The 280,818-nt window shown below is 39.4% G+C and overlaps 18 protein-coding genes across 32 annotated transcripts; 9 read left to right on the top strand and 9 right to left on the bottom strand.

The window, feature by feature from the left end:
- Positions 1–10,614: 10,614 nt before the first annotated feature.
- Positions 10,615–21,705, top strand: si:dkey-262k9.2 (uncharacterized). 3 transcript variants are annotated; one of them, XM_055163637.1, is made up of 8 exons: positions 10,615–10,755; positions 16,515–16,569; positions 17,124–17,174; positions 17,673–17,699; positions 18,356–18,421; positions 18,509–18,577; positions 18,673–18,715; positions 20,124–21,705. In XM_055163637.1, the coding sequence occupies exons 2-8, from the start codon at positions 16,524–16,526 to the stop codon at positions 20,167–20,169; spliced, it is 348 nt and encodes a 115-aa protein (XP_055019612.1). In that variant the 5' UTR covers positions 10,615–10,755; positions 16,515–16,523; the 3' UTR covers positions 20,170–21,705. The 3 variants fall into 3 exon arrangements, with proteins under 3 accessions (XP_055019612.1, XP_055019611.1, XP_055019613.1); XM_055163636.1 differs by lacking the exon at positions 10,615–10,755 and adding an exon at positions 11,681–11,817; XM_055163638.1 differs by lacking the exon at positions 10,615–10,755 and adding an exon at positions 12,356–12,509.
- Positions 21,706–21,804: 99 nt separating this feature from the next.
- Positions 21,805–27,955, bottom strand: fxyd5 (FXYD domain containing ion transport regulator 5). Of its 4 annotated transcripts, none has more exons than XM_055163633.1 (10): positions 27,804–27,942; positions 26,568–26,613; positions 25,101–25,199; positions 23,975–24,127; positions 23,846–23,887; positions 23,387–23,437; positions 23,039–23,068; positions 22,733–22,807; positions 22,600–22,645; positions 21,805–22,265 (listed from the first exon to the last, which is right to left on the bottom strand). In XM_055163633.1, exons 1-10 carry the CDS (start codon positions 27,813–27,815, stop codon positions 22,241–22,243), a joined length of 579 nt encoding a protein of 192 aa, XP_055019608.1. In that variant the 5' UTR covers positions 27,816–27,942; the 3' UTR covers positions 21,805–22,240. The 4 variants fall into 4 exon arrangements, with proteins under 4 accessions (XP_055019608.1, XP_055019606.1, XP_055019607.1 ...); XM_055163631.1 differs by lacking the exon at positions 27,804–27,942 and adding an exon at positions 27,653–27,745; XM_055163632.1 differs by lacking the exon at positions 27,804–27,942 and adding an exon at positions 27,653–27,730 and having other exon boundaries at positions 23,996–24,127.
- A 3,500-nt stretch (positions 27,956–31,455) lies between these two features.
- On the bottom strand, positions 31,456–60,160 carry nphs1 (NPHS1 adhesion molecule, nephrin). The gene is given in 30 exon segments (XM_055164084.1): positions 31,456–31,778; positions 31,915–32,057; positions 32,133–32,211; positions 33,312–33,438; positions 33,726–33,774; positions 35,058–35,180; positions 35,464–35,502; positions 35,610–35,791; positions 35,917–36,028; positions 37,732–37,780; positions 37,782–37,884; positions 38,278–38,434; positions 38,505–38,667; positions 39,267–39,388; positions 40,476–40,616; positions 41,136–41,273; positions 41,963–42,135; positions 42,272–42,401; positions 42,808–42,976; positions 43,066–43,190; positions 43,300–43,441; positions 44,214–44,371; positions 46,550–46,721; positions 46,841–46,962; positions 49,083–49,186; positions 50,141–50,222; positions 50,768–50,890; positions 56,100–56,222; positions 58,821–59,015; positions 60,136–60,160. Coding segments are annotated over 30 exon segments (3,639 nt in total). The 5' UTR covers positions 60,143–60,160; the 3' UTR covers positions 31,456–31,691.
- Positions 60,161–122,056: 61,896 nt separating this feature from the next.
- kirrel3l (kirre like nephrin family adhesion molecule 3, like) lies at positions 122,057–155,324 on the top strand. 2 transcript variants are annotated; one of them, XM_020937377.2, is made up of 15 exons: positions 122,057–122,484; positions 142,732–142,887; positions 143,362–143,511; positions 145,583–145,740; positions 147,258–147,408; positions 148,222–148,327; positions 148,578–148,726; positions 148,819–148,946; positions 150,480–150,606; positions 150,713–150,813; positions 151,771–151,969; positions 152,675–152,782; positions 152,893–153,002; positions 153,139–153,228; positions 153,340–155,324. In XM_020937377.2, exons 1-15 carry the CDS (start codon positions 122,346–122,348, stop codon positions 153,832–153,834), a joined length of 2,367 nt encoding a protein of 788 aa, XP_020793036.1. In that variant the 5' UTR covers positions 122,057–122,345; the 3' UTR covers positions 153,835–155,324. The 2 variants fall into 2 exon arrangements, with proteins under 2 accessions (XP_020793036.1, XP_055020305.1); XM_055164330.1 differs by having other exon boundaries at positions 152,675–152,794.
- A 368-nt stretch (positions 155,325–155,692) lies between these two features.
- st14 (ST14 transmembrane serine protease matriptase) lies at positions 155,693–173,924 on the bottom strand. The gene is given in 17 exon segments (XM_055163878.1): positions 155,693–156,965; positions 157,713–157,849; positions 158,761–159,029; positions 160,100–160,280; positions 160,728–160,847; positions 161,565–161,678; positions 161,957–162,047; positions 162,509–162,577; positions 162,579–162,640; positions 163,395–163,551; positions 165,587–165,801; positions 166,409–166,444; positions 167,846–168,015; positions 168,517–168,587; positions 170,154–170,311; positions 170,717–170,864; positions 173,680–173,924. Coding segments are annotated over 17 exon segments (2,181 nt in total). The 5' UTR covers positions 173,701–173,924; the 3' UTR covers positions 155,693–156,803.
- A 369-nt stretch (positions 173,925–174,293) lies between these two features.
- aplp1 (amyloid beta (A4) precursor-like protein 1) lies at positions 174,294–206,359 on the top strand. Of its 2 annotated transcripts, none has more exons than XM_020937592.2 (17): positions 174,294–174,548; positions 193,028–193,207; positions 194,599–194,728; positions 195,977–196,089; positions 196,425–196,615; positions 196,927–197,147; positions 198,054–198,181; positions 198,467–198,541; positions 198,833–198,991; positions 199,493–199,621; positions 200,101–200,200; positions 200,709–200,876; positions 200,962–200,982; positions 201,544–201,599; positions 201,671–201,736; positions 202,107–202,250; positions 203,287–206,359. In XM_020937592.2, the coding sequence occupies exons 1-17, from the start codon at positions 174,483–174,485 to the stop codon at positions 203,383–203,385; spliced, it is 2,046 nt and encodes a 681-aa protein (XP_020793251.1). In that variant the 5' UTR covers positions 174,294–174,482; the 3' UTR covers positions 203,386–206,359. The 2 variants fall into 2 exon arrangements, with proteins under 2 accessions (XP_020793251.1, XP_020793250.1); XM_020937591.2 differs by having other exon boundaries at positions 201,541–201,599.
- A 2,971-nt stretch (positions 206,360–209,330) lies between these two features.
- Positions 209,331–215,270, top strand: zbtb32 (zinc finger and BTB domain containing 32). Its single transcript, XM_020937599.2, has 5 exons — positions 209,331–209,442; positions 210,455–211,375; positions 211,821–211,894; positions 212,985–213,134; positions 214,392–215,270. The coding sequence occupies exons 2-5, from the start codon at positions 210,471–210,473 to the stop codon at positions 214,619–214,621; spliced, it is 1,359 nt and encodes a 452-aa protein (XP_020793258.1). The 5' UTR covers positions 209,331–209,442; positions 210,455–210,470; the 3' UTR covers positions 214,622–215,270.
- A 595-nt stretch (positions 215,271–215,865) lies between these two features.
- igflr1 (IGF-like family receptor 1) lies at positions 215,866–219,051 on the top strand. Its single transcript, XM_055163527.1, has 7 exons — positions 215,866–216,078; positions 216,218–216,431; positions 216,513–216,546; positions 217,061–217,106; positions 217,174–217,248; positions 217,337–217,411; positions 218,001–219,051. The coding sequence occupies exons 1-7, from the start codon at positions 216,003–216,005 to the stop codon at positions 218,333–218,335; spliced, it is 855 nt and encodes a 284-aa protein (XP_055019502.1). The 5' UTR covers positions 215,866–216,002; the 3' UTR covers positions 218,336–219,051.
- A 388-nt stretch (positions 219,052–219,439) lies between these two features.
- On the bottom strand, positions 219,440–236,269 carry kmt2bb (lysine (K)-specific methyltransferase 2Bb). Of its 3 annotated transcripts, none has more exons than XM_055163491.1 (36): positions 235,902–236,269; positions 234,836–234,905; positions 231,295–234,747; positions 231,037–231,209; positions 230,830–230,949; positions 230,564–230,750; positions 230,259–230,490; positions 230,108–230,175; positions 229,782–230,036; positions 229,563–229,669; positions 229,339–229,449; positions 229,095–229,208; positions 228,866–229,012; positions 228,691–228,783; positions 228,496–228,613; positions 228,306–228,419; positions 228,023–228,207; positions 227,839–227,940; positions 227,610–227,720; positions 227,446–227,522; positions 227,108–227,319; positions 226,927–227,030; positions 226,704–226,841; positions 226,446–226,604; positions 226,247–226,364; positions 226,090–226,168; positions 225,675–225,835; positions 225,445–225,597; positions 222,453–225,357; positions 222,276–222,376; positions 222,036–222,173; positions 221,694–221,946; positions 221,508–221,615; positions 221,343–221,426; positions 221,014–221,143; positions 219,440–220,935 (listed from the first exon to the last, which is right to left on the bottom strand). In XM_055163491.1, exons 1-36 carry the CDS (start codon positions 236,229–236,231, stop codon positions 220,660–220,662), a joined length of 11,286 nt encoding a protein of 3,761 aa, XP_055019466.1. In that variant the 5' UTR covers positions 236,232–236,269; the 3' UTR covers positions 219,440–220,659. The 3 variants fall into 3 exon arrangements, with proteins under 3 accessions (XP_055019466.1, XP_055019469.1, XP_055019468.1); XM_055163494.1 differs by having other exon boundaries at positions 230,591–230,750; XM_055163493.1 differs by having other exon boundaries at positions 235,926–236,269.
- Positions 236,270–236,595: 326 nt separating this feature from the next.
- psenen (presenilin enhancer, gamma-secretase subunit) lies at positions 236,596–238,221 on the top strand. The gene is made up of 4 exons (XM_020937619.2): positions 236,596–236,744; positions 236,938–237,009; positions 237,490–237,594; positions 237,961–238,221. The coding sequence occupies exons 2-4, from the start codon at positions 236,949–236,951 to the stop codon at positions 238,098–238,100; spliced, it is 306 nt and encodes a 101-aa protein (XP_020793278.1). The 5' UTR covers positions 236,596–236,744; positions 236,938–236,948; the 3' UTR covers positions 238,101–238,221.
- A 419-nt stretch (positions 238,222–238,640) lies between these two features.
- Positions 238,641–240,211, top strand: hspb6 (heat shock protein, alpha-crystallin-related, b6). Its single transcript, XM_020937618.2, has 3 exons — positions 238,641–239,217; positions 239,354–239,476; positions 239,556–240,211. The coding sequence occupies exons 1-3, from the start codon at positions 239,062–239,064 to the stop codon at positions 239,709–239,711; spliced, it is 435 nt and encodes a 144-aa protein (XP_020793277.1). The 5' UTR covers positions 238,641–239,061; the 3' UTR covers positions 239,712–240,211.
- Positions 240,151–244,507, bottom strand: proser3 (proline and serine rich 3). The gene is given in 15 exon segments (XM_055163531.1): positions 240,151–240,257; positions 240,341–240,422; positions 240,509–240,656; positions 240,783–240,915; positions 241,001–241,458; positions 241,546–241,712; positions 241,781–241,897; positions 241,900–241,943; positions 242,022–242,107; positions 242,212–242,267; positions 242,363–242,496; positions 242,581–242,762; positions 243,472–243,565; positions 243,636–243,651; positions 244,378–244,507. Coding segments are annotated over 14 exon segments (1,743 nt in total). The 5' UTR covers positions 243,647–243,651; positions 244,378–244,507; the 3' UTR covers positions 240,151–240,226.
- On the top strand, positions 244,010–247,172 carry lin37 (lin-37 DREAM MuvB core complex component). Its single transcript, XM_055163530.1, has 10 exons — positions 244,010–244,196; positions 244,303–244,412; positions 244,479–244,554; positions 245,771–245,818; positions 245,889–245,915; positions 245,996–246,081; positions 246,209–246,372; positions 246,448–246,579; positions 246,657–246,730; positions 246,847–247,172. Exons 2-10 carry the CDS (start codon positions 244,379–244,381, stop codon positions 246,932–246,934), a joined length of 729 nt encoding a protein of 242 aa, XP_055019505.1. The 5' UTR covers positions 244,010–244,196; positions 244,303–244,378; the 3' UTR covers positions 246,935–247,172.
- A 535-nt stretch (positions 247,173–247,707) lies between these two features.
- On the bottom strand, positions 247,708–249,828 carry LOC110171816 (chymotrypsin-like protease CTRL-1). The gene is made up of 7 exons (XM_020937607.2): positions 249,761–249,828; positions 249,161–249,264; positions 248,994–249,073; positions 248,836–248,917; positions 248,506–248,686; positions 248,068–248,198; positions 247,708–247,878 (listed from the first exon to the last, which is right to left on the bottom strand). The coding sequence occupies exons 1-7, from the start codon at positions 249,804–249,806 to the stop codon at positions 247,717–247,719; spliced, it is 786 nt and encodes a 261-aa protein (XP_020793266.1). The 5' UTR covers positions 249,807–249,828; the 3' UTR covers positions 247,708–247,716.
- Positions 249,829–250,173: 345 nt separating this feature from the next.
- hsc70 (heat shock cognate 70) lies at positions 250,174–254,304 on the bottom strand. The gene is made up of 9 exons (XM_020937593.2): positions 254,160–254,304; positions 252,982–253,186; positions 252,707–252,912; positions 252,475–252,627; positions 251,848–252,403; positions 251,562–251,764; positions 251,293–251,491; positions 250,974–251,206; positions 250,174–250,499 (listed from the first exon to the last, which is right to left on the bottom strand). Exons 2-9 carry the CDS (start codon positions 253,184–253,186, stop codon positions 250,287–250,289), a joined length of 1,968 nt encoding a protein of 655 aa, XP_020793252.1. The 5' UTR covers positions 254,160–254,304; the 3' UTR covers positions 250,174–250,286.
- A 186-nt stretch (positions 254,305–254,490) lies between these two features.
- On the bottom strand, positions 254,491–259,112 carry si:dkey-238d18.4 (TBC1 domain family member 15). Its single transcript, XM_055163521.1, has 10 exons — positions 258,640–259,112; positions 257,826–258,011; positions 257,632–257,750; positions 257,141–257,244; positions 256,613–256,680; positions 256,392–256,538; positions 256,121–256,211; positions 255,891–256,039; positions 255,054–255,195; positions 254,491–254,880 (listed from the first exon to the last, which is right to left on the bottom strand). Exons 1-10 carry the CDS (start codon positions 258,695–258,697, stop codon positions 254,715–254,717), a joined length of 1,230 nt encoding a protein of 409 aa, XP_055019496.1. The 5' UTR covers positions 258,698–259,112; the 3' UTR covers positions 254,491–254,714.
- A 449-nt stretch (positions 259,113–259,561) lies between these two features.
- Positions 259,562–262,685, top strand: LOC129411759 (uncharacterized). Of its 4 annotated transcripts, none has more exons than XM_055163524.1 (8): positions 259,562–259,907; positions 259,982–260,341; positions 260,413–260,448; positions 260,606–260,692; positions 260,771–260,897; positions 261,186–261,260; positions 261,366–261,450; positions 261,880–262,685. In XM_055163524.1, the coding sequence occupies exons 1-8, from the start codon at positions 259,850–259,852 to the stop codon at positions 261,940–261,942; spliced, it is 891 nt and encodes a 296-aa protein (XP_055019499.1). In that variant the 5' UTR covers positions 259,562–259,849; the 3' UTR covers positions 261,943–262,685. The 4 variants fall into 4 exon arrangements, with proteins under 4 accessions (XP_055019499.1, XP_055019501.1, XP_055019500.1 ...); XM_055163523.1 differs by having other exon boundaries at positions 259,568–259,907; positions 260,603–260,692; XM_055163526.1 differs by lacking the exon at positions 260,413–260,448 and having other exon boundaries at positions 259,565–259,907; positions 259,982–260,209.
- Positions 262,686–263,354: 669 nt separating this feature from the next.
- LOC110171811 (myelin-associated glycoprotein-like) lies at positions 263,355–265,921 on the bottom strand. Of its 3 annotated transcripts, XM_020937602.2 has the most exons (8): positions 265,797–265,921; positions 265,355–265,717; positions 264,821–265,111; positions 264,087–264,341; positions 263,936–264,020; positions 263,712–263,801; positions 263,567–263,633; positions 263,355–263,491 (listed from the first exon to the last, which is right to left on the bottom strand). In XM_020937602.2, the coding sequence occupies exons 1-8, from the start codon at positions 265,861–265,863 to the stop codon at positions 263,450–263,452; spliced, it is 1,260 nt and encodes a 419-aa protein (XP_020793261.1). In that variant the 5' UTR covers positions 265,864–265,921; the 3' UTR covers positions 263,355–263,449. The 3 variants fall into 3 exon arrangements, with proteins under 3 accessions (XP_020793261.1, XP_020793259.1, XP_020793260.1); XM_020937600.2 differs by having other exon boundaries at positions 263,936–264,341; XM_020937601.2 differs by having other exon boundaries at positions 263,578–263,633; positions 263,936–264,341.
- Between the last annotated feature and the right edge of the window lie 14,897 nt (positions 265,922–280,818).

Raw genomic sequence — 280,818 nt, 5'->3', positions numbered from 1 at the left:
CATGGAGACAAGTAAGTGGCACACCCTCTACCAGAAAAGTTACACAGCGTACCTTTAACATTATTACAGCAATCATCAAATCAAGTTAGTGTGGAAAAACGAATAGGCAAGGGATTGTTTAAAAGTCAAAATGAATGACTCACCAGTGTCAGTGCATACTTTAGCAGAGGCTAGCCCTGATAAGAAGTTATTTGGGTTTCCACAGCTCAGAGGGACCCTGAATTAGACAATGGACTCCTTTAGCATTTTATGTCAGGACCACAACCACCTCTGAGCTCATTAACCTATTGAGAAAAAAAAGATTATGGATTTCTGTATGTACCAGTGGTTGCTGAATTGTTTTTTTTTCCTGTGAATTTTGTATGAAAGCACAATCATCACCTTAAGCCTAGATTGGGACCAACCTTTGTGCAGTTGGCATTTCACAGTTCACAGACCTTGGGCAGAAAACATTCAGTTCAGTTTGTTTAAGCATATGTATTTAGGCATTAATATTGTCATCCCGTCAACCACTTGAACTCCATGATTTATAAAAAAAAAAAGAGCACACCCACATCGACTGTTGGCTGTTCATGCTATTCACTTTTCCTGATTGTCATTAGAACAGACTGCAGTAAAGTGAAGTGTTTACTGTTCAATTTTAACAACTTAAAACTTGTTTTCAGATCATTTAGTTTAGATTAAGAAAGTAAGAAACTGAAACTTAAATCCTAAAATGATAAACTATTTTTTAAAAAGTATTTTCCATTTTTGGATAATGGTCCTCACTGCTACTGTCCCAAAGCCAAATTACTTTGTTTTGAGAAACTAAACTTCTAATTGTCCCACATTTGCAAGCACTGACAATGTTGAGTGAATGTGAGTGTGGTAAAATGTATCCTTCCTCCAAGACCTATCTGTGATTCCTGAGTTACAATTTGCAGCTAATGTCTCTGTACTGTCAGACATATTGCTGACATTAGCTCTGGCCCAGAACTAATTGAATTAGTACAGTCACTGCAGTCCAGATATGAAGCTACAGTTTTGTTTGAGCAATGGGTAAATTTTGCACACTTGCTTTACAGGTTGTCACACGTATTCAGCGCCTGTAGGGATGGGAAATGCCAATCTCATCCAACAAGTCTTATTGCAGTGGTATCCAGGGGCGACCCAGCTGTCCAGGAATGAGGCAGTGTTATTAGCAAGATGACCATCTCGTAGTCCCATGTCATCAGATTTCTCACCATTCAAGTTTCTGCAGAGGCCTGAGGTTGTTGCACATTGCCAAGACACAGTTAACCTGAGGTACTGCGTGAAGGACAGCTCAATTTTCACTCCTGATGCTGTGCTAACTGTCAGGCTGATGCCGCTCTGAACACTTCAAATGTGCTGTCAGCAAAGGGCACTTCAGTGCAATGCTAGTAATGTGAAAAAAACATGTATTTGGGAGAATGATTTACTTGAAGCTTCTGTAATTTATTCAGGGACATTTTAAAAGTGATGTCTTTATGAGGCTTTAACATTTATAGTCTATATGTACAATAATGTGTAGCTTTTAATGAATTAGCAGTTTCAACATTTTCCATAAAATAAATCAATAACATTTTCAAAAGATTTCAGTATGTACACGTGTGTTCTTGTTCAGACTGCTTGTAAATACAAAAGTGTTTCCTAGCTCTCCTACAGAAATTTCTGAACGATCAAATTGTTACATGAAAGATACAATTCAAAAGTCATTCAAACCAAAAATGTAAACCTTCAACAGAACAGGAAGCCACTTTGGGTTAAAGAGGGGATATTATGCAAAACTGACTTTTTGGAGCTTTCTGCCACTATTCAGAAGACTCGGCCCACAAGCCCGCATAACACATGCTCCTGCACATTTTCTTCAGTTATACATTATGCTTTACAACTTCACAAACCTGTTGAGATGTGCAGCAGTTTCATTAGTGGATTATCCCATTCATCTAGATTGTTGATGGGACTCCCAGACTACTCTCACTCCGGACTCTGAATATCAGTAACAAAACTGAAATGTATTAATCATTTTAAATGTAATTTTTCAGTAGATATTGCATTTACAACCCCCCAAAAAAGGTAATCTGGTGTGACAAACTGGGCCTTTGTCCCATTTTAAACTCTCATTAATTTGTCTCATTTTACACATTATGTTCTTCTCAATATCCTACCAATACAGTCGCAATCATTCTTAGTTTTGTTTAATTATAACATAACACATTGTTCATTTAAATATGCTATATTTGTTAATTCATTTCAGTTGCATCATTCACTATACTTACCTGCAGCTCCACATGATTCAGACAGAGGAGGGGGTATGCCTCATGTCGGCCATTTTTAAAGCCTCGAGAGAAGGTCGTGGGCTGGACCATGTGGAGGAGAGAACTGGTTTAACTTCTGTTTCATTTTTTTGTGTATTTGTTTTTTATAGTTTATTTTACACAGTTTAGTTTATGTTAAACACTTTGATTTTAAAAGGGACATGTAAACAAAAATCCTTGCTTTGGACTTTGGAAAGTTACCTGTAAAGGAACTGATCCTTACCTGGGGGAGGTACTTCCTGCTGGGGGTATAAAGCAAGCACGTGTTGTCAATTAGCGAGAGACTTCGGTGCAGATGGATGTATGGTGTTGTTGCGTTGATTTAAGTTGAGTTAGTTATTTTCTGTTTATTTGTTTGAACAGTTTATTTGCACCTCATATTATGCTACACGCAAGCCTGTTTTAAATAATTTTTTTTTTTTTTTTTTTTGTTCAAAGACACTTTTTTGTTGAAGTCTGCCTCCTAGCTGACCACATTGGCCAGCTTCCCCACAAATGGTGGTCTAAATATGCCATGTGGTATCAAATAATAAGTCACAGAAGTGTAATTGCTCCTTGTAAGGACAGTCCCCTCAACACCACATAAGATTTGATTCCCAGATCTTTGCACAGGATTGACTGTGCAGGACTGTCCAGCAGGACAGTGCAGTTCACATACAGACTCTTGATGTTCAGTCTGAGGCACTCACTTTGGTGAAACAGCCACAGTTTTTGGACTGGTGCAGCTGCTGCTGTGAATCACCCTGGCCTCACAGAGGCAGTGCTGCCTCAAACCTTGAGGAATCTCAATGGTGCCATTATCCACGTTGAGGCAGAGGTGAACTGGGGCTGAACTTAGAATATAAGCCATGGTTGAAGGACAGGGCTGGTCTGTGGAGATACAAATATATCTGTCAGTCAAGGCACAGGGCATTTAAGCGGGGCATAAGTTAAGCTTGACCAGTGATGCATTAGTACCATCTAGTGGCCCACATCTAGTGATAGTAAAGTCACCTCCCACTGAATACAATCCCCTCCTACTGTACAGTTTAAACAGAAAAGATTAAGTAGAGCTATGAAAATAACAATATGTATTACATTAGTATTGTTAAATAAAGTCAGGATAAATAAAGAATGTTTTTTGTCATTTTGAAATCGTGGCAGTTGTAATCCCAAAAATCTTTCAACTCAGTATGTTGTTATTCTGAAGAATTGAAAAACAGTGTGCATATGTCACTCATAGCAGGCTCCAGGCTCTCTCGGGCTTGACCTGTGGCTGTGAGCACGGTACACTGGTGCATTCTGGGAGTGGCACAGACTGAAGACCTCCATGAAAACACAGGTCAGTGATGCAGCGCTGGTAAAAGCGGGACGTCTTTTTCGCCATGACAATGTCTGAACGCTCCATTAACTTCCTCTCACAGACCTCTGGGTGAGAGCATCCACACGAATCCCCAGTAAAACATCTCAGACAACTTTGTCCAAGACAGCCCTCCACACATGGATGCCTTTGTCCACGAGTCCAAATCTCTCCCAAATCTCCAGAAAGCTCTGCAGAATGGACTGATATCCCCTGTGCCCCAAGAGAAATTATCAGAATCACTGGTGAGAATAGTGTGTAAGTAGTGCTAAGTATTGCTATAGCATTAAATTCAACTCTATTATCTGTGTAAATGTAACTATCTGATCCCAGGGCTACAGAGCTAAGCTACAGCTGAAGGGTAAGACAAAAGTCCCATTCACATCATTGACCCAACAACAAAGCATGTTATATTTTATGTACCACAAAAAAACAAAAGGCCCTCTGTTTGATTCAGAACCATATCAAGAGATCATAATGTTTTAAAACAAGAAATCAACAGCACTTTTTGTATTTTGGTGCACTTTTTTCTTTGGAGATGTTCCAACAACCATTATTTATTCAACGGTGAGGACATGTAGCTTGTACCTTGTAACTTAATGGATATACTGTGGAAAACTGGAGACAAAGCAATGCTATCCCCTTACCTTTTATGTGTTAAATACATAAACCCTTACCATGGTTTGTGTAATCTACATAAGTGTTTTGTGCTATAATAAGAATAGGTAATTGTTCAGTGGAAAAAAAACAACACCAACCGTTGTTATGAATCAGTCTACAAGTCTGCGTGTGTTATGATGTAATGCCATGAGTTGCAGTCGCCCATAATTCCAATTAATCTTGAAGGCAAGCTTGGTCTAAACTCTACAAAAACTATTACCCAACCAACAAATATCATCAGGTATGGCACAATGAAAGCAAAGCATGTGACGCCCAGTGAACATGTATGCAGGCTCCATCTGTGACAAAAAAACCTCTGTCTTCATCTTGAATCTCACAGAATACCTGTCCAGTTCCCTTGTAGCAGATTGCCACTGTACTTTTTGTGTACGGGGGTCACAAAAACAGCTTTCGGTGCATCTTTCATCGCCCTGAAAGGTCTGGTTGCTGTGGTAACCATGGCCTTTGTAGGGGCAGCCACACTGGGAGAGGAGTGCACAGATGTCAGTGTCCAGGACAAACCCTGCATCACAGTGACAGCGCTCCACACGGGAAGGGCACAGGGGTGTGAGCTGAACAGGCGCACGCGAGGTGGGGCTGGGTGCACCACAGAGCTCATAATGGCTATTCAGGGGGCAGGGCAGAGCTAAAAAGAGAAACAAAGCAGAGTCATTAATATGCATGGAAACAGATCAAAAAGGGTCAGGATAAAAGTACATGTTCGTTGTTCCAGTTGTTTGTAATACTTGTATTCAAATGTATTTAAGCCAATAATTGCCCTGATGGTCATATAATATCTAAATGACAATTGAACCTATACTTAAATGTACTGTACATGCTGGTAATAGGCTGAGGCATACAAAAATGAGGCTAACGGCATTTAATATTTTCCAGACAGGCAAATGGACTAATATAACAACAGGTACAGGCAATGTTTCCAAAAGTGCATGGTCTTACAGGCTTTTGGTTTGTTTGGACAAAGTAAAAGTACTGGAACTCACTTTTCTCCATCAAATATGTAAAAATATGTAATACTGTCAATGTTTTATAAATATGCTAAATTTGAATTAAGTATAAAATTAATTAATAATAAAAATGCTACAAAAGAGCTGATTCAGTGATGACTCAAGGAAGAGCAGCTGTGCTTCCACAGCTAATGGAGGGCAAATAAATATGAAATACAAAATATGAAATTCAAAACAGAAATGGAATAATAACATCAGTTGTAATTTTCAAATTTTCCAAAGGGTACAGTGATATATCTGTTGCACTGCTGACCAAACTAAACAATCTGTATAAAAAACATAGAGATATTCTGGATTTGCCAGACAAATATATCTGCACTTTGTGGTTCATTTCAAATTGCTTTCATGGTTGTGTTGTACACAACTACAAACTACAACTAATACATTTAAAGATGCATAATAAATATTAGATTATTGACATAATCCAAAAATACACTGAGACATACATTTTTGTCAGTATTGCCCAGATGCCCACCTCTACTACAGAGCTGGGACAGAGAGTCACTATTACATACATAGTGTTATAAGAACTGCAACCACAATATCCAGTAAACTGTGTTATCAAAATCAGTATCAGACTGTTAGCAATCAGATTCAAAGTGACAATCTGGTGGTGCACATTGCTACTGTTACAGGTTATAATTTCAGATGAAATACAAAAATACTAATAATAGTACTTTAGTGAAAGAAAACACTTTTAGTTGTGTCCAGATCAATACGAAAGCACTCAGATGAAATCATATGACGAAAGCACAGTAGAAATAAACAACTAGTGAGTAAGCGTCCCAACCCAGCCGAACCAGCTCTCCTTAGGGTGCAGCGCTCGCCCTCTGGGCATGGGACAGGCTCTCACAACACAACTGTGGTGGTGGCAGTTACACAGCTCAGTGCATCCCTGATCCCATGACTTCTCACCAATATGCACACAATAGTGAATCATAATAGTCAGGAATTAGCTGAATGCTCCCTAAAACAAGTCAACAATAAATCGGTGAGCCTACGATTACTCATGCCACCTGCACCGTTGAGACCGCTACAAGTTCGGCCAAGTCATTAATGACTCATTATTGGAGGTGGAATAAATAAGGCATGCTCTATTAGGTTTTACTTGGCTTCGTCTCCAAAACATAATGGTGTACATGCATATTTTTCAAGATCTGGTTTACGTAAGTCCAAAAGCTGCAGTATTAATGATTATGATATTATCAAAACAGCCAGACTGGACTTAAAAACAATGTGGGATCACCTTTCAGTAGCTGTGAAAAGTCATTTATAATTTTGATACACTGATGAAGCAGGAATCTGGACAAGTAGTAACCAGCCGCACATGTGGTAATGATATTTTTAGAAAATTACAGTACAAAAAAAAAGAAAAGATAAAAATTTGTCGAGGGGAAAAAAAGTTTAAATTAAAGTTTTCAGTTATGTTTACTACTAAGTTACAATTTGCAACACAGAAACATAACCAAGATATAACAAAAAAAGTAACACAATACTGTATTCTCTCAATTTTGTTTTAAGTCATTTAAGAGTTGCAAAACTCCACACCTGCTCATCAGACATGCACAAGGCATTTAACCAACTTTAAAATGGCTTTGAGTTCACAGACAGCCACGAAAGGCCCTGCAGGTTCAAGCAGCAAACCACAAAAATCTCCAAATGTTGTGAGTTGTTACATGATGTTCATGTGCTCTTTGCTGGTTGGCGCTGGTATTGCAGACAGTGTAAAAATGAGGTACTGATGGTAAAATAACTAAAATGACTTAGAATAGAAATTGTGAACAGAATTACCAGGACAGATTTGAACAGAGAAGGATTAATGCCAGAAACATGTAAAGGCAATATGAAATATAGATTTATTCTTTGGAAAATACCCTTTTCCCTCAAATGATCTTCCACAATAATGATTTCTGTGACAGCCAGTGGAGTGTTGGGTATATTCATTGTTGGCTGGGTAAGGAAGACAGGACAAAAACTTCAATACCTACAGTAGTATTTATGTTTCTCTTTTTAAGTACTTTCTAGTTGGACAAAATGGTTTATGATTAGTTTACATTGTTGAATTGGTCGCTCCCAGTGACCACAGGTGGATCTACAGTGCTGGCAGCTCAAGAATGCTCCATCTTTATCATGTATCAGCTCTAAAATTTTTCCCTTGCAAAGTTATCTTGGAGACTATATCCTCAGATGTTCGTTTGCACATTAACATGCTCTGGGCTGATCAGCAGTGTCTCTGCCTGAGGGACATCTGATTCAAACTGCACTGTGAGGCCATCAGGATTAGATCTCACATTCCCACACACTCACAGGTCTATGCTACATGACTATATGTCACCTTGTACCCAAAGAAAGTATGTCTCAGTCTCACTTAGACATTCTACTCATGTACAGAGAAGAGGCAGCAGGAGACCATTTACCTAAAGCAATCACAGTCATATTGACATTATAAATTGGTTTGAATATTTACGTACTGAGTTTTAGAACTGGAGTTTAAAAAGCACCATAACTCTGTTAGTTCAATTATAGAACAATAGGTCCACACACCATTATCACATATTGAAAGGAACTTGAGCTGGTTCGTTTATTTTTTTTTATTTTTGCACTTCAGCACTGAACCTATCAAGGCCACCTCAAGGGGCCAATGCAAAGCATATATGTGCCCAATGTAGTTTCCACATTTTACCAGTGGACTATTTATTTATTTATTTTTTTTAGAAAATAAGGATTTATACCACAGCAGAAAAGAGGAGACATGATGTGATTCTGTGAGTTGTTCTGGTTTTTTCATTAGCTACTTCTACACAACTTCTCAATATTTTTCTGCATGTATACTTGCATACTTATGCATACTTGTGCATACTTGTGCATACTTACGTATATTTGCTGCTGTGTGAAGACCCATGAGCCATGTAGTCTAGTCTGGTCAGTGGTCAGATCATAGAGCAGTTAGTGGTTTTGAACTTTTGCCATCAGCACACATCAACTATTTATTGGCACTGCACAGGGCGTGTTTATAGTTAACTAATTATTTATTTTGTTTACTACTCCAGCCCTATTTCTCTAGCAAATCTTCTCCCACATGTCTTACAGCTGAGCTCTGCTTTCACTCTGTCCAGACAACATAAAAAATTGCATCATTATAGCACCAGCGCTGTTACAACTAAAATGATATGCATAGCAGTTTGATTGATGTGTGTATATTGTTTCTCAAAGTAGCTAAGTTAAGACACTGTCACAAATTGCGTGCTTCAGTGAGTCAAACTGCACAGAGAAAATGGAGAAGTGTGTCACAGACTTAAGCTAAGTCCATGTTGCTATTGCCCTTTGATATCTCTGGCATCAAACATAAACATTGTTTATCAGATATCATCTAAAGCAGCAGTGTCAAAATGGCTGTGCACTGTCACGTCAAAAGGAAACAAGCTGAAAAAGGAGTAATGCTGGCTGTTTGGTATTATAGTCACAAATGGTAAAAACTTCTATGACACCTCCAGCTATTGTACAATTTCAGTAATAATATAAGACTCGTCACCATTGCCAGTAAAACATATACAGTGAATTATAGAGCTGTTACCAAAACATAAAATGAATATTTGATAATAGAAAATATTTTTGTTACAAATTTGCTGAACTGAGAAATTCCAAATAACTTCACATGACTTAAGTCAGATCTTACTTTTATTCATGCACAATGGAAATTATTTCATATTATTATTATTATTATTATTATTATTATTATTATTATTATATAATTCATATAATTATACATAAAAATAAATACAAGTACCAGTGTTACAAATACAATAGCTCTGGCTTAGGATCCACAAACCCCAGTTAAAGGTCATGTATTGTGCAAAATTCACTCTTGTGAGTTTTAAGCCATGCTAGAATGTTGTAAACCTCATCAGAAACAGACCTGGAGTTGTGTTTTGTTTCATTCACACATTTGAGTACCATTTATTATAAGTCCATCTACGTCTCCAAAGCTCAAAATTCCCTGTTCCACCTTGTGATGCCATGAAGATGTAGTTTTCAAGTTAATAGTTAAATTTGTAAAGTAGAAATGGGCCCTTCCAGAGCTGAAATTATCTAAATGATTCTAGTGAATGTGCATTTAACAATGGAACACTGCCTGTATTATGATCAGAAAGTGGAACCAAGTGGTTTCTGCTTGAGAGATTAACTCAGCCTAAATATGATGGATTTGTGTATTAAACATGTGTGCATGAAGCAAACTCTAGGTATGTTTGTAATAAGGAAACATTATAACACAGATCAAAATATAGCATAATATATGCCCATTAATAAAACAACAACATAATTTAACAAATAAAAATATGATAAAGAAGGAAAGATGGGAAAATGTCCATTGATCTGTTGTACGATTCTCCTTTCCTTATGCTTTCTACTCACAGTGGTTTCAGTGGAAGCATGGTCAGACTTGAATGGGCAGTATCATAATGTGCTGAGTGCCTCTGGGTCTCATACTGATGGTAAGAAAACTTTTCCTACATTAGACATCCAGAGTCTGCTGCCTTTCATTACTACTCTTGTGCTATTTGATTTATTTCTACATCACTGGGTACTCCTTTATTACAACAACCTCACCTGCCCTCTCAGATTTCTTCAAATACATAATGACAAAAGGCATCCATACTTAGTGGTTCCCCATGTGAAGAACTAATGTTTTGGTCACCACCTGTCCCTGTACAAACTGAAGCAATAAATATAACACATCCTGAAGCTGGGCGGATCGAGATGAGTGTGCTGTCTCCACTGACAAGCTAGGGGAGATACAAGTGTTTTTGACTGATTGGAGGAGAGAAAGGCGGAGTTTAAAACTTCTACTCTGACAGATGCCCAAACAGCAGCAGAAAGGATTGCCATTCACAGAGATGCCCCCTTATGTGCACAGAAAGCTCAAGGCTGAGATGTAAAAGTACTCACCAATATGATTGATTACTTGAGAGAAAGTTTTTTAAAGTATAAAGTTCACTTGTGCTCACCATCCATAGTTTAGCACTTCTAAAGAGGATTAAAGCCTATGCATTAGTTCAGGTACTTTCCAGCTCTGTCAAAGGTAAAAGTAGGTCAACAAATGATACACAAATGCAGATGAGGCTGCTTAGTTTACTCTATTACAAATGCTTAGTAGCCAATTTTCCTGTCTATTATGAGCACGTATAAGGTTTCTAGTGCGCGCTGTATGCACGCTTGTAAAAGCCAGATAAGGCGGTGTCTGGTACAAACAGCAGCCAATGAGCAGCCACTACGAGTGCAGTTCCTGGTTCTTCCTGAGTACACCTGTGTTAACCTGCACACACACACTGACATATTCATGTCAACAAGGATCTGGCGTGGAGCGACATACCAGCACTGACAGCGACTCCAAACCACTCTACGTAGATTTAAAGTAAGTTTCATTATATTACCTTTATTATTCTGCACACTGCATTCTTCTTTGTAGGTCTATGGATCAAGACACTTAATGCAATGAAAACTGTAGACCTAGAAAGTAGTAAAAGACAAAATATTGTTCCATGTATTGCATAAATATAATTGGCTATGTTAAAGACTAATGTTAAAGACTGTAAAAAGACCGTAAATTTCTCAATAGAGCAATTATTAACCGCAATCATCTACAACCCTGTACGGATTAGTATCTTTTGTCTAACTAAAGCGTTATAGCCCCTCCCTGACTATTACTCAAAACTAGACAAACACAAGTTCTAAAAGTGCGTAGTGTTGAGACTTGAGAGGGCCATGCAAAGCGGGATAATAAATGTGCTGCCAGCCAGAGCAAATAAAGCCCTGAGTCTGAATGGACAACAGTTGGACTAATGCACTGCATACTCAAACCTCTTGCCAGTGACCTATCTGTGCCCCCATTGCGTTTTAATGCATAGTAAATAACCTGCTTATAAATCATGACACTCTCCAAATCCGAGGAGGCACACCTGGGGCGCGGGAACAAGTGCATTGTTACTGCAGCAAAAGCTCGCACACTTTTGTCTTAAGTGGGGGAACTGCACACGCTTCTCTTCTGTACTTCTGTACTTTGGCGCACCTGCTATAGGGTCTCATGGGTCATGGTGTCATCGCCTGTCTAGCTATTAGCGCGCAGGGGGAGACTCTAAAGCTTTCATGGGTGCTACAGACATTTCATTACGCGCTATGATTGAAAAGCAGCGCATGTAATTTGTCACCGTTTACATGAAAGAGGCACTGAACTTATGACGTGCTGTAACATAGACTATTAGTAGGCTATAGCCCTACCATTACCTGCGCTCTTTTCTAGGCTACAGTGAGCGGAAACTCCAGCAACAGCGCAATAAAGTCATGCGTTTTCCGGTGAAGAGAAGTAACTATAACGCAGAATGAGTTGGTCGTGAATCCCCGTGAGATGCGGACAGTCCCACACAGACACTGATGTGGTTTCATTTGTAGACGCGGGTTTGAGAGACAGTGAGCCTTGGTGAGTTTCTCTTCCAACTGTCAGCGACCTTTTAGTCATCAGTATGCATTTAGGCTATTAGGGGAAGTTTTATTTTTTACATCAGCTTGAACAAGAGCTACAAAACCTATTTATTTGCAATTAGACCTAGTATCAAAATTGTTCAATTGGCTGCAAAGGAAACATTATGTAGCCACACTGGTCATTAAGAAAATTACAGTAGTTTATAATGTAATTAAATTTACCTCGTAATATTAGGCTAAATCTTACCAAGGGCATGACTTTTAACCTAATATGTTTTGAAGATAAACCAAAACTGTAATATGAGCTGATTAAAGGGGCATATCTTGTGAATATTTAAACCTCTTAGCCTCAGTCTGCATCGGACAAAGTTGTGAAGGTGGGATGTGTCAGCCCCCTTCCTGTCCTGCCTGGTATTTCTTTTGTTGGGATATGTACTTTTTTTTTTTTTTTTTTTAATAGATGGGGGCTGCTCATTTTGTATGATTTATAATTTGGGGGGAGGGGGCTGTCATATAAAAGTAGTCTGTGAGGACCTATTGCTATTGTCAGGCACTCTCATATCCTTTTAGTTGTTTTGCTGCTTGGCCTCGGGCTCGCCTGGTCTCACACACATAACTTTTTGTGTTGCGAGAAGCTGCTTCATTGTTTATCAGCTGCAGATTGCATTGTTATGCTCCCTGACAACTGAGGTACCGTGTTTTCATTATCTTTATATTGTCATTAATGTGGTCTACTGCCAAAGAAAAGTATGTTATTGGAGATATGAGTGTTAGGTAAGAAAGAGAAACAGAATGAGTTACTTGGATAAACAACTCTGTGGACATGGCAAAACTGACTTCACATCTCAGTGGGATTTCCTTCTCTTTGCTGAACCTAAGTAAAGTGCTGCTTTTATAAAATGGATTTGCAATGAATAGCAAATGACCTATGAATATTTTTCTTTAAATCTTATTTTTTTCTTTACCTCTATGTTAGCTTTGAGTCACTTTCAAATTACTTTTTTATCACTTGTGTTAGTGTAGTGCTCAGTGGCGGCTTTATGTACGGTCAGAATGCAAACAGGACAAGGTAAAATTGTCACTGTCTTTCTTTGTCAGCTGCTTGTCCAGAGCTAATATAGTGCAGTAGTGCAGTGCACAACTCCTAAGGAAGTCTGAAAATAAATGTGGTGTATTTATTGGTGTCTTTGTTATACAGTGCTGTATGAGCACTGCAAAGTAGGGCTGTGCAGTTAATGGTATTATAAATTAATCAATCCAGTCATTTCAGATCATCAATGGTCAGCTTGGTGACTTTTCATTGACATATCTACAGCCAATACTCTGTCAGTAAAAGCATGTTGTTTGGAGCAGAGTTCAGACATTGGAGAAAGATATTGGCAATATCATTTGGGTTCAGTAACACTGGTTAAAGTCTGTTTTATTATTGAAAGATTATTAATTTGTTTAAAAAAATTTAATTAGGGAAAAAGTATTGATCTATATGTATATCTTTTTTGCCATGGTGCACAGCGCTAATGCAAAGGCATGTTTCTTTCATGCAAAATATAGTGCCCAGACCTGAAATTACCAAGTAACTATAGTAATATTTTCTAGAATATGCAAAAATGTGTGTATACCCCAAAGCTCCTTTATTCTTCTTTACTCACATTTTTTGCATGTAGGATTATAGTTTGGGACAGGTCGACTCTGTTGAAAGACCTCTCCTCACCCTGACAGGTGAGAGGTTTAGAGAAATGTAATCTGGAGAATGAAACAGCCCTGCAGCGCCACTTCTTTGTCAAACTGCTTTGTTGAAGAATTGCTCTCAAGTTTTTCGATGACTTCCTTTTTTATCCCTTATTATACCATTTACCTCCAACCTCTCGCCTGGGGACAGCAGCTGGCACCTCTACATCATAAACGTGCAAGAACCAATTATTATACATTGCAAATAGAGTCTGGTATTAAAGAACAAATTCAATCGGCATTCAAATGTACAAGAATATATTAGCCAATTTGAAAAATAATACTGGCGTCAGGAGGCGTTTTGATACAGGCGCAGTGGACTGGGTTGATAAATATTTCTCAAATTGGATCAGCTTATTATTTCACCCAAAGCGAGTCTGAAAAGCAAATTGGATACAGAAGGGGATTTTTATTTGCGATGTCTTAGGCTGTTTGCAGCGGGAGATTTACTGCAGCTATTCTAAAGGCCCGAACAGTCGCAGTTGCATTCGCTGCTTCCAATCAGCTTCGGTTTTATGATTAACATCTCTCTCCAATATCGTCAGCTAAAACAGTTTTTATTCTGTTATTCTAGTTTAGCACCAAGATAATCCTGTTTCTACTTCACGCTACAGGGTCAGCATTTGTCTCGAAATTGAGAAACTGAAGTAGGAAAATTAGGATTATGCAGTGCTGTGCTTTAACGATTGGAAACAAGGAAAGGTGTTTCAGTAGAAAGCAATCATAACTTATATATCACTCTCAAAGCTCCGTACTAATTTGCAATGGTAAATTAATAGTATCCAAACCATTTTCTTTCCATTAACTAAAACACTAAACTGTTCCCATAGCCACAAACCTTATTGGCCAAGATGGAAATAAGGGTGAAAGGATGAAGAGTGAGGAGAGACATTCAGCAGGAAAAGAAGTTACTGAAATAATTACAATTTGATAATTGCTTGAGGAAAAAAATCACTTGTTTTGTCACAATACCATATGTATCAATTCATAAGCGCTGCCATACATTTAAAATATCTCACAACATGGAGGTATGTGATCAATAAACCAGTATTAGCAGACTTAAGAACTTGCTTTAAAAAATTGCAGTCCCACAGGAGGGAAGAATGTCTGAGAATGCCTGACCAGCTTTAAAAACAGTCAAGTGAAGCATGATTACAATATTGTGTTACAATTTTGCAACCATTCAAATATTGATTTCAACTTGCCTGTGATAAATCTTGCAGTTGTTTTGAAATTTCACTCCACAATGTAAATGTGGTCTTAACACTTCCGATAAAGATCAAGACAATTCTACACTACAACTATTCAGGAAAGCTGAATCGTATTTATAACATTTTGCTCATATTGATACTTGTTCGAATGAGTTTCTAGTTTCAACACTTTAACGCTAATCTCAGAAAATTATAGAAAATTTCACAAAAATATGTAAATCAGGTGCTTTCACGATTCGGCCTATTGCATATACTTTTATATGCTCGTGTCTGCTCAGTGTGTGGGCATGTGTCACTTCCATAACAGTATAATGACGAGTGATGTTAGGAGTAGGAAATGGTACACTGGTAACTTGTGCGTAGGAGTTTAGAGGAGCATGGCCCCGTTCTTCCTTAGTCCGTTTGACACCGCGTACCTTAACAATGCACGTCACCTCCTTCTTCCATTATCTCATCAACAGTATCTTATAGGAAACCAGAATACAATAGACATAGCCAAGAGACAAAGCATTTGGCTCAAATCTCATAGTACAGTACTTTTCATCTTGGGGGGTGAGTATCGCTACTTGATAGTGTGCCAGAGTTGCTAAATCTGTTAAATCCTGAGCAAGGGTCGTTCCCATGTACTGTGCTTTAAAAATATCACAGTAGCATTGTGTTGGCTACAGCTGGGGCTTTGTTTAACAGCCTGGAAAAACATCTGTGATTCACATTTTTGCAGTGTGGTGACGCTGAAGATTGGAGCCTGGTGCCTTAAGGAAATTAGAGGATTTCACCATAGCAAGAAGAACAATAACAAGAAATACACTGGCGAGAGAAAAAAGGATGCTGTATTTTTTTTTTTTTACCATAATAGCTTTGCATTTAGGATTTGCTTGTAATCCTCTGGTAGAAAATTATGCAAAGATAATGGAAAAAAGTGGACTAATTTGCTGACAGAACAAGTATCCATTTTTTGCTGAGCACTGTGGGAAATAAGATGTCTATTCACTGACCCCTCTGTCACCAGCTACCTCAGATTACAATCTACATTTGCATTTTTGCCTTTTGAAACTGGCTGAAACTGTTGACTTGTATTTTTCCACTCAGAGCTCCAATTGGAGATGCAATAAATGCTACAATTAATTGGTAAATGCCTTATAGTATGTTGTTGTACTGTGTGAAATGGAGGTAAAGAGTGGGAAGAGACATTCATTGAGACCTGGCTTGCATCCTGCCTATTGTGTTGGACAACATTTCCACAGTGGTGTAAGTTTTCTAGTGGAGGGTTTGCCACCTGCTTGTCTCCATGGAAATGTTATTGCTTTGCCTGGAAAGTTCCACAGTGCAGAATTTAACTCATCTGTCTTCATTTGATTGCCAATGTTTTTATTGGTTAGAAATACCTTAAAACATGGGTTGTGGGAGGACACAACCCATTAAAAACAAAAAACGTAAATCCTGTACCCCTATCTATCCCTGGAGGTAGAACATAACAACTACAACTACTACAATGACAAGTACTATAACCTATTAGTCAGAAAATAAACACAAATCAAACATGCAATAATCAGAAAAAACTCCCTTAAACACTTAAATTGGCATTGTGACATTACTGTTGACTTGTGTTTTTTGACTCCAAACTCCAATAATAGACACCAACCGTTTCTACTTTTTTCCGTCACATTCCCTAAACCAAAACACCAAGATTTCACACACATCAATGACTGAATATTAAAACCAGATATTTTTAACACGGTGTCTTTTCTCCCCGCAGCATTTGAAGATGATGCGATTGCTGCTCCTGTGTCTGCTGCTGCCAACTGCTACCGGTATGTTCTCATCTCGCTGTGACGCTTTCAGCTGATAAACATCTAATCACACCCTCAGCATCCTTTCGCTGGCATGTTTTCCTCACCTCACAACACCAGTGCTATCGGTACACACAGTGTCCTCTGTACAGCACCATTTATATATGCAGCTCCAAATCACACTTTCAATAACATGAATTAAATTAAGCAAATTAGATTAAGTATATATTTTGAAAATGCGCTGGAGTTCAATCCAGAAAATGTTTTGCATACAATATTAACAACAATGAATTGGCTTTATATAGTGCCTTTCAAGACACCTAAAGCACTTTACATTGTATCAGTCATTCATTCACAGTCAGACGAGGAGAGGTGGGGGAAGTGTCTTGCCGAAGGATACAATGGCAGTAACTATCGCGTATTGTTTACTTGATTCATTTATAAATTTTTCCATATATTATTATTACACAAAGGTTACATTTCTCTGTTTTTTGGGGGGCAGACCTGATTTTTAGTTTGAATGTCATTGAGTTAAAACTGTTGACTGCATGTACTGCTGTTTGCTTTCTCTACAGCTCATTCGAATAGGGATACGGATGAGAACGGATCTGGCGATGGAACGAATCGTGAGTATAAAATAATTATTTTTTTTTAGAAGAATCTAGAGCAGCTGATGGCCAATACGCCCTGCCAATGTTTTGTTTGTTTGTTTGTTTTTTTAATTTTCGTGTTTTATAAATATCAAAATATCAAAAAGTTAGTAAACACCAGACCAGCGTATACAGCCATCAGTGTTTGAATTCTGCTTCATACTGGTTTATTTTCAGAGCTCTTATGATGATTCATTTGATTCAGTCAATAAGACACTAACAATTTAATTTATTATGGCATTTATAGAAGAAGAAGAGCTTTTGTAATGTTTAAATTTAGAGTCTTTGGTTTGGTTGTACATGTGTGTACATGGTTCAGTTCAAGAGAATATAAGATATCTTTGGATGACATAAAATGAATCAATTGTCAATATTCAAATGTAATTGAACAATGCGACAATATTATCTCACTGATATTTTTACTGATGATGACTGTCACCTAGTGTTAACTTGATTTCTCTTTTTCTTTTACAGTATTTGACGATGAAGATGAAGACTTATGTAAGTTTATTATTACCTTGACACCCCACAGTCCACTGTGAGGTGCACAGGGCACAAGGAACTCTCCCATTATCACCCAAAAGGACACACTCTTGAAGAAAGAGCAGAGGGGTTATGGCCTGAGCAGTTATTGTGTGTAGATTAGCGGTGTATAGCGCTTGTAGTCCGAGCAGATTTGTGGCCAGTATAGCCTCTGTTGCCTTGCCCTCCTCTTAACCATTACAGTCTGAATGGAATCAATTAGCTCCCTGGAGAGGCCCGTGTCTTCTGCTGAAAGCCCAATGAACATGTTGACATCTCAGCCATCCCGCTGGTCAGCTAATCGACATTGGCATTTTCATTCTCTGCCCACACCTCTGTCTGTCACTCCTCATCACGGTGCTGATGGACATCTGAGAGAATTACAGAGCTGTTTACTGCAGGCCTGTGGTCAGATGCCTCCCATGTCTCTTCTGCCGGACCAACCACAATTCATTAAGCCTTAGTTTTAATTACTTGTTTTAAATGAGCTCTATATATGTTTGCAGTCCTTTCATTTGATTAATAACCCTAAATATTGATCATGGGTACCCAAACATTTTCCTCATATACAACCTAGATAAACAATTAGCCTGATGGATTATAGTACTTTAAAGTAATGTAAGTTTGTTGTTTAGTGCTTCAAGGCACAAGAAGTGATCTATCTGGCAGCCATGGAATAACAGGCGACGAAAGTGAATCAGGTAAAGTCCTTACAAACAAAGTAAAATAAACAAGATGACATTCCTCATTCAAATGCTTTAATATTTCTTTTCTATTCCTCATTCTAGACCAGATAACAATGATTATCATCATTGTTGCGGTGGTAGCTGTGGCTCTTTCAGTTGCAGCTGTAATTGGTAAGTATTGGAAAAATTTTAAAATTAAGTTTTTTTCTTTTTTCTTTTTTTCTTTTTTTTTTAATAAATAAAAAAAAAAATCTTTCTTTTTTCAGCCATTTTCTTAGTGAGAAGACACAGGAACAAACAACAGCAAGGGTGAGGACATTTTTTGCATAATTTTTTTCTTTTCATTATTTAGTCAGTTTATACAAGACACAAAACCCCCAAACAAAATGAGTAGAAAAGGTATGCATGGCGCACGTTGTACTTGTGCTAAGTCAGTCAGCCTGCAGGTAACAGAACCAGTCTGGTGGGTAACAGCTTTTAAGCTGCCTTGCCAATTTGCCCTACTTCACTTGTCAGCAAGAAAAGTACAGAAAAAACAGTCAGGTGATAAAAAGCATGCAACCAGCATCCACCCATCTGGGCCCGTCTGGACATGATCAGCAATTAGTATCTAAGCTTGAGGTCCACCACACAATCTGTAAATACTCAACACAACTACTAACCCCTTTTCAATCTTAGACATCTAACAATAGCCTCCAGACATTGCCTTTGGGTTTACAGACCCAGTGGGACAGGACCTAACCTGTTCTAAGTATTTGCCTCCTGAACTGTGTTCTGAAATGACAGAAAAGACAGAAAACTCCTACACACAACTGAAGGGACAGTGAATGCATCATCTTGGCGTCATGTCAACATGCTGTCAACAGTAATCAGATAGTGGAACAGCCTAAACCAGTTATAAACAACCACTTTCTGTATGCTCTTTATGCACTTGTTTTTTTAAATAGCGTCTAGCGTGGACAAGGCTTTTTGCAGAGTAATCAGTTTCTTTTCTTTACTTGCAAATAAACTCTCAAAGGCCATTTTATTAAGTACTGTCACAGTGAAGTAAGTGACAAGAAAGGCAGGGCAAATCTGTGCACCACAATAGTAATGGAAGTCCATATAAACTGTTTACAAACTGCGTTATTGGCATTTAAAGGGGAAATGTCTCATGGTCTTCATGTTAAAATGTCTTTCCTTAGTAGATTCAAATCAACATAGTAAAGTTAAAGTAACATTAATGACCATTCATTACAACTGCAGAAGGTCCCCTGCTGCATTTGACAACCTGTAATCCACAATAATAAAATGGCCAATGACTTTATATTGGCCCTGTCAAAGAGTTCAAATTATTCTTTGCAGATTGACAAATGGCATAAGCATTGTAAGTGCAAAGTAAGTCAATAAGCAAGGGTTAAATTCTTGTGCAGGCGGATTACCAGGTGCCTCGCGGGGCTGCAGTCAGCTCTGAGTGTGCTGGTGCTGACTGATCGCTCCACTGAAAAGAGGCTTAATCACACAGCAACCCTTGGCTTGTTAGATCAACAGAGTAGTGCCAGTTTATAAGTCCCACCTGGGGTTGAGGTGTGCTCTGCAGTCACGGTGCACCTGTCACAGCCTCAAAGTCCCAGAACCCCCTCTGTGCTTCTGCTTTGTACATGTCCCAAATGGAAAGAAAAACATTCCAAAGTTATCTTTAATGATATACTATACTCACTACTTACTTTCGTTTTAGGATTTACTCTGTTCCCATCGACCAGGACAAGAAAGAGGCAGTTTAGCTCCTGGATGAGAGAGCACACATTTGGAATAAGGAGCAACATGCTTTGTCATCACCTATTTTTGACTCAGGATGGACTTTTTTTGCACACAAACCTGCTGCTCCCTGCTCAATTCTCTGTCTCAAACAAATGCTATTATTGTTTCATCTTTGCTGATGTCATTTGATGTACGTGTTATCTTGCCTGGGACTTTTGGAACATGTTGAAACCCTTTAATTGGTTTCCATTTGAGGAATCCAAATCAAAGCTGGTGAATATGGCTTAGAGCTTATTTTGTCAAAAGGGATAATTTGGCACAGCCAGAGCCCCCTTTACACTACCTGAACAATGTATTACTTATTGCTGTAAAACCATATTTGCTGTCTGTGGAGCTGGCCTGTTTATAGTGAGACAGACCAGGCTGATCCATGCTAAACCAGACCAGCTCTCTGCTCCATTTCCCATTTACTTGTCTGACATCATCTGTGCCCTACTCATTAACACTGACTGACTGCTGCAGCGACACACAGGCAAAACCTGCTCCCACATCAAGAACACAGACGTGAATAGAGTGTGAACCTTGCAAAGCATAAAATTATGTCTTTTCATTTGAATGGCTTTCACTTTAACATTCTGTTTCACAGATTGTAAATACCTCTTTCAATTCTGGAGACATTAAAAGGATTGAATGGCATTCTTGGGCAAATATCAGTCACACTTGTATAGAGCACGATGGCATATATTTTCTGTTTTTATTATTTAAATGGAAATTAACCATGCCCTTTAATCAATGGCTTTCATTTCAAGGCACTGGTTGCCTTTCTCTCTTTCGTTTGTACATAAGGAAAATGCCTTAAGGGTAATGTAGCTGTCTCCTGTGCAGAGGTAGGCCAAATGTAGATTTTTATTCACAGTAAAGTTACAAATGAAGTCAAACACTGATAATGACAGTGTTTGGATCTGTCTAATCATCTCCCCGTGCTTTTCCCACTTGCTCTCTGCTGGGGGCGGCTGTGTCCTGGCCAAACCACACCTCCTGAAGCTGCAATCATGTTTGGATCAGGATGTGCAGTGCCTTAAATACACTTAAATGCTATGTACCACACACTCTTAATCACCCACTCCTGTATCTTTCATTCCTCTTATGATATGTTTTTGTGTTGTTTTGTACTTGTAGCATTGCCCAATAAGTCATCAAGAAATGTAAGGCAAATTGGTCAAATGTTAAATGAAACATTTCAATATTTTTATATCCACATAATCACATTCAGTCTTAACATGTTACCACTTATACAGTAGCTTTATTCATCAGTTTACCACAATATCACAATAAATGTATTCCTACATGTGGATAGTTTAAATGCATGATTACTTTTATGTTTCTAATCTTAATGTATATACTATAACTCCAATTGCTCTGTGGGGAGAAGTGGTTTCTGCTCTATCAAAAATCTTATTTATAACCTGTGTAAAAAACAAAACAAATGGGGGTTGGATTTTGTAACATTTGTTTATAGATTCTAACATGCATTATTAAAATAATAATTTGGTTTGATACTTTTGTGCCAGTTTGTATATTTGTGACTATAAGTGAAATACTAATTCCAAGCTAGACATTAACATTAAATTAATATAACACAGTAATTGTACAAAACATGTGTTAAAATAATTATTTAATATTTACCCAAAATGCAACAAGTAGAGGATGACACATTGAGTTTAATTCTCCCAAGTGTGAACTTATGCACTATGTAACTTTTCTGGTGGGACAGTTTGTCACCTGCCATGAAAATATGTTGCTTTACATAGAATGTTCCAAGGTATGGCATCTGACAAATATTTTATGCATTTTTGAACTGCATGTATTTTTACTGCTCAAAAATACCTTGAAAAACTTGCATTCCTACTGAAACCTGCTTGTTTACGTGGGGGTTAATAACCTACTGTGGAACATTCTAGGCAAGAAATACCTCATTCATGAAGACAAGCACATGGCGAACCTTCCAGAAAAGTTACTTATTGTGCCTTTAAATATTCAGAGCACATTGTAGTCTATCCTCCTAAAATATTGTAGTAATTCTCTACTTCCTTCTCATGCTTGGGCCACTTGGTACGACCTAAAGAGTAAACACAAAACAGAAAGTATCCACATTAAAGCAATCCATCATATTTATCAGACACAGATACTGGACTACAGATTGGTTTTCAGTTTGCCTGTCATGGTTTGCCCAACAAATAGCTTTATCATAATCATTGTGATCTATTAATCATCACAAATTCCCAGTCAGCACAGAGTTGAGTTATTACACAGCCAAAATAATTGTTGGTCATATATCATCCTCCATCCAACTGCACTGTTGTACAGACTGAAGCTAAAACAATGGACTTTGAATTGGACAAAGTGTGTTGCAGTCAAACATTTCTCATAATCAACATTGTCAATAAACTTACTTTGATGCCCTTTTATGACACTTAGGCATTTTACAAACTTTTCCACCTATAATCCAAAAATAGGTAAATGTTAGACATGGCTGACAGCTTTGTTTTAAGGTGAATTCAAAGTAACTTCAAATGTGACACTTACAGCCAATGACCATTATACCCACAATGAAAAGCACTGCTGCTATGGACAGGCCAGCATGACGCAGAGTGGTGTAATCTGCAATGGAAAGTCTATTAGGAAACATACACTCAATACAGCATATAAGCAATTTACTTTATTTAATTTATTGGTTTCAGGGTGATGACAAATTAGCACCATTGCCATGGCAATTAACAATTCAAAACAAATAATTCTATCTTTTGAATAAACAGAAAGCTGCAGCACATAAACATATATATTTTTTTAATTTTATATTGTGAAAGATTATTGATGTGATTTGCATCTTACCATAGGTGAAATCTTTGTCCCACATTGGATCTGAAAGAAAAAATAAGAAAACATTAACTGTAAACATTCTGAATTAAGTTTGTCAAAAAATGAGTACTACAGTATCAAAGTCACATCAAAACTCCATCTATGTTGAGACACACAGCTGGGTGGCATACATATCAATGCCCTGTTGCATAAGGTACAATGGGGTGTCACAGACAGACGAGAATCTTGTTTTATCTTTATGCCTGGGTTTTGTTTGTAGGACAGGGAACACTGATACCGTCAGTCTGCCACCAGATAACAATAACCCGCTATGCCTGTGGCATTTAAGGAAACTATGGAAAACACAGATATTCAAGTTACCAGAGGCAACAGCAGCGGAGGGTTTCACTGGGACTGGTGGGGTACGTATGGCTGAGAGAAGAAGAGAGGGAGGGAAAGGCAGAGATAGGGTGGGAGGCAAGAGAAGACAGGAAGAGACAGAAGAGGGAGATCCATTATATTTCATAATTTTAGTGAAAATACCTCAACTTTAGACATTTAGCTGTATATGCATTGTTGTGCACATTTGAATCATATGAATTAGTTACAACATATTAAGCAATTATGTTTTTATTCAATCAGAAAAAGTATTTTAGTTTTACCTTTATCTGGCAGAAATATGTACTTTTACTACACACAAGAATTTGAAAATCTGAATCCAACATTCACTAAAGATGCTTTACAAATATTGGGGTCAAAGCTACAAGTGAAAGAGCCAAACACAGTGGCTCCATCCACTGGCAGTTTTTGATAAAGAAATGTTAGGACTTAAAATAGCACCTGTAGTTGTTGATGGCCTTGCTGTGGACTTGCTCGGAACAACTGTATGAAGACAAAAGGTCATATGAGGTGACTACAGACATAATGGATAGATAAGAAAGACGGTATATACACTATGAATTGGTTTACATTGGGCCCTTGCTGGTTTACCTGTTGGTGTCTTATTTCCTGCTGTGGTTGTGTACTTTGTGCTGTTCTTGTTTAAACCTGTGGTTTTTGCACCAGGGGAAGTGACATGGGAGGAGTCAGATGCTCTGGTGACTCTCGTTTCCATTTTTCTTTCTGTTACAAAAACACATGCAAATAAGTGTCAAGGGAGTCCTCCCAATAGAGTCAACCCAAAAGTACTGGGATTAGTCAAAATGTATTATACATTCTGCATTTACATTACTATACAAAAAGGTTAGGTGAGAAGTGTTGTTATAGACTTATAGACAAATGCTGCAAATCAGTTAGGGTTTGAACTGGTCACAATTACAATAGTTGTAAAGGTCTGATAACAATTTGTAAAACACACACTTCTGACTTTAAAGGTAACTTTTCTAGTGGAGGCTATGCTACCTGCTTCTCTTCATAGGGATGTTATTTCTTGGCTCACAATATTTCAGTGTGGCATTAAATTTGACTATTTTATGGAGACACCACCGGGTCAAGTTACAAGCCAGATCTGTGTGGAGGCAATCCCGCTCACAATAGAAAAGGTATTTTTGAGCAATAAAAACACGTGTAATTAAATAAATTCTAAATATATACTTTAATGGCATTGTGTTAAACTTTACAAGCAAAGCAATAACATCCATGAAGAAAATGACATAGTACACAGTGCACCTTTCAAAAATTAATAAAACATTTTTTGAAATAGATTCTGGACAAGAACAAATGTGACTAAAATACGGCTTACATTTTAGTAATTATGCAGAATAAGTAAGCAATGGTTAGAATGACTATGTATGAAATTGAGCTGATCAAAGTAGGACTTAATGTGTAGTAGTCAAATTAATATCTTCAAGCTTTTGGTTTGTGTTTCTATCAAGCCCTATTTATAAGACATGGGTGCCCTGATGTAGACTTGTTTTAGACCTGTTCTAGTTCTGGTTTAGTCTTGTTCTACATTTAGTTCCAGGATTAGTCTCTGTTCAGTGCCACTTTTGATGCAGTGTTTGTGTAAGTGTGAATGCACCCGCAGTCAGAGATATATTCCAGAGAGTCAGCTAATAAGTGGCATCTCAACAATGACAAGTCACAAGTGGCATACCAGCGGAAACAGAGGACTCTGTGGTCGGCTCACTCATGTGGCTGGTCCCATGCTGTTCATAATGTGAAGTTGTAGGAGCCTGAGTCTGAGCGTTTGGCACTGCAGAGAAAAAGACGTTTAATCATAAAAAAATAAGTTCAAGAAAGTCTCACACTGCGTTCTTCATACAGAACAGACTTTACAGACAAAACAAAGCACAATGTTGTTAAGCTTTTACTCAGACAAAAAGAGTGGCGTGTGTGTGTGTCCATGCAGGGGAGTCACAGAGACATCTTATGAGTGACAGGCTGGGCCAATAACAGAGGCGGGAGTGTGGTGGAAAACTGCACGACAAAAAGACTGTTTGTTTTACCCTCTCAGCACCTTCCAATTAGAGCAGCCACGCCACAAAACCACCACTTTCTGAGTTAATACTGGAATTCCAAGCAGTTTATAAACGAACTATCAGATGACTGAAAGTGGAGGAGGAGAGATAAGTATTCAAGTGGAATACTGATGTACTTGTAAAAGCAGTAGGTAGAGGAGTTGCTGCTAGACATTAGTTTTATAATTACTATTGCAACAGTGTATTAAAACTGTTATTATTCATTCTTTTATTATTGCCACTATTGTTGCTACCAGTGCTGGAATCCAAATAGGCCTACAAGAGTAAAAATATACAGACAATATTAAAGTAAGCATTAAGCATCCATTGCTTATTGTTACAAAAAATGATATCTCTGCTATTGTTAAAAAATGTATTTGAGAGGCAAGAGATTAAAAGATGTGGTACCACTTAATGACTACCCCTTATGTAGCCTTACTAAAGCATGAACAAAGACTTAATACCTAATGAACAAATAGTTCATTAAGCATGATTTAGGCTTAGTAACTACTGAATTAAGGAGTTAGGTTTAGGACTTAGGGTTAGGGTATTAATTAAGTAGTTATTGAGCATTCTTAATTAAATGAGTTCCAAATTATGTAATTAAGTGTTTGTTTATTCTTTATTAAGATGAATTAATTTGAGTTATTATTATTAATTGCAGTTATTATTAAGTGTTTCCTTTAATTCTCCCCTAATTCTACCCCTTTTCCATTACAATTACTACCAGCACTCACTATGCCAAAGTATGTTTTTATTTTGAGACAAAATAAAACAACAATAATAATACCCAACAATAACTGCAATAATTGTACCCAGAGTAAACAGTATAGAGCTACCTACAGTACCTCATTACAATTTAAATCATTTCAAAGATGTCAGATAATTTGAGGACAAAACGGATTGTCGTCTGCATTGTCACCCTCATAAATATTTAAACGCTCTCCCTTCCATATTTATCACACACCTTTATGCAAATAGAAGTTTACTGGCTCTCAAGCTGCTCCCTATTCGCAAGCCACACTTTAGACTGCATTCAACTTGTGTTTTCTCTGACTGGTAATTAAATATTTATCTCTGTGAAAATCCTTCTTTGCACTCACCTACAGAGGCGATGAGCAAGAAAAAAGTCAAAGAGGCCAAATAAATCTGAAAACATAAAAAAAACAGGGAGAAAGGAAATGCAGTCATGCAGACAGAAATAGCAGACTCTGTGGTATTTACAGGTGCACACTGTAACTTTTTTGGTGCAGGACACCTGCTTGTCTCCAGGAAGAGACAATATAATGTTAAATGGCTATTGCTTTGTCAGGAATGTTCCACAGTATGGAATTAAACTATTCCATTTTGTGTAAACTACCACTGACAGTACTGCTCAAAAATAATTTGAAAAACATGCATTACTGTGAAGTGAGTCTCCTCTCCTCAGATCTGGCCTGTAATTTAACCTAACTGTGTCACTTGCTTGTCTCCATGGAAATATAATGCCATTCTCAGAAACAATCTAGGAAAAAAAAAAACATTTCCATGGAGACAAGCAGATGTAAACAGTTGGTAATGGAGTAGATAATACTAACTGGAAAATAAAGTGGTGCAAAATTATAATATATAATTTCCCAATTTAGACCGATTTCAGTTACCGGTACATTTTGTACAGCATTAATCCAACCGTCAGGAAGCTGTGAGTCATGAGGGTTACCAAACATGCTACTGCTTCCTTTGAATGAAATGCGGAACCACATGTCAATCATATCTTCTTTGCAAAAACAAAAAATACTGAAAAGTGTTTAAAATCCACCTACGCTCACTGTACTTGCTGCCACTATTGACATTATTATTTACACTTTATTTTTAATTACAGATGACATTGAAGGATGTGTCAGAATGACTCCAAGCATTCAGCATTCCTCCTCCTCATAACAAATACCTCTAAAAGCAAATAGATTTATGTTAAACAGACATTTACAGATATTTTGGTTTGATACAAAATGGATATGCATCTTCTGACCTATACCAATGACACTGGACCCAGCGCTGTGACAGGTGAACGTTTAACCACATGATAAGCACTGACAGGTAACATTAGCAGGTCTTGCCAATTCCCATTACACTCCAGAGCATATGTCAAGACCAGGCTAGTTCCCTCTGGGCGGTATAGGTGTCTCTGTCTCCATCCCCCAAGCCTGACCTGCTGCCTCTGTGTCACATCCTCTCCGCTCCCTGTCTGTCCTCTCATCCATCTGCGTGTCATCCCACATCAGTATCCACAGCTCTTGTAAACAACCTTTTAGCCCTCTGGTATTTAGTCATCTATCCAGCCCGGCAATGAGTGGGATTACCTTGGGATCCATGTTTGGGGGTCGTCTGAGGAACACCAGGATGTTGGCTCATGGGTGCATGCTGTGACTGAATGTCTGGTCCAACCCATGTGCTTCAGCAGTGCTACTTCCTCATCCACAATTGCTATGCGTGAGTCTCACCCACTCGACCTCATGACAGGATTCTGGTGGTGGGCGCCCTTTGTGCTTCCATGGTGCAGGGTGCATCTTCTATATTCTGAAATAAAGACAAATGTTTTTGAATAACATAAACAATGTGAATTCTTAGGATATGATAATTACAATTACTTCAACTCTGAGAAAGTGATTCAAGCTAAATTTTGCATAAACAAAGTTAATCCCCAGCCATTTTCCTATAGTTCTCGTGGCACATTGATTAATTATTATGCACTGCATCATATGTAGTTCTATTAAAATGACCTGATGAGCAACAATCCAATTCAGTATTATAGCATACCTCAAAATAAATAATAATACACTATGTATAGGCCTACTGAATTACGTTTATATTTATAATTCCATGTAATTAGATAATTACATAATGGTCTTATTAGCCACTATTTAAAGGTACACTATGTAACTTTTCTAGTGGGGGGTCCACCACCTGTGTCTATGGAGACATTGCGTTGCCTGTAATATTGCACAGTAAGGCATTAAACTTATCCATTGTGCATTTATTCCCTAACAGGTGTCAGGGAGATTGACAAATTTAACGCCATGCTGTGGAATATTGATGGAAAAACACCTCCACCAGAGGTTACATACCTTTAATTACCTTTAATGTTTAATTCACATAAGCCTTCAGTTTTACATTTTAGCAGATTAATAGTGAAACTGATGAAAACTGCAGCAAAATTACTTGCAATATTGCTCTATGAATGTCACCTTTATAAATGTAAATGCAAATGTAGTTCTCTTAAGCGTTTATGATTGGTTGGAAGTGCACATGTGACCCAGCAGCATTACAAAATATTGAATCATAAACACAGATTGTTGTGACAGACAAAGCCTGCATTTGTACCCAGAGCAGTAGAGCAGTCTATTGTCCATTCTGAGGGAATTCTTTTAGTTCAGCCTGTCCTCACATTCTGTCACATTATTTCATTTTAACACAATTTGAACACTATGTACAGCCTGTATTCTCCAGTATTGTAAAATATTCAGTGATTTAAAAATGTTTTTTAGTTTATTAAAAATTGGACTTACTACAGTATTTCCTCTTCTCTGACAGCCTCTCCTTCTTTTCACGCATCTTTGCCCAAGTGAAACTTTCAATCTCAGACCTAATGAGTCAGATACAAAAAGACATCATGAAATATTCTCCTTTGTGAATGCCACACAGAATATTTTAATCAAATTCAACAGTTTTGTGAATCTTACCTTGGAAATATTCCTCAGATCAGATTCTGAGCATAGGTCTGTTGTTTTCATTTTTTAAACTGACTGCACTTAATGAATTTAAACAGATTTTGATCACTGAACACCTTGACCACTGATTACTGTACATAGGTCACTAAGCTTAAAATGCATTTACCCATTACAACAAGATAACAGGCTCTTTAATTTTATTACCCGGCCATATCCATCCTGATTAACTTTAACCAGTATTATTTCATGCTACTATTATTTTTGTTATGGTACTTGCTGATCCAAAGTAGAGGGCAAATTAGCTTCTCATTACTGACAACAGGACAGCAGTGCCCCACGGTGACTGCCAATATAATCATCTATAAAACCAGGGGTTGTTTTCAATTTCTTTTATTTAGTATATCCACAAAATGCCAAGCAAAATTATGCAGAAGTGTTAGAAAACTAAGCCGCCCTTCTATACCAGTGTTTTATTACGCTGCACACAGAAACGTGAAAAATCTTAAGGCTAGTATGGAAAATACTTTTAACCATATAAAGTAAAATCATACTTTTTAATTTTTATAATGTTTTTAGGGAGGAATAAGTCACTGTGAATAACTATTTGAAATAGGAACAAAGGTGGAAAGTTTGTGATTTTTAGCTCACTAACAATCTTTATTGTGAGATACAACTGGAGTAGCCTTCAAAGTTAAAGCTAGGTCTTGGCACCATATTTTTTTTTACTGCAAAGAGGTGAAAACAATACCTTAGCAGAGGTCTTTACTCACAAAAGAACTGTTTGTACCTTTTGTAAAGATCTACTGTTGGAAAAAAAAAAAAAATTTTTTCTTATAATAGAATGAAACAATTACCTGCTGTATATGAGTTCTATTTAAATCATTACAGGTGATGATAATTACATTTCTCATTTGTCTTTTGACAGCATTCAAATTAGTACATGCATTTAAAATCATCTTTCAAATATTTGAAGTACAAGAAGAGTGAGGAAGAGTGGGAGTGAGGAAAAACTGCTGCTAATGTATGGCATTGAGCTGTCAAAGCTTGAGTTTAGCAGATTAGGGCTGCTGCCGCCTGCACTGGAGCGATGCATCAAGAACAGACATTTGCTATGAACACAGCAGTCAGCCTGACAGGACTTAAACAATCGTTCAGTAATGAGACAAACACACCTTGACAGCCTGTGATGGAGAATAGCAGGCCTAATTGAGGAAACACTGCTCAGTGAAACATAGAAATTTATCTGTGAGCGAACGAAGGAGGAAGAGGAATTTAGAGAATTATAACCATGTAGAATTTTATCATTATTGCTGGCCTTGACAAAGAATTTCACAGCAATCAAACAGCATGGCATTGTTGAAAGAGGGCTAAAAGCATCATAAAACATGGTACATACAATAAAGGCCTTACTAAGAAGATTGCCGGCATGTTACAGTGTCCACCAGCATCAAAAAGGTGTTCATGGGTTGATACTTAGAAAAGGAAATGACAGAACAACAGCGCTGAAATCCATCACACTGGATATTATTAGAACATCGTCACTTTGTGTTTATCACAGAGCAACAGGAACCTGAAAGAGGAAGTTTGTGATTTGTCTTAGCAGTTATAGCGGCGCTCAAAACAAACAAAAACAAAAAGTTCTGCCATGTCAAAGTTATTTTTAATGTGACTTGTTTTGACATGGCAACACATGAGCAGCCTCAAGCCACAATCTGCCTGATCAATAAGCCATAGAAATTATGTGAAATACAGAAAATTAAATAGTTTTCTGTAGCACAGCAATAATTAAATGTGTGGAGACATTTGGTGGATTTGTTATCCAGGTACTCTTTTACATCTATCTGTTAGTTCTTCAAAACTAATTATGTTTATTTGGGTGACAACAAATGAACTCAAGTATTCATTCAAAGCTATTTAAATACTGAGAGTCATACTTATCATAAATGTTGACAGAACTCGACTGAAATTTAAGCAATTTGTGAGCATGATTTTGTATTGTGTGTCTAGATACAAATATTTGATACCCTATCACTAAATCTAAGTCTAAATCATAACTATTTTGAGTATACATGTTAAAACCTAAAATAAAGCATGTTTAGGCTTTAGTGCTCAAACACAACAAATAATCAAATAGCGAAATTTACTTAAGTCTGCCACAAGGCCATACAATAAGACACAACTGCACTAAAACAAATAGAGAAGAAGGCTCGTAATGGAAAGGGCTACTGATGTCATCAGTAAAAATAGATAACACATAATTTTAGCAAATATTTTGTTTGTCATTAAATAGGATGTCTTTGACTATGGGAGTATTTACCTGGTTGACCTTATTCAATTTTTGTTCAACTTTCAAAGTCAAAACAACTCAAATATCAAAACACTTAAAGGCACTGCAAATACAATATACATTCAAGGTACACTGCTCATCAGATGGAAGATTAATTAAGTGCACTTGAGTAATAGCCTCTGTTCAATGTTGTCATCAATGTTAAGTTTGAAGAGTGATGCACCATCCTCGTACTACACCAGCTCTCCTCGGAGTTCAAAAGGAAGTTCCGAATATTTTGGTGCCTGCTGGACACTGACAGGCTTTTGCTCTTGAACAAGCTAAAACACAGATTAAGAGCATGTTACACTGCTGATGAAAGTCTACAGTGAGTAAGCTGTTCATATTATAAGAAAATTCACAGCATTAACTGGTTCAAATTATGCCTCAAATCACATGTAAGTGGTTTTTACACACCGGAGGGAAGACAGGCAGTTTCCATTCATTTCTTTGATGAGGCAATCTCTGGTCAAGAGATGGTGGAAGGGGAGGGAGAGGAGAAGTAGGTACATCCTGGTACAGAGCCAAGTCCTTTACCTCTTCATATAAATGAGTGTGGTCTACAGAATATGCATACACTTAACACAATGGAGTAAAATTGCTTGTATATGACAGACTGGTGCGTGCGTCCTTACCCGGCCTGTGGATTTCCTCCGGGTGTGGGGTGACAGGAGGTCTGTAGTCTACATTGGGGTAGTAATAATGAGGACCTTCCTGAATGAGCAAAACACACAAGAATGCAGCACTTTAGTTTGAACACAAAGGCAACAGATATAAATAGTAACACTAACTCAGTATGTTAGTGGACATGTGTAATTATTTAAAGTATTTAAGCAGAATTTATGTTTAAGAGCTCCAACAGTGCAGAATGACTTATCTTGATGATTAACTACTTCTTGTACTGGCCACACCATCTTGTCAATGGCCAATTTAATCTGCTCATGGAAGGTCTGGTCTGTACTTTAATAGGAGACCGCTAGGAATATCAGGTGCCACAGTGGAGTGACAGTGGCTCTAATGCATATTATCACTGTGTCCTTAAGTAAGACCCTCCTTGTATGAATTTGATGTGTGCATGAGGGTTCGTGGTAGTCGGAGGAGTTGATGACGTAGATTGGCAGCCTCGATTGTGTCACAGGGCAGCTGAGGCTGTAATAGTAACTTGCCACCTCATAGTATGAAATAAATGAATAATGCATGGAAATGTAAAGTGACTCTGGGCACCTGGAAAAGTACTATATAAGCACTATACTGTACATAGTATTTTAAAAAATGTAAATTTTAACTGTTAATTGTACTGAAATAACAAAAATATGCCAAGTAGTTTCTATACCAATGTGTGTGCAAAAAGGAAAAGGTAGCGAAAGAGAATCAGAAATTTGACCTTCTTGTGGGTTCTGCTTGATATGTATAGCTTTATATCAGGCACAATAAATCCCATCTCAGAGGAGATTTAAGATTTCATTATCCATTGCATCCCATGTGCCTCTATTTGCCCCACTCAACAGTTTTCTTCAAGGTTCAAATCCTTGTTGGCCTTTTTAAAGTACAAAATGATAATTTCTTCCAGATCAATGTATATTTTGAATGCTAATTGTGTAATATTGATCCATTTTCCATCGCCATGAACAGCTAGGGCTTTCATTAGATTATCTATCCATTTAGCTTGATGTGGCAGAGTTCTCCTATCCCTTTATGCCAGATCTCTTTAACCCATCCATAACCTCTTTCTTCTTTTTATCTCTTTTCTCTCCCTGCATATTTTCTCTGTTCTCTACCCCTCCTCTCCTGCTCTCTCCCTCGCTTTCTCTCACCGTGGCGTAGGATTCATACAGGTTGCTGTCTGTCTCGGATCCGGAGTCGATGATTAGAGTGCGCTGGGCAGCCTTGTTGATCTTCTCTCTGCTTTCATACTTATTGCTTACAGTTGACTGAATAGACCTGAGGGGGGAAATCAGTCTGTCATTCGCTCTTATGTTTTGATAACAATCATAATGCAATAATTCTTCACCTCCCCTATCACATCATCTAGTATATTTGTTTATTGCTGCATTGTGGTGCAAGTTTAATGGCACTAATATAAATTGATATTGACAGAAGCTTGTTGTTTTGCCTGCTTGGCTCTTTTAGCAGCCAGGGAACAGCCAATGGATCATGTCTCGGGCTTCTCAGAGTGGATTGGATGTATGTCTCTTTATTACTTTTACTACCGCAGTGCCTTAACTTACCCCTCCTCTTCTTTCTTTGCTCCATTGGGCACGGTGCCTTCCACACCCCCTGCAGAGTGAGCAGAAACACAGGGAAGCTGGCTCAGACTTAGGAAATTAGTGCCAGAAAGAGGCTCCATCTGAAGAACACTGCAAATGATCAGTGTAATGAAAAGGCGAGGGAGTGGCAGCCAGGCCAGATAGAGTTGAATACAGCACTGTGAAGATTTATAGCCACAGATGAAAACTGCAACAAACTTGTAACATTTATCTAAATTTGTACTTATTTTTTATATATACTCACTAACTTGAAAGGTGTTTTTGATTGTCATGTTTTTTTCTTTTTACATTTATATAATTTTATTATGAAAATGATACACATTTCACAAATTGCTGTTGTTGAACTCCATTTTAATTCCTTTGAGTGGGTGCTCTACTAATAAATGTGAACTTTACTTTTACTGTTATGAATGTTTGTAGTAATAATTATAGGCCAAGGAGAATAAAATTTTTGTTTATCCAGATGAAAAATTCAGGGTTTTAAAGAATTAGAAAAAATAAGTAGTAGTAGAAATGTTACACTTGCATGATGAATGTAATAGTTTTGAGTGAATGCAAAGTGCTCAAAAAGAAGTATATTGTACATTTAATTGTTGTGAGTCTTTTAACTCTGGACTAAGAGTCTGCAATAAAATTTGGATGATGATGATGACTGAGCCCCTGCTCCTTATTACTTACTTAGCTTTCAGATTTGTTCTGCTATTCTATTTGTCTCTTTGTTATCAAGAATTGTTTTTATATTGTATTCTTTGAGTTCCAGTGTTGAAGTATATTCCCTTGTGGATCAATAACATTTGTCTTTGTCTGTAAGTAGTTTCAAATTTGTCCCGCTCTCAGCTATAGAAATTTACCATCGCAAGATCCTGTTTTTGGACTTTTGAACCTAGCAGTACGTAAAAAATCAAAAGGCAGAAAAAGATGATAAAAACAGACCCTAGATAAAAGGAAAGTGGCAGTTAGAGTGAAGCGCAAATGAATAGCGACAAAGGCAAAGATGGAGGAAGGACGTGAGCCTGGCAAATGAGATAAAAGATATGTATAAAACAGTGAAGTGACAGTTGTGAGGGATGAATGTGGCAGGAGGGAGGGAGTTCAGGGAGTAAGACGAAAAAGAGGAGACAGGGCAGACGGATGGAGCCACGCGGCCAGATTGGGAGAAAGTGAGAGACAATTGCATCATGGTTGGCTGGTAATCTCTTTAGAGTTTTGTTGAAGAATCAGGACATTATTGGAGTGGGCATTGATGGAGGGAACACTTACACTGCACATAGATTAAAAGCTCATTATCCTTACCTGTGTGACCTTGCTTCTTTCTCCACTTTAGTCCAAAAAAGCAACCCAGCGAATTGACTACCAGCAAAACTCCGAAAACCACTGTGAAAACCACTGTCAGGTATGTTGGCACTGCACCTGAAACTCCCCCCACAAAAAGCAATTGCATGTTAGATTAATGTATAACAGGAAGGTAAAGTAATATTGAAATTAGAGATAGAAGACCCAAGCACTCTCTCTATTGTCTTTATTGATTAAGAACAAGGGATGAGGTAAGCGTGGGCACCATGACAACCACTGCCTTCAATAAGTAAACATTTTGAAAAGTGATGCATATATTAACATGGATGTGCCAAACCAAGCTATAATGCAAACAGTAATTTCCCCTTAAGAGCTTTTTTTTGGCAAAGTGTAATAGGATTCTTACTGTGCGCTTCTTCTGTAGGAGCAACCATTTCTGGCCAATCTAAAGAGAGACAAAAATGAGAACAAATGGGAATGAAGCCATGTTTTGCATTATAAGATTATGCTAAGTACAGTATGGGTAAGGATCTAATGTTACACCAAGCTGACCCATGGTGGTGATGGTCAGTACTGCATTATTGTCTGCATAGCCACTCTCTCCAATGGCGTTGATGGCATTAACAGAGAAGTTGTAGGTGGTATTTGGCAGTAGACCAGTCACAGTAAAAGTAGCCTCTCCGGGAGGAAACACATCCATGTACAGGAAACTGGCTGATTTGTCCCAGTGGTATCTGACAATGGCCGATTAACACAATCAGTGTTAATGCATTACACTTTCTACATTCAATCTTTTTTATTCCAAATCCTAAAACACACATATCATTACAAAGAAAAATACTTTGCCATATACAGTTACCTCACACGAAACCTTTGAGTCAATCCACCATCAAACCCAGGAATCCATTCCAGAGTGACTGAGTCGTAGGAGACACTGACGAGGCGAAAAGATGAAGGAGGGTCTGGGTGATCTAAGAGCACAAAATACACAGAGTAGAAAGAGTAAAGGTACTTGTGTGTGTGTTTTTTTTTAATACAGATGGAGAGCAGAAAGCCATGACTTGATAAGTGCTTATTTGAAAAGCCTTCAGGTGCTCCAAGGTTAAGATATGTGCTGTGAGATAATGGAGCGGTTATTTGAACAGTCTGTGAAATAACACTGGGCCCTCTGGCCTGTGATTCCTTGTGAGCGCTTTGCTGTAGAGCTCACAAGGAATCATAATGCAAAGATTAAAGTGCAGCTTTCTAGTTTCAAAACCAAGAATGTCAACAGGATGTCAAAACATGCTACAAAATTGTACTTGGTTCCTCTAATTTATTCTTATGTGAAAATATTCAGCTGGTTTGTTTAGGCTTCTAAAACTGTGCTTTGTTGTTGAATGACTAAAGGAGCATGTACCTCTACAACACTGTCGTGCCTAATTATCTGACCAACATCCGACAGTAGCTAATGAAGCCTCTCCATAACAGGAATATTTTGAACTAAGATCAAAACAATTTATGCAGGTAGTGCCTGTCTGATTAAGAGGATTATTGTGAATTTGGAAAGTAACATAATATGTTTAGGGTGGAGAGAAAACAGACACATAGCAACTAAGGAGAAGGATGCTGCATTGGTGTTTAGCTCCGGGCGGCTGCGCTGTTTACACAGTAAATAACCCTCTATCAGCTCCACTCATAAGATTTCAGGGCAAAAAGGGTCAGTCTTATTTGGATTGAGTTTCCTTCAAATAAAAAAAAAATCCTCTTGGCACTTCAATGATAAGGGAGCATACATAATTTAATAACTCTGTGTCAGATTAATTATGGATATTCACAGTGTTAAAATGAAAAAAAAAAAACAGGCAGAATACAGGATTGTATTTTATGGTTTTCATAGCAAACACTTTACGTGTCCAAAGAAAGCCAGGGGCCTTTAGTGAGACGGACTGAGCTGATAATAGTGGAGCAAGGATGCAGTGGTCGCTTGAAGGCACAAAATTTGGAGCACACTGGAGAGCTGAGCATATCACTGCAGCATTATCTGTGAGAGAAGTGCTACAGGCTCCGTGATAAGGTGCAGATACAGCACAGGAAGAAGTTCCTTAAAGGGCTGACACTCAGGAGCAGCAGCTCCACTCACTTTACTGAATGTTCCATGTTCAATGGGCCTCCCACACTATTGTGATGCTGCTGGAAAAGGCTGATAAAGCTTGGACAAGACAGCACCAACACAATTATTCTGAGATGCTGCCAAATTAGAACCAAAGGAAATGTACTCCTCTGCCAAGTACGTGATATGAATAAGTCTTACATTAGCGACAGAACTCTCTCTCTCATCATTTGGCTGCTGCTTTAAGTAGCTGTGTGGGTTTGTTCCCCACTAGGTGGCAAATAGTTCTACAAAAGATCCTCTGAATATTTTGGCCAATTATTGGGTTAATTGCCTTGCCAAAATCTCACAATAAATCTGGCACTCATGAGCTAGTATATTTTAGGTCTTTGTTCATATTACTGCTTACTTACAACTTTTGTTAGAGTTAAAAGCATACAATTACAATGCCCCAAAACAAATTAATCATGACTGCGTGCCATAGAAGGTAAGCAAGTATCTGACATACATTAGCCTATGAGCAGTTGGGGTCATTTAGTAATCTACAATTCAAACAGACTAAAAATGAAAAGATATATATACTTGTGCTGAGGAGTTGTATGTCAAGCGCGTCATCTCCGAGGGAGTTGCGTGGCAGTGCACCTGAAGACGGCATAGTCCAGCAGCGCGCTCACATTCACCACTTGAATGGTGCTGGTGTGGAAGGAGCCCTCCCTCACTGTCCTCTCCTCATACCTGCAGCAGCCATAGACATACATGCACACACACGTGTGCGCACACACACACACCCATGCACACAGAACACAGCACCAGACACAAAGAAAGAGTCAGAGATAAAGCCAGCACGGCAGACAGCAGGGATTGTGATGTCCTGCAGATTGCACTAAATCACCCAATTTCACACATCAAAGAAGCATTAAACAGGTATTTGCATAGTGAAAAGCAAAGAATTAAATACCTATGAATATCGGAAAAAAATGTTAGAAGTACATCAAGATATTATACCCAGTTTCCTATTATTCAGTCAGTTCATTTATTACCAAATGCAATATATGGTTATTCTAATGAAATCTACAAATGCCAAAGAAATAAAATAAATAAAGCTATTGAGATCATGTGGTCTCTAACCTGGGGTTTTCAAAGTCCATGAGCATATGGTTTTTCTCCCAGATGAAATCGACATTTGGGATACCCTCAGCCCGGCACGCCAGCTCAGCAGTGGTAGTACCATCTCCTCTACTGGCCACTTTCCTCCACTGAGGCCCCTTTTGAATGATCGGTTTAACTATATAGAACAAAAAGAACCAGTGGTTATTGTTTTGGCAATTACAATCTAAGTTCACAAGCCAGCTCACATTGCACTACCAGCTGCACATCTGTACTGCCAGGGGGCGCAATTCCATTATTGGCAATGCACTGGTAAAAGCCAGCATGTGCTCGAGTCACGCCATGAATGGTCAGCAGGCTTGATTCATCTTCCTGAGTTTCCTCTCCCATCTCCTCCACCTCCTCTTCTCCCTGTGGAAGACAAAGCGACTGGGAATGAGCCTGGGACAGCAGCTATCCCTCACTGCCTTTGCACCTTTTCCTGAAGTCAAGGGGCACACCAGAAGCAAGACAAGCGCACATCAGGGCCAGAAGTGAGCGGCCAAACCGTCATGGCTAAAGGCGGCAATGAAAAGGGCAGGAAAGAACTAGGTTTGAGGACGGAGAATGATAATGCCATAGGTCCACAGGGAGAATTGCAGACAAAGAAGAAAGAGGGGGGTTTGCAGGTTAAAAGCAAGACACACAATACTGCCAGAGGCTGGGTAAGACCAAAGAAGGCATCAGTAGATACAGGGACCAGAGCGCATTGACGAATGTGCCCTTTAGTCACGCAGCAGTAATGAAAGCTATTTTTCTGGATTTGGTCTGAGCGCTGAGCAGGAAGAGGTGGGGTGGAGGGATAGTTAGGGCTGGTGAAATATGGAGCACCTATGCATTTAGAGAGGCCAGTGATAAACGGTGTGAATGGCTAAAATAATAGAAAAGAAGCCAGGTAGCAGAAAGATAATTCAGCAGAAGGATGCTTCATTCTGCTTGTGTGTACGTGTGCGGGTATATTTAGCCCTCACCAGCCATTTCCAGGAGAACATGTCAGATATAATGGGGTTAGCATCTGCCACACAAATCAGATCTGCAGTGTCCCCGAGGTTCACATATACAGGGTCTCTCTCTGCTTTAACGCTGGGAGCATCTGAGTGTAAGAAAAGAGGACAAGACTTAGGAACAAGCAAAGGTTAACATGCCAACGTGAGCCAAATCATTTGCCGAGCCATTAAACAGACACGTTGCATCGAAATAATTACTCTTACACTCGTTTACCTTTGAACTGCTTCATAACGGTGCTCTAATTGGCCTCAGCATTTCAGAAACATTAACCCCCATGTATAATGGAAGACTGCATTGTAAGAATAGTCATGGCCCTCAAATGAAAGTGTAATGTGCATCTAAATATACTGAACTGGCAGATTCACTCTGTATCTTTATCGTGGCATTTCCACTTGACAATGTTCTAACTGCACAGCTCCTCTGCTTTTCCGGCCTTTTCTAGTCTTCATCCTTAGTCACCTCTACAAACTTTTAATACATCCCCAGAGAACCATCTCCTTGGAACAATAAGGCCATTAGTGCCCACTTGTCTAAACCTATGTTCGCACTAGAAAAACAGCAGTGGAAAGCACAAGAGGGACATATCTCAGGGTTGGTGGGTTCCAACTATATTGGCCTCTTAACCAAGACCGACATTGTTAAGTGGGCTACGCTGCCACCCATAAAAGCTACTACAATTCTCCATACATAATAAATATCTACAACTGTCAGAGTCAGTCAGATCAGGACAGTGGAATCCATTAGGCATGTACCATGGGCTTTAGTAAAACAGACAGACCTACATTTTCAACACTTCCATTATTAAATCATCAGTAAAGGAGTAGTGGACCAGGTGCTCCAGGCTGGGCCTCGGGCAGCTATGGGGGTCTATGGCCTTGCATGGAGGCCTAATGAATGAACCATGTGGGCTGGATCGGCTCAAAGTCAGTCCTGCTGTGGAGCTGTGTACAGATGTGTACAGATTCTCTCTAGCTGGAATAGAGAGAGAGAGAGCAACTTGCCCCATATTTAATAATATATTTATGATCACAGGCTAAAAACTCTAGGGAAAAACAATTCAATGATATTAGGTCAATTTAAAATTTAAGTTATTTAATGAAAAAATATAACTACATTTTCTGCTGGAGCAAGGAAGTTTTATTATGTGTGGTGATGGACCTGTAAAATCTTACATAGCACGTCCAGCAGAACCGTGGTGTGGCTCACACCTTCCTGATTTGTACATTCAATTTTATAAGATCCGGCTTCTCTCCTCGTCACATTTTCGATCTCCAGGGTGAACTCATTTGGCCAGTGGAAGCGCACATCCCTTCCTGTGTAAAAACATTACACACACACAGACCAATGGTAAATTAAGCATTCATTACACGCTCATCAACTGCATGTCCTCTGGCCACTGGTCTCTAAGTGACATCTAATCCTGCATTATTGATTGGCCTGGCTGGATTCCCACATCAAGGCAACAATAGGCTGAGTGAGAGACACCCTCTGTGCAACAGTGCTTCAACTTTTAATACATTCAGGATATAGAACATTTAGACAAATTTATGTATGATGAGAGCAAACATATTTAAAAAAGCAGCTTGGGCTGCAGTGACGCCGGCCTGGAGGAGAAGCCAGCTTTCGAATGGCTGCGTTGTATTCAGAGAGACAGCAATCCTCATTTAGACTGCATACATTAGAGCCATAATGAGAATCACATTTGGCAGGGTCCCATGCTGGCTAACCTGCCATGTTTTATTCAGACCCTGAATGGCAGAGCTGAGTGCTTACTTGCTGGCTCAGCTCAACTAGGAGCTGGTTTATAGAGCCATCACACAGCCCTAGATCACCTTTGACCAGCTCCCTGCGGTGCTGCCAAACGCAGGAGACCTCCTCTGGGTTCGCTGAGACCAGCAGTGGGATGGTTGCCATGTAGTCCTCCACCACCTGCACCTGCGTTGGCTGGTCCGAGCTAAACTCAGGAGGGTCTGACAGAGAGAAAACACATAGAAATGGTTCAGTTGGAGTTGATTCAGAAATGCATGAGACAGTCACAAACTTATGCCCACAGTAACACAGCAAGTGAGCAGCACAAAGGAAGGAACACATAACATGTTAGGCACAAAAGCAAAGGGAGACAATAATGAGACTCAACACAATAGAAAGTTGACATTCACCAATGATTTCAGATGTAACCAACTTTAGACTGGTGGATGATGGGGTGTGTGTGGCCGCCCGGATGGCACAGGGACATGCATTAAAACGATAAGTGACAGTAGTGTTGTCCAACGTCAGCTCGGCACAAACACACACTGACATTCCTTCATGCTCACACACAGTCACAGGCTTTGAAGCAGTGGCTGGCTGCTGCCTGTGAAATGGCATCAAAGACAAACATGGCCAAGCAGCAAAGCAAATGCACAATTAGGACACACTGCCGCAGAGCTCCACGGACTCACAAATCACAACAAAGGTTCCCAGTAAACAAAAAAACATACACACACACATAATACAATACAGTGACGTGAGCACAGGATAAAACCAACAAAGCAGCAAACATCTGCACCATTATAGATCATCATTATGCATCGTTCATCTCTTGGCCTTTTGCCAGAAAAAAGAGAGATTAAAAACAAGGAAATGAAAAAAAGATAACCCATAATTCAAATCTACTTACAAAGCACATTGAGCTTCAAGAAGGTTTTGGCTCCCTCAGGTAGTTCAGCACTGTGAGACTGGCAAATTACCCTCTGATTGTGAAGTTGTGAACTCACATTCAGTGACAGCAAACTGCTCACTGAAAAGCCACCATACTCTGCCTTCCTATGAGGCTGATCCACCCCTTGGAACCTAGGACACAAACACCATCCAGCAGCAATCTCATTAAGAGGCAAGGTAGGGTTCAATAAGCAATCTTGCACATTTGCATATTTAGCAGGATAACTATCAGACAGTTCCAATAAAGGATCACTGTGATTAGCCAAACCTTTGTGTGCCCAGGCTCCAGGAGATATTGGATTTGGGATTGCTGCTTCCAGAATTGCACTCTAAAGTTACAGTCTGGCCCTGATAAAAGTGGTCGGCGTTAGCAGTGATTTTCATTGATATAGCTGGAACTGAAGAAACAAACAAACAAAAAACAAAACAAAAAAGCAAAAAATTGTTTAATGTTTAATTTATTTTTGATTAAGAGTACACCACCTACTTTTCTCCATAAAAATGTTATTTCTTTGGCTGGAATGTATGGCTTTAACTCATATTTTGCATTTATTAAGTGAAAGGTGTTTTAATTGCTTGAAAAACACGCCTTTACATTGAACAGGGTTTTCTTCCGCACAGATCTGACCTGTAACTTGTCACCTGCTTTTCTTCATGGAGATCATTTTAATGTGGAACAATCCAGGCAAAGCAGCAACATATCAATGGAGATGGAGGTGACGGACCCTCCACAAGAAAAGTGACAAAGTGGACCTTTAATCCATCTGTCAACTGTCATGATATAGTATGTGTATGGCAACTCACAAAGAACCTGAAGCCTGATTTTGGCAGAAATGGTCTTCTTTGCTTCATTTGTAGCATCACAATGATAGAATGCCATGTTATCACTCGCAGACAAGACAAGAGGGAGCTCTCGAGTCACACCTTTATCAAATGAAGTCGATCTAAATGCATTTTGTACAGGCTTTCCATTCTGTTATAAGAAAGAGTGCTGTTAGCAATGAGCACCAACACAATATACAATACACCAAGGCAAGCCCATATACTGCGTAATAGTCTAACCTTGTACCAGTGCAGGTTGCCAGGTGGATTTCCTCCTGTTGAGAAACAAACTAGTCGCACTTTGGTTCCAGCAAAGAGAGGGATGTCTTGAGAAGGGCCATCAATCCACACTTTTTGAGGGGGGTCTGTTTCGAACAACAATTTTTCTGTATTTTTATTTAAGTGTTAGGGGTGATGTGAAGCAATGGCAACCTGAATACTGACTTTTACTCATACAGTTTTACTACTACTCACAGTAGACAGTAATTTCAACATTTTCAATTTTGGAGACCTTTGTAGCCCTGTTAAAAGCTTCACAAGAGAGTTTCATGCCATTGTCTTGCTTGGAGACCTGATAGGTCAAATTAGACAGGGTTGTCATCCCACCATTTTCTCCCTAAAAAGACACAAAAGCAACTATTACAAATTGGTTGGTGGCATTTATAATCTAGGAAGAGGAAAAAACACAGAGAAGAAAAACAAGCCATGCTGAAGGGCCTTTGAAAATACAGATGGCAAATTAGCTGCTGTAATAACCAATCCTGCAAAAGGCCTATAATAAATAAACATATTCATCTGACTCCAGTCGTTTTGCACCTGCCTGGCTGTGGCCATGCCTGTGCAGCACATCTTCTTATTAAAACTATTATTGTGGTGATTACTGTAAAAGCCCCAGTCTGAAAGACTAACAAAGACGCTGGACAGGAGCGTCAGTCTTCATTAACCTCACACTGTTTCAGATGCATTAAAGCTCACATACACACAGTGAGTGCCTCGTGTAAGATCAAATGGAAATGCTGCTGCCAGATGAATAAAGAGCTTGTTTAATAAAGCTCATCTTCTGTGTCAGCTTTTATTCACTTTGATCATATTAGTACACACAAAAGAGGAGAAGAGCAGCAGAACGGTCTTTGTGTTATCATTGCCCAGTCACTGTAGAGATGCAGTCACCCTATTCAGACTTTCATGGTCAGCCATTTCACCTCATCAACAGATGTGGACATGAGGTCAAATTTCACACTGTTTTTATACTTGACTTCACTAGAAGGCCTTTTAATGATTGCCAGACTCTGGCAGACTCAGTTTGAAAAGTCTGACATGATCACTATTTGAAGCTCAAAATAAGCCTGGTGTTAATTTAATGTTAATTTTAAGAGAAGTGGACGTACCTCTTCCATTATGACAGCTGTTGAGTTGAGCTCTTTGTTGCCCAGCCACCAGCGGATTTGGACCGGGGGATTACTTGATGCAGCAAAACAGTTCAGATTCAACTCCTCACCCTCAGTGGCCACAAAAGAGCCCAGCAGTTTTACCTCCGCAGGGTCATCTGTTAGACAAGAAAGAACCAACAAACAAAAACAGCATCACTGGCAGCATCATCCCACGATCATATTCAGCAACTAAATACTGTGTTCAGTGAAGGTGCTTCTATTCTTGTATGTGAAATTTATCAAGAAAATAAGTTTGATGTAGAAAATCACTTTGAGTGGCAACATGTTTTCTCATGAGATTTTAAGTATGGTTCTAATGACAGGAGAAGACAGAGTACAAAACTACGGGCACACAGATGCACGAACCCTTCAGGGAACAAAGAAGAGGAACTGAGCTGGCAGACATGGTGAGAAAGAGGGCATCATATATGTAAATATTTTGTATGTAGCGCTCTGGATAATTATGTGGAAAAAAAGTTTATATACTCGGATACAATACAGCAGGTATACAAGTGGTTTACTTTTATTGTACACCAGTGACACTAATATTGTGCCCTGAAGCTTCTTACAATGCCTAAAGCACAGTGAGGCAGGAGCAGTTCTTTCTCAGCATCTCTGCAGGGCACTGGGGCCTTTGGGAGGTTGGCATCCTGACAAAATACACTGTACTGGAGAGACTTCACTCACCGTTTTTTTTAATAACAAAAACATATATTTATTAAGAGAGTTATTCAGTTCAAAGCAATAATTTGCATACACCACTAGCATTAATCAGCATTTAGCAAACTCATATTTTCAGCTGCCTGGCTCTGTAGTGGAAATTAGGTTATAATTAGAGACTATTCTATTTGTTGCTGCTGAGAGAAATATTTTATACTTACTTAAAAAAAAAAAAAAAAAAAAAAAACAATCAGCATTACTATTGTATGTGTAGGCTGCATAGCCAGAGGAGAGCGCTGGAGCAAAATTGGCAAGTTTCTGTGAAAAAGCACACGATGATATTAATCTGCAACAGACTCCTCCACCATAATAACCATTAGTTTTCATTAATGATATTAGCATTAGAATTTATGCTGAACGGCAAAAGAATTAGTTTTGGAGGTAAGTCTCTTATTATACTCCTCTCCCTCATGCCCATATGCTTAATAATCCATCGCTTCGAGCCCTGGCAAGGATTTATGCAAGTAGAGCCTCCACAGCTGGTAGCAGAGAAACTGTGTGGAAGTAGGTTAGGCTACTAGATCTGGGTCCATTTGACGTATGCATATCTGTTTTTAATAATACAATTTGATAATTGTAATTTAATGCGTATAAGAATATGCATGTACAGTCTCAGGCCTTTATGCTTCTGTCGCTGCTCTGCATGAAGTTGCTTTTTGCCTCGATGTAACAATTTGTTAGTTATAACAAATACAAAAACAAAAAACATACTCCTAACGCTAAGATTTACCTATAAAGTTATTTCAGGATCGATGACACTGACGTCTACTCTTGCTAAGCCAAGACGTGCGAAAACATTTCCTAACGCACCGCCATACTGAAGCCAAGTTGGTAAAGTACAAATGACAACTTTAAAGGAAAATGTATCCTTAGCTTAAAAATTATCGTCTTTTTTTCTATATTTACAGTAATATTACTCATCTTTGGAAAATACAGAGAACTCTTTATGCCTGAAATAGTTTGATTGTAGTGAATTAGACAACATATTTTTATGCTAATGATAAATAAGTAGCAGTCTCAGTCATAGCATAAAAAGCTCACCTGAGAACCAAGATGTTGACTTTAGTAGTAGTAGTGAGTTCTAGTAAGCTAACTAACTTACCTGTGACCGTCAATGTTGCTGTCACTGATGTCCATGAAAATTGGGTAAACTAGCAACAAACTGTACTAAATTCAGAGAAAATTTACTTAAAACAATATTTCTCAAGTCTAAGTCCAAAGTAGAAGTCCAAAAAACTACTCCTAAAGTAACTTAAGTTAAAAGTAACTGGACGAAACATCTGATTTGTCATTTAAAGTTAATGCATTTGCGAGGATGAAACATGAAATAGTACTCATGTCTGGTATTTTCACAGTGGGAAGAAAGTACAATATCTGTAAATAAGCATGAATGAATTGGCATTGACAGCAATGAACCATGGATAGACTCTACCTACCTTACTCAGTGCTGTAGATGCTAATTATGAAGAGCCTTTGAATATCATCATGGTGCATAATTGTGTTAGTAACAGTCACTAGTGTGCAGTGTGAAAGTACTAGTGTTGACAGTTGTTTTTATCAACTTTTTCACTCACAGATCACAGTGAGGGTGCGGCTGGTGGACAAAGGGGATGCGGAGACAAGATTGGCACTCTCACAGCCCAGTACCGCTTGGTTGTCTGCTGGACGAATTTTCAGATACAGAACACTTTTGGATGTATGAGCCATGGCATCTTCCTCCCAAGTCTTCAGCACAACCTCCCCATCCTGTCAAGTAAGATAAATAAAAAAGTATCCTCTATAATTGTTAATAACCTACTTTGTAAAGTATAGCTTGCTTTCATAACCAAAAATGTGACACTGATATATGCCACTATGCAGTTTACCTTAGTCCACTGCAGATTCGCTAGGGGGTTTCCAGACTGACACACACACTCCAACACCAGTGTTGTCCCAGCTCTGACTTCCTGTCTCTCCAAGCCCAAAATAACTGGAGGCTGAGGTGGAACTGTCAAGAACCATAGTAAAAACGAACTTGACAAAGGAGAATTGCACATAGGGGTGTCGGAAACAAAAAAATAATAACAACACAGGCAGGAGAAAGAAGGTGTAATCTTATTGGTGGATTCACCCCTAGTGTGACATTGAAAGACTCAATTAACAGGTATAGAAATTTTATTTCAAATTTCACAACCATGACCTATAAATATAGTTCTAACAGACAATCATTGTAATTGTTGATTTATGCTTGATTACAAAAACATTTGACATAATAGCCATTGTTGTTTACATTTGATGTTGGTTAGTTTGGTTTTCAACATGAGTACACAATTAGAAAGTCTCAAATGAGTCTCTCATTTAGGTTTAAACGCCAATATTCAGTGGTTTAAACCTAAAGGAATTTCTAATCTGAATTCTCAGTACCAAACCCCTGCACCTGCAGCCAATTATTAATTGCTGCTAGTGCAGCCTCTGCAGCTCAATGACTGAATTCTTGAGGGTTTGAGCCTTAACATAGAGACATGCCCTGTATTAGCTATATTGAGCAAAACTTAAGCCGGTTAAAGCACTGGCAACCCAGGTTCAGTTGTGATTGTAGTTCCCTTTTTAAACCAACAGGAACGCGCAAACTACCCTTCTTTAAGGTGAAAGCTCCAAATTTGTTAATATAAAAGTAGTAAATTGGATACAGTGTAGAGGACTGTATTGGGTGCAAGCATTAGGCATTAAGGAAGCAGTGAGCTGTATCCAGTCCATAAAGCAAAATAACAGATGTTCAAACAGTAATAAGGCAACGTGAAATATGAATAGATTACAGCCTCCTAGAATAAAATATATGCAGTAAAATAAATTAGGGGAGGACGGGTCTTTGTTATTGCTGCAATTCGTTTTGGAGAGCAGGCTTGCAGACCCCAGACCAGTGTGACAAATTGCTACCTTGCTAACAATCTGGCTGGCTGAAAATGGCCACAGAGCTGGGTTTGATGTGCTGGCATGCTGAGTAAGACTGCAGCGGTGGTCCCAAGTTCTGCAACATTAGCACTTAGTACACAGCCCTCCTTAATACAGAGGGGGGAGAATGGCAGTGTGCACTTATTGGCAATTGTTAAATGTGTAATGTGGAGGAGTATAGAGACAACATTGTGGTGTCTAGTCAGCCTGTAGATAATATCCCAGTGAGCAGAGGAGGAACAGTTTTTGCCCAAGGTGCCAAGCGTCCTGCTTGACTTTAATCAACAACATGATTTAGACTTGGGCAGGAGCAGGTGGGTAGACTCTCAAGCCTTAGCAATCAATTATTTTAACTGAACAGCACAGAAGCAGAAAAATGTAAAATCTGTAAACACAGCTTTGTGTGTGTACAACAATATCCTCTATTGTTTGCTTCACAACAAGAGAAATGAAAAATACAAATTGAATGTGGTTATAACTCTTATCAACTCTATCTTATTGTGCTGCTGCACGATTTTTAATATCAACTTACTGTGCTTGTGATAATAACAAGAAAGTCTTTTTTATGCAGAGTTTTAATTTTGAACTAATCAATATGTTTCTTGTATCACATTTTAGTCTGCTTCTACAAAATAATTTACTTAATAATATGTTTTATCAACAGTAGGTAATACTGTGACAACTATGCCTGTAGACAGACTTAAAGGGAACTTGTGTTTTGCTAAATTTTACTTGTAGGAGCTTTGAATAATGTTGTAATGGTTTTCCCTCATCATTAGCTTTCTCAAAGTTGTATATTCATTGATTCATGCATGTTTGAGTAATCTTGTGATGTCCTGCATTTTAGGCATCACTTAACTTCTTCATTCTTCTCTGCCCTAAATGATTCACTTTGAACAGTTATTGTACCCTTTTGCTGTTCTTGTCCTTTGGAGCCCAAACCACTAGAGACACCCTGGAGAACCAGAGGCAGTCACACTGATGCTTTGCCCTAAGTAGTGAAGTGCGACTTTGCCTTCAGGTCGAATATTTCTCTTTGGACCACTAACGCAGACTGAGTGCACAAGTCTAGGTACCCTTGGGGCTCCCTCTGGGTCCTGCATAGTGTTTCACATTATTGTGTACTTGAAATAGGCTGGTTGTTGGTTGCACTGAAAGAGACAGGTTGACACTCACAGTACACATTCATAGTCATTGTAGCTTGCACGGCACTGGAGTGGGCAGAGTTTTTGGCATGACATGACAGCTGGCGTCCGTTGTCAGAAATTAAAGCTGTGATCCTGGAATGAGAAGGTTAAAGTTAGGGCAGTGCAATTAATCAAATTTTAATCAAGTATTAGTCATTGCTAATCGTCAGTGAAATGTTTGGGTCTTTGGTCCACAGCCAATCCTCTGTTAGTAGAAGCTTGTGGTTTGGAGCTGAGTTCAGACTATGGAGTGAGAATTTTGAGAATTGTTTGTGTTAAAAGGCAATGATTAAAAGTTTGTATTATTTTTTATATTCACGTGAATAATGTTGAAACCCAGTGAAAAAAGGTATACTTAGATTATAGTCCTCCCATTGGAACATTTGTGCATTTAACTCATCCTTCAAGGAGCACCTGGCTGGAGGATTAGTCCATTGCGCATGTTTTAAGTTAGTTGAGGGGTGTGACAGTGCTAAAAGCATGAGTGAATTGCTCCAGTAAGTCTCTTTATAGTCACAGGCATTGCAGTGCATCTATAGCCTGCCTGGTTTATTTTCCGCATATATCTTCTACATCAAATTATAGTGCAATGTCAGCTGTACCAATCACACATGGCCCACTGCTGCGTGCGCTCAGTGTGAACAGAGGAGTGAGCATCAATATTACTTAAGACCTCGGCCTTTCTATAATACGGCTTGAACAATGTTGCAGCTCCTCGCAAACCAATGTTATCTCAAAATATGACAAGAGGTTATTATTTCTGACGCTGAGGAGACGGCTAGGATAATAAGAAATCTATGGCCTTGGTTAATGTATAGCCACCTGGCGAAGCTGCAAGGATCAGATGTATCTTGCTCACCAACATTGTAATTTTGTGCATTTGACAAAAGTTAATTCAGTTGCGTGCTGCCAAGTAACAGTTTGCTGGGTACAGAAATCCATTGTACTGACTAAGACAAGAAAGCAGGGGGAAAACAAAGGCAGGGTTTGGATGAGATTGAGCGGGTCGGTGAGGAGAATGAGTCTGGCAGGCGGACGAGCACATACGTTACTTGGGCACGCGTGTTCAGGAGCTTATCCTTTGAGCCAGACATGGTGAAAGACTCTGCACCTGTCAGCTCCACTCCATCTGCAAGACACAATGAGCAATGGGCCCATAAGAAGCAGCACAGGACGGCTGGTAAATGCGCTAGCGTGAACAGAAAACACCATTGTTATTCTATGCTAAATACAAGGAAATTACAAACGCGGCAATGTGGAAAGCTGGTTTAGCAGACATCCGTACGCTAGTGACAATGTAATGCTGAGAATCTACGTTTGCATTTGCAAAAATCATATAAAGCTGGATTTTTTTCTGCTTGCAGATTTTGCATAGAAAGTTTGGAAAAAAATGTAGAGATTTCAGAAGGTTGTCATCTTACATGAATAGATGTTTTAAATTCAGATGACCCTGGCTTTATCCTCCCACTCTGCCCCAAACAACTCTGTTTTTCCAAGAATGTATTTATTTATTTTGAGATGAACTTGCTTGGTTGTTTCCTCTGTTTTTTGTTAGAGAAATCAGGCTGTGACCTATAGAGAATTTGAATGTATAATACAATAGAGCCCTCTCTGTCTCAGAAGTGTCCGGCTGGATGTCTCTCTCACATTACCAGAGGTGAAACTCGGACTCACCTTTGTAAAGTGTGATTTCAGCCTCCGGCTTTGCATCAGGGACAACACAGATGACAGAGTACTTCTTGCCCGCCACCCAGTACTGTAGCATGTCCATCTCAAAGTACGGCTCGGAGGGAGGAACTGCATCAGAAGGACAGAAGCTCATGTTTTATATTCGTCACGGCAACTAACATATTATTCATCACATTAAATTTGGGTTCAAATATGCAGCTGCTATCACAGACGACGAGGTGTCACGCTGTCAGTTTTTGAGTGATTTACTACAGTTAGCTTTGCTGTTGTGTCAAGTTAGAATACAAATTGTGGACATGAAGAGCATACAGTGTTGAAATAGTGGTGAAGCTGAACCAATGCTAATCTATCATAACAAACAACAAGCTCTGCTCTCCTCAGATCAGCCCCAAGCTAAATATCTGCTTTCTCTGCTGATCAAAGCACTCTTTGCTTCTCCACTGTTCTTCTCCACTATCCTTTTATCTGACCATAAATAGGAATTCCAGCAAGAGGAAAAAGCTTTTAGCACAAGGGACTAAAAAGTATTTGGCAGAAAATTAGAAAATCTGTCAATGGTTAGTCATCAAAGAGCTGTCTTTGGATGTGAAAGCCTCTCTTTATCAAGATGAGAAGGTCAATACAGTGTGTAGCACAAAAAAATGGATTGTTTGTTATGTGCCAGCTTTTAGCAAATGGGGAGATCAGAAAGTATGCTCACTGTTCAGGTTTGTTTGCTTTTATCAGAATTCAAGTGCGAAAGCTGTAGAAACGTGTGAGTCTGGCTGTGCAGGAGAGAGAGAGAGTGAATGTTGGACAGGTTAGACGGAGAGCAGCAGCTACAGTTTCTACTGAATTCTGTGACAATTTCCCTTCAAACCCCTGAGTCTAATCTGCTGGACCATGTGGATTCAACTCTGCCAGGAAACCTACTTCTGTCACATATATTTCCCCCCTCACCACTAGGAGGAGCTGTTGCTGTGCGCAGTGTCGCTTCCTGGCTCTAGTCTACTATTGAGACAGATGAGATGTGGCTGCAGCTTCAAACTGATTTAAAAGAAGCAATTGAATCTGTGTGGACTGTGATGGCTTACCCAGAGCACTGCAGAAGCGCACGCTGCAATAATGAGATGCATTTGTTTGTTTTCCCCCCTCTTCCCTGGGAAGATGACTGGGCCATGCATCTATTGACAGCCCCTGCACTCTCAATCTACTCTGCCATATACGCTGCACACAAGCACATCACTTGTTGTGCAGGAAGAGTGTGTAGGAGCCAACAAATGCTAAAATAAGAATAATGATATGTTTCTAAATGAGACAGGCAGGTATCTCATTTTTTTTCTTACATTAGTTATGCGGGGCTATTTCTCTAATCTCTTGCTCACTCAATCATTGCTCAGTGAAGACAGTGCACACCCCTCTCCCACCCATCCCTCTTGACCACTGCGGTTAAACTGCAGAAGTGCGGGGGTAGGACTGGAGCAGCAGCCCCACATCCATCACATCCACTCAGCTAAAGCACGTGACCCAATCAGCCCAAGCAGAGGAGCACACTAATGCGACAGGTACAGTAGCTCGTGGGAAGTAACAAATTGTATTCTCTCTTCAGCTGATCTGTGAGGAGCAGAGAACAGGCAGCAGATCCACACTGTTCTGATAATTAACTCTTTCTCTCCCGGCCATGTCTACTGCCTGTCACACCTGTTTTTTACTGCCTTTGATTCAAACTCAGTCTTTTTTTGCTTTTGAGCAGCTAAGATTAAAATGCATCTATATAACCCCAAAATAGACAAGCACACTCCTAGAGTTCAGAGGAGAAACTGTGAGCTCCAGTATTCTATTCAAGTGAAATATTGCAGACATACACCACCAGAATCTGTGGTTTTCATTGTTAAATTTGAGATTTAATTAAATCCTTGTCTTATGTTATAGTATCATTTATATATATATATATATATATATATATATATATATATATATATATATATATATATATATATATATATATATATATATATATTATATATATATATATATATATATATATATTTTTTTTTTTTTTATTATTATATAGTTTAGTCTAAACAGTAGACCAAACTGTGTAGTATTTTAAAATTAGTCTTTCCTAATATTTTTGGTAATTGCTTTGCTTTTATTGCATATTACTTGAGCCCTTTGAGTGTTAGAAATTGTTCTATATAAACACATGAGTAGTGCCATACCCCTGATCTCCATGGTGTGGTGATGTACCCTTCATTGGGAACCACTGTTTTATGCCAAGAAACTAATTATTCCTGGCTGGAAAATGTCTTACTTTATCTTACTGCAAATTATGCTTTACAATATATACTTATGTTTTTGAATCTTATCAGAAAGTCACAGTAAGGCAAATAATTTACATAATTGCATGCCATAACTTTGTAAGCACAAACACTGGTGCAGAAGAGTGACTCATTTGTTTAATATTCAGACCCAAAACAGACACTGGTGTGTGCAAAGACAAAAAAAGTCATACCAAGCTGATTTTGTAGAAAAGAATTAAACCCACAGGGTATGAGAGTCTGTGAGAAAGTTGTTATGCTAAATTAAGAATATAATGGAAGCAAAAAAATATTAGACCTCATGAGTGCTAATACTCCAAAGCCATTGATTTTCCATGTGGCACAAAAGTGCACATAGAATTCTGTACATATGCATTCATCGCCTCCGTGTAGGTCTCAGGTGTGTGATCTCTGGCGATGAAAGCTCCTCCGTCTGGGTTAGAAGTGGAGCAGGTGTCGAGGACAGAAATGAGAACCGCCCATTCCCGCCCCCTCTCTCTCTCTCTGCCTCTCATACCTTTTGTTTTTGTGTCCATTAAATTACAGTTAGGCTCCCATTTGACAGAAGCCCTCTCCAAATGGCAATTACAGTCTCACAAAAGATGTCACAAGCAAAATGAAGCTACTAAATTTAGCTTAATAAGATTTAAGATTATGCAGAGTTCAAATTTGGAACAAGGAGGAGTCCTAATAGTTTCGCTTTTGCAGATTTTTGCCTTGAACCTTTCACCATTAATCTGTAATGTGACTGGTGCTCACAATTTTTTAACACACCCTCTCCTGATTTTTGACTCATCTCTGTGCAATTGTGAAATTTCATCCAATAACACAGAAAGAAAAAAGTCACCATGTTCTATGTCGCCTATGTGCCCCCCATTTATAAGTTTCTCCATTATTCATAACAGGGAATTGCAAAAAGGGAGGCTCATTATATACTCTTCAAGTGCTAAACTCATTAGCTACTGCAAAAAAAAATCACACCAGTAGCTCCCTGGTTCCTTAAAATGTCCTTTAACCTCCAACCAACAGGACTGATAATAAGCTTACTTCTTTTAAGCAAAAGGGTGACTAACAGCAGCTAAAACCAGAACACATCAAATGAAGGTTTTTCTGAATATTTGCGGAAGGCATGTGTGCGAGTTGTTCATTAATAGGATTAAATACTAAGGCTAATGGTATGAAGCTCAACTGAATGTGGCAGGTATGCGACAGTGTGGGGTAAGTTTCACTAGAGGGGTGGTGGGGGGAGAGGTTGTTGTTGTCATGGATTACTCACTGCCACTTGATCTGCCTATTGCGGTAATCCCCTATCTAAGCTCTGCAGGAAGGCAAAAACACACAGGAGTTATGTTGCACCAATGAAAATGTCTTGGAAAAACATCTTTGTGCAGCCATAGATGAGGCTTATTGACAGTTTTGCCTCCATCCCTGCTATTTACTGCCCGTGGTGATCCATCTCAAATTAGCCAGTCATGATACCACTCCCTCTGACCCAAGAATCCAATTATAACAAGCAGCGATCTCTGTTTTGTTTTCACTAGCCTCCCCCTCCCTCCCCACTGTCTCCCTCCACTGTATCTCATCATAAAGAGTTTATAGTGTTTTGATTTGATGCAGGGCTTGATGGGATACGGCCATGCTTGACTGGCGAGGGGTGTGGGGGCCTCGGGAGCTGTAGATCGGTGATGGAGGAGTCCGCGGGGAACTCATCAGAGACCGCGCGCTTCAAAAAAGATGCACAGTTTTTCCAGTCCCAGTTCAGCACTAACAGGAGATTGAATTCATCAGCTCATTATCAAGCCCAGGATTAGTCACGTATTTTGAATCAGTTGAGCTGGTGGTGTGGAACAAATGACCCTTCAGAAGTCAAGCTTGCGGCATTTCTTCTCAGTCAATCCATAAACTCTTGTGATCCCTTTGTAAGGAAGGAACACAGCTGCAACTGTCCATCTTGTGGAGTAAACAGCTGGAGAGTGTTCCCAGTTTGCCCAGACAAAAACACCAGCTGAGGATGGACACATGGCTTCTGATGTGGCCATTATCTGAAAAACCAAGCACTTGCTGTCTTAACAAATACAACTACAAGCAATCCCTGACGCAACATGAAGACAATTCCCACACATTTTGACCTTTCCAACAATGCAGACAGCAGCAGTGTTGTTTACGTCATTGTGGGTAAAAGCCAGACTACAAGGTAAGTAATGTGGGAATTAGCCCTGCTGTGGTTGCAGGTGTACCCCACGGCATGCTACAGGAAGTCCAACGCAACCTCAAAAGGACCCTATCCCGCAACAGCCGCCAAGCCTCCCACGGCCCCCTCCTCTCCTCTCATGTCAGGAAAAGCTGCTCTCTTCCCAACAGGAGAATACTAGGGTGGCTAGAATCACCACAGCAACCCTCCCACCCCTCCCTCCACCGCTCATTCTTCACAAAACCCCTCTCCACGCTTGCCATAGTGCAAGGCTGAAAAGGAGAAATGGTGCGATGGAGAGAATGAAGCGAGAGGGGTGTACGTAAATGAAGTGTTGGTCTGTCGAAGAAAAGGTATCAGGTTCCTTCCCCTCCACATATGGACTCACTCCCACAAGCCGGCGAATAGGCAGCCTGAGAGAGAGACAGCGGTTGTTATAAAATGACAACAGGTGGTCCAGTGTAGTCGCACAATTACCTCCTTTCCAGCTTGTGTGTGCGACGAAGAACTTTTCAATCACTGCTGTTATAATTTCTTCTTGTGCAAGGTTGAGACATGCTAGAAGGCCCAAGGCTGACTGAATTCGACTGATTCTTTTTGTATTGTACAGCTGGTTAAAGCTTTGGGTGTTGTCGAAAGAGTGAGGATGAAAATGTAAATGTTTGAATAGTTACCCGGCTACTTTCTCCTTGACATATTTGAATTTGATTATAAAGATGTTAAGAGATTATTACATGGCATTTTAAATACAATTTTCCTTAGTACTTGTAAATAAGGTAAGGTTAGATACAGTCTTGTATGCAAAAAGAAAATGACATTTTCTTACTTAACACATTGATCCAGGCCAGGTTGGATATGATCGGTTCACTTTTTTCAGAGCGACCTGCTTGACAGTTGAAGGCAGCATCATCATCTAGTTGAACATTTTCAATTTGTAGATTATACTGTCCTGCAAAGACAAAAAAATAATGGTATAAGTTCATATAAAATATTTGCGAGCTATATTTTGTCAACTCTGTGCTGATTTTTACTTACTGTTTTAACTTCATTATCAGTCCTGACAATAAAGTCAATTAGTATTACATTTAATATCAGAACTATTAATTTGAATTCTGACAATGAACTATTTATATTTTGAGTCACATAAATCATTTCCCGTCCCATTCTTGCAGCTTTTTCATTTTATAGTATGTGGTTGTCTGAACTCATATCAGTGACATTTGTATCAGAGTAAATTTCCCGTATGACTAATAACATTTCATCTAATTTCCAATGATGACTGAATAAACTATCTGTTAAGTGATGCCAGACAGAGTTGTCCCCTATATTTCTACATTTGCATGCCAGCAGGCTCTCATTTATTTGATGCCTTGCCATAACCTGTTAGGATTAGTCTCTGTTCGGTGTTTGGTGTTGTTGGATTTCCTGGCTCGCAGATGATCATGTAAAAAATAGTTTCTCAGTTTGACAAGCATGCTGGTTTAAATTGCACGTGTCAAAATAAACTGGCAAGATCGTTAGCACCAACCACAGTTTTCACACAAGCGAAAGTTTTCATTCTGCACCCAAAGACTTAATAATCATATTCCTTTTTCTTTTCCATAAATAGTCCATAATTGAAATTGCATTGTCAGTGTCTTAGATACATTTTGTTTATTTCAGATGTAAAATTTTAGTTTGTGACTCAAAGGATTACCTACTATTTTCCTGTAGCTGAGCTTGTTCCCTGCCAACTTAGTATGGTTAGCTTAAAAGCTGAAGACATATTCTCTAACTAGTAAAGGTCAGGCTAGCTGAATGCAACATGTAAAATGAAGTGGTATTGTAGATGCTGTTCTTGATGATCTGGTAACACCCTATGGATGTGAAAGGTTATGTGTGAAATTTCTTACAAAATTTGTCTAATTTTAACTCTAATGGTATGTTCAGTGATGTGGAGCTGCTAAAGATGTGTTATGGGTTGTGTATGGGAGCCGGTCACTGAGTTAACACTAACAAGTCTAAGCTTCACAGCATCATCCTTGGGAATCTTTCATTTCAAATGTTAATTGAAGAAGACATTAGACCTCATGTAGCTACAGTTATACCTACAGCAGAAACATATCACATCTCCATGTCTTTAGGGAACTGTCACTTGACTTTAAAGTGAGATGCAAAACAACATTTAAGATTCATTCAGAATCATCTCACCAGTGTAATTGCTGCTCCCTTGAGCTCTGACCATGAGCAGGAAGCTTTTAATGTTTCGTCTGAGTCAGATTCATCAGAAAGAATTACTTTTTATATTCAACATAAAATGAGCTTCTGGTAAAGTTTATATATTTTCTATCAGAAAGTCAGGCACAATTGATAGCAAAGTATCTGGAGCTACTGTAAGTATATGTTGAAATCAACCCTGGTCTCTTGTGTGTGTAAAAACAGCATTTCATGCTTTTTTAAGCATCCGTAAACATCAGTGAGTGATGCAGACAATCAGTGGGAGCTGGTTCAGTATCAAGTGCAGTCAAGTGTCATGTTGAATGATGTTGCTTTTCCAGTGCTCTGTGGAGTGATTGCTTCCACCATTGTACACTTGGATTTTCTCTAGATGTTAGTGGCTATATTTATTTCTGATTGCATGTATACTAAGATTGCCCTTTTAGAGTTTATGCTTATTATTTGGATGCCCATTAGCACAGTCAAGATTGTTCATATTCATAAACATGTTACAGTTGATATAAAGTCAAAGTGTGTAAAGTAACAGTGCATTCACAGAGTGTGTTGTAGGTCTGTAGACATTACAGGTTCGGTGTGCTGTAGACTGCTCTTGATTGTTGGTGTACTGTGATAGTGATGCTGAGGTATGAGTTGATCGTGAACAGATGCTCTTTGTCTACTCTGTCTTAGCTTCTAATTGGCCATTACTTTTTATACTGAAGGCATTCTGTGACACACATTATAAGTGGCTACATTTCACTGATTAGTTGACACTTGCCTGCTTTAATTTCTTCTCTTACCAGTGAATGACACTGAAGGGACATGTGAGAGGCAGTTGACAATCAATGCCTTGGCCCAGATGCTCTTTTCTATTGCTTTGAGTCACCTGATTTACTTAATGTTATATTTTTTACATTAGTATAAAGTTATTTTATCTGAATACATATAACTTTCAGCATTAGATATATTTCATGGAACATGTAGGCCAATTTTAGTATTGGCCACTGTTTAATTTGTTTTGATCATGTAGTTGTCATGTAGTTAACTGGGAATTGACTGTGCCACAGTGATACTGTATATTTTTCTAACCACTACTAGCATCTCTTCTTAAGCCCTGTTCCCATTACACTGTAAAACACACTGATGTTCACCACGCCCCCAATTTATTCACCGTCTTTCCTTCTGGCCAAATAATATCCTGGTTTCCTCAACTTAATCCACAAAATGTCAGCTGTATAGTTTTGGTTATTTGTGTGCTATTTGTTCTTTTCACATAGTGATAATTTTAACTCCACTGGGTCTGCTGTAGCCCAATTTGGTGTAGTCTTTATCCCCCGAGAAAGGCTTTTACCTCTCCTGAGGTTTCCGATCATGGAGTAGCGTGGAAAGCCAGGCAGGCTCCTCTCAGGTCCCAGGAGGAGGCCGTCCTTCACCCACTGCACAGTCCCTGAGGCCCGCAGCACCTCACACCTGAGCACAGCTGTGGCCCCCATCCGCACCGTCAGGTTCTTGGGCTCTGACCGGAACACCTGCTGAGCCCCAGTGCCTGGACATGTTTAAAGATGACAGCACTGAATGAAGGTGGGATTAGAGCGAAGAGGGTGAAGACATGTGAAGTGTATGTGCACTATTATGAGCGATGCCTGTTGTGTTTGACCGCATTATTCATGCTGCGATATGTTTTATTGATGGCAAACTGCCATGATATGGCACTGAAAATGAGTCAATAAAGTAATTACTGCAAATTATATCAGCCCTCAGCCGTGCGGATCCTTTTGGGTGAGAAGGAAGCAGCGGCTATCAGAGACCTTATTCACCAAAATTTTTTTTCTTTGCTGTTGATGTCCCACTGGCTAATTCCTCCTGGGAAAGCTAATGATTATCACGTTTATCCCTCTTGTTTGTCATACAAAAGGCTGGCATCCTTCAGGCAGTCTCTGAGGTGATATTCGGTGGTGCAGAAAGGTAACCTTAAACCAGACCACCTACTGCATCTCCCTCTAACACCAGAGCTGGTGAAATGATTATTATACATAAGGTTTTCTGAATAAATTCATCTTGGAGAGACAAATGCAAGTGCGCAGGCCAATTAGTTGTTAATATCTGAATACTTTTTTTGTTCAAACAATGCCCCACAGAGGAGGCGCCTGTTTGATTCTTGACCTTCATTGAAGCAATGACCAAGTTGTTTGTGAAGTGCATGCTCTGTTGCGTCTGACAACATGAATGAGAGGCAGAGCTCCCGGATCAAGGCTGAACCGGTCACCTCACGTCAAATATGAAGGGCAAGATTGGCCATTACTGAGAATGCATACAAACAACCAAACAGTGATGCATTTGCATACATTTTACATACATGAATACTCAACTCCCACTGTGACTGCTGCAATACTAATAATAAACGTAAAATCTTTTTGTTCTTCAACAAAGATTAACTGATTCGCACTCAGATTTGTACTTTTTTACATCTCATTGACAATCACGGCTTTGTACATCCTAGTAGTGACAGAAGAATGTAATAGTTATTAGTGTAGCCATTGCTTGTGATGTCAAATATATTTTGAAAAAATGTATGCATTTTATCATTGTATCAATTCATAAAGTTGCACACTTTAAGACTAATAACTAATAACTAAATGACTAATTTAAGATAAATGTACTCTTACCACACATCAAGAGAAACAGCTGTCCAATTAGAGACACAACCTGGAGTGATGACATGTCCATTTTCACACAGACACTGTCCCTGAACATACTAAACATACAATGAACGTTAAGGGTTAGAAAATTGTAAAAACATGACTTTATAGAGACAGGAAGAACAGGAACTGAAGAGCCAGTCTAGAAGAACTCCAGAAATGCAGACCCTTACCAAGGCACAATGTTAAGCCCAAATTATGGTTGTGTGTCAATTTGTCTGCATCTCAATGCAGAGAGTCTGTGTCACCGTGGACCCCGTCCTTAGAGTGTCTGCGTCGACTGACGTGCACCTCCAAAATTTTCGAATTACCCGTCGAAATGACACAGACAGCGGTGCTATGATTGGTCCTCTCTAAATCTGCTCTACATACATTTCCGGTACTCTGCTTTCCCATTTCATTTTGTATACACGAATGCCATTTTTAAAACCCAGCCTCCTAGCGCTGTGGCGGTGAATTACTTCACGGTGCATAGACTTTGATGCAGATCCATAAATCAAAAATGACGGTGACAAGGCGATGGCAGCAGTGTGCGCTGAGTCGACGCAGAACTATAATTCGGCCTTTAGTCTTCCCCCACTTGCCTACTGACCCTTAGTGACAGGAGGTAGGTTTATTTTCTGCTCACTATAGACAAAAGTACAGGCAAAAGTACCATATAGGGTTCAGAATGCCATCTAAATAAAAAAAAAAATCATTCATCAGTCATCATCATGATGACATTTCATAGGAGTATACTCTATGCGATTTATTCTGTTTGATGATGGTAATTTAAGTTTTATTCCTTCATTGAGAGCAGGGCACTGTAGAACATAATCAGTGTAACTGTTCAGTTTGCATTAATAATGTATCTAGGCCTGTTTAATAGAGATTTTAATTTCTTAGTTAGATCTGCAGTGCTTTTGCAACAGTTTTACTTTTAAGTTAAATTAAGCTTCAGTGTATTAAATTTTGCAATTACTATTATATGAAGAATGTAGCTGCTGAAATGATTACTTATTTTTAATGCAGTAATAATTAAGAACAATCACTGGGAATGGCAACTCTGCATGTGAGATATACCATTAGTAACTGGCTTTTGACATTCCCCATATTTAATGTTCAGTCATAACATATCACAACATATAGAATATAAATAGAGCTTTTCAGCAGGAATAGGATGGGCATTTGGCTCAAACTTATTCTTAGATTAAATTAGGGTAAAAATGAAAACATTGGCCAAAACATGGTAGTATAAACCTTCTGACTGGAATTCTCCTAATGAATTATTTTCATAACCTTCTTACTATATAGATAGACACTATTTTTCTTCTGCGTAAGCGATCAAGGGTGAAGTTGAAAGTGTACAAGGGCATGCGGTGCCCGTGCATGGCTATATCAACCTGAAGGGCCCACTGTGGTTTATAATCACTTCAAATGATCTGTAACTGGAGTGAAACAAATAATAGTGATTCAGTTAATTGAAAACTAAATATTTTCTCATCTGAACAGACAAAATGAATTGGAGGGAGCAGCTCTTTGACGCATCTCCCCTCAGTCGATTAGTTGCACTTCAACAGGCTTTGATAAGAATTAGCCTGCACTCAATTATTTTCTCTCGCTCCCAAAACATTTGTTTCAGAGCCACATAAGCTTACTCTTTGAGTGTATGAGGACAATTATTTCCCTCTTCAGTCAATGGAAAATCCTTCTTTGCTGAGGTTAAAATGCCCATCATTATTTGTCTTTGAATGCACATAGATATACAAACAGTGGGTATTGTTGTTTTCCATATATTGTGCTTTTCCTTTTTAGTTTAATTCTGTTTCACTTTGGTGCTGGATATACAATACGTAGACCATAAAGCTGTAGCAAGTAGTAATATTTTTATGTTATTTTTGTGTGGAATATATAATAAAAATACTGCAAAAGAATCAATACATTCTCTTTTACTCATTAGTTTTTGGTAAAATAACTCATCAACCTGTAATTTCATTTTTATTTGAGGAGAAAATTATCATAACAACATGGCTCATTGCCAGACATTTTTTTAACCTTGTCCTCACAAATGCAAATGGGAAAACTTTTAACGAGATTTGATTTGCTCCTATACACAAGGCCTCCTGCTTTCACAGCAAGGACATCACCCATCCTCTGACCAATTCAGTGCTACTCTGCTTTGTAATCTTTTCTTTTAGCATCATCCAGCAACTCAGTTTGTTCAGTGCCAAGTCCCATGCCATTGGTTAACATGCTTGCTGGAAATAAAATGTTCCTTTACCCTTTATTCTGGCCTCACAATTCAACACATAACCTTCTTTTTTGCACTAAACTCAATTACTGTCTATTGTGTAAAGCATTGTGTGTATTTTTGTGTTCTATTGTTAACTATAACAGTCATGACTTGAAAGAATCACTTGAAAGCACATAAATTTGAACTGATTTTGTATTTCCAGTGTTTTGACTTGTGACTCATCTGTCTCCAAAGAGTCCCAAGTTAATTTAACCTATAGTTTACCAGCAGTGCCCTTTGTGATGCAACTCTCTACATTGTCCATTAATAATGTTTTACACTCTATGGCTAGATTATATTGTGCATATAGCAAGTATATGACCCAAAGAAACTATGATTTGCCTTTGGCTTGCTCAACTTCTTCTCAAAAAAGTTAACCTTCTTTTACCATCCACACTTGCCTGCCAGGGTGCACTGAAGAAATTATGTGAGGGCGTACCACTACCTCATTCTTGAAAAAAGCTTAAGAATCTTTGAATAGGTGTGTGCATTTGCATGAGAGAGGCTTACCTGTTGCGCAGAAAGCTTGGGAGCGTCTTTTTTAGTCTGGCTGATCTACAGATGACTCTCTGAACAGGAGTGAGCTACGAGGATGTTAAAGAATGCCAATGGGACTCCCCCTTACACTTTGCAATCATTACACAGGCAAAATCCACAAAGAATCTGTGGGAGACAACCAAGGAAGTGTGGTGTGCTTAAGAAGAGTTACAACAGGGTCACCACCAGCAGCCAAACACTAGCTCTGATCATCGCACCAAAATGTGTACAGGATGCATTTATAGTATACAAGAGGTTACTATCTGTAATGAAACTTCCTTTTGTCATATCTCTGATTATTTAGCATTTTGTTGTGCTGAACTGGAAAGTCAAAATATATATAGACAACATGGATGTCTTCACAGCTATGAATTTGTAGCATTTATACTCATCCATAGTGAATGAAGTGGAGAGTATCCACATAACAGCATTTCCTTAACAGACTACTCTGGGTCGATTGCTCTACTGCTGAGATGGAGACAGATGACAAAATTTGGTGAAACAAAATCAAACTTTTCTTTTTTGCTCAGGATTCCTGCTTTTGTCAATTATATACTACAAACTAAATAGTGGTTGTAGGAATTTTCTCAGTGGAGCATACTGAATGCTTCTTAGGGCAGCTTAAAGGTCATGTGTTGTTGGCTTTCTTTGATTCTTGTGTTGTCTGTTTGATCCTCTGTGTTCAGACACTTGTTCTTTTCTCTTTCGATCCCCTATGCAAAGCCTTTATGGTGGTGGAGAGTGTATTCTGTTGGTAGTGATCTGGATTGTGTCCTCTGGTGCTATGAGCTGACTGCCCTGTAATGATGGACCAACCTCTGTCACAAAGGACTGAAAAGTAACTCCTACATTATACTGTTGCAGATGAAAGGGTAAATAAAAGCACCTGTCTATAAAGAAAAAAAAAACATATATTTATATAGCAACCAGAAGTAAATCTCAAAGATATTGCATTCATTCTCCTAGCCTTTGCAGATGTTAAACTCATTAATATCAGTTGAATACAAAGACACTGTCTAGACAAGGCAACTACAGTGTGAATAAGAAGCTTTGTAATATCTTGAATGGTGTAATGCTCTGCATTGGTTGGTTGGTTTGTTTGATGGATGGATTTTGTAACTTTTCTGAATGGTTATGACGTTAATCATTTCTCTGTGGAAACCAACAGGAGGCACCAGCAGGCCAAGTTACATGTCATATCTGTGCAGAGACAAACCAGCTTACATTAGGAACACATGTTTTCCAAGGTGTAAAAAAAAGAAGACATTTTACAGTGTACTGTACTGTTTACCCACTGTTGTGCCAGTTGATGCTTTCCAATCCAATAAGTGCCTAGTGTTTGCTTTCTTTCTTCCACAGACAAACCCAACTCTCGTAACCCAAGTAAGCATAAACTCAAAGTCAGAATGCATTCATTAAAAGCTGAAGACCTAATTCTTTCCTGGTTATTTGATATTCAAACAAGCTCAAACTGCCTGCTTCTCTGACCCACTGTAGATTTTCAGTTAGCTGAGAAACTCAATGAATCCATTATTTGTGGTGATTGGGCTGACAGTACACGTGGGTGTGTGTGGCCCAGGTGTTAGCAGCTGGCTCGCCCCACAGACAGTCATTAAGCTTCGAGCTGGAAGGTTAATTCCCCAGCCTGGAGGGGAATGGAGGTGGGAGGCAGAAGGAAAGAGGGGAGGAGGTAGAGAGGTAGAGAGAGGAGGAAGAGGCCGCGGGGGGAGCAATGGGAGCCTCGGCACTCAGTTCACACAAACAGCACTGTCAGCAAGAGTGCAGGCTGGCAGACGGAGCAAGAGGAGCGCTAGTGCCGCGGCCTGACAGCGCGAGGGAGGAGGGAAGATGGACGGAGGAGCCCGAGATGAATGGCGTTAGGGAGAAGGCGGCGAGGAGCAGGGAAATACAGTAAGAGGGTAAAGAGAATTCATGTCAGGTGGTTGGACAGGCAAAAAGGGTGAGATGAAGGGGACTCGAACAAGCAAGGTAATGGAGCGCACAAAACGGATGGAGGAAGGAGACGGAGAGATACTGTAAAATGGGCTGGGGGAGTGATGAATAGAAGGCGAGGGAGGATCGGTGAAGCGGCAGTGGGATGGCGGAGGAGAGGGGGGAGTCCAGGAGGTAGGGAGGAGGGAAGGATGACATGAAGAGTTGTTTTGAAAACCTACAGGAAGTCTACTGACAGTCCAGTGCAGCAGGAGCAGGGGAGGAAGAAGAGATTAATCAAAGAAAGCAATAAGCACACCACTGGAACGCTAAATCCTATGAGGAGAGGGTGAGATAGGGTTATATAGTAAGGATCGATTTTAAAAAAAGTAGACCTCAAGTGGAAGTTTGTTTAATATTGCACTTTTCTCTTGCATTGTCACTTTAAGCAGTTGTACAGGTCTGCGTGGGCATTTAAGATACAGTGCACATAAAGTGTTGAGGCCTGGACTAAGAAACAAGAAATCTTCAAGTCTAGACTCAAATCTAATCAGTCCCACACTATTTAAGAATCACATTACTGCATCACAGGGTACTAAATTTTTAAAAAATCTGATGTTCCATCTCTCTAGAGCTGCACAGTAACTAGCTTTTCCAAATAAAAGACATTTTGATAAATCTATACAAAATATAATCCTCTTAATCTCATTTTGATTTATTAATGGTGCTGTCTTTGTGATTAGGTATTCCTGGCCAATACTATGTATTAGTCTGTTTTTGGCCCAGATAATGATGAATGATTGTCAAAATTATTATTTGTTGTGACTTGTGATTATTTTGCCAGTATTAAATGACAAGATTTTCAACATCTACAAAAACATTACAATTTTATTTTTTAACTTGTAAGAATTCAATAAAATAAGATCAACCTATTTTGTATGATCACTTTTTGGTATACAAAGTATCATAGATTTTTTTAATAGATTATCTAACTAGATAAGAGCAGTATACCATGGGAACATTTTAAAGAAGACCTATTGTGCATGTGTCTGGTATAGAGTGATAATCTATAACACCCATGAATCATCATGTTATAATCTTTTAGATCACAATATTAATTTAAAACAACTTAACAAAAGAAAAAAGCTCTCTGACTTCCGCTTTAAAACTGCGCTTCTGCTTTAGAACTAGAAACTGCGGTGCGCAGCGGGAGCTGACGTTCCCGTAAACGTCATCGCAAAAGAGACACAAAGTTATCTGCCGTGGATTAAAAAAAATATATACTAAAATGACTACGCAATGCTGCCAATTCCTACGTGTATCACCGATTAAGAAAATAAAATTGGAGAACGAAATAATTACAGAGGAGTGGGTGTATACCGGTGGTGGTGAAAACATGAGTTGATTGGCAAAACTGCAATTAAAAATGGTTCAAACATGCATGAATCACTCCAAACAACTATAACATGATTAAAGGCTCTGGAAAGTCACATTTGCATAATAGGTCTGCTTTAAATACAAAAACATATTTGGGGTAATCCTTGGGTACTCCCTCCTATAAAAAGGCTTATATTTTAGCTCACTCCTCTCGGACCAAACCTAATGGTCTGACTGGAGCTTCTGTTGCCTGCCTCAGTATCGTTGCCATATCAGTGATGCCTCTGTGTTCTAAATCTGAAGACAAGGTCAACATGTTTTTTATCCTCCCCCAGGCCAATCTGGCATCCAGTTGACCAGGGAGTAGATTTAACAGGCAGTGAAAGCATGTAATGCCACTATTTCACATGAAAACTGACCTGATATGAGGACAGGAACTACTTCTAGAATGTGGTATTCATTAACCATTTAAGGATTTCAAGTAGTAGTATTATTTATCGCAATAAAAAGGGTTGAAAATATTCATACAATTTGTATAATCATAATACCATTACCACCAGAATGTGCAGAAAAAAGCTATGGTGTTATTTTCTAAATCAGTGTTGTTTTCACTTATAACAAATTACAATTCTATAATAGTTGTTTTATATGGGACTTATTTGTAATATAAAAAAAATGTATTATATTTATTGTAATCATTTGTCACAAAATGTCTATATCGTCCCATGCCTAATTTCAAGAGGGCGTCCTACTTTAACCATGTTAAACTCAAAACAGTATTATGTATTTGAATGTGCTCTTTGCTGGTCCTTTTGAAATCCCAGTCCCCTGTGTCCCAAAGCAGGAGCAGACAGAGTTCAATGCCTTGTGTGTATGCAAACGTGCAGATGGATGATGTAGTGAGAGTCAAACAGCTGTGAGGTCCAGATTGGGCAGGATTATTTCCAAAATCTCCCTCATTTAACTCAGCTGCCTAACAAGAGCCTAGACACATTGATACTGAGGCAGCCTTTGTGTAGTTATAAACCAATAATAAAAGCTGGTTGTGATGTTTGCTATCCTTGTGCCATTCCCAAACGTAGCTAAATGAAAAGGTTGTATCAAGAAGCTAAGCAATTGGGGTAGATCATTTTAAATTGTGATTTTGGCAAGTATGGACATCACACCTTCCCCCTTACGTGACAGTGATAGTGGCTCAGGTTGGCAGTGCAATTCCACCTCTAGCAAGTGCGTACTTTACTTTGGCAAGATACTGCACCCACATTACTTATACTGAAAGTGGTGGTTGACGGTATTGGTACAGATTTGTAGCCGTGTCTCTGTCAGTAAGCCTCAAGGTAGCTGTAACTATTGACTATTGACTATTGTTTGCCATCACCATGTGAATGAATAATGCAATAAAAGACGTTTTTGAGTATCCTAGATGCAATTCAGTTTTATTTTTTATTTGGATCCCAGTGAATGCCAGGTATGGAAAGAGAAAACTGGTTGCTTAGCACCCAGTTGTTACCTGATAAACCAGTAACCTTTATTACATGACTTCATTTCTTTATATATTATGAAGATATTAGGGCATGATAATGAATGATGATGACAGTGACTTTTACTTGGACATTAAAAAGGCTGACATTATCAAATAGAGTCCAGGAAAGCAGCAGAAGTCTTAACAGGTCCAACCTTTTGTGAGAAGTTCAACTCTTCATCTAACAAATTCCTGTGAGGAGTGGGGAGGTCAGAGGCTGGACAGGATCGCTGAAACAATATTATCAGGTCAGCGAGACAGAGGAGCAGGGTCACCTAATAAGACTCCATCTGAGGAGGTGTAATGCAGGGGAGGGGAAAGTGCTGACGGCCCTCCTCTCTGCCACACGCATCCAATTCCCCGCGCCTCCACCGTGCACGGCTGATATTCATGCCGAGCTGCCCCAACACGGCCCACAAACTTTAACGTCTGTTTCACCGCCCCATCTATCACTGCTCTGTGGTGATAGAGGAGCGTCAGGCAGGGCGTGTGAGGGGGAGGGGGCAACATGCAAAGCCCATATTGAAATTTAAGGTCAGAAAAGACAATTGTTGTGGCTAGTGTTGTGTGTCCCATTCACATATTCATAGCTGCACATGCAACCATATGTGCTAGGGGAAGCCACACACACATTGCAGAGCATCCTGACACAAGCAATTCAATATAAAGATACACAGGGCTTGAGCAATAACCTGATCCTGCGGAGAGATGTTATGGGCTTTGACAGGCAGGGCTGAGCCACAGAGCACAGACACTTCTCCCTGTGTCACTAACAAAACAGAGGGATTACAGGATGAAACCAAGCTAAATCTGGACCGGCTCAAAATGGGGGTGAAAAACAAGGTTCACATTGAAACAATATTGGACGAATCTGTGGCAAAAAACAAAAGTGGTCATGCGTTAAGGCCAAGGACACTTTAAAGAATTCATTTTGTTTCTTGAAAACAATATATAGAAATCCATATGTGTTCTGCATATTAGGACTTTAGAACAAATGTGTTACTTCTTTTTTTTTCTGACATGTATTGCAGTCAACTGGATAAATATTTAGTTTGATCTAAATCAAGATTTAGTTCACAGGGCACATTTTAAACACGCCCAGGAGCAACACTGAAATAAAAACCACTACACTAATACAAGGCTCTCATGCATTTCAGAACATGTTTGCAGAGCTTTAAACCACAAGGTTAGGACCCGGGAAGAGATAATTAGTTGGTTTCAAGGGAAATTATAAAAACTACAGTATTGCGACCATTCAAATTGCAGTTCTGTTTAAATTGTGATTAATCTTACAGTCCCATTACTTATGATTGCAAATTTTGACTGGAAAATATTTTATGCTCAAGTCAGTCTTCTTGTCATTGTTGTCATTAGTCTTCCATGTAGAGATCGTCCTCAGTGCACCACTTAACTTCACATAATGTTGCCAGGAAATAACTTCCACTATTTATATTAAAAAAGTGTAAATCACTTAAATGTAGTTTTCAGTGTTACATATAATGAGTGATATTTAAAGCTTGTATAATTAAACTTGTCATCCTTGGTATTTTCCTGCAGACTCGGACTATATGCGTTTTAAATGTCAAATATGAGCTTTGTGTTGAGTTGAGAGCCACAACATAGCACTGCAGGCTATAGTTGGCCTGGTATTTTCTAGAAAATGTGACTCTTTGTGTGATGATGGAGCGATCAAATGATTCTTTGGTTAATTATGTTTTGTTTGAAAGGATGTTTTGCTCTGGTTTAGTGGAATGTGCATCAAAGCTCAAACATTAAGGTCATTTGCTTACAGATTGTATCCCTCTTTTCAAACATGAACTGCTCTTTTTTCTTAGATTCAAGATTAATTTGAATTAATAGTAACACAGTAACATATTTCACAAACAGCCAAAGCATTTAGTACAAGTACATGCAAAGATTTATTAGAAAAATAGCTTGTACTCTTCTTCTGAACTTTGCCATCACACATATCTGTCAATTACATTCCCTTTAGTTGGTCTAGTTCATTTTTAACGCTAACAACCAAAAAGCACAATGTCAGCTTTGTAGGGAATAATTAATATGTCGTACCAAAACCAGTCAAACAAAACCACGATGTGCCAATGTTCCCTTTAATTAACGTCAAACACCGCAAAGTAATTATCACATGCTAAAATGACCCCACATCTTATCTTGATGAGACATGTAGTACTCATTTTGAACCAGACTGAAAAGCAGCCTTACCGAACACACAACAAAACGACTCAAACGCACTATAGCTCTGCCAAGAGATGGGTTTAAGGCTTTGTCAAGGTGGAGTTTACATCCTGCCGTTCCATTTTCTGAAAATCCTCTTTAATTAACATATCAGAGCTGCAAACGAGGCTAAAGCTCTTCTCTGCTAACTGTAATCTGCCCAGTTTGAAATGACCGACCATAGCGCTGGAGATAAGGCCTGCCAACAGAAACACTGGGATAATCCAGTTATACCTGGTTCTGCAGCACACAGCTAAAGGCACTCAAATAGCAAACTCATTCTCAAGTGCTGTGGCTTACATTTTCATTTGACTTAAAGGGACTCTACCTGATTTTTACTATCCTAAAAATATGAAAACAGAAACTAGCTCATTTTAAATTGTTTGCAGTGGTCCAAACTTATTTCTTCGATTTCCTAATGCTTTTCTAGCATCCTTATTATTCAAAGCAATAAGTTCATTAATGCTTTTTAAAACTTTCAGACACCAAAGTTTTGTCATCACTATAATGCTAACAACAACACAACAACAGCACACTAGTCTTGGTGAAATGCTAATTAGAAGAAGAGATTCTTTTACAAAATATCTGCACTAGGGTAAGACAAATTTTACTTTATTGCATTTACTGTGCCCCTTTAATGGTGTGCCATGTAACTACTTGTCTCCAGGAGCTGTTATTGCTTTGCCGGGAATGTTCCACAGTATGGCATTAAGGTTACTAATCTCCATAGAGCCACAAGTTACAGATCTAAAGAGAGTCAAACTTGCTCATATCAAGAATGCAAGTTTTTCAGGGATTTTTTAATGCTGTAATTACACCTGTAACTAAATAGATGTAAGACAGATTACTTTAATGCCATACAATATACAATATACAATAACATCTACTTAGAAAAGGCCTGGTGCCCCTCCACCAGAAAAGTTCAAGGTTAGCATGGTATAAGGATATATGCAGAATTACTTCAAATATGAATCACATTGGTTTTGGATCAACATTTTAAGATAACATGTTAGTGTCCTGATGTATTCACAGTAAACTAAGATGACTAAAATCTTAAAATATAGATTGCTTATTAAAAACAAAAGCTCTGAAAAGTTCTTACTGGCTTTGAGGTGGTGTGTGTTCACCTGCTCTCACCAGCACATCCTAGACCTGCTGTGCAGTGGGCCATGCACCGGAGCTGTGTCTGGCTGTACTGCTGGCCCCTAGACACCACCACTCTTCTTCTGTGACATTTTCAGACGCATCACTAAAGCAAGTGAGCAGGTAGAGAGAAGCCCCCGGGTCGATGTTACCTACCTGGGGTGTAGAGAGTGCATCTGCGGGAGACATAAGGCACAGCTTTCCTTGTTGTATAAGTTCACATAAATATTATATGACAGCATAATATGCTTCATCTTGTTGAATAGGCTACATGATGTATAATTAGTTTTGGTGTTTGGGTTAACAAAGAGTGGTCCTAATTATGCATGGATCTCTTCTACAAATAATCTATGTGTTTGCTATTTCACTCTGAAAATGCATCAGGATGCTAACCACCATGGCTAACTGTTAGCTTACAGGCCCTGTATTACGCAAAATTGACTCTTGTTAGCTTTAAGACATGTTAGAATGTTATTCTCTTCATAAAACATACAGAGGTGTTTTTGCCTTTTATCTTTCACACATTTGAGTAATCCTTTATTAATCTGTCAAAACTCAAAATGTTCTGTTCCACCATGTGATGTCACATAGTAGTAGTTTTCAACAGCTGAGCTACCTTTTACCTTTTGTTCAGTAGATACAGATACTGGCAATTCCAGAGCTGAAAATATCCAAATGGTTCTAGTAAAAGTGTATGTAGTTTAAAAATACAGTGAAGAATGTCCTATTTTACTACATGACATCACAAGGTGGAACAGAGTGTTTTGTGTTTGAGGGAAACACACAGCCTAAATATGCAGGGTTAGTGTGTTAAACATGTGTGAATGAAACAAAACACAACTCTAGGTTAATGAAGAAACAATTATATTATAACATAGATCAGGAATTTGTGTGGGTCCTTTAAAATGCAGATCCAGGATTATGCTTTGTTTTGCTAAATGTTTATGATATACTTTAATAATTATCACTATAAATAAATAATATCAACTGTAAATTTTCTACAAAATGCTTATTATACTTATAAGTACTTTTAAAATAATCTATGTCTGTCGAACACATACGCAGTTGAGATTTTGCCACAAACTGTGCTTCCACCGCAGGGTGTGAAGTAGGTCCTCTTGTTCTTGATCTAATCCTAAAATTTATTTTAAACTATCTGCAGCACTTCATCCCATATTGTATACTTTTATTTCTTTGCCCGTATCCCTTTAAAAGTTCCCTCTCACCTCATCCCTCCCCTGGCCTGCTTAAGGTATCTTTGTGATGTGGTGTCACAGAGCAAGGCATGGCGACGCTGGTTCTCCCCAAAGCCGCAGAGGAGCCCCAGGGAAAGTTGAGCGCTCCAACAGATGGAGCCTATTGTGTGAGTCCGAGTGTTTGTGCGTGTGTGTTTAAGCCTGTGCCTGGATTGTACTGCCGCCCTCTGGGAGGGGGAGGGGGGTGATGGCGGTTTAACACAAGATGTTTGAAAGCTGTTGAGCTGACAGTGTGTCACTGCACTGCCTGGTTAATAGAGTCTCCAGGAATGTCCTCTCCTGCAGTTTTAATGAACCCTGAGCCAAAAGGCCTAATGAAGCATGCTCTGTTTGCCCAAACAGTCCCTGAGCCTGACCTGTCCGACCCACACCACTCCCACGCCACTTCAGGATGTCTCCATGGTGACGCTCTATAGAGTTCACTGGGCTCAAAAGGAGCTGGACTATAGTGAAAAGTGCGCAGTTAGGACAAAGCATGTTAGCACATGTGCTGCATATGTTTAAATGCGGAGGTATTTTCACCTTTTTTGAAGGGTTTTATTCTTCTCTCTTGCCTGTCTTGTTATTCTGACAAGAAAGGCCATTTAGCAAAGCACTGCTAGCTCACAGCCAAGTAGACTTTTTTTTTTAACAAGCACCTTCTACTTGTCAGTATACCCAAAAGGATCCACACACCAAGTTCTCACCCAGAACACAAGCTTGTGCTCATTGCAGTTTAACAATCCTTTGTTCAAGCCAAGTCAGAGCCTCATTATTCAATAAATAAAAACCATAGCCCAAGCTGTGCATGAGAGAGGCTGTTTGTCCTGGTGTGTGCATGAATAAGTATGCGCGTGTGTTAAGTATGAGTTAAGGACTAATAAAGTGCAAGGCACCTAATTAAATAGTCTTTGTTTATGTTCTATAGCAGTGGTATAAACTCAGCAGGAACAATATGGGCTATGCACCAGGTCACAGTGCTCTCATTTGAGTAACTACAGACAAAAGCTATGAGAGGGAAGGGGGCAATCAACATGAAAAGAAATTCTGCTTAATTGCACAAGTGTGAGAAAGCCAAGACAAAGGAGAGGAATCTGCTTACCCTGGGCACAGTTGCGCCTCTCCTTAATGTTTAAGTAAATAACGTTTCCTTTGGGAAGACAAGAGATGACATAACAATATGAAATTATTTCCTCATTACATCTTGACAGTCAGACTTGACAAAACAATTCTGGAACAGTAGACTATTATACTTCCTGATGCCTTACTTTGCTGTGTTATACTCTAAAAACAACCACAGAAATGGAACAGTTCCTTTACTGAGGGAGACTCTTAGCACCTCAGTGCACACAGGGACAACTGGACTTTTTTAATTATAAGTGAATCACCCCTCCACTACTCCCTGACATCCTCCTTGAAGAAAACAGCCTGGGAAACCTGAATGGGCAATCAGTGCTGTTCCGCCTTTGCATTCCTGAATCCTGCGCTCTAATGGTGCCATTCATTATAAGCCTTATTAAAATAAACACAGACTTTATGATATAATAACAAATAAGGCAGGCTGCATATACTGTGGTAATGGGCAGAAATTAAAAGTGCCAAAGAACACTACATTACCTCTGTAACCTGGCTCTCCCACACACATGCACACACTCCCACCCTGCACACTGATGGAGTAATCAAGGTTATTTAAATGAGTGTGCAGGCTGCATAAACAGTGGAAATGGTAAAGAACATGGCTGAGCGTGTCTATGCATCCCTAAACTGAAGGTGGTGAGAGAGGCTGGCCTGGTGGGTGGTGCAGGCCCATGTACATAGCTGTAAGCAAATTTTCACAATATATGAATGTTGAAGGTCTACAAGGTTGGAAAAAATATGCAGATAGTCTCTAAAGACATACTCAGATACTCACATGAATTGATGTTTTACACAAATACATTCCTTTCTTTCTAGGCAATATCTAAACAGATTCCTTTAAAAACCTCTATAATTCTAAAGTGTGAATTCAGTTAAACATACTATATGTTTAAATAATGGAATAATTTAAAATGGTAATCAAAAAAAGCTTATTCACTGTGCCGTCAATATAAGAAAATAAATTCTGACTTATATTTATCAAGTGATTATATGAGAGAACAAAATAAACTGCTAATTGTTGAATGCAAGATGTAGTTTTGTGGTGACCCAGAATGGAAACAGAGAAGGAAAATGTATTCATCATACCCCCATTGTTCTCAGCCATACAGTGCCCAGTTGGTTGCCTTGACAGTAAACAAGTCACCTATCAAATTCAAGTAAGCACTGAGAGTAACATGACGCTCTGAAGATAGAAAAGTTATATTGATTTTGGACTTTATTGCCGGCCTGGTTATGTGGAACAAACTGGCATAGGCTGCAATTTGATCCTGAGCTGTTCTTTAAGTTGTATTGCCAGGCAGGTGTGGTGCTGCATAAAAAGCTCATTAAAAATGAAATACTGTGTTGTGTATGTAGCCGTATAGACTGTAGTTTTTGGTGTCAGGTTTTGCCATGTTGCAAATGCCCATGTACTTTAGACCTTTAATAATAAAACTTTCCTGGAGTCAAGTAGCAATAGGGACTGTCTATTGTGTCCAAGTAACACTGTATGCGAGCTGAACTCCCAAAGAGATTCTGTTGATGTGGTGAACACTGTGGACCTGAATTCAAATATTTGACTGGAAATGAACTCAGGAGTGAACATGAGGTCATATCTGCAGCTGAGGAGTTTTTACCCTTCAGATCAAAGTGTTATGAAAAAGATTCAAGCAGAGCAGCACCACTGGAATAGGTGTGAGGACCTCAAACATATCCACAGTAAAAAGTAGCTCCTACACTCTTATATAAGGTTATATACCAACTTAAAGGTGCGCTAAGAACTTTTCTAATTCCTGGCAAGGCCTTGTCTCCATGGAGTTGTTAGTGTTTTGCTGAGAATGTTTCACAGTATATCCACTGGAGATGGCCAATTTACAGGTCAGATGTTTGAAGAGGTGATAGTTTACAATAAGAATCCATGTTTTCCATTGTATTTTTTTTTTAGCTGAGGAACACCTGCAACTGAAAATATGCAAGATAGATTTATGCAATAGTTTGGAATTCCAGACAAAAGCAACAACATTTCCACGAGACAAGCAAGCTCTCCACCAGAAAAGTTACATAATGCATCTTTAATCCATAACCATCATTGGTGATTAGTTACTGCTTACTATTAATATGTTTTAGTTTTGCTGTATTTCTTTCTTTTATTCCTGCTCTGACTTGTGTTTTGATATATAGATCGAAAAGAGTGTCAGGGGATTTGACAAGTCGGATCTGAGATTTAGTGTGATCTGCCTACATGAACGTAAGAGGCCCCTCAGTGCTGCCAGCTGACATTCTCATGCAATCCGTCGGATAATTGATTAAAGGTTATGGGAGTGTGGAGATGCGTGGTGAATGTGTGCCGTATGGGCCCAAGACTGTACCCTGTTCAGTGTCAGTGGACTTAGAGGCTCAAGCACTGGTCTGTTGGGTTTGGATACATCTGGCCTGTTTATCCTGATACAAAGTTGTTGTTTTTTTACATGCAGCAATAAAAAAAGTTTGAATTTTAAAACTTTGGCAGCATCATACCTTTAATAGTCAAGTAGTTTCACTTTTAAGTCAAGTCAGTAATTTGGCTCTTGACTAATCTTACTCAACCATGTATTTACGCCTATATTTTAACTTTCAAATGTGTCTCTTTTTCTTTTCTTCTTTAGGTTTTTTGGTCTATTGACTGAACAGGACCGGTTTAAGCATAAAAACTATATGTATTTGAACAAGTTAAAATTGCATACATAGGAGTTGCAAAAGGGAAATGCATCAGAACTAGTAAAAGGGCTGCAGTAATATTTAAGAAACTACTATTATGCTTTTTTTGTTACATTCTATTGTCTAAGAAGTGTTTTTCCATTATTGTTGTGTTACCAAAATTGGTATCAACAAAGTTTTTGGAAACCCATCCACAAGTATTCTGAGGGTCAGCACAATTCACAACTGAGATTACAATTCACAATTGAGATTTCTCTGTATCTTTTTACTGTTATGCGTCAAAGAAAGCTGTCTGTAATTGTAGTACAGTTTTAAAACCAATCTCGACTGCATCATTACATTGCTCTTTAGTTGACACTGCGGATCCATTCTGTACTGTATGGAGAACTACGGGGCTATTTCAGTGTGCTGTGTTTTATTGTAGTGTGAAAGTGCATTGGGGACAGCTATTGGATGAATCAACGCTACCAAATTGAACTAATTGCACTGTTGCCTGCCCAGTGGACCCAGACGAGGACTCCGGAGAGCAGAGAGAGGGAGTGCAGAGTACATTACTGAATGAGAGTAATTGCTAGCACCTGTGCCTGGGCGGTTGACTCTACAGGGAATTTAAGTCAGACACTAAAGAGCAAAGGCTGTGAACATATGGGTGTGGCAACAGGAGTTTACCGTTTCCTCTCATTCTATTTCACATCCAGAGAAATGGAGGGTGACTGCATAGTTTTGGTTTCATGCAGACAGACCACGTGGATTTTGGGTTGAAACGTTGCAAAAAAGCTGTTTCCACTTACTACTTCATTCACATTTACTCACCTGAAACACAATATTACAGAGAGGCAGCAGTTCATGAATAGTTTTAATGTGCTTTAGCTTGCCCTGTCACATTTGGTAGATATCATTTAAGAAACTTCTTCCAGACCCATAAGTAGTTGCATGTGAGCATTCTCCTTTGCACTTTTAGACACGCAGGTAGAGTTTCATTTGTTCTGATTTCCTTCTTGGATCATAATGGTTAAGTATTCTTTCAAGATAAAATGGATGCAGAGACACATTAAAAAGAAATGCTCCTTACAGACCTTTCCTGAAATATTAGCATGGCATGGGATACCTTTACATTTATTTTAACTACATCAAGGCATAAGTTTTTCAATGTGTAATTGTTTAATGTATACTTAATGGGGCTAAATGAGGTTTTATTTAGGATTACTTTGGATCGCCAGTGTATATTTTAGTTTTTGCATTTTCTTTCATTTAGTAGTTTTTTCTTGCTTTTCTTGCATTTTGTAGTTTTTTGGTTTGGGCAAATATTAACTGCTACTGAAGACAATTGACAGACATTTTTGAAGCTTTAAAGAAGTGGATTATTTAGTAGTACGGACATTTGTCAACAGGATAAATGTAAGCTCAAAGTATTGAGTGTCAAAGATAAGAACTAGAATGTTGCTGCAAAAACAAGTGATATTCATATAATACGTTTAAATAAAAACCTACAGTAAACACAATAAAGAGGAGGTTTGGCTAAAGCACATAATAAATCAAGTGTCTATAATGAAAAGAGAGAGAGCGTGGGTGTGAGCGGGGTGTTCAGGCCAGAGCCATGATCTCTGTCTCTCAGTGTGGACTCTGCACAAGCAGCGGGACGCCTCTGCCCTGCATCTGTGCTCCCTGTGGTTCCCACAAGCCAACATGGCTTACACCAAAAACAAGGCAGAAAAACAAGATTTAAACTCTGACTAATACTGTACTGACTCTGTTCTCATTAAAAAATCCACAGAATGTATCTCTGTCCACAGGCAACTCTAAGAGAACAAAGTTTATTCTTAGAAGTTGTAGTCAAATTGTTATTGTTATTAAGGTGTAATTGTGTATACTTGTGTAGCTTTATTGTGACGGAGGATGCTTATTGCACTTGACTACAGTCTGTACACCCATTATCTAACAATGTTTAATATATTATTTGCATAGTCTCCATACACTTTTTCACCCTAGCCATCTGTTCTACTGTTCTATGACATCTACCTGTGTCCTCAGCTCAGCACTGCATCTGCTGTGCAGGGTGGTTTAGTTTGTACTTTTCCTTTGTTTTCTTTCACAGTTTTTTTTTTCTCTTCCTTGCGATCTCACCTTCATTGATGTTACATCTTCTGCTTGAACCTTTGTTAAGGTTAACACATCTCTCCGGGGCTAAGATGTTTTGCATCTTATGTGCAAGACACAAAGAACGCACCATCTGTAGAGTTTGTATGTTTGTGCACATATATCAGAGGCCATGCAGCCTTCCCTGATGGCCTATTGTTTTGAAAGAGGATAACTCTCCTTCCCTGGATACTGGGGAATAGTGCACAGTCTGGCTAATATTTAACTAATGACTCTGCCTTCCCAACTGGAGCGCCCTCCTCTAACCAACTGCCAGACCTGAGCCATCTCTGCACTGACGCCACTCAAGTGTGGCTGCAGTGTGAAATAGAATTTGGAGGGATGGGGCCGTGCACAGTGTCTGGGGAAAGGGCTATGGGAGAAAATAACTGTTGGAGAGCCCATAAAGGAGTTGTGAGTGAGGGAGAGATGGATGCACTGTGTTGTGTGGGAGGCCAATGAGTCCGGCAGTCTGCGAGAATGCCATATGCTACCTTGAGGCAGAAAGAATCTGAAAAAGAGGAAAGAGAATTAGACAAGAGTGGCTGGTTTCCATCAGCACTGATTATTATTATATGTGCCGACCTTCACATTTCTTTTGTAGAAGAACATTTCTGCATGCTTTAGAGGCTCTCCCCAAGAGAAGGGGCTGAGAAAGCCAATGGAAGGGAACCAAATATGAGTGTAAGGCATAATTAGATAATGAGGGCTGTGTTTGTCAAGAGCTGCGTACAAAGGGAAACTGGACAGGCTTAATAAAAAAGTGTGTGAAATAAAGGGTGTGTTGGGAAAGTGTTGGGGGCACATAGAAATGAGAAACCCAGGCTCTGATTACTGCTCTGGTGCCACCAATGCGGCTCCAGCCCTGTTGCTGCCAGCCAAATGTAGTATTAGTCACCTCAATAATTAATCACCCTGGGAGCATGTCGTTGCAGCCATGCACTGACCCATTTCTATAGCACTTTTTCCTACAGTAACATACCCACAGAGCCCCTGGTGCACTGTGCCTTCATTTAGTGAGACGGGGGCGCAGACCCAAATCCTCTGGGTCAAGCCTGGTCATTTATTAGCCACGTTTCTCAGGAGAAATAAAAGTAATCTTGCTGCTCTTCTCAAAGCCAGAAACCATGCAGTGAGGTAGCGTAACAGTGTCGGCTGTGACCCAATAGGCTTCTTGACTGTCTGTCTTGGTGAAATATGAAGTCCATATGTAGGACGGCCATCTGAAAGCAGGACCCAACAGGGCTCCTTCAGGCTTTGATGCTCATCACCACAAAAGCAGATGGCTGTGTCCTGCTCTTTTAAAGTTTTTTGCAACAACCCCCCTTTTTCTTTTATCCATCGCTATACGGCCTATTAGCCCCCTGCCTGTCATGGTCTAGCAGCCCTTGCTTTGCCCCCAGGGGGGCTTCAAGACCGATGGAATGAAGTCAAGCTTCCCCATTGACACAGGTCTTACTGGATAGCTTTGAATAGAAGTCAACCGAATGAAAAGGCATGTTTTGGAGGACAAAATGGAATAAGGTGTGGGCTGGATCAATATTGCTGGGTTGTTTGGACTTGAAATGCTGAGCTCTCTGTGTGCTCAGACAAAGCTGTGCTGACTGCAGGTGGCCAAGAATTTTTCCGGACATTGGGTAAAAAGTAACAAAGTGTATTTAATGGAAGAGAAACCTGCATGCATCCATCTGAACGATTGTGATCAGAGTGGAGCGATAACCTGCTGTGCGTGCTCTATATCTGAGCTTCTCCTCTTCACAGAAAGAGCCGGCATTCATCACCAACACCATCCCCGCGCATGTGGAGGCTCGCACCCAGGCAATTTCGCCAACAGAAAGGCAATCAGGGCATTAAGTCACACACAATGCAAATAAGTCTGTGAGCCCATCTGTAGCAATCCAAGAGTCTCTCCTGCACCAGTGTGCTCTTCAGCCTCTCCATTGGCACAAACCAATTAAGTGTAAGATTGAGGGATGAACGCCTTAATTGATTACATTGCAATTGTTAGTTCAATTATCAATTTAGACACAGAAAAAGATGAACAGAGTGAAAGCCTGAAAGTTTGATGAATGACTTCTCCTGTTGGATGGAAGCAAGGTTGCTTGTGTTTGTTTAAGCGCACAAATAAAAGCTAAAGTAGGAAGGCAGGGGAAGAGCAGGAGGAAGACTGACACTTAACTGTAGCTACTGCAAGCTTGTTTACTGGCACTCTCCTCACAGCTCCGTCTACACAGCTCAAAATCTTCACTGCCTCCTTGCACCAGGAGAGAGTCGCACACCCAGTCTCAGACATTTGCATGAATACAATCACCACATACACGTACATTATATGGAATGTGCCAATATGGACGTATTCTACAGGTGCACTGAATACAGACTGTCACATTTGCATATAAAGTATGCCCATGAGCATATTCTGTTGTAGGGCTGGTATATGCACACACAATTAACAATGAATAACACAATAAGAGCATGTAGCAATTCCCAAAGCAACGGAGCCAACAGTACATTCAAAACTTTCTTGTACACAAATATAGAATACTGGAGAGGTAGAGTATGTTGCAGCATGAAGCAGTCTATAATGAATAGTCCATAATTTAGCTGTTTGATGACAGCATTAGTGTTAAGTCATTAAGCACTGTTCTCTAAATCTGTTCTAGGGATGTCACAATATCAAACCTTAGTGTTAAAATGATTGTGAGAAGAAATATTTTACAATTATTAACACCATGATCAAACTGTTGCCAACTTCATGAAATCAAACTTTCTGACTGCAAAAAGAGCTCTTTACATTTAGGATTCATTTTGCAGTATACATTTCATTGAAACTTAAAATACTTCTTTAATGTTCACAATTGTATCTTTTTCCTTACCTCAATATTCTGTAGTCATTCACAAAACCACCACATAACCACAACTTGTAGAACTTTTTCTGTTTCTGTTACTCCAGAAAGTTGGTTGGCATCCCTGTGATTTTGTTTACTTGTGTAATGCAGAGTTGCCTTCTTCGATCAAGCTGGAGAGCCACTAGGTTTGCTGGTTGAGCTAACGAAGTCTCAATGTGCCGTCTGTCGACAAGGTAATTTCCCACGATGCCTTTGTGTCTAATGCTTTCACTTCTCATGGCTACTTCTGGAAACGAGAGGAAGAACAGCATCTGAATTCACACACAAACGTCCTGGGCCAATACTGTACAAGTACAGTACTGTTTTCACTAGTTTATTAATCCTTTAAATCCATTTGTTCTTGTATAGTGACACAACTTCACATTGTCTAATAAATGACCAGCTTTAAGAAATTATATTTTCTGTAAGACTAAACTAGATGACCAGATAAACAAACATTTACATTTAGGGTGAAAATTCTCAAGTTATTACTGGCGTCTTACTTATTGTGACCTGAATAATCTCAATTATTGATTAGCTGATCAATCTTTCCATCCCTATTCAAGCATCATTTTGTATTATATCACAACATATGCATGGCAAGTAATATTTGTTTTGAGTAGCTTGTTGCTATTCTTCAGACAAATAAGAGAAAATGTACGTATTTGTTAGCAAGTGAGCAGAAAGTTCTTGAAAGAAGACATAAAGAAATTGAAAGAGCAAAATGTCTCTTTCACAGCTTTTGAAGGTAATAAGTGCCAAATGAATGTCTCATGTGGGAGGCAGTGCTTCACAATGTATCAGTGTTGTCCTACAGTAAGCGAGAATTCGGATTGTTCTTGTTGACATTAATACTGGCTCACACAATGACACATATGCTACCTCTTCAGTTTAACTCAATGTAGTTAAACAACAATGGGCTGTGAGGGGAGAAGATGGACACAAGGCTCAGAAGTCAATTGAGAATTTGGGGAAGGGAATACATCAATGCAGACAAAAGTGTGCCATGGCGCATTCTCAATCACCCTGACATGTGCCTCACTGGCCCAGCATGGAGTTCTGAGCATATTGTGGATGTCGATGAGCGTTTTCATAGGCTGATAGAAGGCCCTGTGAGTGGTCCTTTCTGACAGTGGGAGGAGGTCTGCAGCCTTTATCTGGGTCTGGCTGCAGCTCTTTCATGCACACTGCCCACTCCCAGTCATTGACTCCCAGAGCAGATTCCAGTGGGGCCACAGTGTCCCAGCACTAGAACTATTCATGGCTTTAGAAAGGACCTCCTAAGAGCAAATGAAAAGATGCTCAGTTTGACTTTTACCAAAAATGCCACAAGCACACGATCAAGCATAACATAATGACTCATAGAAAGGTGTGATAATAAACAACATAAGGAACAGTGTCAGCTCATTTAACTCACCAAGTCAATGTGTGTATTTGACTGGTGGTGGACGGAGAGGCTGTAGGTGCATTTTGAGAGCTAGGCCATAGGTTTATAAGCACCAATAATAGCTTGTACTTTTAATCTTATGCCTGGTCAATGTACACATCCAAGCATAATATTTCTTGAAGCTTAGGAAGTTAAGTCTGGTTCAGGGCCTGTTTCAGTTGTTGCGAATGCTTACTCAAGGAGACAAAATTGAGAGACAGACTCCTAGATACCAGGAGACATAGAGCCACAATGCATTTCTAATCAACTCGCTTGCCGACTTGCAAATTCTCATCTGGTGTGCGCAAGGTCAACCGTGAGATGTACAAAACAAAGCGGCAGAGACAGAGGCAGACAAAGACACGAGACGAGACATGACTTCTGGATGTTATTGTGAATACGTACTGTTGTTAAGGCAGACAGGGATGGCAAGGTCTACATTTAGGACATTGTGTCTGATGCAACATAAGGTGAATTTTTAAAAGTTGTCTGCCACTGTGTCCTCTATACAATGGCACCTTTTTACAACTGCTCACATCTCCAGCTAGTCATTTTTCAGTGCGCGTTTTATGTTGTCACTGTGTGTTGGTGTGTGGTTATGCCAGAGCAGATAGGGGTTATTCTCTTATCCTTTGACCCAGATTTGAGAGAGAACGATGCAGGGGACATGAAAGACACAGCCCTCCCAGCGGAGCCAGGGTCATGTGCCACCTGAACACAGGCGTGCACCAGTACAGTAAGCTGAGCAGAAAACACCATTATGCAGGCACACGGACACACTTGGATGACTTCAAAAATATATAAATGCATGTACATACTAACTCGCCATCGTCATAAACACATGGAAATCCTGTGACACAACTATAGCCTTTGGGAATTATACACTAAGAATACTGTAAACGTCTTCAGTCTGTTATAACTCAAACAAACAGTATGTGTGCAGCCATGTGAGCTCTGTATCCATTTAAAGATTTATATAAACTAACTGTGACAGAGTGTGGGCGTAGAGCTGTGAGCATGGCAAAGGTGAAGGTCCACAACTGCAATCTATGGTGGCTAGAGTGACTTGAATGAGAGAAATAAAGTGACATGCCTCAATGAGCAGTAGTAACTAACAGTAAAAAAAAAATCTTTTACTTTAAAAAGGATAAAAAGTCCTTTACAAAAGTGGCATGGTAAACTCATGGGTCAGGCTGCAGCACCAGAGGCACAGGCTGGACTTAAGCCAGTGTTAAATTTGGAGCCTTACTTCACCAGATGGTTTCTTAGTCCAAAGCAGCAGCAGCACACTCGTGTCCGTCCGCCTCTCTGCATGTGCTGTCGACTCCAGCCTGTCCCCTTGGGCAGGTAATAGTTAAATGCTGTCATTTCTGAGCCTCGACTTAGCACCACAGCCAATAGTTCTGTCACAAAGTAGTCGTTACTGTGTGTTTGAATGACAGTCTTTGGCCAGGGCTCTTCACAAGCTCTCGTCATGACTGCTGAAAAAAGTACATTTCTTGTTAGAGCTGACAAGTTAGCTGAGGGAAGAAAGCCATTACTAAAGAAGAAAGGTATCAGGCAGCCTCCTGCTGGTATAAATTGAAACCAAATATAATGGCTCCAAGCCATTCTGCGAAATCTAATAGTGCCATTTTCCTCCCTTGCTTGTAATTCAGCTCTTAAAACTCACCTGCTCTCTTTAGCGTTGTGATTAATATGTCGACTTATTGTACGGTGTGTCTTTATGTGTTGAGTGTATTTTTGCTATCTGCATCTGTTTTATTTATTCATCATTGCTGTTATGCATGCACTCTGGCCAGCTGTGTTGTTTTTAAAATGCAGTAGAAATTAAGGATTTAGTTGGAATTTTTCTTTATCTCTACTGAGAAATGGGTTTACCATTGTTATTTTTTCTTTTTCCTATTCAAGATTTGTATCAAGAATTGATCAAATATGTTGTCCTATTGACCTCAAGGAAACTTGGCCTAGTTCTTCCTCTGAGTCTGTTTAAACTGCCTCTTCATCTTTGGGTCATTTCAGAGCTTTGGTGTGAGTGAGGCAGGGAGCCGGGACACATGGTTCAGGCCTGGCCTATAATACACAAGGACCTCAGGGATGAGGAAGCTAGTGGGGGGTTCTGAGGCATAAAAGTTCCTTTCTTCTGTGTCCGATCCCTTTTCTTTGAGCTGGAAGGAGGGTTGCCACGGCGATGAGGTTGGTCTGTCTCCCATGGCGTGGTCTGGGAAGCACAGCAGCTTGCTCTGACATTTACTCAGGCAGAAGAAACAGAGACGAGAGAGATGTTGCGCACATAGATCTCGAATGACGTGTTGCTTCCTTGCTCTTCTACAATATAGTAACTGTCAGTGTATGTGTGGAAAGTTACATGTTCTATCATGACTTTGTGTCTGAAATCATGTAGAACTGGTTGTTTGTCATTTATCTGAAACCACCACAATTGGTCCTTGTTTCCATTCATCTTCATTTCATCTTCACATCCTGTGAGTAGATCCTGCCAACAATCACAAAAGAGGCTTTAACCACCAAATGTGACAACTACAAAGTGCCATTTAAACAAAACACAATGGCCAAAGCACGTTCGCCACATAGTGTTCATTGATTTTAAGCCAAAAGGACAAATGTGGTTAAGATTATCCATTGTTTGTAGAAACGCACACTGCCTATTTCAGCACACATGACCAGTAGACATTCAAAACTAGCTTTGTTTTATTAGTCACTTTGTCTTTCTTCAAAATCTATTTAATAGATTGCAATTTTATAAAAACAAAGCAACAACACTATTTGTTAAATCTGAGTAATATATGTCAGGTTTTAGTGTAAACTAGAATGCTTGGTGACAGTTTTATTTAATAAACATTACACACCAAATATCAGCTACGGGTACATTATAAATTGACACATGGGGGCTGGGTTTCCATGCTTTTTGGCGATATTACATTGGTACATTGGTTGGGATCAGTGTCACGTAAATTATAGTTACTAGTTGCTTGATCTTAAGCTAAACTCAAACTTAACCAATATTAACCCATAAGGGAACTTTATATGATTTTAAGCCACAGTAATGGATTCAAGTCATGGGGACCTGGTTTTTGTGCCCATATGAGAGGCAAGTCCCCATAAATTGAGTGTGTACAGATTTAAGTCCCAACAATGTGATAAATATCTGCTCACATCAACTGTTCCAAATCTATTTGTTTTGTCTGTTTTAAGACCACATTGTTTGCCAAGATGGGTGTTTTCAATGTTTTGAATGCTGCTAATACAACCAAACAGATATTGATCCTGTATCATTGTGAAACTGTTGCATCACATCCCCACATATATAAGCCTTATTAACTTTGCATGTCTTCAGTATCTTCTGTAGCAGACTGTAGCCATCTTGTGTGGTTCGGAAATGCAGTACATGTTAGCTTTGGATTAAACCTCTCCCAGACAGTCAAACACGGACGGTCCCAAACGCTGAGATGTCTGTGATGCCTGAAAAGCCACAGCAAGTCGAAATCACTTTCCTCTTTTATCCAAAGCTGTTCAAACAGTTTGTGATTAAAGGAGACAACAGGCAGCCGTATCAGCAAATACAATACTGGTAAGAAGGAAATGGCAGTTGTGATGTGGGTTTAGAAGATAAGCCGTGCAACATACCGCCACATTTTACAGCGAGCCTTTTTTCAGACGGCCTTGTTAGCATATGGCCCACGAGACGAGCCAGATAAAGACGGAATCCATCACAATTCAAGTCGTTTGCATGTAACATACAACTAAAAGGAGTGACAGCATTTTATGAGATACATTCATGTGTGCCACTTAGGGAGCCTCAGCCAGACTTCTCTGACAGGGGAACACAAGCGCCTCTGTCAGCCCTGAATGAGCTTTATATTCACCAAGTCTGCCGTTCTGAAGGAAAAACCTCCTGTTTTAGCCTTTTCTTCTTTCAATGCCGTATACAAGTGACCTCGATGGGAATACTCTTTGTTGCTGTTTTTCATGTTAGCTCAGAGAGAGAAAAAAACACAATCTCTCCTCTGTCCAGCTAGTGATTTCCCTGTATATCATACAATTCCTTCATACAGTCCACTGGGGACATTGAAATGCAGCATCAGGAAGCAACGAATAAAGCCACATTGATAACACAAGGGCAGTGTTTACTGAGTGATACACTATTTGAATCTATTCTTAAATGGACTTTGCAAAGTCAAATAGAAATCAAAGCATCAATAGTCATTTTCCATGTTTACAGGCTAAAAAGGAAACAAAAGGTCACTTTTTAAACATGCATTAGAATCAATAATCATTTACATTTTGTTGTTAGTCAGTGGTTTGGGAAATTGTGTGCCATAAATTACTGGAGTACTATAACTCTAATGTAATGCTTAAATTGTGCCTCTGTCTTATCCATCTGAGACTGCATAATATCCAGATCAGGGTCTCTCCTGCAGCCTCTCCATAGTCCAGACTCCATTCTGACATGGTCGCTGGCTTCATTTGTTAACTCCTCATCTTTTCAGAATGTGTGCTTCTGCCTCAGTGAGACACCAGATAAAGACAGGCTGCCCCATGCTTGCTGACAGTTTGTTCATTTGTGCATATGATGGTATCATTGCCAGAGGCTCTTAGCTCTAAAACGGTGGGGGTCTTGGAGATGCGTATCACGTGTCTCGGCTGCTGTCCGTCTCTGGGGTCAGTACATGTGCCCAGATGAACCTAGAGGGGATCTCCTCACTCACAGTGATTACTTTGCTGGGACTAAGTTATGCTAATGCATTCATCTCCAAAAGCTCCCTGATTATTTAGAGTTCCTCACCAACTGTTTTAGATTTTGCTCGCTTGCTATTTTATGCAAATATGCTTTTTTTTTTTCCCCCATCGCTTGGTTGGCACAGCACTCGCCGAGCACAGGGAGATAAGAGGAGGAAATTCTGACGATTGTTGAATTCTGTGCCCTTATTTTAATATGCCCTTGATATGTGAATGAATGAATGGAAATCAAAATATTTCAGGCTTTTCTCTCAAAGTACTGCATGTTACTATTTTGGAAAATGACAGTGCAGCAGAATGGGGTGAATGTATTGCAGATGCTATATCATTGTGTTATTTCTCTGTCCTGCTAAATTGCTCAATGTTTTATTTAAAGTGTAGCCCTAATCCAAAACAACTTCCAACTGTCTCTGATCTGAACCTGGCGTTTTCCCATTTGGCCTTGGTTTGAAGTCCGACTGCACCTGCTGCTCTCACCGTTTGCATTAGAAAGGGGGTGTGCTCTTCGTGTAGCTGTGTTAAGGGGATATCAGCATAATACCAGCCTGAATATGTTGGAGCATATTCCTCTAATCCTGAGTACACTGTAATCAGAGCAGACTGGGCTCACTTCACTTCCACTGCTCAAATACAGGCCCTCTGTTATATAGGTAGGCTGAACTATACTGCACAAGATGGAAATCAGGAGGAAATGAAGAACCAAGGAGAAGAATGAATTTCAATGAGAAATGTATAAGGTGGACCTGATTCAAGAGAGTAGATTGATATATATAAACCTGTAGACCTTGTAGTACAATATAAAAGCACATTTTCTATTATTCCAATACAGGCTTTTCATTTCGAGCTAGATTTAGTCATTAAATGTAGAGATTTATTTCATTCATTGCTTTTGGAATACATATTCTGTGAGTGTTAGATTAATTTGTAGTTTTAGCTAAATTATTGATTAACCCCTTGTTTGATGCCTAGTTGTTTTATATAATTTGTGTTTGTTCATGGATCATTCTGAACTATAATTAGATCTATAAATACTTGTTTACAGTGTAGGTTTGTGACACAGTGCATAGCTTATTCCTGATGCAATACATTCATGTGTTTTTGTATGACACTGTCTTGTAATTGCAAATTCAACATATAGTCATAGCGTTAATTATTGACAATATTAAGTTGTAAAGCAATAAGTTGATATATACCAGAGTGTTGTGAACAGCACCGCAGGGATTTACAGTGAATTTGAGGAGATTTCTGAAAACGAGAGCAGTGGCCAGATGCGCTAGGGAAAGCAGCATCTGCAGCATTAATTACAATGGCCCCCTCCCCTCTACACCGCCACCTGTTTTATTTCAATAGCCTCCACTTTAGATGTGCAAGTGAAATCCTGGAATCCACTTTCAACATCCCAGCTGATGCAATCACATACAACCTGCCCAGTCCCCACCCATCACCTCCGCAAACTACACACACACAACCAATTCCCCTGTGGCTATCTCGATGTCTTATCTATTAGGAGGGAAAGTGAGAAAGTGAGCAAATAAAAGCTTGCTGTCATCCAAGATGTCTGGTTCATGCACACCGATTCTTCTTCTACAGAACTGATTTGGGGAGTCAAGCGTTCATCTGATGGGGAGAGTGCTGGCCCCTGGGAGAGGACAGGACCACGTTATGTTTGTGCTGTGAATCATATGTTGCGGTGTCACGCCTTTGTTTACGTTGTTGGCGATGATCACAATCCCGAGGTAACATCTGCTCAGCGGGAAGTGGCTCATCATAGCTTAGACCATGTTATGGATCAAGTGTTCTATTGGCGTGATGTATCAAGTATACATTAGCAGCCTTCGAATCAATAATCTGGTCAAGTTGAAATGCATATAAATACATAAATAGTAAAAGTAAAGACTGCAAAGGCTATGCCAAGGATACCAGGAGTTTCCTACCTGTAACTCATAGTTGCTCTGATATGCACCAGCCACCTATTACTGAAAATGAGCTAAGCCTCCCTGTCATTACCGGATTGTAATAATTAATGTAGTCTATGATTTTATTTAATTTTAATATACCTGTGTTATTGTGTTGACTACTAGAATTTATTTAACAAATTCACTATTTTGCCATATTTACTATTGTCCCACATCTGTGGCAAGTCGGGATATGGTCAAGAGAGGTCATGGTGTCCACAGGGTGACATAAATTATAATACAGTATGTCAAATGTCTCAGCAAAGAGGATTTGTGGCAATAAAACACACAAGATAACGCACATCAATCTTCCCATCTCTTTATAGGCCTAAGTGCTAACGGCCTAAGCTTATCTGAATGGAGTTGAAGGATTGATGGGGGAGGTGCAAGCGCAGTACAAGCCTCTTATAATTGAAGATCTCTACCAAAGGGTGTATATTTATGCACTGGCCACGCCCCTTATTTCAGCAATATAAGATTAGCCTCTCACACAAAAACTGCAGTGCTTTCCCAAATTACCAATTAAAATTTAAATATTCATAAAGTCAGTGAACTTGCAGTTTTAGCTGTATTTTCAAAGAGCAAGAAAAACAATGCATCTGCACACAGTGTGTAAATATAGACATAGGCTTTTAGTGTAATAATACTCTATCAGACTAATGAACAGCAGCACAAGGCAGACTCCAGATACAGAAACTGCATTTGCCTTTTTCCGCTTGACCTCCCACAGAGATGCCAAGACTTTAATTCTCCTGTTGATGTTAGGTTCCAAACAGCTACAGTGAATAAACAAGATTACCCGTTTGGACATGCCAGTAAATCTTATCATATTGGAGCAGGGAGAGGGGCAGAGGCAATAAGAAGCATGCACGCAGCCATGGTGTCTGCACTCTACACTTCTGAAAATTTGAGTTTTGTGGTTGTTTCTAATTTGGGCTTCTTAAAGGACCTCAGTGTTTTACAGTAGTGAAATGGCAAATAAAATGTTAATTTTATTAATTATAGTGTAGACAAGATTGACACTTGCATTACTATTTTCTTATGTATTTATGTTTTCTGTAGCTTCATAGTGTATGAAATAGACAGCAGGGATTGAATTTGCTGAATAAGTCTTGCTTGTTGAAGTCTAATCGCAAACACTTCACTGAGTCAACAGGATGAAAGATGTTGAGAATGAGGAGCAGTGAAATGATCAAGGCTGTGTTGACAAAAGCAGAAGGTACGACAGGTTTGTCAGACACCCAGTCCTCTTTCTGTTTCATTTTATTATCAACGTCACGCCTCATCATGATGAGATCTTGTAACTGAGCTCATCAGGCTCTTTTACGAGACCATAACCTTTAAGTAAGATGATTACAACAGCAAACAAAGTGTAGGCTGGGTGTTGTGGGGCGAGAAACATCTCTGCTCTAAGTGCACATGACACTGATACTGGATCTGGGGCTTATGAGTGCAAAAGATGGAGCACTTGTTATGACAATATGTTTTAAATGAGTATGACTGCAAAGGGATTAGGACAAAAAGTGTCCCATCCTTTACAAAGTGATGACAAAAATGGCGAGAAGCAGATTCTGTTTTTAAACGCTGATCTTCCTAAATCCCCATGTATCTGTTAAATCCTTGTAATGTGGATTAAGACCTGTTGAAACATATAGGCATACACATTAAAGGAACAGATTGTACCAGACAAATCCTTAATGTTTGCCCTAGAAATACACTGATTTACTGATATGACCAAAACAGTAGTAAGTAAGCTTAAGTGTAAATTCTCCCATAAAAACCCTGATCTTCTACACTGCTGTCTATAATAGTGTGATGTGTTTTTCTGCTCGGTCTGCTATTTTCAAATTCAACCACAGATGCCCTATCACCACTGCAGGAACAGTCCAATATCTGTACATGCATACATGTACAGTTATTATCACAACTTATTATCCTAGCTCATCGTCACCACAGCATCAGCAGAACATCTCTCTTGATCAACACAGCACCTCCTCTCTGTCACCACATCAGCAGCACACTTTCGTTTGAATTAACACAAATATAATGTAGTCTATAGAAGTCAACATTTTGATCAGACTCAGCCAGTGATGGAAAGAGTGAACATAGTGAAAATGTATACTTATTTTTTAAATTACAGTTACGTGATTGCCATCAATTACAGGTAGATTATTATACATAAACTAAAATTATACATACAAAGTTTGCATGTTACTAGTTACTTTTGAAGCTGGGATAAGTTGTTTTAAACTGCAATCTACATATTCTCTGGGCTCTGGACAATCAGTAGGTGATGCAGTGTTGTCATGCATATTTGTAGGTGTAGAGGAGCAGAGACAGCAGTAAAACAGATGATTGAGACTTGTACTGTACTCCTATGAAATCTAACTATCTACAGTTACATTGCTGGAATGAACTCAATGAAAAGTACAAGTACAGGTTTAAAATCTACTCATAAAACTACAGTTACTTCAAAAATGTTCTCAATTACAGTAGACATTTGTAATTAGTTACTTTCCATCCCAAGGTGCGGCATGCTCTGTTTTAGCCATGATACGGAATAACCATTGCTCTTGAGCTCCTCTCTGTGTGGCTTGTGTCACTCACTGCCCATTAAGACCACCAAATTCTTTACTTTTTCTTGGATAAATGATTCCCTGCCAACTGCCTCTGTCATGTAACCATTCATTAAATTGCTCACTCATTTCAGACACACATTTTATCTCTTCCTTAATAAGCTGTCTGTATTTCTTTTAGAATCCCTACTTTCGTGTCTTTTACCATGGCGTAACTGGCATTCACATTATGACTTCCTGCTGTGAGAAAAAAAGCAATGACAGAAAAAGAAAAACAACAGTCTCTCAGTAAATATCACCAGCATGATATGCGATGTCAATAAAGAAATTATAAAGTAATCAGGAATGTTTGTTTGTGCATGACTGTGGATACTGTGGACCTACCTGTGAAGATCTGATCAAATAGAAAGTAGGCAGGTGAAAATTGTACGTTCCCGTGCTTGCATCAGGAGACTGAGCCTGAAAGAGCAGACATCTTTGAGCTGTGAGTCAGCAGAAGGCTCAATATGTGCTGAAGAAATGAATATATGAGATTGAAGTGACTTAGGCTTTCAAAGAGCAGCCCTGCTATTTGTACTGATATCACTATTTTGCTGCTGATTCTGTCAAATCCCTCACACCTCACTCTTGTCTGAAACCTTTGATCCCAGTTGAGCTAGACACAGGAATTCTGTATAAAAAAGCACTCACACAGACAGACAAGACAGGAAGACATTTAGCATCCATCTGAAATATGTCAATGTGACAAAGACTGCTTTTGTGCTGTTTATCTCCTCATTGTCCATTCCCTCTCATTACATCACGGCGTGCAGTGGAGAACTGGTTATAGTGAATACAGTTTTCTTCCTGATAATGTTGGTGCCAGGGGCTGAATGAACACAGTGGTTTTGACACAGGCACAGATTCAGTTTTGGCAGAAAGAATGACTCTGTTTACTGAATGGCTGCTTGAGTACTCTAATGAGGTGATATTACTACACCAAATGATGAAAAATTCATGTTACAAGTCGGAGTTGGTGCAGACAGCTCTCAGGAATTTCATTTGCTGTTTGATATTCTTAGTTGCCTGCTCAGCAGGCACTATTGTATGATTGGAAGAGAAAAAAACACACTTAGAGCTGAAAGCCCAAGCTATTATTGTGAATAGCCTGTAGACACAGCCACATGAGTGGGAAAATGTGCTGTGTGCATGTCCACTGTGTGTGAGAGCAGGAGGACGGCTCAGGTGAGAGCATGCACTTTGAATACTAAGTCATCACCCGCCCATCTCATCCACATTATGGGCTCTGATAAGTGCATTTACGGAAGAGTCTGCTTGGCTTCACAATGCAGATAATTGGAGAGGACAAAGTAAATAAAATAAACCATCTTCTAAAAGGATACTAGCTAACTGTAGACTATTGCCTCCTGAACTCTGACTGCTGATCAGAAGCAAAGAGTATCCCTGACTCAGGGCACCACAGGGGTCCTCCATGGGCCCGAACATGAACATGTAGATTACGTTCTCCTGTAGAGACCAGTGATTGTGCCGCTAATACTGGGATTGGGCTGATTTGTGAAGCCTCATGTACAAGTGTTTAGGCCTGGGGCAGAGCCCTCATTATTCTCTGTGTATTCAGATGTTCTTCCACTGGCTTTATTTTCCCTCTTTCTTTACACAGGTGCTTCTATTTCCTTTTGGTAGCCGTGCCTGCAGTTTCCTGTGATATGTTTGTGCTCCTATGTGTCATCCACCTTGACACATTTCTCTGCAAACCTTTTAGCTGCTCTATTCCCTGTTCTCATGTAAGCCCTGCTCCTCTGTGCCCCTCTCTCCCCATATGTCTAAATGAGGCTCAGGCTGTGGACCCTCGGGGTGGTAGTGATAGAATGCATTTGGGGGGCCAACAGCTCCCTCACCAAAGCGCATGCAAAATGATCCCAATGGAGAATGACTGGCTGCCGTTTACTTCGGTGAGAGGGGTGACATGGTAACACCACTGCTCTCACTAAAACCCTTGGCAAAAAGAGGCTGTGCAATCACTCCCTATTAAAATGTTTGGATAAAGCATGTCGCTAAGGAAAAGGAATTGGCTGAAAGTATGCTGGCACACATCCAACCTCAGCGGAAGGAAGTTTGTTTTTTAATTTTTGTTTCATGTTCCTTGACTAGAAATTAAAATTATGAGCATGGCAGAATAGAGGGTGCCTTTATAGTTTCAGAAACACATAGCAAACAACTAAATCCAACTGGAACCACCTCCAAAAGTCAACAATGCAAAAAGCACAAGACTGAATTTGAAAAAGGCAACATATTAAACCGTCTCTCTGGGGACTCACAGGCAGATTACGCTCAGGGTAATTTATAGTGAGACTAAATGCTTTACCCAGGTTCCCATTTAAAAACACAATTTATTAATTTCCTTTTTCTCATTTTTTCTATTTTCCGGAGTGACCCTGCCTGTTAAATATTCATGAGCCATTCAGAATGAAAGATGCACATTTTATACATTTGACCTGCAGCCCCATACAGTTGGCTTTATAATCTCCTCAATCCTGTGTACTGTCCCACTTTGAGGTGAAGCGGGCACCATTTTGCAAACAGAAAAACACCATTAGTTTCCCACATGTTCACTGTTGATTAGAACTGGATGAAGAGACTGCAATCTCCTCATTTGGCACATCGAGAGGCACATAAATATCTTCATAACATTCTGCTGTTGTTCCAAAAAAGCACCATGCACATATTCTCTCTCTCTCTCCCCAGATTTAGAAAATTGCTTTCCATTACAGGATTTAGATAAGATACCAAAAGAGGAATACAAAATGAAACTCACTGAGGCCTTAAAAACTATAATTATCATGTAACTTTAAGTCAAAGGATCACTGTCTTTTTACTTGTCCTTTTTCAACCCCAATAAGGATGCACTCTAAAAAACACAGGATGACAAAGTTTAAACATTTGCAATTCCAGTAAAATCCTATATTAAAATATAGCAACCTGATGGATATTGTTTTTTGTTTTGTTTTTGAGATTATAGAATGTGAAGATGTAAGATGTCATATTTTCAAATGGGGGCCAGTTTATAGTGATTACACTGTATTTTCATAACAAATATCCAAAAGGTAAACTCACGCCTGAATCTATCCATTTCTATCACTAGACTATGACAAGACCCTAAAACGTGTTATATTTAAACAAAATCCTCATTTTATTTCATCATTGAATACCAGCAATTAAGCATCATTTTAGTTTGAATCCCAGCAATTGATTACAAAAGATGATTAATTCATAAAATAATTTTGAATGCAGTTATTCCATTTGTCATAAATAACTTGAGATGTTATGATTACTCAGAACATCTCAGGTTATGGGTCATGAGACCCAAATAAAACATGTATTTAAAAGGGATTAAATGGGAAAAAACAAAAGGAAAATGAAGCTTGTGAAGTTTGTTTTGATGCCACAATGAGCACTACTAACTTAACTAACTCAAAGGCGGTGTATAGAAAGTGCACTCTTCGTGTCCTTATTTTCACAGTGGCGTCTTATTGAGCTGTTCAATAAGCCTCTCACATGTCTCTGGATTGGGACTCATGACTCAGTGTGCGTCCCTCCCATCTTGAGAAATTATGCATTGGCTGTGATGCTCCCCGCTGAATCCCTGCTGGGCTCTAGCACTGTTCTGGGATGCAGCCCAAGTCTAATCATCCGATACAAGTTTGAAAGACCAAAAGATTTTTTTTTTCTTGTGAAAGGGGGAGGAAAGAGGCATCACATGAAACTGCTCTGGTCCAAATACCCTGTGTGTGGAGTGGGCCAGGTAATGAGGGATCTGCTTGCAGGGCTCTCCATGGTGAGGGCTTCCCTGCAGAATTGGTGGTTAGTTTATTAATTTACAAAGCAAGTACAAATTATACACAAAATATACAAAAACACAATATGGTCACAGTTTCATGCAGAGTCACTTTGCAAAAGTGAATGCAACCATTTTCTCCTGTATTGCAGTGGCATGGCCCTAGTCCAGTTGGGGCTCACCCAGGAACTCAAAGGTGATATTTGATGATGATTTGTGCTTCTGGCTTGTGAATATGTGAGTAGATAAAATGTCTTCTGATGTAAAAGCTTGTTCATAGAGCATACTGTATACAATTTTACTATTCACCATATAACATACAGGCAAGTAACAAAAGTAGTTGTTTTTATTCACAGCCGATTCACAATTTTAATGTATTTTTAGAAATGTATTGTTATCAGTATGTATTAGTAGATGAGAGAATAAGGGAGGTAATTTGCACTTGACTGAAATAATACCGTATATATGTATTCAGATATATATACAGTGATTGTTTTACTGCACATGATGAAACCACAGTTCAAATGAATACAGGGGAATAGCACTTGACAAATATAACTATTTCCATTTTATCTTTAATATGGAAAAACCTACAAAAGAGTACACATATAATCTGGATATGTGCTTCTTTTGGTGGGTCAGTATGAAAATTTGTTTGTGTAGTGGACCAAGATGATTTTTTTCTCACCTATTTTCCATTTTTGGTTGTATTCCACATCCTGCTCCACTGCAAACAACATAAATAATAATGTAAGTGACAGGAGAAGTAGGCTTCATTTATTCCCCCCCTCCAGGCATGCTACTCATGCTTATTATGACTGCACCTCTGCCTTGAGCACCACAGCACAGTACATACACAGGCGAGATGTTGTGAATGCTTTGTTGTTGTTGTCTTCCTAATTCCTCCTTGACACCAGATTAGTGACCTTGATAATGTCTTGTAAACATGGATTGACAAAAGGTCAGATGTCAACTCTGGAGTGACATTGCTCACTGTCGTCCAAACATCATTTCATGTTTTCATGTTTTTTTTAGATACACTATTAAACCAATTTATTCCTTTAACCTTAGACTTTGACAAACTATATTGATCCACACAAATATAACTGAGCACTACATTACAAAATATCTAGAGCTATATCATGCAAAATTGTCTTTTATATTGTACATTGTATTTTTATTGATTCATGCATGTTAGAGTTTTTTTTTTATTAGTTTTTTTTTATAACTGCATGATAGATGCCATTGTTCTGAAAATGTATGTGTTTACCCACCTCCCGATATGCTTAATTGTTCTTGAATTGTTTTTTTTTTTCATAGTGCTCTGTAGCTGTTATGGCACAATTTTTGGAAAAAAAAAGTGCAGCTGTCCATAAATGTAGATGTCAACTTGGTCCGACCGTGGTGCTTGATGATGACCAGGCATGAAACAGCTCCACAGTTTTGAACAGGAAGTCAAGATGCTTTAAAAAAGTTTTTAAAAGTGCTTTAAAATGAAAAAAAAAAAAAAAAGTCATGTAATCATGCCAAAAGTAGATAAAATAGGAAAGAAATATGTGTAAAAACTGATAATTGTGCAAAATACAATACCAAAAAAGCCTCATGCATTCCCAATCTATTATCAATATCTAGCCCAAGGACACTTCCCAAGGGCTTATCCCTTCATCATTTCCTTAACGTCTTGTGGTCCCCCCTTTTCCAGATCTCTTTGTAAGTCGACTTCACTTGGATAACCCGCTTAATTAGAAGCATTGGAGCAGATAATAGGTCATGTTTATCAGCCATGTTTATCATAAAACACTACACAAACAGCTGATATGGAGCACAACAGATTTGTTAGGCTTTGTCTGCATATGCCACATCTGATCTGATCCAAGCAACAACTATTTATAAAGCGTACACTTGAGATCCATTCAACGTAATGGACCATGAGGCTTTTGGTCTATAGTAAAATAATAATGTCTGCTGTTTACTGCAGTGGACTCCAGCTGAAAAAAGGCTGAATTATGTTGTTTATACAACTTCAGCCTGCTGCAGTGTGCACCTTTTGTATGGTGTAATTACAAAAGTCGTCAACAGCATAAAGGAATGAAGTAATTGCGTCTGACCTCTTAAGCTACTATGTGTTTGTGGCCAATTTTCAGTTAATTTTTCGAATTGACTGCTATACCAGGAATGAAAGCTGATACTCCGAGAAGATGCACTGTATAGGCGTGGAGTGCATTCATGGTCAAGGTATGTTTTTCCCCAAGAAACATTTTTATTAAGCTGCAGATTGTCCATGTCTCACACAAGCCTACACATTCATAACGTGAAATAAAAAATAACCAACAAATAAACTTAACTAATAATATTAACTACTTGCAGAACCAATATAGCTACAGCAAATTACATTTTATAGATTTTGTTGGAGAAATAATAGTGATCCTGTATTTTTAATAAGCAGATATTTAGGCCAAGAATGATGTACTAGGACTTTTTTGTATATTGCAATTCTTGTTGCTGAATAATATTTATACAATTTGTCATAGAAGTGAGACATAAATAATTTCAACCTTAAATAATCCAAACTAAATGCTGTAAAATACCCCCTTTCACTAACAATAAAATATGTGGGAAAAGAACAATAAATGACAAAAAAAGAAACATTTATTGTGAATTTGGATCATCCGTTGCTCGTCCTTAAGCGGTGTGAAGGGGTGGAACTGAGGCCAAGAACACCATTGTGATCAGGAGAGACAATAACAGGCAAAAAGAGCTTCTATACCAAAACCACCACGAGTCAACCCACTGACATCCACGTGTGCTAATCCACTATACTCGTAAGCTGCAGGATGTAATTGAAACAGTGCTGACAGCGGCGTTAAAGATAAAGCACAGGCTCCAGTGAAGGCGGAGAAAAATGGCAGCAGATGGTCCTTCTCTTATGGCTTCTGATGCACGGAGAAGCATTTTACCTTACTTTGTCTCTTTACAGCGGAGTATGCATTTTGCTTAGAAATGACCAATGTTTCTGTCCAATTTACTTATTTTTTTCTTTCTGATAGGCCAATAACAAAAACTATTAAAAGAAATATTTTTGCTGGCTGAATATAACCAGCCATCATTGCTTCATATATTTTTGTGTTACATGCATTGGAACTGGCTTTGCAGTTGCAGTTCTAGTAATAGCTTTATATTAAACCTTTGTGACATGCCCCCCTAAATCCTTCACATTCTCCACAGTTATGGTTGCATGGTCCAGACTGATAACACAATATGAAGTTAGACATAAAACTTTGTGACTGGCTGTACCTCTTCTTCCTCACTTCTAGGCTCTATCCTTTTGGGTCTCTCCTGCACTTTGTCGCGGCAGGCCTGCGGGCAGACTGTCTCTCCTCCTGAGCTCAAAGACGCTGCCGCACCTTGGATGGGCCCTCGTGGGGAAGCACACGCAAAAGGAGAGCCCAAGAGCAAGAGACTGGCAGTGGTGGCGACGAAGTGAGAGATTGGGTAGATGAGGAAGAAATGAGTTTTCATGTTCGCTGCCTGTCCTTTTGAAGCACACACCAAAACAACCTGAGGCCCGCAGCAGCCATCCCAGTGGCGGACATGACAGTCATTTTGGCAGGCGCCAGTGTTCACCAGGGACACAACGTCGCCCATGTTCCCACCCTGTCTTCCCCATCGCCACGGCAACTCATGCTTCCCGTTATCCATCGCTCCTCCCAGCTCTCACACGCCAAGGCACATTTGGCACCCCAGGACCAAAGCCTTCCATTCCAGCCAGCCTCCCTGTGATGCCAATGGTTTTGGAAACGGTAACGCAAATCTGGCACAACACATGCAACACAAAACACTGCCCACTCAAACTGAACTTTCTAAATAAAAACGATAGGCGGGGAGAATCCTCTTTGTGGAGATATCTCCCTTGGGCCGGTCCAGAAATCAGAGCAGCACTGAACATATAAAAACCAGGTTAGCCAAATTTATATTCCACAACAACAACAATGCCGGTGCCAAGTAAAAAAATAATTACAACAAAAGGAAAGAATACTAATTAGGAAGTGGGTAATCATTCAAGCCATACATGGCCAGAGTGTTGTGATCATCACTGTTATTGTTTTTTTATTGTCTTTCATCTCTGTTAAGAGGCGATGAAAATCAATGGCAAGCTTTCCCTGCGGCTTGGCACTCACTGCACCCAAGTGAAATGGATGAAGACGGCTCTGGGTTATACCTCCTTTAGCACACTGTGTCGCTCATGCACACGCCACTGTACGCACACAAACCACCAGCAGCTACTGCTGCTGCTGAGGAAGATCACTATCTGCGTTTTAATTGATCTTGGTCACAGTTTAATGTGAGGCAGGATTAGCTGTTATCGGAGGAAGGAAAGAGGGCACGAGGAGGGTTTGAGGAGATATCACAGTCCCTGACGCTAAAACCCGACGCCCTTCATGACAGGAATTCTCTGATCTGACCCACAAAGATGTGAGAGTGCCGCCGAGGCTGCTGGGAAAGTGGAAAGCTGGGCAGCAGTGATGGGCCACATCAAGTTGAACTTAATCCCAATTTCTCTGTGACGTTTTGGGCCAAATCTTTGGCTATTTCTAGCCTTATGGAAAGAGTAATGCAGCTGTAGCCACAAGTTTGTGCTATTTATGTAGTTGCGATAAACCAGTTGTTTAAAGTGAGCTTTGTTTAGTTGTTAGGAGGTCAGTTATATACAAGGACACATGAGTGTGTCTTTACATATATTAATATGACTCAAGTACAGCTCATACTTAGTGCAGTTCAACAGACCTATAGCCAACAAACAGAAACTAAATAAGTGGGTGTGTTTTTAGTTTCAGAGTAGTTGCAGTATAGCTAGCTCCTCTCTCAGGGCAAATCTAAAAGCACTGTCCATCAGCAATCTGACCACAACTGAAGAAGCAGCATGGATGAGCTGCAAAATGTCTTTGATCAAAAACTTTTGTGCAGTTCACAGAATATAATTTTTCTTTTATTGTGTCTTAATTATATTTTGTAGTCCTTCAGCCTCATCCTCTGCATTCTCCAAACATTCAAAGAATCAAGTATCATGTGAGCGATTGTGAATCACATTTACAGTACATCTATCTGGATTTGGGATCAACTCGATTTTGCAGTTGACATCTTGAAGGATTGTGTTTATATTATACAGTGCACAGTCTGCTCTTTCTCATGTATGGGCAGTATGTGTCATTCCTTGTGCCTCGATCAAAGAACACAATAGTAAAGGTATGTAAAACAGGGTCAACATTATTCATGAAATGACACACATTCAAAACATAGACCTGTGTTCTGTGTCCATGTGTTTGCATGAATGGATACAATTTCTTCTTCTTCATTTTTTTATTTATTTTTTTACTTTTTTTCTGAGCCACTCACTTCAAAAAATGTGAATTGGCTGCAGCATAAATGCCAGTCCAACATGAAAAAACAAACAAAAAAAAACAAAAAACAACTAGCATATGCCAGCTGGTCAAGCTTCAAACTGGATAGGGGAGAAAAACATCATAGCTGAATAACTACAACCGGTAGAGTTTTTGCACCAAATACAACATTATGAAATCAGACCAAAACAAACTGACAGTGAAGACAAGACCCTACGATGCTAAATCTGCTTTAACTTAACCCATCCAATGACTTTGCTCATGGTACAGGGCTTTGATGTGATTTACTGTAGGGAGCTGCTCTGGGAAGGCAGGCTGGCAGCTTCAAAAGGTGTAGACCAGAAAAACAAATCATCCCAGCCATGAATCTGTTGCTTCTCTCGCCGCTCTTTTCTCCACTTGGACAGTTTTCTCATTCAGCACTCTCCACTGACAGTAGACTATAGTTCAAGAGGCTCTTAACAGTCTGCCTCACCCCGATCCACCCCCAGCCAACTGCTTTTCTCTGGGTTCCCAAGACAACACTTAACCCAAAGGATGGATGAAAAATCGGAGGCAGCAGAATGTTCAATTTCCCCACCGAGAATGCACTAAATGAGACGGGATTTGATTTGAGAGTGTTGTGTTGCCTTAGATGCATTTGTAACTTTGTTGTGCAAATGGTCAATATAGTATATCGTAATGACATCCGTTGCAAGGCAGTCAGACAAACAACACAGCGTCAGCAATCAACTTCTTTTCCTGCTCTGATTCATGGCGGGGTGACAATTGAGACAGTATTGATTCTCATAGTGTATAAGCTAATTAAATTAGGAGTGTTTTATGATCTCCAGATCGGAGCATTATACAGTAGAGGAACACATCCACCTTTATGAGCAGCAAACACCTCTGTGCCCCAACTCATTCAGGGCCATAAAAACATATTTATGAGAGCATCAGGCCATTGAGCCACAGCAATGTTTGCCATTTTCTCTGCGCTCTGTGATTCCATCCAAGCATCAAGATTGATTTGGGGAGCTCCTACTGTGTCACCCTCCATAAGGAATATGTATAATTCATCACCCTGCTTCTCCCTTTTATAAACATATACTCAGACTATTACCAGCCTTTAAAGATAAAGTATAAAGCAGGAGGAAACTTAAAGGGGCACTATGTAACTTGTGGTTGGAGTGTTTGCCACCCGCATTTTTCATTGTTCTATTTAGATTTTATTGTTTTGACTGAAATGTTCCACAGTGTGGAATTAATCATACATGTATCTCCATGGAAACAAGCAAGTGACACCAGGCAAAGGTGCAGGTCAGTTTCAGTATTATACCTGTGGTAATGTAGATAAGAATTAAGACTGCAAGGGCAGAGCTGGACATGTGGGGATAGCACAGCACAGAAGTGCAAAGAAGTGCAAATAAAGATTGTATGACGAGACCATTAGATTTTCTTTTACTGTTAGCATTTATTAAGAAAGACTGATTGTAGCCCTTTATTTGACAGGGCAGTAAGGAGAGGGGTGAAAGAGCGGGGAGAGACATTCTGCAAATTGTCACAATGTTGTAGCTGGCACAGAGCCTAGCATGTGTTCAATTTGACAAAATTTCTTGGCCTCAGTGCAGGATTTTTTGTTATTTTATAACTGCATCATTGTTTTTTTAAGTATTGCCAGTGCTTGTTTCTTTTAAGCCATGTTTGCTATAATGTTATAAATAGGTTAATAAACTCTAAGAAGCAATTGTGAATTATTTATACATATAGTGGTTTCCCCCTTTGGCACAATATATGTCTAGCTGTAATTTCTACAAATGTCACAGAGGTGTGTAGACAAGGCTGTGGAAAAGCTCTGGCCTGTCTATAGTTACGGCTGATGGAGGGGAAGTTGGATTATTTTCTGTGATGATTTCCCACAATGCCTAGAGCAGAGTGCACACAAGTCCCATGTTGTTCTCCTCAAGCAGAGACAGTAACAGACTGTCACATGGTCGGACTCTGCCAGCTGTACAATCACCAACACCAATCCTGCCTGGCAATTGTCAGCCTGTCATTCCTAATGGTCACATCGGGCCAGGCACCCACTCAACAGCTCCTCTGTACCTGAGCCTAGGGACTACACCATGCTCTGCTCCTCTGAGGGGTGAAATTGTCTCCATACGTTATGAGTTTGTGCTTATGCGGCAAATGCTTGAGTAAACCTGTGTTTTTGTTTGACTTTGCCAGAGAGCCAGGAAATGTATAATTCTGTCAAGCACCTATCCAGAAAGGGAGGCTCGCTGGGCCAGGCAGGACTACAGTCATTACATCCACGCTCGCGCACAAGCAGATGGCAAAACAGATGATCCTCGCTCATCTCACTTATGACCATCCATATTTATTTCATGGTTGCTGGCCCACAGACTCCCCATGCCCATCACTTCTCCATGAGCGCCTTGGCAGGGAGCACACTGCCGACGCACACAAGTGTTTGGAAAACAAAACAGGCATGAAAAAGGAAGCATGTGAGAGCAAAAACAAGCAAAAATGAGCATGAAGCAAAGCTGTGAAACCCAAAAAGCAAAACAATGCTTCTTTCCGATGCTCGACCATCAAAACTGTTAAATAACTTCTCATTGATCAAAGACAGCAGCAAATCCATGTGTTGTTGTGGGCTGCTGTTCATGACTAAGGCCGTGGTCGATGCTGGTTGACGTGATTTATATGGCTTCATGGAGTGCCAATAAATGAAAGGTCTGATTGGCCCAGTGTAGATCTTCACTCACTGCCTTTGATCTGTGCTACTTACTGTGGAAATGAGCAGCCCGGCTAAGACAAGTCAGAGAAAGCCCATACATTATTGCCCTATCCCCTGGAGCCAGGCCAGGGCTAAAAAGCCCCAAATTGGTCCACACCAATGCAGTTTAATGGAACCTGTATGACTAAAGGCCAATTTTAAATCCACTTGACCAGCTCAATACCAACTGTGCAACGTCAATACCGTACATTTTTGCTGAGACAGGGAATCGGCCTGTTTTACCTGGATTTTTTAATGATCTTTATCCTCACTTGTGTGCCAGAAATATGTGCATTAGTGACTGGATTCATTCTGCCATCATCATCATATCTTACCTTGGCCTTGTGCTCACCCACACTGCTCGTTCTTATTATCGTTGTCTCAACACATATGTCTTGGCCTTGCCAGATCTGGCAGCGTCCTGGACGAAGGCTGATATTTAGGTTAATCATAGGAAGTGACACAGAGGTGTCCCCCAGGGCTAGCAGCTGAGCAACTCAATTAAAAACAAACAGCATAGAGGAGCATGCATCCATGTGGTCTCAGGGAGAGGGAGGTCGCACTGACCACTCTGTACCTCCTCCAGCAGCCCATTCACCACAGCTCTGGCACTGCCATGGGGAGGAGTGAGCGTGCTCCACTTACTGCAGTGATTCACCAGAACCAAGGGCCGTCTGCAGGACATGTGACACATACAGATGAGTGGAGGGCAGCTCTGTTCCATTATCACTCAGCCATGGGACTCAGGAGCAGGAGGTGGGCACAGGAGCGGGAATCATAAACATCATCCAAACCACAATTTCCCTCCCTACTTTCCCTTGAGCCAGGCTCAAAGAGAGGGCATGGTGGGGTCAGTGATAAGGGCAGATTAGGTCTATCTTATTAGCAGGGGTACAGAAAAAGCCAAAAGGCTCAGAATAGACAGCTAGCTCTATCAAGGCTAAGGAAGGGCCCTTGAGTCTAAGTGCCATCATTTCCAATAGCAACAAGCAGATAAAAACAGCTGGTGCCCATGGCAAAACTCCTGTGCTGATTTATTTAACCCAAGGACACAAGATGGGTTAACACAAGATCACTGTTTTTACAAGGTGAACTTAAGCCAACTATTAATAAATAGCAAAAATATGTTCCTATTACATGAAAAACTATTCAGATATTTTCTAATGATTGTTAATTCAACAAAGTGAAACAGCTTAATTCCAAGTAGATAGTGCGTAATAGTGTGTAACTGAAGCATATACAGTTTTCTATGAGGACTAATCTAATGTCAGTTTTGTCATAAAGCAGACAACCCCACAAAGGCCATAACACTGAAAAAGACCAATGCTTTGCTTAAATGTTAATGCTTAAATGCACTTATCAACTCTTATCTTGTGTTGCAGCAAAATAATAATTGTGTATTCTTTGGGACATCCATTTGTGACTGTCAGAATTAGATAACGTGATGAAGGTGAAAGCTGTTTAAAATGTGTCCTCTGATGCGTTTGTATCTGGACTGCATCATGGATCTGCTTGGGCACCAGACAGTGGTGATGCAGATGTTCATCAATCACTGTTCTCTGACTGACAGTTGTTGAGCCTTCACCAGTGGCAGACTGTTAAGTACCATCCAAACAGAGGAGCGCACTGCGCAGAAGAGTGCATTGTGCAGCCTCGCGTCACTCTGGAGTTTTGTGGCTCTTGTTGCTGTGGCGATTGCCAAGGGCAGGTTATGGTGCCCTGACCCGTAGTCCCTCCAAAAGGATAATGAGCGTCGCAGCTCCCCAAATGAATGGCGTGGGCAGCCAAGGTTCAGCCTGTTTCCTCATAATGAGCTTCTAACCCTTCAACAACAAGCCACAGGCTTTTTAACTGTAAAATGTTTTTACTTCCATGATTCTTGAGGAACACATGGACAAAGCAAGCTGTATGTGTCATAAGAATGCACATCAAACCATGAAATGGGGTTATTAAACAGAACCCAACACCAGCTGACATTTTGAGGTCAGCTCCTCTTCACTCTTCAGTCAGACTATTCAGCATTCCTGATTAGTTGCAGTGGCTCTGAGGGGCACAGTGTAACTGTTGGTCCAAGGAGCTAATTAAGAATGACACACAAAGTAACAAACAAAGCAACATATCAGCTCTATGAAATGCCCTGTGAAGGCAGGCAGCAGTACAAACATGCCATCCACTCAGATCCCTGAAGCCCTAGGCCAGAGTCAGGAGACAGGCAGCAGACAGGGCCGTGATTTTGGCCATCAAACTCATGTCATCTTCCCTGAGTGGGCAGGGAACAGGTGGCCGAGGGAGACAGTTGTAGCTGCAGTGTTGTGTGATGGTAAGATGTCCGGATACTGTGCATGTGTGAGATGGGGCTGAGGGGAGCAGATAAGAGAGAGGACACTAGCTCACAGCACAGGGACTTTTCAAGTGTAAGCCTGTCAGGCACATAGCCCTGTGACAGCCAAACTCAACTCCTGGTGAGGCACAGTTTCCTCCACCACAGCTGCAGATTACAGTGATCGTCCTCCTGCATGGACCACACAGAGCCAACATGCACTCCACTCACTGCCATATGTGGGCAGTGACTGAATGAAATAATGGTTTGAATCCATGTGACAGCTGACTCTAGGTATTAAATAATATCATATTCTGGTATTTACTGATAAACTTTAGGCTTTAGGCTATATACGTTGCTAGTTTTCTACTTTGTTCATCTTGATAATACTCTGGCACAATACAAGCCTTGAACTGGCATGTGTTAAAACTATAATTAAGACTAAGATGGACTGCTCTGCTGCGATGGTTAGGAGTCAATAGACTTTTTACAACACTCCACTAGCACTTCCTTCTTTCCCTCTGCCACTGAAGTCCTGGGGATGGGAGCAGAAGAAATGCTTATTACAAAAAGAGAATGAAAAATGACGTAAAGCCTCCTCCTTTCACCTCAGTAATTAGAGGCTGAACAGGTGTGAACGTGGCCCAGTGGAAGGGGTGGCAGTTGGTGTGGAGAAGCGATTGGTCCCCATTGAGCACTGGGGTATTGACGTGGATCTAAACCTTGGCCCCGCACTCGCTCACACTGCTCCATAATGATAGCTCTCAGCAAGACTGTGATTTCATTGAGACTTTGATGTGAGCGTTAATGGCCGCTGACAGATGAGATGGCACCAGCTCCTCTCATTGTGCTCCCCAGCCTCGCCAGCGCAGGGCTTTACCAAGAATTGATTTAATCTGACCTTTAGTCGTCTTGCGTTAAATCCATATTAACCCGCGTAGGATTAATGAAAGAGAAGGACCTATTTGTCATGGTGATCCAACAAAGATGGTTTAAGTGGTTTTACTTGTACTAAAATGTTGAGCATCGGAATCTTCACGTTTGTATGAGACAGATTTTCTTATTTTTTTGTTTACTCTGTCTGTACCTTGCCTTTCAATAGCCACTAATCCAATGCATCTATTTGCTTTTTTCTCCCCCTCTGAAAATAGAAGAAAACTATGTGATACGGTTCAGTGTGCCCATAGAGAAATGTATCCTCTGCATTAGGTCATCCTTCAGTGCTGCTCGGTGGGCACCTAGATGACTTGGTTTGTTCAGGACTACCCAGTCCTAGCTGGAGGAATATTGTGCATGTTTGGTCTTGGTTTGTTGATTTCATTTTCCAAACAAAATAATGCATAAACATTTACAAAAGGTCACATTAGCATTATTCTAAAACCATAAACTGGATAAAGCAGAAACGCACACACATATTTCTATTTCTTTAACTTATTTAAAGCCCCACTGTGTAACTTTTAACCAAACCATAGATAGGAGCATGTTTTTTGTCTGTTTTTTGTTTTTGTTTTTTATGTTTTTATTGCACTGGAAAACAAAGAAAAGCATGCAGTGACATGCCACGTCCAAGAAGTTACACACTCATGCTGCAATTGCCCTCCGCCAGTGCTAACATTCTTCAAGATTTAAATTTGAATATATTTGTAGCCTTTAAAAAATGAATGAATACTGGAGTACAGCCAGTGTGAAACAGCATGTTCCTGTGTGCTATGCCTCTCCCTCAGTGGGCCTGCTTTGGGAGGTAAGAGTTAGTGTCCCTGGTCAGATTTGCACAATGCCATGTTTGTTTAAAACGTGCAAACAGATGTTGAGGAACACTCCGCCTCTGTCATGTTGTATTATGTTCTGTGTCAGCCGCAGAAGGAAATACAGCTCATCTCTTTGGCTTGTGCGTTTCAATGAACACAAACGCGCACACACACATACCCCAACATGGGCATGCAGTGTCACACCACGCACAATCAATCACCACCACTGTTTGTTTATATGTACCCAGCCACACTTGAGCTCCGGTGCGGGCCAGCCAACTCTAATATTTACCATGTGGCGGTCACTACAGGTTGGACTGTGTTTAGCCCTCCCTTCCCCTCCTCCCCCTCCTCTCCTCACATCGCTCGAACAGGTCTCAGCTGCAGTGAAAGCATGTCAAGCCAACACTGCACTAATCAGTCATATTTCACTTAAAGCACGCCTGGACCAAACCACCAAGAAACCTCGACTCTCCTTCCTCTTCTCTTTACTTTGCCTGTCTCCAGAGCGCACAGTGCAGGCAAACGCTTAATGAATCAGACAAGCTGTTCACATGGGCAATAATGAGCTAGTTTTGGTGGAGGGGAACCACAATTTCTTCTTTTCCACAAAGGTACTTGAGCTAGTGTTACAACAATAATGAATGGGACCACAGGGAAGTGTGTTGAATATACTGTTATTAAAAGAGCACTGTGGAAACGCATGTAACATAAAACATACTAAAAATGGTACAGCCAGACCTCACTTTCAGAATTATTTGACTAAAGCAAGATTAGATTATACCATGTAAACACAGGAGTCACAAAGGAGGACTTTAGGCACTTTGATGCATGTAAATCACCATATCCCCCACCCTTTTTAAGTGCACCCCCAGGACAACATTTTAGATAGAATCTGCTTTTTCTGCAACTCAAAATACCCCAGCTTTCAAGTGATCGTCTATCTGCAAAGCTAATCTGTTCTTCTCTCAAAAGGGACTTGTTTTAATTCAATTCAATCATTTGAGAATTTGAATACAACACGTCTTATGTGGAACAGTTGTACCTCTGGGCAATACTCTCCATCGGCGTCTCAGCTTGGCAAATTTAATCCAGGTGTGAGTCACTTGGGAGGAAAGTCTATCCAAGCCATGAAATATTAACACTAATATTTGTGTAAGGGTGAAAATCCCCCGTTTTTTCAAATTTCCATAATGGATTAGGAAGTGGCTATGAAAACAATGTGTGCTTGCTACGTCTGACAGACTCCAGGACTACTGTGGCGTACATCCTCTGTGGAAATGATTAAATTACTGGTAAGGTAGTTAAGGAGCATGGAGACAGGTTTCGGACAGTAGTGTGTGGTGATGACCGGACATCCTTGCATCCTTTTTTCTTATTCTTCTAACGATGCAGCGGATGTGGCATTAGAAAAAGGGACTGCCAGAGAAAGTACACAGGACGCTCAGAAGTTGGTTTGAGGCACGGATGAAAAATGTAATCAGGAAATCCTGGAAGGAAGGCGGCTGCAGGGAGCGAGTGGCCAGCTAATAATAGTGCTGATAAGAGAGCGGTGTAACCCAAACAATACCGACTAACTGCTTTAAAGCTGGTCTCACAGGAAACCGGCCTCACAATTTGCATTTGACTCCAGTAGCCCCAGAGCAGTATGCCAAAACCCCACAGAAATATTATAAGCATTATCACATTTGCAAGATTCTTTAACTAACATTTAATCCGCTTAGCTAGCATTTTAAAGTGATCATGATGTTATATTCTTTAGGCAATGCATTAACACCCAAAATGATTCTTCTGGACAATTTGTTCTTGTGATTTTTTAATGCGTCTGTTCTCCGTGGAAGCTAGACTGTAAAACATTGTGCTGAAGCCTATTATTCAAAAATAACACATGTCCATGATTACAGTATATTTGATCATTTCTGGCAGTTTTTTTCCTTCTCATTCCCTTAGAGACACTGCTCTCTGTCAAAGATCTCCTGGTTTGTAATGTTCAAAGACTTCCTTTACTCTTATTTCTTAGTTCTTTCCACAAATTGACAATGAGGGAAATTGGAATGGACTTTGGTAACTCATTTCAAGATGTTGATCTCATTCCTTTGACTGAGTGATTGACAGGATGTATGAAATCTCAAATGATTGTTATGATACTAAAATTTGAATTCTCAACTCAATAAAATTTTGATAGTAGGAGAAGTCTCGATATGCAATAACATTTTTGATACCAAAATGTAAATTATTTAAATAAGAAGGGGCTGTAAATAAGAAGGGGCTGGTTTTGTCCTGCTTATGTGATTTGTCAGTATCGATCCAGGTGAAAATGTGCCTACTTTAATCATTAGTATTAGTAATTATTTGTATGTTTTTAGTGATATAACTGGACTTAAAGCCTTCAGCATAATCTACTAAAACTAAAAGACAGTAAACAGCACCGTAGTCTTTTGAATCATAACAACCTTTTCCTCATTCTCAAACACAGTCTGCCAGGCCGCCCGTCACTCCTCCCAAGATGTTCCCATGTAACAGATGCTTATCCTGTGCCACTATCCAAAAGGATTGAACCTGAAGCAATGGAGCAGAAGGAAGCCCATTTCCAGATGTGTGCCAGCAAAACAAGGCTAATGTTCTTATCGGTTGAGTTGGTGCAAACACTCTTAACTTGTTTTTGTGTAACTGGTACCTATATAGAGACTTGGAGACAAAAGTAACACTGTTAGTGGTAATTTCTGAATATAAAATTTATATTGTTAAGATTTTTGTTGTATTATAGCAAGTTGTAGCATGTAGTCACTAATACAAATGATCAGATTCAACATTGGTGCATTTCCCTTTGAGATATCTAAGTTTATGACAACATCACAGTCTAGAATTTGAAAACCACCATGTTATTGTGTATGTTGTTGATAAATCATTTGCCTGCTGTTCTCTTTTTTTCTAACCATTCATCGGTTGCAGTTGCAAAAGCCATGTTGGTTATTCATAAATAACTATATTTAATGGCTAAATTATGGTATTCTTTCACGATAATGTACTGTGCTGCTTTGTTCCAGGCACATTCTTTATTTTATGATTAGATATTTTGTCATCTTAAATATTTTGAATGATTTTAATTTATAATTTCAGGCAGGCATATAGGCTGAACTAGCAACATTCACTAGTTGCTGAAAATCATTAGATTTATATTGGACAAATGGAATCCAATGTTTGAAGTCATCCAGCACATTGATGTGCCTGTGTCTATGCGTGGTGAAAGTGGAGGCTGAGGAACTCATTTAGAGCAGAGGAGGTGTATTGACCCTGCAGCAGACGTACACGAGCAGATCTTTAGCTCCCTTCCTTAGCTGCTCTTTAGCACCAAACACAAGGGAGCCTTGTGTGGCTGTCTCTCCATTGGCTGGCAGCTGTGGGCTGAGCCAGCGCTTACCCACACATCCACATCCAGTTCTGATTTTCCTTTTCCTTTGTAATCTTTTAAAATGGAGCAGGAAGACGTCAGCATCTAACCTGCATTTGCCTGGTGTCCATAATAGTTCATAAGCTTTACTTGTACTTAGAGAAATAACCATATATTTTAGTAAGTATAAGTATTTTTTTGGAGTTGCACTTTTTGTTACCTCTGTACTTTAGAAATAAATAGTGTTTACCAAATAAATCACATGAGTTTATGAGCCATTAGCAATGTAAATGTTAAGATTGACATATACTACTATACTACTTCAATACAACATTTGTCTTTGCAACCCAATATCTCTCTTGTAGAACTTTAGAATATTTACAGTATTTAAATACTGTGCATGCTTTGTTTAAACATTACTTTTAAACAGTTAACGTGAGTATGACAAGTTCTGACGATTCTCTAAATTGTTCCTAATTTGGTGGGATAGTACGTGCTGTACATATAAATTGTAGCATTATAAAAATCAAGCAGCAATTTGTGAAGAAAAGTTGTAAAACCTGTTGAAAATGATATAAGTAGAGAGTTCTATTTTAGAGAATTCTGTGTTTATGACAACACATTAGGGAGAATTGTGTCCAAATGTTAGGCACAACTTACACACCTGAAACACATTTTTTCCTATACTAACATTACTTCAACAAATGAAAGGTGTTTATATTTTTATTTGTCAAGTAATAATTTCAGTGTACATTACTGGATTTTTACCATAATGGACCATTTTGGAGTGTAATTTATACACGGTTAGAAAAGAGAATAAGAAGCAAAAACACAGATGCTTAAGTTAGTCCAATAATCTTTAGGAGTCTGATGGATTCATTTTGCATTAAGGCATGTCAAAAATACCCTGCCTACAGAACGTCTGGAGATGGTTTGGGCAAATATGAGTAGTTATGATAATCGTAGGAAACATAAGACGCATATTTATGTGCCCAGCAAAGGGAATGTGCCATTGATTTAAAGCAGGGGTATTAACTTACAGGCTTTTTTGGCTTAAGTAGAGGATATAAGTGCACTGCGGTATATTTTGTTTGTATCAGGACCCTGTTCAGTGCGGCCCGTGAAGGTATGTCAAATAAGTGTGCCAAAGCCATTCCAGATGTTCCATTTTAAATCATGTCATCTCTGCTTAGAGTGACTGTCTGTGAAGTGCATTTAGAGTAAATGCCCCTTAAACAAGGTAGTTTTACAGCGCATTTGGAAGGATCAGCACTCCGCTTGATCCACTCCCATCTCGCCTCACTGTCGACTCTCACTGACCTCGCACAAACTCAACGTGACATGCTCTCTTTAAGCTTTAAGACAATTTGACAAATAAGTGATGACCGCTCACATTTTTAATTTAGAGCATGATGAAAAATTAAACAACACAAGACCTTGATTTTTAAACAAGCCTCCTGCTCGTCGCCCTTTCCTTTTTATTCCATCCTCTGCTTAGCTCTCCCATTTTCCCATTACCAATCCTTATTTTATGCCTGCCTTGTATAAAGTGTGTCACTGGCACTGAGCTGCCCATGCAGAAACAATGAGAAAAACAACAAGATATTATTAGGCTGAGTTCCAAAAGACGCTCCACTGACGCTGTTCCCTTTTTCTCTCATTTGGGACTTCTTCAATTATACTTCTCTGTCATCCCCCACTCAGCATAATGACTCCTGAAAGGTAGATAACTATTAATAGAGTTGGCACAGTGCTGGAGTGCTATGGATTGGCCTGCAGTGCTGTGACTAAGTACAAGTGATGTCTCCGGTGACAAGCGCCCGTGTCTCTGTCATGGACGCACAGACTTTCTGCATACATTAGCCAGGCCTGGATCCTCTGTCTGCACTCTTTGGGACAGCACTACAGCTGCCCCAAAGTGAATCTCCAATGAGGAGAGGTGTCAGCGTTGTTTGGTGTGGGCTGATTGGATACTATTATTCTGTGGAAGGAGAAATAGGCTGAATGCTACTTGTGGACAGCAGTTGCCTCAGGACTGGCCTTTGTAAAGACTTTTGAACTAACAGAGAGCTCAAACTGTTTTCACTCTCTCAGTGTCTCCTCTAAAACAACATCCCGCTCAGATTCCTCCAAACAGCCCTGCACTGGAGTTACAAGGGCCAAATGACTAAGTCTTTCTTAGAGAGAGCTCTTTTCCCTCCAGCCAGATGTTCCTCATTCATTTTTCCCAGATGCAGCTGTATATGTAAATAACCAATGGCTTCTGCAGTCGGATGGGTGCATCATGGGATATTGTCTTGGCTTTGTGCTCCATGGGGCAAACCTGTTTCCACAATAATTGTTTCATTTCAATGTGAACTACTGGGGCCATAGAGAAAACCAAACCCTCAAGCTTCAGTTAGTTTACTAGTAGTGGTAGAAAACCAGAAAACCAAATTACTTAATTAAAGAACTGGAAATAAACCAGTGGCACAGATTTGGTATTTTTGGTATTTCTTTCTTTGAAGTGTGTGTACTGCAGTGTGTACATGTGGGTGTACTTGGATTTTTAGACAAAACTATGGATCCTATTTTTGCTAAAGAACTTGAACGCTCCATGTTCCAAGTGGAGGTGCATTTTGAACTGTTTCTTGTGTGTCAGTAGGTTTGCATGTCTATCACCCATCTCCTCTCAGTTCCCCCACAGCACCCCTTTATACTCTGTTGCAACCATCAGGCGCTTGAAGCAAGAAGAAGACTGACAGGCAACCCGCTGAAGAGGTGTGCAGACAAGTTGAGCAGAACAACAACAAAAGTGAAGTCAGAGGCAGAAGAGGGGAAGAGGACAGACCCTAATAATGGCCGGGCCTTAACTTGACATGCTATGAAAAGTGACAGTGGACGAGTCATCCATTATTTATAGCTGAACGGAGCAGAGTTATTTATTTTCTCAAGCAGCATGAGCAGCAAGGGATCATGGCACAAAACAAGCAGTCAGTCGCGGCCTATTCGCGTGATTGTCAGCATACAGCCAAGAGGGCCCAGAGCAGAGGGACACCACTGTTCCTCTGTTAGGGACAGTGGGACAGTATTTACAGGAACCTGGTTTCGATCAAAGGGTAAAAGCTCTTTACTTCCCAGGTTTAGTCTTTCTTTTTTAAGGATGATTGATGTGCAAATAATGTTTTCAGTGTAATCTGTAGGTACTGAAACACTTTTTAAGTTGTAAGTGCAATTGGAAGAACAGGCCAGAACACTCAGATATCAAGAGAGAGGGAAGTGCGTTCTCCCAAAATGATGGCCTGAAAAAGGGCAAAACAATGATACATCTTGATCTTTTCCATTTATGAAAACTACATCTGATTGTTATTATTGTCTGCTTACTGCTGTTAGTGAAAATAGCTGTTCTGAAAATGTCATTAGGTTTACAGATCACATTTGTAGTGGTACAGTGTATGTGTTAAAAACGTGATGATGATTCTGTCACCTCTGCATTAACACAAGTTCAGCAAAGCATTTTTAATTGTAGCTGTGACATTTGTGTAGCACCTGAAGCTAATGTGTTAGCTGTGCTTTGTGTGGGAAGTCACCGATTATTGTAAAATATTTAACTGCAAGAAAATGTGATAATACATAAAATGTGATCAAACTATCAGGAAACGCATGCACCCATCACTGTGTGAGACAGTTACGCAAGTCCACTGTAAGGGCTCAAAATCTGTTCCCTATGAGGTACTTCAGTATACCCAACATGGTTTATAGTTAAAGAAAAAAAAATAGTTTTTTTCTGGTATTTAGTAGTATATGTAGGTCCTCATTTTACATTTTGTTCATTGTAAAATACAACATTGATCTACAACCGTCTAGTAAAAGACCAGGTCCACTGACTTCCAGTTCAAAACTACAGAACTGAGATGCCCTGCCTCTTCATAATGATATTTTGCTGCCATTGTATGGTTTGAGGCTCAGTTGATATCACTTGATATGTTTTTATACATTGCTTATTGTTCATAGTACATTCCTAATTTCATCACTTCAATAGTAGGCCTAATTATGTTTGCATACACCCTCTCAGGTCATGCTCAGGCGTTCTACAATAAAAACGTTTCCAAAGCTTATAGTGTGGGACTGATTGTGCTTTTTATGCTGTATGACATGGGTCTGACTTGGAAGCTTTGGTCTGCTATCTAAAATGAAAACCCTGATGTGGACAAGTTGCATGAAAAGCCATCTGTATGCTATATGTCTGTAAATACTGTATAGGTATGGTATTTTGTTGATAACCATGTCGGACAGCAGTGCCTCCGCTATGAGAAAGCATCATAAGAATTCTTTGCTCCTATCACAGTTGTTTGGTATCTTTAAACATTGTGAGTGCAGGGCTGTTTGTCTGGATGTGGCTTAGTGTAAATATGCCCGGGACGCCATCAGGGCATTTCTGGCTCGCAGTGATACGCATGACATCAGGAACAGATGTTGCACATGGCAAGCCCCATCGAGGGACAACCGCCTCACATCAGTGCATGAATATTTCACACAGTTTACCGCTGTTTTTACCATTGAAGAGTCAGCCAGGCTCACCACATTGCACTCAAACCAAAATGACCAAAATGTGGAGATGCAATGACTTTATTACAGAAGAAAATGTGAAGAGGTCAGATGAGATGATGACTTGCAAAAATAAACAGCAAAACATATTTGTGAACATAAAGTGATATTTATGTTCTATATGTTTATATTATTTATTATTTTCTTTATATACTGAATATGTAAAAAGGGTAAAGAACCAGATTAATATTACTCAAAATTTACTCTTGTGGGCTTGAAGCTAAGTTATAATGCTGTTACCTCATCACAAACAAACCTGGAGTTGTGTTTTGTTTCATTCACACATGACTGAGTAACCCTTTATTATTAGGCTGTCTGTGTCTTCAAAGCTCAAAATACTCTGTTCCACCTTGTGATGTCATGAAGCAGTAATTTTCAAATTAACAGCTACATTTTACCTTTTGTTCAGTAGAGATTGGCAGTTTGTTCTGAAATTATCCAAATGATTCTAATTAAGGCGTGTGGAGTTTAAAAACACAGTGGAGCACTTCCTGCATTACCACATGACATTACAAGGTGTAATGAGTGTTTTCTGTTTGAGAGATGAACAGCCTAGCCTAAATATGCAGGGTTTGTGTGTTAAAGATGTGTACATGAAACATAACAAAACTTCAGGTATGTCTGTGATCAGGAAACAACATTATAACATAGATCAGAAGATAGTGTAATTGGCCCTTTAAATAATACAGACAACTGTTTATTTCAATTCAGTTTATTTTTGTGCAGCCCAAAAACACAACAGGTGTCGCCTTACAGGGCTTCGCAAAATTGTTAATTTAACCAACAGAAAGTTAGCAAATCAAATAACTAAATTCATTGGCCACTAAAAGACAAGCATATTAACCAATACAATGTATGTCCCCTTTTTAAATCCGGGGTCATGGACAAAGATGTTTTGAAAAGAGTTGTGGAGAAGTGTATCCCTAAACTAATATTTTTTGCTTCAAATCAGGAGACTATGGCATGGGATTGTTATGCAGTGCTTAGGCAGACATCTATACTGTCTGTATAGACGTCTGATTTTTATTCAACACTGATATAGTATACTTTTCTTTCTCTTACAACCACGGGCACATTATAATTTAAACATTAATAAGGTAAAGTAGAACTTAAGACATACTTTCCAACCTCCACTACAGTTAAGTAAAAGGCAGACTGTCTATGTATACTTTATAGCTCAAAGCATTAGAGGTAGACTGCAGCCTTCCTGTCCTTTCCTGTACTGCCAGGGCTATCATATTGTCAGTCTATAGCTCAGAGCCCCTACAGTAATGACCACAGTAATGTCACACTGTAGATCTTTTCTATATATTTGTGCAGTTCAACAGGCACATTCCTGTAATCCACACCCTTTTCCAAGCGCAGCGTGAACCAGCAGCCTAGACCTCTCCTTGACCCCAGAGGAAAAGAATCCTTGCAGTCTATCCCCAGAGAGACTTTCATTACAGACCAAAAACACAGCCATGGGTGGCCAGAGTCGTATTCTGATATTAGGGCAGAGGACATGGATTTGATCCCAGCCTGGGAATAGTGCGCTGGACTACTGCAGTGAGGAAGAGAGAGAGAGTGAGAGGGAGAGAGGGGTCGGCTGCTCCACCACTCTCCGCTTGGCTGTAATGGCCCCCCTTCTGCTCGTCAATCACACGTACAGAAAAATGCTTAATTGCAAAAATTTCCAAGCAGCGCAGTGGCCTGACGTCATATTATTGGAACGAGAAAGAGGAGACAGGTTTGAATGGTCTGTGAAAGGAGTAGATGGATATACCAGCAAACACACATGTCCTTATGAATGATGTTAAGTGTTATGGGTGACACACATGGGCTAGCATTCAATATGACGATTACAGTAAAAGCAAGTGTAATGTTACCACTATGGTTACCAGACTGCAAACCCCTGGGTGAACCTAAATGCCGGCACTTGGACATAAATGGAATTTAAAATTAAATTCAGGTGTACTAGATGGATGGAAAGTAAATATTTCATGTTATACTCAAAAAACACAATATAGCCACTCTTTAAAGAGGGGGTATAACAGTAATATGTGCAGTAGTTTCAAAATATGTTATGTGTTGGCCATTAATACCCGATAGAAGTCTATTTAAGGCTCAGAAAATGTTACAGATTACTCCATACAAAGTAGTTTTGTTAATTATGATAGAAATTTAATCAGTATGAAAATACGCTTCCATCTGTTTTTACCCCACTCTTGTTTTTCAGTAATACCATTTCACAAGTCACTATGAAATACTTTACATTCAATCCACACTGTGTATTTTCGTGAACCTTTTGCAAAACATGACATAGTTTTGAATCAAAACAACACATTCCTCTTCTTCCATCTCATGTTTTCTCAACACAACCTTGGACTGAGTGTATCTTCTTGAGAAAATGAGCCCGTATTATATTTTGTTTAAAAATCCTTGGGCTTAACCACATGTTTCCCATCAGTATCAATACGTTTTCTTTCACTCCTGTTTGATGAGTTTAGAGTAGACAGGCGGCAGACGGAGCAGTTGTCAGCCTTCCTCTGTACCGTGACAGACACCTCCGGTTTAATTGACCCGGGGTCAAACAGGGACTGGGACAATATTTTGGTTAATTATTCTTATTTAACCGCGAATCATATTTCCATACATTGAGGTTCCATGCTTTATTTATGACCTCTGTACAATTACCATGCACACAGCATCTTAAGTGTCACCCCTTTCTCCCTCTGAACAGTTTAGTAAATATCAAACCATATTTATTATTAATAAGGCCGGCACAGCTGAAAACTCCCCTTTTATGTATAAATTATTCACAGGCTCAAAAGCTCAGGGAGCATAGCGCCCTCCATTCGACACCACAGAGACTGGCATAATTAATTCTATTGGAGGAAACCTATGCAAAGTTAGCATGTTTGTGTGCCCCTCTCTCTCCATCTGGGTGAGCCATAGGAGATCATGCATTTCAATCGGAGCCTCATGCCTGGTGACAGACTTAGCACAAAGCTTGTTGATTTTATTATCACAACACAACTGTCGGTGGCTCCCCCGCTGTTTTACTGCTCACCCAGCTCCTGCCTTTAGTCACCCCATTGATGCCTTCACACAATCTGGGACACAAATGCATGCACTGTGCCTTCTTCTACTGCTGTCTATCGCTCACAAGCCAGTCCAAATTGTGACATACAAATAATATCTTTGATGTCTCACGCACACACAGACAGTTTACCAATGTGCTCGCTCACACTAACCGAGCCTATGCTCCCCAGCTGCGCAAGCTGTTTCTCCCATCAACATGTGTTTACTAGCAGGGGACCCTTATGTTTCCATTACAGGGAGGCAATAAACAGGAAGACCGTCCCCCCAGTGTTTAAGAACTACTGTTTAGGGGGAGGCTCATGTGAGGAGTGGGTTCTAATCACACAGTAACCTTTAATTAAATGTGGAAAAATATCACTGTTTTTGTGTGGAATCCAAACAAGCTCCTCTGCAACCGCCTCCATACACTTTGATGAATTTTTCACCGTCCGATGCGGCACTTACCACCTGGCTTACTTTTAACATGTGGTGTGTGTTTTTGTGTTTGTGAAGAGTAGTGGGGGGTGGGAGAGGGAGGGTGGCTGTGTTAGGATTAGATTAAGCTGTGTCTCACCACAATATACAAATGAAAGACTGATTAACCAGATGATGGCCTATTATTTTAGTTAATCAATAGACCCTTGAATAACTAATGAAGAACATCAAAGCGAGAGCATGTAAACAGCCAGGGGCCAGCGGTAGATTGCACTGTTCTCACCTCTTCAAAAAAAAAGCTTTTGTTGGAACATGGTAATGATTTTTCCTCCTGGCTTTATTGTACTATATACTGTATAATAATAATAGGTTTTCTCATATTCAGCTACACTGGCATATATATTTGGAGAAGCTTATTAAAAGCACAGTAGATACAGTACTCTAAAAAAGGATGTTTCAGTGTAAAAAATACACACATTTACAAACAAAACAAAGAGCTCTTCCCAAGCAAAGGTCAAATCTTGTTTTTCTAAAGACATCACATCTTACATATAAGACCTGTAAGTAGCCTTTTTAAATAAGGCACATTCACAACTGAACTTAAGTTACCACTGCCTTAACCACATACAAGTTTTACTCATCAGTTTTATTCATTCAAGTTTTATACTCTCTTAATGATGAAGGTGCAAGTTTAGGTAATGTGGATTCAGGTTTTAACCAAATGGATTTAGCTCATGTGAGGCACATTCTGCTTTCTGATTGGATAATAAAAAACATAAACAACTAGATCATCATGTGCAATGTTTATGTAATTAACAATTTTAATGTTTAGATATCTTCTCTAAAAATATTTGATTTGAATACATTTACCTCATATCTGGGGACACAGATATGTCACATTTGTGGAATTTAAAATCAAAATCTTGCATACAGTTCTTTTAAACCTTCATTTTCCACAGGGGCAGCTTTTTTCTAGTTTAAGACTACATTGTGAGACTCTTCAGTTAAAATAAACACAAAAATATATAATATAGTACCTGAAAAGTAGACTTTGGAAAAGAAACATGTGTGGGTTTCAATATTTGTAGTTCAAGAATGAATATTCTTTTCTTTTGAGGCTTAAGAGCATTACAATAATTTTGTGTGTACATCAATGTTATCACAAAATGATAGAACTGATAAACCTATGTCTTCAACAACCCTTGACTCTCCTTGATCATTTCTGTGATTTGAATTACAAAGTCTACATTCATGAAACACATTTTCTGCCTTGTGTATTTACATCTTACAAAAGAGGCAGGCCAATAAATGTGTCTGTAAATAATGACAGTGTTACTATTTGATCCATGATGTTTTCTGTTACAAGTGTTGGGATAGAGAGAGTACAGTGATAATTACACCATTTGGCAAAACATCTGCAGCTAATCCACGCTCTAGGCAACTGCTTACACATAAATCACCTTAATTAATTCCCCCAAATCTGGAAACTAATTGAACAGGATACTCATTTTCAATAGTCATCATTCAGAGAAGAGCTCTATTGTCTGATAGAGGGATGTTTTTTTACTCAGAGAAATAAACTGTTTTCAGGTAAATTATGCAAAAGAAAGTCTGTAAGTCAAAGAGTGGCACTTATCTCCTCACAAAAGGTCTGTTAATTAAATTGGGTATTGTAAGTGTATTGCAACCCCAATTGGATTATGCATGAATAAGTGGTTGTGTATTGAAGGCAGATTCACTTAGTGGTCTTTTGAGGTATTACATCTGAGTATGTGTGGAACAGTCACTTGATAAGTTGGTTTCAATGTTTTGCATGTACACAAATTACAATAAATACTCTGTTTGACTATGGAAAACATATTCTAATTACACGTTTTAAATATATTGTTTGAAAAATACATTAACATTTCTGTCGTGTTTTTCTTGGCATTCTCATTTTTGCCTCATACATTTTTTATTATTTACATTTTGAATTGGCATAGGTTGTATGTCCTTCCTGACGCAATCATCTAGACTGGCACAACAAGTTGGTTTTCTTGTACATCTAATGTTTTGGACTTCTGTTGCGCAGAGAAACAAGAAATCCTCCACAGTTTCACAGTTTGAAAACAGGTTGTAGGTCTAATAAGTAAATTAAAACTTGAAAAACTGTGAGCCCAGAACGTAGCCAGGATCACCATCCGCGCGCCCCACACCCACACCCAAAAAAAGACTTTTCCTCCAGATTGCCGCAGTGTGGTAACAGTATGGTGACAATCCACAACAAAGCCCTGACCGCTCGTGTCCATCATCACATCACACTTTGTTGATGGGTGCCTTGTGTATTTGCGCTGTGAAAACCCCCATCTTCGGCGAGTTCCATTAAAGTCTGTAAAAAGTGTTTTTAAATGCCCTCCCCATGGCACTCTCTCAGCCAATGGTGGGTCCCCAATGGTGGAGGAAGGGGGGTCGCTGTGCACCCCCCGGCACGCATCAGAGACAGAGGGGCTTCACCGACTCAGTCTATGCCAGATTTCAGTGCACCCCGCTCTTTAGCAGATGACAGTCAGCGCGCATTTCCCATTGGCAAGAGGAGAGCGAAAAGAGGGGAGCGGAGTGAGAGAGGAACTTCACTGCGCACTGTGGATAGAGGATAGACCGCTGTACTGAGCTCACAGTATGCGCACGCAGGTTCGAGAGTGGACCGTAGCGATTTAACAGGCGGAGAAGAAGCGGACGTGGGGGAAAGTTACCACTAAAGTATGGAGATGTATCAATAACACTGTTTACCAAGTGCCCGGAGACATTTTTTCTTTACACTGGATTGTACTATAGACTGCATCTTTTGAGCGTCCAGCGAATGAGAGCCAGTGGTGCCGTGGTGGACTCTAGCACAGTCGCATTGGAGCGGAGAGTGAAGCCATCCACAAGTCAGCGAGTGGTCGCAGCATCACGCAACATGTTCACGCTGTACCTTATCTTCTGCCTTATGGCCACAGGTACGTCTTTTGTTGCGTTTTTCCACGTGGATGTTTACATAGATGCACTACTGTCCACTCTAGCGCGCTGCGTCAAGTAATGTTGGGAGGTAGAGGAGTAGCGTGTATGGTGCAGTGCCACGGAGCTGCTGGAATCTACGGGTGATATAGTGTGTTATCACTTTGAAATGGTCTTTAAAGTGGAGTTTTGACTGAGGCGTTACGCTGCGGAGCTACATGAAATAGTAGGGTCACTTGGGCATCTTGAAAGCTTACTGTTGTACCAGAGCGCACATGCAGTTTAAGTTGGGTTTTAAATCAGCGGGCAGTTTTAATTACTTTATTGAGTAGACTAATTGTGATTGACTGTGGACTCAAGGCACACCCAAATATGCTTTTAACACAATTAAACTGTTGAGCATCCGCGCAGGTTGAAAAGGATTTCAGATCTGCTTCTTACGAGCTGAGTGTAACGCACAACTATAGCGCGTTCATCACTAAGACAAATTGATGTAAATGCCATAAGTGTTGTTCGTTGTGGAAAATATTGTGCCGTGATGCCTGGTTCAGTGTTGCCTTGAGGAGTAGAGTCTGTGCGTAACGTGGAGTTCATACTGTGCCTCGTTGGAGCCGCGGCGAGTTCTGCCTCGCGGGCATGTGGCTGAGTGAGAGAGAAAGAGAGGGGGACTTTTCTATTGTTTGTGTCCTGGACTTAGGCGCACCTGTCTCTCCTCTCAGCCAATGGAAAGACAGACTGCATTTAAACTATCAAATTCGCATTCTTTCTGTCATTACCTTTACATTGGGTACTAAAGCGCCAAAGTTGCCAACCAAAAGTACAGAGTGGGAAATCTAGTGTGTTGTTTGTGTTTTTTATGGCTGCTATATGTCTTCCGTGGCCACTAAATCAAAAAGAGAAAGTTAGATAGATTTCACGAGCAGAACATCCATATTTCTAGACTAAATAAGCCCATTATAAAGCGGCAAGCTTCTGAGCAGCTGCTTTAATCAAGCTGAATAATTTAGAGCTGCAAATGCTCTGTTACAAAAATAAAAAGCATGGTGCAATTAATACTGAGTCTGCTAAGTGATCAGAAACAGAAATAAACCAGAGCTGAACAGAAATGATTCACTTTGAATGCAGCATGGCAGAGAGTGGGCACAGTTTGAGATCTACTGGGAGGGAGACAAAAGAGGGAATAATATAGTCTGTGATTGTTTTAGACTGCCTGTAGCTTTTGCTTTTTATCATATGCACTTTCTCAGACACAAAAACAGACTCACAAATGGCACTGTGAACTCAACCATTTGCTGTTGTGCGCACAGCTTTACCTTTTTAGTCGCGCTTACACATGGTTTTGTGGTTATTGAGAGCCGCAGGGGGTGGGATCTGACACCAGTGGACCTCTGCTCCCTGGTGCACTAACAACAGCTGGATAAGAGGGGTCTGTCTCAGGGCACCCTATACTAACACACCCTCTCTCTTACACACACACACATAATGGGAACGTAACAGCTGCCCTAATTAGAACCTAAGAGACCTTAGGCCTCATTTATTGTGGCACAGGCACACACTGAGTCACTGATGCTCTAAATTGGCTGCATTCACAAACACATCTGCAGTTCAGAATGTCTTCTTTTAAACTTAGTGTTAGGCTCAAAGTTCACCCACAAGTAGGCCTGTGTGGTGCCATACTACATAGATAATTTACTCTCTCATAGTCCCCTGGGCTCCCGGAGGAATTGGATTCCACAGTGCATCAGTATTCTGAGTAATCTTCAGTGAGCTTCTCTTTGGAAACCTTTTGCTTTGGGTCGCTTGCCTCTCATCGGGCCAAGTTCAAAGGCTGCGAGCGGAGATTACAAGTTTCTCTGCCTTTCCTCTTAAGTCGTGTCGCCTCTCGTGTCTCGCTGTATAGTGCAACGCCACAGAAATGTTCCACCTTGCTGCTTCTCACAAGTCTTTTTGCCCTGTTGTGCAGCTACAGGAGAGGGAGAGTATCTGTTTAAGAGGCCACAGGCGTTTGGCAGATCTTATGTTTACTCACACATAAATAAACATGTACACAACATCACAAGTGACTCCAGCCTCGTCATCTCTCACATTACAGCACATTTGCATCTCCTTAGTCCAGCGCTGATATGTTTTTGGACACAGGGGCACCATCACCCCAGAGGTTTGTTTTGGGCAGCTGTGCATATTTCATGAACCACTGTTCTTTGAGTCATGCCCATGAGTTACGCCAAGCAGAAAAAAACTGTATTCAGTGAAGTGAAGGGGGCTCAGATGTGGCACAAATGTTTCCATAATTAAACCGAAAAACACAAAATTTCAATCCAACAGTGCTAGGCTGTAGATGTGGCATGCTGTTTTTCAATAAACACAAATATTATGTAGTATTTTAATTACTTCACTACAGTAAGAAAGGTCAGTAATGGGCCAAGGACAAAGTGATGAATTATGCTGCAGAGCCATTAGAAGTGTTAAGGGATTCTGAGACTAAATATATAGCAAAGAACACACAATCCCCAATTCATTATGAGCTTTTAACTTGAGCATTAGTCCATTCTGGTCATTTTATGCCGTATCATATATATATCCTCATCTGCATGATTGTAAGATAGGACCAGTGTCTTGGCAGAGGTTTTGATGTAATTTTGTGTCTTGTAGTTGCAGTACATTGATGCATAATCCTTTATTCGGTGCATTCTTAAAAGTGTTTGCACAGCCCCGCATACTCTCTATCTCACAAACAAACATCACTTTTTCTGGCTGTTCCTCTCTAATATTAAGCCTTGAGCAATAAGTGGGTAGGAGACATAAAGTTGTGAGGCAGGAACCCCAGCCAAGCGGCAAGATACGATGTGCACAAAAGTTGCAGACACAGCAGAAAGTGAACAGAGCCGAGTCCCGAACAGAAGTGGCTTGCATTATTTAGGAGACACAGTCATGGCAAAGATATAGATGAATTTTGGCCTACTTTGATTTCCTGTCTATGTGGGAGCCAAGTAATAGTTCAGCTGCTTGAGGGTTTTATTGAACATTGTAGCAGAATTTTTAAGATTCACTCTCTGCATGGCGGCAGCTAATGGTATGATTTATATTGTAGCAACGATCTACTTAAATACGCTAAAGACAGGGTTTGTGCTGAGAGTAGACTCCATTAATATACTTCTTGCGTTTATCCTTGTTTAAAGTATTGGCGGTGAATCCTCTCAAAGCTTCCTTAACTTCTGCCAGTCATGTTTATGTCACTTGGCAGCCTCACTATTTATCATTTCAACATGAGCAACCCTAAGCAATAAAGTTTTATTTATTTATTTAGAGAAAGTCAGAATTCATACACATGTTTCTCCAGTATTACAAGGTTAGTTAGTTTCAAATGATGTGACTCAAAATGCATTCTACACTATTAACGCTATTAAATTAGGGATGTTGAGATTATTTAGGTCAGTGTTATCAGAGCTAAAAATGTACTCCAAAACAACAGCTTCTTATGCCACTTTTACTTTATAAGTCAGTAAGTTTGATTTCATAAAGCTGGTTAAATAATAACAGTGATCAGACAATGTGAATTAAACATGTCACAGTTGTTTGGTCATGGTGTCAATAATTGTGAAAAATTGTATTGTTTCTTCTCACATTATTGGTAACACATCACTTAATACATCTTATTTTATGGATGTCAGTTTAATAAAAAGAAGTACAGAACACCAAAAGGCTACTAAAATATGTGCACTACTAACACCAAAGTAGCAAGTGTTTGTCTATTCATACACACTTGCTCTAAAAGTAGACTGAAAACAATAGTGTTTCATATTATTGCCTTCTCCTAATCAGCTTTGCCATGTGGGTAAACAAAGATAAAGAACTTGGCACTGTATCCTGAAGGCTCGTTATCAGCTCCCACTTATTTAACTGGATGTCTTCTGAGGTTTGGCTCCAGAAGGGAAGTAGCCGTAGTGCAACCAAGGATGCTACTTTAACCTATTTTTCTTTACCTAAGTCTGTCTGTCATTTCCTCTTTTTGTCTCCTGCTTTCTCCTCGCTGCCTGTCTAGCACGCGCACATTGTCACCTTGTCTTCCTCTGAGGGCACTCGGAGGATCCGGTTGGAGGAAATGACAAAGAATGGGACAATACGGGGCTGTGTCAGCTTCCTGCCACTGCCTGGAGTCTTCTTCTGCCTGTTCTTTCCCCCTAGTTTAAGCACCTAAGGCAGTATCATCTACATACAAACTGGTGGGGGACCCAATATACAACTTGTTTATTCTTTTCTGCAAGCAAGCAGCTGTAAAAAATAGCAAAGAGGAAGGATTAATTTGGTGCATGTCGTTAAAACAGCACCCCGAGGTAAACAGTCATTTTCATATAAGCTATTTAGGAAATCCTTGGATTGCATTTATTGTCCCTTGATACACAAGTCACCTAGAAACACAAAGCATTTCTGAAATCAACAGAGTAGAAAAATTGCAAATATATATATTTTTATTTTCCAATCCATTGCCACCACGCAAGACACAAATTTTATATCTCTTGCCAAGACACTGAAAGCAACTGCAAATTGAAATTTTTAGTGTTGCAGAAATATCTGTTCCTGTGTTATCTCCTGCAGCCATGTTCCTTAACATTGCTTTTAGGGGTTTTAATTTTGTCTGAAAGGGAGTATTTGAAACAGTGCACTGGTAGTGATGTAATTTTAAACAGCACTCATGAGTAATAAGCAGAAGGGAGCAAAAACTGTAATTAAGTGAAATACTGTATAATTGCACAATTACATTTTATCAATTTATTATAAATTATAAAATAAATTTAACATAAAAAGCAAATAAATGTACTTGTATTTTCTATGACTAACACTAATATTTCTATTAGCCTACCTACAGTGACCAGGCTACTCATAACTGAAACATGCCGTCCACGATTAAACACTTCAATATACACAAAGAAATTGCAATAATAAAATGTTATCCTAAATGTAAGAAATTGTGTTTAGTTGGCGTATATAATTTCCATTCACTACTGTTAATAAGCATGTTTTAATTTCTTGTGACATTCCCACATCAACCAGAAGTAAGTGACTCAGAGCAGGAGGTCAAGGGCACAGATTGGAGTGCGGTGTGCAGATGACTCTGGTATCTCTGGGCCTGTTTGCCCTTTCTGTACAGATTAGTCAAAGTCCAACTGTCTAATTAATAAAGCTCAATCTCCCACAATATGTCATCCCTTTAACCAGTAGGATCTACAGTACACATTATGTCATGCTCTCCCCCTATAGTACTTAAACTATAAGGGTTATTTGCATTACTCAGACACTAACTAATAAATGATAATAAGGGACAGTAAATGTGTATTGCAAAGTCTTATATTTATAGGTCTATGCGAGTAGGAGGCATCTAATTTGCAATCAACTGATGGGTGCCAGTCAAAGTGAATTGATCTCACTGTTAACTGCTGCTTCCCCAATACAAAACATGTTAATAGTATTGATCTGCGATAGAGATGATTAGAAAGGTGTGTGGGCTTGTGGTAGGTGTGTGGTTGAATAGACAGAACAGGAAGCAAAGGTGTGGTTCAGCTTTGGTTAGCGGAGATGCCATTGGGCTTGGTGTGAGAACAGAGGAAAGAAAGTAAAGCTAGGCGGAGAGGTCAAAGGGATTTAGCGCCGGGAGCCGTGTGTTTTCGGGTAATGGATATGCTTGTGTTGGTGAGAGGCATATCTGCTCCTCTTTCTCTTCAGCGAGGGAAAGGTGAAGAAACAACAAAGGTGTAACAGCGGCAAGTCCGAGGGGGATTAATGGTAACGTGATCTCTCAACACCTCCGGCTAAACGTGAGGTCTGCGGTGTGCACTTGGACATGTGGGCACATACTTTTGTTAGTTGCATTATAAGAATAACAAAAGGGCTCTGAGTTGCAAAGATAATCTAATCCCCCTATCTAAGACAGATCCAGGAAAAGTTTGGATAGGGTGCTCCATGTCCTCTCAAACATAGAAAGACGGGGCTGAGGTGAACCTAACACCTCTGTTGGAGAAAGCGGACGGTCCATTGTTCCAGCACAGTGCACCCGTCTCAGCAAGGCGTCCCACCTCCCAGGGGGGCAGAACGGGAATGCACAGAGGAGAAGAGGGACCGATTGTTCCCTCCTCAGACTATCCACAGATGGGGCTGCGGCACACAGGATGCTGCCTGTTTGCTTTGGAAAGTCCCAGGCGTTTGCTTTGCAGTAGAGAAGACTCTGGGGGATAGGGAGAAGAGAGAGCCAGTGGAGACAGCGAGAGTGGAAAGAGATAGTGGGGTGCGGATGGAAAGAAAGAAAGAATGAATGAAAGAAGAAAAGAAAGGACCTTGCCTAATATGATGTAAGTGAATATAGTGAGGGAAGACAGATGATGCAGCGAGGGTAGTTGGGTGTGGAAGTGCTCAAGTTATTCCCAGTTTCAAAACAGACATAGCCAGAGGTAATAGAGGAGAGAGGGAGCGTAAAGAGCTGTGGAAAGCTAAAAGCGAAGGATGAGAAAGCAGGGCTGCATCCGTCATGTGGTTTGGTGCAGAAGCCATTTGTACCTATTGTTCTCCATAATTTGTTTTCTTCAAGCCTGCAAACAGGAGGGGTAGAGGGGAGATGCACCGTTAGAGCAGCCATTTATTTTTGCACTAATTACATAAGTGAGACAGCATAATTAGATGTATAGCTAAATAGACAAAAGCATGAGGGAGAGATGCTCGTTTGGAAACAAAAAGTAGAGATAAGTCTCTAAAAAGCGTTCTCTATTTCACATCGGAGAGTACGTTAAAAGTAGAATAAAGGCGGAGGTGGGAAGGGTGATCGCAGGGATAAAAGATGAGAGAGGTGTGCAGGAAAGCCCTCTTCAGAGTGCACTTTGAGGTGTGGCCAAAGAGTGGCTTCATTTAATACACCTGCTCAGTGGGAGAAGACGGACTCATACGGGGAAGGCGAGGAGGAGGCAGATCTCATCTCTGATTGGTTACATCAAAGGCAACCAGTGGATTCTCAGAACTGTTTGTTGTGGTTTGTTTGGGAGGGGCGCCCGAGAGAGGATGTTTTCGCAGGGTCAAGGGTCACGTGACAGGCTTTTCGCTCTGGTTCAATTTACGCCACAGCACCACCACAGGCCACAACCTTAAAGGAGTCATTTTCTGCAGGTGTTTGATGATGTTCAGAGGTACATGATGTCAAGGAAAGAAAGTCTAATTGCAGGCTACATCAGACCCATGCCATCCAGAGTCCAATTTTACCCAAGGGACAACAAAGTCAAAAACCAAAGCAAGTCAGCTAATTATATATATTTTTTAAGTCTTTTTGCTAACTACTCAAAACGATATTACTTGAAGAAATGTATATAGTTGCGTTGTCACCTTTTTGTACTGTGAGTTCTCATACAGTCCAGAATCAAAGCCATGATTTGGAATGAGGCACCCGCTTTGAAGTACTCCCCTGTCTTCTGAATGTGTGTGGTTGGGTCATTGATTGATTTGGCATGTTTTCTCTAGTCTGGATCACACTTTGAACACAGTGCATAGCAGACTGTTGAAAGCTGACTATCTGTGTGTCTGATGGACCAACATAGAGCGAATGAGAATCTATCAGTAGTGTTTGTGCTTTGTGAAAAACATTTTAATCGTGTTGTATTGGTGCCACTTAATGTTCCCGTGTGTGCATCTGCCTAGGTTGACTCGTGGGCGTTGTGTGGGTGTGTTAAACATGTCAGCACTCTTTCAGGGACCTGTGATTGTGGAAAAAGATAAATAGCTCTTAATGAATCCACTCAATCACCATCATGTTAAAGCACTGACCAGAGAGTGAGCGCTGGACAGGCCTGATTGGAAGAAGAACCCATTGAAGTTAGGTTTTTTTTTGTGTGCCAAGCTCTTGAGCCGTCACGCTTCAAGATTAACCATTCACAGCGGCTCTAACTGGCCCGTCTCCCTCTAAACAACCCCCTGACACACCAGTCTATACTTTGTTATTGTGAAAGGGAGTTCTTTAAAAGCCAATTTAAACCCAATCCCTTTGTTTAACCCCCCAGGAATTCAAACTGGCTCCATATTGTGTCAGCTAAAGGGGGTGTGCGTGCCTTTTATGCCACTTTGGTTTCGTGTGCGTCATCTTTGAGCATGTGATAAAAGAACAGGCCTGTATCAGAAGTAGTGGAGGATTTTCGTGTATAGTGAGAATCAATGGTCCAATTCAAAAACCTCTTATAGCCATGACTATTGCTGTAGTGCTGTGGAAACGGACAGTCGTCATGTGGATCCCTATAATATAGCTCGAGGCTTGGATCACAGCTAAAGTTCGGATTGAGAAAAGCAAAGTCTTCTGAGGATTTCAAAGAGGCTCACATGATGGGCGAAAGGAGATTCAGTGCTTCCATTCGATTTTGCAAAACCACTATTCTGCCAAAGGACAAACATAACAGTGGGCCTCAATTTGCCTTGACAAATAAGAGAGTACTCTGTGAGCTTTGCCTGCTTTGATCCCAGGTAATGTGCTAACAGGCAGCTGGCTTGTGCGTTACCCATAGCATTACTGTGTGTCTACTCCAGCTGAGGTGCGAGTGTGCGTGTTTGGTCAGTTGCGGCTCCTGCATGTGTGCACTTTCACACCAATTAATGAATTGCTTTATGTGACCGCTGAGGTGGCGATGGCCTGTCTCTAGTGGAGCCTAGCTGTTTTTTTTTTCCTATTCTCTCCATTCCATGTCAGGCTATGATGTCCAGGCACCTCTCTCTTCGCACTAACACATTAATGAGATCGCTCTAATTAGTGCCTCCATACAGGAGTCTAAACCAGGAGGGCGCAGTGGCCATTGTGTGTTGTTCTAATCAGGGGAGTACTCCCAGACAGAGGGGGACCAGTGGCACTATAGTGGGAAAGTTCACACATACAGAAAAGGCTTGCTTAAATTAGCCACTGCTTAATTGGGAAGAAAAGATTTGTGACCAGTTTTAGGTTTGGCGCTTCACTCAGGTGCTGCTGTGTTCTGTCTCTCCTCGGGGACACTTGGAAAAAAATAATTTCCCTGTTATTCTCATAATGCAATCTGTTCAATATCAAATAATCTTGCCCAATTTTTCATCTAGTTTTTTTCACCTTATTGCTGAAACAGTCTCCTCCAGGGACGAGGCACTTGTTAAAGGAAAACGCTCCTCTGAGGATCATGGGGAACAGTGGCCACACAGATAGAGGAGATAATAATAGAGGCAGATAGGTAAGAAATAGGCCATTGTGGAGGAGTAAGCAGTGATGTGAGTTGTGCTGCTCTAACGTGTGTCGCACAGCACTTAACATGCCCCAAGTCGGCTCCTCTGGCACTTAATTACAATCCAATAAGGTGCTGCCTGTTGGTCATTGTTCCTGCAGTGTGTTTACCCTCTTCCAGAGCTCCATTCGCTGCTTAATCTGCCGAGAAGCTGAATGTCAATAGGTCAGGTCAGACTCCAGGCCGTGGTACAGCACAGGATCAGCAGGATGAAGGAAGGGGGTCATCTCTCGCTCCTCTCAATATTTTCTGTGTGTTGTTGTTCTTCCCCCCTCCTCTCCTGCTTCTCCTCTTTTCTTCTCACTTCTAATCCGTCCTCTTGATTGTTCTAAGCTGCTTTCAGCCAGCCGCTGGGAGGGTGGGGGGCTCTGGGAGTCTGTTTTAATTAAGATTTAAAAGACGACTCCCTCAAGAAGGGAGATTTAAGCGCAGGACAAGCTGAGCAGAGTAAATGAGAGAAGGTACGACAGATTGTTGAGAGAGAGCTCAACAAATATCAGAAATCACTCCGAGAATAAGTAAGAAGCTATTATTTAATGCACACAAAGTGAGCTGAGCAGACACCTACACATTCACACTTTGGCAGTCATACTCGGAGGTATTTGAGAGGCTAAGCCAAATGGGATTTTTTTCATTTGTAATCAAGCAGTACAATCTATACAGATTGATCTCAACTTCCTGTGATTCATAGCGTATCCTGTGAGGGTGATATGGGATCAGCAGTAGCCAGCAGGCAGCCAGAGGGACTTATCTCCACGCTGCGTCTAATGATCGATCATCGCACCAGATCAGCTTAAGAGGCTGCAGCGCGCTGTTTATCGCAGCCCAACCCACAGCCCTGTGACCTGCACACACTTAGTTTTCATACTTCACTGTATTTGGATTTTTTTCATAAAGTTTGTTCTTACTGTTTCTGTATAAGATTAGACATTTGTGCATTTAATTTACTGTTTTATCACACCAGGGCACAACTCTCCTTAAAATACCAGCTCAGTATCTGAACATCAGGAATTTGCTGTAGCTGTATGCCTGGCCACTGAAACTGTGCTCTGAGAGAACACACTGGAGAAGGTACTTTGTGCCAAGTATCCAGTCTCTTATCAAAAAGTCATTATTTTATTGTTCAAATTCTGGCCTTGTGCACTCTTATACAGACACCAACTTTTACTTTTCTGAAGGTCAACAGTTGTGCTCCGGTACAGACTTTGTTTACATACTTCAAAATAAATGGACACTTTGCACTGTGACTTTGACTGGACTTTTTCTTTTACCTTCACTTTTAAATTACTATTTTCAATCCTCTTCTATAGCTTCTATAACCCACCCAAAACCCACGGCCCCTGTGCTCATATTCTATGTCCGCAAGCATCAGACAGAATCCATCAGACGCGTGCTGTCCAATTGCTAAAGCCGCCACATTGCTTCCATCTGTTCTTATTGGCCGTGTTACATTCTTTAACACCCACAGACCTGGTACACAATGAGGTGTTTAAGTTCATCGCGCTGTAAATGCTTAAGTGCTAAAGGTCGCAGGGTCATTAGCCCAACCCAGGCGCTTTCTCTGCTATGATCCATTTCAGCACACCAGGCACCATATGTCCAAGTTTTCACAGTCAATGAGCCAACTTAGCCTCCAGCACAAAGGGGAATCTGCATTGCTACGGTCGCTTATAGGACAGAATGCACCACTAGTCAAGCCTCTGGCCGTTGGAGGGGAACTATTGTGTGGTAGGTGTGGTATTGGAGACAAAAAAAAAGTTTGAAAACGCGTGATCTTGCCCTTAGCTCTTTTTTTTTTTTTTTTGCACTGCCTCTTTGAAAACCCTTTGAGACTCTTCCTGCCAGTCACACACTTGTTAATAAGGCCAGGAAAAGATATGAAAGATCTGTCTCTCATGTCTACCACTTTGAGGTTGTTCTTCCGGGTGTCAAGGGGAAAACGCATCTTTATGAAGTAATGCCGCATTTTAATAGAAACAATAAACCTGGCTGCTTATAAAGTCATATTTCACATCCCATATCCTGCTGTTGTTGGTGCTTCAGGGATTTTGGCATGGAAAAGAAAAGCCCCTCTGCCCATTATTCGACTTGTAAAAGGGTTTAAAGGGAAAGTGGTGTGTGCGGAGATCCTGAGGGAGGGATGCATCACACGTATATTCTTTCACTGCAGCGATTAATATCTGATGAAAAAAAAGGTCAGACTTGAGTCGAATAGGTCCAGTATATCACAGTTACAGTGGTAGCATTTCGTTTCATACATCAGTCGTGGCTGTGATGTCTCGTCAGGCTGGTCGCACAGGAGAGGCCCACACGGCACATTATCAAAGATTGATGGGGCGTCCTACTTAAAGACAGGGAGGAGACACACGCAGGGTGCTAAGTGTTACCCTCAGCACTTTTGGGAGACTTTTTTGTAGGATACGGACATTCTTCAAACATCGGTGTGACCAAATAAAACTATGCAGAGTTAGGACACACATTAAGGCCATCTGCTGTATAATGTGGGTTGTAATGATATGCAGTCTCATGCAACAAACTGTAATGCACACCACACAGCCACCCTGCTCTCCCTCTCCATGCTTTATGTCATCGTGTCATCACACCCGTTTACTATGCCCCCCACCATGGACCAATACAGGAACACCACACCGGAGCTGCATTTGGAAATGCTCCAACCCACAAATCCAGCCTCAAACTTATTAAAATCCATACACTCCACAACTTTTAACTTATGAACTATAAAGAAGTCAAAATGTTGGTTATTCTTTCCACCAGAAAAAGAGCTAGAAGAAAAAGAAAATCTGTGTTTTTCATTATGCCGTTTACTAGTTTTGCACAGCTTGTGTAAAGAGTTGTTTGGAGGTGAAGTTGCTGATTGGCTTAAGAATTTCATAACAAGAAATCTTCCTCCTCCACCCCCATCCTTTCCCTGTAACAGAAGACAAAACAAACCGACAGAACAAACAAAGCATATTTTTCCAAATCCTTTCTTTTCAAAACACAATTCTAAACCATCTCTTATACCCACTGTTGGGCTTCATCTTTCTCGTTTCTTGTTCAGAGTGCTTGTTTAATAATTAATTGATTAATTAGCGTGCTCATTAATCATTGATTCGTTAATCATGGCCTGATTTTTCTTGAGGAAGCAGCGCAATCTGAAAAAAGCCTGACTTCACATTTCACTCTAATTATGCTGCTTTACTAATCAACGCTTAAGAAATGGAGTTTCAGGAAATGAGTTTTCTCGTTTTCCCTCTGTTTCTCAAAGCAGTTTGTAGTGTATTGGGGTTGGCAGGTAACGCTTTTGTTCCTTTTCAATGTGAGAGAGGCTTGCAGTTATCATTTTAGAAGCGATGAAAAGGTAAAATTGATGTGGGATTTAAAGTTTGTGTGCAGAGCTGTGGAAGTTGGTGGCAGACATTGATGAATCCATGTCCAGTGTTTAGTGTTTGTGCTCTGTCTGAGGTGGCACTATAGTGAATCACAGTCTTATTGTTTGTTGTAGATTCGCGGCTCTCCTGGGACTACAGGTAATTTGTTTAATCGCTGTGAGTTATGTTCTCGGGACAGAGCGATTGCAGCACACCCAGCAGCTCAGATATATCTTGTGCAAACTGGCTTGTGAAGAAAAAGGCAGGATTTAATTAAAAGTGTTTTTGTGTTGGATGCGGACTTCAGAACAGTGGCTTGATCGGCTGGCTGCTCCATAGAATCTCTCCTCGGTCGTTGACAAAGAAGAATTATGCATCAAATTAGTGGCAGCTCTAGTGAGTGCGATGGAGGTAAGGCGGGCATTAACCTCTGAGCCTTAAAAAGCACATATTAACAACACTAATGAGACTCCCATAGAGCATACTGTGTTTTATAGGAACACACAAAAGCGCAGCAGTGACTTCAGTGTATCATCAATGCTACTCCACAAGACTCTCCATCACCCAGCAGCAGCAGCACTGAACAATAGACATAGCCCTTTACAGCTAATGAGATGCATACATTTACCGCATTATACTCTAATTAAATATAATAATATAAAGAAGGGAAAATATTAATTATAAAACATGGTACTTCCTATTGTGAAAGCCAAGGGGGTCTCCACTGGGCTCAATTAGCAAGTGTAGGCCTGAAATCCCCAGACTAGATTAATTGACACCCCAGGGCTTTGAGTCCCAGCACCAAATCTATGCAGAGGAACCCTTTGTTTTCATACGCTCTTAGAAAAAGCAAGCGATCGCAATTTTACATTAGCTCTTCACTCTTGTGTCTTGGACTTTTCATCAATTATTTATCCTATGTTTATTTGTTTTGTTTACTTGTCATGTCTGCAGCCCGGGACTCAAATGATCTACTTTTTTATATTCATGTCTCATCTTTTCAAGCTGCCATTCACTTACATGTTATAATATTTCTTTCCACACGCAAACAAACTGAAGCCAGGCATTCAGAAAACACAAGCGTACAAGTTAATGATTTAAAAGCATAGTAAATTACGCTGAAAGCCCTTCTGTCCAAATAGTGGTGAAAACAAGGCAGGGGATGGGAGAGAGACAGTGGGGAGGGAAGAAGTGACAGAGAGAAAAAGGAGAGGGGAAGAGAGATAGAAAGAGAGGCTTGGACAGAAAAGGGTTGGAGCCATGACACAGATCCAGCTAGCATCTGTCTGGCAGTTAAAACACCGGGGGGTAAGTGGGAGCGAAATGACAACACGAGCTCAATCAACATCTTGTCAACACGCCGTCCTGATGTGTACAGACAATTTCATACTGCCACCTCCTCGTGATCCACCCCTTGGATTTTTTTTTCTTTCTTACATATATGCGTTTTTATTTCCTGTCTTCCTGCCAGCCAGCCTAGTCACTTGCTATCTGTCTGCGCGCAGAGTCAGCTTGCAGCCCTTTGCCTCCTGGCCTTGGAATGGGGGGAGGGAGGGGGGGGTTTGTGGTGGAATTACATCTCGCATAGACCCCCTCCAGATATGGGACTGTGCGGAGCAGCGTATGTATTGCAGATGACTGGTTGAAGCGTACACATGGATATTCGCTGTGTCAAATAGGCTGTCGCACTTTCTCCCTTTCACTTGGCTTGTATGCATACCGCTCTATTACCCCATCCAGCGCATCCGTGATAGCAGCTACCCGGAGAGAAGATGTGCCACTGCTCAACCATGCGATCCTGCCCGCATGTGCACTAGGGTAAAAAACCTTGTGGTGACAGGGTAGCAGACAGACTGATTACACCATTCCATCAATCCTCTGTAAGGCCCTTTGCAATTGGACGCTGACAGGAACCCACTTTTTCCATTTTTACCATACTTCACTTTTCCGGTCGTTCGAACATGTAGTGGCTTCTTTCTTACTATTTTTTTCTTCTTTCTCCTCTGTGCCGTGCTTTCCTGAGTGTTGTGTTGACAAGCTGACACAAACCCCTGTGATTTTCACACCGGGGGTTGCAGAGAAGGAGAGAACAAGGAAGAGAGGGGGGGGGGAAACGAGGACAGTGGATAGTGAAGTGCAAAGAGGAGAGGCTGGCATGAGATGACAGCTGAAACCAAGTCTGAGAAAAGCGGGCGGCAAGAGAAAGCAAATCAACAATTAGTAACAGGGAGGGCTTGTGGTGGCCTGTGTGTGCTTGATTTGAGGGATCATGGTGAACGGATGGAGAAGGATTGACTGGAATAGGCCCGGGTGGGGTGTTGGAGGAGAGGGAGGAGAGAGGAAGAGAGAGGAGGGTGGGGGCGAGGATGAGCGGGTCCAGTTTGTAAAAAGGGTCGCAGTCTGAGCCAAGATTTTCACAATGGAATAAAGGCTGAGAGGGGAGGCTTGGAGGATTATACCACGGCAAACAGCTCTTTAAAAGCTGTTAGACTCCAATTTGGGCACAAAAACCCAGAATGGAGAGAAGGATAGTGAACGTGGGTGGCTGGCTGGAGCGTGAGATGATTGTCGTGAAGGTATAGAGTTGAATAATCACACATATGTTGGATGTACTACAGATAAGTTAGAGAGGGGGTCTTTTGATAGAAAGCTCCCGACACTAAAGTATGTAGAAGTTCACCGGGGGTCACGCTAATGAGCCTAGTCGACGGCTCAAACGGGAAGATGGGCGCAAAGTTTCTCCCATGGGACCCTAGTTCAACTACCTCAGCAATACTTTATCTGTTTGTATAAATGCACGCGCAGAGGAAAGACAAAAGAGGCCGGCTCAAAACAAAGGGATAATAATTCCATACAGAGAGAAAGGGTGCACGCATTTTCCAGCCCGATTTAGAAGCCTTATCGAGACAAGGCACAATGGATGGCATTTGGGGAAAGGGGTTGTTTATTCCAAGCTTGACACTTTTTGCCAATTGTTTTGTGTTGTTGTTTTTGCCTCTCTCTTTCTCCAGCTCATTTTCTCCCCTCTCATTGTGGAGGAGTCTTAGCAGCTGGGCACCCGATTCCCCTCTCCAATAGCAGATACCAACCACTAGCGTTTTTTCCGAACAGTTCTGAATTATTCCTGCGTGAAGCAAATTGTCCAGTCGAGTTGAGAGCACTTATATTATAGACTCTACAAGATTGGATGAAGATGAGGGCGGAAACAGTATCTTTTATGTATAGCGTTAAGTGCTATTGTAAAAACATGCTAAAATGGACATCGAGTACATAAAAACTAATACAGAGCATCGCCCATCCTCTCCAAACCATATCACAAGTAGTTTCGAGTGAGTTTTAAGCCTATTTTAGTCTGTCCCATTATAACGACTACGACTTGATAATGAGTAGCGCGCATGTTAAATCCACATTTTCATCTAAAGGTCATTTGTAGTAGCACTAGCTTTCTCTGGGTTTAGCCCCGTTACACACATACGGAGTGACTGTTTCAATTTAATTCACTGGAGGCAGATGTGCAGATGTGGATGGATCATTGCTGACATCTGTCCGTCTCTGCCTGATCCGTGCCCATGCCTCTGTATCAGTCGGGATGGAAGGAGAGAGCATGGGTTTAGTGCGGTTGTAAAAGCTCTTTAATAGGTTATGTCCAAGTCCCGGTTTGCACTTAGCCCTACCCATGTGACTGACTGGCTGAAGTTAGTATGTCAATAATAACTCAATTGTCAAGTATGCTTTTCCAGCTCTTATGTTTTATCTTCATTGGTAGAGTAATGGAAACTGTAGCACGATGGTCAAGGGTTGTTTTGGGAACTTTTGCTATAGGCCCTGATCATTTCTTGAAAGTTTCTCCCCTCTTTTTGCCCCATTTCATGCTGCTTACTTCCCTGCCTAATAAGGATTACCAAAAATGTATAAACTATTCAAATCAGCTTGTATAAATCATTAAAATACAAGGCCGTGTGAGTAATTTTATGAGCAAAAACTAAGGGCAATATGTCTAATGAACATAACACATTAAATTCCACAAACAAGTAGCGAAATTAATACCTTCATGTAGTTAGATACAAATTAAAAATCAAAGAAACAACTGTAGCTATGATTTGTTGCTTCTGTGTCTGCTCAGTGACACATGCAAATGCCTCACACTTGGATGTGCTAAACCAAGACGACATGCAGAGTCAGCTCTCACTATAAAGCATAAACGCATACACATTTAGGCAAACTTAGCCCTGTGTGCACCGTCGGCGTGAAACGATATTCCACTTTGAGAAATCCGGATTAAAATGTATCCGGCCGAATGTTTTGACCTTGTTACTGAGGGATAGAAATGCATATACCCGCTCTGAGGAAGGTAAGAATTTTTGTAATGAGAAAATACAATCCCCGTAGGGAGCTGGTAGAATCTTCACTTCACTATAATGCAACTATAATTCATCTTGATCACCTGAAGTCTTTGTGCTAGCTCCATGTCTCTATAAATTGAGATTTTTTTCCAGAATATTTGACGCCAACCACTGCCCAATGCTAGGAATTAGATACACAAGTCGAAAGCTCTTGTTTCATGTTTAAACCATTTATTTCTGATTACAGCTGACTATAAGCCCTATCCCCTTGCCTATATGCTAATTTTACCTTAAAGGTGCACTGTGTAACTTTTCTGGTGGAGTTATAAGCTTCACCCCATGAAGAGTTAAGTTAGTGCGTTTGCTTGCAAGTGTTTCCGAGTATGGCATTACACATATTTATCAGCAAGTGATGCCACAAGGCCAAGGTACAGGATCAGATCTGTGGAGAGGCAAGCCCACTCATAGTAAGAATGTTTTGTTTTTGTTTTTTTAAGTCAATAAAAACACATTGAGTCAAGGCAGTACTGTGGAACATTCAAGACAAAGCAATAACATCTCCATGAAGACAACCACATAGGACCCTCCACCATTAAAGTTACCCTGTGCACGTTTAAGTATTTTAGTAAGTTCCTGCGATATATTAAATACAGCCACATTGCAGTGTTGTGGTAAACAAAGTCAAAGAGGGAAAAATATGTGAATTTCACAGAGACTGTAGCCCTTTTTTGATTCATTTCTAGCCAACAGGAGCAGCTCATACCAAGACTGTGGTGGATCCAGGGCCATGTTTGTGTATGTTTCTGCAGCACAGCATGTCCTTTCACACCCACATTTCCCCATTTATTCTGCACTTTTTCTTTGCCTACTTTCTGTTCCATTCCTCCCTCGCTCTCTCTCTCCATCAGAAATGTATTCATGTAATTAAGCTGCTAATACACCGTCAAAGAATTGTCTAATTCAGCAAGGAGGAATTAAGGAATCTGGCATGAGTCATTAGCCAGTGGAGATGTTCTGTAGAGCATTTTCAATAAGAGCGCCAATGGATGTACGCGGCGAACTGGGTACTTTATATTTGTAACATGACGTATGCATGAGACTGTGAGCGATGATAATTGCCATATGTGAGCATGCAAAATTGCACGTGGGTGAAGCAAAGACAACAATTCTGAGCATGTAATCCATCAAAACAATCAGGCTACACAGCGGAGTTATTATTATCATTGTAAACATTTAGTTACTCCAGGCGAGATGCTTAATTGCAATTGATGTTTTGCACTATTGTGGGTAAAAAGTGTATAAATTCCCAAAAGATTAACTGTGACTGGAGCAACGACACTTCTCTGGCTGTGAGGAGGAAATGCCAGCCTCCGCTAAACATGTAATAGCCTGCTTCATTTCTCATTTCAAGTTTTTAAATTGGTCCCTTTTGATCCATCTAGCAGGGTGCGTATACAGTATAGAGTGAACTTTGCAATCTTTGCGAAGACTACATAAGAAGTGTATTGGAAAGCTATAAAATTGTTGTGTGTTGAAAAGTACTATTTAATGTTTACACATCTCTACTAGGGTCTTCGGTTAGAGAAAGTTTAAATAAACATCCAGAGATCTTTGAGTTCACTTAGCTGTATTGCTTTTTGCAGAGGGAGTATAGGGTGCAGGGGCTAGGGGATACAGGGCAGGGTTAAGTTCACTGTGTGCCCCAAGATGAAGTGGATAATTGAGTCGGGAATAAACTCCACCAACAACCTTTCAAAGACCCCCCCCCATACGTGCACTTTTGTAAACCAAAGAAAACTGGAGAGAATGGAGTAAGAAAGAGAGGGGGTAGAGCTGGGAACGAGAACAGGGGTGAGAGAAGTGCGAGAGAAAATCCCAGCTACCCTCTGGGGGGAAAAGCTCCTATTGAAAAGCTATTAAACTTGCATTTAGCAGGATTGATTAGAAATGAAGAGGCCTATTAAAAGAGTGGGACAAGGGGACAATAGCGCGTCTCTGGCTGCCGTATGTTGCCCTCCTTTTCAGCAGCTTTCTTTTGCTTGGATCTGGACAGGGAGGGGTGAGGGGTGTCCAAGCCTGTCTGTTTAAGCGCTCCCACCAAGAGAAGCCAAGGAGGGAGGGGGCTTAACACCGCCTGAATAGAACGCTCTTTATCTTTCTCTGTCCCGCTTCCCCACAATTCTCCACTATGCAACAAAGAAGTAAAAAAAAGAAGAGTTTAAGTCCCCCCCAAGTGACTCACACAGGCTCCCCACTTCGATAACCAACCATGCACTCCTTCTACCTTCCTCGTGTGGATTAGTTACCTCTGGAGCGCTGCCATCTTTCTCCTGCCAGTAGGGTTTGTAATGCTCAATCTTTAGCATATAGAGGCACAAACTGTTGAGGCGCCGGATCCGTATTCATGCTGCGTTCCTTGTTCCTGTGTGTGAAGCCAGACCAACCAATCCGGCGAGACTCCTCAGTAAGCTAAGCGCACTTAAACACAGAGCCCAAGCAGCAGCAGGTGTGTCTCGGTTGAATTTTCCTAGCAGCCTCAAAAGGATGGATCCCGGGGGAACTTTAATGGAGTTTTGATTGTTTAACATCCATTTTTACTAAAAAGCACCCGCACAAGCACGACAGGCAGATTTTCCTCCCGAGATGGCGCTTTGCTTCATGCCAACACGCAGATAACCATATGGTGTTGGAAAAGAGTTAAATAACTTATGAGGCGCTGCTGACTCAAGAAGCCACAGTTTTCACATGTTCGCTACATCCATCCCGTCGGAGCGTGTTAGAATCCACAATGACGTGTTATTTTATGCATTTCAGGTTGTGTTAACATCAGTTTGTACTTAATATACAGGGAACTTTGCAGCCCACTTTGCTATAAAGTTATGTCTAAAAGAAGGTCCAGTTGTTTCCACGATGGTTCTATTCAAAAATTCATAACTACATTCAATAAACTCACCAAGCATCTCAAAATCAATATGACTTATTTTACAGATTGGAGTTAGTTTATTGAATTTTTTTGTCCTATATCTCGAAGGTACACAATGTAAGTTTGGCATAACACCTGTCCCTGTGAAGACGAGCAGAACAACATTACCATGCTACCTACTTTTTATCAATAAATCCAGTACAGACAAGTGTGAGACAATACCACGGAACATTCCTGGCAAAGCAATAATTTCTACGAGACAAGCAGGTTGCTCTTTCATGACGCTTCTTTTGATTCATACTTACTAAATACTATATTCACATTGCTTTTTCGCTCTTTCTTCCAGGGGCCTCCAAAGCAGCCTACTTCTCCCAGCAGCCCCAGGACCAAGTGGTGGTTGCGGGCCAGTCAGTGACGCTGCCCTGTGTCATTGTGGGCTACAGAGGGATGGTGCAATGGACCAAAGATGGCTTGGCATTAGGAGGAGAACGAGATTTACCAGGTACTACACTATCCGTTTGTCTTCACTACACCGGCGTTATTGCTTCCCCCATCTCGCTCTGTCTTGTTGCGATCAATGCCACATCTCATTAGAAACACTGCCTCCTCTGTCAACTGTTAAGGTTTTACACAAATGAATGGAGAGAGCAATGTACTGCATGAAGGCAGACCACAGCTGCGCAGACCAAACTTTAATTTATTCTTTAGCATTTTAAGAGTCTTGTAAGAAGGTAGATAATCAATTGTTTCTTGTCACATCTTGGCATTTAAATGTGCTTAGAAGTGGAGAGAAAGCAGTGAGGGTTCCTCTTGACCTTAACATCCCAGCTTTATTTTGTATTCCACCTCATAATGCCGCCATAATGAGCTTTCTGTCTATTTTTCCTCTCTTGTTGTAGGCACACGTCAGTTCCTTATATGTTTATTATGGTTTGTTTGCCTCTCTAATGTCTTTCGCCTTGTTGGCTTCATGCAGGATGGACACGCTACTCCTTAATGGGCGACCCACTATCAGGCGAGCACAGCTTGCTGATCGATTCGGCTGAGTTGGCGGATGACGCGGTGTATGAGTGTCAGGCTACACAGGCAGGACTGCGCTCCCACCGTGCCAAACTCACTGTACTAGGTAAGAAACATGATCTACACAGCACGCCTTTGTGGAGGACAGGCAGCCAATCAAGGCAGTGTCTTCATTACAGCTCACAAGGGTATTGACTATACCTACAGCACTGTGCAGTAGTGAGGTGTGGAACCAATGCTTTAGTAAATACAGATTTTTTATGTGTTTATATGGTTATATAACAGACATAGATTTAATAAAGCATTCATATATAAAATTATATTTAACATGGTTTAGGTTAATATAAAGAGTTTTTTTTATTTATTTTGAGGCTCAGACTTTGCTGATTACAAGGACTAATTGTTTGGTTGTTTTGGTTTGTGTAGTAAAAGCTTTTTCCCTGAACTAAAATGTATGTGATTGTGAGCCTAGGTCTCTTGTCATTAAATATATAATACTGTTAAGTGAGACAAGTCTTGGCAGACGTTTTCAGAGTCATTTTGATTTTATTTCAAACTTAAGTTGTGACAGTTAATTCCCTTTCCTACAGTACGCTTTTACACAGTGCAACAACAACTAGATTTCTCAATTAACAACAAACTATTTACCATTGACTCACCAGAGGAACATGACAAATATCTCTTCCAAGTTCACGCCCCTAATGTCTCATATTAATGCTTAGCCAAGAGATTCTGGAAAAATATGGCCTGTCCCTGTGCCTCAGAAGTGATAATCACGGCGGTGTGGACGTCCGGGGTAATGTGATTGCTGTAGTCACAAATGACTCTCCGCGTCACTTGAAAGTCAGGGTTTGCACTGTTAGCACATTTTACAATGAGCCACAACATTTGTCAGCTGCACTGCGCTTTTTACATTAACATGATGTGAGTGATCTACTTCTTCATGTGGGACTTCCAACGAAGGAGAGAGAGAGAGAGATAGTGAGTGAGGGGTGAGGGGAGGAAGGTCCTCTGGGAGATGGATGTGGCATAGCACTGCTGGCATCTGCTGGCATGTAAAGGAACATCAGTCTATTAATTAAACCTGTCAATTGTGTTTATATTTGCTTACGAGCTTGAAGAGGGGTAGACTCGGACGAATTACAAGGCTCTTATAGCAGAGTGTGTTGTCCTTGAGTCAAGCTGTTGGCATTAAGGTGCCAGTTCATGTAGTCAGAGATGAGTGCCACAGATGGGGTTGCCATGGAAAGGCAAGCCGTTTGTGATTATGCTTTGTGGGATCATCTGAGGCTGCCCACCTTTCAAAAGTTTAGTGTCACTGCAAAAAAGCAAAGGTCCTCAGGCAGACTGGTCATCCACTGCCCACACAATGAGTCAAAGATGCCCACGTGGAGGCTGGAACAAAAGTTGATAATGCCACTTAAAATCCCATTTAAAGCTCTATAAAAGCCTGGCTCGCAAATGTTACATCTACATAAAATGAATCAGATGCATTGCTTTAGACCCCATGATTGTGTGTGGACACAGGGGTTGAAAAGGGCTGTTTAGTGTGTGTGCGAATCAATGTGGCCAGACGACACCAAAGCAATCCGGCACAGTCAAAGGAGTCAACGCAGGAGTGCAGTCAGGGGAATCGGCATGGAAATTAAAATCACCTAGCGCTCGGATTCCATTAGTGTCCGTAGCGCGGCAGCGGAAGGACCTCTGACAATTCAGATACACACAGTGAAATTGGTTCGGTGGAAAGAGCGAGAAAGGGCAGCACAAACTCCATGTTTACGCCTTCTCTTATTGGCCGGGGAGATAGGCGCCTTCATCAGGGCTGGCATGCTTGGCTTGCCAATGGTGCGTGCGAAACCATGCAAATAAATGAACAAATAAGCAATTCACTTGAAACATCACTCTGCAACAGTAAGAGCAAATAGAGCAATACTTCTTGTCCCAAGAAAGAAAATAAGGTTTATATTTATTTGTTTATGTTTTCTGATAAATGACAATTGTTTGTTAATCCACAACCTGTTAAGATGAAAAACCTAGGATATGTAGTTGGTGTTGCTGTAGCAATTTATTGTTGCTGAGCTAAGAGCAACTCCAGTCCAATATCAGTGAGAGCGTACAGGAGTCTGGAGCTGGAATGAGTTTTTGTTCTAAGTATTTATTTGTTTTGTTCTGTGCAGTTCCTCCATCAGACCCGGTGGTGGAGGGCGGTCCAGTGGTGCGTCTCAAAGCCCACACACCACACAACCTCACCTGCAAAGCCTCAGGAGCCAAACCAGCAGCCGAAATCACCTGGTACAGAGACGGAGAAGTCATGGAGACAGCCATTTACTCCAAGGTACACAAAAAAGCAGCATTCAATCGTTGATGTTTAAGGGTTGCAGAATGATGAAAGAGTTACAGTTACCATAGCAATTAACAATTTTAAGTAAAATATGATATATTTTGAATAGAAAAAAGACACTTGAGAATCTACTGGGAATGAGCAACATTAAATTTTTCTATTGACTAAATAATTGATGCACTACTGCAGCTTTGATGCACTGGAAACATATTAAGCAAATGTTGGATTTAAAAACCTACATCTTGAGCAATTTCCAAAGCCACGTAAGTTAAGAATATGAGTAAAATAGACAAAATATGTTCTATAAAAATATATTACATAAAAATAATAAATGTGTCAATCAGTCTAGAGCATAATGTCCTGTTTAAAATGACCTTTTTTCCATCTACCTTTAATGGTCTTTGATATTGCTCTGATATTTTGCCACCTTTGGATTTTGCCTGCCCATTCAGCCCCCCTCCTGTATGCTTTCACCCCCCCCACCCCACATGCACACACACTCCTCCACCCCCCCATCCCCTCCCCCGTCTATCCCCCTGCTCACTAATGCAGCCACACTAGAGCACAACTGGAGCATGCCAAAGCTCAGACAGGCATGAGTGTTTCATACAGTAGAGTTTTCTGTGGAGGAGAAATCAGCCACAACAATGCAGAAATACAATGGGAATGCGCCGGAGCGTAAGGCTTGCCACGGCTGGGAAAAAGTGTCACATTTTTCATGCTCCCTGACCACGCTAAACGACGCTAAACGGTACATTTAGGAAGCCTGCACTGAGAAGAAGCAGAAGAAGAAGTGATAGGAGGAGGCTGGGGCTGAGGAGGAAGAATGGAAGAAAAATAGTGATGCGTGATGGCAACATTCAAAACAGTCAGGAGTAGCGGACATGGAAAGCACTCTACACACGAGGTGGTGACAGGAAGCGATGTGATTTAATCTAGCATAAAAACACTTTCTGCGTCCAGCTGTGGTCGGGAAAGGGTCCATTGACGTGACCAGGGAGAAGGCTCAGCTTGCCCTTGCTTTTCCCAAACATGTGCATCCAGTAAACAAAAGTCTTTGGCCAGAGTGGCATTCACGCTTTTACATGCGAGACGTTGATATGTGTTTCAGTCAGAAAGCAGTAAGCCACATCTTGGGAATCTACACCTTTCCTCACTTAGGTGTATTGATTTCTGGGAGCAGTAAATAGATTTAAAAGATGATGACAAACAAGGAGCGCTGACGGGGAACACTTTCAGAAATGTGAGACCAGCACAATATTCCCAGCTGCGTCGTAAAATATATGATTTAACAGCCACGTCAAAGAAGGAGATGGCAATTTTAATACATTGCACTTAAAAAATAGAACTCATTGTGTCACTGGGGGCTTTGTAAATGCATTCTCAAACAGCATCTTACTACGTTGTATCATAAACGTTCTTAACATTACTTGATATTAGTAATGTATTTAACTGTAAAACTACACGGACGACATGCTGGTATAAAGTGCATTTTTATTGTTTTATTGTAGACGCCAATGGAGGACGGGAAGAGGGAGTCAGCTGTCAGTATGCTTCCCATTGTTCCGGAGGACAGTGATTCCGGACGCACCTACACCTGCCGTGTGCTCAACCCAGCAGCCCCCGCGGGACGCCAAACATCCATCACCATCAATGTCCAGCGTGAGTACACTACTGGGATTATAGAAGGCTTTGATATTAGCCAATTAGCATTAGCCAGTTATCAAAATGCTAATGAATTTTTACTTTGGCTTAACTCTTTAAAATATAATATAAAAACATAGTGGTAGTGCCATATTGGTGGATTTTTAGGCCTGTATAGAAATTTACCAATAAACATGCATTAAAGGTTGTCTCCTCCCCAAAATCATGCCCGGAGTTTTGTTTTGTTTCATTCACACGTTTGAGTAATCTGCATTATTAGGCTAAAAGCTCAAAATGCTCTGCTCCACCTTGTGATGCCATCAAGTGGTACATCATTAAGTTAACAGCTCCTTTTACCTTTTGTTCAGTAGAGATTGGCAATTCCAGGTCTGAAATAATGCAAATGATTCTAGTGAAATTGTATGGAGTTTAAAACACAGTGTAGGACTTCTTGTATTACCACATGACATCACAAGGCGGAACAAGATGGAGTGTTTTCAGTTTGCGAGAAGAACTCGCAACTAAATATGCAGGGATTGTGTGTTAAAAATGTGTGAATGAAACAAAACACAACTTCAGGTATGTTTTGATGAGGAAACAACCTTTTAACATAGATAAGAAAATTGCTTAATATGGGCCCCTTAAAATAGCTACGAACTATTCGACTAAATTCTGTTTGTGACGAGTGACATTTTAAAAGAACTAATCATATTAGTCAACAACCAAAAAAGATTAACATTATACCTACTTACAGATTGTTGTAAAAATATTATTCATATCTATATTTCTTCCTTTTGCCCTAATACTAAGTGATTTTCTTTTTTACTTTAGACCCTCCTGCAGTGACATTATCAGTCCAGCCACAGACAGTGACGGAGGGAGCCAAGGTCCTCTTTATCTGCTCTGCCTCGGCCAACCCAGAGATCACTGGATACAGGTAAACACGGGGATATGCCCTAGCCAGCAGATGTGTCCATACTGTTAAGCCTGTGCTAGATAAGCCACATTTGAACTGTGGTCGAGTATGTGCTTGTTGTGGAGCAGAGGATAAATAGCCTGCTTGATTGGCAGAGTTTGATTGAGATTGACATGAGCCATGAATCAGCTAATAGCCACTTTGTCACGCCTGGCTAAGTGCCTTCCCCGAACTAATGCAAGTGTATAATGTGATTATTGGTGTGTCCCAGGTGGTCTAAAGGAGGAGTCCCCATTAAGGAGGCAAACGGGGACAGCCTGGAGGTGACAGTTGACTATTCCTTCTTCACGGACCCTGTCTCCTGTGAGGTGTCCAACTCCGTCGGCAGCACCAATGTTAGCACTCTGGTGGATGTCCAGTGTAAGCTACGTTTTTCATGATTTTCTGTTTATGCTATTTTTCAAAGCCAAGCATGTATTGATTAGTTGCTGCTCTATGTTGCTTCACCCCAGTCGGCCCCAGACTTCTCTCGGAGCCCAAGCCAATGACAGTGGATATGGGGATGGACGCTGCCTTCACTTGTGCCTGGACCGGGAACCCTCCTCTGACCCTGGCCTGGACAAAGCAAGGCTCCAATGTGGTAAGGAAGTGTGCATTAGTCGCCACCTTATTTTGGTAGCAAAGCCCCTTCAACACCAGGCTTCAACACTGTTTCCCCCAGAGAGTCCTGGGCCTACAGGCATGAATCCCTCACACATCCCCTTCACACTCGCATGTTGCTCAGGCTTCAACACCTCTTCTCTCATGCTCCCTCTGGGATCAAGGCCTCTGGCAGAAAACTGTCCTGTGACATATTCATGCAGCATTGCCATATATTCATCAATCATTCATTTGTGTTCAGTTGGATAGTAACAGAAAACACAGAGATTTTGGGGTAGTCTTTATTTTGTTAATTTGCAAGGAAAGATCAGTTCATACAGTGTTGAGGAACAGTTGCCTTTGCTTCAGTTTCTGGGTTTTTTGATGATATACAGATTGGGAGAAGGTCAAATTAATACTGTTAAATGGTTGATTTTTGTTATAATATAGCAAATTCAAGAGTCTAGTGACTAATTTAAGTGACTGGGACTGTGTGTATTTACCTTTAAGATATTTATTATGAGAATACCAAGTAATCAATAGGACAATCAGGCTCTTGCCCCTATCTGGGAGTATGGCATAATTAATTTCTAGAGTCTGAAAACCACCATCACATTTACAGTAGTATGTGGTTACATATTGTCAAGGTTTACTGGTGTAATATAATTTTGCAGTACTGGTATTCACTATATTCTTTCCACCTCTATAAACCTCAGCATTAGTTATTTTGCTCCAGATTTTCTTTCTATGTAGGCTTCCAGCACATTAGACACTTGAGCATTAATTTGCTCTAAATCAATTTGGTAGAAAAACCAAATTGGACGTTTCCATCGCAGCTCTACATCATCCGATAAAAGTCTCTTAGCTTGTCCCATCACTGGTAACATCAGAGGGGCTTCTAATATAATTTCTTAGGTGGTGCTGGAGTAAACACCCCAGTAAAAAAAGATGGCGTAAGCGATGCTGTCAGCCCTTAAGAGTGAAAGCTTTTAGCCTTTCTGAGCAAATCACGCCAGGAGTTTTTTTCTAATCCGCCTACTGCCACTGTCCCTCACATCGCTACAAGTAATGGATTAATTGGGTTACTCCATAAGTGTGCTGAAATAAAAAATTGAAGAGTGGGAGTGATGTGGGCAGCAGTGGCAGGAGAGAGAGTGTGTGTGTGTGGGTGTGGGTATGTGGGTTGGGTGGGTTGGGGGGGTAAAAGGATTAATCACAGCATGATGGAATGACAGGATCAATGAGCTAAGGAGCACTGAGTGAGCGAGGCTACTCCAAAGGCTAGGGCCCACTCACACCACGCTATGCGACCATCCGTCCCCACTGTTTAATTACAACAATCTTCCCAGCAGCACGATCGCTCTGAGTGCTTAATGCTCTGATTAAGGCTCTTCACAATGAAATTAAACTCAAAAACACTAGCATTAGTTACAGCGGCCAGCCCACCTTACTGCAGCCGACGCAGAGGTCCTCGCGTGTCGAATTAGCTTTGCTCATGCACCTTTTTCACTTCTCACTTGTCTTGTCTCGCCAGGTGCTCAGTAACAGTAACACCTTGCAGTTGAAGGCTGTGACCCAGGAGGATGCGGGGGTCTACACGTGCAAGGCCATTGTACCACGGATTGGAGTGGCAGAAAGAGACGTTACTCTAACTGTAAACGGTTAGTGGCGTTTATTTAAACCTATACAGTAGAATTAACATGTGATGGCTGTGTAATATTAATAGGGTTTTCATTGTTCTGCTATTCGCTTTGTTCTTCGCACCAGGCCCACCTATCATCACAGCAGATGCCACACAGCACGCCATCAAGCACTCCAAGGGCAAGCTGGAGTGCAGAGTGGGAAGCAGCCCCCCACCTGATAAGATTGTAAGTGCCGCGTCTTCTTTTTTCAAGTCATTTTCTATATGAAGGGAACCTTACACATACGCCATCACAGCTATACAGTGGCTAATCAATGTGGTTTTACCCCTGACCTTACCTTCACATCTCACCCACTAACAAACAGACACTTATTCACAACTGTAATTGCGCTAACTTTCACTGAAAAGACACTAGTGCCAAGAAGAGCTGCAGGAGACAGGTTTCCAGCAGGTTTTAGCCAAAGTGCATTCAATTAGCGGCCCAGGAGGCATCACTCAGTTGACCCCACTGAACCGCAGAGCATACACTGGGCTGAGAGGGGATAATTAGGGTGTGAGGAGGAGTGAGAGACAGGTGCCCTACTGGCCCTGAGCTGGAGACAGCACACAGCAGCCTTATTTCATACTGCAGTGAGCAAACCCTCCTTAGGCCTCACCCACAGGGCACACGTGGGAGGCAGCTTAAACATGAGCCCGTGAGCTATGTCAGTGGTAGAGCCGCTCAGAGGTCAGCAGAGGGAGGGCGGAGAGAGTAGCGTATAGTGAGGATGTAAAGATAAACAGCTACCTGTGCTAGAACTCATGACAGCTGTTGTTGGGGCGCATTATGTAAAATCTACTTGAACCATGTTATAATAATTATGCAAGTTTGAATAATCCTGTATTGTCCGAGGGACGAGTGCTCAGAAAAAGTTTGGTTTTCACTTACTTTCTATTTCCACCCACTACTTACTTTTTACTTACTACTTACTATTTCTACCCACTATTTACTTTCAGATTCAGACTCAGGGTCATACAAGTTAAGTTGAGGCCTTTCAGTCTATGACCCTGTCTCTACTCCTAAGATGTTTTAGATCAAAATGTTATTTAAAAATGAACAAAATGTAAAATAATTACCTATTTGAAAAAAAAGCATGTGTCTTCTTTAAAGATGTGACTAACTCCCTGTTGCTCCCCTCATTAGGTGTGGACTTTTGGAGACATGACTCTGTCCTCGGGCTCTTCTGGTCGTTATTCGGTGCACACAGTCACCAGCAGTGTCGGGGTGGTGTCGACACTTGTGCTGTCCGAGACTTTGGCGCAGGATTTCCAGATGCGCTACAACTGCACCGCCTGGAACCGATTTGGCACCGGCACAGCTCTAGTTACACTAAAGGAGCAAGGTACATCACCCTATCTGTTTTACTAATACTCAGAGTGGCGAAGAGGCCAGATTAAGTGGAAGCACCAGGCTCGTCCTGTGCTTATCTTAATTATACTCCTCTAATCGATTTGATTTAATCAGCAGATGGCTCCTTTAATGAATATGTTTGCCCCATAACATAGATATTGATTAGGGGCAAAAGTCAATTAAAGGAAACCACATGTGTTTGTGGTGACGCTCATATTATGTATCACTGTAACTGAGCCCAGCCCAGCATCCCTGCCCCATTAGGTCATGTGAGAATTAGCCACTGCTACTACACACTGTTGTATTATGAGCCTTTGTTGCGGCAGACACCAAAAAAGGTCTTCAGCAGTAATTTACATCAAGGCTGTGGAGTGGGGTCTCCGGAGAAATGGCTAGTGGTATCTCCTGGAATCTCTAATTAGATTACTGTCTATTGCTTCATTGCATGTCAGGCCTTATTACCCTCCTCTCACAGAGATTACAGACAATGGCCAGGCAGTGTGAAGTCGGAGTGGCAGCAATAGCATAATAACATACGCTAGCTGTGAGAAGGACAGAGCTCATGACATATGAATTTACATAGCCAATGACGGGTGTGGGGTTAGCAAGACAAATTCATCGATCTATTCCTCTTTGTATAGTCATTTGGATGCAGGCTTGTAATTTACCATATATTCTTATACTATTCTTGTTACAGAAGCCTTGCCTATGCTGATCATCGTTGGAGGAGCGGTTGGGGGAGGCTGTGTGCTCCTCATATGTGTCATTACTTTGGTGTCTTTGTGCTGCAGACACACAGGCAAAGGTGAGCTCAACGGTTAGTATGAACTACCAATTCTAATTAATAATATAAACATTTAATATTTATAGTAGTCACTTGAATATTCAAAAAAAAATTGTGATTTTTGTCAATAGGTAAAAGATGCACCCGTCTCTCCAAGAGTGATATCCGAGTTCAGATAGTTCACAGTGATCACAATGCAACCCGAGGCAATGACGATGAGGAGGATGTCAAAGAGCCCATGGTAAAACTTTTTTATACTTACTGATGACTTTAATAATGGCTTAAGATATCTGACATCAACCCTAATAGTTTTGTTTTGCGCTTATTCAAATGAGATTCATCTTAGTAATGTTTTCACATGCTTGGTCTTCCCTCAGGCTCCAAACAGCAGCGAGTCTCCCGGGACATCCCGCACAGAACACAGCGATCTACTGGAGGAGGAGGAGGATGAACGATCAGACATTAAGGTGCGAAGTGCATACTTTGTATGATTAGAAAATGCCAAGTTTAATGTACACAGCGATGATAGCCTCTTCCACATTTGACTGAAGTATACTTACTGAATGTTTTTCTATTAGGATCCAACCAATGGATATTATAATGTGCGTGGACATGATGACCGGCACATTCGAGGCTCTGGATTCGGATCGGAGTTTGCCCCAAACTCTCGTCCAGTCTACACCCCCTCCCAGCTGCCTTCGCCGAGCCCAGTGTACGGCCAGCACGGCACCCAACCTCGGATCTATGAGTTCGCCCACAGATATGCCACCAACACTGTGAGCCGCTCCTCCTATGAGCAGCAGCCCACGCAGCAGCAGCAACCGGCACAGCAGGGAAACATGTACCCCACAGACCCTGTGTACAGCGGCTCTGCCTACCTGCCCGCGCCCTATGGCCGCGCCTTCACCAGCTATGTCAAACCTGCCTCCTATGAGAAGGTGGATGCTTATGACCAATCGGACCAGGCTAGCAAAGTGTCTAGTTCATCTCGTTTCTCTTACGCGTCTTCACAGGTGTCATCCCAGCAGTCTGACTATGGGCGGCCCTCACAGCGAATGCAGACTCATGTCTGATGGACTAAACAAAAAGACAGTTAGTGGATAACTGCTGTGTGGACTAACATACTCAGTGACTTTCTCTACTTGGATGGTCCTTAATGGAATTTTGAACAGTATTTGGATGAAGTCATTTTGGTTATGAAATAACCAAGCCCATTCTAGAGGGAACAACAATGAAGCTGGAGCAATCAAAAGACAGTGATGTTCGAGCTTCTAAATAAGTGTGATACCTCATCAGGTTATCTCCATGTGTTCAATCAGACTATGGAGGTATTCTGCCAGTGAAGGGCCAACTTTGTACTCTCATCAATATGAATGGCCAATCGACTGGGGGAGCTGTTTACCTGCATTCCAGAGTTTACTAAACATCAGCTATGGCCTCTTATTTCTTGAATGAAGAAACTACAAGCTACAAGATATTCAAGGAAATACACATTTACTGTTGTCTGCCATTTGGTGTTTTGTTGGCATGCAAAAGGAATTCTAAGCACATTAGTGTCTATCATCAACAAAGGAGTGAGTTAACCACAGAAACTGTCTATTATGATTCTGCACAACAGGCTAGCTCTACTGACCACCAGTGCTGCAGACACTGAACTTTGGTACATCCAGTCAGAGGTGGAGCCTGAGGGTCAGTGCTGGTCATTGGATAACACCTGTGGTGGAGTAATGAGGAGAATGTGTAATTTACCAGACAAAGGTTTGATGTATGTATTGTACCAAGAGGGACACAGGAGGGGTTAAGGAACCCAAAGATGGGGCTGACTGTATAGAGGTGGTTTTGTAAGGTTAAGTTAATGGAGAAACAAAGAAATTGCTTTTATGGAACAATCAAAAAACGAGTTTAGATTCGAACGATGTATTGGCAATCTTGAATAGAAATAAACTTGAAAGCAGCATCGTCTGGCTCATGGGTAGAGTATGGCAGTCCAAAGGTGTACCACACACTCCAGATTCTGACATGTTTACAAAAACAGTACTACCCTGAATATCATGTGTACAAATGATTGAGCCCATACTTTTTCTCTGTTGCATGCAAACGATGTGTCTAGTGAAACTCTTGAGCGTTTATCTTCATGAACATTTCATGTTTGAGCCGTAGCTTTGTGCACACGGCCCGTTCCACTTTCTGAACATTTCTGTATGAATGCCTGTACTGCCATTTGTCTGAGGCTGAGGCAGCCAACAAGAGAACAATGACACTTAAAGTGAGAGAGCAAAGATCATCGCTTGTCTTTATTTTTATATTTTTAATGAGCCTTAATGTACAGCGTGCAAGCTGCTAAACTGTAAATTTGATCTTTATATACATTTATCTGTTGATTTATTTTGGTTCATAAGAGTTTGTTGTCCATCTATCATTCAACGCAATTAATGCTTTTTGGGTCACAACTAATTGCCATCCATTTTTATTGTTTTAATAATGTATTGAGAAGTTTATTTGCTATAATAAGCTATTGTTGCTTGTACCTTTGTACACATATTTATATTTAAATAAAATCATTTCCGATAACAACTGTCTGGTGTGAATCCTGGGGAAAGAGGCATGGTGAGTGCGGAAGCCTAGCTGGGTTTAGGGCACAGCAACAAACAAAGCCTCCCATGTCGCAGCAATGATGAATACATAAATTAGCAGCACTGTCTATGTTGATTTTCCTATTCCCCCAGTGGAGCCGCATTTTTAATGAAGACAGATGAGCTGGAGGAACCCCCACTGTAACGTGCCCGTCTTGTCGGGTAATAGGAGAGAGCGGTGACAAAGACAGGTATTATCGTGCAGTCAGAGCCTGCCGCGTCACCTCTGTGCAGTAGGTATGCGCTGTGGGGAGGAGAGTACATGCTCATTACAATGATTTTGTGAGAAGCGACAAGGTCTCATAACACACACATTTATTATGCACAACAAGATGCAAAATGACACCCAGACAAATAACACAGATAATGCAATTAGACTGTTGGGAATCAAATAAAGGATATTTATTATTCCTGCTATGGCACATTATATAAAACATTCTGCATTGTGACACATTAAAAAAGCCCATGAAACCAAATCACTCTCTCAACATACATCAACATTTCTTAGTAAAATAATTTTGCATATACACATTTACATGTCCTCTGTGTAGTAAAATGTGAGACTTTCTTTGCACATCAATAAATAATGTTAAGAAAAATCATTGGTATTTGCTTTAAAGGGGTAAAAACTTGTTGTAAGAAAGAAACTTGTGACCAAGAACCATGATCAAACTTTAACCAATCACCTGCAAACTGAACTAATCCTCTTTGAACTCTCTGCTCCCAATTTCTATTTAAATGTTGTTATATCCTCCAAAAACTAAGCAAGGCTGCAGCGAATGTGTAAAATACATTAAGAGTGCTGTCCAAAGTACACACTTCCAACATCAGCACTTTTGAGAGACCACAGAGTCTTAAATACTGGCAACCTTCCAAATATATCCATTGCCTTTTGAGTGGATTAATTCTCATTTGAAGTAGTTAATTAATTCAATTAAAATTTACGACTGTTTTTTGCTAGTAAAAAGAAAAATTGTCCTGACATTTAACAAAATAAAAAAGCTTTAATTAGTATAAAAACCAAGATTCTGGCTCATGTTGTAGCCAGCAGTATTGATGTTTTAAAAGGGGAATAAAATTAGGTTCACTGTTAAAAAATAGACTCTAGATTCAAGGTAAAACTGGCAATGTGCAACATTTATACTGGCTATTCAGAGAAGGTAATTTGTTTACAGTAAAGGTTTACAATAATGACAGAACGCCAAAAGCAAGATGGATTTACAAAACAAAATGTAGTGATCACGTGGGTCAGAGGGCTGAAAAAAACGTCCATTCAACAAAGCCCTGAGTGCAAGTCTGCTACTAAAGAAATAGATCTTGGAGAGACTTCAACCAAATGTTCATCTCCATATCTATGTTTTGGCACTATGATGCTGCTCCAAACCCCGCTTTCAACCAATACGTCCACTTCAGATACCGGTCTCTTTCTTGATCCAGCCCCGGAGCTTGGTAACGCGCGAGTAGACACCTGGTTTATTGCGTCGTGCACAGCCTTCACCCCAACTCACAATCCCAGCCTGGAACCACTTCCCACTTTCCTCGAAACAGGCTAGGGGTCCACCAGAGTCTCCCTGCCCAACACAAAGCACACCACAATGTTCATTAGACACAACAAACAGATGATGTAATAATATCAGAGGGAGGGCAGGTGCCAGTTTTTTTTTTCATATGAATATGCCCAGTAATTGGAGATATTAACAATAAACAAGAACAGAAATTTATAATATACGTCTGTAATCCCTCAAACATCCAGGTACGATCCATGGCATATGAAAATATGAATATTAAATTCTTTCAAACAAAAATGTTGGACAAAAGTAATGACGTTTCACTGCTCATTCAAGAGGCTTATTCAGTTCTGGTCAAACTGCTGGTGTAGCTTAAGTGCTGTGGTATAATTTTAGTTAGCTCCCCCCTTCAGGCAGTTTTAAGAAAATGTCCCACCTGCAATCTGACAAGAAGCTGCTTGGAAGAGCAGCGAAATGCCTTCTTCTCTTCATTCTCTTCCTTCTTCACCTTTTTCTTTTGCTATAATAGCCTATACACACACCATACTACACAATTTAGTGCATTATTGATTCACTCCATTGTATTGAAAATTTCAACTGCATAACTGTAGCCACAACTGCTTTGGTGTACACTGATGGAAGATGCAACATTGGTCCCTTCGACAGCGACTACCATCAATAACTCACTCACTTACTGACTCAAACATCACATTCCTACATGGGCAGGATATATCTCCATCTCAGTTTCAAAATCTGAGTAGTTGATCAGAATGATCATGTCACATGAACACAAGCTATTACGGTACTCACCTGACATGCATCAACTCCTCCAGACAAGAAGCCGCTGCACAGCATTCTGGATGTGACTTGTCCCTCTGTCACTGTGTTACAAACACTGTCATTGATGATTTTCACCAAGGCTTTTTGAAGCAACTGTGCTGCCTGACCTGTGTGGACGACCATACAAAAGGGTCAGGACTCATGCCATGTTACTCCTCTGTTCATCACCAACATCAGAGGTGTTAATGGTCTGGATTAGTGTTGGCTAATGAAGGTTTAAGGGGACTCCCGAGAGAGCCCATGTCTGTCTTGATATATGGTTATGGGAAGGGCTTAATGGAATAGAGAAGATTAGAAAAAGATGAGAGGAAACAGGAGGGAGGGCTGAGCGGGAGAAGAAGTGTGTCATGATGGGAAAGAAGCAGGAGGAATCAGTGGGACATTAAAAACAAGAAAAAATGCTGAAATGAAGAGGAGCGGAGGTGAAAACAGCAAAACACTGTAAGAAAAAACAAACAAACATGTATATATGTCTGTCTGTGAAATTGTTAAACATTTGAACTAACAATGTGTATGTGGTCAAACTACCCCTTTAAATGTAACACAAGCCATTTTCACACACCAGCACCGGACAAGGTGCAGAGAATCCTAGCAGGGTCGTGTCCCAACCATTTCATTCACATATCTTCTCAGTGGTGCACGTGTGGCACTGTCTGTGTGAAAATGGCTATTAATGACAATTTCTCTTGTTGTTTCATGTGGACTCAAGGGAAAAAAATGGGCATCAAAAATAAAGAATAAAGAATAAAAAACAAAACTATGACAGCTGCCTGTCTAACAAGATGAATGGTTAAGAACTGCTGGTTACCAAACACTAGTAGTGTTACATGTTTTACATTGATAATTGCTAGGCCAAAGGGGTTTCATCATTACGAAACCCATGAATCATTTTTAGATATTGCTTTTTGTTTGTTTGTTTGTTTGTTTTTGACAACCCCACTGACAACACATGACTACAAATATCATAAACAATGAAATAAGAGTAAACGAAGAAATAACATGATTCCTATTGTGCTACCTCCTTCTCGCATGGCGCCCCAGCCTGTGATCCAGCAGGACATGCCTGCAGGGAAGTGGTGGGAGGACGAGGGTAAGCAGATGGGCTGGATGCTGTTGCCGAACACCAGCGGCTCATTCAGCTCCAGCAGGGCGATGTCATAGTCAAAGGTCATCTGGTTGTAATCCGGGTGTGTGATGATCCGGCGAATGGTGCGGCGCTGTACGTCGTCGTGCTTGTACTGGTCCTGCATGCCACTGTAGCTTTGCCAGTTTGAGGGAATGCGGTTTCTGCCATAGAAATACACACATGGTGAGAACAGAGACAGACACATGAACACATCTGTACATACATCCAGGACACCACATCTGTTCATGACGTTAAAATGTTATCCTCCAGGCCAAATTGTATCCATTTGTAAACAGCCCATTGTGAATGATTTGAGCTATGACTCTCATACTGTGGGCCACTGTGAATAACCACTCAATCTCATCAAATCTTGGAAGCTAAGTGGGGCTGGACTTGGTTAGTGCTCGGATGGGAGACAGCTGGGACTAACAGGTGCCACAGTGGCTTTGGCTAGAGTGCATAGTATCACTGTGTCTTCAGGCAAAACAGCCACCTTGCCTTGTATGAATGTGGTGTGTGAATGATATGTGATGACCGGAGATGCAGGAGGTGCAGATTGGCAGGCTTGCTTCTGCCAGTCTGCCCCAGGACAGATGTTACTGCTACTATATCAGCTTACTACCCCCATGTATAGAATGAATGAACAGTGCATTAAATCACATGGCACTATATAGGACTATATATAAACCAAACTGAAATTAGGGACAGGAGCTGAACTCTGACACACTCTCTATCACATCAGCTGTTTAACTTATTACCAGGCCCTATTTCATTGTCACTGCCAAATAAATAACTGATACTAGCAGATAGGTGATGAAGGTGATGATGCTGATGCTAATTACATGTTGCATCCATATGTAAATGAATGTAAAAGTGCTCTAGCGGCCAAACCCAATTTTTTATTATTATTATTATTTTTCTTCTTTTTGCTATTTTTAGCTATTTGTAGTGCAGTTTTCAATTTTGAAAAAAACAGGAGCTGAGGTTCAGGGCAGGTGTAGACTTGGCTGAGACAATAACAGCAGCTGACGTTCAATCAACATGGCCAGTGTGCCACCTAGAGGGCAACAGAGAACCTACACTCAAAAAAAATAAATAAATAAAATAAAATGCAATCACTCTACAATAAAACCCCAGTTATTTTTATTGTTGTAAAAAATATTTATTTTAAATACTGTTATGAAAAAACAAATCTCTGCTAATGGAAAAGATTCAACTGCATAATACTTACTCTTGGCTGTTGGTGATGAAGCAGTGTGAGGCTGAAAGGAGCCATTTAGGGGACAGGATGGAAGCTCCACAGGAGTGTCCGTTGGTCATGAAGTGAAGGCTGACCTGCCACGGCCACTCACCCAGCTCTGCGTTCTGCCCTCCAACGATGCGGTTCAGCTTATATGGCCTGGTCCCGCAGTCTGGCATTATTCACACAGGAAATGAGAGCAGAGCATGTCAAAGGCGGGCATGACTGATCACACACGAATCAAGAGTGGAGAAAGTAGGTTGAGTAGAAGTCATTATGACACAGTATGTAAAAAATAGAACTCTTGAACACTAATATGGAGTGCTGGCATATTGGCTGATCACAATGAAAGCGAACAGAGAGAGCAGCCTGGGGGTTCAATGAGGGGAAAAAACAAAAACATCAGAGATGACAAGAAATGCTTTCAAAGAAGAAATAAATAAATTAAACAGTCAAGGCTTGGGGCTCTTTCTAACAGACAGTCCAACATGCTTCTCAACACAGACATTTCATAATAAGGTTTGAAATACCACAGAAGAGACTGGATTCACTTTTATCTGTAGCAGAAATTAGCACGAATTTGAATAGATTCTTTAAAAAAATAGTAATAGTTTCGTACCACAATGAGCCTCGTCCGATTTATCAGTGCAGTCGTCTATGCGGTCGCACTCAGCGTTGACCTTGTTGACACATTGCCCATTGTCACACTTGAAGCTGAATTCAGAGCACATACCAGGAACTGTGTCAAAGAAACAGGAGAAAATAAAAATCATTACCTATTCCAATCATGGCATTTGCTAAGTTTAACCAGTAAAACAGCACATAATCAGCAGTGCTTCAAAGTAAGGCTTGAATGCACAAAGCATAGTGATTGAAGAGCAGATTGCATTGATTGGAGCATATTGATTGAGGTTGAGGTCTAATATCCCTCTTTACTCACAGAAGTGAAAATCAAACGGAAATGCAAGTGAGCGTTGAGAGAGAGGAAATAGATAAAGACTGAGACAGAAGTGAGGAAAATAGAGCAAAAAATATACATGATAATTAACTAGGCAGTGAATTGCATATAATAAAATGAATTTCTTTCTTTATTTTCATTTTGGTCAACATTCTAAGTAATTGCTCCCACATAGGTGTTGCCCTACACACTGGAGTAACTAAACCTAGTACCTACATATTATTATGAATTATTACTTTTATGGTATAATAATAATAATAATAATAATAATAGACACAGCACAATATTGGGTCTACTACAAAAAGTTTTTGACATTATTTACATTAAATAAATTGTGCAGTTTAGTTTGGCACCTCTTTTTCATATTTTGTCGTCATTTAGCACTACTTTTTTTTTTTTTACACTTTATCTCACGAGATCTTGTGGCCTGAGTCCCAGCCTTGATTGTACATATTTGTAAATGCATAAACTTAGATAAAACTAACTTGTTTCACTTACAGGTTTTGCAGGAGGCCTCATCACTTCCATCCTCACAGTCTTGTTTACCGTTACAGGCGACGTCCTGAGGCAGACACACCCCATTCCCACAACGCCACTCATTGTCCTCACAGTCTGAGAGCAATCACAAAACTGAGTAAGAGCTTTCAATGAGGCATTAACCACTTTGATAACATGTCCAATGAGATTAGCAGCTATATTTGTATATCTATATATATAACTGAAAGTACAACTAAGAGTCAAGTACCACTATTGCTAAGTTTCAAATCAACATCAAAGCATTCTACAGAGCAATATAATTTAATGCAGATGGATGGCAACCAATACTACCAACTGTATTGTTATGGTTGTTACTGTTAACTATATACTACTAACTAAAACCAAATACTTACTGCAGGCCTTCTCATCACTGCCATCTCCACAATCGTTGACTCGATCACAAATCCACAGTTTTGGTTTGCATAAGCCATTGGCACAAGAAAACTAAAGACATGGTCATTGCACAAACCAATGTAAACTGAACAGCATTTTACATGCCAAATTATCTTAAAGAAAAAGGGAACTAAAATGTAATGTATGTGTAAAACTGTGAAAAAAGGTCCAAAGAATCCTTATTACAATAATTTGTTACAGGTCTCCAAACATTTTACAGAAAACAGAACAAAATTTTTTTCTTAACACCCAATGTTAAAAACATCCACAAGTAGCGTTACCACTTAGCACAGTCAACATGCACTCATTATAATAATTAATAATTTAATTATTAATATAAATTAATAAATTATGGATTGTAGTGGCTAAGGTCTGATTTATATATTAAATGCTGCTTTTGCAATATTATCAGTAAGGGTAAACAAAAATGTAAATCTTTGAAGGAAAAAAATCATTACCTATCAATCTCATATACAGTTAAAAAAAAGACCACAATGAGAAAAAGAAATCACTTCAAAAGTCAACAAAAGAGACTTACTGCATTTGACCTCGTCGCTCATATCACCACAGTCGTTCCAGCCCATCGCACTTCAGGTCATTGGAAATGCACAGACCAGAGAGGCAGGCAAACTGATTGGGACAAGCTAAAAGGAAAAGATTAAAGGAGAATCACTTTGAATTTAGTTGTAATTCGAGTTTCTTTAACATCCACACTGCTGTTCATTGTTAATACAGGAGCTGTACCCTGACTGACCAATCTATTAAATAGGTTCATTTAGGGTACACAGTGTAACTTATCTAGTTGTACTTTTTGCTTGTATCCATGGAGATGATGATGCTTTGCCTGGAATGTTCCACAGTATTTTATCAATAAAAACACCTGTAATCAAATAAATGTAAGTTAAATAACTTTAGTTATATGCTGTGGAAGATTCCAGAGAAAGCAACAACTCCAATGACAAGCAGGTGGTATAACCAGAAAAATTATATAGTGCACCTTTAAGATGTGTCTAGACTAGTTTGATTATTTTTCTACTTTACTAATAGTGTGATTGTAAAATTAGAAATAAAATCTGTTCTAATATAAACTGGCAGTATGACATGTTAAAAAGTGATATTAACAAAGCTTTTCAGAATGAAGTCTAGCTGTCAGACAGTGAATGACCCAAGTAGTGAGTGAACCCAATAAACACAATTTGAGCTGATTCATGAAGCACTTAGTTGTCAATCCTGCAATTTCCAAACTAAACCACTATATTTTACTGTCAGTCACAAACTCCCTGTGACACTCTCTTTATTGGAATGATTGTTCTGCAGCAAGTGCACTCTGTTCAAATTTAACGTTGGACATCTTCTCAAAAAATTGTATAAACAAGTCCAGACAGCATTAGAACTCACGGTTTTGGGGATCATAGGCGCTGTACTCGGCACTAAAGCCTTTGTCAGTGAATGACTCATCGGAATGAAACGCAACTACGAGCTCATTGGTGGTGCTGGTGAGCGACAGAGAAGACACCTCGCTACAATACCTGAAAAAGTGCATAAATGTGAATACCTGCTGTTAAATATGCCAATATTCAACACAGAAAAAGACTTTAATGCATAGTACACATAAATCCTTGTACATTGTTCTGAGTGATGAGATGATAAAACAGAAAGTACTTAACCTGTCTAAATTGAATTCGTATTTTTCAGTTGTTGTTGTTGTTATTCTTCTTCTTCAGTTATAAGATGGGTAATATTAATACACTTTTCATCAGACATGGCTAAAGCAAAAGCTGCAGTAGAAACTGATCTTTTAGTAATGTCCCTTTTTTCTTTATAAATCCAATATATTATGTTTAATGCAGTAACAAAGCACCCAAGATGAGCCGTTACAGCAGAGTCTCTTTATCACTGTGTGTCAATCTCGAATACTATGAAATTATATAGAAATACACAGAGCATGTTTACATAAATTCACCTTGCCAGAAAAATGTTGGACTTCTCCTACAGGTTTTGGGCACATACTCCAGAATTTGTTTGCGCAGTGGTTTCCTCATGCCAAATTACAGGGAGTTAGAAGCTATAAAATACACTAAAAAAAATACCACACTTGAGTCATAGACAAAACTATACAAGTTTGAAATTTTAAGTTATATGTGAATTTAAACCACACTGTAATGAGCGGGGCTAACTAGAAAAGGAGCGACTATGTGTAGAATGTAAACAGCTTATTTTTTCCCCAGCACTTCCATGCGTTAATTGCAAAAAATTTTGCAATGTGAAACAGTGGAATGAAAAACCAGCCTCATCAGAGGAGATCGTGCACGGAAGGTCTCACTCGATCAGTGTCCCAAACTGCGTAGCCAGGACAACATAGCCAGTACCAAATCACTTGGTAACTTGGATATTATCACATATGTTAGAGAATTGTTGTAATCTACTGTTACCAGTCGCCTTGAGGCTTTATAACAATAAATGGTCGTGGACCACTCAAATAACTAAACAAATGTCCCCGATGGCACTCCAGGAAGTAGGGTAGCACTCATAAGGAAAAAAAAGACTTTCCAGAAAATAGGCATGCCAGAAAAGTACAGAAAAGGTAAAAAAACTGAAGTATTTTAATGAATATAACTTGAAATATACGCATATAAGTTCCTCCCAGAAGCCTGTGCTCTGCCAAAGTCACGGCTTATTAGTAAAATTAAAGCCGTGACGATTGCGGGGTGTGAATGACCGGACCTTTATCCAGTGTAGATAATGTCTCCGTAATTTAGCAAAACCCAGTTTGGAAGTTGATCACAATAGCAATATAAAGTATGCACAGAACTCCTCCCAGTGGCTTCAAAAGGTCAATGATGTTGTGAGGGGTTACAAAGCCGGCATCTCGCAGACACAGTTTTCACAAGTGGTTCAGTGACCTAGCCGGAGTGACACGTTTAAAGTCTTCTGAGCCAACTCAATCTCACAGAGGTCAATGTAACATAAAAACCTCCTAAAAGCTAGGAGAAGCAGAAAAGAAATCAAGAACGTGTGGAGCGGCTGGGATTCAAACACACTGGATCCACAGTGAACAATTCAGAAAGTTCTAAGCCGGAAGTAATACTATGACAGAAACAGGAAAGGTGGATTTAACCCTGTCAACAAAGACCTTAGAATGTTTGGGGCAAAACTAGAATTTCTGTCAACATTTTAATTTTTATTTGGCAAGCAAAAGGGTAGTGTGAGTACCTCTTGGGTAATCTAACCATTCAGCTTTAATGCTCTGTAATTATTAAAGATGGATTAATCAACTTTTTTTCTTGTGAAATAGTAAAATCTGTTTTGGCACAAAAAGATCAGACAGTCGTTTGAAGTCTACATATAATTGTAAGACATGGAATCAATTGATATTACCAGAGAGACTTTGATATATCACTATGTTATGTTTAAGGATAAGATCGGGTTGGTCTGAAAAAGTTGTGCTTATGAACACAATGACTTGTGAGAGTTAAGAGCAAGTTAAAAGTCACAGCTTAAATAACCTTTTACAGTTTGAACATCTGGAGGTACTCCAACTTTAATTCCAAATACTTACTCTGTGATCTGGGTCATCTGATAAGCTTTACCATATAAAACAGCGGTGGAGTACGTAAACGACACAAAAATCGTTCCGTACAGTCATCTTCAATGTTGAAAAAGGGAAAATCGACAGAGATGACGTTCTCCTCAGAGGCTCGGATCTGCCACTGACACCTGGACCTGGCAGGATAAGCATTGGGAAAACCAGGAGAGGTGAATGAGTCTTCATTTTCGGTGGCCTCCAACGTATAGAAACACTCTCCTGAAACAAAACAATCAGATACAAATAAATTAAATAAAGCTTAAAATATTAATTTAAGGTGAAACATGACAGAAAAAAACACTGTTTAGACAAAACAAACTTGAATAAAAGTAATCCCTAAATAAAAAATGAGAAAAGAAAAGAAAAAATACTTTTTGCTGCTATGTATGTATTTATTTTGTCTTAATGACACAACCATAAAAAGCTATGTTTTGGTTTTATGACTTACTTTTCATCTAGCAAAAAATAGTGATTTGAACAGGAATTAGCTTTTGTACTATAGGTGCTCAAGCTTACTGTCTCATTACGCTGTCGCCATTTGCTGATTGATTCATTGTGGGTTTAACAAATACTTTACATGTATACTGACAAAATTAATAACATCTCTTTTCAATAATTTATGATATGTGCATAATAAGAGATCAGATAAGAGAAGACTACACATGACCGTGAATACATTTTACAGCGAGTGAACACACTGCTGGTCAGATGAGTGGCATTGCGTGTACAGTGCAGTCTGGAGCAGTCATCTGTTAAAGCTGACTGTGAGGTGGCCAGCTGGAAAATGACCACTGTGTGAGATTGAGGTGGGACATGGTGTACTCACTGGCACTGGGGGTCCTGGCCATCCGTGAATCTGTAACTGGACACACATAAAAGGGAGAGAAAAATGAGAAAGGTAAGGAAAGGTCACTAAACTTGAAAGGTTGAATGAACTTGATGCATGAGGCTGAAATATCTGGGTTGTACTTTTTTGCGGTTAAAAGAACAGCTATAATGGTGGTGTGTGGTGCTTATGAGCAGGGGATATGGCAGAAATATTAAGATCAGGACTGTCTTTGTCCCTAGATCACAATTTCAATTCATGCACTCTTTACATATGGGTCTAAGAGGTAATTTAAGCCACCCGCTGATTCTGAAGACCATTAGAGCTTCAATAAACTATTTGAATCAAAATATAAAGATTTCACCAAATAACAGACTACCACATTATCACATCTCATGTTTATTGCCATATAACCCAACCCTTCTTATTAGTTTGCACCTTAATAATACATCTCTATTTAACCATCTGGGACATCAAATCCCAAACAGAAATTTGAAGAGAAGTAAAATCCCTGAGTCATGGGGATGGCATTTCGGCGCATGGCCAGGAAATAGACAAATGCCACGAGAATGCTGAGTGGACAGAAGAAGAGAAAGTGCTGTCTCGAGCCAGGTTAAGGCTGAGCTAATATCATTAGAGGATTCAAGCTGCATAAAATGTGCACTTTCAAATGCAGCAGGAGCACAGGGGCCTGGCCCATCTGCCATCATCTTATCACCACAGTCCTATACTAGAAATAGTGTGCTGATAGTATCTTTAACAGTGATACAAGGGGACAATGACCTTTTGCAGCTCCATATTCATATGACTGTCTATCTTTTGTCAAATGCCAAACATCTATATGCATTGTAAATGGTCACCAGAGTTTCAAACAGGGGTTTCTCTATAACTTCACTGACGACTCGAGCAAGAAGTGAAATGTGCCATGTGTTGTACCAAAGAATACCAACATGTACTCACTAACAGTAACAGTAAAATAATATGACTAAGCTTAGTTCTATAAATTATAACTAAGAAAACAGCAATTACTCTGCTACTATAATAATTATTACTATAGAATTAATAGTTACTCCAGGGTTTTTGGCGTATTTAAAAGAGCACTGTATAACTTCTCTTTTGGTTGGAAATATTATTGCTATGCCTGGAATGCTTCACAAAATCGCAAAAAAACTCCATGAACAAAAGCAGGGATTCCTTTAGGCTAAGTTACAGGTCTGATATGTGGACAGGCAAGCAATAAGGTAAGCGACAAAAACATATTTAATTGAATAAGTGTGAGATAGATTTGTTTACTATTATAAAGTAGAACCTCCCAGGAAAAGCAATATTATATTATATTGTTATTAATGAAAAGTTACACAATGCACCTTTAACAAATGCTGCATCAATACTGTTGCAAGTAGAAATTATATTGCTTTTAGAATATCCGGTACATACGTGATGCAGTGATTTCACGTATTTTGATAGCCGATGGTGGTACAGTGCGAGTCTCCTTAATTCCAGCCTCTAGCGTCTCCAGGACACGCTCCTCTGAGAACTCTGGGACCACCTCCAGGTCTTCGGGCGGGATGTCAAACTGAGACCAGTAGTAGGCAATCACACCCTCACTGAGAACAAGAGAGGAGATAATAATAGGAAGGATATTGTTAAATGCTCAAGTTTACATATGACAAGTACAAAACAGGTGCCAATCTTTGTACAATTACCTACCACCATCAATGGGTTAATGCAACAATCTCCCATTTTCCCTTACCTATGTGCTTTTTCCATCATAGTCTATTTAACTTCTGTAGTCATAGTTATGTTGTATTTTACGTAAGGCTTGGAAATATGACATAAACAAGACTGTTAAATCAGTGCCCATTAATATTAAAAAATAACCCATTTATTCATCTGAAGTTTGAATTCTGGTCTAAACTGTATGTTTTACTGACAGAGAATTGGCTGTAGACTCCAGACTCAAGCTGATCATCATCTATCTGAAACATTCTTGATTCTATAAATACTCACATGGGATGTTCTCATTTGCATACTTAATTTTGCAAGTGGGCTACAGTGACTAATTTACTTTGCGGATTAACATTATAAAAATTAAATCTAATCCTTACCTGAAAGCTGTAACCACTGACTTGGTGTAATATTGCTGTAGGAGTTCATCTTTCTGGTAATGACTCTTTAGCTGTTTAAAAGCATACATAGACATATTGTTAGACAGATACATTTCCAACAACCATATACAGGCTAATGTAGGTTATTATCTTAAAGGGTCTATACTAAGGTCAATACTAAGCAAAATAATATTCTTATGTTTTATGTGGCGGTCAGGGACAGTACCCTTGGACTGGCAAACCGGGGTGGTGGTCCCTCTGTATAAGAAGGGGGACCGGAGGGTGTGTTCCAACTATAGGGGGATCACACTCCTCAGCCTTCCCGGTAAGGTCTATGCCAGGGTACTGGAGAGGAGAATCCGGCCGATAGTCGAACCTCAGATCCAGGAAGAGCAGTGTGGTTTTCGTCCTGGCCGTGGAACACTGGACCAGCTCTATACTCTCCATCGGGTGCTCGAGGGTTCATGGGAGTTTGCCCAACCGGTCCACATGTGCTTTGTGGATCTGGCGAAGGCATTCGATCGTGTCCCTCGTGGTGCCCTGTGGGCGGTGCTCTGGGAGTATGGAGTCCGGGGCCCTTTGCTAAGGGCTGTCCGGTCCCTGTATGACCGAAGCAGGAGCTGTGTTCGCATTGCCAGCAGTGAGTCAGACCTGTTCCCGGTGCATGATGGACTCCGCCAGGGCTGCCCTTTGTCACCGGTTCTGTTCATTGTATTTATGGACAGAATTTCTAGGCGCAGTCAGGGGCCTGAGGGGGTCCGGTTTGGGGACCACAGGATTTCATCTCTGCTGTTTGCAGACGATGTTGTCCTGTTGGCTTCATCAGGCCAGGACCTGCAATGTGCACTGGGGCGGTTTGCAGCCGAGTGTAAAGTGGCTGGGATGAAGATCAGCTCTTCTAAGTCCGAGGCCATGGTTCTCGACCGGAAAAAGGTGGCTAGCCCTTTCCGGGTGGGTGGAGAGTCCCTGCCTCAAATGGAGGAGTTCAAGTATCTCGGGGTCTTGTTCACGAGTGAGGGGAGGACGGAACGGGAGATTGACAGGTGGATCGGTGCAGCTTCGGCAGTGATGCGGTCGCTGTATCGGACCGTTGTGGTGAAGAGGGAGCTGAGGCGAAAGGCGAAGCTCTCGATTTACCGGTCAGTTTTCGTTCCTACTCTCACCTATGGTCATGAGCTCTGGGTAGTGACCGAAAGGACAAGATCGCGGATACAAGCGCTCGAAATGAGTTTCCTCCGCAGGGTGGCTAGGGCGCTCCCTTAGAGATAGGGTGAGGAGCTCAGTCACACAGGAGGAGCTCGGAGTAGAGCCGCTGCTCCTCCACGTCGAGAGGAGCCAGTTGAGGTGGCTCGGGCATCTGTTCTGGATGCCTCCTGGGCGCCTCCCTCGGGAGGTGTTCCGGGCATGTCCCACCGGGAGGAGGCCCCGGGGAAGACCCAGGACACGCTGGAGGGACTATGTCTCTCAGCTGGCCTGGGAACGCCTCGGGATTCCCCCGGAGGAGCTGGAGGACGTGTCTGGGGTGAGGGAAGTCTGGGAGACCCTGCTTAGGCTGCTGCCCCCACGACCCGGCCCCGGATAAGTGGACAAAAATGGATGGATGGATGTTTTATGTTACATAAATTATATAAACTCACTTGAGCCTCCAGCTGACGAGCCAGATCACTGAACTCTTGGCTGGAAGTGTCTTCCAACTTCTGATCATAAGTATAGTCGGTTAGCTTCATGTGACCACTGAACACTTGAGATGATGCTTGGCGCTGAGAGCTTAGTGTCGGATCTGTGTCATCTTTAACTGTAAAATATAACATAAATAAAATAAGAACAGTTTGGCTTTTAATGAACAGAGAGAGAAAGTTCTGGTTGAGCACAGGCAGTTTATAGACATGTTTGTTTAATGATCAGAATAAGACCAAGTACAGTTTCTTTCTTCTTGGCAACTCAAAGCTTTCAAAACGTCTAATACTAATGGGAAATACTGGTGTCCAAACACATTTAGTGAGTGTGATTTCAAAGGACAGCAGCTTCAAACATTTCTAAATGAGCCACTTTATCTACAACTTGACACAGAAATGCAACCACTTATGTCAAGAAACTTAGAATGTTGCCATATTAAATGTCCAAACATTATTCTAGTTTTGATCAGTTCTTGTTAAAAAGCACCCTGTTAAATAAGTTTGGTGACAGGGCTCATACTTACAGACAAAAAGCCAAATAAGAATTGCTGCTACTGCTGCCACAACAAGAACAGCTACGAGGATGCCGACGGCGATGGCTGTCTTATTCCTTGATCGAACCTTTTGTTTATTGGTTAGGAAGCCAGTCCCCTCACGCTGGCCATTCGGCTCCTAGAAACAAAAGAAGTACAAAGTTAATAATGTGAAAATTTTTGAAGTGAGCCAACTATATTTTTTATATAGGGACAGGCAATACTGTATTTATTTTTTTGTTTTTTTGCATACAAATATTTATATTACCTACTAAGTAACTGAACTGTAAATTTAGCCACAAAAGGGCAGCAATAAAAGGTAACATGTATGAAAGATTTAATTTTTCATCAGCTCTTTTTACAGCTTTTGTAATAAAAATTATGGATGAGATACCCTGAGTTAGAATTTATATTAATCTCGTGGAAATCATGATCTAATAATGTGTGTTTCGTAAATATGAATGAGTGTGTCATTGAATTTGGGCTGCTGCCATTTGGCCAGGACACTCTTAAAAAAAGAGTTTAGTCATCTCAATGAGGTTTCATAAGGTTTCATAGGTTATATAAAGACTTAACAAATTAATAATAATAAACATTACATTTTAAAATATACATAAGAAATCAGATCCTGTGTTTGGATTTACATTTCTCAAAAAGCATTATGCAGGAATATATGCAAAATTCATCAGTATGACTAAGATAAGGAAAACTAATGCTATTCACTAGAGAGAACAAATTGTCCTTTTGGGCACAATGAAGATTACAAAAACAAAATGTGAATTAATAGCTCTGACTCTACCTTACTGAAGAGTGTTTTTATCACAAAACCCTGACTAACCTAGTTCACTCTGCTGACTCACTGAAATGAAGTAAGGCGGTCGAGCAGGTTACAAAGACTAAATGAATGAGCGACCTCCACAAACATTAAAACGTGATATAACGTCTCAAAAGGCATCGTGGGAGTTTGTAGTATTTTTCAACAGTGACAGGTCCTAACATGCGGATTCACCTCATGTCAGCTGAACTGGTGGAACCTGTTTGCGTCAAAGCTCCTGCACTCACAACTGCATAACCCACATATACACAACAACCATTAGGACTGAGAGAATTATTCCAGCAATTATAAGCATGCAAAGTCTGTCAATAATGTATGTGTGCCCAGCTTTCACAAGTGGGTGGATAGAAGGAAAAGGTTTCAGGCCAGTTAGTAATCAACACACAATGAATTCAGCGGCTGCAGCCTGTGAGTGAAGAACCCCAAGAGCCATTAGGGATGGAAAATCACTTTGGTATTAAATCAATTTGTCAGATATGCTGCCCCTTAAGATGGAGGCTCAATTACATGAGTCCAGATGATAACTCATGGCAATTAAGGTCTATTCTTATCCAGCCCGGGCCTCCACACATGTTTTCTAATTGGAATCTTTAACAGCAATCATAGACCAGAATGGAGAGAATCATTAGAGATGGGGTCAGCAAGTGCTTCTGGGTCTGTCTCTATCAGTCACCGTGATCACAGCCTAATAAAGCCATTATACGCTCTTCAGCAGAGGCTATTGCCACGCCTTTTCCTAGAGTGCACTGGCAAACTTTTCCATTTCTGATACCTTTTAAGAACAATAAAACATTATGAAATTTAGAGTGTTTCATTTTAACACCAAAAATATAAATATTATAATAACCTGAGCATAGACAAGTGATAATTAAGCTGCAGATATTTGGCTGTGAGTGATAGTGAGTAGCTGAACCAGTCTTACAGGAGGGGAAGTTGGCTGTTACTGAGGTGGAGTTTGAAGGAAGTTTGGTTTTCATTAAAACTTACACAATACTATATAAGCACATGAGCAACAGACTATGTAAAAAAAAAAAAAGCTAAATATTTGTGTCAAGTTATATCACATCAAATATGCAAACATTTCAAATTATTGCACAAGTCTGTTCTCTCTTTAAATGAGATAAAATAAATATACTTAACTAGCCTATTAAAAACTTTTTTTCTTTTATAAATGTTGCAGAAGTAGGTGTCCATTGCGCAATACAATAACAGCCTTGTTTGAAGGAGGACTAGGTTATGGGTCAACTTTTAAGTTTAATGATAAGTGATGTCAACAGTTACATTACAATAGCTCAATCCACACCTCTTATAAGTGCATATTAGAAAAATCCATTTCCTCTTATAAGGCCGTTTTAGTTAAAATACTTGGGGCAGTAAACATTCCTTTAACTAGAAAGTTAATACAGTTAAAGATTAAACTTTGTCAAGATTTCAACTGTATGCAAAACAGCACATATCACAGCAACACACGAGACTTATAAAAAAGGTCTAAAGCAAATATGTTTGCTGCTCATAAAGTAGACTACATACACACTTCACATTACATCACAAGTTTCATACATTAAAAATATGACCAAACAAACGTGTGATTCACCACTTCTAACATGACCTACACGTTTGCACAATCAGCTAGCTTTTAACTCAAGTTTCCCATGAAAATGAGAACCAGCTATTGTTATCCACCCCTTCTCAGTGTCATATGGGGATTGTGGGATTGTGGGGATAGGCAAATGGTGCCAGATGATTTCGAAGAATCACAGGGAGGGGCTCTTAAAAAAAACCGCTCATGTTGTTTCCCCACCTGCTTTTGAAGAATCGAAGTAATTTACTCACACATTGAGCACTAATCCCCAGTAAAATATACCTATGAGCTGACAACAGAGTCAATAAGACGCCATAATAGCATAAAGCAGTTATAAAATCAGATTAAGTGAGAAATATTTTGTGACACCAACCATTCATAGTTGGCATTTATGGTTAGTGAGTGATGGGCCTATATAACCAAGGCCCATAATTTTGTAATTGACAAGTCTAGAATGTAGACCTCAGTTTCCTGTCCAGATTTTAGGGAAATAATGCAATCAATCAAATCAAAACTGTGCAAAATTAAGAAACATACGTTGTATCTGGCGGAATGCATCTTGTGGCTGTTCCCGGGGAAGTTCCACCGAGACTGGGCGATATCTTCCTGTTTCACCCCCGGTACAACTTTCCCCTCGAGGTTCTCCGGTGTCCGTCCTCAAAATGAACTCCAAAGATCCTCTGCTGTAGACAAATTAATCAATTGTTTTCAAGCAGTTTGATCGACATTTGGTAACACCGCAAACACTTGAAATGTTGGTTTTCCTCACACACCTAAACCACGCCCAGATACCTGCGTGAAGTGAGTGCGCGCGTCACCTGTCAAACTAAATATAGGCTAAACGATTGTTATTACTTTTCTTAGGGAACATAGATAGACAGGTGTGATCACAAATAATATTCCTGGGATAGCTTCAAGCAACATATAACCTACATTTAAAATAGAATTATTCATTTCATTTCACAGTCAGAGTTCAAATAAAAAAGTAATTTCCCATAATCCATAAAATTGGGATCGGCTTGAGGATTTCTGTAATACACAACTCTCACCACCAGATGTCTCTCTTCACCAAGCCAAAACAAAGCAGGAGAGGCGCGTGTGAGTAAAATCGCCGCAGAAACAGGGCTTGGTTCAGACTACATCCACTTGCACATAATAGCGGGGGTGCCATTGGAGAGAGGGAGAGCGCGCACTGTGATCAGACACACAGGAAGGATACCTCATAAGGAAGCCGTCCATCACAGCAACTGATGTAACCAAACGACGTATACTCGAGTCGTTTATTTGAGAATTGTTACTCCCAGGGACGAAAATACGAGTGACACCAACGAAAGAGAAAAATGGGACATACTGCGGTACCTATATTGATGGCTGTATTGTTCTTCGCGTGGGGAGACAACGTCGAGGTAAGAAATTAAAAACTACAACGTTGCGCGTAATAATTTCGACAAATGGCGACGTGACTAGTGTGATTAAAAGCATTTATGAACATCTTGTATCGCAAATTGTCCAGTGGTCCAGAATGCATCTCCCTATCGTTGTCAGACACTGATCTATGTATCTGGGACACCATTTAATTTGTAAATGTATCATCTAAACGCGACGACGCACGTATTTAAATCTGAACAGGCGTAACAGTGGGGTCCTGTGCATTTTTAAAGTCTGCTTCTGGTGTGTGTGATTTTTGTACGCTGCGTCAAGCCCGGGCCTGTGTCTTGTCAGAAGAAATGTTATAGGCCTTGGGTCTGTAGAAAGATGGAGATCAAATGGAGTTTCATTGCATCCATTTTTGAGTATTCTCTCCGTTTATAGAAGGGCGCATTCATTCTCAAAGTGTGCCAACAATGCAAGACTTTAGACAATAGACAGTGAAAATCATAGAAACATTTGGTGTGGGTGTGTAGTTTTGTTACATGCTATTACTCTGTTGTGACTTTGACATATCATTGTGCATTGACAAGTTCAATAAGGAGAATCTTGATAACTTATTATCTTGCCATCTGTCAATAGCCAAAGAGCAAGTACAGTAGAAAGCCCCCATACACAGAAAGAAAGATCAATGTGGCACCAGCTGCTCCTGTCTCTGCCCCTTGTCTCTCCATGACCTTACAGTCTGTGATGGGCTAGAGCTCCATTTCACTGTTACAAGCAAGGACGTATTTCAAACATACTGCAATTTTAAGGGGGGACAAAGAAGCATGTGACGCAAATGTGATTTCCTATTCCACCTTAAAATATGTTTGGAGTACCCCCCTTAAGAGGATTTGTAGATGTTTATATATTAGTGATCTTGTGTAAGTCGTGGCAGTCCTAACCCACTCTCCCTTTTTCATAGTGAAATCCATCTCCTCCATAAGAGCCTTAGTGGGATTACTGCGATGCACTAGCAATGGGCTTTAGCTTCATACAAGGAAACCTGCTCGTGAAGGTTTACATTGAAGATTACAGCAGAAGAAGGGAGGCTCTGCTGGATTAGGCTGTCGCATTAGGCCTAATAAAACTGTCAGACTCCTCTAATAAATCACATCCTTGAAATGAGTTAATTTGATGATCCCATTTTCAGAATTCACTGTGTTTTTACTGTGTGCAAATACTATGAAATATGCAATTATGTCTGATATGCTCTTGTAGCTTGATCGACAGACTATTATCACAAGTTTATGAATGTGCGACTTCACCCTGAAAGTATGAAGCAAGTTACAATGTTTGTCGCAAAGTCTCTTATCAAGGTCTGGGCTTTTGTCCAGAGGCTCTTGTGTGGGAAATACTGCAGTTATGCTATAGATCCACTTACACACATATAGTTAAACAATCTAAAAAATATAGTCAAGATCAATTGCATTATATGGTATAAACACTGGAGTGTGCTTTTTGACATAACCACTTACATTGGCTTTTGTACAAAATATACAATGGCCTTTCTGGCTAATGCATAATTATTTATTAAAAAACATGAGTTTTATTGTTGTGTATCATTCTAATCAAAGTTATTCAGAGTGCACATGAATATATAATCTCACTATATTTAAGAGAGTACAACTCTGAATTGTGTATCTATTTGGAGAGAGAGTACCAAAGAATGATTTTAGGAAAAAAAAATAAAAAAAAAAATGAAAAAGTGAGTCATGAAATTGCTTGCAGCTCACGACTACCTGCAGTGCTGTGATAGCTGTAGGCCTGTTCCCAATCCACACCACCATCTGCCTCTCAGAGCGGGACAAGAGGATTTTGGTTTAAAAAAAAGAAAAAAAGGGAAATAGATCAGGACAGCTAGACCTCTGTATACACACACTCACTGCTTTGGACTCACTTAATTAATTTTAGAGCCAGGAGATAATCATGTTGGACTAATGGATTCCTGTGTGCTCGCTTTGCTCTGTACCAGAGGCCATGAGCCAGTGGACATGAATGTTATCATTTTATTGTGTCACTTATTTTTCCCTTTTTGCTAGCATACTTCCACTCACAATTCTATAGTGCACTTTCAAATTGATGTGAATTATTCATGAACATTCATTTTAGAATAGGCACAGTAGGGTATTAGAGAAATGTGTTTTTCAGATAGGTTTAGAACTGAGTGACGGGAGATCAAGGCTAAGGAATGCATGAATCCCCAAAAGAAAATGTTTTATTTCTGAGGAATTATTTATTATTATTTATATTTAATTTCGTAAGTAAGATACCATTTGCTTAAAGTTTCAATAAAAATATTAAGCCATTAATATTCAAGTCCTTTCAACTTAAGTATCACTGATATTATCATTAACAGTCATTTGCAGCCAAATATTTTTTTGTAAATTACTGTTACAGATCTCAGATGGGAAATGAAGAAGAATAGCTTTTGTTCATTCTTTCATCTTATTGTGCTGTGCAGGTAGTTTGCACATATCCCTGAGTCTGTGTTTTCCAATGAAAAAGACTACGTGGTCCCCCAAATAGTCTATAATTTTCTCCCTTATAATATTATAAATTTGTGATCGATGAGACAGTTTATTCCCTCATTCGTCCAGGATTGGTTCAGAGTAGAGATGACCCATAATTATGTTAGCTAGTAAACAAGAGCAGGGCACTTTCACTCTAAATCTCCTCTTTTTGGGGTTGGGCTTTTCTAACTAAGTCCCCAAGCCCCAATTGAAAATTGTTTCTGGATGGGAGCCAAAACATCTTGATCAGAAATACCTTGTCCAGATGACCAACATAGAAGCTGTCTCTACTTTGGAAATAATCTTTTGCTTGTACAATTCTCTTCAAAATGTACACTTTAGACATGTAACATTTGAGAGAAGACTTTAAAAAATGCTAAAACTGCTAAACTAATTAAAAAATGCTGCCAAATACAAAAACAATCACTGAATGAAACAATTATTTACAAATCTTACTCATCAAAGTGAACATTCTGAACATTTGTAACAGCATTTGTATGATAAGGCTTTCAAATATTAGAGAAAGGTTAAGTTGGTCATTTCTACACTGATTTTTATTTAAAGCATTGCCCAAGTGTACAGATTAGAAAACGATCTTGAAACTAAATACTCGTTTGAAGTATCAGTCGGAAAATTAGACCTCTCCTGAATTGTTTTAGATCATTGTCAATGTCATAATCATTGTCAGATGGAAAGTATTAATGGGCCTATATCACGCAAAAGACTCTTGTGAGCTTTTAGCCATGTTAGAATGTTGTTACCTCTTCAGAAACATACCTGGAGTTTTGTTTTGTTTCATTCACACATGCTTAACCTTTATTATTATTACATCTACATCTGAAAATCTCAAAATGCACTGTTCCACTTTATGATGTCACAAAGTGGTAGTTTTCACATTAACAGCTCCTTTTACCTTTAGCTCAATAGAGATTGGAATTTCCAGGAAAGCAATTATCTAAAATGATTCTAGTGAAGATGTGTAAAGTTTAAAAACACAGTGAAGCACTTCCTATATTACCTCATGACATCACAGGCTGGAACAGAAATCAGCCTAAATATGGCAGGTTTGTGTGTTAAACAGGTGTGAATGAAACCAAACACAATTCCAGTATGTTTGGTATGTTTGTGATGAGGAAACAACATAAAAGAAATTAGAAATAGAGTAATATGGGAGCTTTAAAGTATTTTCCTATTTATGAAAATCAAGGTTTAAATTTGAATATTTGTGACTACACTACACTAGTATGGCTGCAATTAGCTGTGTCACCTGGAGCGTACTCAAAACTTACATCTTCTCAAATCGTGAGCAGCAGATATATGACTGTACTGCAGCCCAAGGTCTTCTCTACTGCAGAAGTGCCAGGCTAAGCATAATGGTTTCTGTATAAGGTTTAACGCCACAGAAGTGCACCCTGTTTAGTGCTGCTGGCTGTGGGAGTCTCTGGTCCCCTCCCAAACATCTGCAGTGTGCGATAACACTAGTCCCGCATGTTTAAGGAAGAGAGAGAGAGGAAAGAGGGGAAGTCCTGGCATCACCAATGATTTGAAAAATGGAGATTGTAACTGAGGGAGAGCAACAGGCTGCAGGTGATGGACAGTGTGTAGAATTTGATGTGGGCTGAGCGCTGAAGTGCATGCAAATAGAGAGAGGCTATACTTTAGTGCTGTGCTCTAATGCAGCAGTGAAGTCAGGGAGTGAGGTACTTATGGACTTGGCATATTTTAATGTCTGTTCTATAAGGACTCGTAGGATGAATAATGGAATTCTGTTCCAGTGACAAATGGGTGCAACTTTACAGAGTCTCCTTGAGAGCTGCACAATTAATCACGTAGCACTTAAGTATTGTGTAGCATAAATTTGGGGACGGCAGTGATTCACTTGTTAGAGCCCTTGTGCACCAAACGGTTAGGGGTTTGATTTGCACTCAGACCTGATTCTATTGTTATGTCCTTAGGCGTGACAATTCACCCACCTTGCCTAATTTGCCCAGTATGATTGTAGTCTGTAAGTGAGTGGATGGTTGTTGGAGGGACCTTTTGTTTGTCCATGGGCAAGATATCTCTTTCACCTTTTTCTTTTTTCCTTGTAAGCCCCATTTTGTTTTGATACCATGCCTGTCCCTGATTGGCTAGGCCACCTGTCAGTCACTCTAATGTAAACACACTTACACTTCTTTTTAAAGTATTGGAAAGATATGTTTTCTTTCTTGGCAGTTGCAGTGCTGATCTTTTTTGACACTGTTTGCTAGTGTGTGGTGATTCATCAGTTTTATTCAGCATAGGTTTTACACCAGATGCCCTTCCCGAGCTGCTCGCTCCAATAATCCATGTTTGGATCTGGCATAAACGGTATTGCAAATATAAAGTCTAGCACTGAGTTTTAATCACTGGTGTTCCTCCTCAGACAGCTCTGTCAAACATCTCTCCCACTTTTTTCCTTTCTTTTTTCTTTGTAAGCATCCATGTTGCTTTGATACCATGCCTGTCCCTGACTGGCTAGGCCACCTGTCAATCATGGTAATCTAAACTGACTTACACTTCTTTGTAAAGTACTGGAAAGACATGTTTTCTTGATTGACAATTGCAGTGTTCATCTTTTTTGACACTGTTTGCTAGTGTGTGTTGATTTATCAGTTTTATTCAGCATAGGTTTCACACCAGATGCCCTTCCTGAGCTGCTCTCTCCAATAATCCATGTTTGGGTCTGGCATAAATGGTATTGCAAATATAAAGTCTAGACCTGAGTTTTAATCACTGGTGTTCCTCCTCAGACAGCTCTGTCAAACATCCGCCACTTGCAGCGTTGTAAAGATGGCACTGTGAAGGAGAAGGAGCATTAATTATTGAAGGACATAGAAAGGTCTGGCTCAGGCTCGTCAGCTGCATTTTGGTGCTTGTCACGCACTTTTCATACACAGCTCAAACTGCAGTGCTCACCTCACTCACAAACTGACGCCTCTGTAGTACGTAGAGCAGCACTAACAATATGTCACTTTAACAACCACTCTCCACCCAGAGTGACCCCTGCCTCATTATTTCATGAATCTCTCCACAATAATTGTCTGTTTTTCAATAGCTTAGTTTTCTCTGTATGTTTCTGTAAGCAGATAGAGACAGACAGTTAATATAATAAATCCAGTTGTATCCAATGCGTCAAAGGCAAAGCCAAAATCTAATTCATAATTCATTGCTGTAAAGTGGTGTAGATCGATCAATACTTGCTTGATAGTAATTTCATGATGACAAATTTAGGTGTTGTTAGGAAAAGTAATACAATAAATATATTGAATCTGTTGTCTGATATGAAGTTGTAATAGCAATAATTCTGCAATGTAAAGTGCATGCTTAAATAGGCTACTGCTGTGGATACTAAATAGAGGTGGTTTATGTAATCATCGCTAATATTGTAGATGTTGTTTCTAAAATATGCAAAGTTTCAGTACTGGGTATATAGTTTATAGTAAAAAAAGAATGCTGCAAAAATAAAAATGGAACAAATGCATGATGTAATCTTTTAGACATAGTTATTAAGAGATACTTGCACTTTTTAGAGCAATTTTACTTTTGTCTCACGTTTGATATATCTCAACTAATGAATTTAAAGATAGATTTTAGTACATATCTGTTGGATTTCCAAAATGTCTTATTATTATCATTACTAGAACAAATATTAAGATGATCACTTTTGTTTATATTGCCCAGCCCTAATGTTGAATGAAGACTCCACCTCCCTCCAGAGCACACAAAAGCTGCCTGTCTCTTACCTCTCTCATCCATCTCTACCCCCACATGCCCCCCTCCCTCCCCACACCCTTTTCTGTTGTGTCTGCTGTCTGTAGCTGCCACATCCAAGGACCACTCCCACCCCAAACCCTCCATTCTCCAGCCCCCTCCCCATTCTGCTCAAGCAGCTCTAACCAGGCCCAGTCAGTCACATCTTGGCTGAACGATTTGAGAAAAATATGTGTATGTGATTTTTTGATGAGCAGTGTGATTAGAAATGTGATTTGTGCTTTAATAATAGGATTCTGTTCAATGTTCACCTTTTAAAATGCATTCAGAAGAATTGACAAAAAGACTGAAATATGAACTGACAACAGAACATGTTTGTACAGATTGAAACTACACGGTTAAGGTTTTTAAGCAGAATAAGAACAGATATCGGGTTTTTTGTGGAGGAAATCATGGTATTTGATATGTGATCTTCAAATTGCGTCCATTCAAATAAATTGTGATTAATCTTGCATCCCTAATTCTACATGTGCTTTCATTATTTATCCTTCTTCATCTCTTTTTGACATTGGGTTTTAATTGAAGACAGGCCACATGTACGTTGACTCTTCATCTCTAAATAGCTGGCATAGTCTAGCAGTAACAAGAACTGAACATCATTTGAATTTTGTTGAATATTTGATATCTTTTCTATATATAGAGAAGTTCGCTGAGGTTACTTTGCAGTAGTCACGTGGGATTGAAAGAAGAACATCTCTGATCTTGTCCATTCTTCCCTTGAGGCCTAATTGGTGCTTCTCAGACACATTTTGCTGCTTATTTTTGCCTTTTGTGGTGGAGATAATGAATGAGAGTCTCAGGTGCTGCTGTCAAGGCCATCTGGAAACTGAAGAGTTGAATCAATGTCTATTGTCTATTCTCTGTTCAGTAATTGTAATTATTCAGGTCAGAATATAATCGAAAAGAAATGGAATGATTTTGACCATTTAAGAAGAAAAAAATGTGTCTTTTCAATTCAGTCTAGATTTAAAAAAGTATGTCAAGTGTTTTTTTATCTGACTGTTTATGTCACGCAAATTTTGTCATTCATAAAGTAGAGGATTTATAGAGGATTGGTGATCTGTTAGACAATTTGAATGAAAGTGAATTCAGTGTTGTTTCATCATGGTGTCAATAATTAGATTTTTTTATATCATGATTTGTGTCATCTGTTCAAGATCAAAAAGTGGTCTACAATCAACATTTTTTTGAACACCAAAAGAATGACTGTTTTGTCTGTTTAGATCAGGCAGTTCGTATTGATTTTAAGACTAGTGGAAATCAGATAAGACTATTATTTAATCCACTGGGCAATTCTGCAGCACAAATCAGTAGACTACACAGACTGCTTTATGTTGTTGCTGGAGAGGCCTGGTATAAAATTACACTTAGATGTCTAAAGCCGGTCATGACATGTCAGTCTGACACCAAAACTCAGCTCTTTCAAACTTTGAATTTATGGGTATCACTCATTTTTTACATATTTTTTTCACATTCCTTTTTATTGCCACATTAAAATATAATAAAAACATGAAACTGATATGTATAGAAGCAGTCTGTCTTATATACAAATTAGAGTTGTTACAAAAATGACTCCATTGTCTTAAATAGAGGGTGTTTAATTAATTATCATTGCAGAATCAAAAGTGGTATCAAGTTTTCAGAATTTTGGTATTGTGACAATGCTATAATCTAAAAAATTGCTTTTTTATTTATTTATTACTTTATTTGTTTAACTAGATATGTCTGCGTGAATGTATTTTTGTTATGTTATGCTTGATAGTTTTAATGGTTACTTACAATATTTTTCATCTGCACTACTTTGAATTGTTTTTGAGTCTTATACATTACATACGAATACATAATACATGCATAGGAAAAATTTGTTTGTTGCTTCTTGGTCTGGATCATGTAATGAACAACAAATCTTTGACTCACGCTCTCACTCACACAATATTATGTTGTTAGGCAGCAGGGAAACACAGATCAAAAACAAGTACAAAACATATTGACTGTGAGGCACAAAGGTACAGACATGTATTCATATGACTTTCAATAGCTCAGTGGCTTGGGAGTCATGGTTGAATTCTTTCTTTTCTTGCCTGTTTTTAAAATGGCATATATACAAGGCTAGTGGCTCAGTCCTTATGTCTGCCTTCTTATACGGCTTTTGTGTTGTGTCCTTGGGCAAGACAGTTCACCTCAGTTAAGTGGTGGATGAATGTGGCTGCTCTGTGAACCCAAAATCATGAAAATAATTTAATTTAGGTGGGTTGTGGTGTTTTTTGGCTAAAGAACAAGTATTTGATTTAGTGTTTTTGCCTTTAAAAGTACACCATGTACACCTTTTCAAGTGGAGTGGTCCGCTATCTGACTTGCATACTGTATACAGCATATATATCTAGCATTATTTTCAGGTGTTTTTATTGTTAATCCATTCTGAGTGTGAGTGGGGTCACCTCCAGTGATCTGACCTTTAGTTTAATGCCACTGTGTAACACGCACCAAAGCAATAACATCTCTATGTAGACAGGCAGGTGGCAGACTCCCAAAACAGTGCCCCTTTAAACTATATATTTGGATTTCGAGATGTCAACTGTTTGTCCCCTAAATCACCTCAGTGTTTAGTGAAGCCTGACTCAAACCCAAAGCCAGTGCTAATCAGCTGTTCACAGGGCGGGCGAGCAAGGTGTGCTGATAATGAGTGGCGCTGGGAGAGAGAGGGGCCATGAGTGACACGTGGTAAATTCTGTAGGGAACCGGTTGCTACAGTAACTGGCTCCTGTGGGCGGTGTATCCACGGCAACCACCCTCTGTGTCCAAGGGATGCTGAGATAGAGAAAATGCAGAGTTAAAGGGCCTAAAACTGTGTATGTTGTTTATGAGCATGTGAGAAACAAGTTAGAATTGACAAGAAATACAGGATGTACAGAAATAGTGTATAATATTTATTGTTTGCTTATCTAGTTATTTTTTAAAGAGGCCATTAAGAGACAAAACATGTAAATTTAAGTTATACATTTCTTCTGTGTCCCTCTCCTTTTAAGATAATATATAACTGATATTCTGTATTCAATTACATCTACCATGAATTAGATACACACTTTCAAAACAATTATTATAAAAATGTATTATCCACACCACATTTATATGGAGTCTTAGACTCATAGGTCATAGTCATAAGTCAAAATGAAATGTTAACTTTTAGGTTTACATTAAATGATTTAGAATCACAGATTTTGCATGAAATTAAATACTACCTGGTTACTACCTGTAACTAGGTTACATTGTTACATCTTATTCACCTACCTTACCTAAAACACTTACCAAAAAATGTATTCAACAAATGTGGTGTATGTCAAAACATAATCTTGTTTACAATATGTTTTCTTTGTGTGGCGCATGCTTCAGACATCCTGTCTCTGTATGTATATATGTATATATAACCCCAAAGCCTCATTTCCATAGGGCTCATCTGTTAGACAGCTCCCATGGGAGTTGGCACGATGTGATCAAATTTATTTATGTGCATAAATAAGAGACAGGCAAAGAGATAGATGAATGTTTTAACCTGGCTTTCTGTCATCTCTGAGCCCCAGCTCGGTCTTCCCCATCCCTCTTCATGGAAACACTCAAATGGGATTATTTATTGCCTGTTGCCATGAATAAATCCAGGTCATCCTCATTGATAGAATATTCTAAACTACTAGTTAAAGGTGCACTATGTAATTTTTCTGGTGGAGGGTCAGCCACCTGTTTGTCTTTATGGAGATGTTAGTGCTTTCCCTGGAACGTTTCACAGTATGGCATAGTTTTAAACTTAACTATCTCTGTGAAAACAAGCAGGAGATGCTACTTGGATGTCATTATAGATCAGTTCTGTGAGAGAGGAGGGCAATAAGAATAAGACTGCATATTTGTTTAAATCAGTCAATATCAATAAATATGCACATGTTTTTAATAGAAGGTATGTGTTCAATACCATATTATGGAGCATGATACACCTTTAATTATGCTGATGTAAATTAAATAATAAACTGTGTAGAAATGTAGAAAAATATCATGATGCAATGCACATTGATAAGGTTTCAGTTAAAATCTACTTGGAGTTCCTAATTGATCAGACAGACATGACTTGTATTGACATGCCTGTGGAGCTCTGGGGTCAGTGGACTCCAGAAAATCTCTAAAGAGGGAACATCTAATTAATAATATAATGAAACCTAAATAGAACAAGATACTTTTGTTGCTTCTGCCGCTGTCAAACTCCCCCAAAATCCTCTTGAAGCTTTGAACGTAAGTGGTATGTCATGTGATGTGAAATGTCAGCCTTAATGAGAACAGTGCCTGCTACATTCACAGTGCAGGACACTGAACATACATTTCTAAACATGTAATTATGCGCAATCATTTGAAAAATATTCTGCAGCAGAAAAAGTTATCTTGTATTAATTTGAATGTGCAGTCCTTTACAGATTGCAAAAATAAAAGTTTTGTATTAAAAAAATATATATTATTGAACAAAAGTTGTATTATAATTTTGTAAAATTATATTTATATCAAATATTTTGAACACATGCTTATATATCATGTGTTCTTTGTGAACATTTATTAATATAACCCTTTCTTAAAATTGCATGACAAATCATCAATAATTTATTCAGTTTAACGTTAAATACATAAATCACTTTCCTTTCTGTTGTTCCTATTGCAGAGGTACAGCAGAAAATCCCAGTGGCAATTGTGTTTGTATTTGAATGCTTCAGATGGACCTGCTCAAATCTCCACTAAGCCTCTGATTCCTCCAATCCGAAGGTATCTGTGTGCAGATCAAATCTCATCACAGTCTCAGACTGCTGAGAATTAACAGGCTGCATCCCCATGTGTGCAACTGTGAAGGAGGTTTAGCCATGTTACATAACAGCAAATATCTATTGACAATGACCCATGAAATAAACCATTGGAACTTTGCTATGTTTCCAGCTTTATATTTAGGCAAACATTATGACCACTGTCAGTGAATTACATAGAACATCTCTCCATCCTAGCACTTCAGAGAGTGAGGGTTGTGCAGCAATATCTCAGTGGTAACGGTAAAGGCAGCATGGTGATTGGCTGAGTGGGTTGATTACACCCAGGCAGCGTGGGAACTTTCTGTGTGGAGTTTGCATGTTTTTCTTTGTCTTTGAATGGATTTCCAGGCTCCCCTGTTTCACTGATTAGCCTTAAAACGTGCACAATCAACAAAATCCCCCAGCTAAGGTAGTTATAGCAGTGCTGATGGTTGCTCCATTGGCACTGGCAGATGGGTCAAATCCAGGATATACTTTATTTTATCTTACCTTAAAATGTTCATCTACTAATCCAAAGGTTGTCAGTTTAGATGCTATGCATACTTAAGTAACAGACTTCATGAATCATGTGTTTGTTAAAGTCTAGCATTTTGTCTGTAATGTTTATGTGAGATAGAGCATCTCTTAAAAGTCTGCTCTTATTGGAAGTTCTCATTCTATAATTGTCAGTTTTCAAGAAATGAACGCTGTTAAATAGTGGCAGCTGCCGCATATGTCATGTCCACCAGTAAGATTCAGTTACTCATAATGTTATGTTATGGTGTATGTAACTATAATTACATTTCTTATACAATCTGTTAACTCACAGAAAGAACATGAACTGCAAATTGACCAATGCTCCTTTGTCTTGTTACCATTTGAGGACAGAACGCTCAGTGCCATGCATCATGATGACTCAAAATTAGCATTGGCTTAGCAGTGGGTGTGATGGAGGCAGACGTGCGTGGACTTGCTCATCACAACTATCACAATTATGACAAACACATTTCCAAAACGCCTTGCCTAGTACTTCAATGTTCATGTGACAGATGATGCCAGGAAGTTATATAGTTGGGAAAGAGAAATGACGTCCTATATTCACAAGCGGAAGTAAAACTAACAACGTTCTGTTGAAAGTCTGTTGCCTTTATTCAGTTATTTATATCAGTAATGATAATAAATATATTACTGTGACTTCTGTTGAATTCAGACTTCAGAACTTCAGAATATTTGACCAACTACCACTGAACTGAACTGAACAACTACTACTGTTTCCTTTGATCGCAAGTTTTGATCTCTGGTGTATCTTGGGAGAGCACTATAGAAAGTTGAGATTGTCAACATAAATGAATGATGAAAACTAAGATTTTCCTCTAAGAAATTATGTTCAGTTGAATTTCTGAGCATTAACATTCTGGATTATGATAAATACATGAAAAGGTACATTCAGCATTGGCACCTGGGAAAAAAATGGTAGGTACCCAGCCCCATAATGACCACTATTCAGATGCCACATATTGTGATTCCTTCTTGAATCTAAATGAAATTCCATTTTGGGGGCTGGTATTGTCTGCAGTTTGAGAATTAGATAGAGCCTGGTGATTATATGGCCAGCTGCCCACAGAGCACTGCTGTAATCTGACTGATGAGGCAGAGTTAGAGATGACAGCATGTTCCAACATCTCTCCAAACAGCAGCCTCCACTGTAATGGTTGCTAATTAAATATTAAAACCAGATATTCTGCTTAGTACATTGGTTTACAACTCTGCATGGCGCTGTAGGCTAATAGGCTGCTAAAACCCAATGAAGTCATTTCCACTTTGTGCATCAGTTTCCTATGAATCGAAAATGAATGTCTTCAATTAGCCATTAGCGGGGGATATACAATAATGAGTGTGGATGTGCGGCGCTAACCTGCTCTATCCTGCTCTGTCCCCTCTGCACCGGGATCCTGCCGACAGACTAATGCTGTCTCTCGCTAATAAAGACATGCCACACCAGGAAGAGGCTTGATGGAACCTATGAATAATTAACTAATATGATTACAATGATGAATGCACCCCAATCTATCTGGCCATTTAGCACTGGCTGGAGGAGGGAGAGTTCAGCTGCAAAGTGTCAGGTATTTTGTGTGAGTTTTGTTTGGGAGCAAAACAACAAGTATTTGATACATAAATGATGATGGATTACTAGTGCATTATGTAAGTTTTCTGGTAGAGGGTCTGTCACCAAATGTTACAGCTTTGCCTGGAATGTCCCACAGTATGGTATGAACGTGTCTATCTTTCATGTATTTAATTGCAGGCATTTTTTAAACATCGATTACAGCTTCCATTTTGAGGACTTTTTCCCATTCAAAAGATGTAATAGTCAAAATTCATTCTAAAACCTATGGATGGAGTCACCTGCTTGTTATGGATACTGCTAAGTTTTATGCCATTCTGTGGAACATTTCAGGCAGAAATATAACATTGCCATGGAGAATAGAAGATTTCAGACCCTCCATCTAAAAACTTACATATTACACCTTTAAATGTAGCTTTGAATAAGGGCTGAGGAGAGAAGATAGTGCCCTCAGGAACACTCTCGCTACTCCACCATCTGTGCCGCAGTGAAGCAGGAGATACAGTATCAGAAGAGCACAGTTTAGCTGTGGGCTCTGTTTTGTAATTTCGCTGCTGTGGCGCTGGCAATGGGCCATTTAAATCAGGTTTACACAAGAGTAGTTCACAGTGCATTGGTACGTATACAACCGATTTAGATTTTTGTATCATCTTTATTTATCTCATTATTCAATCATAACAGCTCACAATGAGTTATACTGTTTCTGGTAAACAAATAAAACAATAAATGGTTTTGGTTACCCCATAAAAGCAAATTCATCTTGAATGATGACGAGGCAGTTGTGTTGTCATAAAATTTCAATCTTGGTTTTGATACTAGAAAAAAGGGTTGAGGCTCAGTATTGATTTTGATACCATACTGATAAAAACACATGCCATTTTTAACACAGCATCCTAGCAGGTTTTTTAATGTTACCATGTGATCTTGTATTAGTTCTGATGTAGATCAAAATTACATTTTTGTCCTACTTTCTCTAAGTTTTTTTTTTTTTTTTTCTTCAGTATTGCTAATTTATTTTGCCAATCTTACATCACAGGTTGTCAATATGACCTCATTCTGTTCAAACCAACGAAGAACTTCTCGTACCTTCAATAATCACTTTATCCTGAACAAACAGAACTATATGGGAAACAAGAGGGATGTTGAATGGGGACTTCGTGTTGGTCCTGTATCTTTTTGTAGTCTGTTTGTAGTGTATATATCCTGCTCACATACTTTGGCCCTACTGCGACTTCACGAGTGTGAACACTAAACAAATTACTGTAACAAATGCAGGATAAAACAGAATTAAAGATCAATGCGGTGTTTTATGTGTTATCAAAGCCCATGTACCATGTGATGCTCGCCTGGCTTTGAAGTACTCTGTGCGTTTGTGGAATTGCGCCGTAGTGTGCACTCTGCCAGCCACTTGTCGTTTGACAAATGATTGGTGGACTCCTCCCCTTTCTGCCTTATACTTGCCTGACAGGGCCAAGAGATTGCATCATTATGGGATGAAGTCATGCTGCAACATAAGGGTGGAACAGGTGCTGAAAATTTAATTAGGCCAGGGAGGATGGAGTTGTTGGGACATGTAAAACCACTATCCAAGCCAAAATCAAATTGGGTGAAAACTCTATTTACAGAGAAATTAAATCTATGCCACAACATCATGTCAGAATCGTTATGGTGCTTCATAACTGCATAACTTACATATTATTACACTGTTGGGGTTTAGGAGTCCTATTGCACTGTAACTGTCCAGTATTCAGAATTGTTTTGTTGAATATGTCTATCTGTGTATCCATGGAAGTACAGCATAAATATTTGACCAACTAGTACTGAAAAAATATTTTTCCATTGATAGCAAGTTTTGATCTCTGGTGGGTTCCAGGAGAGCACTAAAGAAAATAGACTATGTCACCACAAATGAATCATGAAAACTAAAAATTTTCCTCTAAGAAATTATGTTAAATTGAATTTATGAACATTATCATTATCATGTCAATTTGTGTATACACCAAAGTACAGCCTAAATTGAAAACCTTGCAATCTAAAAGATAATACATCACAAAGGCCAAGAGGAAAAGCAGGCGTTGAAAGAACCAAAAAGCCAATCAATGTCTGCAGCTTTATATCACCAGTTTGTTATTAATGGGGCAGTTTTCTGCAGTGGGCAGCTGCCAGGACCTGAGCACTCTGCCTCCTCAGCACTGGGACATGATATGTGGCTCCACTGCATTTAGGCCTCTAGTTACCACATAATACTGAACCAGGCCGACCACACTGTGCTGTAGGTTTATGGTCAGGTTTAGTTATGATTTTGATCTCTTCTAAAATCCAGCCCTATTATGAATATGCACAACTATTTTAAAACAGTATGTGTCTACAGAAAATCCTAAACAGAAGGAGATTACAGTCTGATGTCAGTGCACTCAAAAACACATATTTGTCAATATACATTTGTCAACAGTGTTATTAACCCAAATATGCATTTAGCTGGCATATTCTCATTTGTTCTATGTGTACACATACAGTATTGATACTAAAGTACAAAACCTATTTATATCTGCAGAAAAAAAGCTTTGCTTATTTTTCTTTGTGCATCTCAGGGACTCCCTGTGTATGGATAATGGACCGACCAAACACAGCTGTCAGGAGGTTTCAATCTATAACAGTTTGTAGAACTACACCGCCAGAGCTCCAAATGTGATTAGGAACTACAAGCAAAGACAAGTCACGTTCTCAGACAGTGCCTGGATCAGGCATGCACAAAAGGGTTTTTGTCCAATTATGTTTCTGCTATTTTCAGACTAATTAATTAACATTATATATATATATATATATATATATATATATATATATATATATATATATATACATACATACATACTCACTGTGTCATACTCACTGTGTGGGCGGAGAAGTCGTGGTCTTAAACAATGTTTCTTATTGGTGTTATCATAGGAGGGACATGTAATCTCGTCCCATCACACTGTAGATGGGCGTGCAGCCTTAGAGAGCTGGAGGTCAGAGCCTCAGGCTCCTGATGGACTACTATTGATTTAGCAGAACGTGGCGATACAGTTGCAGTCGCTCACCATTGATTTTCTGCAAATGCAGTAGTGAAGAGCAGCAGAATGAGCGCCGGGCCAGAGGGATCTGCAGGTTTTCTGCTCAAATATCCGGAAGTTTGTTTATTCTTTGTGCTACTGACCTTCTCCGAGTCAAACAGAGAGCGCTTAGATGTTTGCTGAACTTCTGAAGTGGCTGATGGGGCAGTTCAAGCAGCGCTTACAGCTACTAATTATTTCTCCTTAATGAATAGAAATGTATAAAATGAATTTGAATTGTTCCAATCTGTGTAGTACGGATTTGGATAAATGAATCTTTGCCATTTTTTTTGTTATTTTAAATCTTCTTTTTAATTAATTTGTGTGATGACATCTGTACACCAACAGTGCACAGTATTTGAGTAAATGTTAATTAAAGTTCAAACATGTTTCGTAGTAGTTGGTGAGAGTGTCTTTGATGGCCTCCAATATTTTCTCTCCACACTTGTTCCTCAGGCTTAGTCACTGTAGTAATTGGCTCTGCAGCGCCAGGCGTCTTGTGTGTCGTCAGTGGCTCTATCTCTGTCAGAGCACATGAAAGGATGCAGCTACAGTACACCATGGCTCCAGGCTTCATCATTAAGAGGTTTTCAGGGTTAAAAAGTTCAGATTACATGTACTTTCTACCCCCAAATGTACCTGTCAAAAAGGGAGATTCTTTTTCTCATTTTTGGAGGAAACTAGAGAAGATTTGCTCACCAGTTGGAACATGACCTGTCTGTGCATCTTGATATCTTTTAGCTTGTAACTAGGGCTGAAAGGTTTGTGGGAGGAAAAAATCTAGTCTGTTTTTTTTTCCTAAAAAATTATATATATATATATATATATATATATATATATATATATATATATATATATATATATATATATATATATATATATATATATATATATATATATATAATAGATTCAGTTCACAGTGTGCTGAAGAATTAACTTTTGAGAGATGAATGTTTTGGATGAGTGTCTTGGTTTGGTCCTGGTTGGTCCTGGCTTGGAGAACCCTTTTTGCTGCTGGTTTAGTTCTGGTTTAATCCTGGCTCCAAAAAATAGAAAAAGAACTAAACAAACAAACAAAAACTAATTAAAGATTTGCATGCATTTCAATGTAGGTCTTTACAACACTGTTAGCAATTCCCCATGGAGACACTGGACAGTAGTAGTAGTAGTAGTAAATAGTTCCAACCTTAGTATTTTGCTAATTACAGTTCTTCCAACTGTGATTTTGATTTGATTATTCTTGCAACTCTATTGAAAACCTTTGCACATTAGTCTATTTCCCATCTTTTCCTGTGCACTGTTAATGTAGTGAAGTGGCTCACCGGTCAATGCGGCTGTATTAACACCTGACTCCAGTCCTCTCTGCTGTTTGTTCCTCTGTGTGGGGTCCCATGGGTGCCTCCTGAGCAGGGCAACATATCCTGTGATCAATAACAACATCCTAGAAGGCCAGAGGAGGCAGAGCAGGAGGAGCTGTCATTTACATACCTTCTTTTCATGGACCATCCTGGATTCCTCTGTGATCTAAACCAGCGAGCAGTGCTTTATAACTCTGAGCATTTTCAGCATTAACTATGTGTGGACCCCAGGAAGAATAGCCATTGTCAGTGTAATGCCTAAAGGGGATCGTAATAAACAAACTAATTCATAGGCTGTGGCTTGGAAGAGTTGGAGCTTTTTAAGTATATTAGTAGTAAAATTACTATTATATGCAGTATGTTTTTACAAACTTAACAGAATACTTCTGTTATTTTAATTTGGACTAACCTGGACTCTGAAATCTTAAGATGAAAAAAGTTTTTAAAAATTGCAAACTTTTAACTAAAACATACATATTTGTGTGTATATAGTATGTTTTGTATACAACATGTAATTTTTGTATGTAAGTTATTTTGTTCATATTTATTTTTCAAAACTGATTGATGATACTGACAGCAATTAAACCATTTTGAAAAATATGCCTGCACTGTCCAGAGAATCAAGCTTAAGTCCTACATATCCTTATTTGGCAATTACCCTTAATTTATTAAAACTTCTCAAACAGCATTTCTTTAACAATAATTCTCATTTTAATGTTTGTATTATATACTAAGGGACATCCTCTGATATGAACTTGTCCTCTCTATATCTGTTTTTTTCCAGGCTCTAGCGATGAATGAGGTGAATGGGCCGGGCCTGTCTGAGCCTCAGCCGCAGATTGCCATGTACTGTGGCCGTGTGCTCCTCTACATGAACACTCAGACGGGACAGTGGGAGCCTGACCCCCAGGGGCGCCAGGGCTGCTTCACTGAGCACAGCCAGGTCCTGTCCTACTGCCAAGAGGTGAGCATAGACCATAGAAGAAACTATCACTACACTATCACTGATTAATGGGAAAACAAAACCAAAAGACACATTTTTTGTAGTCTGTATTGCCCAAATTAGTCTACTGAAATTGTCTGGAAGCCTTTGTGGTAATGCTGACCTCACATTGAACAATCTTGATTTTTTAAATCACACTTATTCAGTGTCTAAATTAAAATGGCTTTCAATACTGGTTTCCTGAACATGAACAATTATTTTGATTTAAAACGTATTAGTCAAATTTCTTTTTCCAAAGCCTGAACTTTCAAGTTTGCACATGCTTTTACTGACAGAAAGATGGCTGTGATTGTCTCAATTAGAATTGACTAAGAGTATGTTTTTTTTTGTTATTTCCCCTATTTGTCTCAGAACATGTTACAGACTCCTACTTTACTGTGAAGTGTTGTTTAATTTGATTAATTTCCCTTGATTTAAAATTCATCTGGATTTTTTAAACACATGTAGTTGAGATTAGTATTCATGCCGCTCCAATTTTGCAAATATTGTATTGTCTATTTAGAAATATACTAGTATATTTACCATCAATGCCGCCATCTTTCTGTGTACTATATGTTCCTGTGAAAATGAGTGCATGAATAATACAGTTATGATAAAAGGATTCTTGCTCCCTCTGCTGGCCAAACTGTGCATAACAGCCAGCAGTGACATTGATAACCTCAATAGACTGTAATAGGATTAACTGCTGCATTATGGTCTGCAAAGGCTTTCAGACAAAATCCTTCAATTTTGCTCGACTTTTGTGAAACCATCTTTAGACTCAGGGTCAGTTTTCTTTCTCTGTGTTTAAACCTCATTATTATGGGTTTGTGCTTCCGTCTTTGACCTGGATTTGAAATGAAAGCAGCTAAACATGAAGCTAACATGTAGTCTTAGCTTCATTAATGCTTTATATAGTGGAAGAGAAAATGTTGCATGACTTTTTCCCCTGTTTGCTGAATATACAGTATGTCCCTGTGTTCACTGCTAAAAGCAATATCTGCATAAATTAAAGTTACTTAATTTCAGTTGTTTTTTATTTGTTTGTTTGTTTGTTTTAATTGATTTTTGCTTGTTTTGAAGTATTAAAATTATTTTAAACATTTCCATTTTTGGACTATCAGTCATAGAACTTCAAGTTTTTGTCTTATTAAATACAATTTATATTAAATTAACTTAATATATTCAATTAAATTAACTTAATATGCTCAAAACAAGATTTATACTGGATTTAAGTCATTTTACCGAATGCTGATATAATTTTTGCAGTATGCTACCTCTGAGTGTCTCTAAAACCCTCTGTTGGACCCTTGCCCTCTGACCTTTTGTTCTGTCCCTGTTACTATTTCTCCATTCTCTGCATGGACCTCCAGATGTACCCCAATCTTCAAATTTCCCATGCTGAAGAGGCAAACAAACCCGTCACCATCCCGCAGTGGTGTAAGAAAGGCTGGGGTCACTGTCCAAACCGTGCCCCCATAGTGGTGCCTTACCTCTGCATGGGTAAGACAACACACGACACTGTTCACAATGAAATGTCTTCAGAGACAATTCAGATGCCTACAATTAAGTCCAAATGTGGTATATGTGTGTTATTTATTTCAGGTTGATGGTTGTATATTATAAAAAGGCTAGGTTTATTATTATTTATAATAAATATATTGACAAAATACCATAAAATACTGTTGTCTGGTGAGTGTTCTAACTCCTGCTTTGGTTTGCCACAGTATTAAATGTATTTTTATCAGGTGTTATTATCAGTAGATTTTATTACTCAAAAAATACCTTGAAAAACATCCATACTGTGAGAGGGGTCGCCTCTCCACAAATCTGATCTGTAACTTGGCACAGTGGTGTCACCTTCTTGTGTCCATGGAAGTTCTGTGTGATTCTAAGCAAAGCAATAATTTACAATTTAATGTAACGTTTACATTTGATACATGTTTTCTAATTGAGATTGGACTTCTTACAGTTTACAGTTTTTTTGTGTTTGACCAAGTCAAACCATTGACATGTTTGCATATGTTACTGTTTTAGTCATTTTATTCTTTACCTCTACCATCTTTGTTAAAACCCAGCATCAATCCCAAGAACAAAACACTACTTATTTTATTTAATAGTGCCATTATTTCTCTACCCCTTTATTTTACATGGCTGCTCATCCACTACATGTCCTAGTTTGAATTGCAAAAGAGCATTGGTGTCTCCCCCAGATAGTTCAGCAGTGACAGACTGACAGACATCAAACATCACAGTGAATCAGTATAAAACATGGCAGAGTGCTTCAGTGGGATCACAGCTAACCTCATTCCTTTACATAACCTATTACATAAAGCATTGTCTGTGTCTGATATTTCTTTTCAGGGTCTACAGCTCAACTACATTTGTTAATAATATACAATACATTAATATATTATGCATTATTCATGCATTTGTCTCTGAATTTAACTACATATTTTTGCAGTTTCTAGTGGTTATGTCTACATGTAGCCACTAGAGGGACAAATTGGCCATAGTTCCAGCCTTGCCACATGTTTTTCTTTCTGTATGACTTTTTATTTGTGGTCGTCTATAGCCGCTTGACTCTTACTCTTACTCATAAATAGGCAATAATATAACACAATATGCTAAAAATAATATTAAATTACTGATCAATGATCCATACAGTTTTTCAATTTTTCCAAAACAAATGCTCTTTGATATATTTGTAAGACTAAAGCTTTCTTACCCTCCCTGTGTGTTTGACTGCAGAGGGGGAGTACGTGAGTGAGGCCCTGCTGGTTCCTGACCGCTGCCGCTTCCTGCACAAAGAGCAGATGGACATTTGTGAGAGCTATGTCTACTGGCACAACATCGCCAAAGAGGTGAGCGATCAGTAAGCCACAGTAAAGTCATTCTACAGGATCTGTGTGTCAGCAGCTAAATTGCTTTTGTACATTTTGTAGTTTTTTGTTTTGTTTTGTTTTCTGTCTCTGTGCAGTACTTTGGAAACTGTTTGGTTTATAAAGTTTGCTATATGAATAAAGTGGATTTGTATTTGAATGTTTATATGTAGTGTAAATATCCAGATCACATTACTCTGATATTAATGTGCGCTTCTACGTGTGGCCCAAAATATTCCTTAAATGCACCTTCTCTATCATAACAAAACCCTTCTGTGGATTAAAAATGATTTAATATGTTTGGTTGTCTATGCTAGGCCTGCACAGCGGACAATCTGGAGCTCCACAGCTATGGCATGTTGCTCCCATGTGGCGACCATTTCAAAGGAGTGGAGTACGTGTGCTGCCCGGGCCGAAGCACCTCCAACAAACTGGAACTGGAGACCGGAGAAAGCCACGCTCTGCCCGAAATCATCACGTCACAGAGCGGAGGGAGAGTCAACCCTGGGTAACTACAGCTTTATTTCTAGACATGAGGAATGAGTCAATATAGTAAACAAAATATGACACAATACAGCCCTATCAGTTTTGACAATAATACAATAGCCTTTTTCAAGTGTTTCTTTCAGACTGGGAACAGGACCTGGTATGACTAAAAGAAAATACCCAATTCTGTTTCCATTTATATTATAAAAATTAGCACTCTTGTCAGAGCAATTAACAATTCAAAATGTAATATTCTATCATTTGAATGGTGAAATGTGCTTAAAATGGTGCCATTGGAAACATGAAAATAAAATTAAACATTGTCTTCATTAGCATTAAAGTGCCCACTCCAAGTCCCTCCCCCGACCCTGACCTGGAGGAAGATGAGGATGAAGTAGTGGAGGAGGAAGAGGAGGAGGAAGAAGAGGAGGTGGAGGATGACGAAGATGTGGACGACAATGAAGAGGAAGAGGAGGAGGTGGAAGAGGAGGAAGAGGAGGAAGAGGAGGGAGCAGTGAAAGACCCAGAGGAATACGAATATTCCATAGACTCAGGTCTGTACCAGACCTCTGACAATCTGGACTTTATCTACAGTAAAAAAAACAAAAAACACTCCCTCAGCGCCTAGTTTAACACAGTTATACACCAAGTACAGTTTAGGGTACAAGCAAGAATAATTTAAATAATTTAGCATGTTTATATTAACACAAGAAGCAAAAAGCCTATCTCAGTTTACTGTTCAGCTTGTCTATAGACTATAGGAAGAAAATTGGACCATTGGCGGCCACCAGTGTCTCCTCGGTTAATGGAAAAACACTCGACAGTATGGTCAAATGTAATTATAGCAAAATTATGAACATCCTCTCCTATCTCAAAGTGCAAGTTCGACAAAAAATACAATCTATTCACCCAATTCTGGATAAAAGATTTAAAACTTAATTTTTAAGCTTCATATTTACACAAGAATTGACAATTTGCCTCTTAGTATTTTGGCCATCTTCCCTGGTTTGCTTTGACATTGAAAAGGTACGACCGTTTCCTTGTCTCCCATACCAAATGATAGGTATTTACCCCATTCCACCTCTAAGTCAAGATAAGAATTATCTAAAGTTTAATCTGAGACACGCTGTCACATACACCATATCTGTAGAAAAGCTTTGCCCACCACATCTGATGAAGATAAACAACTTGCATACAAACTCACAAAGTGGCACATCAGTGGGCAGAAAGTTTGTTACTTTATTGGTTAAACTTAGGCTAGTAGGGGTGGGTGATGTGGGGTTTAAGTAGCCAAGTGTGAATAGACCATAAAATTCCCCACAAAAGTGCAGAAATGTCACTTTACACACATGTTTGAAGATCTATGACTTGTTTGTTTCATTATTAAGTGTATTGTTTTGCGGGTGCTTTTAACATCCTTCTACATGCATTAAAGTAAGGCGGTCTTATTTTGTGTCCAGTGACCACGCCAAGGCCCACAGACGGAGTTGATGTGTACTTTGAGAAGCCTGTGGATGAGACGGAGCATGCTAATTTTCTGCGCGCTAAAACCGACTTGGAGGAGAGAAGAATGAAGCGCATCAACGAGGTGGGCTCACAGCAGTAACAGTTCAGTGGTCTCAGATTTGACAGTCCATCCATTCAACTGCCACAAGAGCTACACTTTCACTCTCCTCAAATCTAATTTTCTGAATGACATTGCCACTGGCTTGTACATGGTGCAGTCAGAGAAACAGATAAAAAGGTTCACATATCTCCATAAGTGTCTCACGAGGGCTGCGAGGCATGGCTTAAAGTTCACTGTTGTTCAGAAGATAATATTTGAAGAATTACTGGGATAGAATTATCTAATAAATCGTAACTGTGTTTTTAGATTATGAAAGAATGGGCCGAGGCAGACAACCAGTCAAAGAACCTCCCAAAGTCAGAGAGACAGGCCTTGAATGAGGTAAGATTACATTACATCATTTAATTTATGCAACAGGGCAACCTTCAAAACTAAAATGTAATTGGCTCTGAAATAAGAATGTGCATGTTTGGGGCAAAAATGGGACATGCAAACTAAAAGGTGTACATTTTATTTCAGGTAAATAAAATCATGTATTTTTATACTATGCTACATAGCCTGCACAAATTTAGATGCATTTTATTGTATTTTCTAACACTAGCGTATATGTGATCATTAACAGTATCTGAAAAATTTAATGAATTTGCTTATTGACTTTTGTTTTCCCCTCAGCACTTCCAGTCAGTGTTGCAGACGCTGGAGGAGCAGGTTGCCGGAGAGAGGCAGAGACTTGTAGAAACACATCTTGCTCGAGTTGAAGCCATTTTAAACAACAACCGCCGTTTAGCCCTGGAGAACTACCTAACAGCAGTGCAGTCCGATCCTCCCCAGGTACAAGAACATTACGATGTATTCAGCCTTGCTTCTTTGTGTAATTTAAAGGTGCTTCATTGAAATGTTATCCATGGGACCATCAGGTGTCTGTTATAGGTGACGTTTGGAATTTAAAATATAAAAAAAATTATGAAAAATTGCTACTCGCTATGGCAACAGTCAAACTCATATATTGTACTGCTCTGAGTGTTATATAGTATGATATTAAAATGATCAATCTGGTATTTTTTCTATTACTGGTATTTTTTATTAAGAAATACCTTGAAGAGCATTCATACTGTGGACAGGGTCACCTCTCCACAGATCTTAATGAGTAATATAGTAATGTCATCTGGCCTGGTGTCATCTGGTCTCCATGGTGGTAGATAAGTTTAATGCCGTACTGTGGAACATTCCAGACAAAGCAATAACATCTCCACTGACACAAGCAGATGGCCAGAAAAGTTGCTTATAATGTACAGTTTCTAAATATTCTCAATGTTTATTTTTGTCTCACAGCCAGACCGGGTGCTGCAGGCTCTTAAGCGCTACATCGCGGCAGAGCAGAAGGACCGCAGACACACTCTCAGGCACTACCGCCATATTGTGGCTGTGGACCCTCAGAAGGCAGAACAGATGAAGTTTCAGGTTAGCTATAAAGTCTGATAACTGCATTTAATTGTAATTGTAAGATAATTGGTCTTTATTCATTTTACATTGTAAAATATTCAAATATTTCTTAAAATATTAAAGTGCAGATAGCAAGTATCATAAGCACGTACATTTTAAATAGGCACTTAAAGTTTAGGTTATTAACAAGGTTATTAGGTTATTAACATTGGTGTAAGAGGTAACTAAATTTGGCACAGAACAATTTAGTATTAATGTATACAAGTCAGTCTTAAAGCATTTCAAACATAGCATTAATTTTAGTCTGTGCCAAAATATAGGTTATACACATTAAATGCAATGTAATGCTGCATTGTCCTACGCCTATTGTTAAAGGTCAAAAAATGCACTGATAAACAAGTATATAGTTTCTGTGGACATTATATTTTTCTTGTAAATGTAATCTGTCTTGACTCATAATTTCCCATTTTGTTTTACGTGGTCAAACTTCTGTGCAGGTCTACACTCATCTTCATGTGCTTGAAGAGAGGATGAATCAGAGCCTTGCACTGCTGTACAAAGACCCCACACTGGCCAAAGAGCTACATAGTGACATCCGTAAGCACCATTACTCACTCTGGGTTTTATAAGACATGATTCATATTTGGGTCAGTCTATTTACGGGAAATATTTAAGCACAAATTTCTCATTTCTCTCAAGACTGTATTCAGTGTCTTGCTTTCACAAACCCTTTGGCATGTGACTAGTATGTGCATGCATTATTTTTTGTGGCCAGTTTTACAGTTGATAAAATGTTTTGTAATTGGGTTAATCAACATTTAGCCTTCTGATTTCTGTCAAAAAGTTGTGCTTTTGCAATACATCATTTACTAATTTATTAGAAAATGTTTGCTTATAAGGTTATAATGTACATTAATCTTTGATGAAGGACATTTTCAAACTAGTGCCATTGGAGCAACTTGAAACTATAACACTCGAGGACCCATTTCCAGATCTTACACTAGGCTTGATCAAGACTACATTAGCTGGAGGAGCAGCTGCTTTAATCTTTCATCCCTTATTCAAATACGATATTAAACACATTTTTGCCTCCCTGACTGTTCAGAGGAGCTGGTGAAGGCAGAGTTAGGGGACATCAGCGAGCTCATGACCACTTCATTCTCTGAGACCCGCACCACTGAAGAACTGCTCCCCGCAGAGAGTGAAGAAGTGAAGGATGACGAAGCAGAGGAGGAGGCCGCCTTCCAAAACAGGCCCTACCCTCCACGCATAGGTACACACACTTAAACTAGTACCATTTAAGATATGGAGAATATGTGATGAATAAATAGTATAACAGTTTTTCTTTCTATTTACAGATCTGCAGTCCAATAAGAAAGGTAAACTGCTACTAGTGCCATTGCTTTATAGTTTTATTATGCAGTGGGTATAGTGGCCAAACTATTTACCCCAGTTGGGAGTGCATTAGTTAAAAATAATATTTCTCAAGTAGAATGACAAAGTAGTGATCAAAGATTTACAAGAAGAATAACTCAAGTTAAAAAAAGAAACTGAGGGAAACTACTTAACAACAAAAGTAACTGTCTGGATGTAGTATCTGGTTTAAAATGTGAAGTTAGTGTAATTAGAAAGACATTAAACATGAACTACAAACTTTCTCACAGTGGGAATAGTAACTAAATCTTTACTTAAGTAAGAGTTCTGTTATAATACTAAAATGTATTACTCAGGCTCTTGTAAAAGTATGGTTTCTGAAAACTACAATTACAGTTATAACAAATAAAGGTATTTGAGTATTTCCCACCTCGTCACATTTTACCAACATTTGACTGAAGTAGTTGAAGTAAATAAATAAAAGTTAAAATTAAACACATTTAAATTAAGAAAACGACGTGATATTTCCCTAACCATGAGTATATTTTGTCATTTGTGTGCAGTAGATGAATATGATGACAGCACATCTGAGAGAGGCACTAACTATGAATATGAAGAAAAGGTAGGGGATTTTGGGCTGCTAACTTGAGTGTAGTATGATGTCTGAAGTCTAAAGTCTTGGTTTTGTTGTAGAGTAACACATCTGCTGAACTCAAGCTCCTAGATTCCAAACCTCCAGAGATAGAGAGAGATGAGCTGGTAAGACCTGAATCACGTGAAGTCATAATATTTGTCACATTAATTCAGGGAGGTAGTCCACCGCCAATGACCTTATCTATCTTATGTTCAGATCAGGTGTTGTAATTGCTTAAAAAATTTTAAAACATTTATCATGTTTGCCTGTTGGGGGCACCTGAACATTACAGGCAAAGCATTAACCATGGAGTCAAGCAGGTGGCGGACCCCCTCACCTGAAATGTTACATAGTCCACTTTATGTAGTGTAATGTATCCTAACGTATCAGACATGTCCACACTCTCTCCCTGGTATGAGATGCCATTGTTTAGGTTAATATTTTTCTGTCAAAAAAATAATGTGTGCCTAATATATTTCTGTTCCCACCTCACAGCAGCCCGATGCCCTGGAGACATTTAACCGTGGGGCGATGGTGGGGCTGTTGGTTGTGGCAGTAGCTATCGCCATGGTGATGGTGATCAGTTTGCTACTGGTGCGCAGGAAGCCATATGGTACCATCAGTCACGGCATCGTTGAGGTGCGACTTTCACATGGTTAAGTTGTGTGTAGTGTTTTAGAAAGTGCTTTACACATAAAGAAGAACACTGAAATATCAATGCAAACTACAAAAAACATAAATAATAGTCATAAAATTAACATTAAAACAGAAGAATGCAGAATTCAGTCATAGTTTCACATCTTCAGAAAGACTGTTCCAGATTTTTAACTGCATAGAACTGAAACACTGACTCCCCATATTTAGTCCTTACTCTGGGCATCAGCAGGAGACTGGTCTCCCTGAGGTCCTTAGAGTGGTACAAACGTAAGAGAACGTTTACCAGGCCCTTCTTCAGACAGTCTGTTATGTTCGAAGAAGGACTTTTGACCCCAAAAAGTCACATTTTGGTGCCATTAAAATAAAAAAGGGAGTTTCAAAGAAATGCTGTACAGCTCTGCTTTTTCTTTTTTACAATTAAATTTAACTTTTTTTCTGATACATTTGTGTCTGTCTACTTATCATTTACCATGAATACATTAATAGCTGTATTTACATGTAGTGGCCTTGTAGCTTAAATAGTTGGTCCACTGTTGTTTTCTTTATTATATCATTTAGGCCACCTGTTTGACAGAAACATGGTAGATTTGTCACACAATGCTGATCTATAGACTCCAAAGAATAGGATGTATGCAAAAAAATAAATAAATCAATCAATTAAGTATTATTTTATCAGTCAATTCTCTATACTTAATTAATCAAACAATCACATCACATCAATCAAATCACACACATTCAAATAATATTTAAAATATGAATTATAAATTATAATATAATATATTTTTGTATTGAATCTACTAATTTTGAATTACAAACATACTTTGACATTTGCATATAAATCAAATCTAATTAGATTTAAATGTTCAAATATAGGTTAGGGGTATATATAGTATAATATTAAATGTAAATGTTGGCTTGGTTATTAGTCATGGAAGGCCCCTCATAATAGCTTAATGTGCTTTCAAAATGTGTGTGCAACCTTTAGCCTTTGATACTATGAAATGATTTCCTGCCGCAGGTCGACCCCATGCTCACACCAGAGGAGAGGCAGCTCAACAAAATGCAGAACCATGGCTACGAAAACCCCACCTACAAATTCTTCGAGCAGATGAACTGAAGAGATATTAATGACTGATGACGAGACATGCCCAAAACCCTCCCTGCGGACAGGTGGTGTTTGGACCACTCTCTGTGATTGACAACAACTTAAAGTAACTGCTTAAAGTCTGGTCTGCGACTCAAACCCATTGTAAATGACCAACAAACTCATCAATGTCAGAATGTGAATATTACAAACCCTCATCATCTATTGTCATGATAAAGTCCATTCTCCTTTCCATAGCGTGCCACTTCATTTCATATACCCCTAAAACTAGGGATGGGCGATATATTGGTTCCAATATTGTTATCTGCGATATTGGAGGGTTTTCCCAGATATCATATCGGTCCGATATTGAAATTTTAGCCGATATTTGGCACCAATATTTTTCTAAGCCGCTCCAGTCTGTGTGTGCTATGTGTTATTCTCAGTTCATCCTCAGTGCAACAGATTTGTCTTTTTGAACAGATTACTCAGTAAAAATAGAAACAGAAGAGCACTTAGGCTAATAAAAAAGGCATAATTTACACAAACATGCTACAAATAATTTTATATGCTAGATCATTTTTGTCATTATTTAAAAGTTATTATTATTTTTTGATATTTTTTGTGAATTTTACTATTGGCAAACATTGGTTATTGGCCACAGCAGCAAGACAAATATTGGATATCCGTATCGGCTCAAAAAAAAAAAAAAAAAAAAAAACATATCGGACCATCCCTACCCAAAACATCTTTCAAAACCAAATTACTCCGGTGGCATGACTTGATCAATTGTTCACTACAATCTGAAGTTGAGTGCTGCATAATGCTTTATAGTATTTATTTTTAGTAGTAATATCTTTGTTAAATTGTACCACAGCTAGATATAGACCTATTTATCAGTGTAGATGAGTGCAAGTTCGATCCTGCTGTCAAAGTCACTCAGTGGAGGTCATGTATATGTTTTAACTATAATTTCCCTCCATTGGAAAATACTGTAAAATTGGGACACTGAGAATGGAGATAATTACTCTGAATGTGTGAGGAGTTTATGGTCACTGGCTTTATTGATTACACTGTAGTCTAACTATGTGTCAGCAGTGCGAAAAGCCCTCATAAAAAACACTACTTCTGCGTTGGTGAAGTTTTGATTGCTACCTAGAGACCTGTATACAAGCTGACGTCTGTTTTAACTTAACAGAAGCATGACAAATCGGTGTATGATGCTGCCGTATTTATTTGTGTTGTTCCTATCCTAGCTTTTAACAAGTTGGGGAAAATTGTCACGGTTTTCAAATGGACACTGTAAATACCGTAAGATACTACTAATAGTTGTAGACATTTCTGTTCTTAATTTGCAGTGGTGTGACAAGACATAAAAAATAGTGCATTGTGCTGTTATGAAGAGGAGAAACATTTTCCTAACATGGCTGATTGAAAACGGACTGTTGTAAAAACCAGCACAAGACAACGACACAGTACTTCTTTCTGAATGTATTTAAGGTTTAGAGACTCCATCTTCTTTTCAGTGATCTATCGTAGTTACTATCCAAACCTCCTCCCCAGTAGCAGCCTCCTCATTCTTTATTACTTTGGTGCAAATAGGAGCAGTGGCTTGTGGGTAATCGGCAGAGATGTGGTGGCGGTGTTATGACAACACTCGAGCAGGACAAAGTCATATGCACACAACTCTACTTTGAATGTTAGCACTGTAAAACAAATTTGACTCTTTGAAGTTTGCCACAATCTTGTCTAATAGCTAAGAGGGATTGCCCCTTTCTTTGGGTGATCTTTCAGATTTTGTGTAGTAGGACTTGCTTAATGACATTTGGACTTTGTCTCTAGTCTCTTTACTTTGTTCAGGGCATAATATTGTAACCTTCTCACAGACAAAGTGATTGAGACAGATAACATCAGTGAGATGTATTAGATAACAAATGAAATGTAGTCCTTCGATGTGTTTTAGCAGGAAATATGAAGGGGACTGGGGTTTTTCTGATCTGCAGCTGTGATGAGAGGTGAAAAAGCAACAAATGATGCATAAGAAAAGTGTAGTTCAAAACAGATGCACTATTGTCAACTTGCAGACCAAGTCCATGTATTGAGTGCATTGAAGTTGTTTGGAGTCTGGATAGGGTTACACCTGAGCTATAATCACACATTCAAAGGATGATTGTACCATGTCCTTTTGCATTTTCTCTCCTTTTCTCATCGTCATCCATTTTGTGTTTCTCTCGTAAAGGCAGGTAGAAGGTGCATTACAACACTCAAAGAAATAGTCCTCATTCGGTGTATAAATTGTACAGCTAGTGAATGAAAACCTGTATCTCCACAGTTTACGTCCATGATCTTGTAATGATAATACTGAAATCATAGATGAGAATAAGCTTGCCTGTGTTTCCCTAAAAACACTAAAAAGTTTCTTACCAGCATTTAACAGACATAAGAGGAGTGTGCTGTAGTTACCAGACCACATTTGTATGTCTCTTGTGTTAATCTTGGCCTTCCCTTTTAAATCCCCAATAAACTAAAATCAAATATTAACCAGGATTTTAATTGCTGCATTAATGCCTTTTTCAATGCTGTGTTTTAGATGTAATTTTCTGTATTTTTTATTTGTATGTAATAATCAGTTTGGGTCATATTTTTGATCACATGTAATGCAATTTTAGAAACTTGCGTAATTGACATGTTTGATAATGTAAAATTGTGTGGTATATATGGCCTAATTGACAAGATATGGCACTAAGCACAACCAAATTTGTCCATTTGTGTTCATGTGGTTCACTTTTAACAACACTGTCTGATTTCTAATGTAAACAGCTTTAGATGTAGAGGCATCAGTGGCATCATGAAAAGAACTGATTTAGTTTTTATTAAGATTAAAAAAGGGACAGACAGATATTCTAATTTGGTAAAATGTTCTCTGTTGTGTACCTGTATTTGCAAGCAATCGGAAGTATAATACTGGTCAAGCTAATTAATAGTAATAAAAATAGATGACCCATTAGATACTGTGTGTGTAGTTATTTAACACCTTGTACTTGTTGTATGTGATTTTCTTGTTTTTATAATATTTGGTTTTGTGGTATATTACTTTATCATAGTTTTAATCATCAAGGGGCTGTTTATTTTATTTTGTTTTCTGTAAATGCACCAGATTTAGCTACAAGGCAAATTTTCATCTGTAGTATTTGGACAGATTTTACTGTCACCCTAGAAAAGTTAAAACACTGTAAGTAAAAAACTATTTACAACTATTTACATACACAGCCATTAAAACACATGCAATAGACTGAACTGGAGACAAGACATCACAAAACAATGACCAAGTATCAGTGTGAGGAGTGCTAGTTTTCAATGAGCCATTTCTTTAAGGGTTTTAAACTTTATGTAGGTTGTGAAGCAAAATCTGAGAAAAAAAATTTTAATTATAGGATTTAGTGCTAATTCTAAAAAGGAATATGTCTCTTCTTGTCATCAGTACAAAAAAATATAACAAATTATGCACAAGGAACAGCTTTTTCTGTCAATTTTATTTCATTAAAGTCTTTTACCCAACTACTCAATAATATAAACGTCATTGAAATTGTAAAACTAGAGCCAACTAGGCAAGATGCTTTAGCAAAACCTAATATGATTATATTAACTATGTTTTATGAAATGCATAGTGGAATTGCCATAGGCACTTAAAGAACACTTTCTAATTGTTTTGAACTTGTTTGGATCAGGTGGTACCCAAAGATACGTACATTTTCCTCAGTGGTACCGGGCAAAAAATTTTCAAGAATTAGTGATCTATAGGACACCATGAAACCTTGACAGTTTTACATGGGGGAGACATGGGGAAACTCTTTGGCTTACTCATAGTGGAAAGTCAACTTTTTTTTCCAAGATTTCCCCACAAGAATACTTTGGAAATAGAAACTTATGTTTTTGAGTTTAAAATAGAGATGTGTTGGTTCTGCACAGATACAAATATTGTCTTAATGATACCTTCATGATCAGTGAAGGATTTGTGCAACCATGCTAATGTTTTGAGTGATACGAACATAGTAATGACCTGGACTCACTCTGGCTGAATATCTGTTTGCTTTTGACGTGGTCTTGACACAGTTCTCAGCAGAAATCAGTCAAAGGTTTTGTGTAGGCTCCTCCTTACCACAAATTACTGAGAAGCTCTGGGCCAAACTCAGGTTCACTTGTTCCAGACCACAAGGGTGACGGGTAGTCCTCTTTACCCCTTTACTGTGAAGTGGCTGTACAGTGAAGCCTACAGAGCACATAGTCATTCTGATAGTGGTTCCTCTTAAGTCTGTTGCTCACTCACCACTGTGGTATGATCACAGTATCACCTTGCACCCTGCACAGTGTAGATCAGTAGCACTTTGATTCATTCAACAAAACAACAATATGAAACCTCTTGTTTGCAAAGATTAAAGTCAGTCTTCTGTATGAAAGACGTCACTGCTTGAGATGAGCCCATTTAAATGAGAGTTAGGCCTACTTAGTATTGTGTGTGGGTGCTTGAGCACATTAATTTGCAGTATATTTATCATCACTGAAGTCTATCTCAACTGTGACAGTGACTAAGCTCAGTTCAGGGGGGTCCGCTGTCTGCAGGGGCAGGTGCAGCAGAGGGGGGGGAGGGAGTAGACACTACACATATTACTGGTAGGTGCTATAGTCTCCTTCCATTTAAGAGTGCATGACATTTAAAAGCTGCTGTCATGGTGATAGTTTGGATAGAAACCTATGAGCTCAGTCCATATGGTGTGAATACTATCCTCAATGCACCCACAGTGATGCACAATGAAAAGAGTGTTGCACCTTTGCATCAAGTGTGATAACAAAGTTATTAAGAAACATCTGTGGTTAACACTACTTGTACGTTACAGTCCAAGTGAAAAGTACTCTGCCCACAATAAATGTCCATCTTCAAATAGTCTACTTCAAGTGAACATAATACACCATACTGATTCTGATGTTCATTAACACAGGGTAGAAAAAAAGTTTTAAATTAGAATACATTTTACTTCTTATCCAAGAGACTTCTTCAAGTATGGCAGAGATTTTCAATTTTATTCTGAAGCTTAAAAAAATTGAAATTTTTGCTTCAGCTCTGTATAATGAATTTATTTATTTCTTAGACAAAATAGGAAAGATTTCTATTTACCAAAATGCTAACAGTTGCGCATATTAAAAAGTAAACATACAAATGCATGTTCAATAGGTGCTCCAGATCAATACTGTTCTTCAGCTGGAGTTGGAACCAAAATATGCAAATGTATCATTTACTCCATTCTCAGTCAGATGTGCAGGATTAGATGTGTTGTCAGATAGTCATTGGCATCATGAGTAGTTTGTCTGAGTATTGTGGTGGCATAGGTTATATGTTGCTAAAAAAAAAAAATGTTACATTTAAATATCTCAACTAAAATTCATTTCATGAATGTAGGCGCTGACTGCGCACTTATAGAAACTGGTATTGTTGTAAAAACAATACTGTTATTAGTTCGACACACCACAATACATTTGTTCACAATAGTCTCCATGTTTTTCTGTTATTCTCAGAGATTTACACAAACCACAAGTTTTGTTGGTGACATTTCACAATAAAGAGTAGAGATACTAAAGTGACCTATTTTTCAAACATTTTGACACCTAGTTTTGGTGATACATATATTTGAGCCTGAAGCGTAGTTTCAGTGCAGCCTAACTTGAGCTGCCGGTACCAGCAGCCTCTTGTGTATGCTTCCTGTCTTTGAAGTGGTTTGTGTCTCTGAACTGAACGGTCTATTAATGTATTGACCAGCAACAGACCATACAGCATACAACACCACTGGAAGTCAAAGCTCCAAAACCACTGCCCCATTTCTATCACTCACTCTCATATATATTCATCTATATTCATCTAACAAGGCTTAAAAATGAATTATTTTGAAAGTGAAAAAAATGTGCCTTTGGTGGTGTAATCAGTGAACCAATGAGATAAGGTGAAGAGGAGGGACTAGAGGAGAGAGAAGTCAGTCTTCTCCATCAGAGTCATCACAGGCCTGACACGAGAGCAGAGGACTCAGCTCCAGTGAGAAGGTAAGACACACCTTCATTCCATCAATCTCATTGATTCACTATAGACCACCTTCACAAAATTTTAGGCTGGGGGCCCCAAAATAACCATGTGAACAACTGTGAAAATGTAAACAAAATACATTTATTAATAAGTACATTAATTTGAGTAGTTTATCTGTGTTGACTTGACTTAATTACGACTTAATTACGTAATTTCACAAAAATATACAATTTCCAATTAAAATATAGATTATATACATTGCCAATATTATGAAATAATATTTTGAAATCCTTGGCCCATGACCCTCCAGAGGCACTGGAAATGTCTTATCATCCTTGCATGAGATCCGCTAGCGATAGGTTTAGAATGGTCCAAATAAAACATGATATTTAATAATAATAAATATAAATAATAGTATGTTACAAAAAGAATTGCACTGTTAGATGCAGTGCCAATATTGTTCAGTCAGTGTGCATGAAAAGCTGCGAGTCCACAAGCGCCGCTTTGATCTAATTTCTCAAGACAAGATCTTATTTTTAATTTACAATTTATTTTAGTTATAGTTGTATATTTTTAGTATTAGTGTCAATAAATACTGTTGAATATTGCTCTTATGCTGTCATTAAGTACTGCTGAAGATTCTTTACATAAAAATGAATTCAACTGTAATAGTATCCGAGATCACAGTTGCAGTTCTTACGTAAATGTATATTAAGGTGTCCCAAGTCTGTTTCACGCCGACACAGGACAGTGCAATGCTCACTGTTTTCTTGATGTTGTTGACATTAGATTTTTACTCCAGTTTACTCGTGTGTACAGTCATTTCTCATAGTTTCATAAACTTTTCAGGTTTGTGGCTTTTGAGTCTGCATGAAAGCATGAAATCTCAAATGCATGTTATACTTTATTTCAACACAATATACTTCTCAGTTCAGGAAGTCTTTTGAATGTAGATAAAACCACCTCATATTCATTTATATCTATAATTGAACTTGTATGATTTTACATAGACATTTATAAATCATGTTTCAGGTGTGTGATAGAGAAGATGATCCAGCTCAACAACCCCCAGTACTTCCACTTCCTACAGACTGCCGACGCGCTGAGACAATCGCACTCTTTCTGCGACGCTGTCATTTCTGTGGACGGCCACACATTCCACGCTCACCGTGTGGTTCTGGCCTGTGCCAGCAGAACTTTGGCCCGCCTCATGTCCCAGGACCAGGACAGTCTTGTACAGCGCACACTGGAGCATCTCTCCTCGCGCACATTCAGACAGCTGCTGGACTTCATCTACTCTGAGACATTGGAGGTGACGGAGGAGGACCTGAGGCTGCTGCTCCCAGCTGCACAGATACTCCAGATGGAGGGGCTGGAGGAGCAGTGCAGGAGCTTGCTCAAAAGACTCCAAAAAGAAGACAAAAACAAGAGCACAGAGCTCAATAAACCAGAAACAGAGGGTGGCATAAAGGTTAAAGAGGAACACTCAAACCCTCCACCTAAGCAGACAGATGGCTGCACAACGGACGAAAAGAGAGCAGATGAGTCCTTTTCGTCTGATCAGAAGCTGAGTCTGTCTGCTGCTGTAACGCAGTGTCAGAGGGACAGTGTCATCACCTCCAGCTATAGCCCATTCTCTCCCTGGACATTCCCAGCACACATGTGGAGCTCAGTGAGCACTTTAAGACAAATCGCTCATAACTACTCTCTGATGTCTGCTCACTCAGTGCCAAACAGCTTCACCTGTCCCCTGTCTATGCCCTCTCATCGTGTCCTGCTCTCATCGGCCTATCAGAGTCCAGCCCAGACGTCTGTGCTAAGCTACTCGCAGTTACATTCACATTACTCCACAAACGCTGGGCCTCTTAGGGTGGGAGGGCTCCTTAGACAGGGGCTGCTCAAGAGGAGAAAGCACAGGACCCTCTCTCAGGACACTCGGAGCTGCAGGACAAGGTCAGTAGAACAGCTTTTGTTGATCATTTTGAATTCATCATGTTCCACTCAATCATCACATCCCCTCTGCTCAGTTGTTCCCTGGAGGCAGCGACAGGCCTGACTCATCACTGTCTGCGTAGATGTTTTTGAAGAGACCTTTTTTTCCATGTATTTTCCATAAACAGCCTCACCTGCTGTTCATCCCACTGCAGACCATATTCAAAAAGCTCTTTCTAACCAAAAGGGGATCTCCCATGTTTTCCCCTTTCTATAAGATTAGCATATTACCTACTGTACAACATATAGCGCCATAAATATTACATGATACTGTGGTTAAAGGGGTTTAAATTTGTTATCTTTTCAGTAGATAACTACTATAACAATAAACTCACCCCTATTTAATTCATATTATATTTTATATCTGCAACAGGTATATTTGATAACTATGATTTCTTCTGCACAGTTATATGGATGTTGCCAAAACAGACACAGGAAGAGACTGCCAGCACTGCTCTGCACAGCCCCAGGGGTCCACAGGTGCGTCCAACCCCACCACACATTACCATGGATTCAGAGCTAATATAATGAATGACTTTCACAGCATGTTGTTGTCATGACCCTCGGCCAAGGCTCCAGCTCTGAGCTGCGCAATGGAAAGTGATAAAGAGTTGTGGTTTGAGCACACAGTGCAGCAGGAGCAGTATTGTGGTTACTACTTACAGCAGTGTATATGCAGTACAGTATGTACTGCAGAAAAACCCCCAATAACACATGCACGTTATTTTTAATCGAAAAAAGTCTAGAAATAGCAGATAACCACTATAACAATTAATTTGTTCATATATATATACACATACATACATACATACATATATACATACATACATATATATATATACATATATATATATATATATATATATACACACACACACACACACACACACACATATATATATATATATATATATATATATATATATATATATATATATAGTCTAATGTGCTCTGTATTGACGAGCAGTTTGTTTTCACTATCAGCCTTATCATAATTTAAACTGATCTGAGATATCTCTGTGGAACATTTTATGCAGTTTGGAAACAGCTTTTTCAGTGTAACTAGTGTTTTATGACTCTGCAAACTATATTATATTGTTTGCTAATTATTTCACAGAATCATTAAAATATGTAACTGCATGATGAAAATGAAAAACTTCAGAAGTTGTGTAAAAGTTTGTCGTTCGCCGGAGGTGTTGCTTTTGGAGCTTACGTTTTGATGTGGTTTATTCTGTTTCCCTTACCACTGAAAATAGAGCTACAAAGGCCGAGCTTAGGATGTGTAGTTATAATCCTGCACAGATATTTAGGGGGCCAGCAGAAGCTCGGTGAACAGAAATGCTCACAGATGAACCAGGCAGTTCCAATCCCACTGTACGTAACTTAGTCATTGCACTTGCCTTGCTGTTGTGAATTTCTTTGTGATTGTGGGATTACTGGTGTTTGGAGGGACTGATGTTGGACAGTTGTGGCCAAATATGTCTTAAATTAATAACTGTCTATTATTAAAACTGTCTGTTTGTTTATGAAATCATTTTGATAATTTGACTAAATCCTAAACAATTTGCAGTTTGCAGATCTTGTAGTAGAGATATGAGGCAGCCTGGTGTTCGCTCACATGAAGCAGAGCGGCGGCTGGACAAACCGTACCAGTGTAAGCACTGCTCCAAGAGGTTCAGCCTGAAGCATCAGCTCGATACGCACCACCGCGTGCACACCGGTCAGTGTCACCATCATTCATCACTGTAATCACAAATAACAAAACACACCATGAAGACATATTTCTTTCAGCTATAAACCTTTAAAATTGAATTATGCTGCTTAGGATTTAACATCCATTACAGTGGTATTGCTTATAAGCGCATTTTGGCAACAGCTTTTTATACAATTTTTTGATGTTGGCTAGTTTTTGTGAATCAGAGGATTTGAAGCTTGAAGTTAATATTAATGGGCTAAAGTTTATTTCTTTATTTGTCAGTTTGATTAGATCAAATATAATATCATAATGCCTCTGTCTTTGCCTTCCTGTTTGGTCCAATACAGTCTCTATTAACATGATCTTTAAAAACATTTTCATTGTCAGACAGGAGAGTTCATTTATATATGGTCATAAACATAAACAGTTGTGACCTGGTAAAAAGTTCCTTATGTAGCCTTAGTGCCCCTTTTACACCACTGTTTATGTAAAAAATATAGTGCATTTATGTGTCTTTACAATTCTGTTTGAGCAGACTTACGTATCTGTAACTTGTAAACTGAACTTGCAGTTAATAGTGTGTATTAGTTTGTTTCTTGTGTGATATAACTTCACTGACACGACTAAGAATAGTTTGTAAAACCGTATATATATTATGTGTACATATCTATGTATTCAGATTTGCATTATTAGTCATAGGCAGAGGTGGGTACCAAAAATGTTTACACAATTTAAAACAATGTTACTTCAAAATAATATTACTCAAGTAGAAGTACAAAGAAGTGGTAAAAGACATAAAAGAAATGACTCAAGTAGGAGTAAAAACATGTTGGGGAAAACTAGTAAAAATAACTTCTAAAGAGTAACATCTGATTTATAATTTGAAGTTAAAGTAATTTGAAGGATAACATATTAAATAATGCACAAAGAACAGACAAAAATGAGAGAAACTACACTATATCTGGAGGTCGATGCAAGATACACAAATGTTCAAATCATATTATATTATCAAAATGAAGCTTTTGAAAGAGTAAACAAGTAAGAGTACTGCTGAGTCAAAATATTACTCAAATGGGAGTGAAAGTATGCTGCTTGAAACGTACTCTGAAAAGTACAATTTTCTTAAAAAGTTACTCAAGAAAATGTAACTGTGAAAATGTAGGTCTAACTGAGTACTATCCACCTCTGGTCATGCGCTTAATTTAAATAAGATTAAAACAATGAACATACAAAGAACACACAGATAACGGGCTAAATTCGGACCTTTGTCACGCTCTACAGGAGAAAAGCCGTTCGAGTGTCGTCTCTGTGGCCAGCGCTCCCGGGACTATTCAGCCATGATCAAGCACCTGCGGACGCACGGTGGCGCTGCTCCGTACCAGTGCACCGTGTGCCTGGAGTACTGCAGCAGCTTGGTGGCCATGCAAAGGCACGTGAAGAGCCACGCACTGCACGAGTTCCCTACAGACTGGAGCATTGGGAGCACCTACATGTACCGCTCCCACATATAGCAGGCAAAAAGTTTCATAGACTTTTTATAGTCTTCTGTTAGAGTCTGCATGCAGTTTACTAGTGTTATAGTTCCCCGAGTCTCAACTAGGCATAAACTGTGACTAGTACGCCCCCAGGTGGACAATATGGCCTTTTACAGACTTTCCAGGTCATATATTGTGTTTCTCCTTTGTGGGTCTTAGTAATGGGCTTATACCTACTTTATTAGACTTTTCAAATTGTCCTGGGGCATTTTTTGGGTATAGGCCAAATACTTTTGTATTTGGTTTATACCCTATGGGTAATATAACAGTGTGTAAAATAAATCATATAACTAGAAATGGCATCACAATATCCATTTGCACATTATGTAACTTCCTCATCAGTTAAACATAAAGATTAGTCATATTTGCTTGTAGGCTATTTTTTTCTAGTTTCCAAGTGATGAGTACAGGATGAGAGAACAAGCCCAAATAGATTTTGTTCTACAGGTCTAGTTTACAAATTGTATTGTCTCGCTCTGTGGATTTTCATTTCATTCCAGAAATCAATGGGCATTTTTTTAAATGGGGCAATATAAAGAACAATTACTTACTTTTTCAGAATACTGAATATTTATTTTGATTTATTCAGATGGTTTGAAGATGACATGTTGAAAAATAAAATACTGATCCATCCAGTCTCTCTCCATTGTTTTTTGTTTGTTTGTTTTTGTTTTTGTTTGTTTTGTTTGTTTGTAATGGATTAATTCGAATGAATTTGTGGATTTATTCATTCCCGGTGTTTTGAAGACTATTTAAGATACCTGAATTGAGTATTTAAATCTAAATTTAGTGCGGTCGGGCAACAAATAAATTAAGCAAAATCCCTTGACATTTCAAACCAGCTAAAGCTGCAGCTTTATTAAAAAAAAAAAGCTACTGCAATATCATGTGAACAGAACTTCTCTAAAAGTAGTAGACTATTTTTAAAGACTCATCTGACAATGACAAAATAAATGCTCCAACAATTAACTACACAACCAATTGTTTTACCCTACACTTATGGTCAGAGGTGAATATTTGTCTCCTCTGAGACATCTTGAGCCCATTCAGGCAGGTGTCTGGTTTGAATCAGATGCTGCTGTTTTAAGACACTTAATCTTCTTGCACATGCTCTGTACCCCTGAATCTAGTGCCTGTATATAAGAGCGTGTTCCCGCTCTGGTTCGGGCTTCATTGCACAAGAATCGGGTCACGGTGCTGACGGTGTACCACAAAGACTGTTTGTCTGGCTCATTCCTCCTCACCCACTTATTCCGCTACAATGTGATGAAAACATATAGGCTAGCAGAAGGCAATGGGGAGTGGCCAGATCTTAACACTATGAACAACCATCACATTGTCACATTAATGAGCAAGGATGGGGCACTCCGTTAAATGTCCGGACCGTACCACATACTTCAAAAATGGAAAATGTGTGCCCTGTGAAAAACCAGGTAAACTTATGATTATAATCATAATTATTATTATTATTTATTTTGTTTTTATATATTTTTATTATATTTTATTTTAGATATTCTGTTTTTACATATTTTAGTAAATGTAGACTACTGATCAGTTCTGTATTTGGTAAAGGTCCGGGACGAGAAATTACCCCAAATTGTGGCTTCGATGATCATCAGGGCCGTCATGAAGCCACTTCCAGAAAGTGCCCACACCGCAGTTTTAACGACGGCACAAATTACTATTGTAAACCCTGCAGCTCGTGCGTGCAGGGCTTTACCATAGTGGAGCCATGTAGCGTACAAGTCGATACCAAGTGCCAAGGAGCAACAAAGACAACAAACATGTAGGTTATTAAGCGTATATAAGCGTTTATTGAACGTCTCAAATAAGTATTTTATATCCCATGTTAACGTATTTTCCGTAGGACTTATACGCAAACCACAACAGCTTCCTATGAGGTAAGTCTTTTGACTTTTTTTATCTTTACACCTACAAAGAGCGGAAACTTAACTGCGAACACCTGCAGCAGACTATGTAAAGGTGCACTATGTAAATTTTAGTTTTAGGGTCCGTCACCTGCTTGTTTCTATGGAGATGCCATTGCACTGCCTGTAATGTTCCACAGCATGACATTAAATAGCTCTATTTTAAATGTATTAAATTACTGCTCAAAAATATCTAGAAAAACAAGGATTCTGACTTGTTACAGGTCAGATCTGCGGGCTGCCTCTCCACAGATCTGACCTATAACTTGGTCTGATTTGGTCTCCATGAAAATAGAAAGGTTTAATACCACACTGTTAAATAAAGAAATAACATCTCCAAGAAAAAGGCATTTGATGGGCGCTCCACCAGAAAAGTTACACGATGCTCCTTTAGGTTTGGGAAATATACAGAGAAAAATAAAATGATCAATAATAACAATAATAATAATAGTTTGTGAATTTGTGTTGCGAATGTGTTGTTTTTCAGGTTGTTCAGAATAACCCAGTCGTCCCTCAGATTCCAGAAACACCTTGTAGGTTGGAGCCTGTTCATCATATAATATACTAACTACTAGACTGACTTTGTGTCTGTTTTGACAGGGGTGGTGCCTCTCACACTTTTTATTTGTTGTGTCGCACTTGCCTTATCTTGCTGGTTCATCTTCAGGAAAAGAGGTGCATGCTGTTTTCTGCACTGAGAAATATATAGGGCTGCATAATGAATGATAAATACATCCAAATGTTAAAATACCATTATTTACAGGATTTAAAAAAACATTCAAACAGTCAACATCTCTCTTTGCAACTCAAGAAACCAATGAACCGAAAGACATTCTAAGTGAGTAGCCAACAATTTTAATGATGATAAATGATGATAATGATTGTTTGTATAGGATTAGCTACATAATCTATATCTGAAACTGTGATGATTTGAACATTGACCATATAGTAATATGACAACTGTGTTTTATGTCTACTACGGCTGTGTTTATCTATAATAATATAGATAAAAGTACAGAACAGCTTGCTTCTGGTGGTAGTACTCAGAGTCCTGTGCAGGTCTATCCATCTGTCATTATCATCCTAGAAGCAGCAGTTTAAGTCTCACTCCCCAGAACATGGAACTAAAGGCTTCAACACCATGGCTAGGCTCAAACAAGAAGCACCATTTTGTCTTTTCTGTAGTTTATTTCTCATTTAGAAATATATTTTGTGGTTGAAGAAGTACTCAATTTTGATACTAAAGTAAAGATACCAGAGCAAAAAAATACTCAAGCCAAAGTAAAAGTTGTACCTCAGAAAATGTCTTTAAGTAAAAGTATAAAAGTACCTGTTTAAAAATGTAAAAAGTAAAAAAAATAAAATAAAATAAAAAGTATTAGTGTAGTGCGCAGATTTTGAGGTCTAATAAAGCATCTGTTGTGTAGGCCCTGAGATCCTGGCTGCACCTCTGAAATGTGTTCTGAATGATTTGGACGTGCTGGAGGAGCTGATCATGTTGTTGGATCCTGAGACCAAAGGCATTAAAAACACCAAACACCTGGCATCCCTGTGTAGATTCTCCTCAAACTGGGTGACCTACACATACTCGCTGAAGGACACCAAGAGTCCCCTGAACGCCCTGCTGGAGGGGGTCACCTGCCAACACCCCGACTGGACCGTGGAACATCTGGTTCTGCTGCTGCAGCAAATAGAGCGTGTGGATGCAGTGGTAGCACTAGGGAAGCTCAGCACAAGCAAACTTCAAGTCATTGATGTTTAGCACAACAGATGGTCTTCCTCTTTTTGCAGTTCCTCTTTCAAAAGAAAAGTGGAGAATATAGCTCATGTATTGGAACATCGTAACATCTTTATTAAGCAAATAACATCATAAATAAAAAAGTGCATAGAAAAATTAAACAGGTTTAGAAATATGTATACAAATATTTACAAACTCAGGTTTTATTTTTACATGGTAACAAAGACATATTTAAAGATCACATATTTTATCATGTTTATAACTTTTACACTTATTTTAAAATAACCCTACTATATATACTTTCATCTTTATATGTTTTATACAACATACAGCTTTCTGAACAGATTTAGGGATAGATGGTCATGATCAATTGCGTCTAGTACTCTGAATCAATCAAATGCTCATCCCTCTCTCGCTCACACACACACACGCACATACGCACACAAAGATACAAAGACAACAAACAGTTTCACCTCTGCAGGAGAATAAAACCAATCTACTCTGAAATTATGATCATCCTCTCATTTTGCATCAGTATTCCCAAACATCTGCCGAAACAGCTGAGGTAGAATCCTTGCAAGTAGTTGGGAGTGACTTTGCTCAATAGTTGTGATTTAAGGTGATTGAAACAAATAAATCTGGGCTCCATCCCAGTGATTGGACATGCAAGGAAAAGGGTTTAAGACAAAAAAAGAAGAAAAAATAAAATAAAAATAAAATCCTATCTGTTGTATTGAAAAGATGTGTTTAATAATTTGTTGAGCCAGTGCACTAACTCTTGTGGCTGTTGGTATTTAGTCAAACTCTGAACAGTTAAACGACCTGCTTTGGAAATAAAAAGCTATCTAATAAAAGGCATATAAATGAATGACACAGCCCCACAAAAATTCAAGTAAATATATATATAATATATTATATATATCATATATAACATTTTATATAATATATATATATATATATATATATATATATATATATATATATATATATATATATATATATATATATATATATATATATATATATATATATATATATATGTATATATATGTATAGGGCATCACTTGTAAACCAAAGAAGAAAAAATTATATAAATGGGGAGATCTTCAAATATACCAGACCACCACCTTTTATACAATGCACACATTTACTGTTAATATAAATCAGGAATAAATAGAACTATCCATATAAACAGTGAATCTGCTTCATGGTGACAGCACTGAACATCTAAGAACAACATCAACATCTTTAAGGTGCTGTGTACCACGCAGCTCCAGTACAGGATTCTAGACACGCCCCAGAAAAGCAACAATTAGAAACAAGCTTGGTGCAGAAGCTCTATGCATACACCCAGTGGCCATGCGTTTAACTGTGCTCTCCCTGATAAGAGACTGTAGCACTTTCACTAAAATAAAAAGAAAATAAAAAGAAAACTTAAAACCTGTGTGTCTTGAGTATGTGCAACTGCAGTCTTATTGCAATAGGTAATAAGCATTTGCCCTAATAGTAATAAAATAGATTTAAAAACTATTTTGTTAACTTTTCATGTTTGGCTTGGTAGTACTGTATTTGCTACATACACTGTACATCAACCAAAGAAAAGTTTGAAAAACACTTGTCTGTCTTTACAAGTGCGAAATTAGTAATTGCTAATGAAACCGTTACATCATAATAATGTATTTTTATGCATCAAGGGAAAATGTAGGCACAAAACTGCCCACACTTAGAGACTTCAAACTGAGCAGACATGACAAAAATAGACTTGAGTGCATAAACTGTAGATGTCAGTTTGATAGGAAGGAACTGTTCCTTGTAAAACGGAAATATTAATCAAATAAATTAAAGCGACAGCCTTTCAAAACTTAGCACCATAGAAAAATCTAAAAATAAATCACCACAGGAGACATTAATTTGCAGATAAAAAACTAAAGTAAAAGTAAAAGGTGAAATTATGGCTCATGGTAAGACTGCACAGATGGGGCCCAAAAATCCCACCACTGAAGATGGAGCAATCATGATTACAAGTGAACAATTAGAAAACGACCCAAAAGGAATCTCAAAACCTAGAATAACTAGGATTTAGCAATGATACAAATGGGTAAGGCTTGACGTGTGTTTTGAAAGAAAAATGTTGCAGCCATAATTATAGTGTGGTGTCTCGCTGATCCAAAACAAAGCCCCAGATCATCCTGGACAAAGGTGGACTGGTCCTGGTCCTGATGTTATGGTCCGCTCATATAGTGGCAAACCCCTGTGTTTGTGTGACTCTCCTCCCACATCACTGAGCCACAGTCAGTGCCATTTTAATTTAAGGCAAAGACAATCCATTCTTCTTTGTGTGAAAATGCTCAGTTAAGGAAGCGCCGACATCTCCGTGCCCCACAGTTGCAGTTGAGTTTGTTGCTGGCATCTTCAATTGGAAATTTGTAGTCGTAAGTGAGCTCCTCTCCTCTGTAGATCTTCCTTAAAGCAAAGATGACAATGTGCTTCCGACCCTCCACGTTGATCACTCTGGAGTAGCAGTTGGGTTCACAGGAGTGATTGATGAATCTTGCCGCATTTCCATGCATGGTGGCATCCACAACATCAAAGTCATCTATGCGGAACATGTAACATCCAATACCCTACAACATTCAAAAAAATTGTTATTTTTTGTTACTGTGTATTAAAACTGTGTATAAGAATATTGCCCGCCTGCACACCTTGCCATCATAGTACTTTTCTCTTTTGTCTGTAAGCACTGATCGGATGACGATGCCTGCATATTCAATAACCATCTCTCCAGCTTCAATATTCCTCTTGCAGAAAAGGCCTCGGCCATGGATAGCAGACCTATGGCACACAAGAGAATGAGTACAACTGTGCAAAAGATGTACTTTTACCTTTGCCGGTAACATTTTCTGAGTTGCTATATTCCTTTGCTCAGTAATAAACCTTTATTTATCTTTGTATTAGAAAAGCCCTGCTAATACTGGGCTGCATTACTGTGCGTTTAGTGTCATGCATTACAAAATATATTTCATTTAGTGACCTGTAAACGCCCACAGCCTCTTTGGAGGTTCTTTCGAGATGTCTAAAGCGCATCGCCATTGGCAACTCCAGGCTGGTGGCCCGTCTAGGAGAGAGAGGACAGAAGTGTTGATTACAACCACATTGATATGGCAATAGGCACATTCAGGACAGACAGGAGCCTGACCTCGTGGATTTGAGAAGAACTTCATCTTCTTCATCATCATAAAGATCTATGTCTGGGAGTTGTCTGTGCTGTGATGCCAGGAAGTTGAACATATCAAACGTTGACTTTCTGTTAAGAGAAAAATTAACAGTTCATGAGCGAACATGAAATCCAATAATCTATTCATTGAGTGTGACTGCCTCGTACCTGACATAGAGCTCAGAGCGGGCACAGCCGGTGGGGTTCACTGGTAGGTCGTCTTCTTGGGAGAACTGTTTAAAAAAGCGGAAGGCATGTTTCTGACAGTGGTGAGCTCCATGTAGTTGCTCGAGCAAAAACACCACTGTGTCGTGGACAAAGCCCAACATGTGGTCTCCAGTAATCTTCTGAAAGGTCAGAGGCCGCAGTCGTGCAATGGCTCGTGCTTCCTGCACCCCGTCAATAACTGCCTTCCAAGCCACTGTATAAAAAAAGAGCATATTTTATCATTTTTCATAAATAACCAGAGATATTAGAAAATCGCCAAAAATTACTTGAAAAACAACTCACCCTCAATACTGTCTGCTTCAACACTAAAACCATCATCACTCTTGATCTCAAATTTAAGATGTGGCTGGTCCTTGTTATTTGGACATTCCTCTTCCTCATCTGATGGTGGAGATTCGTCCTCTGACCCTGAAGAAGCTCCTAAACAACAAGCACACAAAATTGTCAGTTTATAAAAGCGTCCTTTGCGCATAACATATTACAAATATAATAATACAAGTTACATCATACACTGTTAAATACCTGAGTACTTCTTCCAGTCGCTCACAGTGCTGTGTTCTACTAGCTCCCCAGGCTGATGTTTTCCTTGTTCACCTCTAGACATGTGATTCCAGAGCTCAGACCTAAGACATTCAAATTATCCTTATTACATAATCAGTGCTCAAGTATCAAAAAAAATCCCTCAAAATTGAGGCTTACCCTGAGCTCTCAGAATCGCTCAGTTGCTCCTCCTTTAGCTCATCGAGGTTCAGGATTCCTTTCACTGTTGGAGTTTTGATTCGGACGCCAGAATTGCGATTTGAGATGCTTGGTTTCCGGCGTTCATCAGTTTCACTGGGGGCTTCTGGTGGAAGAAAGTCCACTTTGGATTTCTTGGTGACGATTCGATCTGACAGAGATGACACCCTCTTCATGCGCACATGGGTGCGGGGGCGGGGTGTAGGAGCAGGGGCGGGTGCAGATGCAGGTGGAGAAGACGGCGGAGATGCTGGGGGCTCTGGTTCAATTAACAGACCAGGGGGTAAAACAAGAGAAGATGGGCTTAGGGAACGGAGACCGCTCCACTTTGGGGTGTAGTTACTGGCCATGGCTTGGTTAATGATGGCCTCTGCACTTTCAGCTGGCGTCATGGGAGGATTCTCAGGAAGGTTGGCAGACATGGATTTTTTGGATGAACTTGGTTCTTTCTTCTTCTTTGGCTTTTTGGACTCTGGAACACCCTCATCTTTTGGAGTTTTTGCATTTTTTCTTGGTTTCTTTGTGCTAACTGATGGGACAGCACCATTCCCGCTGTGAGCAAGAAGCTGAGTAATTGTAGTTGGGTTTTGAACTGTAGGGACCGTGGCTGCAGCCATGTTTGCAGCCGGGGAAGGGACAGGCATGCCCCCAGCGGCAGCTAAAGTAGCAGACAAAGCATTACTTTGTAAAAGACTGGCGATCTGTGTTACACAGTTAAAAGAAGGAGAGTTCGGAGTTGGAAGTTGAAAGGTGTTGCTCTCTGGGTTTTTCACAAATATTTGGCCAAGACGATTAACAAGGAGGACATGAGGAGTGGGGTCTACATTTGGACCTCCCACTTCCTTCACTGTTAGAATGGCATGTCCAGGTAAAGCTTGGGGCAGCACTGTTTGCTGAGGTTCCAGTGCTGGTCGTGGTGCAGAGAAGTTAATGGAGATAGTGTGACCGGCTGTAGACTCTTTCTGCAGAGATGTGGTGCTGTAGCCATTCAAAATGACCGGAGCTGTGGTGGTGTGGAGTGACACAGGAGCTGAAGCCAGTGTGGCTGAGGAGGAAACTATGGTCAAAGCTGGGGAGCACATAGGCTGTGTTTGAGCAGGGTACATGGGGACAGAGACAGTTGCTGTAGATGCCGTTGGCAAAAAGGGAGTAGATGAGGACAACACAGGGTCCGGCTGAGGGACAACATTTAGTAAAGATTGCGTTACATCAACGGGAGTGAGAGCGGTCAGTTTAGAGGGCACGGAGTCCACTGGCTGGGTGCTTGTTATCTCCTGTGGAGACGTTACAGGCTGAATTGTCAGTTGGGGCTGGTTGATAGTTGGCAAACAGGAGTAGACTGGCAAAGGATTAGGGAGAATTTGCAACGATGTTGTGTGCGTTGTTGGGGTTTGGGATGTTGGAGGTGGAGGTAGTGGAGTATCTAAAGACTTTTCCATTTTCTGTTCTTCAGATTCCACAGGTGAGACGAGATTTGCAGGCTCAGTCTCTAAAACCTTCAGATTACGAACATCAGTTTGCTGATGTGGGGCACTGTCACATTTTTCAAGTATCAATCTCGCTTCTGAGGTAAGTCCAAAGTTTGAACTCTGGAAAAGTTCTTTCAAATTTGATGCCTCATGCCCTTTTCTTGTTACATTTGGAAGATTGCTTTGTAGGTGAGAATGTATAGTATCTTCAATTTCTAATGGAGTCTTGGAGTGTTGTTCTTTGCTAGACGAACAAGTATTCTTGGAGGAATTATGGCAATTTTGTTGTGGGCAACTTGAACTTATTGCAATTGAAATGGGAGACAATGATGAATCTATCGGCTTTTGTGAAGATGTAGTAAAAGAATCAGGAATGGGATCAACTTTCTTTTCAGGCTCGGATTCAGGAACATTTTTAGTCTTTTGGATTTTTGTTGCTTTTTTACCAGATTCTTCATCATTCACAGAATTTTCATTAGTGGCAATACTTGCATCACTTTCAGTCCCATCATCTATTCCGTCCAGCTGAGCCATAGTTTTAGAGGAAGAGGAAGGAGGCTTGCAATGGTCTTTAGATCCAGTACGAGTTACAATTGTCCGCGAGAAGTCAAAATAGTGCTCCATGTCATCATCAGATGAGCTGTTTCCAAAGTCATCTCTTGTTGAAGCAGATGAATGAGGAAGATTGGCAACAACCAGACCTTTTCTTTTATGCATCTCTTGAGTTCCCTCCCAAAACCCCTCAGGATCATCACCCTCCACCACTATCTGTCCTCCACAATTCATAGCGACACCTTCATTGAGGAGTGTTTCTTCGATTTCCAGCTCAGTCCTCATATCCTGACTCAAAGTTATGATAGAATCCTTGTGAAATGAATTGAAAGGAAAATCCTCTACATCTTTTTGTTGCTCTGAATCACCTTTTGGAGTAGGAGAGAGATCTTCAGGCTCTGGTGAAGCCAAGAAGTTGTGTGGTACCTCCGCGGAGTCTGGCTGGCTCAAGTCGAACGACAGTCTGCTCCTGGGTAAATGCGGTATCGTTGGAGAGAATGAGAGACTGGAAGAAGGGAAGCTGGGCTCGTTGTCTTGCCATGATGACTGGGCGAAAAAGGATGAAGTACCATGTGGCACTGCGTTACTATGGTGTCGCAGAGAGGAAGCATTTCTACCGCCTCCAGGACGTGGCGAGGGAGAGGTTTCAGCTGCACTAAGAGGGAACAGAGGAGATGAGGGTTGAGAGGACTTCCCGGAGCGCAGGGTGATCGGTCCAGGCAAAGGGGGAGAGATGTGACCATGAAGACCAGGGGTTTGAGAGTGTGGACTGTGGCGACGTGGTTTCCGGGTCTCATCAAGATCACTTATGGTTAAAATGTGATGCGGCTTCAATGGAGTTACACCTTTCGATAAACAGAAAGAGTTAACGGTTAAATCATATCACACATTGCGGTTCGTTTCCTTCTTTACCATTCATTTACTTTTAGTACCTGGACATGGCAGGGGGCGGAACATGCCTCCAGCTGGCCTTCTGGGCATTTTTGGCCTGCTTGCATGGTCTGCCTTTTGGGTGGGAACAGGTGCGCTGGCTTCTCGGATGCTAGACTGCCGGTTTGCTGCATTAACTGGAAGATCTTGAGGTTCTAGGAAAACATTATAACCATTATTATCTATTTTTTTTTTAATTATATAATACATTTTGCTGCAGAAATCTCCTCACCTTGGAGTGGGCAGGGGCTGTGGGCAATGGTTTGATTGTCTCCCTGGTCAGGCATCTCCTCAACAGGTTTTTCAGGAACAAGGGGCCTCACCTCTTTAACTGTGCATGTGTATTTGCACCGCCTGTGTGGATTCACAGTGCTCCAGTACCAGCGTGAAGATCTATGAATGAAGTGACAAAAGGATTCAGAAACAGTTTGATTATTGCTGAGTCATAGATTGCTTAACAACCTCCTACAGCTCATGGCAAGGCAAGTGTTTCATATTATTTTGTTAAAATGCCATGAAATCAAACATTTGTGATCTACTTTTTGAATATTTTTTGAAAATACAATATCACTGATGCAGAGAAACTGGCTTATATGCTTCATTCTGTAAAATCATGACATTCTAAAATGACAAAAATTTAAACGTACTGAAATCCAACAGGAAACAGCCTCCCCTTTCGGGCAGATAGTTCAGTTAGCACACCAAGTTTGTCAATGTGTAAAGAACCTGTAGAAAAACCCATAGAGTATGTGATTTGAACAGGGATAAAACAGTAATATAGTGTACTTGAGAAAAAGTGCTTACCTATCATAACATTAATTAACTCAGGTTCCACTCCCGTAAGAAACTTTCTGCGCAGCATGATGCCCTCAAAATCCACATACACCCGGCGCTTCACTTCAAACTCCTGGCCAGTTACCATCTGGACAAAATAGAACACAAATAATGAATATGAACTAATACAGCTTCAAAGTGGTTCAGAAATTATATAAAATAGGCTTACTTTGCCACTGATGAGATGCCTGTGTTTATAGCAATAGACCTTCTTGTCATCTTGGAACACACATTGACGGGAGCGGGCGCACATAAAGTGATAGTTGCTTTGACATGAGGTTAGACAGCATCCCACTGTAGCACCGGTTTTGTTGCAGCGCTCACATCGCTATAAAGGAAAAAAAAAACTTAAGTCAGTAAAGATTCACTAAAACTTTATCAAACTGATAAAACTTTAGTTAATATTATGACAGAGAGTTAATTTCACCATTAGTCGGCCTCTGGTGACAGCGCTGTGCACATGGAGTAAAGACCCATAGTCTTCTTCAAAAACCTCAGCTGACCACAGACAGCAGTTAACATGGGCCCACTCATTCTGCCCCAGATACAGCAGCCTCCCTGCCTCCTACAGAAAAACATATACTTGTAAGTCTCCTCATCATCAACTTTTCATACTTCCGTTTGTAAATTGTGATTGTCCATATGCTTACATTTGGCTTAAGATCTCCATATTTCTGACACAAAGAGCACTGTCTGTTATCTTCCTCTGTCCATCCAGTGTCTAAATCTGCTTTGGACAGTCGACCCCTTTTTCCTGTAAATGTTCACAGAAATGTTCAAATGTAAGTTTAAAAAATACACACATTTCACCGAATAAAATGAAAGGTGTACCTTTTAATTTCAGCCTTGCCATCCTGCTAGATTTGAAATGATTAATTGGATCCTCTGATACTGTGGTAGAAGGCTCTTCTTTTATACACAGATTTTGTCCATCATCTTCCTGTAAGCGTCCTAGAGGGACCCTAGACTGTGCTTCTCTCTCTTGCCATTGAGCATAGACATGTTCTGTTGTAGGCGGATGCACAGCATTGGACAACATTCCCCTAGAAAATGAAGTCATAATTTAACAGTTTTGTAATTGAAAACACTGTCAAGCATTTATGAAGAAGCTATTTTCCCATTAAGTGACAAGTAAAGTTCTTATCTTATATTAACAGAATGTCACTCACAATGGCAAGTCTTTGGTAGATGGGTTCCACACCTTTGGGTCTTGACCATTAAACCAATTGAAAACTTCCTCAAGGAGCTGAAATGATAAATTACTTAATACCTTAAAATTAACAAATTTCCTCATCAGGGTGAGGATGAGGATAGTGTTTGTGAGTGTCATCACCTTTAAGTAGTAAGAACGTGCCAGAGCTGTGGGCCTTTGCTCCTCTGGAAGATCTTCCTCTTGCTGCACTCTCTTCCTCACCATTTGGACTACATCTTCATGAAACATTTTCTAAAAGTGAAATATCATTCATAAAAATTATAAAAACAAAATCACCTCTATTATCCTTGCATATGCAACATATGCATATCTTAAATTAAGGGACACAGATTGATGGTTGCATATTTACCAGAGTAGTATAAAGGCCTTTGTCAAACTTCTTTCCCACAGCTCGGAGGTCACAGGCAGGCTGTCCTTCAATGCCACGATCAGGGTCAACCAACTTTTCACACTGTAGTAATTGCAAAAAGATGAGCTTGGTGAGAAGAACATAATTTTAAAAACAAGCACATTTTTAAAAGTTAAAGCCAGACCTGTGAGCAGGTGACTAGGTGCTGTGTGAGGGTGGAGGAGAGCAAACAGGCCAGAACCTTCTCTATGCCGGACCGGAGCTCGATGTACAGCAGCTCCCTCCAGGCGCTTGGCTGCGTCACGCTGCAGGGCCGACATGAGTACACCACACTCTCTGGCAGGCTCGACAGAATCTCATACAGTTCATCTGAAATCATTATAAAATTTATATTTACCATCATAAACCACATGTGTACTTTATGAATGTCCATAGTAAAATCATTGGTCTAATAATGCATCACTTACCTGTTAGATCTTCACACTTTGCATGAACCCAGTGATTACAAGTGCCACATTGCATCATCTGACTATCATAGTCATTGTCTTCATAGCATTTGAAACAAATTGGACAGTAGTTACCTAAAGAGAGTCAGTAATTACACAATTAACCTTCAGTTTCTCATCACACCAAATGAGAGCTGTGCCTGAGTCTTACCCTGTTCATATAGTTTGGAACACTCGGGGCAGAGGCCTTTATCATGGTTCCACTCTGTGTCCCAACTCTTTCCAGGTGTGACTCCACAACTTTTACATCTTATACACGTCATGCAAACCTGCACAGAAGTGTCATGGTGATAAATGTACTACAACATTACAACATGAATTTGAACAATGTGAACAGTAAACTTACCCAAGATTTCCTCTTTTTATTTAGTTTTGGATAGTTTGGTCCCAAACAGGAAGCATGATAACAGTTCTGGCAACGCTCACATTCCAACAAAGGCTAAGTTTAAAAAAGGAAAATATTTTACATAATATATGTTTTAATACTATCGATTTTTGCTGGATCAAAGTAAAATATAAACCTTTGAGTGTTTGTTTTTGCGGCCACACACATGGCAGAACTTGCATCGGCGACAGCACCAGTTTTCCTTATTATCATTGGAGGGCCTCTCTGAGGGGTCAAGGCAAAACTGGTGGAAGGGCTCACAACATACTTGGCAGTACAGCATCTAAACAGAAAAAGAGCATGTAACACTTTTAAATACTTAGTGTGCTGACTGAGTTTAAATGAGGCATGATTCATGAGCTTACCTCATGCTGTCCTTTACTGGCACAGAGGAAGCACGCATAAGGGGGTGTGAGGGGTGCAGAGGTAAGGACACTCAGGCCACCAGTGTTCCACACATTCTCCAAGGTACAGTCCTCCTAAAAAAAGTGTTTAAATAAAACTGCTGTGTTGGCCATTATCAGAAGTGCTTTATCCAATGACCGCAACACCAAGGACCAGTGATTTACTAAATGTGGTAATTATGAAATACAATAAGAGATATAGTACCTTGAAGTCAACCCTGATCTTGTGAGTAGGCTTTGTCAACTCTCTGTCAGTTTTTTCAAACCCATGAGCCAAGGCAGCGAGTACACTGGGAGGAGTCTCCTCTAACGATCCCTAAACCAAAACAATGGCACAGTCATAAACAACCAAAAGTGCCTAAAATAGGGAATCAGTAACAATACTATTTGGACATTATCATCCAAGATGAGTATGAACTGAATGTTGACCTTTTCAGGTTTACGTTTTCCACTTGGAACACGATGTGTACTAGACTTCCGATGCCTAACTTCATCATCTGAGATGTCTCCCAAGAATCCGTCTAATGAAACAAAATCTTCAAAAAAGAAAGTTGGTGGGCTGGGGTTAGAGGGTAGCTTGTATTGATTAAAAGATTTACTGGTGACTTTGTACTAACAATGTGAGTCAGCTAAAAATGGTTAGCCTACCTTCATTGAAACGAGGTCCAGCGCCTCTTCTCCTGGCGGGAGAAACAGCGTTGGAGACACCTTTAATGTCTCCATCAGACTCATAGTCGACCAGGTCGAAGTAAACTTTGGGCTTCACAACACGTTTTGGCTGCTTCCGAACAGATGGACTGTTACCACCAGCCTGACCTGATGGTGAGTCTGCAGTGCACTCTCCCCCTTCATCATTACTAGAACAACCAGCACTTAAAGAGGCACGCCGTCGCTTGGAGGCACCTAAAAACGTACAGATAATTTCACACTGATCTATGGTACTATAATATTAAAGCACTTAAAAGTAGAAATACCTTTGGGGACTGTTCTTCCACTAATTCTACGTGCTTTCCTTTCTTCAATTTGATCACATCGCTTATACCTTTGCAAGAAGAAAAAATTCTTATTAAAAATTAAAACAAACCAATTTACAATTCACTTAACAATTAAAGGGCATACACTTACACACAACATTGTCGCTTGGTGTTGGGACCACCAAACTTAGGTTTGTCCAGGCAGTTAATACATTCCCCACAGTCATCCTCATGGTTGCAGCCTTTGCATACTCCACATCTCCGAGAGCGATAACCAAATGGTCCGAGCCCTTTCCGTTTGACCAGATTGGACACTTTCTTCACTTTTGTGACCTTCTGATCTGATGCCCCAGGACTGTCTGATTCTGATGGAGACCCGTTATCTGAAAAATAATTAATGTTAAGGTTCATAGGTGTTATCAAGGTTAATGTATTTCCTATTCAAATTATATCAACCTTTAGTGTCTGTAGAAGGGGAAATACCAGTTCTTTCATGGAGAGGCAAAGCACTCAGTCTGGGAATGTCATCAGGTACCAGAGCCCGAGGCTGGCCCAGCACCACAGAGGCAGCCCGACACACGTGTTTGATACGAGGACCTCCAGCATGACGGAACTCCTGACACAGAGGTGAGGTGACAGGCACCTGGAAATTAACCAGACGTTACAGTGAGTAAAGACCAGACATTATCAAAAAAACAATAATGTGTATGTATATGCCATGCCTGTACTTGTTGGGGCTCGGTCTTGACTGGAACCTCAGGGACAGATTGAACCTTCTGCCTCCTCCTTTGTCTCTTTGCTGTCACATCTCTAGGTCTGGGGGCGGACGGAGCTGACAAAAGCTACAGGATGAAGTAAAAATCAGAGTGACATTTAGTTCAGCATTAAATAATTGTTCAATCAATAAAAACTGAGCATGTTTATCTTACTGTGGTTGTTTTGAGTTGTTTTTGTTGGTCAATTTTGATAAGCTGAACCTTGGCTTTCTTAAGGAGATTGAACATCCTTTTATTTGCCCCAGAGAGACGTGGTTTTTGTGTGCCTCCCTTTTCAATGGCTGCAGGATCCCCTTCATCAACAGGTGAAGTCTGCTTTCTCTCATCTGTGTATTTAACAATAAAAGTTATTACTCATCTCAAACTGATATTGTGATAACTAAATCAATTGATAAGATATATTTAGCTTACCTTGGTGACTTTTGGTTGGTTCCTTTTCTGACATTTTTGTAACCGTTTTAAAATTTAGATTTTTTATACAGACTTTTCTCACAACCCCTGGAGTATTGAGATCTTCTATCTTGAGTTTAGGTTTCTCCTTCTCCACATCTGTATGCCGCTGCCTTAAGCTGATACTCATCACCTCATCATCCAGTCCTTCGGCCAAATCAACAGGTGCCTGAGGTGGTTTGCTTGCACCATCCAATTCTTTAGTCTTTGGATGCCCTGTGTTAAGCTTTTTAAGTTTCTGATAAATCTTGAGGTGATCGGTGTGTTTGCTTGCTTTGAGAGAACATTTCTTTTTCTGGGCTTCTGGGAGGTCAGCAGGTGCTTCTGGGGACACTGGAGAAAATAAAAGCAGGTCTTCACACTTGTTCTCTTGTGCTTTGTCCAGTGTATAGATACTCTCACCAAACTCATCTGGCATGTGCCATTTGAAACTAGAATTCTTTAAGAAACTTGTCTTCTCATTTTTCCCACTTTTCTTCTCTGAGAAAAGGCTGTCAGATATGCATGTGGCGTCTTCTAGTTCCTGTGCTGAAAACAGATCAACATCCAATTGTGCTTCACTCAAGAAGTCATCATCAAGAGGAAGGATTGGGGATATTGCTCTGACAATATCGTCCTCTCTTCTTTTCACTGGTGGCACTGGCGTCTGTAAACCCAATTGTAATCCTTTCTTTGGAGAGTGCCGGCGAGGCAATACTGACATTCCTGCATCATCCATAAATCTCTGTGGGGTCTTTATCACGCGTGAAGATCTGGCACTTACAACAGGCATTATGAAATGTTTAATATTTTTAACAAATTTGGATTTTCCAGGTTGGGCCTCAGTTACATCTCCATGTGAAGCATCAACTAATGTGTCACTCTCCTCCTGCTTTAAGCTGGCTTCTTCCATTTCCATGAGCTTTGAAATGATTTTAGCTGCTTTAGATCTTTTAGACTGTGAAATGTGAAGACTTTGTGGCCGTTTTTTAAACTTTTTATTCACCCCAGTGAGTTTGTTGATGGAGGCAGACGTACGAATGGCTAACTTTTTGGAAATTTTACTAGTTTCTGCATTAACTGTACTCCCAGAGGGTTCAGGTGCAAATTTCCCATTTCTGTTTCGGGGCTTGGGCTTCTGTCGCTGTCCAATCAAACTCTTGCGCCTCTTCTTTAATTTTTTTATGGACTTCTTTTTAGAGCTTAACATTTTTTTACCTTGATTTGAGACCACAGACAGCGAATTATCAATTAATTGAATTTCATTTTCTTCTTTAACAGACATTGGTGTCTGTTGTGGACTTTTTTCTAATGCTGTACTTTCCTGTATTACTTCAGTGTGAGTACAATCCTTTGTTTCAAACGGGGTGTCCTCTGTTAATAACGGCTGGCAGCCTTTTTGAAGAGCTTCAGAGATTACACTTTCTACTATGGCCGATACAGTGTCAGTGAACATCTCTGGGGTTGCCTGAACAGATGTAACAATCTTTTTCTTCCTTTGCACACACCTCCTTTTACCTGTAACAACATTTCTACATCGTCTAGGTTTAGATTTTAAAGGCACAGGCAATGGTTTGACCTCATTAGAAAGTGGTTCTGTTTCTTTCTCCATGTTGGGTGGAGAATCTTTATCTGGCACTTGTTCTGCAGTATCACAGATTTGTGAGGCATTTTTGTCAGCATTTTCAGAAGGGTCTACACGCATTAACTCAGCAGATTCTGCAGTCAAATCTTGACAAGTCTTTTCGGGAAGAACATGTGTGCTTGAATCCTCCGCTGAAACCTGAGATACATCTACAGTTGGTTTTTGAGGGCTCTCTTTTTCCTGTGCATTTGCCCTTGCTCTTCTTTTTGGAGGTGTCTCTGGCTTTTGGTTAATAGGCATTGTTTGTGCCGCTTCCACACTTGATGTCCTCCTTCTCAACCTTCTGGTAGGTGCCACTTTTTCTTCCACAGGTGTTTGCTTATCTACACTGCCTTCATTTGCATCTTTAGGCACATCTTCTTTCTTTTCAGGCCCCGGACTAACTTGTTGTATGAGAAATGATGGCTTTGAACTTTTATTTTTACCAGGAGATGACACCTTTTTAATTTGTAGAGGTGGAATTTTCCCACAGTCTGACTTAGAGATCTCTTGATTTAATGTTTCCTTTTCTTTTTCAATTACAACCTCCTCCAATGACACTTTTGGAGAGGGTTTAATTTCAGTGCCTTCATTTTGATTTGGGGAACCTTTCTCACTGGGTTCTTTGTCCTTACTCTTTTGAGAGTTTGATTTATCCAGTGTTGACTTTTTACTTCTTCGTTTCAAACTTTTGCTTACACCAGTGTCATCACTAACCTCATTTTTTTCTGTTACTTTGACTGCATTTTCAATTGGCGTGGTCTGAACTGTTTTCACTAATGCCAGAGTCCAAATGTACTTCTTCCTTTTTTTCTTTTTTCGAGTTATATTCTTTTCACTGGACTGTGCTTCATACTTGGGATTTTTTATACGTACTAACTTTAATTTTGGAACTGTATTTTCAGCATCCTGAAAAGACTGGAGACAGTCAGTAGGCTGCAAAGTGATGTCACCCAATTTTGCAGTTAATGGATCCTGGATATCTTGATTTTGAAAATCCTTATTTAGCCTTTTACTTTGCCTTCGATTATTGTTATTCTGCGTTGTTGGTTTGATCTCTTCATTTAACTTTGTATCAGTTGAAACAGCCTCTGTGCTGCCCAAGCTAACTGATTGAGTTGCACTATCTGAGACATTTTTTGTAAGTGGATTTTTTACTCTAGTGCTTCTTCGAGTACCAGGTTGACGACCATTTGAACTGGACTCTGTGACATTGTCTTGGTGTTTGACTGTTGTTGCTTTTAGGTCTGCGGCTGCACAATCACTCGTAATTTCAATTGGATTCATGGATAGTGTTTGTTGTTCACTAGCCACAGCTTTGGTGATGTTATTTGCAGTTTGTACTGGCTTGGCAGCGGATCGACCACGCCTCCTCACTTGTGTGCTCCCTTCGGCCCTATCGACCATGTCATTTTTGTCATCAAGGGGTTCCACTTTTAATTTTACATGAGCGCTTGAAATCTGCTCATCCAGTAGGTCCTTTGCTTCAGGTTGATTCTGAAGTTCTTTTTCTTTCGACTTCTTTATAGAGTGTTTGTGAAGCTCTCTAACAGTTTTTGTTTTCTTTTTGGCCACTAATTTTATAGTAATCCTTGGCGCTGATGCTGCATTTTTAGTGGACTGGCGGTCTTTAGTGTTTTTTCGTTTAGATCCTTTTTTACAGTCTTTAGCAGGTTCTGTTTGAGAAGATGGACTTAGTATTGGGACCAAGTCTTTGTCATCTTCAGAAATGTCACAAGGGGAAGCCTCTGTATCCACTGTGGCTGAAACAGGTACCTCCTCCATTTGACTTTTCGATTTGATGCCCTCACCTAAAAATATAACAAAAAAGCAGCATTTAGTATTATATTACTACAACTTAGAACTTGGTGATATTCTTATAACAAAAAATATTCTCACCTTTTAAAGGGTTTTGTCTGGATGTTTTTGAACCCCTTTTCTCAGGTTCAAAGCCTTTGAAATCATCCACCTGGAATAAAAAGCACAGTGGGTTATATCTATGTAATGCCAAGGTAATAGGAAATTATATCTCATTCTGCATCACACAAACTCTTGAATACATATACATTGTTTCACGCCTGCAGGTGACGGACGTAAATAACGTAGGGTTTTGACAATGATAGCATTAAAGCATACATATTTCCGACTATTTAGTTAAAAATGAGAAACTATAAATGTAGCAGAGTCTGAATGCCCTCTACTGAATGAGTGTGTACAGTAGCAGACAAGTCCACTCAAGTTAAGTGTAACTACGTTGTTATAAACATCTTATCAAGTCTGGTGTTCAAGCAAACAATCGGATTTAATAAAGAATGTGCATTTAACACATATCATAAATGCCCGGTTTGTTAGTACAACGCTAACGTTTAGCACAGATTTTACGGATATCCAACACTGACTTGCAATAAGTGTTAGCTACACTTACAAACAACAAAGTCTTGTTTAAATAGCCTTAGATTTGTATGTGTGGTTCGGCGTTTTCCAATCTAATCCATCTCTCCAGTTCTCCGAATTTGAGCAGTGAATGTCTTAAGTTAGCATTAGCCATTTTATGCTACGGTAGCGGTAGCCCTCTCCTTCTTTGTGTTCGCTACTAGCGTTAGCTCGCTGCTACTCCGTCCCATACAGTGAAACAGGGATGAAGTAAATGCTGTGTACTGATTTAAAAAGTATGTCATATTTATGTCAATTGTTCTTTGAGTAATATTCAGAAGCGACAAACAAAGTGAGGGTATTCATATAGAGTATTCAATCTCGTTTAATTACTCAAATTGACAAGTCTTGTTATGGTTGTTCATTAAATGTCACGAAATGTTGTACATGGCTAACATTAGCCAACAGCTAGCATGGCACTAGGATGTTGACATTTCTCCATGACACTAACCAGCAGGTTTCAATTCACAACATTCATTCAGATACATTTCAACATTCATCCAAATATGAAAAATAAAATAAAGATACTAACTCCTGGGTGGGTTTGGGACCTCACCTCTTCGCTCCCACTAGAGCTGTATCCAGCCTGGCCAAGGCTCTTATGGCTCGCTTCTAGCCCCAGTAAGCGCAAGTGGGACTGGTCTTCGTTTAACGACAGGACCAGGTTTGGGGGCCTTTGGCCTCCATTTGTCACATCATCAGCCTCTAAGCCTGATCGCCCAAGTTGCCATCGCTTCTCTGAGCGCAAACGAGTGCGAGACGACCACGGCCGACCGGGAAAACGTCCTCTGGCAGGAACAGTGCCGCCCTGGCCTCCTACGGCAGCCGCGGTTGCTGATCCGCATCCCGCTGCCGCCATCATCGCTTCAACAACAACACACACACCGAGGGCTACGGGGCTACGGGGCTAGCAGCGCGTACAGACAAGAGGGGAGGCGCGGGTGGGAGGGTGCGCCGCAAAGATGCAAGGGAAAGGGAGTTTTTGGGTTGTGTCGGCATTCTTTGATTTGTGAAACTTTCATTTTTGTGATTTTATGCTGTCAAAATCAACACGTTACAGTGACTCAAATTACGATCTGTCCACATAATTTTAAACAAAAAATAAAATGCAAAGAAACGTAAACTATTTTTTGAACAATCAATGAAATAATATAACATTTAACATCTACGGAAATATTTCTCATGCTCGCTTTAATATTGTTATGTAGTAAAAGTAACGTGACCCTTCGATTTTCATCTGGACAGTGGGTGGCGATAACGAGACTGTTTCACATCAAAAAGACGAGGAAGGAGAGTCCGATAGTAGCTACAGGAAAAACAGCAGCGAGACAGCAGAATATTCATTGTTTATATCGTTTGTCTGCCAGAAAACCTGGTAAATGAATTACCCTTTTAATAATACTATTTCGGGTGAATACGCGTGCAGACTTTTAACTAGTTTCTGCTACTGTTTCTTGAGGAAACTAACGCTAACGCTGCGTACACAAACGGAGCTAGCTAGCAAATGCTCATACAGACACATTTAAAGGTAGTGCTAATTTGCTCTTTACACATTATTTTATTAACAGGTCCAAGTACAATGAATCTGGAACGTGTTCCCAACGAGGAGAAACTGAATCTTTGTAGGAAGTATTATCTGGGTAAGTTACGTTACTCATGAAAAGTTGCTCCGATGTATGTTAAATAATGTATGAGAGGAGAAAACGGTTGCTGTATGTTTTGTTGAATTAAGCTGTGTTCTTTGTTTCGATGAATTGAGTTTGATGGAGATGAAATAATACTCACATACATTTTGGGTCATAGTTCTCAAGTGTTGCTGCTTTAAAATGGCAACGCCTTGACCCACATTATTTAAGTGTTGGTTTAGAAAGTCTTTACACCAGAGGTTGGTTTATGGCTCTGCCCTTAGAAGAAAATGGTTCACCAAGGTTCAGGTTCAATAATATTAAAAAAAATAAAATCAATTAATAATAATAATAATATCAATGTTTAGATAGAGGTAAGCACTTTTGGTTTGGCCCCAGGCTCTCATTTGCGATCTTCTGAGGCACTTTAAACACTTTAAACAACAGAATAACACTTAACCATAACCAATGTGTGTTTCTCTTTGAATTTCTCAGGTGGATTTGCCCTTCTGCCATTTTTATGGCTTGTTAATGTAATTTGGTTTTTCAAGGAAGCCTTTCTAAAACCATCTTTCACAGAACAAGTGCAAATAAAAACATGTGAGTAATACAACACCTATTTAATATATGGACATTTACTAATTACCTGATTTGCTTGTCTGACCAGCCAGCTGTAAATGGTCCACGGGTTCATCTAGTTACAGCAAACAACTTTACTATGGATGGGTTTGCCTCATCCAACAAGTGTTGCCTATAACTTTCTGTTGCAGTTTTCCCCTTCTCAAAAATGGCCACTAAGCTTTCCAAGCAGGGTACCTGGCCAAAAAATGACAGCAAGAATGTTTACTGTCAAGTGTGAATGTTTGTAAAATACATCAGGATGTTAGATTAGATGTTAATGAATATTCAATCTTTTTGTGGCATGGTTTAATACAAATTAATAAATTTTCTTGTGTTTCTGTCTAGATGTGAAGAGGTCAGCACTGGGTGTGCTCCTGTGGGCTGTTGTCCTTTGTACCTGGATTACAGTGTTCCAGCACTTCAGGGCAGAATGGGGCGAAGTGGGTGATTATTTGTCATTTACAATACCCCTGGGCACCCCGTGAATTTTTAAAATATGAATTTGTTGTTAACACAGAACTCTTACATTTTACCCAACACACATCTAATTTGTTTTTGTGTCCAGAATCATTCACACCATTAAAATTCAAGTAACTTCCTAGTGTACATTTTTCTGTATTGGGTAGTTTCTATACAAATGACACCAATTGAATGTGTTGATTTTTGTATTTTATGTCTTTCTCATTTACATGCGTTTTATGTTAAATGTATATGATTCTGATTTGATGCATTCTATGTGGAACTCGATCTGACACATTGTACAATTTCCCATTATAAAAAAACATTTTATGAAAAATGTTTATTAGTACATTCCAACTTCTTTAATAACAAAATGCCCAATGACTGCATTTACACACTGTTTGAGTTTAAAATACAACACTTTTTTATTCTGGTGGTCTTGTTTTGTTTATCCAGTGAAAGTGAACACCTATTAGTAGACCCACGTGTTGTGGCATGTGTTTTGTAAAGCCTGCTGTCACTGTCTGTCTTGACAGATCCCAATATTTAGACCTTAGCCATTCTATTTTTAGATGCATTCCTTCTGACAGGCTTTTCTATATTCAAAGTGTATGTCCAAATTAACTGAGGCACATTCTTCAGTCTCAGTAATGAGCACTGAACATGTTAATTGACCTAAAGTCTACAACAGCTGAATCATCCTCAAACAATTCACTCTTATCCAGATTTACTCTGAGCGAAATCTCAGGGGTGGTACCCCTAAATCCTGGGACAAAACAAAGGCAAGGTGCCCCGCTCTGAATGCCTGGCTTATTATGCAACTGGAGTATAAAACTCAAACCGCAGGCAGGAGCTCAGACATTTATTTCTGGAAGGAGTTGAGGCAAAAACACATAGGCCGAAGAGGGTTTAGATAGCTTCATCAGCCCTTGTGATCAGAGTTCAAGATCTACTCAACCCCGAGTTTGATTTTATAATTCAAAATACATGGATTTTATTTTGCCCCAAACGACCCCTGCTGATGGTATCCAATGGGAGAAAGTTTTACCCCCCCTAATTCCTCGACTGAATGGAACCTACGGACAATACAACTGGTCCCCAAAATTGCTTATGGCTGAGACTGAAAACGCCAGTTCTGCTGAGGTAAGTTATAGTGAAAAATACTAAACATATCCAAAACACACTCAACATGTATGCACCTGTCCCAAAGATTATGTTGCATGCAGAATGCCTACATTCACACATTAGATTTAGACGAGCCTTTCTTTCTTCCTCTCAGGTGAACTGTGATGACAATGGCTTTACAATTCAAGTTGATGTTAAGCATTTTAAACCAGAGGACCTGATGGTTAAAGTTATTGGAGACTTTGTGGAAGTGCAAGGAAGGCATGAGGAGAAAAAGGTTGGTGTTTTGTAATATTTAAAATATATTGCTCATCAGCTTGACACTTAAGTAATAGAGTTTTCCTGTTGATATTAAGAGTGGCAGTGGACTCACAACACGGCAGTTTAATCGTCGATATCGGGTTCCAAAAGAGGTGGATATAATGGCTTTGGAATCTGCTGTGTCTCCCAGTGGTATTCTCATCGTATCTGCGCCCATTCTACCACCAGACAATGTTCACGCTTTGAGCTAATCTACACCCAACAAGAATTAAATATTGTGTCTTCCAGTAATATCGGCATAGGTGATAAAACTATGGCAACTTTGACTTGACAGCAAGATTTCATTTAAATTCTTGGCTACCGAAACCCTCCAATCAGCATAACTTCATTGGATAATTTATAACACACGAGTTTTTCTTGTTGTTTTTTTTTTTTATTAATATTGATTTAAATGTGATATAGAAATAAAACTAGTTAACATTTCCTGATGTTGTATTCTTACTTGAATTCAAAAGGTCTCAAAATGAGCAGAACTGAGTGATGGGTGTTTGTCTTTGCTTAGATTTACCAACTATGCCAGTATGAGAGAAGGGTACTGTATGTGATTGTAAATTGAGTTGATATCTTCCTTTGAGCGAACCTTGTAAGTATACACTGTTCTATTTTGTATTCATGCTTTTGATGAAGAAATATTAAAATGTAACTTTTATTTGACTGTGATTTAATAAAAAATAGAAACATTATGCATTCACATGTTGTGTTGTCCTTAGAATTCCTTTAACAGTGTGTCCACTTCACTGTGGGAAAGATAGTTACAGTTACTACTAATTTTGACTTGTTTTAGATTTTTGATTTAATAAAGAAGAAAAAAAAAACATACTTTATCTGTTCTTTAACCCACTTTCTCTGTTTTCGAAGGACTTGAAGTAAAGGATCATCTTCAAACTCCTTTTCATCTGAATCTAAAACAATCACAATAAAAAAGAATAATAAAATATATAGTACATAAAACACTAACAGTTTTCTCTATCTTCTACTAAATCCTCACCTTCAGCCTCTTTAAGAAACTGTGAAATAATTTCTACAGATTTATAGTCATCATTCAGTTGTTCTGAGACAAGGCAGTGTGGAGATAGTGGGGGAATTTCTTGTACAATGGTTGAATCCACAGAAGGAAATAATACTTCAGAAACCACCTGTTGAACAAAATTAAGACATTATTTGATATGCTGCGCGTTAGTATCTGTTAATACAAGTATCAGTTCAAATTAGGATGCTGCAAAATACTAAACATATCCAAAACACACTCAACATGTATGCACCTGTCCCAAAGCACTCTGGATTGGAGAAGATGGTGTCCTATCCCCTCTGCTCTTTTTCTTAGAATCGGTGCATTTCTGATGATGTTGAGGAGTACTCGTTATGTTTGTGGGGACTTTCTGTCGTGAGTGAATCCTGTTTTGTAAACAAATGAACTTGAAGACTTCAGTTTCACATTTAATCTAGTAGTAGCTGTAGATGTCAAGTTGTGGTACTGTACCTTGCAGATTTCTTTTGCTCTTTGGAAAGAATTGATGTTTTCTTCTCACTCTTCTCTAGATGTTTCTTTGGTGCAACTGTGCTCTTAGTGTAAGATAAATGTCCATCTTTTTCAACATGTCCAGTTATGGGTAGTTCCAGAGGTAAATTTTGTGTTTTTTGAGGTACAACGATAATTTGTGAATCAAGTTTGTGTAGAACCATCTCTTCTTCATGAGGTTTAGGTGTCTGATTGGGACACGGTAAAATATCACACATCAAATGCATGTGGGAGGGAACATGGGCAAGAGCCTGTGGTGAAGAAACTACAGAGCCAGAGGGCACCATAGTAGTAGGCATAGCAGTAGCAGTAGTAGTAGCCATTCTGGTTTGTTGATCTAAAGTGATTAAATGAGGTCCACTAATTGACTGGGGAGTAGTTTCTTGTGGCAAACCTGAAGGAGCTTTTTCTTGTATTCCCTAATAATTAAGAATACAATTATTGCATTTTTAATAGACAATCAAAAAGTAAAGCTAATAAGACTTGAAACCACACATAATACGTACCGTAATGCCTTGATCTGAGTGCAGGGACTTGCTTTTACTGTATGCTTGCCAGCTTTGTAGCTCAAAGTGCTGTTGTGACTGTGCCCACTCCCTTGCCTTCTCCATCTTTCTCCTTAAACGCCATTGGAATAATATGTCTTCCTCCGGGCGTAAAGGAGTTGGCATAACTGAGGATGGGTCCTTAGCTGCAAATATTATCCATGTAATGTATTTAAAAGGTATCTTAACATCAGACAAAAAGAATGGAGAGTAAAGCACAACCTACCAATATTGTACTTAGGCAAACTTGAAATCATGGGCTTTCTCACTGGCTCGTCTGCACTTACTGGAGATGAGAAGTCAGAGGATCCTCACCATCTGAGCTCACGGGGAGGGAATCTTCCTCAAGACTAACTTCACTGGAAACAAATTAATTTCTATTTACTTACTGAATTACATTTTTCTAATTAATGAATATGGTTTTCTTGTTATTTTACCCTTTCTGCAACAGTCTGCTGGCTCTCTCTTGTAGCTGCAAAATCTCTGAATCATAATGTTCACATTGGGAGGTGTCTGACAAAACCTATATACCAGAGACAACTGACATTAAAATAGCACTAACAACTTGAATGATAACATGCACTAGTTGCAGATAGTGAGTAAAACGTTATAATTAAATATATTTACACTTAAGGACCCTCTGCTTGGGGAAATGGCTCTGTTGTGATGAAACAACGTAGGATCTGTTAAAAAAACAAAAAAAAACAAAAAAAACATTAAAACATTTTGAAGCTGGTCCAGTATTAGTAAAATATGATCATATGCAGTACACATTTACCTGGTTTCTCTGGAGTTAAATTGGGAGGTAATGATGGCGATGATGCCCACCAGAATGGCAGCAATTCTTCTTTAGACTTTTGTTGCCGTTCCTCTCGACTTTGCGGTTGACCATGACGAAAACGATCCACATACCTGATGAATATGAGTGAACAAAATTACTTGGATATATTGATTTACTAGTGATTGCAATAAAAATAAAAAAATAAAAAATCACACTTTGCCAGCACTGAACTATGCTCAGTGTCAACTTCAAAAAACTTGTATATTGATGTTGGCACATTCTTGTCAGATGTGGGTGTATCACTCGGAGAGGAAGGTCCAGAGGATGGCCAAATCTCTTTGAAGATTGGATGTTTCTCCAGATCTGAGTCAGTGTTGTAATCTTGCTTTCCATCCTGCTGCAGAGATTCTGTATAAGTTTGTTGTTTTAAAATTGGTGACTTTTTGGATGCCAAACCTAATACTTCAATAAAGAGCAAAAATAATATGCACACAGATACACAACATCAGTGAGGTGGTGGTTTCATATTGTGTTAGATATCCTGATAGCCACAGAAAGTTGACTTAACATACACTGACTGCATATGGTGACCAGATTTTAAAAAAAAAATAAAATAAAAACTGGAATGTCCCTGGTTTGGGTTGGTTGGTAATAATAAAATTGTGAAGCAAGTGTGTAATTAAGGAAAACTGTTATGCCCTCAGCGCTAATCTGAGTCAGAATGGTCACATCTTCTTCGTGTTTTGGTCATTTTAAGCAGCTTTTCTGTATTTTACCTAAACAAATGACAATTTATGCCTCTCTTTACTGTTGGCAGGTATCAAATTGGTCAAAAATAGGGATACCTGGACCTGGGACATTTCTTGTATAAAACTGGGAGAAATCACTGGTTTTGGATAGATCTGCTAGGACAGGACACACAGGGCTCAAAACTGGTACTGTCCTGGGTAAATAGGGACGTCTGGTCACACTATGACTGCATCATAAGAACATGAGACCTATGTTATCACATTTTTGTAATACTTTATTGGTTGGATTAGTGTTAGTCCACATTATTGCTACTAAGTGCTGAATGAGTTCTGAAAAGACAACAGTTCAAAACTAACCTTTTTGTTTGTCTTTTGCAAGGATGAGATCTGTGACGACCGGTTGCTTTTCCTCATCAAGGGCTCTGTTCTGGAGGGTTTCTTATTGGAATAACTGAAAACAAATATAAAGCAAATCAACCATCATGCTATTACCCTTGAATAGAAAAAGAGTGTACTCTTACCTTGCCTTCATAATTACTACACAAGTAGGAAGAATTTGCCCAAGATAATGGATATATGAAAAACTCGGTTCAAAATATTACAACTTTTGCAGCAACATATGGCAACTGACAACGCGTTACTGGATGCAGGACCAAAGCATCAAGCGCATGTATTTCAAGGAGCCATCAAGATACAGACGTACAATTATTAGAAGGTATAATCGATGTCCAATAAAGCTTTGATTCCGTGAAAGACAACAGACAGTAGTTTCCATAGCTTATTTTTTTACTACTGGTACCTTGACCAATAAGGGCTCGCGTTTGATTGATTGACAGGTAAAAGAGCCAATGAGCGAGAAGTCTACTGTGCGTGGCAACCAATCATGTCACGGGGAAGGGTCAGCGCGCGGAAGAGGAAACTGGAAACAAGCTAACTTAGCAAAGATACATTTAGCTAGCGAGATCTACGATTTATTGTAAGCGACGTTAATTGTTATATTATACAATTAAATACAAGTTGTAGTAGGTGTTTTCTAGCGATGTTTTGACAGCTGAAGTGCTAGGCAGCGATAGAGATGAAAGGTGAAGATTAAATAAACGTTGGTAACTAACATAACCCCGCAGCAGCTAACCTATTGCTAAGTGACGATAACAAACAATGGTCGGGGGGTTGTGTTTCTCGCTCTAGAAATTTGATTAAACTGGAAACGTACAACTTTTTCGGAATTAATTTTTCTTCATAAGTGGCACTGATTTTCCTTACCATGCACCACATCAAGATAAAGACCGAAAGACCAGGTAAATGACCCCCTCTTGCCACTCTGCAATAATCCATCAAGTTTATTGTTTCTATAACTTTTACAGACATGGAGGCGTCTGGAGCACGCTTTAAACTGGATGCTGTGTTGCAAGGATTGGTAGAAAAGTCGGAAACGGAAATGTAGGTCAAAAATAATGCGATGTAAACAATTCAGAATCATCTGTTTTCTATGTTGTTTTTTTAAGTGCTTACGTTAATCACATGTCACCTTAGGCGGTCTGTGCCTTCTTAAATGGCCCATATTACAGTATACTGATCTATGTTATCGTTTTGTTTCCTCATCAAAACATACCTGGAGTTAATTTGTTTCATTCACACATGTTAAACACACAAATACAGCATATATAGTGTGACCAGACGACCCTATTTGCCCGGGACAGTCCCAATTTTGAGCCCTGTCCTTGCAGATTTATCAAAAACCAGTGATTTGTCCCCGTTTTATACAAAAAATGTCCAGGGTGTTCCTATTTTTCACCAATCTGTTACCTGCCAACAGTAAAGAGAGGCATAAATTGTCATTAGTTTAGGTAAAATACAGAAATCTGCTTAAAAAGGACCAAAAAACAAAGAAAATGTGACTCTATTGGTACTAGACCGAGACTAAACCGGGCACTAAGTTACTAGACTGGGACTAGACTGGGTACTAGACCGGGTACTAGGCCCACTAATACATTAGTGTCAAATTCGTAACAATTTTCATTAATTACGCACTTGTTTCACAATTTTATTTTTACCAACCTAAACCAGGGATGTCCCAGTTTTTTTTAATTTTGAAAATCTATTCTAGTAAACAGTCCAGTATCATCTGTATTCTATGCTGTTTTTAAGTGCTTAAGTTAATCACTTATCTATTTGGGTGAACTGAGCCTTCTTGAATGGCCCATATTACACTGTTTTCTGATCTATGTTATAATATTGTTTCAAACCTCATCAAAACATACCTGGAATTGTGTTTTGTTTCATTCACACATCTTCAACACAGAAATCCAGGATATATAGGGTTATTCTCTCAAACAGAAAACACTCTGTGTTTTTTAACTTCATATACATTCACTAGAATCTTGGATGAAAAAGTAGTAAGCTTAGCTGTTAACATGAAAACTGCCACTTCATAACATCACAAGGTGGAACAGAGCATTTTGAGCTTTGGAGTTGTAGACAAACTAATAATAAAGGATTACTCTATCATGTGTGAATGAAACAAAACAACTTGCTGATGATGAGATAACAATATTCTAGCATGGTTAAAAGCTTACAAAAAAAGCTTTTATGTATTATAGTTCATAAAATTTTTTAGGTTTTTCATCCCCTTACTTTATTAATTCATTATTTTTAGGGAACAAAATGAAAGTGAAGCTGGAAAAACTGCAGAGACCTCAAACAAGTATGTAATAATTCATTCCAACTTTTAACTTCTTTATAATTAATTCAATGTTGTTTATGTGTAATGTTAGGGATTCATCTCCATTGTCTGGCAAAAGGTAAGATTTGTGACTAAAATAAGTAATACGTGGGATTATTTTTGTTAATATAATGTTTAACACATTGTTAAACATTTTAGACCACCTTCAAGGTTTCCACAACATAGAAGAAAGAAACGGAAAGAAATGGATGAAAGCATGCCAGACACCAATCAAAACAAACAAAGTAAAGTAGTAGTAGAGTAATGACAATATCAAACTTATTTTTAGATTGAAAGACTTCATGGATACATAGCCAGAACATTACACTGCATTTTAATGTCATCTTTATGTTTTATTTTTTTATTTTTCAGATGCTTATATTATCAAGTTGTTTGACCGCAGCGTTGATTTGGCTCAGTTTAACAGCAACACACCTTTGTATCCCATTTGTCGTTCTTGGATGCGAAATAACCCATCGTTTCGAGAACGGGCTGATCCCACTCCTCTTTCCCCACACAGTGTTACAGATGAAGAGGTAAGAAAATTGACAAGGTGGGTGTTTTACTTTTTTCCCTAATTTCAAATTTAAACTTGTGCTAATTCTTTGCAGCTTACTGACAATGTTAATGGTAAAGAGCAGGATGTTCACAGATTGCCTCCACCAACTCCCTGCCCTGTCAGCCCATCTGGTGAACCAGTCAATCTCAGGATCCCACCAACTGACAAACCCGCAGTCAAAAAGGTTCACTACCAAATACCTTTCTGCTAGCAAATGTATTTTTTGCTTAGCAGTAACATTGGTGTTTACTCCGTTCACAGCCTACCGATAAAATTCCTTCATCTGGACCCCGTATATCTGACCATATGGTGCGCTGGAAAAAGATTAGACAAAAGTATGAATTTTCACATATAGTTACACCAACACAAACAAACCTACTAAAAATAGTTACTGCTACTGTTTTGGTTGTGAAATGCAAAGTCTGAATTATGTGCCTTACGTCTCCCCTAGGTGGAAGGAATGCTCCAACAGGAATCAGCTGCGATACAGTGAGAGCATAAAGATCCTAAAGGAGATGAAGGAGCTGTACGACCATTGAGCAGAGATGTTGTTGGTGCAGATTTTACTCCCTAGTGTTTGTGCAAACTAAACCTTTCTAAGATTCAGTCCACAGTTTTACAAATGCATTTTACTGTATAGTTGGACCCATCATATATATATATATCTGACAGTGATTGAAAATCCTTGAACTTAAGTTAAGACATTTGTTTTCTTGTTCAATTTTTTATGCAGTTCCCTTTTTTAAAAATTAATTAAAAATAAAAGGTATAGTTGTATTTTTTCCCTTTAGTTCACTGCTTTCTTCTCAATATTACACGTTTCACGTGTGATGTGCTCATAGTGGCCAAAAGAACATGAAGTACACAATGTAAATGTACACTGAATAAGGACATCCTTTTAATCAATAACTGGAAGGAGTCATGACCTTATTATAATGAATTCACATGTTTTGAGTGTTGTATGTATGCACGTATGAATGTATTGTATCAATTTGCCAGTCTGAGAATGAAAACATTCTAATTTGTTCTGCTGACAGACAATACTTTTTAAATATTTTTAAATAAATTATCACAGTGCAGTGTTTCCGGAGCTATGAACCAGATTCTATTAAATTAATTTTGATAATAATAACTATTAATATTAATAATAATATGTAACATATACACAAACATTTCTGTACTTTAAAATTAAATGTAAACAACACACATTATTTAACATTATTTCAAAGTTTAATAGTGTAATATTCCAGCACTGACACCAGACAGAGGTTTCCACATTCAGTGTGAGTGACAGTTTAAACTTGCTTGTATGTTTGGTGCTTTAGTTATAAGCGAGGGTCTGGTCGATCCAGCTGCGCAGGTAGGACACACGGGCATACACAGCAGGAGCATAGACGTTACAGTTTGAGGTTCCCCAGGACACAATACCAACCTGAGACCACACCCCACCGCTCTGACAGACCAGAGGGCCGCCAGAGTCACCCTGAAATGAAACAGCGGAGATTAACCACTACAAAATATACAGCACCAGCCCCTGATATTGGCTTGGCACCCTTGATGAAATCTATGGTAGGTTCTTATATATATCTCCAGCAGCAGTGATTCATGCAATTTGCATCCTGTAAACATGTTCTTGTCAAAGGGACCAATATTTGTGGTGTTATTCTTTTACCTGACAGGAAGACACTCCGGATGCACCAGCACAGATCATGGCGTCATTGATTCTGTTCTGTCCCCAGTACTGCTTGCACTGAGCAGGGCTCAGCAGAGGCAAAGAGGTCTGCTGGAGGTAACGGGGGCTTGCTACAAACAGGCAACAATCACATGGTTATTATATAAAAAAACATGAATGAATTCAAATAAATTTGGTATATTTCTGAGTAAATACTTATCTGGGTATTTTTTATATGTATTGGTCTATTGGGCTTTGTAGATAACCACTGAACTCTTAACTTTAATGTCAGCAATTTAAAAAAAAATCACATCTTTACCTCCTCCACTTTTCTTAAACTGTAACTGGTTTATTTAATTTGCATATGTCTCTTCTCACATAGTGCTAGATATAATTAATGTAATTGATAAATTCTGTTACTGTTTCACTGCTACTTACAGGTGGTTCCAGTGCGGCCCCATCCAGTAGTCACACAAATGGTTCCGGATGGGATGCTGGTGCTGGAGGAGGCCAAACACACAGGGGAAATACGACTGGTCATCTGGGCAGGTGAGGACAGCTTCAGGAGGGTGATGTCATTGGTGAAGGTGTTGCTGTTGTAGTAGGGGTGGGAGATGGCCTGGAGAGTAGTTTTTATTAATAATATTTTCAAAAGAATATCATGTTCAGCTTTGCACTTTAAATCCTTAATATACAATGCCCTCCATTACATTTCACAGTTTAAAATATTGATAAAGGGCACTGTAAATACATTTGTGAATAACTAACCCTGGAGATGGTTTTGATCTGAATGGGCTCGCCGTTGTAGTTACGGTCATACTCTCCCAGGATCACACGATGGTAATTGGGGCTGAAAAAAAGTGAACAGGGTTATTAGGAGAATAGAGGAGTTTGGTCATATCATGTGTACATGTGAGTTAACTTACGACACACGGCAGTGAGCAGCGGTCACAACCCAGTACTGGTTGATCAGGGAACCTCCACAGAAGTGAAAGCCTGACCCATCCTTATGAAGAAAAAGTTAAAATCTTCTAAAGCTTGTTCTAGACTAAGAACTGAAGGTTAAGTAAACATTTTTGCTGGTGTTTGTTACCTGAAGAGAAACCTGCCAGGGCCAGGATCCAGACACAGCATTCTCTCCGTTCACAATTTTGTTGTATCCGCTCACTTGGGGCTTAATGGCGGGGACTCCACACCCTAAGAACCAATCAGTTAGCATGAGGAAAAATGTCAAACTTAACATTTGTTTGATTTAAATTGGTTTGTTGTAATATTTAAGAATAGGGTGATTTCCCACTCTGGGGCTGGAGGTATGAGCCAGTACACATTTTTATCTGTTATTACACTGTACTCAAGATAAACCTGGTTATTTATACAGAATCAGCTTAATATAAGTAACTTTCATAAGTATGAAAGTGGTGTGTGTGTGTGCGTGTGTGCGTGTGTGTGTGCGTGTGTGTGTGTGTGTGTGTGTGTGTGTGTGTGTGTGTGTGTGTGTGTGTGTGTGTGTGCGCGCGTGCGTGTGTGAGTGATGGTGGCCTCGCTTCCGTCAGTCTGTCCCAGGGCAGATGTGGCTACAATAGTAGCTTACCACCACTGAGTGTTGAGTGAATGAATGATGAATTGTAAAGTGCTTTGGGTATCTTGAAAGGCGCTATATAAATGCAGTGATTAATTAATTAATAACACTTACCCAGAGTGGAGGCTACAAGGGCCAAACAACTGACAAGCAAAAACATGGCTGGGTGTCGGAGCTAGTTCACCTGCTTAACTGTTCACACAGGGCCATGGGTTTTTATATGGTAGATAACAAAAAAAAAGCATTTGATAAGAATGAGAAAAACATCTTGATAAGCAGCTGACATGACAACCAGTCGGTGTATGTTCTATGTTATATAACATCAGAAAAAGACAGAAAACAACAAATACATGTATTTAATTTATAGTCAGTCTATGATTAGTATGAGTCTTACTTCTCTTTGTGGTCTTCTTATTATTTTATTACATTTTTTGTTGTTTTTTGTTTTTTTGACATCTGAACATAATATACTATTTTTTACTTAATATGATCAGCAAATCTAAAAAATAAAAGATGACACATTTGCATTCCCAGCAGTAAGCTTTATTACTAGGTGCTTTATTTTATTATTGAAGGAGAGGAAAGGTGTGCTTATCAAACATTAGATGGTACAAGTTGCACATTAATCTTAAACTGTAGTTTAGTCAACCTCTTCAATAGTGGGGCCAGAGGAAGAGCCGGTCCCTCCAGCTCCACCAGGGAAACCACCAGGCATTCCTCCAGGCATTCCTCCAGGCATTCCTCCGGGCATTCCCCCAGGCATCCCTGCTCCCTGGTACAGATTAGTGATGATTGGGTTGCACACCTTCTCCAGTTCCTTTTGCTGGTGCTCGTACTCTTCTTTTTCAGCCGTCTGTACACAACACACAAACAATTATATAGACATTAAATAGCTGAACAGTTTTTACTGCTGGACTGCAAATGATATTGCAACATTTTAGAACAGGTACACAGGCTGCATCTCATTGTGGTCCTCCTGAAATTTGAGTATTTGTTTTACTTAGGGAGAAATTTATCTTTTGGGTTGATCACTATTTAGAACTACTTAATCTATGATTCATCTGGTGTTACTGGGAGAGCCAAATATTTTCTGAGATGATACTTGATATGAAAAGTTGAGAACCACTGTTAAAGTTTAACTGTGATGAGGCAAATGAGGCTTGGATAATGAAACTAGTCACTAATTTAAAGTGTATTTAATCAAGTTCATGATTTTAACTTAAATACAATAATGTAACTAACTCCACCATCAAAGAGTGAAATATTGTCATACTGTAGAATCTGAGGACAATGCAAAATACAAAAAAGGCGTTTTATAGTTTTGTACCTGGTTCTTATCCAGCCATGCGATGACCTCATTGCACTTGTCCACAATGGTCTTCTTATCCTCTGGGCTGATCTTGTCCTGCAGCTTTTCATCCTCCACGGTGCTTTTCATGTTGAAAGCCAGAGACTCCAGGGAGTTCTTGGCTGTGACTTTCTCTCTTTGTGCATCGTCTTCGGCCTTAAACTGCTCTGCTTCCTGCACCATGCGCTCAATATCCTCCTTGCTTAGACGGCCTATAAATTTATCCAAGTTTGTATTTTATTTAGAATGGGTTTATTTTGTACATATCATTTTATGTCACCTATAATAACTGGTATACCTTTATCGTTAGTGATGGTAATCTTGTTTTCTTTCCCTGTGCTTTTGTCCACGGCTGACACGTTAAGAATACCATTGGCATCTATGTCAAAGGTCACCTCAATCTGGGGGACACCTCTTGGAGCAGGTGGGATACCAGTGAGCTCAAACTTTCCCAGGATGTTGTTGTCTTTAGTCATGGCCCTCTCACCTTCATATACCTGTAATGCTCTAATTTTAGTGTGGCTTGTTATTAAATATAGTGTGACTGCTGAAACACCATGAATGTACCTGAATGAGCACACCAGGCTGGTTGTCAGAGTAGGTGGTGAAAGTTTGTGTTTGTTTGGTGGGAATTGTAGTGTTCCTCTTGATAAGAACAGTCATGACTCCTCCAGCTGTCTCGATTCCCAGGGACAGAGGAGTAACATCCAGTAGGAGCAGGTCTTGTACGTTCTCAGACTTATCTCCAGCCAAGATGGCCGCCTGCACAGCTGTGAAGAGTTTTAAGGTTAGACCATTTCACACAAAGTACAGAGCTGCATTAGCTGTACAATGTACAATGTGTAACAGTTACCTGCACCATAGGCCACAGCCTCATCTGGGTTGATGCTCTTATTCAGATCTCTCCCATTGAAGAAGTCTTGAAGCAACTTTTGGATTTTAGGAATACGTGTGGAGCCCCCAACCAGGACAATGTCATGGATTTGTGCTTTGTCCATTTTGGCATCCCTCAGGGCCTTCTCCACAGGCTCCAATGTGCCACGGAACAGGTCGGCATTAAGCTCTTCAAAGCGGGCTCTAGTGATAGAGGTGTAGAAATCCACTCCTTCATACAGGGAGTCGATCTCGATACTGGCCTGGGTGCTGCTGGAGAGGGTGCGCTTGGCCCGCTCACAGGCCGTACGCAGACGACGTACTGCCCTCTTGTTGTTGGTGATTTCTTTCTTGAACTTGCGTTTGAACTCAGCAATAAAATGATTTACCATGCGGTTATCAAAGTCCTCTCCTCCCAAGTGAGTGTCTCCGGCTGTGGATTTGACCTCAAAAATACCATCTTCAATGGTCAAGATGGACACATCAAAAGTGCCACCTCCAAGGTCAAAGATGAGGACATTCCTCTCACTCCCAACCTAAAATATATTTTAACAGTTATTATTACAACAAGAATTTTAGGCTTTTTTGCCATTATAGTAGTATTTACCTTTTTGTCCAAGCCATAGGCAATGGCTGCTGCCGTTGGTTCATTGATAATACGCAGCACATTAAGCCCAGCAATAGCTCCAGCATCTTTGGTCGCCTGGCGCTGGGAGTCATTGAAGTAGGCAGGGACAGTTACAACTGCATTGTTCACAGGCTGTAAAAAAAAAATAATATTTTTTTATTTACTTTATCACATTTTGGATGTTATTATGTTTACGTAACATGTGAATTACCTTTCCAAGATATGCTTCAGAGATTTCTTTCATTTTAGTGAGCACCATTGAGGAAATCTCTTCAGCAAAGAATGTCTTGATCTCACCTTTGTATTCAACCTCCACTTTGGGTTTAGATGAGTCATTTATAACTTTAAAGGGCCAGTGCTTCATGTCTGACTGCACCACAGCATCGTCAAACTTACGACCAATGAGGCGTTTGGCATCTGACAGAATCAATATATTGTTAACATTTCACACAAGAGGAAAGTGACTGTTTTGTTGCAAAGCTTTACCAAACACAGTGTTGGCAGGATTCATGGCGACTTGATTCTTGGCCGCATCTCCGATCAGCCTCTCTGTGTCCGTGAAGGCCACATAGCTTGGAGTGGTCCTGTTTCCTTGGTCATTGGCGATGATCTCCACTTTGCCATGCTGGAAGATGCCCACACAGGAGTATGTGGTACCCAGATCAATACCGACTGCTGGTCCTTTAGACATCTTGTAGACAAATAACAAGATAATGATTTTACCTACTGTAAATTTAGAGCTTATATTTAGAGCAATATATAATGAACACACTATTTAGACATATGAATGTGAATTTATAGATAGTCTATATTTGAATACTTATGTGTTTAAGTGTTCCAGCCCTATTTCAGTACGGATGCCAAATGGCTTAAATCTAAATAACATGACTGCAGTTTGTCATAGCGTCCTTCTGATCTTATTTCAACAGCTCTGGTCTGATTCCCCTGAGCGTGGCATCTCAGCGTCAGCCTAGTGTAATGTGATGTACTGAAACTCAGATCACAGGCTGTCTTCTAACAGCTGCCTCCAAATAGCTTACACTTACTATTATTAGATCTGCTGTGGCCGGGTAGCAATGAATGGAAGGTGGACTAAGTGGCAAAGGGTGTGTATCAATGGTTTTTCGACACAACATGATGACGTACATTCGGCTTACTATTATTCAACTATGAACAGTAGAGCTTTGTGTTGGATTAGACTACTCATAGAAAGCCTTATACCATTTTAATTTTAGGAGTATACGCTAAAGCTGGGTCAACACATTGATTCTCTTGTCTCCATTCACCATAGAATATATAAAAAAGTTCATATATACGGTCTATGGCATTCACACAGTTTGAGTTTTCCCATTACGTATACCAAACAGCATAAGCAGGAACAGCTTATTGAATTATCATTCGTTATAGTGTTGTGAAACACACGGGAAAGCTCTTACATGGTTACACTTGCTTTTTCCAAGTATCTGCCACATGCAAAACCTTATGGCAGGGTTCCTTTGGTTAAATATTTGAGATAGCCCAGTAATCCATGACTTAAACTTTTTTGACTTTTACCACATTGTCCTTGTGGTTACCATGCAAATTCACCTATTATAATAACCCTCTTAGTTAGAAGCAACAAACAAGACAGAATTTGAAGCCAGGCTGCCTGTGCACGGGGTTACCTTGAGTTGTCAGATGTTCAAGTGTTTACTGAGTTCAAAGCACAAAGGCCAGTGGCTGCCCTCCTCACAAGCTCTGCTCTCTCCCCTTGTAGATCGACTAAGAGACCGAGTGCCTGTGCTTCAGGGAGTATATAGGCACACATGGAGGCACTGGTGTCAGATGACTGGGCAAAAGGTCCATGAGCTGCCTGTTGAAGACTGAATCAGATTAATCTGGTAACAAACAAACAGCAAACTGTGGCAGGCTGTAATTACTGATGGATTTTAAAAATTTATTTTAAGAAAACCAAACCCAAAAACTGATACTAAAGTGACAACCACAACATGTGAAATTAAACAGAAGTGAAGTTTATTGCATCATTACACACAGTATTGCGTTTTGTTTGTCAAACAAACTACTGCCAAAACTTGCATGTGACAATGATTTCCTCAGACCAGTGGAGTGATATTTCATATATTATCCACTTTTAAAAATAAATACAAAAAACAAATTAAAAAATACATATCATTATATATTTTAACAGCAGCATGTGTGTCCCTGATATTTGCATAGAATCATTTCAGTACAAAGAAGTTGCGTAACAGATAGAAAAGGTCTCCGCTGTCACTGGGTTGTTGGCAGTGTCTGCTCAGGTAATCCCAAGAGCGGCGCTTGCAGTAGTCGAAGAACAGCTGCTCTGCTTTCTTCAGAGTCCTATTTAGGTCCAGAGTTCCTTGAAGACTGCACAGAAAAAGCACTAGTTACACAATGTGCTCTGCCCTTCACTAATATATTCACCTCTGAAATAATATGGTTATACTTTAAAAATTGGTCCCAGTCCTACAGATTTGGGCTGTGATATTATTTATGAAGTTCACACAGATACAGGTTAAAATACCTGGATAGAGCCTTACCTGTTTGCAAACTGTATTAGCTGGACATCATTTCGACACCTTAACAGAAAGCCCCTATTTTCCAAGAGGATGGCCGCACAGATGAACAGCTCAAACGTGAAGTCTGGGTTGATGCTTTGCAGATGTGTTTGAGAACCACTGTCTAAACATAAGGACAAAACATAATGTACATTTAAACCCAACATGCACGTTGACTGGTATTTATCACAAAATCTGGGGTCCTACCTCCCTTATGGAGAGAAAACATTAGGTCCCCATGACAAAAATTATAAGTACAATTATAATTGGATCAGCATCATGATTAAAGATATGTGTTAAAATAAGTGATGTTTTTTTTTCATCGAACCATAACACAAAGTAAGCAAAGCCATATCGGCTTGTCAAAGACTGATCTCATCAGACCTCAAAAGCTAAGCAAGGCTGGGCCTGGGTAGTACTTGGATGGGAGACTAGGAATTCCAGGTGCAACAGTGGGGTGCTAGTCAAAAAAACTGTCAATATGTCCTTAAGCAAGATACTTCACCCACACTGCAGAATATGAAAGTGGTGTGTTGGTGGTGGTCAGAGGGGCCAATGGTATAGATTGGCAGCCATCAGTCTGCCCCAGGACAGCTGTGACTACAGTAGTAGCTTACCACCACTGAGTGTTGAATTAATAATGAACTGTAAAGCACTCTGGGTATCTTGAAATGCATTATATAAAAATGTAATAATTCTTCATGCCCCACACTCAGTTTAACACTACAGGCATGGCAACAGAATGTTGGCCATTAACAAACTTACTCAATAACAATTGTCAAATGTTTGCAGACTAACATATATGAAGAGTGTATTCACCTGAGGCCCTCTTTTGTGCCAGTCTTTCCTGGTACCGTACGCGTTCCACTTGCTGAGAAACCAGCTCTAGGTGGTCACAGCTCAGGATCTCAAACAGACGCAGAGCCTCGCTGTGTTCAAACTCCCTTTGAAAGCCCAGCAGTAGCCATCTTACACAGAGCAATGGTATAGATCAATTAATTTCTCTTTATTATTCACAAATTTAATTTTTTTAAATGAACTGAAAATACCTGTGACAAAAAGTGAAACTCTCCATGTTGTTAGTCATTAGGTGGCCATAGAGCTGTGGGTCCAGCTCTTTTAACAATGCTGCCTCCAATTCTTAAACACCAAACACCCACATCAACAACCCAAATAGAAGTGAAATTACTTTTGTTTTATACATAATATTAAGTGTTATATTCTAATTATATATATTAACTAAGACAAAATGTCATCTCTTCTGTTCATCATGAATTTATCACAGAAATTTTATTTAACCTTTAGCTTTAATGTAATTACCTATTTTTCGGTGCAGCCCGTCAGCTCTGAAGTCCTTTGAAAACTTCTCCATGTAACAGGAGAAACTCCAAAAAGTGTCCACTTCTGAGTCCAGAACCTCCAGGAAGCGGCTGCACAGGTCATTCATTCCTTGTGCATAACTCACTTCTGTGTAAGATATTGTTATTCAGATGTATATATGAATGTTACAGATAAGAATTGACAGGGCTTGCAAGTTTTACCTGGATGAAAAGCAGCATAAGTGATGAGGATGTCTCTTAAGACCAAGAGATTACCTGAGCCCTCACCTCTGCACAAATACATGAAAAATATAACATAATCCATCTTTGTCTCAGTATAAAGAATGATTGGCCAGGCAGAATGGAAACTATGTTAATTTGGTATCAGTTCAAATATTATATCCAATCCTCCAATTTTTTTCTCAGTCAGGACATGTTATTAAATTCAACATTTATATTGTTTTGTTTTTGGCAACTGCTTTATTCTATCCTAAAATAAATAAGTAAAGTAAATACATATATAAGTTAAATAGATCATAAGAATTAGTTTGCAGTTAAATGGCAAATGGCAAAGTGAAAACTTTCAGCACAAAGTCACAGTCAAACCAAGGGGTGAGACCATGATCACAAACTAACATAAAATATTATGTCATACTCTGGAACATCTTTATGGGTAAAAGCAGATGGTGAAACCCCACTAGAAAAATACATTGTGCCTTTAAAATCTCAGAATGGATGTGACCAACTGACTTGTAATAGCTCAGGTCTCTGTTTGTTCGTGGCACGTCTTTGTCTATTATTCTTATTGCTTCCTGCAGCTCTTCTTGATCCAGTGTAACCCGCTCAAACAAGATCTGCCCAAACAAATGAAGCAAATACAACATGTAAAAAAGGACCTCATATATGTCTCTATTTATTCAGAAAATAAACACTAAAACCACACCAAAGGTAAATGACAGGGCTTATTACCAATATTACACAAAAAGAGTGAAGCAAAGAAAATTAAAACAACAAATGTAAAAACATTACTCTGACTAAACAATTGATACAAATCACCAAACACTGGAGTTAGTTGAATTTTAAAAAGGGATTGAAAAATGGGAAATCTGCCCCACCTCTCCCTTTAGTAATCATTCATACATTTGCAAGGTGCGTGAAGTGTGTCTGAACCAGAGCTGGGGCTGGTGAAAGCTCCATCGACTGAGCCACTAGTGTTATTGTGTGTTATTGTGTATTCAAACCTGCGCCTGGAGCTCTAAGAAGCCCAGCCTCTCTCTGATCTCATCTCTGTACTCCAGGGACTGTTGTTTGACCCGAGCCTGTCTCTTGTTGAAGTATTCAATGGCTGATATTAATGCCACTGTAATTACAAAGACAAAACTCATGAAGCATCAGTTGTTTCAGATTGGAAACCTACACTAACAAAGCCATTTACCATCTGTCCCATTGATGTGCATGTTCACTGTTGATGGAAATAAATGCTGCCACTTTCCTTTCATGACCTGGTATCGGACGACCAACTGCTCCAGCAGTAGGGGGCGCTCCAGAGTAGTGGAGCTGCAGGGGTACATCCCAAACAGAAAGCGCCACACAAGGCTTCTCTCATGAGGTAGCAGACCCCCTGGGCCAAAAGGAGAAAAAAGTTGAGTTGGTTTGGTACTAGGCCTATTAAAACACAGACAAAGAGGAAATTCAACAATTGCTAACCATGTATGACAGAATATAATGATGGTGATCATTAGGCTATTATACATATTTTTCCACCATGCTCATCTGAATAATAGGGCATCATGCTTTTGGCTTGAGGGTGTTTTGTCTCTCATGTGATATTGACTTCTGAGAAATCTTGCAAACTCATAAATGGTGCCTGTGTTTTGGGGCAAAATACTGGCTGTTAATAACCAGTGTGACTGTAACTCAACGATCACTTGACCACTTGATGTTAATCACCCTGGCCTTTATATAGACTATTTAGGCTATATAAGTTAAGACAATTTATTTAGAAAGAGTAATATTAGTATCAAATTATATTGGTTTAACTCGCTGTAACTTTAATGCTTTCATTGAAATTTTGCCAGAGTTTTGCCAGAGCCAAATAATAACCTATATTTTTAACATTAAAATATTGCTTTGCCACAGCCATATCACACATTTTTGGGCTTAATATGGTTGATTTGTCGCAAATGAAGCCAACAATAAAGATGGCCTAAATTACGACAGTTTAATACTTGTGTGATAATAATAAGTACCGTTTTTGAAAACATGCCTCCTCAGTCTGGACTCGTCCACCCTGCCCTCCGCGTCCATGACTCCAGGTAAAGTGATTCGTGCTGCGGCTAGAGCCGGACAGCTGAGCGCCGCCACTGTCCTGTGTGCCTCTGTCCGGTGCCTCTGTCCGGTGTGCCTCTGTCCTGTGTGCCTCTGTCCTGTGTTCCTCTGTCCTGTGTGCCTCTGTCCTGTGTTCCTCTGTCCTGTGTGCCTCTGTCCTGTGCGCGGCTCCCGCGTGCGCCTCTGCTGCTGCACCTGCGTGTGAACGGTCCATGAGCGCGCGGACAGGTACCAACCGTTCGGATGAGCGAGCGACAAACCGACATCCTCCTATCCCAAAGCACGCATTTTGACATAAAATTAATGGACTTTGGTGACCGGCAGGTTTGAGAGATAGATGAAGTAGTAAACCGTAGAATATGATTTAAGCCACACAGGCTGAGCGCTCGTGAAGCAGCTGGGAGTCATATGACCGCACCTTGGGATCCGAGTTAGGCTCCACATTCCAGGTGGAGCTTTAGGGCGATGCACGCACACTTGCTCCATCTAGTGGCTTCATCTAATACTTCACTTTTTGTCTTTAATTTAATTTGAACTAAGCTATGTAACTTTTATATTGGGGGGTGCGGCACCTACTTGTCCCCATGGGGATGTGGGCTTGATGTTTTTCACAGTATATGGAAAAATATTCAGTTTTGTTTGCAGCAGCTAAAATACCTAGAAAAACATGTAGCTGTTAAATCTTTGACTTTACAAATTACAAATCAGATTACCTTTTTGGGTATAACATACTAATGGAAGGTTATGTTATGGGTTACAGGTTCTACTAATTAGTCCACAGGTTTTAATTAATTAATATAAAATATGACTTTAACTAGCACAGTTTCAAAAAATACATTTTGATTTCTTATTCCAATGCATTGGCTGTAGAGTTACTGGGCGGACTCAGTTGGGTCTGAAGATTGTAAAGGATTTTCATGCATTAGTCAATTATAATTTATTTTTAGAAAGAGGCTAGGACTTTATTTTCTCAGAATGTTGACAACTGACATACTCATACTACAGTGTTCACTTAATTTCACACTATAACTAACAGGAAAACACACCCACCTATCACACTGTAGCTCTGTTTGTTAAAATAGATAACTTTGCCAGTAAACTGTGAGAGGTTAGATTGCTTTGTCACTGATAATGCTGCACTTATGGATTTCTTTTATGTTTGCACTTATTATGATATCTGGTACAAATGGTAAGGGACATTTATCTTAATGATATAGTCTATTAATCAGTTAAAATGAATATGTTTTTCTTTTTTCAACATAGGCGAAGGCTGGACAGTTGACCTCAGAGAACATAATGATGTAGTCTTTGGTTCAGATGTTGTCATCCCATGTAACTTTACCTATCCATCTGAGCACCACTCAAATGATGTGAAAGTTTTCTGGAAGAAGAATGAAAACAAAAATAAAGGGGGAGATCATAATCCATTTATTTTTCACCCAGATTCTTCTCAAATTATTGAAAAGTACAGAGGAAGGACTTCACTGGTTGGTAAGAAACATCTTAGGGACTGCTCTCTTAAGATTAAGAACGTACAACAGGATGAATCCAAACTCTATGTGAGAGTCATGCTGCAAAAACCATACAGTTTCTACAAAAAGTCTGTTTCTATTAAAGTAAATGGTAAGGACTCATTAGTAAGCAGTCACTGTATATAGGATATTTGTATATTGTAACTCTATGATTGTTATTAGCATTTACAACAAGAAGACCAGTGACCATTGCTCCAGGTAGGACCTTTATGAGTTTTGAAAAGTATAACATAAAAGCAATGACTGATTGGTAAATTTTCTACCATTATTATTTAGATTATCGCTCTTTCTGTGTCGCAGTAATTTTCCTCAAAAATGTTTTTCTAACAACTTCATATTCCTTTATTTTCAGTAGTAGAAGTAACAGAAGTGAAACTCATAACTACACCTCTTGCCACAAGCAGGACAACCACCATTTATCCAAACGAAACACTCACACACTGTAAATTGAAATTATTTATTTGAAAATAATGATCCAATCCAGAATTATAAAACTGTTCTTTTTCTTTATCTTTTACAGTGGCTACAACACAATCTCCAGTCTCCTCATTTCCACTTGTCATAGCTGTTGTAGTTCCCATTGCCTCAATGATCTTTGTGGCGATAGTTTCTTTGATAGTTTTTCTCATCTACAGAAAATGTTGCAGGTAATTTTGAGTTAGTTTTGTGTCTGTTTCATTAGAATTCAAATTAAGAGGAATTAAAATGTATGACAAATAGGTTATAAACACTCAAGAGCATTTGGAAAATAAAGAATTAGGTTTTGTTTATCATTGAAATAACTTCATAATATATCATAACTTGGCTTTTAACAGTATTTTTTACATTTGTCTGTTGTTGTTGTTTTTTGTTTTTTTTTGTTTGTTGTTGTTTTTTTTAACATTGGACTGGTTAAAAAAAGGTAAGAATCATAAATGTTGTTTTTTCTCTCTCAGGTCACAGTCTTTAAGCAGAACTACATCTGGATATTACGCAAACTTTAGCCGAAGCTCTGCGAATCGGACCAAAGGGTAATATATTATACTGATCTACATTAACCACAATAGGGAAAATTTTACTTTTTCTATTAACTTTTTATTTTGTATTATTTTGTAATTGTTTGGTGATCGTTTTAGGGAATTGTCTGGTTTGACCAAAAACACCCCTCAAGATCCAGGAGAGAAAGTTATTGATGATGAACCTGTGTATGGCAACATACAGGTAAAACAGTATGGTTCTAGTTTATATACATTTCATACTCATTTACTAAAATATGTAAACATGTAAATGTACTTGCTATTGTATACAGTTTTAGAAATGTGATAGTACTTTGGTACATTTAAAATGAGGCTCATATGTGTTTTGATTTTGAGCACATTACAAGTCGTAGTTGTCACAATGCATTGACATCTCTGTCTCTGTTCTTCCACTGGCACTGGCAAGTTCAGCATGTGTCAGATAAAGAACTAAAATGCTATTAAAAATGTATTTCAAAGAAAACTATGGAACTTTGAGGAGTTTTTTCATACTTTGTACTGTTAATTTGACAACTCTTAATGTAAATGTAAACTTAATTTCATACTTTCAGTTCTTTTTTCAACACTGCTGTGACTACAACTGTGTTGTACTAATAATTGTTTGTGTTAACAGCCTCTGTCACACCAGCCTGACACTTCCGCCGACATGGATGAAAGTATATATGCTAATGTTTAACAAAACTAAAGTATCTACTCAAGCTTTAAAATGTTAAAATGTGTGTAAAATTACAACAATGCACTGATTTTTGCTTTACCCTTGTGGATTTGATAGTTATATTTTGAAATATTATTGCATATAGTTTGTTGTAGACTTAAGACTAAAGGGTGTAGTAGGCCTATGAATTCAAAATGAAATGCTACAACTACACCCTATATTTTTAGTAATGAACAACAGTGCAGCAGTAACAGTCAGTATAAAAATGCACAAAGATTGTGCTGAGTTAGAATTTATATGAACCACACATATCACACAACTTTTTCAGTTCTGCCACAAAAAGCTGATCTGCTGAAATACTGAACTTTGTATAAATGCTTTGTCAGTAAATATCTTTAACGACACTCTGTTTGAACTATATCCTTGTATTGTGTAAGAGAAGAGTCTCATTTTACATAAATACAGTTTTGTCTAAGAATGGGTATGTATCATATCAGTTCTTGTGTGTCTAGTATCATGATAATACATGTGAAGTGTCTATTGTGGTCACTTGTTTCTGAATGAGCCTTTTGACTATATGGCATGACTAAGGCCAACAGACACTGAAATCCAGCAAAAGATAAATAAATCATATTTTCTGTAGTAATCGTAAACTTGTTTAAACTACTTGATTTTGTTGCATATACACTTCACTCTGCACTTTATTATGTATTAAGCTGTTTTCCTCACTGTGTGATCAATAAAGTTCTTTTTGATTTCCCTGATATCCCCATATATCTTGTATCCAATAGAAAAGATGCAGCAGAGGTCCATGGGCTGAATACCAATGGGGTGAGCTGAAGGGATTAAGACTCATTAGCTCGTCCTCATGTGACTGCAGCTCCCACACAATACTACATTCTTCAACATATCACCATTATCAATAATCTGAAGCAAGTGGCCTTAAAATTGTCTTCAAATGAAAGCATTTGACAGTTTTTGATTATGTTACTTTGTGGCAAGCTGTTGCAGTTAAGAGATTTGAACATGTGACATGACAAAAAATGAATAATAGAAAGTGCACTATGCCATTTTTCTGGTAGAAATTTGCCTTCTGATTGTCCCCATACAGACTGCTTTGCTTTACATTTTATATTTACATTACATTTTACATTTACACTTTACATTTTTAACAGTTTGGTATTAAAATGGTCTGTCTTGCTTTTATTCACTTTTTTTTTTGCTAAAAATACCAAGTACTACATACATGCACTTCAAGAACAGGTTTCCCTCTCCATACATCTGACCTGTAACTTGTCATGGTTGCATCACCTGCTGAACAGTTTGAAAACAAATGAAAAACAGCTCCCTCTTGTGGTTGTTACAGTTAACTGCCAGCTTTTGCCACACAAGATACATTCTGGTACTGTGAACAGAAGACGTGAGCTTCACTGTCAGGTCTGTTAGTTGTCTTTTACTTGTTTTAGACATGTCATGTGTTCCTTTCACCAAACATCTTATATTACAGGATAGGAAGAGTCAATTTATGTCAGACATTAGCATACACTGCATCATCCTCTGGATCAAAGGTCTGCAGAAAAAAGAGAGAAATGGTCATTTGTGTTTATTTGAACAGTGCGATTATTACAAGATGACACTGGCATACCTCTTCATTACCATATGTGTGATCACTGTAATCTAAATCTGGGTAATGGACATCAGGACATTTCTTTCTGTTGGATAGTGGCAAAAACAAATCACATATTTGGACAAAGAAAACTACAATGTTTAAAAGAAATTGTTGCTTTTACCTCATTGGAGCAGTGTACTTTGCACTCTCCAGTCCTAGGTCATGATTGTGTTTAAGAGAAGTAGACTCACTGTTACGTTTTCTCTGAGAACTGCAGAAATACACACAGTTCACTTTGGAGCATACAGTCCAACACAATGCTGAATCTTAATTGTCCTTATAAATATAATTCAGCTTTATTTAATCATGTACATACATCAAATAGCACTGTGAGATTTTACATACCATTTTCTTGCCACTACTACGAGGAGTATGATTAAAAGCAGAACAGCTGCTCCGATGCTAACACCAATGTAAATATAAATATTGCCTGTAATATAAAAATAAAGATTTTTTAAATGTTTGTTCTGCTTTAAACATAAACAGATTATCTTACTCTGAGATAAAGGCAGTAGCAGAGTGGTGCTGCCCACAGTGTTGTTGGCGATGCATGTGACAGAACTAAACAGTCCTATGTCTGCCTGTAGAGTCACAATTGAGAGCAGGCCATAGCGCTCTGTGGTGGTGTCCAGCAGCTGTCCCTCTGAGAGCAGGTGGACTTCACTGGGAGGGCTGGACTTAGCAATACACATGCACCTTACATGATGACCCTCATGGTAACAGGATGATGCATTTCTAATCTCTGGAGCATCTGGAGTAAACATGGTTTAAAGTTAAAAAGGTTTACTTTATCAAATTGTGAAACCTAGCATCGCCCCAAAAAACCCTTGTGCAAAGCAATATATGACTATTTACATTTTCAAAAAAGTAGGGGTGGGGGTATCTCTCAGCCCCCGAGCCTAAAATGGCCCCTATGATGTCTAAAGAGATCTTAATATATCAGCCGTAGATCAAACATTATAAATGAGTGATTCGCTTCACTGTCCTACACTAAATGGCACTAAATTGCATTGTGGCACAAAAATGGAGCCGAGGCATCCTGCACGGTGCAAACAGACACACCAAACACCATCAAACACACAAGAACACTTTTACAGGGTTCAAGGGCACAACAACATTCTGAACTGAGGGAGATTAGACATTTGTCAGTAGTTACAGTTAAAATTTATAGATCTGCGCACTGCCAGATTGGCTATAAATACACATGTAGGCAACAGTAAAGTGTCTTACATTTAACTGTCAGAACCGTGTTTGCAGTCCTTTGGATCCCTCCTCTGTAGCTCACTGTGCACTCTAGAAGCTTGTTGTGGTCGCTACGACTTGCCTGAAAAGTGAGTGTTGAATTTGTTCGCCACTCAGCGCCCCCTGTCTTTTCATGGTGGACCTGCACGTGTCCTGCACGAGACCATGTTAAGAGCGGTGGAGACTGAGGGCACGAGTGAGACACGGAGCAGTGCGCAGACACTGAATCAGCCAATAGTACTTCCTTTTTCACGGAAATCACAACAGGCTCTGGAACATCTGCATCATAACAAAAGCAATTAACACAAACTGAAAAAGAAACCTAACTGTGCCTCTTAAAACATGTTTTTCTCAGGATCACATATAGGCCTATTTTTTACTCATTGTTCTACAGTCTTAAAACAAATTATGGTATGTAGTATTATAGTAATTAGCCTCAAGATTCATATCTTATATTTCTACATATAGCCTAATATTGTGCAAAACTAACCAGTAAAATTAATAATGCATACATTAACTTACCAGTAGTTGTAATAGAAACAGCTTTTTGTTTGTAGGAATAATTATTATATGCTGCAATCTCTATCCTAAAATGGTATGGCCCTTTGTCACTTGTTTGCACAGGATCAATCTTGAGTGAGCAGTTCTTGAGGCGGAGGTCTCCCAGTAACTTTGTCCTGTTTCGATATTGAACCAGTGCTTTCCGCTCTTGTGGGTGGTAAATTAAATGGCTTGTTGAATCAGTCCAAATTCCTGTCAACTGAGTAACATTTTGTTGTGGAGGAGGGTAGTCAAAGGAGCAGGGGATCACCACACAAGAGCCCACTAGAGCCTTGACTGTGGAGGGGATGTCCACGGTCCAAGAGGACGCAATACAATGGCAAACTGAAAAACAAAATCATCAGCATTTAATGATAATAATCTGCATTAATTATTGTGATTGTTCAAAGGTGTTAAAACTTACCACATAAATGAAGAATTAAAACCAGCAGGGCGCACTTAGAGAGACTCATCTTGTCTGGTGGACGCATGCAAATGTTTCCACCTCTTTGTGAGGCACTGTTATTTCCCTTTAGTTTTATGTGGCGAGTCAAGTTTCCGTTCTTCTTTTATTAGACCTTACAGGTTTATTGCCACATGATAGCTGCATCTTTTTTACACACAGGTTCATATTTTTCACATTTTAACAAAACTGAAAAAAGGTAACATTAATATCTGAATTAACACTTAAAGGTGCACCACTACATAACTTTCTGGTGGAGGGTCCGCCAAGCTTGTCACTACACAAATGTTGTTATTTTGGAATGTCCCATAATATGGCATTAAACTTCAAAGAAAAGTTAAAAGTCACAGTAACAATAGATGTTATTCAAGATATTTTTTGGCAATATAGATAGGTAACTGAAGAAATGCAAAATATATATGTTTAATGCCATACTGTGGAACATTTCAGGCAAAGCTATAACATGCAGCTGAAGAAGTAGATGTTATAAGAGTTGCATAGTGCCCCTTTAACATTTGTTGCAAACCTGTACAAAGAAAAACTGTAACATTTCTCAGTCAGTCTACCTTCCCACTCTTAAGACCTTAAGACACCTTAAAATGATTATTCATGCTTTAAAAATGTGATTTGAAAATGTATTTAAACTAATAGTACATCTTTAGAAGAAGTGGGCTCTCACTTCTTCTTTTGAGAGATACAGTTAATTCATTTATAGTTAAGACATATTGTGCTTTATCTTTTGTGAAAATGAAACTATACCAGTCATCTCTCATGATTTTTGATTTGCGTTTATTGTAAACAACATTGAGTACAACAGAAACAAGTGAATTTACTTGTATGAGGACTAAAACCTTAAATGATTATTATGAATTATGAATATAAAAAGCAGAGTAAGCTAATGCTGATGAGTAAAAGTCTTTTCTTTTCATATTCTTCACCAGAGCTGAAGTGAAGCTATACCAGATCTAAACAATATGAGCACAAAACACACAAACATGACAACTTTTACTTCTTGGATATATTTCATAATACATGAAATATCATTTAAGTTCAGTATTTATGTAGTTATTAGTCATTGTAGCAGTTATTTGTTTTATCACATAAAGTCCATACAAAATGGTTTTCACAACTCTTGTGATGCACCTCAGACCTGTGACCGTGGTGACATCCTGTTCACAGTACACTAGAACTAGAACTGTGCTAAAGATGCTCTCATTTTATACTGAAATGTCCCAGTGCTATGAGTGCTAATGGGTGTCATCAAAGCATGTGTCTTATCTCATTAAAGAGTGCAGGAGAATGATGAAGTATTCATCAAGTGTAATTAAAGACTGGACCATCAATCAGTCAATAACAATGGATGTTTTTTTTTTAAAAAAAAAACAATGTATTTATTGAGCTTTTCATTTTAAAATATTAACAAAACATATAGAAACAAAAAACAAACAAACCAAACCAATAACAACATTAATTGCACACAGAGAATTGTCACTGATAATAACAAAGTGAAAACATGTAAATATTCATATGATATTCAGTATTGTACATGTTACAGTAAAAATTACTTATTTTTCAAAAATTCTAGTAAGGGTCTCCAAATGTCCTCGAAGTCCTCAGCTTTTCCTCTCAAAATAAATGTAAGTCTTTCCAATGCAATACAAGATGCCATTTCAATAGTCCAAACTTTTATAGACGGCGTATCCGCATTTTTCCAAAATAAAGCGATAGCCCTCCTGGCCTGCAGGAGACCAAAATCCACCAGTGTGGCTTGTTTTTTTTTTATTAAGAACAAAGTCATTGGGATAAACTCCATATATACAGAGGGTTGCCTGATGAGGAACTTCTACACCAACTACACTGGATATGGTATGAATCACAGATTTCCAGTAGTTCTGAACTTTCCAGCAGTCCCATAAGCAATGGAACAGAGTACCCTTATCATTTGCACACTTCTTACAAATATCTGGAATGCAGGGGGTCCATTAATGTAATTTGACAGTAGTGACATAAGTTCTCATTAACCATTTATATTGTAACAACCGCATTCTAGTGCTGATGGTTTGTTTTTGGGCTTTAAGACAGGCTTTCTCCCAATCAGCAACTTCAATATTCTCTTGAGTGTCTATCATCCATGCTTCCAGCCCATCCTTGCTTGATACTTTATCATGTGACATTAAAGTCCTATAAAACAGGGAGATCTGCTTCTTTCCATTTAAATTTGAGGAGACAATATCCTCTATACTAGATAGAGGAGGTTTACAGAAAATATTTTTAAGCTTTGATGACATAAAGTGTTTCAATTGTACAAACTTAAAAAAAATGTTTCTTGGGGATAGAAAATTTTTGACAAATTTGATTAAACATCAGTAGTTCACCATTTGTGTAAATATTGCCTATATTATTTATACCCTTCTGTGCCCATATTTTGAAACCCCCATCTGCCCTTGCTGGTTTGAAGGCTGCATTACCCCATATGGGAGAAAAACATGAGAACAAAGGTGTCTCTCCAACCTGTTGTAATTTGTATCAAATATCAATAGTATTCCACAAAAAGGGGTTGTAGGTGTGCTTTTTTAATATTCTAGGTTCAGCAGAGTACAAATATTATTTTATGGACAGATGTGAAATTGTTTCCTGTTCTATTCCTACCCAAGATGGTGGATCCTCTGTTGAGAAGTAAAACATTGCAGAACATAACTGAACAGACCAATAATACCATTTAAAATTGGGCAACTGTAAGCCTCCTGTTTCGTAAGGCATGTAAAGGAGTCTCAGTCTTAATCTTGCCTTCTTATTGTTCCAAATGTATCTTAGAAGCAATTTATTTATCTGTTTGAAAAATAATTCAGTCAACGGAAGAGGTATAGACTGAAAAAGATACAAAAACTTTGGTAAAATGGCCATTTTAATAATATTTATTCACCCAATTATAGAGATCGACATTGTTATCCAATTGTCTAATGATTGTTGCACCTCTGCCATTAAGGGATTATAATTCAATTCAACCACACTCCCAATATCAGGAGCAAGTTTGACACCTAAATAAGTAAATCCCTCTCTTGCATTTACAAATGGAGTTTGGACCACAGGATTGAGTCTCTCTTCCTTGTTTAAAAACAAAATGGAAGATTTTGTATTATTAATCACGTAACCTGAAAATCTTCCAAAAATGTTAATTTGATTAATTACATTCGGTAGGCTTGTAGATAGATTGGTCAGAAATAAAATCACATCATCCGAGTAAAGAGATATTCTATGTTCCCTATCACCAATATGAATACCGGACAGGCCCACAACAGCGCGAATGGCCATAGCCAGGGGTTCTAAGGCTAATATAAACAGCATTGGAAAAAGGGGACAGCCCTGGTGAGTGGGCCATTCTAAAACGATAGGTTTGGAAGATATGGTATTAGTAAGGATACTTGCAGTTGGATTTGTATATAATATTTGAATCCATCTGAGAAAAGTACTCCCAAATCCAAACTGTGGTAAGACATTAAATAAATAAGGCCACTCAATTCTGTCAAAAGCCTGACGTGCATCTAATGACAGCAGTGCTGTGTCTTTGTATTCTGCTCGCTCATTGATTATATTCAGTACCCTTCTAATATTGTGGAAACCATGATGCCATTTCACAAATCCACACTGGTCACTGTGTATCAAATTTGGAATATATTGTTCTAGTCGTAATGCAAGAATCTTACAAAGTATTTTAGTGTCACATCCCATTAAACTTATAGGTCTATATGAGGAACAGTCTGTGGGGGATTTATTTGGTTTCAGGATCAGCGTGATTAAAGCAAGTCTAAGGGAGTGCGGTAGAATTCCCGTATTGTATGATTCAAGATACATATCCATCAAAGGAGGTAATAGCCGTTTCTCAAATGCTTTATAGAATTCTATTGTCAAGCCGTCAGGGCCAGGAGCACGACTGGTATTAATACTGTTAATAGCTGCAGATACTTCTTCCAGTGTTAACTTACTTTCTAAATCAAATCTCTCATTTTCTGTAAGTACAGGAAAGACGAGGGAATTAAGGAATACGTCCCTCTCACATGATGTTTGAGGGGATTCTGATTTATAGAGGCATTTATAAAACTATCTAAATCTATCATTAATTTGTTGAGGGTAAAGTTAACAAGTTAACTCATCATCAGATGTTTTTATACTATTGATTGCCCGTTCTGTCTGCAATTTCCTAATTCTCCACACTAAAGGTTTTCCTGCCTTTTCCCCTTGATCATAATAGGACTGTTTAAGCCACAATAGACTTTTTTCATTTTTTTCTGTTGATAATTTGTTATATTTACTTCTCAAGAGGTGCAATTCTTTTTGTTTGGTTAAATAATCTACTTGATCTATATCATATTCCAGTGTTTTTATTTGTCTTTCTAAAGTGAGCAACTCTGCTTTTAATTGTTTGAATATTGAGCTTGTATAACTAATGATTTCTCCTCTGATGAAAGCTTTGAATGCCTCCCACCATGTACTGGCGCTAGTTTGATTGGTGTTTAACTCAAAATATAAATCAATTTTATTTTTTATGTACACAATGAAGTCCTCATTTTGTAACCAGATGGTTTTGAAATGCCAATTGCAGGGGCAATGGATGAGTTTATCAATATGTATATTCAAACATATTGGTGTATGATCACTAATAACAATGCCGTAATACCAGCAATCCTTGATTTTGGATAATAAACTTTGTGAGACAAGAAAATAATCTATGCGTGATCGAGATTTCTGGGATTAAAATATCTCCAACCTTCAATCAGATTCAGTTCTCCACAATATTGTTCCAAAAGCTTCCTTGTTCTTGTTTTAGTTGAATCCGAACCTGTAGTATGGTCAAAAACAGGGTTTAAAGTAGGGATGGGCATTCAATAAAATTTTCTTAATCGATCATCCGGAGAATTAACGATTGATTATCGATTAATCATTAATGTTTTTTTGTATTAAAATTTATCATCATTATTATTACTATCTGCATAAATAAATTCAACTTTACGACATATAAACTGTAACCACTCTAGAGCCACATCAGCCCGTTTGAGATTATAATGTGTTTAATGAAGCTTTGCGCAACTCTCACAGAAATGAAACTTGAAACCGCATGGCTAATTTGCATAAATTAAGACAAGAAAAAAAACATCTTCTGTGCGCTGATGCAGCACGACTCAGTGGAATACAGGTTAGTGTGACCATATTTGCATTTGTCAAAACCAGGACACCGTACGGGGGTGGGAGGTGAGGACTCGTCATCGACATTGTGCTACTCTCACCTGGCAAAGCTTTGTCCCACTGGACACCGAAACATATGTGCTGGTTTGTGCACATGGACTCACACTTGTCCCAACCGCAACGGAAAGCGTGGAATTTCTCGTACAAGTCATCGTTAAATACACATTTGTGCTTCGGTACGTTGCAGGCTAACCAACTGTTTGTATTTGCTCGCTCCTTCTGAGTGCAGAGAGCTACAAGTACGGACCACCGTTTGGTCACGCTACACACAGCAACATACATTCGGTTTTTCTATTAAAATTAACGTAATCGATGAAATTCCTAATGATCAATTATCGATTAATTGACTAATCATGCCCATCCCTAGTTTAAAGTGCAATTAAGGTCCCCACCAATTATTATCCCTGTAAAGTGGATAAAGTAAGGAAGAGCTCTTCAAAAAAAATTTGGGTTGTCCTCTTTGGTCCATATACAGTAACAAGGTTCAAGGTGAGAGAAAAGAGAGTGCCCTGAACTATTACATAACATCCAGCAGGGTCTTGAATTGTGTTAGTAACCTGCAGTGGTATAGTCCTATGAATAAGAATTAAAACACCCCTTGCATAATTGTTATAAGTTGAATACAGCACTTGTCCGTGCCATCGGTTTCTAATGCTTTTAAGTTCTAATTTTCAAAGTCAAGTGACTTTCTTGAAGAAAACCTATCTTTGAATTAAACAATTTTATCCTATTCATGACTAAGTCGTTTCAGGCCCCTGACATTCCAGCTTGTTATCTGCACATTAGCAATCTTTTGTACATTTTTGTTTCCCATACAAATACAGTATACAATACACATTCAGTAAAGTGACTTGAAAGAACATATTGTCTGTGTGACGAACACTAAAGAACAAAAACACCCAGTAATCAACAATAGCCAAAAAAGAGCTATCAAACCCCCCCCATCCCTTACTCAAACCTGAAAAAAATAAGGAGGTTTTACACCAATCCACACACAGGGGAGTGGTTAAACTATACAAGCAAAAAAGAAAAAAAAGTGGCTTGTACCAACCCGCATCCAAGGAATGAAAACTAAGAGCCCGGATATATATATTTTCCAACCCCTTCGTCGTTTTTTTTTTTTTTTTTTTATTATTTTATACCCCTCTTAAAAATACATAAGTAAAATGTAATAACTAGAAAAGCACTCAGAGAGCGCAGACCTCCGCCAAGGACTACAGTCCCCCTCATATTAATTGTGTTTTCCATAAATATTTGTCTCATATCTTTCAATTTGGAATATGAAAGAGGATCCCATTGTCCATCCCTGAGTCAAATTTCATGGGGTTTGGTCAATAATTAACCGAGATATTGAGAAACAAAATTTTTGGCCCCATTTACCACAATGTTAACTAAAATTTCAAAGTGATCCAGAATCCAGGATTTCTTCCGGATCACCCCCAAAATGAAATCAGTTCTTCCTTTTCACATTTCCAACAAATCCTGAAAATTTCATCAAAATCGGTCCATAACTTTTTGAGTTATGTTGCTAACAGACAAACAAACAAACAAACAAACAAACAAACAGACAAACGCCGGCAAAAACATAACCTCCTTGGCGGAGGTAATTACCAAAACAAGAGGGGCATATCACCAAGGGACAAGATTAATCAGTCTCACCACAGTTTTCAGATGTTTTTTTGATAGAAGTCCTCAGCTTCTTGAGGTGTTGCAAACAGATGAAGTCTCCCTTCTCAACTTGCATGGATGAATATGGAATCCACGAAAGAGACCCTTGTCGGCATACTTCTTCAGCACTGCATTGAACTCGTAGCGTCTACGCATGGTCTCAGCTGACAGGTCCGGGACAAATAGCAGCTTGTTTTCACCGTGGAGGATGTTCCCCTGTTTCGCGGCGCGAAGAACAAATTCCCGGTCTTGAAACATCAGAAAGCGAATAAGCAAAGCTCTGGTTTGGCCCGGCTTTGGTCGCCCCGAGGTCCGATGCACACGCTCAAGGGTGAAACTTTAATCAGCACTCAGTCCCAGCCAGCACGGCAGCATGGTTTTAACAAAGTCAAACGGGCTGACTTCCCTCTGCCCCTTCCCAGAGCCCAAAAACACGCACATTTTTATGCCGCCCTCGGTTCTCTAAATCGTCTGCCTTTGCTTCCAATAAAGTGATGCGTTTAGTAGCGCAAGTCAAGTCAGCTTTAGCTACCTCCAACTCATCCGCCAAAGACAATATGCGCCCCTCAGCTTCACTGACACGTGTAGTGTTGGAGGTGATATTGGACCTCATCTCGATCATGCTCTGCTCCAGAGCATTAATAGAGTTGTTCATGTCTCCAAGTCGAACATTAGTAATGTCAAGTTTAGGGCCAAAATCAGCGCGGAGCGCCCTCAACTCCGCTAGCACTGATGCTAAATCCGTCCCGCTAGCTGTCTTGTTCCTCCTCCGGCAACGGGCTAGTTTTGGGCTTTAGCGAGCTCCAAGTCCGGGTTGAAATGTCACTCATGGTGGTTGAGGTTGATACGGACCTTTTACGAGGTTATTCTATCACTTTGATCCGGGTTTCTAACAAGTTTAGTGGGAAATTCGGCAGAACCTCGGTGCTAAGCTGCCATCCTCGTCCACTGCTCGACAGCGCCCCCTAATAACAATGGATGTTAGTCTATTTAGAGATCTAGTGGCAACATCACAACCCTATACAATAATTACATACTTGCTTAAATTACTTTGGTATGGAAGAACGATTGTAATGTATTTGCCTCTTCACAGGTTCTTATTGGAAACTCATCATTCCCTCAACTGAACACCAACGTCATACTTTCACATGTGGTATTATTTTCCAGTGTAGATGACTTTGACTAATTTGCAAAAAATACCTCACCAAAGTCAACAGTTTCTGTAGCAACCACTCTCCAATCCCACCTTTTAATGGGAAACAATGACCCCACATGTACTTGACCCAAATTACAAGAAAAAAATACTTTATTGTTTTATGTGAAAATTGTGTGAAGGTGGAAACAGAATATTGATACATTCACACCTGTGGCTGCAGTAGGGCTGAGATGCACGACTCTATAAGAAGTGTGAAGCCAGTGTGGCCTTTAAAAGTTTGAGGTGGAATTTGCAAGACTGTATTATCATAACACACTCAAAACTACATTAGTGATAGCTGCTCTCTAAATTAAACATAGAAAAATGTGAAATAACCAATTAGTCAATAAAAATATGTTCACTGTGTGACTTTACTTCGTATCTTTATTTATATAAATTAAGGGAGACTAAAGGTGTGCTAAGGTCTTCCGTATGGGTAGAGTAATCAACCAAATTTTATTCCAAAAATTGAGATTCAGTGATCAGCTTGGGACTTTTAAATTGAGAGGCCCACAGACTCTGAAAGTGAAAGGATGTGGTTAGAAACAGAGTTAAGACTTTGGAGGCTTGTTTATTTTTTTACAATTTATAGCCCCTAGAGTATTTTGTTGTTTCCAAATAAAAATGCTCCACAAAAGAGCCAAAATGTGTCCTTCCCCTCTGTTGTGGCTTTCTGGTTTTTTGGGGGTTTTGTTTGTTTGTTTGTTAGTTTTTTCCGATTGCTTTGGCACATTTTATGAAACTGTAAGGGAGTGACCACTAGGTGGTGATCCTGTATTTTGTTTTCATGATTAGACCGCTGTTACTGTTTTTGTTGTTTTTGACCCATGTCCAAGTGCGGCAACGCGAAGAGGCTGCACACACGCCTTCCGGCCTCTTTTCTCTGTCCTTACTCCGTAATTTAAGCACTGTCAATCGCAGTTAATCAAATCTATCAACATCTTACTTGATATTTGCCATCTTCATTTTAATTGCACCAAATAGTTTATGTAAAATGTTTTACTCATTATTGGTTCTGTTCTGAGCAACCAGCGCATTGGTTTGTTTGTTTTTATGGCACTTGAATTTAACAGTTGGGAGCAGACCATTTACAAAATTTATCAAACACTTACTAAATAATAGGTTTTTGTTTTATTATTGCTATTGTACACTACATATGAATATGAATAATTAGTCATTGGTAATTGTATTGTATTAAATGACTAATTAGGGCTCTTCTCTCTGCGCTTATTCTGTAAGGTCCCATGAGCCAAGCAACTGTAAGAAATACCTGTCATCGCTATTGGAACTCATCAAATAAATGTACTGGCTGCTGTTCCTTCCACACTCAAAAAGAACCACTGTGTCTGCTGTGATCCTTCTCTCCGCACCACACCTATCCACTCATACATCACCAAACAACGCAGGGTCCTGAAGCTGGGTGTGCAGAGACAACTGGGACCACATATAGACCGCCAGTCCGTGAGGGTTACAAAACCTTTCATACATCTGGCAAATCTTTAGCAATCTTTTCAAAGCTATTAACACAAGACACAAAACGATTTGGAATATTTGAAAATTCTAAACTTTGAACAAAACATAAAACACTAATGTTTATCTGTGGAACATTTCAGGCAAAAGCTATAACATGCAGGTGGAGAAGTGGATGTTAAAAAAGTTGCATAGTGCCCCTTTAACATTTGTTGAACATTTATACAGTTGCAAACCTGTACAAAGAAAACTGACATTTCTCAGTCAGTCTACCTTCCTGCTCATAAGACCTTAAGACCTCAAAAGGATTATTCATGCTTTAAAAAAGTGATTTGAAAATGTGTTTGTTTAAACTGAGAGTACATCTTTAGAAGAAGTGGGCTCTCACTTCTTCTTTTGACAGACACAGTTAATTTATTTATAGTTAAGACATATTGTGCTTTATCTTTGGTGAAAATGATACTATACTAGTCATCTCTCATGATTTTTGATTTGCATTTATTGTGAACTACATTGAATACAACAGAAACAAGTGAATTTACTTTTATGAGGACTAAACTCTTAAATGATTACTCAAATATGCATGAATCACTCAATATAAAAAGCAGAGAAAGCTAATGCTGATGAGTAAAAGTCTTCAGAGCTGAAGTGAAGCTATACCAGATCTAAACAATATGAGCACAAAACACACAAACACGCTTTGGTGTATCGCCCTCCAAAGTTCAATAAAGATTTTATTCAGGACTTCTCGGATCTCTTGACTGGCCTGTTACTGCGCTATGATCAGTTTTTGATTGTCGGTGATTTTAATATTCATGTCTGCTGTGAATCCAGACCTTTGGCTAAAGACTTTTTAAATTTGATTGATGCGTTTAACTTAACTCAGTCGGTGTTGGGCTCAACACATGAAAAAGGACACACACTGGACTTGGTATTGTCTTTTGGTCTTAATGTAAATCTAATGGAGATTTGCGAAACCCATTTTTCGGACCACTTTGCCGTGTTGTTCTCTATAACGCTGCCCCACACTGTGGTTAGTCCGTGCGCCTCAGCGCGCCGAGTGCGCACAATTAACTCTATGACTGCGTCTTTGTTTTCTGGTCTGTTCAATGCATCGGGAATTATGAACCAAGACGACTGGCAAAACATCACGCCGAATGGTCTGCTCTCTTGTTTCAATGACACTTGTAGTGAGTTTCTGGATGCAGTGGCTCCATTAAGGCTAAAGCGCGCTAAGCCCATGGCACAGCCTTGGCTCAATGAAAATACGCGTGAGATTAGGCGCGCATGTAGACGCGCTGAGAGGAAATGGAAAAAAGACCGCCTACAGGTCTCCCTGCAAATATTAAGAGACAGTTTGGTCGAATATCAGAGGGTAGTTAAAGCTGCGAAATGTAGTTTTATATCAAACATGGTATCAACAAACTGCCACAAACCTCAGATGCTTTTTAATACTTTGAAGACTCTGGTAAATCCATGTACGACAAATGTGGCTGTGCCCTCATCTACCCTCTGTGAAAAGTTTTTATCATTCTTTAGGGATAAAGTCTCTGCTCTTAGACTGTCAGTGCCTTCTGCTGTGGACCTTGTAGCTTCAACAGTCTGTAATTCAGTTTTTGAGTGTTTTGAACCAGTGTCTCTTCTCGACCTGAAAAAAATTGTTCAACAGCTAAAGCCTTCCTTTTGTCCTCTAGATATTATTCCAAGCCGTCTGTTCAAGGACATTTTTGATTCTATTGGACCTTATATTGCTCATGTTGTGAACACGTCTCTGATGTCTGGTTGTTTTCCCACTGCCCTGAAACATGCTGTAGTACAACCACTTATCAAAAAGCCAAATCTTGACCCAAATGTTCTTAGTAATTTTAGACCTATCTCAAAGTTGCCATTTTTATCTAAGGTTTTAGAGAAGGTTGCTTATGACCAACTACAGGCTTACCTTAATTTTAATGAAATTGGTGAAAAATTCCAATCTGGTTTTAAATCTCAGCATAGTACTGAAACAGCTCTTTTAAAAGTTTTTAATGACCTGCTTTTAACTGTTGACTCTGGGAAATCCGCCGTTCTTTTGCTTTTAGACTTAACAGCCGCTTTTGACACGGTGGATCACACAGCGTCCTTCTGTCTCGCCTGGAGACACATGTGGGCATTAAGGGCACAGCGCTCTGTTGGTTCCGGTCTTATCTGTCTGACAGGAGTTTTTCTGTAAATTTAGGGCAGTACTCCTCTTCAGTGTCTCCTTTACACTACGGTGTGCCTCAGGGTTCTACATTAGCACCGGCCCTCTTTGCTCTGTATATGCTCCCCCTGGGTGATGTTTTTAGAAAGCACAATGTCACTTTTCACTGCTTTGCAGATGATATTCAAATTTATCTGCCAGTGACTGCAACTGATAGCCAAAGCACTATTAAAGCTCTGCAGGACTGTCTCAGGGACGTACAAACCTGGTTGAGCGCAAACTTCCTGAATCTAAATCATAAAAAAACAGAGATTGTGGTGTTTGGGCAAATTAATCCATTGATTGGGCAGGACAGTGTGATTGGTCCCCTGTCCTCCTATTGTCTTCCTGCAGTGAAGAATCTTGGAGTGATTGTGGACTCCACGTTCAAACTGGACAAGCACATTAGCGCTGTGATTAAGTCCAGCTTTTTTCAGTTAAGGCTCCTCGCTAAAGTAAAGCCCTACCTCCCACGGGCAGAGTTCGAAAAAGTGATCCATGCTTTCGTGACATCACGCCTGGACTATTGTAATTCTTTATATGTAGGGTTAGACCAGGGCTCCCTGCAACGCATACAACACGTCCAGAACGCGGCAGCTCGTCTGCTGACAAATACTAAAAAATGTGAACACATCACACCTCTTCTGTGTGACCTGCACTGGCTCCCTGTCCTATACCGGGTGCAATTTAAAATGTTGTTAATTGTTTTCAAATGTCTGCACTCCATGGGTCCAGTCTACTTGAGGGAGTTACTGCAGCCCTATACTCCCCCCAGAGCCCTGAGATCAGCCGACCAGCTCCTGTTGGTCGTGCCCAAAACTCGTCTCAAGACAAGAGGTGACAGAGCTTTTTCTGTGGCAGCGCCCAGACTATGGAATTGCCTTCCTCTTGCTGTCAGATCCTCTCAGTCTGTAACGCAGTTTAAGACAAGACTGAAAACTCACCTCTTCTCCCTGGCATTTAGTACGAGCTAGTCAGGTTATCTTGGTAGTTTTAACATGTTTTCTGTATATTTGTATATGTAACTGTTTCTTCTATGCTGTTGCTGTTGACTTGTATGTGAAGCACTTTGGTCAACTGAAGTTGTTTTAAATGTGCTATATAAATAAATTTGAATTGAATTGAATTGAATTGAAACATGACAACTTTTACTTCTTGGATATATTTCATAATATATGAAATATCATTTAAGTTCAGTATTTATGTGGTTATTAGTCATTGTTGCAGTTATTTGGTTTTGCTTTTATTTTCACACTTCTTGTGATGCACCTCAGACCTGTAACTGTGGTAACATCCTGTTCACCCAGGCAAAACGATAAAGTCTTTTCTCTTGTAATTTGTGTCAAGTACATGGGGTCATATTTCCGCATTAAAAGCTGGATTGGAGAAGGTGTGGTCGCTATAGAAACTGTTGGCTTTGGTGAAGTTCCCACAACCTTCGAGGAATATGGACATTTTTCACCACTAACCTCAAACCACAAAACTCTCTTCATATTGGCTCAACACATCCTCCAACTTCACCACGTTCAGAGAGTCTCCTGGACCGAGGAGTCATCAGAGCACTGGATGTAGATTTTCTCATGCTACAAATCTAAGAATCAAACCAAGATTATGAGGACTTGTTTAAAAATAATATGGAAATGAAGAAACATATTCCCTGCAGGAAAAATAGATCTCACCTGTTGGTTTGAGGTACAGTAGAACTAGAACTGTGCGAAAACCTCAAGATGCTCCCATTTTATTCTGAAATGTCTCCATGATATGAGTGTTAATGGGTGTCATCAAAGCAAATGTCTTATCTCATTAAAAGAGTGCAGGAGAATGATGAAGTATTCATCAAGTGTGATTAAAGACTGGACCATCAGTCAATAACAATGGATGTTAGTCTATTTAGAGATCTAGTGGCAACATCACAACCCTATACAATAATTACATACTTGCTTAAATTACTTTGGTATGGAAGAAAGATTGTAATGCATTTGCCTCTTCTCAGGTTCTTATTGGAAGCTCCCTAAACTGAACACCGACGTCATACTTTCTTACATACTTCTATAAGAAGTGTGAAGCCAGTGTGGCCTTTAAAAGTTTGAGGTGGAATTTGCAAGACTGTATTATCATAACACACTCAAAACTACATTAGTGATAGCTGCTCTCTAACTTAAACAAAGAAAAATGTGAAATAACAAATTAGTCAATAAAAATATTTTCACTGTGTGACTTTACTTCGTATCTTTATTTATATAAATCAAGGGAGACTAAAGGTGTGCTAAGGTCTTCCGTATGGGTAGAGAAATCAACCAAATTTTATTCCAAAAATTGAGATTCAGTGATCAGCTTGGGACTTTTAAATTGAGGCCCACAGTCTCTGAAAGTGAAAGGATGTGGTTAGAAACAGAGTTAAGACTTTGGAGGAAGAAATTAGACAATTATTTGTGTTAAAAGGATTTAAAGACTGGCTTGTTTATTTTTACAATTCATAACCCCTAGAGTATTTAGTTGTTTCAAAATAAAAATGGTCCACGGAAGAGCCAAATTGTGTCCTTCCCCTCTGTTGTGGCTTTCAGGGATTTTTTGTTTGTTTTGTTTTTTTCGATTGCTTTGGCACATTTTATGAAACCTTTCATAAATCTGGCAACTCTTTAGCAATCTTTTCAAAGCTATTCACATATGACACAAAACCATTTGGAATATTTGAAAATGTTTAACTTTGAACAAAACGTAAAACACTTTTGTAAAATGGAAACTTTGTGGTTAAAATAAAAACACAGTTGGCAGATTTAGAAACTAGCCATTATCCAGTAGGATATCAGGGGTATCATTAAGAAGCTGCCGATACGATACATACCTCGATACACAGGCTGCGATACAATACATATCTCGATATAGTGCACTTTCCATTCAATACAATATATTTTTAAATAAATTTGATACAGTGAAGTAAAAAATAAAGGCTAAATCATGGTTGTGATGGCTTGTGTAAAGTTCATATGAAACACAAACATTTTATACTCATACAAACAGTGAAAATGTCAAATGTATTACATAAACGAGTTTCCTTCCTCTAAATTGGGAACAAAATTGTAGTGCTGCAACAAAATAATTAAACTAAATATATTAAAAATACTCTTGGCCATATATTGATACAGCAGTTTGTATCTGAACTGTGTCAGATTTGAACTTCCAAGTGTTTA

The sequence above is a fragment of the Boleophthalmus pectinirostris genome, unplaced genomic scaffold, assembly GCF_026225935.1.
Source record: "Boleophthalmus pectinirostris isolate CB_2022bp ecotype Guang Dong unplaced genomic scaffold, ASM2622593v1 HiC_scaffold_6, whole genome shotgun sequence".
Lineage (NCBI taxonomy): Eukaryota > Metazoa > Chordata > Actinopteri > Gobiiformes > Gobiidae > Boleophthalmus > Boleophthalmus pectinirostris.
The sequence above is the reverse complement of the archived record's forward strand: the minus strand, read 5'-3'. Positions and strand labels throughout refer to the sequence as shown.

Excerpts from the sequence above, each read along its gene's own strand:
- si:dkey-262k9.2 (XM_055163637.1), top strand. The coding sequence starts at position 16,524 with ATGATGCGATTGCTGCTCCTGTGTCTGCTGCTGCCAACTGCTACCG. Across the intron at positions 16,570-17,123 it reads GCTGCTGCCAACTGCTACCG|CTCATTCGAATAGGGATACG; the intron begins GTATGTTCTCAT and ends CTTTCTCTACAG. Across the intron at positions 17,175-17,672 it reads ATCTGGCGATGGAACGAATC|TATTTGACGATGAAGATGAA; the intron begins GTGAGTATAAAA and ends TTTCTTTTACAG.
- fxyd5 (XM_055163631.1), bottom strand. The coding sequence starts at position 27,715 with ATGACACGCAGATGGATGAGAGGACAGACAGGGAGCGGAGAGGATGTG. Across the intron at positions 26,614-27,652 it reads ATGTGACACAGAGGCAGCAG|ATTTATTTGGCCTCTTTGAC; the intron begins GTCAGGCTTGGG and ends TTATGTTTTCAG. Across the intron at positions 22,808-23,038 it reads GGACAAAGATTTCACCTATG|ATTACACCACTCTGCGTCAT; the intron begins GTAAGATGCAAA and ends TTTCCATTGCAG.
- kirrel3l (XM_055164330.1), top strand. The coding sequence starts at position 122,346 with ATGAGAGCCAGTGGTGCCGTGGTGGACTCTAGCACAGTCGCATTGGAG. Across the intron at positions 142,888-143,361 it reads AGGAGAACGAGATTTACCAG|GATGGACACGCTACTCCTTA; the intron begins GTACTACACTAT and ends GGCTTCATGCAG. Across the intron at positions 148,328-148,577 it reads CCAGAGATCACTGGATACAG|GTGGTCTAAAGGAGGAGTCC; the intron begins GTAAACACGGGG and ends GGTGTGTCCCAG.
- aplp1 (XM_020937591.2), top strand. The coding sequence starts at position 174,483 with ATGGGACATACTGCGGTACCTATATTGATGGCTGTATTGTTCTTCGCG. Across the intron at positions 193,208-194,598 it reads TCCTGTCCTACTGCCAAGAG|ATGTACCCCAATCTTCAAAT; the intron begins GTGAGCATAGAC and ends ATGGACCTCCAG. Across the intron at positions 200,877-200,961 it reads GCCCTACCCTCCACGCATAG|ATCTGCAGTCCAATAAGAAA; the intron begins GTACACACACTT and ends TTCTATTTACAG.
- zbtb32 (XM_020937599.2), top strand. The coding sequence starts at position 210,471 with ATGATCCAGCTCAACAACCCCCAGTACTTCCACTTCCTACAGACTGCC. Across the intron at positions 211,376-211,820 it reads ACTCGGAGCTGCAGGACAAG|TTATATGGATGTTGCCAAAA; the intron begins GTCAGTAGAACA and ends TCTTCTGCACAG. Across the intron at positions 211,895-212,984 it reads ACAGCCCCAGGGGTCCACAG|TTTGCAGATCTTGTAGTAGA; the intron begins GTGCGTCCAACC and ends AACAATTTGCAG.
- igflr1 (XM_055163527.1), top strand. The coding sequence starts at position 216,003 with ATGGGGCACTCCGTTAAATGTCCGGACCGTACCACATACTTCAAAAAT. Across the intron at positions 216,547-217,060 it reads CCACAACAGCTTCCTATGAG|GTTGTTCAGAATAACCCAGT; the intron begins GTAAGTCTTTTG and ends GTTGTTTTTCAG. Across the intron at positions 217,249-217,336 it reads GTTCATCTTCAGGAAAAGAG|GATTTAAAAAAACATTCAAA; the intron begins GTGCATGCTGTT and ends CATTATTTACAG.
- kmt2bb (XM_055163491.1), bottom strand. The coding sequence starts at position 236,231 with ATGATGGCGGCAGCGGGATGCGGATCAGCAACCGCGGCTGCCGTAGGA. Across the intron at positions 230,950-231,036 it reads AACAACTCAAAACAACCACA|CTTTTGTCAGCTCCGTCCGC; the intron begins GTAAGATAAACA and ends TTCATCCTGTAG. Across the intron at positions 230,751-230,829 it reads CCGAGCCCCAACAAGTACAG|GTGCCTGTCACCTCACCTCT; the intron begins GCATGGCATATA and ends GTTAATTTCCAG.
- psenen (XM_020937619.2), top strand. The coding sequence starts at position 236,949 with ATGAATCTGGAACGTGTTCCCAACGAGGAGAAACTGAATCTTTGTAGG. Across the intron at positions 237,010-237,489 it reads TTGTAGGAAGTATTATCTGG|GTGGATTTGCCCTTCTGCCA; the intron begins GTAAGTTACGTT and ends TGAATTTCTCAG. Across the intron at positions 237,595-237,960 it reads ACAAGTGCAAATAAAAACAT|ATGTGAAGAGGTCAGCACTG; the intron begins GTGAGTAATACA and ends GTTTCTGTCTAG.
- hspb6 (XM_020937618.2), top strand. The coding sequence starts at position 239,062 with ATGGATTTTATTTTGCCCCAAACGACCCCTGCTGATGGTATCCAATGG. Across the intron at positions 239,218-239,353 it reads AAAACGCCAGTTCTGCTGAG|GTGAACTGTGATGACAATGG; the intron begins GTAAGTTATAGT and ends TCTTCCTCTCAG. Across the intron at positions 239,477-239,555 it reads GAAGGCATGAGGAGAAAAAG|AGTGGCAGTGGACTCACAAC; the intron begins GTTGGTGTTTTG and ends GTTGATATTAAG.
- lin37 (XM_055163530.1), top strand. The coding sequence starts at position 244,379 with ATGCACCACATCAAGATAAAGACCGAAAGACCAG. Across the intron at positions 245,916-245,995 it reads TCTCCATTGTCTGGCAAAAG|ACCACCTTCAAGGTTTCCAC; the intron begins GTAAGATTTGTG and ends TAAACATTTTAG. Across the intron at positions 246,373-246,447 it reads ACAGTGTTACAGATGAAGAG|CTTACTGACAATGTTAATGG; the intron begins GTAAGAAAATTG and ends AATTCTTTGCAG.
- LOC110171816 (XM_020937607.2), bottom strand. The coding sequence starts at position 249,806 with ATGTTTTTGCTTGTCAGTTGTTTGGCCCTTGTAGCCTCCACTCTGG. Across the intron at positions 248,918-248,993 it reads GCTGCTCACTGCCGTGTGTC|CCCCAATTACCATCGTGTGA; the intron begins GTAAGTTAACTC and ends ACTTTTTTTCAG. Across the intron at positions 248,687-248,835 it reads AGATCAAAACCATCTCCAGG|GCCATCTCCCACCCCTACTA; the intron begins GTTAGTTATTCA and ends ACTACTCTCCAG.
- hsc70 (XM_020937593.2), bottom strand. The coding sequence starts at position 253,186 with ATGTCTAAAGGACCAGCAGTCGGTATTGATCTGGGTACCACATACTCC. Across the intron at positions 252,404-252,474 it reads CCTATGGCTTGGACAAAAAG|GTTGGGAGTGAGAGGAATGT; the intron begins GTAAATACTACT and ends AATATATTTTAG. Across the intron at positions 250,500-250,973 it reads CATGGCTGGATAAGAACCAG|ACGGCTGAAAAAGAAGAGTA; the intron begins GTACAAAACTAT and ends TGTTGTGTACAG.
- si:dkey-238d18.4 (XM_055163521.1), bottom strand. The coding sequence starts at position 258,697 with ATGGACGCGGAGGGCAGGGTGGACGAGTCCAGACTGAGGAGGCATGTT. Across the intron at positions 256,040-256,120 it reads AGTTTCACTTTTTGTCACAG|ATGGCTACTGCTGGGCTTTC; the intron begins GTATTTTCAGTT and ends GCTCTGTGTAAG. Across the intron at positions 255,196-255,890 it reads GGCACAAAAGAGGGCCTCAG|ACAGTGGTTCTCAAACACAT; the intron begins GTGAATACACTC and ends CCTTATGTTTAG.
- LOC129411759 (XM_055163523.1), top strand. The coding sequence starts at position 259,850 with ATGCTGCACTTATGGATTTCTTTTATGTTTGCACTTATTATGATATCT. Across the intron at positions 259,908-259,981 it reads TATGATATCTGGTACAAATG|GCGAAGGCTGGACAGTTGAC; the intron begins GTAAGGGACATT and ends TTTTCAACATAG. Across the intron at positions 260,693-260,770 it reads AAACGAAACACTCACACACT|TGGCTACAACACAATCTCCA; the intron begins GTAAATTGAAAT and ends TATCTTTTACAG.
- LOC110171811 (XM_020937600.2), bottom strand. The coding sequence starts at position 265,863 with ATGCGTCCACCAGACAAGATGAGTCTCTCTAAGTGCGCCCTGCTGGTT. Across the intron at positions 265,718-265,796 it reads TTTAATTCTTCATTTATGTG|TTTGCCATTGTATTGCGTCC; the intron begins GTAAGTTTTAAC and ends TTTGTTTTTCAG. Across the intron at positions 263,634-263,711 it reads AAGTACACTGCTCCAATGAG|AAAGAAATGTCCTGATGTCC; the intron begins GTAAAAGCAACA and ends ACTATCCAACAG.